The sequence below is a fragment of the Amblyomma maculatum genome, chromosome 8, assembly GCF_055883805.1.
Source record: "Amblyomma maculatum isolate TAMU_Amacu chromosome 8, ASM5588380v1, whole genome shotgun sequence".
In the NCBI taxonomy this organism is placed as follows: domain Eukaryota; kingdom Metazoa; phylum Arthropoda; class Arachnida; order Ixodida; family Ixodidae; genus Amblyomma; species Amblyomma maculatum.
In genome coordinates this window covers 65,345,668-65,566,235 of record NC_139351.1, presented here as the reverse complement: position 1 = coordinate 65,566,235, position 220,568 = coordinate 65,345,668, and the positions used below count along the sequence as shown (strand labels likewise).

Sequence of the window (220,568 nt, the reverse complement as noted above, 5' to 3'; positions counted from 1 at the left end):
CAATAATTTCATTTCATTTCATTTCATTTCATTTATTTCATCCTTAAGGGCCCGAGGGCATTACATAAGGAGGGGCTACAGTTGGGGTAAATACAATCTTGATGAATGCAGGCACAGTTAACACAAACACTACAAATTGTAAAAGGCAGGAAAAGTAAAATAAATATAGTGCATCAAGGTATCCGTGGGATCATGCAGAAAAGCAACAAATGCACGTGCGGCGGCAAGTAAAGTTGAAAGCCAATGAATGATTGATGGTAACACAGATGAAATGCTTACACATCTTGGAAATGACTAGCGAGTTTTGTGCGAAATGATTTGCGATCGTCGCATGTAACTATGTCGTTAGGTAGGGCATTCCAGAGAGTAATCGCGTTGGGGAAAAAAGAACTGTTCATAGCTGAAGTGCCGCTCCTGATACCTGCTATGGGGAGGCTGTGGCTTAGGCGATTGGATGTTCTGAGCGGTGGTTGCAGCAAAGGGTGTCTGGAAGCAGGGTAGTAAAAGAAGCTGTGCAGTAGGCAAAGACGGGAGATGATGCGGCGCGACTTTAGAGTGGGCAGGGAGATAGAGCGTTTAAGTGCAGTAATGCTGATTTCTTTGGAGTATTCAGAAGTGATGAAGCGGGTTGCACGATTTTGGATGGCTTCGAGTTCGGCGGTGAGGTAGGTTTGAGATGGGTGCCAGATTGATGATGCAAATTCTAGTTTGGGACGGACGAAAGTTTGATAAGCCAGTTTTTTCACTTCCGGGGATGCTGATTTGAGGTTTCGCCGTAAGTAACCTAGAACACGTGAGGCATCAGAGCATATTGTTTGGACGTGATTGATCCAAGATAACGAAGATGAAAGATGCAATCCAAGGTACTTGTAGGATGATGTTTCGGCAACCAGGGTAGCGTTGATGGTGTATGAATGCTGAATTACTGTTCGTTTGCGAGAGAACGACAAGAGTTGGCATTTGTCCAGGTTCAAAGGCATGAGCCAAGTGTCACACCATGTGGCTATTGCATCAATGTCTTTTTGTAGTAGGTGACTATCGGTGAGGTGACGAATGGGACTGTAGATGACACAGTCGTCCGCAAATAGTCTTAGTTTATTATCTATATTAGCTGGGAGATCATTGATGTAAATGAGGAAGAGTAGCGGGGATAAGCCGGCGCCCTGGGGGACACCTGATGTAACGTCAGAAAGGGATGAGCGGTAGCCATTGCTTGATGTGAATTGCCTGCGTCCAAGAAGAAACTGATTGATCCAGGTTATTATGTTGTCAGGGATACCTAGAGAGGAAAGTTTTGCGAGCAAGTATGAGTGCGGAACACGGTCGAAGGCCTTGGAGAAATCTAAAAATATGGCGTCAATTTGAAAGTTTTCGTCCATAAAGTGAAGGATGTCATGAGTGAATTCAGCCAGTTGAGTTTCGCAGGAGTAGTGTTTTCGAAATCCGTGTTGATGGGGATAAAAGAAGTTTATGGAATCAAGGTGGCTCATTAAGCTGGATGATATAACATGTTCAAGTAATTTGGAAGGGATGCTAGTTAAAGAAATAGGGCGGTAGTTGGAAGGATTTGTGCGGTCACCTTTTTTGAAGATCGGGACAATTTCTGCTATTTTCCAGTCGTCAGGGACGTCTCCGGATTCTAATGATTGGGTAAATATTAGATGCAGTATCTGGCATGATACTGCACAGGTGTTTTTTAGTAGTTTGCTGTTGATCTGGTCGCAACCAGCCGATGAAGAAGTCTTGAGTGAACTGATTAGATTAGCTATGCCTGCCGGAGTGACTGTAATTTGGGGCATGGCTACTGTTGAGATGGCTGGAAAAGGATTTGGACTGCCAGCTGCTGGGGAGAACGCTGAACAGAAATAGTCATTTAAGATTGTCGCGCTCTTATCACTGTCTATTGGTTCACGGTTGACGTCTAGAAGCTCAATTCTATTGGATCGTGTTTTAGGGGAGAGAATGCGCCAAAATTTATTGGGGTTTGTTAAGAGGATTGAATGTAAATCGGAGGAAAAAAACTTTTCCTTGGCGGAGGTCAATTTTTCGTTATATATTTTTGCGCACTGATGGTACCGTTCCCATGCTTCGGGATGCTTATGCAAGTTAGCTGTTCGATACAGTCGTTTTTTCCTATTAAGTAGCCTTTTAAGTTCTTTATTGAACCATTCGTTGTTAGAATCAGATTTTACAATGAAGGACGGAATGTGCATGTTTTTCAGGGTTAGCATAGTGGTCTTAAAATATTCCCAGTTGGCATTGACCGTGTGAGAATGAAAAAAATTCTGGAAAGAGCTGTAGAATTCTAATAGTGCACGGTTGATAGCGTCAAAATTGGCCCTTTTATAGTCGGTTATTACCTTTTGCGTTGGGGATCGTTTTTTAATGGGTAATGAGAGGCGGATGTGAAGTAAGTTATGGTCGCTAATGCCGGGTAACGTGGTTATACCTTTTACGTCGTCGGGGGAGGTAGTAAGGAGTAGGTCGAGAATGTTGTTTCCTCTTGTTGGGCTTGTGATGACTTGTCGTAGGTTAAAGTCCAGTGTTAGGTGGAGGAAATGTTTTGCGTCGGTGGAAGGTGTTCTATTAAGCACTGAGAGTAGGGGCCAGCTAATGTTCGGGAAGTTGAAATCGCCAAATAAATATATGGGGGAGTTTGAAAAGTTATTTCTGATATTGGTTAAAGAGCAATACAGAGCATCACAGAATGTTGAATCGCTATCCGGTGGCCTGTAGCAAATGCCAAGAACAATTTTTCTAGCCCTGTCGTTCAAGCATGCCCACGTGAGTTCAAGAGTGTCGTCGCTACTAATGTGAGATGATGATAGGGTGTTCTTGATAGCTATGAGGACGCCCCCACCTTTTTTGTTTTTCCTGTCATGCCGGTATATAGTGTAGTTTAGATTAGGGGAAAAAATTTCGGAATCTCTGATATCTGCGTTCAGCCAAGTTTCCGTTAATAGCACAGCATCAGCATCAACATCCGTTATGAAACTTTCAAGATGATCACGTTTTGGGATTACGCTTCGGATGTTCATGAACGCTATATTTAGGTCAAGGCATGGCGAAGCGCGCCGGATTGTGAGAGAAGATAGTACCTGCTTTTTGGAGCGTCATGCTTTGCTTTCAGAAATGCTTGCGGATGAAGGTTCTGCGCTTCTTCGCGTGCTAGGTGCCGAGTTGGTGTTTTCTATTACGCTTTCACTGGTCGGGTCGTAAATATAGCATTTATTGCCTACGTAAAGCTTATCAAAAGCCAGTTTAAAGGCACATTTCCGTGGGCGAATGAACTGAAGCAGTTTGGAACGTGCCTGCCGGGTTGGAAATTCAAAATCTTCTCTTATTGCGTAGTTGGTCCCTTTAAGTTTCCGCCCACAGGACAGAATGCTCTCTTTGGTCTTGAACTGCATGAATTTTACAATTATGGGGCGCTTCTTGTCGTTGCAGTAATTTCCAATGCGGTGGGCACGTTCAATGCTGTTTTGGTCAAGATGAAAGTCGAGGTGATCGGCACAAAGTGCCACAATTTTGTTTTCTGATTCGGACCATGATTCTGTGCTTGTGTCATCGAGGCCTAAAAAAAGCAAGTTATTACGGCGCATTCGATTTTTTGTATCAATGCTGGCAGCTTTTAGGACTGCTATTTCTCGTTGGATGTTGTCTGTTTCATTGGAAGGTGTATCGATGTTAGGTATTGACTCTGATGACTCTAATTTGGCTATACGATTACTTAAGGACTGTATTTCTTTTTCCAGTGAAGCTTGAGTGACGGTGAGGTGATCTATTTCAGCACGCAGTGCTTCAAGACTTTCTTCTAGCCGCTGCACGCGCGTTTCAACGGGGCCAGGGTTGAGTTCAACATCACCTGATATCAACAGCAGCAGTTGCGACAAGTAGTTGAATGCTAGCACATCAATTAATACGCGAAAAGCACTACGCCACTCAAAGTCGTAGGGGCACGACACCTCTAACAAGAAAGGGTTGCTACTTCGGAATGTTTTACAATGGTTTAGGTAACTGACCTGAAACATCAGGAGTGCGGTGAGCATAGTGCGTTGACCGGTGTCGTGCCCCGTGTGGACCGAGCGGCTTTGCTGGTTAAATAGGGTAGCGTTACGTCCCGTGATTGGTGACGTTACGGACAGCGGTGGTTGCCAGATCGGGTCGGTGATTATCGCTGAGGCCGGCATCCCGAGCGTGGCGTGAGTTGCATCTTCGGGTCCAAAGTTCCAGGCGGGTGCAGTCGAAATTTCGGATGGCAGGTAATCCAGGAAAGAGCACGTACAAGCAGGTGGCCAATACATCAGTACCTGAAACATCAGGAGTGCGGTGAGCATAGTGCGTTGACCGGTGTCGTGCCCCGTGTGGACCGAGCGGCTTTGCTGGTTAAATAGGGTAGCGTTACGTCCCGTGATTGGTGACGTTACGGACAGCGGTGGTTGCCATATCGGGTCGGTGATTATCGCTGAGGCCGGCATCCCGAGCGTGGCGTGAGTTGCATCTTCGGGTCCAAAGTTCCAGGCGGGTGCAGTCGAAATTTCGGATGGCAGGTAATCCAGGAAAGAGCACGTACAAGCAGGTGGCCAATACATCAGTACCTGAAACATCAGGAGTGCGGTGAGCATAGTGCGTTGACCGGTGTCGTGCCCCGACACCGGTCAACGCACTATACGCATTATACGTCAACGCATTATATGTATGATCCGTGTTTGCATGTCAAACAAAGAATGACTTCTTTTTACGTGAGTATATTTATAGTTGTAGTATAGTTTAGGAGCAAATACAGTTAATGCCCTTGCTGAAATCAGTGAGAGGAAATGGGTGTCAGCAGGAGATGTGATACCTAGAACAGATAACAAGTGGCTTTAATAAAGGTAACGGAGTAGATTTGCAGAGAAAGCAGATGGAGCCAGGGGAGGCAGGAAGCCATTTGGTGAAATGGGTAGGAGTCACAGCTGGCCCAAGGAACAGCATATTGAAGGTCAGCTGGCAAAAAGAGGCCTTTGCCATGCAGTCTGCTTAGTTGGGTGATTGATGGTGTTGTTGATGAGAATCATTAGTTCATCAATCTCGCACATCTGGCATGCCCTGCAGTCGAGGAATGACTTCTTGGTCTTCTGTGAAGCATTTATTTTGTGGCTGTTTGCATCTTATTGTTCACTATTCGTTGAAGCAACCAGCCATGCTGTCAATTTGGTCTTGCTATGCCCACAGATGTGTTCAGCTATCATGCGGTTGGCTAAGCTTCGCGGGTTTTTATGGCTTTCGTGACGGGAGTTCTGGGAGATCACATTTTTTCGAGGCCATCTAAATAGAAGACCATTTGTTGCCATTTATTGTACAAATAAATCCGTACACAAATTCCTTACCACACCTTTTTTACTTATTCTTTTACTTCTGCTCAGATTTATTTTGCAGTTCTTAATTTATTTGCTTCTGTTATTCATTACCATTTTTTTATCAGGTTCAAAGCGTTCTTTGGCCCTCATCACCTTTGCCGATCTCTGGCTGAAGTTTTTTTTGTTGACTTTGTCGCTTAAATGTAGCTGCGTCTTTCGCAACCCTTGCATTTAGCACTGTTCTCACCATGGGGTAGCACTTGAGTCATTGCTTGAGAGACCCACGAGATAATGGTGGCATTTTTGCCACAGACGAGTATTGCGTACAGCGGGATGCAAGTGTCTTCAGATGTCTATATGTGCTCCATGTGGTGACATTCAGTTGTTTTTTTCTTATCCCGAAACACATTATTAGCTATGACGGGATGAGCAATGTCGCAATGAATAAAATACGCACAGAAAGGAAAGGGCAGAGACATTGAAGGTCGACAGCTGTCTCGCTCCAAGTAAGTTATCTATTCGAGGGTTTTCTTCTTATAGGGCTGCCGGTGAACAGTGAGGTCATTGTCATGATGCATTCCAAATTGATTTTTTATTCGTCGGGGTCTTTTTTTTTTATCCATTACTATACGTCATTGTTTTGCAGCATACTAGTGAAAGCTGATCTTTGTCTCTTTTTTTAGGGATGTAGGGCTGCTTGAACGTTGATGTCATTTATCAAGCTTCGAGACGGCACGTGTCACAAATTTCAGAGGAAAAAAAAAAAGCTTTTAAGGCCATCGGGGTTCTTTCTGCTGAACAAAGCAAAAATGGGTTAGGCAACTAAGTCGTGGCACAGGATCCAGACATGGAATAATGGTACAGATGCGATTGAGATGCTTTGTGAAATATGATGAAATGTTACTTTGTATGATTCAGAATGCCATGGAGGTATCATTTACAGCACTTCATCTTTATTGTACCCTTGGCAACAAGTCAGACGTTGACATTATTTTTTTTTGACGTCGACACAGGTGGATGGTTGTTGATCGTTGACGTGTATGTCTCGTCAATTGTATATCATTCTTCGTTGATTGCAATTTGAAGGTTTGCTGGAAAAGGTGTTTGTAGCTAATAATTAGGGTGCACTGGGGTGTGAACATATCAGGTGCAGTAATTAATATTCAAAGGGCTTGAGTGTGTCAACATTGTTGGTTCTGCTTGGTGTTTTTAGACTGTGCTGCCTGGTGTGCTTAGCACTAAGCGTCAGGGAAGGCACTGTACCTGTGCAGACTGTGGTGCAGCACACAGAAGCTGCCCCTCATCCCTCCTTGCTTTTTTGCACCAGCTAGGCAGTGTTCATAGCGATTTTTCGGAGCTTGGACCAACTGGTGGTTTGACTGTAATGTGGGGTACATAATTGAGGTTGAGAGTATTCACTGTGTAATTCGCAACTGCTTGCGCATCATCGCTCATTAGCATGTTTTGAGTTAGCTCAGTGGCGTTCGCTGATGCAGCAGCTTTTAATAACATGTGTCATTTCTGATTAAAACAAAAAATTTTGTGTAAGAAAACTACTACTTCACAGTGAAAACTTTTCAGTGGTCTAGACAGAAATATGTTTCGGCGGTGTGTTGTATACTGATGGTAATGAAAATACAAAGAAAGATAGAGGGATGAAAATAAGAAGATGCAGCTCTCAGAAAATTTTGGGGGGTGTTCTGAGAAGAACCCTTCCTTCCCCCCTCTCGGCTACACCCCTGATACCTTTCACTCTAATGACAGGTGCATGTTGACATTAACGTGCCAGGGACGTTGCACCTCACCGAACTGGTGTGCCTGCTGCTTTCAGGAGCATGCACCACGTCACGTTTCAGCCTCAAAAATGCAATTTACGGTTTTTTTAGGGCTGATCAGGTGAGCTGCGGTAGCACAGTTATGGATGGATGCATTTGGTGTTCGCACGAACGTGGCTGTTCAGATTTGATAGGAACCTAAGGTAAACAGTTTCCTAATTCAGTTTATCTCTGTGCACCTGGCTGCCATGAGATATTAAATTCAAGAAGTTGCACCCAGCTGCAGAGGCCTCTCACTAGTTTCATCTTCAATTATACAGCCAAAAAAACTTGTGCTGAGAGTGTCATCTCTGTACAAAATGATGGAACCCTGCCACTGAGGCTTTGTGTCCCTGTGTCGTAGTCTTTCTCTGTGTTTTTTGTTCCGATACTGGCAGCCTGCATACGTCCTTCCTCTCACCTGTGTGCGTGTCCTTTGCAGGTGCAAGATCACCTCGGTGACATGCACATGCGAGACGCACGACATCTTCTGGTGCCAGCACGTGGTGGCCCTGGCCATCTACCGAATCCGGAATGCCGACAGCGTCCGGCTTCGGGTGCCCATCTCAGGTGAGGGGCCACTTTGGGTGTCTATACCCTCTTTAGCTGCATGCTTTGCCATTAGTGTCGAGACTGCCAAAGTGAACATTGCTGGCATGCTTTGATAGTTCTCGACCCCTTGGGCAGCTGGTGCCATCTCGTGGTGCTTCAGGTAATAGTGACCTTACCTGGAATATAGAGCCCACAGTCTGCATGGGCAGGGCCAGTGTTCGGCTTGGTAGGGGATGCTTGCATAAAATTGGTAGGCTAAGAGTGTACGAACTCTCTTCCTTCAGTTTTTGTAGCCTCAGGGAGGGGAAAGCGTTACGGAGGACTGAAACGATGACCTTGAATTGTGTACAGCACATGCTTTACTTTAAAGACTGTACAGTTGTGCATATGGAAACTAACGTTGTAGCCTATGCCAATTCCTTACCTTTTCTTTGACCCATAATATTTAAATGTGTCAAACTTAGTTGTTGCACTTCATTTGCGTACGTCACTAGTGCTGTCAGCATTTCATTTTTTCTCATTTTTGTCTTATGCATGGATAAACCCTATGTTCCCTTTTTGTTCATGTAATTGTCCCCTTCAGCAGGGCCTGCTTTGAACTTAAAAAATAAGCGCTATTTCCTCCCATAAAAGCCGACAATGTCGGTCCACTGGGCCTTGTTCTTAGCTCTTGGTGGTCTCATGAAATGTGTTTTGCGAAGCTTGTTCTGGCTTTTTCGATAAGTCATTTTAGGCCCAGCTCGTGGTGAAATGAAAATTTACTGCACTGCACATAGATGTCTAGCATTTTGTGGTTCTTCCAATGGGAATAGAGTGTATGCCTTCTGGCAAAAGTAAACAGATTACCACATGTACAGCACTCTTTTTTGGGGCTGCCACTGCATCGGCAGAGGTCCGTACAGTTTCAAGCACCGCTGCTTGCAACTGTGAGCTTTAAGACAGTTATGCTAATCTATTTCTGTCAGTGCAGTTATAGTTGGCATTGTCCCCACTGCGATTCCTCTGTTGTATTATCTCGGCGGACAATTCCAAGTTGTAGCTGTCGGCCTGGATGCAGTCGGTTATATACAAAAGTGCTTATTGGTTCTCAGTACAATACATGGTGTGATGTCATCGTTTGACGTGCTTTCGTGGTGCAGAGACCCTGCTGCAGCTGGACCGGGAGCAGCTGCAGAAGCTGCTGCAGTACCTGATTGCCGAGCACCACACCGAGGTGCTGCCCACGGCTCAGCGCCTGGCTGACGAGATCCTTCAGTCGCGGTCGCTCATCAACCGCATCGCTGGTACGCTTGCCTGGGCTGGGCTTTGATGGAAACAACATATTTATTTCAGCTGTTACTTTTATATTTATTTTTATTTTATTTTATTTATGATTACCCTCAAGGCCAGGGGCATTTCAGAGGGGAGTGGTTACAAAAATAATAGAACAGAGGTTAAAGAACAAAAATGAAAAATACAAGCGTCATGTTCCTGGTTATACATTTTTAGCTGCTATAGTAAGAATATAGTTGTAAGTGAAAGGCAAAAATAACATTGGTGATTGTAACAGCAATGAATACAATTGTTAAGGGCCTGAGTATACAATGTTAGCTAAGTTGGCGCGGAATCGCAGGCTGTCTTGAATGCTGGCTGCCGATCCGGGAAGGTGATTCCAATCTGCTGATGTGCGGGGAATAAACGACTGCAAACAAGCTTTGGTTTTGTATGATGTGATGCCCACTTTATGTGCATGATCAAGCCGGGATGAGATGAAATATGGCACAGAAATTAGTTCATCTCGTAGAATGGGGCAATTGTAGAAAAGTTTATGAAATAAGCATAACCGTGAGAATTTTCGACGGGAGGCTAAAGTAGGTAGATTTAGCATGTTTTTCATGGAGGTGACACTTGCTGTACGATTGTAGTTAAGAAGGATGAACCGGGCAGAGTTGTTTTGCACTAGCTCGAGTGAATTAGTTAAGTTAGTGGAGCTTGGGTCCCAAATTGCTGATGCGTATTCGAGTTTAGTGCGGACAAGCGTTTTATACAGCGTTAGTTTTAATGAAGTAGGAGCGGCGGAGAAGTTGCGGCGCAGGTAGCCTAACATGCTGTTAGCGTTGTTAATTACGGTGGTAATGTGGAGTGACCAAGTGAGAGAAGAAGTTATATGGACGCCAAGATATCATTATGATGTGACAGCCTCGAGTGCAGTGTTATTCAGATGATATGTATTAGTAGCAGGTGATGTGCGGGAAACACGTAAAACTTTGCATTTTGAAGAATTTAGTTGCATTAGCCATAATTTACACCTCGCGGATATGGAAGTGAGATCGTCTTGTAGGGCACAGAAATCGTTAATGTCGTTAATTTCCCGAAAAATAACGCAGTCATCAGCAAAAAGGTGAATGTTAGAAGATACACAATTAGGTAAGTCGTTAATATAAATTAGAAAGAGGAGAGGGCCTAAAACCGAACCCTGGGGTACGCCAGATTCGACGGGACGTAATGGGGAAGATGTATTGTTAGTAGATACGAACTGAGAGCGGTTACAAAGAAAATATTCAAGCCAGGAAAACAGATTTGGATCGAGGTTAAGTTTACTTAGCTTGAGGAGTAGTAGTTTATGGGGTACTTTTTCAAACGCCTTTGCGAAGTCGAGAAAGACGCAGTCGGCTAATGAGCGGCGATCGAGGATGGAATGAAGTTTATGTGTGAATGATAATAACTGTGTTTCGCAAGACAACCGCTTACGGAAACCGTGCTGTGTATTAGTAAAAAATGAATTGGAATCCAGAAAGTTTGCGATGCCTGAATATAATATGTGTTCTAAAATTTTACATGGAATGCTTGTTAAGGAGATGGGGCGGTAATTCAGGGGTGAATTCTTGTTACCTGATTTATAGATGGGGATCACCTTCCCGACCGTCCAGTCAGCAGGTAGGGCACCAGTGAGGAGGGACTGCTGAAATATCTTAGACAGTAATAATGAACAGTAAGTTTTAGCACCCTTTAGAAATTTTGAATGGATAAAGTCACTGCCTGGGCTAGAACATATTTTAAGGGAGTCGATTATCTTCTCAATACCCCGGGGTTCGATTATTATTGGATCCATAGTTTGGTAATTATAGTGTTTAGTTTGCGGAAATGTGGCGTAGTTACACTGAACGAAATTACTGCAGAAGGCGGAGTTTAAAACTGTTGCGCATTCTTCATCCGGGATGGAAAGGCCGTTAGCGTCTAATAAAGAAATGGTGTTATTATCAGTTGGATTAACCACCCTCCAAAACCTTTTTGGGTCCGTGGTAAGAATGTTGGGAAGCGTATTATGAAGAAAATTATGCCTCGCGTTTTTAAGTGCAGATACGTAGGCATTGTTAGCCCCGTAATACGCCTCCCATTTTTCTTGACTGCCAGACCTTTTGGCAATTCGGTAGAAGCGCTTTTTCCTATTTGACAGCCGTTTTAAGTATGCGTTATACCACGGAGCTTTTGAGTGGGAAGATATAGACCGTAACGGAATATAAGTATTTGTCAAGTCATTGATTTTAGTAAGAAAGAGGTTCCAGTTAGTTTCAACAGAGCGGTTATCAAAGCCCACGGAAAAAAAGTCAAGAAATTCAGCGAGTTCCGCGTTCATAGCCGGAAAATTAGCCTTTTAAAGTCACGGATCTGTTTGGTGATTTTGCGAGCGGGTGAAGTATGTACGCTAATGTCAAACGAGAGCGATAAGTGGTCACTAAGTCCAGGCAGGTACGTAATTTTTGAGGCAATATCAGGGTGTGTGGTCAGTATTAAATCAAGGGTGTTGGCGGTAGTGTTGGTGATTCTTGTCGGTTCAGATGCTAGTTGGGAGAATGAAAAAGTGGAACAAAGGTTTATGAAGTCGGTGCTTAGACTTGAAATTGGACTCTGAACAGGGGCTTCAGAGGACCAAGATATGTTGGGAAAGTTGAAGTCACCCAGTAAGAAAATAGGCGCCGTTGGGTGACGAGTAGAAACTGCATTTATTGCATCGTGTAAGTCATCGATGAAGTTAATAGAATGACCGGGAGGGCGGTAGCATACACCGAAAATGAGCTTTAAGTGTCCAAGTTCTATGCATGCCCAGACAATCTCGAGGTTTGTAATGATGTTCAGTGCGTATGACCGGATCATTTTAGAAACAGCAAGTAATACGCCACCACCCTGACGTGATGTGCGGTCGCAGCGATAGAACGTGTAGAGGGATGAGTCGTTAAAGATTTCTGTGTTACGTATATTAGAATGAAGCCAGGTTTCGGTGAGCGCAATAACATCTGGGTTACAAGTGTCAGCTACAGAATGAAATATGTCACGCTTGTTAACAATGCTTCTCACGTTAGCTAGTAGGATAGATATTCGTGGTTTAGATGGCTGTCCACGTGCCCTCACGTGATGCTACGGAACGTTATCGGAATGTTCGGCATGTACTGTGGCTCGCCGAGGTGTGTGTTCATGTGATGATTCAACTGGCAAATTCTTTATCAGTTTGATGTTGTTGGTGATGTGGTCACACATGTAGCATTTGTTGTTAACGTAAAGTTTGTTGTGACGCATTTGGAACTTAGGTGATTGCGGCAGGCTTTTAGTGAAATCAGTAAGCTGCTGGCGCGCTTTGCGGGTGGCGGGTGAAAAATCTTCCGACACGGAAATGTTGTCAGATTTGAGTTTGGATCGCGATGCCAGTATCAAAGAACGAACTTTAAACGAACGGAAGTGGACAACTATGGGCCGACACCTGTCCACTGAAAATGAGCCTATGCGGTGAGCACGCTCTATGAACGAATCGGGAAGTTCATTGTCAAAAGCATTTGAAAGGACTGCGGACACCTTGCGTTCCGTTTCATCCCAGGTTTCGCGTTCGTCGGGTACACCTCGTAAGATTAAATTGTTGCGGCGCGAGCGGTCCTCAAGGTCGTCTTACGGGCCTGTAGTTCATGTTGTTGCAAGGTTAACTGGCTGACAGTATCATGAGTTGAGGCGATATCAAGTTCTAGGGCCTCCACAGTTTTGCACGTGTTTTCAACCTGTTCCAGACGGTTGAATACATCGAGCAACTTAATTTCTAATGTTTCTTGGTTTGTTTTGATTGCATTGACGTCAGCGCTTAGTTTCGCTTGTCCAGTGGTGAGTTCCGTCGTTTTTTTGTCAATGTCTTTAAGTAATTTAATCACTTCGCTCATATGCTCGGGCTCACGCTCCGTCACTGCGGAGCCGGTGCCAGCCCGCGTGTTGGGACCGGGGTTTGACTCGACATCACCGGAGCATAGCAACAAAAGAGCAGAATCAAGGCACTCGCGGGCAACAACACAAACTACACTTGGGCAAGGAAGCGATAAAAGGAATCTATTGTCGCATTTTTTAGCGAAAAGAGAGCTGATTACACACCTGTGGTGCGAAGAACAGAAGCGGGTTAGCCATGCTGCTGCGATGGCTGCTTCCTTGCCCACTGAAGAGGATGACGGTCTGGAGGGTCTTTATAGCCTTGGTCTTGTGTGATGTCACTGCAGAGGCGATGTTGATTGCTGGCACAATAACGGCTGATTGTCCTTCAACGTAGGCGCATGCGTGAGCCCGCTGATATGCCGGTTCGGCACGAGGTAGATAGCCGGGAGTATCCGCAACGGAAGGCTGCCAAGAAAGCAGACAGCACGTCGCCAGGGACAGGAACGCCTGTGGTGCGAAGAACAGAAGCGGGTTAGCCATGCTGCTGCGATGGCTGCTTCCTTGCCCACTGAAGAGGATGACGGTCTGGAGGGTCTTTATAGCCTTGGTCTTGTGTGATGTCACTGCAGAGGCGATGTTGATTGCTGGCACAATAACGGCTGATTGTCCTTCAACGTAGGCGCATGCGTGAGCCCGCTGATATGCCGGTTCGGCACGAGGTAGATAGCCGGGAGTATCCGCAACGGAAGGCTGCCAAGAAAGCAGACAGCACGTCGCCAGGGACAGGAACGCCTGTGGTGCGAAGAACAGAAGCGGGTTAGCCATGCTGCTGCGATGGCTGCTTCCTTGCCCACTGCATGCAAAGACTGCAGTCAAAATCATTTGTTTTCAGTGGTGAAGATTGTGTCGCTGGTGAAGACTTGTCTAATATTTTTCACGCATACTGATTTGAAAAGGCATCTGCCATTAGGTTACACCCAGTGAGATGTAAATGCTCATATTTTAATTGTTTATCTACAAAGAAAAAGCCTTTGTCTGCAACACAGCTGAAGTAAGTACCATTATGCAGTGGGCAATAATATTATTGCTTAGGAGAATTGTTCTCAATGATGACAGTGACAGCTTCGTCCTGAAGTTCTATCCTTTCTTATTTCTACTTATTCCAGGTAGTAAGGTACTGTATTTTATTTCTAAAATTTAGCACCGTGTGATAGTGGTTGAGATGTGAACACCCTTTTACTGCTGAGGCACCGATGCCTCAGCAGTAATTTGCGGGCTGTTTTGCGAGAATATCATACATTGGTGCAGCGTGCCTTTGGAGGTGCCTTCGAAACTTGTGGTAGTGGTGGTGAAAACTTTATTCCCTTAAAGAAAAAAAAAAGGAAAACATTTGTCTGACGATCAATGGGTTACTTGCCTGGGGAACCTAGCACAGCTGTGTCTGACTGTGAGCGGTTAAGCGAGAACACTGAGCTTGACTTAGGAGGGCTGGGAGAAATGTCTTGGAGTCTCTCCCTCTCAGAAGTGACCGTTGTGCTTTTCCATGAAGGGGCCCCTGACCCGACGGCGGGGGCCTCGGCCGAGGAGGACCACAGCTGGCACTTGGACGAGGAGCAAGTGAGTGAGCAGGTGCGCGCCTTCCTCTCTCAGGGTGGATACTTCATGGTCTCCAAGCAACTCAACGCCCTCTTCTCCAAGGTGCGCCCATAGCTCTTGCACACTCTTTGCATGTGCTTTGTGGACGAACTTCATACTTTTTGTTTACAGTTGAACGAGGGCTAGGCAGATGCGAAGTTTTGCTCCTGCTCCTAAAGTTATGCAAAATAGCTTGCAAGCACGGGGCTGTACTATAGCTAGGATCCTTCACTTTTGTAGAAGCCAATTTGTGGCACGTTTTTCACTCGTGAGCAGCAAAACTGGTAGGCTTTACAATATGCATACAGAATAATGCGGTGGGCTCTGACGCCTTAAAAAAATGATTTTCTTGCTTGGGCTCATGTGTTAGTGTAATATGACAGCATGCTATTGGTGAGCGCAATGACAGCTGGGTTAACAGAAGTTATCACGTGACCCTACCCTAGAAGGTGTTGAAAATTTAAATTGCTAGCTAGTCGCTTAGTCCTGCTTTTCACATGACTTTACTAATAATGAGGCATTGGGGTGACTGCAGTTACATAACTGGGCCACAACACGGAAGGACTTGGAGTATTAGAATGATGGCTGTCATGGTACTGAATTAGTGGATTGCCTGAATTATCGGGTGAGAGGGCTCGAAGGTCAGCCCCTGTCCATGCTGTGCTCGTGTACGGATGGTGAAAGGTGGGAAGCTGGCCAGCACTTTTTATACACAGCTACTGTTCATTAACAAGCTTTAAGCAGGGTATATATTTTTTTTGGAATGCTCAAATAATTGCCTTTATGAAAATTGCTGCCATCAGTGCTGCAGATTGGTCTCGTCAGTAAGGAAAACCATTGCGTACATTTGCATACATTGTTATTGGCAGTCATCTAAGATGCCTGCAGAGGTGTGCTCGAGTCCTTTAAGTCCTTTATTGATGCGCCTGTTCATGCTTGGCTAATCAGTGGTGTCACCGTATCCAAATTCATTGCCAGTTCACCTGGTGGCACTGACTGTAGTTAACAAATAAGCATGGCTACTCTTTTTTTTGTTGCTATGCAGAAGTAAACATAGTGGTGCTGTTTACTCACTGTGCTCTGCATTTACCCGGTTGCACATTGTGAGCACGGGTTGTAGCGCGCCTATTCTTCATCTCGGGAGTGGTAGTCGTATGCCAGCGCTTGCTGCACCACCTTTGGAGGCCTGCCCCTTGTGTCGACACCGAAGGGCGCTGGCTTTCCGTGGCTGAACCGACTGGTACTCTGCAGGTGAAGGAGATGCTGCGGGCGGGCGATTCCAACGGGGCTCGCATGTTGCGCCTCATCACGGAGCAGTTCCTGGCCGACCCCCGCCTCGTGATCTGGCGGGCCCAGGGGACACCCATGTCCGACAAGTGCCGACAGCTGTGGGACCAGCTTGGTGCGTGCATTGCATTTTTCACTCTGCACTCACCCTCTGTGGGTGGCATTATCTATTTATTATGCCTTCTCTTAAGCTGAGGACAACACAGAGAGCTATGGAACGGAAAATGGTAGGTGTAACGCTAAGAGATAGAAAGCGTGCAGAGTGGGTCGGAGAAATAACTCGAGTTGATTACATTCTAGTGGAAACAAGAAGAAAAAGAAGGAATGGCCATGGGCAGTGCATGTAGTGTGAAGAGAGAATAACCGATGGTTGCTAAGGGTAACAAACCGGATTCCAAGGGAAGGAAAGTGTAGCAGGGGTCAAGTTGATGCAGCTAGCACAGGACCGAGTCACTTGGAGTAATATGGGAGAGGCCTTTGCCCTGCAGGGGGCGTAGTCCGGCTGATTTTGACGTTGGTGATGAAGATGATGATGATGTCTTAGTTTCCTACTCTACGAATGTGAAGGAAATTCTCCAGCGTGTGAAGAAGCGACCATGCTGCTTGCTGGCAGCGTGCGGCCTCTAATTTTTATCGAGACAGAAAGCAGGACGTGCTTTGTGAAAAACATGGTGGGCCTGCCATACATGTGATGTGGACACACCGCATTAACTAATCATACCTATTTCATGCTTTCTAAGTCTAAATAGCTTTGCTTGCGGCTCTATGTCCCCGACAATAGCTAGTAAAAATGATTGTCGAAACACTGGTTAGAATGGACTTATCATGTTAATTCGAGTGCGACCTAATTAGTTGCTCTCGGGGTGACGCGTAATACATTTGCAGGCACCCTGTGGGTGTGTGTGGTGCTCAACCCCCACTGCACCAGTGCGGAGAAGCAACAGTGGCGCCAGCTGCTGGAACGATGGTCCTCGATGCACATCTGCCCCCTGGAGGACGCTGACTTCCGACCCAGTGCTACGGGGCGCCGGCCGTTGGTTGTCGACGACGACTCGTCCGATTCCTCCGAGGACGACGGGGGTGGTGGACACAGTAGGTTGCTTCTCAATACACGTTGTGAAGGCCATTACAAGTTGTGCAGCTCATGTGATTGTCCCGGCATTTTTATTTAGAGCAGCTGAGTGTGAATCGCTAACTTTGATACACTCCTCTCGCTTTGAGCCTGCTTAGCACTTCAGCAACTACTGGTCTTACTGTGTGTCAACAAAAAGCTTTATTAAACGAATTTTGTTTTCGAACTGTTCGAATGAATTGCTGTGTAAAACTCTCTTAGCAGCGTTGGCAGTTGGAGGCCTTTGAGAATTCAAACTGTTCAATGGCTGCATCTTTTTAGCTTCTCGTGCCACTTACACTAAGTCAAGTATAGTAGTCGATGCCTAGGAAACCTGTCATTGTGACACATATTTATGGGATAGTAAATTTCCTCTGGGGCAGATAAACCGGGCCTGGCCTTAACTCTGTGGTGCGCTGCAATTAATAAGAGGCATCATCCATGGAGGTTATTGCTTTTTAAGATTTGCTAATACCAGAATTAGCTGAAAACAGTCTTACGATTGTTTTTACAGTTGTTGCACTTTATTGTACGCTTTCCCTTGCCGATGTTTGCCTAGCCTCTGCTTCTACCTCTTCTTACCCGTGCAATGGCCTGCCTGTGCAGGATAAAAATAGGCGAAAGTTTTTAGCACCTGCGTGCGCTCCCCCGTTGTCTTGTGCCCGGAGTAATTATGACCGGACGCCATCTTCCCTGAACAGGTGACAACCGAGCTGGTGGTGGTCATCACGGGGGTGGCGGCGGCGGGAACCACCATCATCCGCGGGGACTGCCACCCGGTCCACCCCACCATGTTGGCAACGGCGCGCTGCCCCACCATCCACACCGCCGGTCTCGACGGAGTAGCGTTGTGGCACCGCCTCGATCCATCTTCCAGCGTGCCCTAGAGGCCTGGCTGCTCTCGTGGGATGATCCGCACCTGCGCTACATTCTGTCACACGATGCCTGCGCCGAGCCTCACTCTCACCGCTCGTCTGGATCGTCGTCGTCGTCATCGTCGTCCTTTTCGTCGTGCTCGTCTTCCCCATCGTCATGTTCTAGTTCCTGTGCCTCGTCGAGCAACCACTTCAATTCGCAGGGTTACCCTCTTTGGCATGGTGAGTGTTCTTTTATTCTGGTTAGTGAATATGGTTAGTGGCTAACCACTGCTCATTGACACTACCGTTCAGCAGTGATGTTGACGATTTTGTGCATGTTGGAGCAGAAAGCTTGAACTTAGATTGAGGACTTGCGCTATGGAGAGGTAAATGAGAGGGGCAATGTTGGAGGGACAAAAACAGCATGTGGGAATAGTGAATTTTTAGTTCGAAGCCAGTACAAAGATAGCTTTTGCGCTCAAAAAATTTCGAAGCGAAGCTAATATCTCCCACTCCCACCAAACAAGTTGCACTCCAAATGTAGTAGTGAAAAGGCCAATTTTTTTAGTAGCATACACATAAAGATGTGGTTTGTGGGATTCACACGGAGAACTGCAAATAGAATAAATAAATAAATAATCTCAAGTGAACTACGGAACCACATTGAAGTCCTTCGCTGTCTTGCCTTTCTCATCGTGTAGCCGGCATTCAACCTCTCGTCTAATCTACAGTCATAGAAGGTTGTAAACAGTAAGACAGTGCCAGCCTTTGCTGACAGATAGCTCATTTCAGGTGTGCTAATATTTTAGCTTTATTTTTTTAATCCATCATCGTCGTCCCAGCCTTCTGCACGGTGAGCGCACTACTGTTCTTGCTGCGGCGTGCTTGCTCTAACATCTCAGCTTTATCCTGCATCACGCATACTCATCACAGACACACTGAACAGGGCAACTGTCAAAGGCTGAGTTTCTGAACGTGGCCTCATCCAGTCCTCCAGTTACTATTTGGCCGCCACACTTTGTGCGCTACACAAGTCGACATTGGAGATGTGCGATTGCGGAGAAATTTTGGACTGTGCAAATAGCTAATTTTTCTGAATTCTCGAAGTTCTAAGTACTTCGAAAGCACTCTATGTGTTTGAATATTGATGTTCCTTCTGAAGCTTGGATCAAATACCGCATTATTGACTACTTTATTTGAAACGTTCGAGTATTTACACAGGCCTTCCAGGCAAGACAGAAAAAAAGTAGAGTTGTATCAGGGAGACATGCGAAGGTTGTGGTATTATTGCCAAGGTCAAGAGTAAGAAGCTGTCATAGGCAGGGCATGTATAATTGACAATACGAAAGGGAGATAGCCAGTGGCTTCTTAACTCTTTCCTTATCACGCCTATTCAAATCGATCAGTGGTGATCGATGCTTTAAATCGCTGATTTCGACATGTTGAAATTGTTTTTATGCACCTAGCGCCACCCAGTGGTAAGCATTGCAGTTGTATAACCAGTTTAAATTTTACTGCTCTAGCGACATTCTGATTTTTGATTGACCTTTTTGAGAACTAATTTGCATGTGTTGCAAAAAGGAGGCTTGGCAGCCGCGCTTGAAAAAACAACCTGCCACTCATGGTAACGCCGCATTAGCATCAAATTTTTGTAATCAAAGCACTTCCAGCATTTAAAATATCAAATCATTGCCAGCTTTGTTATCACTGTGTTGAGTAATGATAATTACCCAAAAATGGTGCCTGCTATAGACTCTGAGTCTGGGTGGTTGTATTCCACGAAAACGCATTCCTGAAGGTCCGCCACATGTCCAGCGTGTATAGGGACCGGACGGCTGAACGGGTGGCGCCGCCTCTCGGCGCATCGCTCAATCGCCGGAATGCGCCGGCCCCGGCCGACACATTGCCAGCGCATTGGAGCGTACCGTTTGTCGTTGGTTTGTGTGAAAAATTGGAAATCGTAAGGTTTAGATGACGTTGTGCGTGAATATATCCTCAAGAGAACAGAAAGTTGGGCTAGTTGTGTGAATATGTCCAGTGAAATGAAGTCTGGCCAAACAAGGCTGGCGAAACGTGGTGCGTTGTTGGCTCCACTGGCAGCTATGCAAATTCGTCGGACGTTTTTAAGTCGATTCATTTCTACGGGTTTCCACAGAAGCATGAGTGGCTGGTAACCTAAGCATGGTTCTTTGCAAGGCAAAGGCACGAATCTACGTATTTGATTACTGTGTGGTCATGGAAAGTGCCGAATTTTTAAAATTCCGCTTGCTACCGGATGCTCTGTGCCTTCTGTTCCCCAGGAGTGACGGCACGAGAGTCTCGGAGTTGAAGCCGCACTCCTTCATCTGTAGTCACTTTATTGACAACTGGAAATTGAAGTAACCCAACAGCGTAAGTTACAGTGCTAGCATTTCCCCGCTTGTGTACAAGAAAACCCCAGCACGGAAAAAGAAAAGGCAGCTCCACCATCGTCGTTCGGGCTGCGTTACAATCTTCAGTGATGGGCAGAGACAATGTTTGTGCAGATACTTTCGCTGACATAGTCAAAGATAATTTACTTTTTTCTCAACTGAAAGAGCAGATAGGAGACATGAACAATTCCTATTACCATGATCTTGTCATTTTTCCTCTTTCCGTTTGTCAACCAATGAAAATGCGCTGAGAGCTCTGCGTTGATACTCTTCAATTTGTTAACATTTGTTTGTGGCATGTCCATTTCGCCTAATAAAATCACTCATTTCACAGCTCAATCAATACCGCATGGTCACAAAATCTGCTATCGGCTTCATATATAAGTCGAACAAGAAAAAAAATACAATTTAATTTGTGGAAACAAGCATAAACGTAGCATTTTTTTTTTAATTTCGAAGGCCGTGTAGCAGTTTTTTTTTTTTCGCATTCACGTTGCACCTGACACGGCTTTACGTATTTTCTCAGCAGCGTCCATTTCCTGGCCCGCCTAAATACATGTGTTTCTCATCGGCGTTTTAGCGAACGTGAGATTTCCCGATTGTGGCGTAGTATGACAAGACCGTTTTACCTCTCATAGAAATTGCTTCTATGGCCAATGTAAACAGATTTAGCAGCAGTCCGGCAAGCTGCTGTGACAAAGTTGTAAAAGGAATGGCTTTCAGTTATCCGAATTCCTTTACGTGCAAACAAAAAACTACATACATGGTCGTGTCCCCTCACATTCATCAGGTATCGAGGTCAGCTAGGTATCGGCCTCGCAAGTTCGTAGTACGCTGAGAAAGTAGACCACCTTAGCGAACGAGCCATCAGAGGGATTCATTTAACAATAGAACGCTCTCTTAGTTGTCGGTGGCTTATCTTACAACACATCACACTGTATTTTTTTTTTCGATTGTATTTAACAGTTTGAAAGTATTGGACTATTGCCTTCAGATGTTCAAGGCAGGTGCGGTCAATCGCACTGAACTTCCTGCGCTGAGAGAACGCTAGCAGAAAATTTAATATTTTTTTTCTTTTCACAACCTCCACAGCATGTCGGGAGAAAGGCATGTATAGTATAATATTTTCTAAGTCAATTATATGTAGCAGCTCTGACGTGTTCAACAAGAGCATTGTCGTATATGTAAAAATGATGCTGAGGTGGTATTACTCATTTGGCTTATATTATGATTAAGTTTGATAGTCTCAAGGCCGGGTTTAGTGAGCTATTGTAGCGTAATTGTGCAGGAAGTCCTGGAAGTATATGTGTGTTTGCTATTCCAACCATAAATAGGATCCTACATTTGTCTTGTTTGTTTATTTTTCTCCTTTTACAGCTCTCGTTGCAAGGTTGAAACTGGAATGTCATTTGCTATAATTCTACTCTGAATAGTTTGAGCCTAGCCATTACCAAAGAAGACAGGTGCAGCATCTTTTTCATTTTACTTGAACGCTGACCATTACAACTACCACTACTACGGCGCCACGGCTACACGTCTCAGCGGTATTTTATCTTCAGGCAGGTTTCGACTAGACCTAATATAAAATGGACGCGCAGTGCAGGCGCAATTCCTGACTTGGAAGTCGCCTTAACAAGTGCCTAAAGAAGGTGTTCCTAGCGCATGGTGAAATCACGCGCGCGGCATTTTTGAGTATATAACAGAAATACCATGCGCCGGGCGGTTTCAAGAAAAAAAAAACACGCACGCCCTGCCGAGAACGGCCCTTTTCTTTTTCAAGATTTTCCGGTAAAAAAATACTCCTTGTGATTACTCAAAGCAGCTCAAAGCTCTCAAAGCCACACCGCAAGACGACGGGTAGGGACAGGCTCAAAAACGCCTCGCAGAACGGAAACGACTGCGCTGCTCAGCTGCCTCGACATTCCGCTGTTTCGGCACTCCGTCGCGTGCGGCGCTGTTCCACCGAGGCGACAGTGGCGCCATACAACGGGCGCCCGGTCCCTATACCCGGCTTTTACAGCCAGTTTGCAGCAGTTTTGGTTTGGTGCCTCGCAAAAACCAGGAATTGCTTCACCGCATGGCACGAAAAATGAGGCTGTTTCTACCTGTATATATTTTTATGTAGCTGAAGAACGGCACCATGCAGATAGTTTATTTTTTTACGTTGTTCCTGCGTCATTGATTTTCAGAATGTATATGTTCTAAATTTTTTTTTGTGTGAATAAATAGTTGTAGATATCGGGCAGTTTCTGTCATATTTTTATCAGCTCGTCACAAAATTGGCAAAATTGGCAATTTTTCAATTTTCTGCATGTTTCCCAATAAATTTTTGCTTTGTAACTTACATTTCGGAAAAAGCATTCCATTATGTGCAATATTGTATGCTGCAACGTGTGCTGCAGTGTTTTGTACTGGCAAAATAATATCATCCGAGACCTATGAAAAACGGCCACTTTCTCGCAGTAATGAAAGAGTTAAAGGGTCCTCTGAAAAGCTATTTACTGAAATTATAAAACACGCACAAGTAATATGGGTATGCCACCAGTTCTCTCCTCAACACAAACATTTTTAAGCTGGCATCATGAACACCAAAAATATCGGCAATTGAAAATGATGCTCTTACTCTTACCCCCTCAACTCAACAATGCCAGCGCAGAAGAAAAAAATGAACGCTGCAAGTCCCAATGACGTCACATGGGAGGTTTGCACGGAGGGAATGTGTCGCCCTAATCGGTTGCAAGCGGTCGGCAGGAGCACTTTTAAAAAATTTTTTGCAAATTATTGGCTTCATGCAAAGCTTTTAAATTTGGCTTAAATACTCAAAACGACCATGTCTATGTATTTCTTCCTCTAGGATATTGGAGAAAGTACCGTTTGAGGGGCCCATAATGATGGCTGATGAGTTCCAAAAGAATGTAACCATAGCGTTGGGTGGGGGCAGGGAGTAAAGTGTGCGGGTAAGTTTAGGAAGTGGTGTAGAAAAAGGGGGCCACAGCCCCGTGCAAGATGTGGTTAGTGGGATGACAGCAAGGGAGGCTTTCGTCTTGCAGGGAATGTAGCCAAGCTGAAGATCATGGTCGTGCTTGAAAGTGGGTGTTCTCAGAGCACCTTGTGTCACATTGTTCCTCCTAGAACGATGGGCAAAGCTTTGAGTGCATCACTGTTTATTTAGTGGAATTGGTGTGTGCAACCACTGTTGTGGAATGGGAGGGGCGTTTCAGTTATATATATGGTGTGCGTCACATGATGGTGGTCGTTGAAGTATAGGTCGAGGCATGCTAATAACATTACTGCAAAAGAACTTCATTCGTAATGGGATTTATATCGCTGTTGCACGGACATTTCAAAGGCCCTCGAACCGACTGTCTTTTGACTCAGTCATTTTCAATGACCATTGAGTCGATAGTCTATCGAGTCAACAGACCAGCTCAGAGCTCTATCCGCCTTTTGCGCGAGTTTTCTGCGCATGCGCAAAGTCGTAGCGGCGACCGATGGAAACACATTGGACGGCGTCAACGGCGTTTCTCGGCGCCGCCAGTGCACGGGGGCTGGCGGCATCGGGCAGCACGGTGGCCATCACGGGCTTGGCAAAGCGATGCCAACCACATCTGCCGCATACGGTTGCCAGTCTCTAAGCGTGCGAAGATGCAAGACGCGGTTTTTCAGGTTTCCTTCGGTGAGCCGCGACCAACAACGACGTGAAGCTTGAATTGGGGCCACCAAGCGTCAAGATGTGAATGGCCGACCTTAGCAACCAACTGCGTGCTTTCGACTGTGCGAAAAGCACTTCGTTACAGGTATGTATGCATCTAAAGGAAATGTGCATGATGAAAAGTATCTATCGGAGTTTGCACCAAGCCTGTAACCCACCAGTGATAGCCGCAATGAGCATTTGTTCGGCGCGTCTGATGGCGATGTATTTTGTTGTTTGTTTTCTTTATGTGCGAAGGGGCCGGGTAGCGCAGATATCACAGGTGGCTGTGTGCGCTAGACCGTAATCAGTTCAGTTTAGTCGTTCAGTTGTGTCCGACTCTTCGTGACCCTATGGACCATGTCTCTCACTATCTTCCTAACATCACATAACCGTAATATTTAGCATGTTTTATCGTGACTGCCGCCTGACTAAAAAGAAAAAAAAAATTGGGCGTTTGTTGTGATGCACCGCCGTTCGCGAGCCGAGTGGTTGAGCTGGTCATGAGGCTCGCGAACGACAGTGCATTAAAACGCCGTATTTTTTTTCTTGTTAGTGAGGTGGCAGTCACGATAAAACATGCTAAATATTACAGCCTAGCGCACACAGCCGCCTGTGATATCTAAGCTACCTAGCCCTTTCGCACATAAAGAAAAGAAACGACAAAATACATCGCCTTCAGGCCCCGGCGCAACTAAAGCAATCACGCACCGAAGAATCCTCATTGCAGCTATCACTGGTGCGTTACAGCCTGGGTGAAAACTCCAGGTACTTTTCATCATGCATATTTCGTTTAGATGCATGCATACCTGTAAAACCTGTGTTTTTGCCGCTCGGAGCATATGACGCACTGCACGGCGCACATTATTTTTTTTTTTAAATTGAAGGCTCGTCTTCGTGCATGCCAAAGCATCCAGATTTTGTTCCTGTGGTGTACGCAATCAGATGCACTTCGTTAGGGAGCTTGATAATCGTCGTCTTCGTCCAAACGTTTGCAATGGCATGGAAACCGCCCGGTACAATAAATGACTCTCCTGGAAGGTTCATGCTCGTTCACTTGCAGAGTGGATCTCTCTGGACGTAGAACAGGGTTGGTTCCTGACCAAGATGCGCATCCGATATGTAGGAGATGCACATGTGTCACCAAGTTGTTGATTCCGCAGAAATCGCGACGGAGGCAGAAAGGAACATTGTGGATCCTTTCACAACGGAATGACCATTCTCTGTGCACCGAGAACCTTTTCACCACTGCGACCACATCCGTTCTGACTCCTGAGGGCCGAAACCGGCTACAGCGCTGAATCATCCGTTGCCAGAAAAATGCCGCGCGTTTCCTGCAGGTGTGCATTCCGGCCGGGACAATGCCCTTTTCAGGGGGTGTGTATATGTGCCTCTCTGCCGAGCTTTGTAGATGACGCGAGGAGAAAGCGATGCCCATTGCACCATGCCGGTGCCGCGGTGACCGCATTGTGCTCGGTAACTCAAGACACCCCGCGCATATATGCGCGGGGTGTATTCATATGCGCCGCTCGAAGTCACAGGAGACGATTCCACCTAGCTCTGCAGCATCAACAAACCCCTGGCTGCTTTGCCCTTTGAGATCCCTCTCTCTCTCTCTCTGCCCCCGCGCTCTCCTGTCTGCCGAAAACCTGCACGCTGAGAGCGTCTCATTCTGTCACGTCGAACACGGCTTGCGCTACACGCTCTTACAATACGAAGACAGTATATGCATACGTGCGTTATGAGTGGATTGTAAAAACGCTCCACCCCCATACTGCGTGAACATGATATACTGCAATCACTGTCACTACTTTCCGCCCCGAGGCCAAAGGGGGGAAGCTTTCGCTTTCTACCTGCGTTGGTGTGGCCATTTTGTATGGTGCGCTTTCGCGTCGTCTGCTACACTGCCGTCCAATGTGTTTCTCGCCCGCTCCCGCATGATGGCGCCACATCCTCCCGCAAAAGGGGGATTGAGATCTCGAAGGCCTTAGAACATCGTGCAAGGTTGCTAGCGTTGACCCGAGGAGTGCCATGCGCTCTCTCGCGCATGAAAGCAATGATAGTGGCGCCACAAAAGTTTGGCGCCAAACAGCAAAATTATTTCAATAGTCTTCGAGTTTAGCCATGTAGCAGCTGCACAACTCCTTCGAATTCAATCACAATTGAAAATCTCGAAGGCTATCGACTGAATCGTCACTGAAAATGACTGTGTTTCAGGGGTATTATTCCACTTTTTTAGACTGGTAGTTTAGCAGCTGTAGCTAATTGCATTCTGAGAGTCCTTTCCTAAGGAAAGATTTGTTGCTTTTGTAGTTAATCTTGATATGTGTGCTGCTAAAATGGTGGGCAAGTATTTTAATGCCCCTTGCCCATGGCACCTTCACTGTCATTTCCACTGACTAACTCTAGTTACTGATATCATTCTTTTTCTGTCACGAGGCTGGATTTGACTACATTTGCTTGAGTGTTATGAAATTTTTTGCTGAGCGGATTCAACGAAATTTGCTCTAGTGTTACGAAATTTACTGTGGAGTGTTTGGTTTATTATTATTTACTCACACACATACTTCTCCAATGGAATTGTCGCCATCATCGCTGCTGGTTTAGTCTCTTTTCTGACCATGCTCAGAAAGAAGCCATTAACCTGGATGAATATGATTTTATGTATGGTATTCATTTGCCAGAATGAATGGACACAAGCTTGAAAACATCACAAAAGCTAAGAGTCAAGATTCTACCGCTTTATTTTAAATCTGAAGGGAAAAGGAGCATACTAAAGCTTGACGGTGTGCATGTACGCAGTTGCCGACCCCATGCCAATGGCCGACACGATAAATTAGGAAAAGGTCTCATACTGACGCTCGACTGTCAGTGTTTCTGTGGCGTCGCGTGCGTGGGTACTTGCCCCTGTGCCTGCATCTCGTGACAGTTTGTGACGGGACTGCGCAGAGCCCATCCCGGTGGCGTGTTCGCGGGTGGAGGCCCTCCGTTCGCACGGCTACCAGCAGGAAGCCCTGCGGCTGGCGGTGGCCGTGGTGCGCACCATGAAGCGCCAGCAGCGCGAGTGGCAGTGCCGCTGGCAGGCCGAGCAGGAGCGCTCGGGCATCCACCACCACCACCACCATCACCATCACCACCACCACCGCAGTGGGGGCCGCACGTCCTCCTCGTCGTCGGGATCGTCCTCCTCGTCCGGTGGGTCTCTCCTCCCCCGCAACTCTCACGTGTCGTAGTTAACTTTGTCCTAAGTTGAATTTATAGCCGCTGTTAAACTGTTAAACTGAAATGCAACCAACATTGCAGGAGGTACGGTCAAACTGAACTACTTGAACAAAATTTTGGCTTTTGTGAAATATTTCCAGCGCGCTGTCAGCTCGGCAAAGAAAGTAATGGAACAGAATTTTTGCCACAACAAACTATTTTTTGGCCATTTTTTAGCCTCAGCAAATTTTCGCCAATGGAGCTGCCTGTAAAAATGTGTTTAATAAGATAACACCACCATACTGCTTTGTCTCACCGAAAGTTGTCACTAGAATCGATATGTGCTCCTAATGACCCATCCATTCGCAAATGCGTGAAGGTTGGCTTTTTGGTGTTGATGACGATTGGGCTGGCTGCCTTAGGACGAGGCACAGGTGTAAGGTTCCTTTTCTGCGACGTGTCACTTCTGTGACACGGCGCAGAACTTCGTAAGGTCCAAAGTAATGCGACACCAGTTTTCAGACAAGCCGGGCCGGTGCACCGGTGTCCACACGCAAACTTGCTCTCCAGGTTGGTATGTGACGTGTCGATGACGGAGGTTGTAGCGACGCGTATCTTTGCCCTGCTGTTGCTGAATGTGAATGCGGGCAAGTTGACATGCTTCCTCGGCGCGCTGAGCAAACTGTTCGGCGTCTGGCATGAGTGGATGATCATCAGTGGAGCACAGAAGCATGGCATCCAACATCGTTTGAACGTCGCGTCCATAGAGCAGGCAAAATGGTGTAATATGCGTCGTCTCTTGTATGGCAGTGTTGTAGGCATATGTGACGGATAGGAGAATCTCGTCCCAGGTTTTGTGCTTTCGAGTCTATGTACATTGCTGTCATGTCGGCGATTGTTTTATTGAGTTTCTCCATGAGGCCATTTGTCTTTGGGTGATAGGCAGTGGTTTTACGATGTCTTGTATGACTGAGCTCAAATATGTCATGCATAAGTTGTGCCGTAAACGCCGTGCCTCGATCGGTAATGACTTGGGATGGTGCGCCATGGCGCAACACGACTTGCTGCATAAAAAACTGGCCGATCTCAGATGACGTGCCACGGTGCTCTGCCTTGGTTTCCACATACCGTGTGAGATAGTTGGTCGCGACTATAATTCATTTGTTACTGACCGATGTCAGCAGGAACGGGCCCAGAAGGTCGATGCTGATTTGGTCAAACGGTATCTGGGGAGGCACAATAGGTTGGAGCAAACCCGCAGGCTTGAGAGGCAGCGCCTTTCGACGTTGGCACTCACGGCAGCCTCTGACATAGTGATGAACGGCGTCAGTAAGTTTAGGCCAATAATAGGCTTGACGAACTCGGGCGAGTGTGCATTCAAAGCCGATGTGGCCAGAGGTGAGCTCATCACGGCAATCAAAAAAGATATCGACACTGAGGTCAGCCGGCACTACGAGGAGGTGCGCTCGGTCAACAGTGCTGAAGTTATTCTTGTATAGAACGCCATTCTGGAGACAGAAAGCAGACAGGTTGCGAGCAAATTGGCGAGGGATATCAGCAGCACGGCCCTCCAGGTGATCAATCACAGGTCATATTTATATATATTTTTTTTTTAACTTTTGTAACATCTCAAAAGTCAAGGTGTGTGTCGTGGTTGTGTTATAATTGTGTGAATAAGGTAGCATTAATGTGTTCCGTCTTCTTCTTATGAGCAGGTTTCTCCTCAAGCCTGAGCACGCACAACAACACGGAAGGCTGGGTCGGCCATCCGCTCAACCCCATTGGCTCCCTGTTCGACACACTGGCCGAGGCCTCCCTAGTTCCTGACAGCAAGCACCTAGAGTACTTTTATGGTTGGTACTGGGCTCCCCCGGGAACCTTGTTTGCAATGCTTGCTCTGCATTATTGCCCGTTACATTGAGAAGCCTTCTCATTGCAGCTGAGTCGGAGGAATCAACTTCAGAAGAATGCTTTTCTCCATTGTGCCAATAGCATAGAGTCAGACTCTCACTGTGCAGGCACCATTACGATTTCTCAAAGCGCCAATTCTTTTCGGCTTCTTTATTGCAATAACTTTACGAAATTACTTTTCTGCAGTTACAGTTGATAACCGAAAATTTGGACACCTGCTTTTTTGTACATGCTTGGTTATTTGGATTTTTTCGCGGCACCACGACCAGTTCCATGCAAGTAACATAAGTGAGCTCCCGAAATTTTGGACGCGTTGCGACTGATGGCTCGATTTTTCGGGCTTCATTTGCGTTCGCACTGTGGTGTGTTTCGTTATGCATGTGCAGATTCAAGTTGCTACAGCCGACATATTATATCGTTCTGTGCCGTGCCACATGAAACAGTGTCGTTCATGGCTCCCACAGAGTCTCTACCTGGACCCAGTGCTGAGGAAGCGGCTGCTAGCAGCAGTGGCGGCAGTGGTGGTGGTGGTGGGGGGGGTGCCGCTGCTGGAAACGGAGGTGGTGGAGGAGGGAACAATGGTGGAGGCAACAATAACAACGGTGGCGGAGGAGGAGGTGGCGGCGGTGGTGGTGGCGGCGGAGGCGGTGGCAATAACAACAACAACGGAGCTGCCAACTCTTCTCACCACCCTCCGCACCCATCTCATCCACCACATGGGAACAACGGCGGTGGGGGTGGTGGCTCTTCGTCATCGTCTTCTCCTTCACAGTCTGCGTCATCGCAGCCTCGGGAGAGACCCAGGCAAGCTGCTGCTTCTTTGATTTTTCTCAAATTCTCGCGGGCTAATTCGGGCTAGACAGCAGCTACGCTATCTATGTGGCTATCTGTGTTATCTATGTGATGTTTTTTTGCTTTGCTGTGATTGGAAGTAGCGGTGTGCATCATACTGTTGTGCAATTTTTCTTTTGTGCAGCAGGCACCTACTCCCTTGTTTAGCTTAGGCCTTTTGAACTTAGAGAAGTTATACCATATTCACTCAAATGTAACAAAAGCATTTTTTTTTTCCATTAAGCATCACCCTTTGTGCTACGTTCGTCTTATTATAAAGCAGAGACAGACTACTCAATAATTATTTGCGCATTGATTGACACTTCGTGTACATTGACCACCAACATCAGGAAAAAAAGAAGCAGAAAAAGGTTAGAATGTCTGATTGCTTGTCAGGCAGAAGCTTCTCCAGACTCTGCGCATGAAATAGAGCATTGATGGTACAGTTAAAGAGTAAAAGTTACAACGCTTGGTGACTACTGAGAATGGTGCGCTCAGTTAAAGTTTGGCAGCTACCCTTAACATCCTCATTACCACCAGTGTTGCACGTTAGCAGCAGTGATCCTTACTCTTCGGCCGCACACGGGCAGCTCGGCATTATTATTGCACTTGAGAAGGCACTCTTGCTCCTCTCCTAAATGTTGGTAACTTGAGACATTTTTTCAGCACTGAGCTTGCATGCTGGTGTGTAATTCTTGTTAAATTCATACATAAGGCAGTGGCCTGTGTCTGTGATGTTGAGAACCATCCTTCACTGGTGTTTAGGAGTCATGACTCGCCACCTGCGAAGTTTCATTTTTACATTAGTCAGTAGTCATTAGTCAGTTTTTTTAGTCAGTGCATTGATGGTGCAGTGGCCCTTCATACTCATCCTCAGCTTGCACCCCTTGAATAACCTTTTGCATGGCTGTCTTGAAAAGCAAGGGGCACATGACATCTTTTCACAGCCTAGGCCGCCTCCTTTCTTTCTGAACAAGGCGCAGGAAACCCGCTTTTATGCATGAGCTTCTAGTCCCCTTTCATTATACTACTGGGGCCATGTTACGCTACGATCGCATCACAGAAATAGTCGCAAACCTGTCAGTCAGTCCCCGCTCCCATCGGTCAACAGGTCCGCCAGTTGGAATCGACCGACAGAAACAGAGCTAGCCGATCAGCTTGTGACAAATTTGTGGAAGTTTTTGGGATGTGATCGTAGCACAATTTGGCCCCTGCAGCCTCTTTTCTCACATTACATTCGTGTACTTTTTTTTTATTATTTATTTATTTTTATTTTATTTTTTTTTTCATATTTCGTGCTCTCAACTCACTCTCTTGTAACAATCAAAGTCGTGCTACATTTGAATACATATATAGTGTATCCCTGTCGTTGATAGAGGAAGTTAACATTCGTATAGTGTGATACCCTGAAGTGTTGTATAAAGTGCAGGAAGTTTTTGCTGTAAATGTTCAATGTTCTTGGTAGACAGTAGTAAGTTCAGCAGAGCACGCATAGCAGAGTGGGTGCAAGTAGCACCGAGGTGGCTGCAATTGAAGTGTGCTGAGCAATCGTTTGCTGAGTGGCAGGGGTGACTGGATCTATCGTGGCAACCTGTGGGGCTGCAGGTATCGTCATGTTGCGGTGCCAGGGAGTCGAGACCGCAGCGAGTCGCTCCTTTCGCTGGCTGTGGAAGCAGCCCTGGTGGGACTGGGACAGCAACGATCCATGCCTGTGGGCCTGTATGCGCAGGTAACCTTTACTAGTGGCCTGTGGTCCCTCGCCACAAAATAACGGGTCACTGAACTGAGCTGAAGTCCCTTGCCACTTTCATTGCTTTCTTTTTTTTTTCTTTAGGTTTTCTTTTTAAAGAGTATGCTTGGCCCTTATTTGTTCAACCTTGCCAGCTGTGTGCCTATCCCAATTTTTGACATAAAAAAAAAATAAAGCTAGACACACAGCTGGCGATGTCTAGCTCTATTTTTATCATGCCTTGCCAGGGTTGTGCAGTGTTTAGAGCGCTCGACTACTAAATCCGTGGATGCGGGATCGAATCCTGGCCGCGGCAGCCACTTTTTGATGGTGGCCGAAAGCAAGGTGCCCGCGTGCTGCGCCAGCGCCTTGCTTTTCTCCCTGAAGGCTCTACTGACCAGTGCCCAGGAATTTATCAGCCACTCATTGATGTCAATTTCAAACTTTTGGCAATGCTGCATATCAGAGTCATTAACTCCGCCTTTGAATCTAATCGTCATCATCACGCCAGCCTCACTACATTTACTGCAGGGCAGAGACCTTTCCCGTGTCTCTCCAATTAACCCAGTTCTGGGCCAGCTGCATCTACTGATCTCCACAAACTTCCTAATTACACTTGCGCATATAACTTTCTGCCGCCCCCTGCTACACTTGCGGTCCGTTAGCCTTTCTTTTACCGTCAGCAACCATTGGTTACATTACCTTCTCATTGCATGTCATTGCATCCACTCTTTCTCATTATCATATCTGAGCAGTCTTAAATCTCTCCAGCGGGTTTCTTTTTCTTTTTTTTTTTTCCTGAAGGGTGGTGGAAAGTCAGAGGTTCTTCCCAATTTAATTGTGAAATAAAATTCACCTTTTGTGGCAAAAGTTTATACTTGGGGTGTACTGACAGTTGTGCAATTTACGCCCAGTTTTAATTGACACCTGAAAGGGTTCTATTTTACGTACCATATTTTCGCTATAATCTAAGCACCTTAAGTTGGGAGTGGTGGTGGGGGGGGGGACATTTCTAATCCCAGCACCTCCCTTGACTTCGGGCATCGCAATTGTAAAAAGAGATGGGATGCTTTGAATTGAGTGGACACGGTACTTTGCGTTGCGATGTGCCTGTAAGAGCGTCGCTGAAGGTGCGACTGGCTGCCCCCCAGGAGAAGGCGTGCCGCCAGGAGGAGCGCCTGATTGCCCGGCTCCGGGATGTGGATGCGGATGGCCTGCTGGTCGGGGTGCTGCGCAAGCAGGCCATGCTGTTGCTGGAGGGGGGCCCTTACTCCGGCCTAGGCGTCGGGGCCCACCCGGAGAGCGTACCCATGCACACCTTTGCCCGCTACCTCTTCGGGGCCCTGCTTCCCTACGATGCCGACCTGGCCTACAGTGTTGGACTGCGTGCCATGCGGTCAGTGTGCCTCTCTCCCACTCTTGTCATTTTGAAAGCAAGAGCCTTACTACATCCTTCTGTTGCTTTTTGCGCGGATCGAGTAATTTTGACCTTGAACTGAGGCGAGACCACGTGGCAACCATGACGTCGCTCAGCCGCATCTCTGCCAGGGCCACGCCTTTCTAGGTCACACCAGCACTAGAGCTGTGCACTCACCTGTGACTAGTCACGTGATAGCCGTGACGCCGCATTGCAGCAGTTCTTGACATTGCTGAGGTTGCCTCGCCGATAGTGTGCTGCTTTGCGTGCGTCTTTGCTGTGCGTCTTCGTGTGCGTCTTTGCTGCTTTGTTGTTGAGGCTGTAGCACAGAGGTAAAGAGAGGCTGTTCGAGCGACATTAGCGCTTTTGCCTTGGTTACTTAGGTTGAGCCGGCTTAAACCTTTGCCTAACATTTTCGTGCTCAGTCACACTGGGAATGAGGCAAGGCTGATGGTTCTTCGGAAAATGTGTGAGCCTAGCATATTACAGTGAAATCTCGTTGATACGATTCGGCTAAATACGCTTTTTGGCATAATACATTTTTTTTTCGTTCCCGGCCGATGCCCTATAGAGGTAATGCATTTTTGTACGGCTAATACGATCGTATTTCCACGTCGGTTTGGATAATACGATCGTGGAAACGTCTTCCGTAAATCTCGCGCAGTTTCGATTTTCGCGCCAGGAGGCAGCAAAAGTGTCCTAGCGGGATCTGACAGTAGCTGCAGTGGTCGTAACTCCCCTAGCGCTCGTGGCCGATTTTCGATGTTGGACATGACCTTTGCTAGACACGTGTAGGAATCACATCTCTCCAACTATGATGATGACATCAGAGCCAGTCCTTTGCAGAGGGTGGGCAGAGCTACTGAAATTATCGCATCGAGCGAAACTACAGGCACGGCGGACTGAACACGCGACGACATGCGCTTCGTATGCTCGAGGCTTGGCCTGGCTCGGCTCGGCTCGAGTCCGGCCGTGCCTCAGCACAGCGTCTGCAGCAGTGTGGCGGCCTCTGGGAGCCATTTTTCTAAGCTCGCACAACAAAAGCGCCGAAGCGCACCGAAGGTTTTTAGCGCCATCTATCCTAAGACATAGTAATCACGGTAAAATCACGTGACCAAGAAGCAGTGATTGGCGCATGCATTGACGATGCTGTAGGCTTTGTTGGCTTTGTGTTTGCCATTTCTCGTTACCATTTTGGTTTTCTGAGCGTTCAGCTTGCACTTCGCACTTATCGTTTTTGTTTTGGTGCCACGTTTCACCCGTGCGCTTCACCATGTCTAGGAAGCGTAAAGCGTTATCGCTGAAAGAAAAACTTGATATTCTCGTAAAAGTCGACGACAATCCGCAGAAGAAACGTGTCGACCTGGGGCGGAATTACGGTTCTCGCTCTAAAGTTATAGAGCGTGACGTCAAAATGACGACGCCGTGACGTCTCGGCGAGACGTCAACGCGTGACGAAAATCGGAATCAACCAATGATCGCCAGGGTGCCGCCCCGGGCCGCTTATTTTCACGGCAACAGGTTTATTCGCACGTCAAGGAGCCGTTTGCTATCTTTTTTATAGATATAGCGTGTGAATAAATTAACTAAAGTGTTATATTTTCAAGAAGCCACAATTAAAGTTCAATGTCATAAAAAAAATCAAGAAGTAGCTGCAGTTTTGCAATTAAACGCTCTTGTGGGTAGCTTCTTTTGCCGCGAGGGCGCGCTGGCAGAGGTAAACAAACCGTAAAAATGGCGATTTTCAGTAAAACAGCTGATTCCACGGCTATAGTGCCGGCTTTTGCGCATCGTCTGATGTCAAGGTACTGTGTGATTGTCCTAAATGCGCGGAGAAATCATATCGAAAGCAGTGTAATCGGGGCTTTGTTTATTTTTCTTTAGGAAACAGAAACAAAAGAAAGATCGATCGCGGAGCACAGGCAAAATAAACTTTTATGTCCACGCGAACGTCTCACACACAAATGCTTTAGTTAGAACGAGCACGGGGAAAAGCAACGCGGTTGAGCGTACACTACCAACCTCGCTCGTTTTCATTCGTTTTGCACTGTATGTCGCCTTCGCCTCCGCCTTTTGCATTGGGCGCACTGCGGAGCCCAACCACCCTTCAGCGCCAACTTTGCAGTAGTTGAGTTCAGCCATTTGACGCACGCACTTGCTCACCATCAGTTATGAGAGGCCGACTACCTGTGGAGACGAAATCCTCCGGAGGCAAAAAAAAAGAAAAAAAAAGATCGAAGCACGCATGACAGCCGCACCGTCAAGAGCGGTCGACTGCGAGCTTCATCACAGTTCATCGGCGCATTCATTGCACCACCATTCCGCTTTCGCATTTTCAAGTCGAAATAGGCGTCGGAACAACTCGCCGAACAAGTAGAACGCATTCTCACACACCGCCCTTCGTCGTTGCTCGCGCCGGCGTTGCCGCTTCAGCGCCGGAGCCACCACTCACACCACTCCACCGCGGACGCCGCCGCCATTTTCGCTCTATAACTCGCTCTAAAACGTTTTAGATCGTCTCATCGCGCTCTACAAAAATAGTCTAAAACTACGGGCATAATTAGGTGCGCGACGTCATCTGTTTTTTCGCCTCCGCGACGCAATCGCAGCATCCCGTGACGCAACTTTTCAAGATGGCGACGGCGACCAATAGGAGCGGGCGTTTTAGAGCGCTCTCAATTATAGAGCGGTCCGTAATACGGCCCCTGGCACGCGAACTTTGTTTGCCTGTCTCCACGCTGAACACGATCGTCGGCAAGCGAGAAAAAATTCGGAAAAACATTCAAGTCTTCGGCGCCGGCGTGAAGCAAACAAGGGGCGCCCAGCATGGCAAGATGGAAGAGGTTCTACTGGCGTGGTTCAGGGAAGTAAGGGCGGCGGGCGTGAACGTGGACGGGACAGTTGTTCGCGAGAAAGCTGATGAGATTGCACTCTCGTTGGGCATTGAAGATATTAAAGCTTCGGGCGGGTGGCTCCATCGTTTTAAAACACGACATGGCCTGTCGTATAAAACCGTTTCCAGCGAAGGGAAGTCTGCCGACCAAGATCAGGTCTCCAACTGGCTTTCGACTCTGCCGGCGGTGATTGCTCAATACCAGCCAAGGGACGTGTTCAACGCAGATGAAGCTGGGTTGTTCATCAACCTCCAGCCCGAGAAAAGTCTCAGTATGAAAGGTGAGACGTGTCAAGGTGGAAAAAAAAAGCAAAGAAAGAGTCACCGTATTGTTGTGCTGCAATGCTGATGGAACCGAGAAGCTCAAGCCTACCGTCATTGGCAAGTTCTGGAAGCCACGCTGCTTCTCGCGTAACCCACGCCTTCCTGTCGTTTACAAAGCGAATAGGAAGGCATGGATGACCGGAGCCCTTTTCACAGAGTTCCTCACCCATCTGGATGCCCGGATGCGTGCCGAGAACCGTAGAATTCTTCTATTTTTCGACAATTGGATGGATGGATGGATGGATGATAGTGGCTCTGCCCTTTGTATCGGGCGGCAGCTTGCGCCGCCTAGCCAAAAAATTAAAAGAAATATATTTATCTCTTCCCCATTTTTAGCTTCTAATTCGCCCGTATCTGCCCCCCTCCCTTTTTTTCCTCTCTTTATTCTCTTGACTTTTTCCACCAATCCTCTAACCTCTCTTTTGTTATCAGAACGCGTTCCTCATCCATTCGTCCATCTTCCCCAGCAAATCCCAGCGCTCTCTCCAGATCTGCCGCTTTTTCCGCGGGAAGGGCAGGACGAAGTTTTTGGCACCTTAGAACAACATGTTCCGTTGTTTCCTCCTCAGTTCCGCACGCCGCGCATAATATATCTACAGTTGAATCCCGCTATAACGAAATTCACGGTGCACGAAAAAAAATTCGTTCTCGCGGAACTTCGTTATCGCAAAAATTTGACGTGAAACGCAGAAAGAATTGCCCAAGCAGCAGCAAAGGCGTTTAATGCCAAAAATCTGTAAGCTTGGTTTGCTTACGCTTCACGGCGAGCAACGCCGTCACGCGATTTTCGCACTCGGTCAGCAAACCCATTGCAACATCGTCGTCCCGGACAGCAACGAAATTCCTGATGACATCAAAAGCGTCCATCACCTGTACGGCGGTTGCCGCAGCCGGCGCTTCCTGTACGTCGTCGTCTTCTTCATCGGAAGAGTCCTTATCATTCCGGGCAGCTTTTATGATCTGCTCATCACTCACATCTTCGTGAACAACACAAGCGTCAGCGCCGATGTATTCGTCGAGCTCGAGATTAGGCGGCACGGTTCCTATTTCTCCCAGCGTTTTCCAGGCGGCCGCGATCCCCGGAGCCGGTGACGCCTCTTCGTCGTCGTCTGTAACGCCTGGTGTTAGGCCAGCAGAGTGTACGGGTCGACCTTCGGCAAATCCGGCGTGCCTGAAACAGTTCACAATTACTGAGCGCCCCAGTGTGCTCCAGGCAGCAGACATAATCTGCAGTGCCACGTACAAGTCCACCTTCGTGTCTCGGCCGGTTTCAGTGTTAAAAAGCAGCCGCTGAATTAACCTCCCGCGGTAAGCGCGCTTCAGGCTAAGAATCACGCCCTGATCGAGAGGCTGTAAGACAGACGTGCAATGGGGGGGAAAAACCTCAGCTCCGTGTTAGTGAGCTTGGCTTCGTCGGAGTGATGCGCTGAACAATTGTCCAAAAGCAAGCAAACTTTACGGCCCTGCCGCTTCATGTCGCGGTCGAATGCCATCATCCACTCAGTGAAAATAGCGCGGGTCATCCATGACTTGTTGTTCGCCTTGTACTGCACAGGTAGGCTACGAGTTCCCTTAAAACAGCGCGGCTTGGCACTTTTGCCTATGACTAACGGCGGACGCTTGTCCGAGCCATCCATGTTTGTGCAAAGCAGCACTGTGATGCGTTTTTTGCTGTGTTTGCCGCCGTGACAGCGCTGCCCCTTGAAGTCGAGCGTCCTAGCCGGCAACATCTCGTAGAATAGCCCAGTCTAGTCGGCGTTGTAAATGTCTGCAGGCGCGAAGTTGCTTAAAATTCCGGCCATGTTACTCGCCTTCCAAGCAGCTGCTCCGTCCACGTCTGCTGACATTGACTCGCCGCACAACACTTTTCCAACGATGTTATGGCGGGCCTTGAAACGGTTTAGCCAGCCAATGCTGGCTTTAAAATCATCAATGCCAAGTAGGCATGCATAGTTCAAGGCTTTCTGCTGGACGATGCTTCCGGACAGGGGGACGTTGCTGGCTCGTGCTTCCACAAACCACGCATGCACTGCTTTGTCCAACTCTTCATGGAGGGGCCGCGTCACCTTTTTGTGCTTCGAGGATGTGCCTGAAGCAAGTGCCATTCTCACGCTGTCCTTATTGCCTAGAATCGTTGACAGCGAACTTGCAGGAATTCCGAAGTCTTCAGCAATTGCCGCTTTCTTCCTTCCGCTTTCTGCTTGGGCGATTATTTGAGCTTTTTGCTCAAGGGAAAGAGTTTTGCGTTTTTTCACTTGCGTTGCCATCGTGTCCTGCGGATGAAAACTCGTCGTTGTCGAAGAGAAAGGCAGCGAGTGAACAACGCGACCACGACACAAAGCCAAAATGGCGGAACTGCAATCACGTGATTTCATGCTTAATGTGGCTTTGGATTTGACTTGGACTTCTCGCCAATAAAACTAGTTTCGGTTTCGATTTTGAACGCGAAAATTTCGTTGAAGCGGAAACGCTCTGCAAAAATGGTTCGTTGTGCAGAGAAATTTAGGCCATTAATTCTTATAGGATACTCGCGGGGAATAATAAATTATTCGTTGTCGCGGAAATTTCGTTGTGGCGGTATTCGTTGTGGCGGGATTCAACTGTACTTCCTGAAATTTTTTCCTGTACGTTTTTGTTCTGAGGGCCCCTGTCCTAGCCTCAAACAGCAATGAGCTCCCTCGTGAGTTGTCGAATAAACTTTCTTTCTTTATATCCTGTTTTCGAGTTCTATACATACCCAATGCTGATTTTCCTTGCATTCTTTCCTCCCACATTTTCCTTTCTGCCTCCTTTACCTGCTTTTCAATGCTGCTGTTTTGCTGCGGTGTATCTCCGAATTCTAGGTACTTAAATCTGAGCTTTCGGGTTCTGTTAGTCCATTTCGTATTCAGGCTTTTCATGAAGAGGTGCTTGTACATTTTTCGTGCCCACCTTGATTCCTCCATTTCGGTTAGTCTCTGATCATATTTTAGTTTGCTAATTGCCTCTCTAACCTCAAATGATGCCCAGCCCATATCTCCCTGGACTCCTTCATTAGGTGTGTAGCCATGTGCTCCCAATGCCAATCTACCTACCTTTCTCTCTGATTTCAAGGCCTGACTGTACTTCTGATTTCATGCACAGGACTGCATTTCCAAAAGTGAGTCCTGGTACCATAACACCCTTCCATACCCCTCTAACAACCTCATACCTGTTATAATTCCAGAGGGCCCTGTGTTTCATAATATCCGAACTCCTTTTCCCTTTGTCTATCGTAATTCTTTCATGCTTTTCTAGGTAATTTTTTCCTTCGTTGATCCATATGCCCAGGTACTTATAGCTCTCCACATGTTCAACCTTGGTGCCTTGTATTTCCAGCACGTCCCCCCTTTCATCATTAAGTACCATTATTCCTGATTTTTCGCTGCTAAATTGCAGTCCCAGCTTTTCGCCCTCTTCTCCACAGATCTTAAGCAGCTCCTGCAACCCATCCCTCTTATCTGCCAGCAGTACAATGTCATCCGCGTACATCAATCCTGGTAGAACTTGTGTTACTTTCTGTCCTCCCTGCATATAGCTTGCATCGAATCCCATATTACTTTCCTCCAGGCGCCTTTCCATTTGGCTCATGTATATCGTGAAAAGCAGCGGTGACAGTGGGCACCCTTGCCTAAGCCCCCTTTTTATTTTGGCTGGTTTTGTTGTTTCCGTCTCCCATACTATCACTGCCTCATTATCTGCATGCACTTCTTGTATGAACTGAACCAGGTTTTTATTCAGGCCATATTCCTTCAACTGGTCCCACAGTTTTTTCTGATCTACACTGTCGTATGCCCCTTTAATATCTAAAAACGCTATCCATAATGGTCTCTGACTTGCAGCTGCTGTTTCTATACACTGGGTAACCACAAATAAATTATCCTCTAGTCTCCTGTCCTTGCGGAAACCATTTTGTAGTTCTCCGAGGATATTCCCTCCTTCTGCCCATTCCTCCATCATTACTTTTACTAACTGCATTGCTACCCTGTATATAACTGATGTAACTGTGATTGGCCGATAGGACTTTATGTTATCTCTGCTTCCCTTGCCTTTGTATATTAGTCTCATCCTGCTTAATTTCCAATCTTTTGGTACTTGACCGCCCTTTATTGTTTGTTCAATCAACTGTCACAATTTTACTTTGCTTTTTTGTCCTAATCTGGTAATCAATCCCATGGGTATGCTATCTGGTCCTGTCGCTGTTCCCAAGGGGACCTTCCGTTCTATTCTTTCCCATTGTCTTGCTGTCATCTCCTTGTATTCTTGCTCCTCGTCCCTGTGGTCCTCATTATTCTCCATTTCTTCTGCGGCATTCACTTCCAGACTGGCAAAGGCTGTTTCTATTGTGCGCCTAACATATTCCTGTGCTTCCTCTCCCTCCATTCTTTTTCCTTCCTGTGTGGTCAGTGAGTGTTGGACCCCTTCCGTCTTTTTTGCTTGTAGCCTTATGTGGTTCCAAAACCTCTTTGCAGCATTTTTATCTTTTTTACTTATGTCCATCATCCACTGGACCCCAGCTTTTCCTATTTTGATTTGGATTAAGGTTGACGCCTCCCTTTTTCTCTCAAGGTACTCCTCCCATTTGGATTCTACTTCCCTTGGTGTGGCTCCCCTCTTCTTTGCTAATCTGTGCTCTCTGGATGCCTCTTGACGCCTCGTTATGGCCGCTTTAACTTCAGCATCCCACCAGCTTTTTGGTTTATATTTTCTCTTTCCTCTTCTAATCTTGCCCTTTTTTAGCTCTCTTTTAAATACTTCTACTAGGTCATCGTATGTCCATTCTCTATTTGGTTGTTGGTTTACTATGTCCTCAATGCGCTTTGACCCTTTTTCCAACTGCATATCATTGAGTTTCTGGTTGCTTTCACATACCTGCATTTTTGTTGCGGCCGCTGTCCCGCCAAATTGGAGTTTAATTCTTTTGTGATCGCTTCCTAAGCTCTTCGCCCCTTCTTCATCAATTTCCATAACTACTAACCTGTCATACAGCTTGTGGGACATCAGACAATAGTCGATTGTGGAATGAGAGTTATTTCTTTCCCATGTTATTTTTCCCTCACACTTTATCTCTGAATTAACTATTGTGAGATCCTGGGTTTCACAAAATGCCTGTCGTATCGGTAGCTTCATCAAAAAATTCCATATGGGCATTCATATCCCCTAAGATTATCACTTCCTTATTCTGGCCAAATTCCTCTATGTCTTTAGCTAAACATCTGAAATGTTCTGAATTTTCCTCATTCGAGTCATTTCCTGTTTTTAGGTAAACAAACCCTAGTACTGTATCTAGGTTTCCCACTCTACCCTGGAGCCATATATGTTCTCTGCAGCTTTCTGTTATCCTTTTCCAATCTTGGCCTTTGATTAGCGCCCCCAGGCCACCTCCTTTTCGGTCCTTCCCTTTTCCATTGCACCCCAGCCATGAGTATCCTTCAATGTATGGAGGTTCTTCACTGTCTCTAAGGTGGGTTTCTGCTACACCATATACTACAAAATTTCCAGTTTGCAGCTGCTCCTGAATTTCATCCCATTTAATTCTACTTCTACCCCCTTGCATATTAATGAAGGCCAAATTTACGGGTTGTTTCTTTTTCCTCCTCCGTGCCTTCGTCCTGCCCTTCCTCCCTCCATCTTGGTCTCCTACTTCTCGGTATGCAGGGGCAATCTGCTCACCTGTAAAAAAGCTAGCGCCCTTCGCCCCATCCGCAGCCCAAGCTGCCATCCCGCTGGTGTGGTGTAGTGGATGCCATCAGGCGTGAAGGGGAGGTAGTTCCTATCCCCATGTATCACCCTGTTCACATCCATGACATCGCACCTGAGGGCCTTCCCTACCTCCCAGATCATCTCATTAGCCCTCAGTACTTGGTGTGCTACATACGGGCCCTGTCCCTTGACTGCCGGCACTGTGCACAGCACTATGTGCACATTCTCAGCTGTAGCCCGTAGCTTCGCCACCCCAGTTCTTATCTGCCTGCCTAGGTTTTGTCCCCTGTTCTTCAGCACGTCGTTTACTCCGGCATGGATGACTACCAGATTGTCTCCTTCTCTATTTTCCCACAGCATATCCCTTGTCCTCTCCACTACCTGCCCAAAACACTCGCCCGGCCTGCTTTCCACTTGTACTTTCTCAGTAAACTTCACTGTCTTTAAGACTGCCTTTTTAATTCTCGTGACATTAGAGCTCCCTACCACCCATACCCTCTTGCTGCCGGCTCCTGTCTCTTCCCTGTCAGTGGTATCCAGTCCCTGCTGTCTCGACCCCTGTGTCCCCTCTTCCCTCCGGTTACCATCGGGGCTCGTGTCCCCCATAATCGCTACATTCTCCCTGCGCGCCCCCTGTGACGCGTCCGCCCCCCCGTCGTCCAGGGTGGCATTACTGCCTGCATTCTTGTGGAGTGCTTTCCGTCCCTCTGCCTGTCTCTTTGTCCACTCTTCCACCTGATCTTCCAATCTGCTTGCCTTATCGCGTACCTCTCTCAACTCGCGCTGTAGGTTCTCCACCCTGACGCCCCACTCCTTCTCGACTCTTGTCTCAAACTCCGCCCTTCTCTTCCTTTCCTCCTGAAGCTCCTTCCTCATCCGTTCTACCTCCTTGGTCAGCTCCTCCTCTACTTTCTCCACCGCCGTGCATATTTTGCATTTCAAGCTGGCCTCCTCAGCTTCCATCATGCTCTCAAACCCTGTCTCATCCAGGAAGCACCAGCGCTCACACGTTCCGCACTGGACGAGATCCCCAGGATCCCCACCCTTTGCTTTCCTGGCCGGCCGCCCCATAGCCTCAACTCTGCGACAGAATTCGCGTTGCTCAGAAAATTTTTCCGCACTAGGCCTAAATACTTTTTCCTAGCGTTGTTCTATGTTATTTAAGCGATTTAAGTCCTATATGTTTTCACTTCCCTGTCTCTGATCTTAAGCTAAATTATAATCTAAATTTGCTGCCACTATACGATTACATATAAAAACTGGTAAAAGAAAAGTACTCAGCTTCGGCTTCGGTCATCCTTCGGCATGGCTGCTGTCGCTAGTCGGCCAGGAGGAGGTGCCGCGCACCCTGTCGATACTTCGTGGCTGCAAAACGTCAGAGTAATTTTCCTGCCGCCCAACTGCACCAGCCACTTGCAGCCCCTAGATGCAGGAATCATTAGAAACGTGAAATTTCACTTTAGGAGCTTGTTGGTCAGACGCTTTTTGGCCAAGATTGACTGGAAAGATGCCAGCTTGAAGGTGGATCTTCTTGATGCCATTCATTTTCTAGCGATGTCATGGGATCGCGTCAAACCCGACACCATCGCCAACTGCTTCAAGAAGTGTGGCTTTTTTTGTGCATCTGGCGATACGGAGGAACATGGAGCTGACAGCGCAGAGATTGACATCCCGGACTGGGGTGACCTCGATGTCGGCGTGTCTCCGGAAGAGTTTGTATCGGCGGACGACCAACTGGCGACATGCGGATTGCGCACCGTCCAAGACATCATTGCAGATGTTACCGCTGAAGAGGAGAGCGACGACGATGACAACCAAGACGCCGGAGATTGCAGCGGCGATCGTCGGCCATTAAATACTGACGGTGCACTCCAAGCTTTGGACGGGCTTCGTGGCTTTGTCGCGTCTGCGGAGCTGAGTGAGGAAACTGCTACTCGTTTCTACGAGTTCCAAAAAAGCTTTCTTCAGGACCTCGAAAAGCAAAAAGTGCAACGCAAAGTGACGGATTATTTTAACGTGCTTTAATAAAAGCAAGTTCTGTGCCAAGTATGTATTATTCGCGATTTTTTGGAGTCCGTTTTGGATAATACGATTTTCGGATAATACGCTTTTATTGTCGGAGCCCGTGAGAATCGTATCAACGAGATTCTACTGTAAACTGCACACACCCTTAGGAGTAGTATCTCTGTCACATCAGCTGTTCCAGTGAATGACCCCTTGTAGCTGTGACAATGCAAACCGGCTGCAAGGAAGTCGGATGACAAGACAAGGTGCTCGTCTGCACTTCTTCACTTGTGTTCTCTCATCGTCCGAGTTCTCGTAGCTGCAAAGTGCTAGTGGTAGTTGATGGTCATTGCTTCAGCTTAAGTTTTATGTCACGTACATAGATTTGCTGCTTGCTTTGGCTTTGGACTGAATGGGTCGGCTCTTCCTTTCTGGGATCACAGCCTCCCTATCCTGGAGAACCAGGAGGAGCCGGATGACCCCGGCACGGGGGTCAACCCCCCGGCTGCCAGCCGCTACCCGCGCTGGTTCACCTTGGGCCATGTGGAGGTGCAGCAGTGTGCCTTGGCCTCCACCATGCTCTCTGCCGCAAAGGGTGAGGACCCCCCTTTTTAAGGTGAAAGCCATTAATGGCTCATGTTGTCGTGGACAAAATGTGTCCCGCTTTTGCGCCGGCTCTGATTGGCCGAGGCGGGATGACGTCATAGAAGTCTCGGCCAATCACGGAGCACCACCACAGTATACACGAATGCATGCCTTATAAGGTCATATGTCAATTAGTGATCAATTACCAATTAGTGAATTATGAATTGATGACTAACTAACTATCAATTACTTACTTAAATAAATAATTTATAATTAATTAATTACTAATTAGTACCAGTTACGTAGCAGAATGCGGCACTCAGGCTTTCACCTTTCACTACTATAGTCGCTAAAGTCTCGTAATTTTTTTTCTGCTCGAGAGGGAGCCTTCATCAACTCTGTGCTGTGTGTGCAGATGACGTGATGCGCCTGCGGACGGTGATGAAGTCGTCGCAGCGCAACATCCACAGCTCGTCGCAGCTGTTCAAGCTGGCACAGGACGCATTCCGCATTGCCGTGCCCCAGGACGGAGGTCCCAGGCACCTGGCCCTGCTCAACGTGGCCTTTGAGCTGGGCCTGCAGGTATTTGCCTCATCATATTACTCTTAGGCTTGTGCACTCATCATCATTATCATCAGCCTGACTATACCCACTGCAGGGCGAAGGCCTCTCCCATATTTCTCTAGTTAACCAGGTTCTGTGCTAGCTGCATCCACTTGACCCCTGCGAACTTCTTAACCTCATCCGCCCACCTAGCTTTCTGCCGCCCCCTGCAACGCTTTCCTTCCCTTGGAATTGAGTTTGTTACCCTAAGCGACCATCAGTTATCCTCTCTTCGCACTACATGTCCTGCCCATGCCCATTTCTTCTTGATTTCCACTAGAATGTCAGTAACTTGAGTTATTTCTCTGACCCATTCTGCATGCTTCCTATTTTTTAACGTTACCCCTACCATTTTTTGTTCAATAGCCCTCTGCGTTGTCCTCAACTTAAGTAGAACCCTCTTGGTTAGCCTCCACATTTCAGCCCCATAGGTGAGTACAGGTAAGATGCAACTGTTGTATACTTTGCTCTTAAGCGATACTGGTAAGCTGCTAGTCATAATCTGCAAATGCTTGCCAAATGCGCTCCATCCCAATCTTATCCTTGTTATTTCCTTTTCATGGTCCGGATCTGCGGTTATTGCCTGTCCTAAGTAGACATATTGGCCTACTACTCCCAGTGCTTTGCTACCTAACGTAAACTGCTGTTCCTTCCCGAGGCTGTTGAACATTACCTCAGTCTGCTGCATATTGATATTCAAGCCTACGTTTCTACTTGTCCTGTCTAGGTCACCAATCATTCTTTGCAGTTCATCTCCCGAGTTACTTAGCAAGGCAATGTCATCAGCAGTAGTAAACACAATTTTGATGAAAATCGGTTATAGTAATATATGCCTGGCCGCGGCGACATACTTTTGATGAAATGACATCGGATCGTGACTCGTGAGGCAAATTTTTATTTAAAAAAAAAAAAAAAACAATTTTTATGGCTTTACCGTCAGGCTTACGGGCACCAAGGAGAAGCCAACTTATGTGCGCCTTGGACCCGTGAGCGAAAGCATGCGGCATGTGGGAAAAAAAAATGTAAAGGTGGCTTCGAATGTGGGAAGAAGGTGGTGTGGTCCATTGAGAAAGTAAAAGGGTTTTACCCCTTTTTTGTAGTGAGAATTATGGAAGGGAAGAAGCTGCAGAACATTCACAGCACTCTGCAGTGCGAAGCATGAAACAGCAGTACCTAGAGGTGGAAGTGCGGCATGTGCGGTTTTGCCGCGCTTGAATGTAGCACGCATTCCTAATCTATTGCCTCTTAAGTAACAGAAACAGTGGAAGATGATGCCTTGTTTTTGCACAGCCTTGGTTTTTGCATGAAATCAAACTCGGCTGTGTTCCTAGCCATGTTGCGCATGTTACGTTCATGCTAAAGAGGCTCTTCCACAGGATGCAAACAAAAATCTTATGACTCAAAAACAGAAAATTGTGCAGAGACAGTAGGGGAGAAATGAAAGGTATATTTTAGAGTTTATTTCATAAAACAAGGTGTGTATAGTTAGTAGCTATTTAATTACCAGGCGGCATCTTCAGGGCCATTTCATCACCAGCAACTGATATAATAAAGGCCCTGATGTAGTAAAGATTTTTTTCTGGTCTGAATGACTTTTCTACTGTGTAGTGGTTTTTCGACTTGAAATGATTTTGGAGGGAGTAAAAATTTTCTCCTCAAATAATTTTGAAGTGAATATTCCGACTACATTTGCCACACAAAATAGGTTGAATGGCCAATAAGCATTTTCAAAATTCTGCATTTTTCTAACACACAGGACCACGACATAACTGAAAGAAAAGTGCAATGAACCTTTGTCAGGGATTTCACAGATGCACAGAGTAAACAACTTTGCATTCACTCAAGATTTTCAGTCAGTCATACTTTACGGCCAACTATGTCTAAATATTGAAGCGTCCTCACAGCCAGTGGAATTGCATTAATTTCGCAGGTTGAATTCATGGCCGAACTGGTCACCTTTCAATATAGATACGAAAAGCAAAATGGCTGCATGCGTTCCAGGGCAACTGGGACTATGAGCGACGCTGTAGGTGAGGGCTCCAGATTATTTCGACTGGCTGTAACTTCCTTAACGTGCACCAACACTGCACGGTACACTGGTGCCATTCTTTCTGCCTCAGTCAAAACACAGCTGTCACGGCCATGATTGAAGCAGGGTACCCTGGCTAATTAGTTGAGCACCTTAACCGCTGAGCCAGCGCGGTGGGATAATTCAGTAAACTTGACTGTTTTCCCCAGCATGCACCGTCATATGCAGCTACATTATTATTTGAGCAGAAATTCTATGTTTCTCGAATATTTGCTCCTACCCGATCAGTGATTGTGTCAAAAAGAAAAGTAAAGCAATACAGCGAGAGAAACGTTGACATATTCTGGAAGGAGTTTTGGTGTGAGCTGAAAACTAATCAGACATGGCATATTGAGATACCGTATAAACGCGTGTAAGGGCCACACCTGTGTATGGGTCGCACCCCCTATTTCCCGAAGCAAACATTAAAAAAAAAAAAAAAAGAAAATTCGTCTAAGGGCCGCACCCATCTTTCCACAACCCATGCTGGAATAGCCTTCAAAATGCACGCGCACACGAGCTTTCAGATGCCGCCCACGGATAGCGCCCAAAGTCACGGGCCATCATTATTATCATTATTTCTCTCTGCCACGAGCTTCCTTAATCGATATCGACATTGGCATCGCCAGCCCCGGCTAAACTCTATGCCCGGTTACAGTGTTCTAGAAGGCTGGCTTTGATCAAGTGACTACCAAAAGCACGTGAGTAGTGGTGGCGTGATTTGCATGGTCACACGCCGTAATTGCGGCTCTTGTGGGCTGTCTGCTTTATTTTTCGTGGATTGCCGTCGAGCGTTGTCATTCTAGGACGATAGGCAAACGTAGCTATATGGCAGGCATTAAACTAAAAGTAGTAAAGCTTGGAGTTGGAAGACTCTGCAAGTGACAATTGAATGGTAAATAAACGCCACACATTCACTGATTAGCCTGTTTCTACTTGAAAAAAAAAAATTATTTTTCGTATGTTGCGTGTATGGGCTGCACCTCAAAAATTGGCCCTCAAATCTGAAAAAAAAATATTGCGGCCCTCACATGCGTTTATACGGTACTATGACCTTTTAATTAGGGTTATGACATCACCTTTTGCAAACAACTGCATAGTATGGGGGTAGGGGCTTTATAATTTTAACAGTGTACACTGTAAAAAAAGTGCCGTTTACATTTGTTCACAGAGCAAAGTAAATGCTAGTTAGGGTGATGGCTGCTTTTGAAGAACTAGGAAGATTGCAACTGCAAGTTCATGCCTGAGGGGTTGAACACATTGTGTCATCACATAGGCATTTGCAAGATTTGTCGTAAGGATTCCATGCGTTGCATGCACTGTTCTGTGACTATTTCAACGTAATGCTCATTTGGAAATTTGAGCAATTGAAGGAGTTTTAGTCATTTCACAGGAATACCCTTATCTCTCTCTCGTGCCAATGTGCATCTTCTGTGGTCTTACTGGGTCGACGTGAATGTCATTGCCAATGGTGCAGGTGATGCGGGTGACCCTGTCATCGCTGAACTGGCGACGTCGGGAGATGGTGCGCTGGCTGGTGACTTGCGCCACAGAGATCGGCCTGGAGGCCCTGGTGTCCATCATGCAGAAGTGGTACCAGTTCTTCACCCCCACCGAGGCCACTGGTATGCACCTTGCCACGTCTACATGGGCAAACTGCGAAGGATTGCTTTTGTATCCTGTAGGTCGCTGCTCCTCAGTATTTCTGCTGATCGGGCGCTTCCTAATATTCCGGTTCCTCGTGTAAACAGTAGCACACCGGGCTTGTCTGAATGTAAAAGTGTTAACCAAGGTCATTTCAAAAGGTGGCATTTAAATCCACTGTGGTCACGCTGCAGCCTTTCACGAATTTTTCTCTTGTGGCGTCTTGTTGAAAAAAAGACATGTCAAGACAAAACCTGTCTTGCCTAAAGGGCCCGTGAAACGCTTTCCGCGAATACTAGAAAACATGCATGAGTGATAGGTATCACATCAATTGTCACTGCAAAGCAAAAACTTTTAAGCTACCTTTATTAGCTCTCAAGGTACGGGTGATCGAAAATGATGCTTCTCCTTTCCTCCCTCAACTCAGCCTACACCAACGCACGAGAAAAAAAAAGAAGTAAACAAGTCGCGGCTGCACCCCATCATACCCCATCCCGCCCGCTTAAGGGGGGACCAAAAAATCGCGAAAAAATCACTTTTTAGAAAATGTGATTTGCGAAATCAGTAGCTCTTTATCTACCTATCTGCTAAGTTTTTCATCTCTAGGGTCGGTATTTTAGTCACAATGCCAATTTATATAATCGATGTCGCCCAAATTTGGGCCGAAAACGACCCCCGAAACAACCATTTTCCGCGAGGCGTAGCTCCCATTTTGTGCGCGGCACCGTAGCCATCTTGGTCTCATTCGAAAGAGCCGCCTTTCGTCTTCAAATTGCCGCCTTTGCTGTTTACATTCGCCCATTGGTCGCATAAAAAATAGCAAAAAAGAAAACGTGGCATTTGCAATACCATTGGCTTTCGGGGTGCATGTGACGATAAGGCGTCCCCGCATTGGTGGAGCTGGCTGATGGCGTCTGCTCGGCGCGCCCGAGCCGCGGGGAGACGGCGGAGACGTGACGCCGGTCGCGCTTGGTTCCGAACCGCGAGGTGCGTTCGTAGCAAGAATTTGTGAAAAAAGTGAAAAAAATAGTTGAATAATCATCTCAAGTGATGCCCTGCCCCGGCTGTGCGCGCTCAGGCCGACGGAAATCGTGCGCCGAACGATCGTGTGTACGAGCCTGAAGTAGGCCTAGCGTGTTCCCCAGCACGGGGGACTGCCTTTGCCAGCGGTCGCACCCGCCGCGACAGTGATAACGCAGGCCGCAAATGAGCAGAAAGATAAGCTCAAAACAGGAAAAGCTTGAACTCGCGCCAACTCCAGCAACGAAGCGGTAGACGGATTGTGTTCGTAACGATGACGGCAGCGCGGCGGACAGTCCGCTTGGCGATGCGGAGTTCACGATCGTCAGATCTAAACAGTTTGCCAAGATTGGCGAAGTGTAAAACATACGGCGGCGATATTGGCATTTAAAAAAGTGAACGGGGATAAGGAATCGCCGTCAAACTTATTCTTCAATGCGTAAACTGCGGGACACGTCGTCTTCGTAGAGCTCGCCGCGCGTTTGCGCCGATCGGACCTCGTTCATAGTCCTTAGGGAATTCACTTGCTTCTAGTGCAATGCAGAGCACTGGGAAGCAGCAAACAGCTCCAAATTACATTTCTTTTCCGCAATAAACGTTCCTCACCGCGGTCTTGATGCGAGGACGTAGCAAAACGACGTACGTAAAAAAAAAACAAAAAAAAAAAAACGAAAAAGTGACAACTGAATGTGCTGCAACTGCAAATCAAAATGAAAGAGACGACACTTGGACGTTGGAAAGCAAAGAGACTACATTCCTGGATATTTATAGCCATTTTAAATTGTAAACGTGTGCATTGCACCAGTGAATGTCTGAGAGCAGAGAGGAAGCGTGCTTCCTCTGCAGCTTTTCAGACTGCAGCAAAACGAAAGCAGAAGGGCAAACCCAATGCAGATTACTGTCCAGGAGCCTTCTAGGCCACAGTGGCCTGCGTTTCTACAGTTTTTGTTTGATTAAATTAGTGTTTGACATTGCAATTCGTTTTTTCCATTTTTCTCAAAATGAAAATTTTGCCTACCCTTCTATTTTGCGGGTGGCATTGTGGCTCTCCTACTCGTTAGACTGTAATGATTTTTTTTTTTTACTGGCTCGTGAGTGTTAAAGGAACACAATAAAGCTATTATACAAGGTCTCAACTGCATGAAAAATTTTTAAACATAAGAAGATGTAGAAAGGGGGTGGTTGCACTTGTGAAGCTGAAAATTAAAACTTCCATAACTTTAGCTTGTAGTAAGGCAGGAGCACAAAACTTGTTTTATTGTGTTCCTTAGACATTCAGGAAGAGATCCATGTGCATTTTAGCAATTTCCCTTCAGTAGATATTTTTACAAGCTTCCCGCAAGTCTGGAACAGCAAAGTTGCTGTAACTACTCAGCAAATTTATGTAGAAGAAAACTAACAACATATTTGAAACCAGCACAAGAATTTACATAAACCCTGCAAATTTCATACTGACAGGACAAATATTAAGAAAATTTTGCTCAAGACCCATGTCCCCCCTTAACTTGGGAACGCGCAATGAGCGGGCACGCCCAGCAAACCCATGTGACGTCACATGAGACGTCACATGAGAATTTGTGGTCGCCCCCATTTGGTCGCAAGCAGTCGCCAGGAGCACTTTCTAAAATATATTTATTTGTAAATTATACGCTGCATGCAAATTAAGCTTTCCATTTTGACTCGAATACATTATGGATCACTTGGATAGATTTGTTGCATTAGGATATTACCGTAAGTAGCATTTCAAGAGGTCCTTTAAGTTCACATGGCTGCTTCAACAACAACCTTGTGTTGAGAGATAAGTGCATTGGGCTGGTAATCTTTCAGGAAGGGTGTGTATGGGTGTGTGTGTTTTAACTAATATACCGTACTCTCTATCTTGTGATGAGCTTTACAAAAGATATGTGCCAGCTCGCCGGTGTTGTCGTTTGAGGTCAAAAGCAGTGCCGGGACATGCCAATTGCTCCTCCCCGCAGGCCCAGTGGCCACGACCATCATGTCGCACGCCACCATCCTGCGGCTGGGCCTCGACTTCAGCCAGCAGGAGGAGCTGTCCTCATGTGCGCGAACCCTGGCCCTGCAGTGCGCTTCCAAGGATCCGCCCAACTGCGCGCTCAATGCCCTCACCCTGTGCGAGGGGGACGCGTACGCCTTCGAGACGGCTCACCAGATTGTGGTGGACGCGGCGGGCTCGGGCGTCATGACTTCCTCACAGTTGTTCACCGTAGCGCGGTACATGGAGCACCGAGGTTACGCCCACCGGGCTTACAAGCTGGCCGTGCTGGCAACGCGCGGCGTGCAGCTGGCCTACAACCAGGACGCGCATCCGGCCATCAACGACATCCACTGGGCGTGCGCCTTGGCCCACTCGTTGGGCCGCTCTGAGCTGGCGGGTCTCGTGCCGCTCCTGGTCAAGCATGTGCAGTGCGCCACCGTTCTTTCGGACATTTTGCGCCGGTGCTCGATGGCCGCACCAGGCATGGGTTCGGCTGCACTGGACGCCAAGCGGCGATGCGTGCGCGCCTTATCGCTGGATAAGCCGCCGCTGCGGCCGCTCCTGGATGCGGCTATCGCAGCATATGTCAATACGACTCACTCGCGACTGGCACATATCTCGCCGCGCCACTACGGCGACTTCATCGAGTTCCTGGGCAAAGCGCGCGAGACCTTCCTGCTGGCCCAGGACGGGCACGTGCAGTTTGCACAGCTCGTGGACAACATGAAGGCTGCCTACAAGGGCAAGAAGAAGCTCATGTATCTAGTCAAGGAGCGGTTTGGCTGAGGAGGCAGTGTGACCATTGAAACGCCTTGGCTGTGTGTGTCAGGCTGGCTACTAGTTTTGGTGTGCTGTACCACCACATAGGGGCACTTGGTGCAGTGGATAGATTTGCTGATAACACTTTTTTTTTAAAGTGGCCCTCTATCCATTTTGCAGAGAGGGAGTCTGGCGTCTGCCACTTGCCTCCGAAGTGTGTCTCCTTCAGCCAGCCGAAACTTGCAGGCGTGCTGTCGTGGAGCCGACTAGAGCTGCCTCCGGTTCGCTTTATTGTTGTTTGCTTTTTTTTCTTTTTTTTCTATTTCAATGCATTAGTGGTGGGTGCCTTAGGGACAAGGCATCCCTTTCCTGCCCATCAAATTCCTTAGCTAGGGAATTTTTTTTTTCTTTGCTTGTCTGAGCAGACAAGCCTCTGTGGAGTGGTTTTACCACTCAGCTTTAGCGGGAAAAAAATGAACTTATGATGCCAAACCACCACCACACCACTCAGCAAGCTTGGAAGTGGTGCCGTTAAGAAACAAAGAAGTGCAGATTGAAATACATAAAAATTAAAAAAACATACATGGCAGGCCTGGCGAGAGACACGGTCACTTAGTTTCATTGCATTTCACCTTTATTTATCTGTATAGTAGCAGTATTGTAGGCATGTTTTACTTTTATATCCTGTTCCTTTTACTTTTATATTCTGTTCCTCATTGTTTTGTGCCCGTCACCGATGTGTATTGAATTGTGGTTTGTTATTTACTATCGTGCATGTTGTTTAACACCGTTGGACACTGAGTGTAACAAAACGGTGTAGTTATATACTGTGTTCTACCTTAAATGAGCATCATCTTAGTCTAGTTTGCCACGTTGTGTGGTTTCCTGTGAAGAGGACGACATGCCACCGACAAACGTTAACCAGAGGCTTCAGCCGCAAGTTTCGAACTGTATCGAGGTTTTAGCCCACCGTGCTTAGTATAACTAGATTTATCCCGTATGTTATCACAGGTGTTGATTTGATTGGCGGGGGCAGTCAAACGTTTGCTTGTTTGTGGAATGCGAAACTGTGGCGACTCCTCTGTCTCGTGAGTTCAAACGAAGGAACGTCGCTGCAGCGTGCATACGTGTTATCCTAAGCGCTCTTGATCAAATGAAGGTGTACATGTGATTACTCCTGGTTCTTGCAGTTTTGTTCCAATTGTATATAGTTAGTAAGAGAACTAGGAGGGTGTTCAATAAGTTTGTCATTCCTCCATTGCTCATTCTGCTCAGCATTAACTTCACAATTCCACAGTGGCATTGTATGAACTCAGCGACCGAACCAACGAGCTCACGTAGAAATCCATGTCATGTCCGCTTGTTGTGAGATTTTTTTTTTCTTTTGTTGCCTTCCTTGGCGCTCCAGTTAAGTCTTCTAGCTAAGGCAGCTGGCTCTGCCCGAGTCAAGTCGAGGAAAGAGGCCTGACTTGCGGATTGGGCTTGAAAACTGTGCACTCTGTGTGGTAAAGCCCCTTAATTAGTACGGTTAGAGAAGCCCCTTAGTGGACATTTGTCTTAGAATTGTTGTGACCATAGGGGGGAAAAAAAAGGCGGCTATTGAATGACTCTGCCCACGCCTGTTATCCGCTTGGCCGAGTGATTGATTAGGTGGTTAATGGTGGTAGACATTCTCACAGGTAGAAAATTGTTCTACCCCGTTATGTACTGTATCTTTCTTGTATGTGATGCACTATGGGAAGCTATTAATTATGCTAGACCATGTGTGCGCATGTTGTACAGAGTGGAAATGCAAGATAGATATTGAAATGTGCATTATTTTTATTTTATTTTTTGTATGCGCACAGTGGGGATTCACTCACACGAGCCTCTTTCCCGTTGAGGAATGTGATTTTGACCGTGTCTCTCGCCAGAAACTGCCGGTGACGGGTGCATGCTAAGGAGCGACCGGTGCACACGGCTGCAAAGATTTACGTGCAGCGGGGCGTTCCTCTTTTCGTTTTTCTAGTTTTTTTTCCTCCTCCCGGTTTTCATTGTACCTTGGCCACCATGCTTCTCATCTACAATGTCCTCGGTACAATTCCTTTCGCATTTCCGAGATTGAGGAGCCTGCTGCTGCTTTGTACATAGTCCTTGCTTGTCTATCTTTGCAATATTCCCAGAGGCGGCACCCAGTCTTCTCTTTCCAACTTTTTCTCGTTGATTTAGAGCTGTGCTTTATAACTTAAAGCACCTCCAAAGTGCTTTGACAGCACCCTCTTTTCCTTGGACCTTGCTTGAGTGATGGAAACATACGATTTACTGTATGCGTCTTATTATAGCGGCTTAAGCATATCTGCATACTCGATTCCATGAGAAGATGATGACTCTCTGTGCCTTGCTGTTGTTGAAGTTGCTTTGTTTTTTCTCATTTTGTTATTTGTAGTGTCGCATCTTTCCTTCTCTTATCTCTTCTTTTTTGTTGCCGTCGTGTATGGTGCAGCTTTGCTGCTACCATGTAGGAACAGGCGTTTGTGCAAGTGTGCAAGCATCGCCAAAAGAAATAAGGGGAAAAGCTGCTTTAATATTAATGCGGCGCGCGCCTTCCTTGTGAACTTTGCGCATCTACTTACCGGGGAGACGATTTCGAAATTGTGACAGTGGCACAACTGTTTCTTTTAGTGGGGCTGGCGTCTAAACCAAAACCCTAGTCAGCACTTTTGTCTGAGCAAGCCGCACAGTCATGAGAAAGGCATTGCGCATTCTTGATCCACCCTCTAGTTACATTTGCCACTGTTGTTTCGGGAGTACTGTTGTTCTGAACATGCCTTTCCGCTGCCTCCAGTGCTCGGTTTAGTGTGGGTAATGTATGTGACATTACCAAGGCTTTTCTAATGAACATACTAGTTGGGCATTTGTGGCATAACTTTCCCTTTTTTTTTTTAATGAGAAAGCCTGTCACTCACACCTTGTTTTTAATGCACACACCATCAGTGCTCGACTGTAACCGGTCCTTAAAAGAATGACACCTGAACAGTGCCATAAGGGAAGGGAGGAAGTTGAGAGTGAAAGTGGAAAGAGGAGCAATAGTGCAGGGCTGCGGTGTAATTTCAACCACCTGGGTGTAATTTCGACCACCTAGGGATCTTTAACATGCACTGACATCGCACAGAACACAAATGCCTCTTCGTTTCGCCTCCATTGTCCCGACCGCCAGCAGCTGCATTTCGATGGAGGCGAAACGAAGAGGCGTCCGTGTGTTGTGCGATGCCATTGCACGTTAAAGGTTCCCAGGTGGTCGAAATTGCTCCGCAGTCCTCCTCCACTAGGGCTCTTATTTCTTCCTTTCCACTTTCACTCCTACCTTCCTCTATGGCGCGATTCAGGTGTCCACAGAACAAGTGTGACAGATACTGCGCCTTTCCTTTCCTGTGAACAAATTATTATTATCTTTGTAAAAGTGGTTCCGGATGTAAGGACAGACAAAACGAACCTGTAATCTGGCAGACTTGCACTTGTATTAATGTAAAAAAGTGATGATGTAACCTACAAAGAAAAAAAAAGCATTTAGCAATGCTAGATTTTTTTTTAATTTGGTCCTTATACTTGCCTTGCTAGTTTCTATAAATAAGCAAAAGCACTTTCAGTTTGCTTGAACTTTGAAAGTTGTCTTTAACCTATTTTGGTAGGAAAATATGATTTGGTCTAGTCTTGCCATGCTGTGCTGACTGTGCAGTCCAGGAATTTTTTTCATCGCTCTAAATCTTATCTAGGTATTGTGCCTACAACTCTCTTCATTTTAGCACATCATTTCGCAATGCAGCTTAGCATGGTTTGTCTGGAATTTGTTCAGAACAGTCTTCATTTGATAAATGTGGCCATAAAAAGGAGACCCTGTCAAATTTCGTATGCTGGTGCTGCCACTTAGTGGAAAAGCGAGCATTCATCCAAGTTGCTACTTCATGTGGTGTGCTTGAATGCAGGTGGCAGCACTGGTATAACTTTAGCTGTTCCCACTCTTTTCTATGTGACTAGCATACATTGTAGGAGGTTTCCACTTATTTCAGATAAGCAACGTCAGCTGCAATTTAAGCAGGAATGAAGGAAAAATACCGGAGCACGAATTCTTTATGCAGTCGGAATGTACATGTCCATTTGTTTTGCAAGAATCTCTTCTCAGATGATCTCCCTTGCTTAAGTGACCCCGTCTCTAACAGCCAGCCAGTTTCCAAGCAGTTTATTTTAATTACTGCTTGTTGATTGTGATTATGCAGACATTTTTTGCTGAACTTTAGCTCGCTTGTATTTTCCTTTCTTTGTTTTTTCTGTTACTGTGCTTTGTACATAGTGCTGGGGTTTAACTTGGGCAATTGCCGTTCATTACAGAGAGTTATGTTATTACACCTTAGTTTTCTCACAGGTAGTTGCCCTTTTCATTTTGTCTTGCTAGTTTTTCACAAACCGGTGTTTGCGTTTCGAATATCATTATAGTGCTTCGTCATCGGCACAGGGTGTTGTAGGTATTGTGCCATGTGTTAAAGTGCCTTTCGTTGCGTCAAAGGAAGCATGCAATCTTTATTTGTTGTCTGAGAAGCTTGCCTGAACACGTCTGATTTCTTTCTTGAATACCTTTTACCACTGCATCTTGAGTGGAATAGTATTTTGCTCGCTTAAGAGTGCAGGCTTGCAACAATTTTTATTACTCGCTGAGGGAATGCGAGTTGACTGCATTCACTTTTGCTGTCCTTTACTTTTGCGTTCTTAGCTGGTTTGTTGAGGACTCTCAGCATCCTGCATATGCAATTCCAAAGCAACAACGACATGCTCGTGGCGGCTGTGTGGGTTTTGTAGTTTCCTGAGGTTCTCGTCGACTTTCAGTAGTAGCATTTCATTTTTTCTGGTAACCAGCATCTTGGCGGCATCTCTGTCTGTTGCCTATGTGTTGCATTATCGGTTTGGGCCAGTTCGCTAAACCCGATATTTTCACACGACGCAGCTCTCGACTTGACCGAACGGGTTGACGCTCTTCACGAAGCTGCCGCTGTTGCCTACCTCACGATGAGCTATGCCAAAGACGGACCGGAGCTTCCATGAGACGATGCCTTCTTGAATTTTGCGCATCGCGTTTCATTTCTTTTTTTTTTCAAGGATCTCACGCACCTTCTGAAGAGTATTGTCCCGTCCTGTCTAAGTCAAGAGTGTCATTGATGGTTGGACTTTGCGCGCTCCACTGATGGCCAGAGGACATACGCAGTCAGTTTGAAACTGCATTGTGTCGCACGAGCTTGCGACATGTGTGGCTACATATCCTGCATCTTGTCATGCATTGGAAGCCTCATTATGAAGCTTTCGAGCAACTCTCATCGGCATCTCTCATCTGCACATTGATAAGATGATTATTTCAACACACGTGAAAGTGGCGCCATAAAACTGTCATGGGATGAATGGAAAAGCATGCATGGCCCTGGAAAAGTTTCTCTTCCATGAGCTGTATTCTTCGAATAGTGAAGTGTTAACAATGCGACTGTCATGGCCGTTGAAATCTAACATGGCTGGCTGGGTTTCAAACGGTGGGCGGCACTTCGTTCCATGTCTTCTTTCTCGGGGAATCTGAGCAACAGACGAGTCGCTGGTTTCTTAATGACACCGGCATCCAAACGTAGTGTGCCAGATGTGGAGGCTTTGTATCTAGGCCATTGCTGTGGTCTCGTGATTTGTCCTACAGCAGAAGGTGGTCTTGAGTTGTTCAGTAGCAAAATGAATAGCTGATATTCATCAACACAACGATGTGTTCCACGATAGAGAAAGAGATCTCTCAGGAGATTGTGCACATACATTGCTGCTTCATCATGTTGAGGCTCTTTTTTTTTTTTTTCTTTTTTTTCTTGGTAACTCTGTGTACGGACTGTTCTTGTTTTAGTGGAGCAATATGTGTACAAAGTGGCCAATAGACCAACACCGTGTTTACAAACGAAGGGGGCGCTCACGGCGCCGCAGCCGACTGGGGGTGAAAAATAGGCTTAGCGTCCATAGGAATACATGGAATCCAAATATTCCAAAGCAGTTTTCTCTTTTCACGGGGCACCTGTGATGTCGTTATTCGGTATGAAGCAACTATAAACATCCTAGAACAGATCGTCAAAATATGAAATCTCATCACCGAGGCGAAGTATTTTTAAAATACCGCGAAACGTGGGGGTGCAAGTTGGGAGGGCGACCCGTAGAAATGCATGTAAACACAACTTACCGGAACATTTTTCTCATTTCGCAGAGCATCAGAAGTGGTGGCCGGTTGTTAATCGTTGACCAGTGCTTTGAAGAAGTGTGTGATAAAGTATGGTGCGTCATTACGGAGGCAGTCTACTTTTAAAACTCCCCGAATAACCTGTGTTATGAATCCAGACATCGTCAAAAGGCAAGCTGGGTGTAGCGAATCGAGAAGTTTTGCTTACAGTCTGATATGCTGTCGCATAGGGTAAATAAGCTTGATAATACTTTCGCTCCAGTGATACGTTCTAGACAGAATTACATTTAAAAAGCAGTTGTCAAACGCCATACGACAATATGGACCGAACGAGATTCGCGCATTGCAGCAGACGACAGCGCCGCTGACGATACCTACCGCGGCCGCCTCTAACTCCGGAACGTCTGCTAGCGACAGCGCAGGTTATGCATGGTCGTCTGCAACTGTGCGCGGTCAGTTTATCCTGCTGTGAGCGGTTCCGTAAGTCGCAAGACTTGCATTACTTGCAAGAGAATGTAGTTTGTCATGCAACATGATGTCGGGGCGTTGTACAAGACATTCACCAAAAATGAGAAAGGTTCAATGCTGCTGAACCGAGCAAAACGTTGCGGTAAGTTGTGTTTACATGTATTTCTATGGGTCGCCCTCTCAACTCGCACCCCTGTGCGTTTCGCGGTGTTTTAAAAATACTTCGCCTCGGTAATGAGATTTCACACTTCCACGATCTATTCCAGGGCGTTCATGGTTCCTCTGTGTCGAATAATGACATCACGGATGACCTGTGAAATTAGAAAACCATTTTGGAATATTTCGCTTCCATGTATTCCTATGGTCGCTAAGCCTACTTTTCACCCCCAGTCGTACCACGCTGGTGATAGAAGCGCCACCGCATCATGCTTACGTCACAGATCGGTGTTGGTCTATAGAAAAACTGCTTGTGCACCCTGTCTTCACGAACACCTGTAGTGTAATTCTGCTGCAAATGGACCATTCTTATCAAGGACAGAGAAAAGTTCAAAGTGTTGGCAAAAGTATTGGACTTTGAGAGCCTGGTAGTTGGCCTTCTGATTTTCTGACATGAGTTTACATGCAATTGACTCCGATGTTGTGTTTTCATGAATGTGTTAAAAAAATGATAAGTTTCGCTGTTCTAGACCTCTGTACCGCTAATCTATGCAGCCATTTATATATATATATATATATATATTCATTCATGCTGTTCTACTGTCGAGAACGGCAGAGTTGCCAAAATTAAGAATATGCAGTATTTCTCTTTGGTGTTATTTAGTGTTCTTTTCGTTGAGCACTTATCCTTGATATGTGCAACCTTTTCATCGCTGTTTGTTAATTCGATTTTGTTTGTACAAACAAAAACCTTACTACATGCTAATTTCCCTTCACAAACGTATGGCCTTGTTCCCCTTAGCAGTTTGGATGCCGGTAATTTCAGTCTGAAATTTACCTGTACTGTTCCTAATGAAAAGGATGCCAAGAAGATATGACTGAAACGTGCAGGTGTGATCAGGGAAGGGGGGGGGGGGGGGGGGGGGGGGCTTTTTCTAGCCATTTGGCAACATTGCCTTGATCTAAGTGGCGCCAACTTGAATAGCATGTGGTTCAGGTTCAATAGCATTGTTTAGTTTTACTCTGGAGTAGCTTGCTCTGTGTGGACGCAAGGGTGGGTATTGACTGGAGCCAGAGACCTAGGTTGATGCGAAGATAATGATTTATCAAAAGTGGGGCCTGAATTTTACGGTCTCGGGGTGAACCACACCTTAAATTTTGGAATCGTGCTTTTGAATTCCGGTTATTGATCTGTTGCATTGCTCTAAACCTTTAAGGTAGTGCGAAGTCCACCGTGGCATTTGTGGAATCCAGATTGAGGATTTATCGAAGGCTAAAATACGCTCTAGGTATCACAGGGCATGACGAGACAAGTTCCATATCAGCAGTAGGGACAGTATCTAGATAAATTCAAAACAGGGCCCTTGATTTGCAAAATAGGTTCTCGTTCTTCCATTGGAATTCTCCAAAAGTTTGTGCATTTGAATACCTGGTAGTCTGAATGTCAACCTCGGCGGGGAAAAACGGTGCAAAGTCGCGAACTGTTACTCGTATCTAATGTTAGCATGCATGCAGCAGAACTTTAGATATGGAACTTGGAAGCTTTTCTTTATTTTACCCCTCTTTGAAGGTGGAGTTCAATAAATTATTTTGTTTACTAGTAGTGCCTTAGTTGTTTTCCAGGACCATGCATCCATCGCTGATGATTTAAGTTTAAAGAAAAGAAATCAGCTTGTAAGGAACAAAGGTCTTTGCTGGAAATGCTAGACTGCGTACTGAATGGGATGAGGCTTGGAGGTTTGAAGCTGCCTTTCATGTTGCAACACCCATTGGGCGGGCTTGCAATGCTGGAATGTCGCTTTGCTGCGAGCTTAATAAGCAGTTTGAGAAGTTGCCGTTGAGGGAGGCCAGAATGCTGGAAAGTTTGAAGCGGGGCTTGTGACCTTGTTTTGGAATTTTCATTGATGATAAATGCACTAGATAGTGCCACATTAAAGGGCCGGTGAGTGAGGACAAATTGAAATAGGCCTATCAAAAGAGCCGGAAAGCCAGAGGATGCTTACTGATAGTTTAACTGGATGTTATTGTCCTCAATGTCATTTAACCTCGGAAGCTGGTTTTCTTGTGACCTTTCAAAGGCAAAGTTTAGAGGGAGCTATCATAGCTCGCAGTGAGGTGACTAGGTTGATGTTTACTCTCTAGCTTATGTTGTTTCCCTGAGTTTTAATTTGCTAAAGCCAGTGAGGACCAAGCAATGCATGTTTTGTTTATCGCTGTTATGTTTTCTTTTGTGTGTCATTTGTTGTGTTCAGCATGTGCTATAAATGCTTCTGCAAGGAAAGTGTGATGTGAACATATGCGCACTTGCCTCTCGGTGACATCTGATCATCTTTCTCATCGTCATCACGTCCGTCATTGAAGAGTGTGCGTGAAATGTGTATGCATAGGTATGTGATCATTTTTGCGTGCTTTGTGGCAGTTTTGTCCCTGTGACATTGTACTCCGAAGAAATATCATGTACAGGATTTAGTGCATATAGTGACGATGCAGCGAAATGCCGACCGACGTTGCATCACAGATGGACATATTTGCAATCGCACCCCCGCTACCCTTCTCTTTATCGTGCCGTTGTCTTAACATCTTCCAAGTGCGCGCTATAAATCTATGAACGCTATGCAACACATGAAACAAAGAAAAAACAGCAACAAAGAACACTCAAGAGAAAAGTAATTGTGTGGAGTATGACCAACAGGCTTCGTGGGAATTCATGCGATGGTGCAATGGATCTATCTGACAGTGCAGTGCAGTGCCGTGTGTGTTGATCCCGTTGTTGGTGAGACCCGCTAGCCGTTCCAGGTGGAACAGTCTACTGTGGGCTTTGGATTTGCCATTGGCTTGACTCTTGCCCCCGTTCGTGTGCGAGCACGCACGTGTTCAGATCCCACGGTGTGTCTGGAGCAATAGGAGAGATGACGTGTCGAGACCACTGCTGCGAGACTACGGCAAGCGAAGTGGAGGACACTTGCGCATGCTGCGCACCTGATAGCTTGTGAACTGTGCGAGGTGTTTCTCGCTTGAACTGTCTTTTTTTTTCTTTCCTCCGTCGCTAGTGCATATACATGGCGCTTGTGTGTTGTGAGCAATGTGGCATGTTAAGTTTTCTTGGCATTGCTTTGTGTCCCCTCCTGCATGTTGATTGTTTGTTCTTTTCTCGTTTGTTACATTTAATTACTTACCCACGTCCCCCACCGCCTGCTCCTGCTACCCCTAAAATCTTTTACAGGTCAAGTGATGAGAAGGGCTGCCAGTATGTGTGCTCGTGGTCATGAAGGAGCTTGGATGTTGAAAGTGTTTAAATTATTTGCTTGCTTTTTTTTTTTTTTGCTTCTGTCATAACAACATGCCAATTTGTCGTGATCTTTTATTTTAAGGAAGCAAGTTTTATGCAACTCCTTCTTGTGGCATATTTTATGCTAGTAAAGTAGCAGAGCATAGCCTCAGTTCTTTATGTGCAGTGTCGCAGCTACTTGTAAACATGAATGCAGGAAGTGTTTTCAAAAAAAGGAAAGGATCTAAAGGAATGTTAGCTGCTGAATGTTATGTCGGCTTGGGTTTCCGTGCACAAGAATGTGATTATACTATTTTTTCATGATCTCATGTTGCAGAAGATGCCTGCAAAGGACAAAAAGAAATTACAAAGACAGGAAAGTGCCCTCTCATTGTCTCACTTTGGGATGGGCACCTATACTGAATTTTAAGAAAAGGGAGTAAAACGGGTAAAAAGGGAGTTACAGGCACTCTTACCGCATACAGTCTCGGAAGTGTAAACTGAACTTTGAGAGAAGGGAGTAAAAAGAGAGGTACAGGTACTCTTACCAGTCTTGGAGGTGTGTAGTTAGATAAAATTCACTCGCAGTTGGAAGTGTTGTGTTGCCATCCTCCTTAAGTTGGTTGGTTTGTGGGGTTTAACATCCCAAAGCATTTCAGGCTATGAGAAACGCCTATCTTCCTCAAGTGTAAAATCATTGTGTCATTGTTGGCAGAACCTTGTGTTATGAGAAGGTTAGCATCAGCACAAAATGGACAAAATTTAATAAAACAGGCAGTGGACATAGAACCCTAGCTTGTTCTGTTTTTGTACGATGTGGTGTGCACTAATGTTGGAAACTTTTTGACCTGTGATTGAGAAACCATTGAAGTACAACACGGGGCATTGTTCTTTGTAAGCTAGGTGAAGTAAGGAGCTTCTGCTGCCCTTAATGCTTCTCTTATATTTTTGGTTTCTGGACATTCAAGCTCCTTCACTACCTTTGGCTTCCATGTGCTACATACACTTCATTGCAACATAGTGAACACAAATGTGTAAAAAATGTATCTTTGAGTGGTCATTTTGTAAGCGTTAGCTTTGTATTGCGTCCTTATTCATACCTCATCACAAAACCATATCCATCCCACCTACCTGACCAGCTATGTTTGTTGAACCGTTGTTATACCCTTGTTTTTCTTTTTTTTTCTACATTGGTTTCCGGTCAACACTCATTAGCTGATGGAATGTAACCGGTCCGCCTGTGTTATCACTATTTATTCGAATGGCTATTTAAAGTGCTCGCGCTGAAACAATTGAAGGGCAAAATGTGTGGTCGTGTATGAGCATTGAGTGACTATGACCTTCGGAATAAAAATACCTTAAACTTAGTCTGTGTGACCATCATTTCTTGATTCAAGTTTCAGTTTTTCTCGTAGCACAGCCGCGTCTTAAAGCCATCCTGCTCGGTATATATTTAAAATTATAAACTCATTTTCAAATTTAAGTTTTGCAGTCCAGGGGCATGCATAGGATAATTGAAATGTAACAACATATATCATCGTGAAGCACACTTTTCTTTTGAAGTTGAATTATGCGTTGTCTAATCTGAAGTGAACAAATATTCCTGAGCTTGGTTCAATGTTGCCAACAGGAAAGCCAAGCTACCAAGTCAATATCTCTTGTACTGAACAAAATTTTCAAATTTTTGTTATCAGTCCTGATGAAAAGTTAAAAATTTTACAGACTGGTGAGGGATTCGGCACTTACAATGACTAAGAAATTGGCTGCTCTAGCTGCAGCTTGCAGCAGTCTATAACTCTTTTCATGGCATGCTTGCAACCCGCAGTTAATGGTCTTCCAAAGTAAAAAAAAAATGTGTAGACTACTTATGAATGCCATTCTTGTATATCGCTGCTTGCAGACTAAAATGGCCATGATTGTTCGAAATGTTCACACATGTGGTTGAGACTACTGCATAAATGTTTGCCGAATACTATGGTCCCCAGACACTCGCTCAGAGCAGGAATAAAAATTACTTTTTAGACCTTTTGCTCTATAATATTTTTTCATATTTCATTACATCTTTAATTTCATCCTAGTGCATTTTAGCTTTGTTCAAATTGGTGCTGCAGGACATTTTGGGAATCCTGTGAAGGAAGACTAAAAGCTACTGTAGCTATATTCTTTCTTGGGCTAAAGTTAAAGTGTGGGCTATTGTGTTAAAGTGTCCACTATAAAATTGAATGAGAAGTTGTACTGCAAAGATGTGTAATTCTATCACCGGGAATCCCAACCACCTAGTTAACCTTTTCTGGGAGGCAGCCCTGTCCAGCTTGGACCTCGAGGACCAGCGAGCCCTCGAGCGATGGCGGCGGTCTTAACCAACGGAATCCCAGAGTAAGGATCCGACCAACCTTCCCATAAATTCCCCTCCGTTTTTCCTTTCAATAAAAAATTTTCATATCAGCCATTGCTGTGTAATAAATTCTTGAAGGCTCTCATTTTCCTACACCAAATCCGCAATGATAAAAGTATTTATTTCCTGCTCCTGTGGGTTCAGCTTGTGTATTATCATTGGTACTCTTTATGCCCAGTTTGTTCTAGCTGACGGTAAAAATTCCTCGGTGAAAATCCTAGCTTTAGGAAGAATTCCCTGTTCCAACTCTAACTGGAACTCAACTGCACGGTGCCAACTGGTATTGGCAGAGATCTGTCCTTCAAACAGTGCAGTTAGACCAGTTAGGATCAATGTTACTAGAGTTAGGATTTTCATCTGAGAGGGTATGAAAACCTACTATAGCTGCTCAAAGTTGAATATGTTTGCCACAATTAACACTACGTTTCAAATGTTTCATGCTTCATGGACAGTTCATTTTTAATACGTTGTATTAACGAAATACGTGCCTATCGCGATAAAAAGAAATGCGAACAGAGGAGTTGTGCGTGCGACATTTTTTTTTTTTTTGCTCGTGTGCATAAAATGATCGTAATTATAATATATATATATATATATATATATATATGTGTGCGTACGTTAACGAGTATGCCGGGGCAGGTGAAAGCGCAGATAGGCCGGGTGGCTACAGTCGGCCCTACAGGGCTTGGAATCCTCCCCATACATGCAGCTGCCGGCGGGGCTGCATGTTTTGCCACTGGTGTTTTTAATATCTGTTAATGTGCATACCGTAATTGCACCCGCCGCCGCTTCGGTGGCGTACGGCTTCTGTTGCGACGCGCACGCGCCCTTCTCTTTCAATTCTTTGTTCGCACTAGGTAGCAGTGGCGGATATAGAGCCACGTTGGCAGGCCCGTTTATTTTATTTTCTTCCTTCCTAAAGACGATAGGATAGGATAGGATAGGATAGGATAGGAGAAACTTTATTGCTCTACTTTAGAGGTATTGCCGACAGAGTTCCTCCATCTTCTTTGCGTCGATGGCATGGCTCAACAAATCGCAGCGTGCAGCAATATATATGCCGGCTGCTGCATAATTAGAGCGTCACTTATCGGTCTATGACCTTGACATTTGCACTCTACCTGAGGAGGTAGATGATGATGATGATAATAATAATAATAATAATAATAATAATAATAATAATAATAATAATAATAATAATAATAATAATAATAATAATAATAATAATAATAATAATAATAATGATAATAATTAATTAATTAACAATTATTATATTATTTGCTTCCCATGAAAGGAAAGGTGCAGTATCTGTCACACTAGTTCTGTGGACACCTGAACCGCGCCGTAAGGGAAGGGAAAAAGTGGGAGCGAAAGCAAAGAGAGAGAGAGAAAGGGGTGCCGCAGTGGAGAGCTCCGGAGTAATTTCGTTGGGGATATTTAACGTGCAATGACATCGCACAGCAGACGGACACCACTTCGTTTCGCCTCTATCGAAACGCAGCCGCCAGCGGTTGGGATCGCCTAATTGTGGTTGTGACCTACTGCGCCTTCCCTTTCCTACAAACCAATTTAATTATACGAAGTGAGCATCAAATTCTATTTAAAACCTTGCTAAACGATGCTTACAACTAACAAAGTTTTCTCTCATATAATCTAGGTTCAAGCCATGCCGGATCTTCTTATAACAGAAAGTTGGCAATAATTTAACATTTTCAAGTTTTTGCTAATGTCCATGCTTTACAACGTGAAGCAAACGCAAAAAGAATAAAAGGAAAACTACGTGCTGTCGATGGAAAACCAGCGCGTCTGCGGTCCCGCTCGCACTTTTCCATTGAGCGCACACGCCCACGATTCTCCGCGTAAGGAAAAGTGGGTCACTTTCGCTTTCGCCTTGAGGACGTTTCAGCAGTTTCAGTTTCAATCAGTGAACGCTCTTTGCGATATAAAACAAGTAGCGCTTCCAATTGTTTTGCTGCTCTGTATGTAAACTGGACGTAATGGTATTCTGATTCGCAAAGGCGTCGTACAATAAGAAGCAAATTACAATTATCAGACGCCGGGAAGGCAGCGCATAGCAGCGCTGAAACCGAAAAGTCATGTCGAAAGGCCATTTTCCCCCAAGTCTTCGCCGCGTCGGCCGCTAGTGGGCGCCACGGTCGGCATTGCCGAAATAGGTGCTCTCTGTCGCTTGTTTTGCGGGGAGCAGGGCGTGTGTGTTTATGCTTGGCACGAAGAAGGCGCTATTATTTCGGCGCTAGACGAAGAACGAGGATTTCTCGCGCAATACGGCGTCCCGCGTCGTGAATTCACATCCTGGTCACCTGTCATCGAGGTACGGTGCGAGCAGCGCCCTGTGATTACAGCTGAGCAACATGCCGGTGTTTCACACCAAGACGATCGAGAGCATTCTCGAGCCCGTCGCACAGCAGGTAAGCGGCGAAGGGTCGTGCTTCCATGAAGGCTGTGCTTTGCTCGCAGTGCATGCTGGTTGAACTTGTGTGCGTACAGCGTCAAGCGATATCCGCACATTCATTTATGTGACACTGTACGCGGCGGCGCATGTTTCTTGAGTCTGATTCGTCTCGATCGAGCTTGGAAGCGATGGCCAGCTATGTATGCATCGTGATATTTGGAGTGTGCGGTACGGTTCCAAAACAGCCGGACGGACGCTTGTTCGTGCTACGGAAAGACAGGCGACCGGGTTTGTTAAAGGAGTATAGACACCATTTTTTGAAGCGTCGGAAGGAATACGATTGCTTTCCTGGTTATACAGAGATGCTCCCCAAGCAATCCCAAACTCGCACTTTTCCGCGAAGATATTTTAATTTGATTTTAAAAACCAGCCAGGCAAGTACTCCGTTTTTCAAAACCAATTGGCATCGACATCTCTGTGACGAAAACGTGTACATAGGTAAACAACATGACGTCATCAAACAACTGTGACGTGGAGTCGGCAAAGCAAAGAGCAGTGACGACACATGGCCGGACTCGAACAGCGCCGCCGCCGCTTCTGCTCGCTTTACTCGATGGCTTCTTCATGTGTGCATGTTACAATTACCTCACCGGTGTACGTATGGAGACTGCCTGCTAAACTCAGGCCCCAACAGCATGCCTGCACAAGTGCAGGGCGTACGGCAACAGTGCCTCTCGATGGCGCGCCGGGAACATACTGCGCCGCTCCCCGCCTACCCTAGACGTCGCTAGCCCTAGCTGGTCGCATCGAAGCGCCAGCGAAAGGCGCTTCGGAACGGGCTAACGCTGTAAAAACGTCGGAGTTTAGCGCCGCTTTACTGGCAAGCCCATCTCGTAAAATAATTTCTTGCTTTGCGCGACGCCTTCAGCAGCGGAGCTAGCGGACATCTGGTGCGTCGCACCGGGCAGCCCAGCTGTAGGAAAAAAGTTCGCTTGTATCACTGTAATTATTTCTACCAGGACCTCCGTATTGGCTGAATAAGCTTCGCAATTTAATCGTGACTGATAGTCCTTTGTACAAATAGCTATGTAAGCGAATGAACAGCGATCTGCGATAGCTAGATTACCGATAGCGGATGCTATGAGGCAGTTATGACTTCGGAGTCGAACGCGGCGGTCACGGATTTACGCACCCAGATTGCCTTGACTGCGCCAGATGGCGCCACATGCTTGGACGGCGGCACCAGCGGCACGCAGGCCTGCCGCGTCGGGACCAATCAGCGCGTGAACAGGCGTGAGCACGGGAGCCACCGGGAGAGCTTACGGGTTACGGTGGCTGATTGCGTCATTACTAAAACATTTTTTTAGAACAGCTTAGCTCACAGCGTTGGCCAACCGGACCGATAAAGCAGCATCTTCACGGTTCCTTTGTTCAACATTCCTACCAGTTGACATTTCCTGCGTGTCAACCCACCAAGCTTTCGTGGCTGCTGCTGATTCCTGCTTCGTCGCTTGAGTCGCAGGCGAGCGGGTCGGGATTAATGTGCCCTGCAATGTTAGTAACATCCACGCTATTGGGCGAAACTATGCTACGCTGAAGCGCTGCTCGACGACGATATTTTCTTGCACGTGCGACAGCAAGCAGACGAAAAACGCGACTCGAATGCGTCATCAGATTTTGTGCTTACGCGATCACCTACCTTGCCAGTAGGGGGCGCTCGTGTGGCGTTCTCGTATCTTTGACGTCATCGCGCGCTCGTGTCCGGAGAGATCGAAACCGAAACTGGCCCTGATAAATGCACTGATAACAAATTAATTGATCTGTGCTGGGGCCTTTTGGGTCGCAGTCCCTTTGTTTTGGCCCACTGTGGATCGATTAAAGCAAAAATACCGGAACAGAAAATGTACGTGTCTATACTCCTTTAAGGAAAGCGGGCCTGCGTAGAGGCGGAGCCCGGCTTATAAGCGCACCATTGTTCCAGAGAGGGGTTTGACACGAAACAGATCCTCTTCAAGTGCTCACAGGCTTGGTGTGAATGACATTGGGTGGAATATATATATATATATATATACACACACACACACACACACACACACACACACACACACACACACACACACACACACACACACACACACACACACACACACACACACACACACACACACACACACACACACACACACACACACACACACACACACACACACACACACACACACACACACACACACACACACACACACACACACACACACACACACACACACACACACACACACACACACACACACACACACACACACACACACACACACACACACACACACACACACACACACACACACACACACACACACACACACACACACACACACACACACACACACACACACACACACACACACACACACACACACACACACACACACACACACACACACACACACACACACACACACACACACGTCCTGCCCAGCATCGGCCCGTGCAACTGGGGGCAAACGCCCTTGTTTCGCTGTTCGAAGTCTGCCGATTACGCGCTGAGATGCGCTGTCACGACGATTTATTACATAAATGGTGTCGGGTATCGCACACGCGGGTTGCAGAGCAAGCTCAGTACTTTCTTGCGTTCTGATCTTCCTTTTCACTCTGTGCTCAGACCCTTGCCAAATCTTTTCAGTTGCCAAGATGAGGTCGCATCTGTCGGTATCATGTCACGGAAACGTCGTTCAGGATTTCCTAAGGTTAGGTGCTACTTGAGTGCTCTTGCATAGATATCCCGTGGCCTTGTGAAACTCGCCGGTGCCGATGGTCGACGATGTATCCGCTCGAATGAGATATGTCATCGCTGCGCGGGAGTGCTGGAGCTGAGTCAGCTGAAGTGAGGATAACCGGCGAGTCTTGTCATTGAAAAGAATGCTCAGATCATAAAAGGAGCGTTTGACGATCGTTCGATGATATCACCGTCGATGCGTCGGACGTGGGGCGGGGCACGCTGTCTGCCGCTGACGGTTCGAAGCAGAACTGTATGCGGCAGAGTTGAATTATTGAATTTGCTCTCGATTCGATAGTAATAACGGTGTTGCCGGGAAGACCATTTTTATCTGAACGAACCCAGCGTGGATTCAAAAACCACTCTGAAAAAAGCGCTAACAAGCGCGATCGTTTTGATGAGTCGCGTTCGGATAACAGGGTCTACCTTCACGCTCGGGTGCTCCCTTTAGTGACAGGTGTGTGACGATGTACCCCTGTTTCTCCTTCTTTCTCTGCCGTCTCCCTCTTTTGTTGCTATCTTTAAGCACGCGCGTCGCCCCCGTTTGGCGCTTGCTTTAAAATTACTTTCTTGCCTTAGCCTTAGTTTCGACTGCATAGGGTGCGTTCCAATTCTTAGGGTGCGTTCCAATACCCCCTCGTAGACGTCTACTTAGACGGCTACGCGAGCAGCCGCCATCTTGGGACGCGTTCCAATTCTCGCGAAGCAGTCTCGCGAAGACGGCTTCGCCGAAGTCAACATCGATGCAGACTACTTTGCTGTCTAAATATGGCGGACAGAGCGCGTTTCGCGCTGAGCGAGTCGTGCGTGCGGTTGTTGCAGTAGTTGCACGGTGGTCGTGCTCTTTGCGAACGCCGGCGTATATGCATATGAACGATCTTTCAAACGTGAGTTGTTACGTCAATGTATGCGCTAGCTAGAGGCTAATTTAGCTGTCTTTATGGTCGTAAGATTCATAGCACTGCAGATTGTTTTACCGCGCTTAAGAGGAAAGCGTGCGTTGGATGCTGTTGGTCTTCTTTTTTAACTTGACGAGTTTCGTCAGTCGTGATGTTATCGACGAACTCGTCGCTTTCTGGGCACCTCGCCGGGAGTCAGGACGGCTGCTGTACGGCGCACGTGTATGTTTCTATCTTGCTGTAGTAGCCGTGGCAAACTCTTCCGCGGATTTTCAGACGTTAATCTCGGAAGAACGAACTCGCCTGACGATGCCGACTTGTTGCGCATAGATTTTTTTGTGGCTGTACATTATTAAAACGAGTTGTCTTTGGTTTCCTCGTCTAGTGGTGTAACGGCACAGTTTTTCGTTTGCTGTAGCCGGTTATCACCTTTCGTCCTTAATCTCTTCAAGTTAACAGTATTTTGCATGTTTTCATTCTTACAGCTGTGTGAATGAGACATCTGAGAAGCATGTACACTTCAGCATCAGTAATAAAAAAGGAAAAACAGACTAACGTTCTCTTCCGTCAATTCGTGATAGGACTCATTGCGTGATAAGTCGGTCTGCAACAAGTTAACCTATTAATAGTCTATCTACGTTGTGGCGATTACACATGTAATATTGTTGCTGCAAAAAATCTGCGAACCGTTAAAAACGTGATTTTCACCTGTATTGTCGTAAATCTTTAAAGAAAACAACGTTATAATAGTTCTTAAAACGGTTTAGTTCAACCTTTATGCCGCGAGGTGACGCTAGGCGTAAACAGGTAGACGCGTTCCAATACGCGAACCTGTAGACGTCTACGTAGACGTCTACGAAGCAGTCTTGCTAGACGTCTAAGAATTGGAACGCACCCTAAGGGTGCGTTCCAACGTCTAGCAAGACTGCTTCGTAGACGTCTACGTAGACGTCAACAGGTTCGCGTATTGGAACGCGCCTACCTGTCTACGCCTGGCGTCACCTCGCGGCATAAAGGTTGAACTAAAACGTTTGAATAACTATCATAACGCTGTTTTCTTTAAAGATTTACGACAATACAGGTGAAAATCCCGTTTTTAACGGTTTGCCGATTTTTTGCAGCAACAATATTATATTTGTAATCGCCATAACTTAGATATGCTATTAATAGGTTAACTTGTAGCAGACCGACTTCTCACGCATTGAGTCCGCTCACGAATTGACGGAAGAGAACGTTAGTCCGTTTTTCCTTTTTTATTACTGATGCTGAAGTGTACATGCTTCTCAGATGTCTCATTCACACAGCTGTAAGAATGAAAACATGCAAAATACTGTAAACTTGAGGGGATTATGGACGAAAGGTGATAACCGGCTACAGCAAACGAAAACTTTGTACCGTTACACCTGTTGTCCGTAGTCACTAGACGAGGAAACCAAAGACAACAACTCGTTTTAATAATGTACAGGCACAAAAAAATCAATGCGCAACAAGTCGGCATCGTCAGGCGAGTTCGTTCTTCCCAGATTAACTGAAAATCCGCGGAACAGTTTGACACGGCTACTACAGCAAGGTAGAAACACACACGTGCGCCGTACAGCAGCCGTCCCGACTCCCGGCGAGGTGCCCAGAAAGCGACGAGTTCGTCGATAACATCAATATTGAAGAATCTCGTCGTCAAGTTAAAAAAGAAGACCAACAGCATCCAACGCACGCTTTCCTCTCAGTGCGCGGTACAAGAATCTGCACTGCTACGAATCTTACGACCATAAAGACAGCTAAATTAGCCTCTAGCTAGCGCATACATTGACGTAACAACTCACGTTTGAAAGATCGTTCATATGCATACTCCGGCGTTCGCAAATAGCACGACCACCTTACAGCTACTGCAACCACCGCACGCACGACTCGCTCAGCGCGAAACGCGTTCTGTCCGCCATGTTTAGACAGCAAAGTAGTCTGCATCGATGTTGACTTCGGCGAAGCCGTCTACGCGAGACTGCTTCGCGAGAATTGGAACGCGTCCCAAGATGGCGGCTGCTCGCGTAGCCGTCTAAGTAGACGTCTACGAGGGGGTATTGGAACGCACCCATAGTGTTTCGATGTTCACTTAAGTTGGCGAAAGCCTGTTGCTTATTTATCTTTTTCTTATTTGAAGTGGTAACGACCGATTAGTAGCTCGCAGCGTTTACATCTTACTAACAACAAAGACAGCTCGTATCGGAGGTGCGCGTTAATTGCTTGTTCGAGTTGCGACTGGAAAAGCGTGGGTTCAGTACGCGGGCGGCGTGTGCCATTCGATCATTTTGCTGCCCACGTAAGGAGACGCGAAAAAAAAAAAAAAAAAAGTCACCGACGCGGAGCAACGCTGTGACGAAACAGGCGCCAGCAGATGAAAACAAAACCGAAAGTGGGAGACGTCATGCGTACATACATGAGGGATCTGCTGTGGGTTGATTGGGCGACTGCCAAATCCTTTTTAAGGTATCTGCCTCAGTGAACACCAAACACTGCTTTCGGTGTGGGTATTCCCGCGTGTTTCGCGTAGGCATGCAGGCGTCCTTTCCCGCGCAAATGCAGGGATTTCGCCACTGCTGTGGCAGCCTACATGACGTCCAACAGACAGGGAGACTAGCGCGCTTATTGATAAACTATATATATATATCTTGAAAAAGACCGGGCCCCAGTCGAAACGTCGACATGAATCCACCGTTATGTTTTTGTTTCAGAAACCAAATCGTTTCCTCTCGGGTACATGTGTTCCCATGCAAGGCCCGAGGCCGTCTTCTGCACTTTTTTCTCGAACTATGGGTCCGTTTGAGTTACTGTTTTTGTTGGCGCCCTGACATATATTCGATTACCGAAGCTCCAGTGACGATCGCTAAAAATAGTCTTATTTCTGTTCAGCTTCAGAATCGCATAGACCTAATCAAGCCCGACGAGCTCGCGAGGATCACTTCTTATTAGCAGGTGACATTTGTCGCAGTTTACGGGTTGTCTGATCGTTGAGGGTGATCCTCAGCATTTCTTTTATTTCTTTTTTTTTCAGATCTATAGTAAAAAAAATACGGAGTGCTGAACATTCAGTTAATTTACAGTGCATTTTGCCAGAGCAAAGCACATTGCTTACTAAACTCCCAAAGGCAAAACGAATATTAATTTTCAACACGGATCCCTAACTGCTCAAACATGTAAAACCGATTAAGGTTGAGCACATCCAGAAAATTGCTTTCAGGGAAAGGAACTGGCATAGTTGTCAAAGAAAAACCGTCTGAAGTTTATTAAAGCAAATAAAGCATAAAAGTGCTAGAACTCTTCAGTGACAAGCAAACGAAGACCTTCGTCAGTGCTACTACAGTCAACCCGATTGAGAAGAAAAAAAGGATGTGCTTGCACTCGTCTGCTGCTTATCGGCGCGGCCATTCGTGACGGAAGACGTTCCTCGAAGAGGTGTGGCCGGTTATAGCTGAGGAAGCATCCCATAAACTTTACTGGCGTCGAGAAAAAATAAAGAAGCTAAACGGCTCCAGTAGCGAACGTTCGCGTGCGGCGGAGCAGACGAAGCGCGACCGCCATCTTGGAAAAAAAAAAAAAAAAGCCGCGTCAGTGGCGCCATCTGTTTAGCTGGGTCACTGTTTCCGCCGCAGTCGGCGTGCTAATATTAGAATGGCGCGTCTCGGATTACGGCCCGTGTGCGCGGCTTGCAATATTTTCTTTGTTTTATCGTGTAAGGGGGGGGGGGGGTCGTGAGGCCCGAAAGTTTGTTTGCCTCCCCCCACGCTACTTTCCTCCTCGCCTACAAGGGCGCCCGGCTGTCGCCCCTTGCCGCGCGAGGTGTTGGGCTGGAGTGCCCGTTGTGAGTTGTGAGTTATGGTACCAGGTGAAGAATGGTTTACAGCCTGTACCTCAAGTTGCTCAACTAATCTGTTGAAAGACGTGGCAGGACATGCTGTTTTGTAATGTGTCTGAGTTCCGTTGACCCTGTGCCAGAGGAGTATCTAACACAAACACTGCTGTGCATTACCAAGTTTTGTAGTGCGACGTCAGTTTGCGAATAGTTGGAAAATGCACCATAATTTCTGACGTACTGTTTACACCTGATTATAATTTGTTGGGCTCATCCATTCATTTAGGTGCATAGTCTACATCCAGAGAATTGCTGTTTGCATTTCATTCAATATTGGGTGATATCGAAAAAGAAAACTTATTCTTAACATATAGCCTGTGAGCTGTATCATACCCAATATAATAGTACACTTTCGGAATAGAATGAATAGAATGAAAATTTTCATTTTCTTTAAATGCATGTTCACATTTGGCTCTGATTTATCCTCAGGGGTATTGTGGAAGCGAGTCGTGTGAAAGGAGTCAACAGAAAGTGATGCTCTATAAAGGACTGAAAATCGACGAAACTTTTTGTTGAAACATTGGCGAATGGACTGATATGCCTGTCCTCAACACTGTTCAGTTTGTTTAGTATGGTCAAGAATCCTATCTTCATGCCTTCTGTCTTTATTGTGAAAATAGTTTCTTAAGACCAGAGACAGACTAGATTTTAAGCAAATGCCTATTTTTTTTCAGCGCATCGTAGTTTAATCATTTTTACATATGAGCATAAATTGGATGTTGAGAATATGTTTAATCTTAATTTTATAGTGCCTATAAATGCCTCTTTTGTGGATTCGGGTCTATAAGTACCTATTTCCGATGTCCATGCCTATAAATGTCCTATTTTGGCTCAAATAGCCGTGATGCACCATGTTAACTATGTGAGCAGAAAATGACGAAACAACTGTTTTTCTATTTCTGACATTTTATCTTTTCAACTTGCAGAATTCGGCTGGTAAAGTGGTAATTGATCAGGATATGCTGCATTTGGGAAAGTATTTGAGTTCAGTTATACGTTCGTCCGAGCAATTCCCAGTTAGTTTCAGCTGTACGTTTAACTGGACTCTTGTTTATTGTTTGTATGAAGACCAATGTTCTGCCATCAGCCCCGCGCCAAATTCTATCGATCTGCATTATATTCAATAACCACAACGAGTAATCTCTTTGTAAAAGCATCGTTAACAAAAGCAGGAAGCGACTCTGACGCGCCATACCTCGTTCTCATATTTGGCCATGAATCTCAACCGGGCTTACCAGCCATGCCAAAATGAAAGAAGAGCACATTGTTTTGGTAGTAGAACGCTGGTAACGCTGTGCTATGCACTCCAGATGGTGATATAGCCTTCTGCCAACCTTGCGGAATTTAAGTGAGCACGCAATAGACGTGTTTTAGTGGAATCATTACAGTTGCCCGAAAATTGTGAAGCGCTCCACACAGCCCTTAGGCAACGTTTATTTCATAATGTGCCGCTAATTGGAAGAAAGTGCCGTTTGTTAAAATTTGGCTATTATGCTATAGTGTATAGGGCTCGTTTGGCCGAAAAGTCTTCACTGTATACCCTAGTTTGAGGAGAAGGTTTCAAGAACTAGTCGGAAGCAGGACGGAAAAAATATGCACTGGAATTTTTATCATAAATTGTGATACAACATATTTGTGTGCAGCATTTAGGATGATGCCATACCACTTTGCTTCTCATTTAGCATTCATCTGTTTGTCTACGCTACTTTACGATTGAGATTCGAACCCATGGCATATGTATGTACCTCAAACTGTATGCCGTTAATAGTATGCGTAGGTGTGCACAGGGAAATAAGACAAATACTGCGCCTTACTTTCCCTACAAACCACAAAACAAAATAGAAAGTAAAAAATTGCGATGGAAAAAAGCGATGTTAAAGGTGCCGTCACGCCTACTGTTAAAGCGAAGCTCAACCAAAGCGAAGCCCTTGTACTACGATATACCCGAAATGCTCATCTTTTCACACTATAGAATATTTTTGCCTGTTATTACATCATAATTTTATACCCTAGGTAACAGATATCTGCGTCATTATTGCATATGTCTTGCGCAGACAAGTACTGCCAGGATCGTCTCAAAAAAAAAAAAAAAAGGAGCTGCAGGACGCCAAACAAATATTTAATGCCAGAAGAAATCGTCTTTGAGTGAAGCCTTTAACAATGATGCAAAGCCTTTAAGCTTTGTACTCTGACGTTTGCAAGGTTTAGTTGCTGCAAACATGGCGGCGAAAAACAAATCAATATCTGGTACTTCAACAGTTCTTTTAGAAGTATTGCAATAGAATTGGACATCCAAATCTCCACTTGGAAAAATCTACCTCTAGTCTATGTGTGAAGAAATCCTTGGAATGATACAAGATGAGCACGGTGACGCCTGCTTTTCGGCATCCATAGATAAAACAACAGATGTGAAAGGACTGTTTGTTGTTCACAATTTCCAGCAGGAAAGCCCGGAGCCAATTAAAAAACAAGGCCTTTCCTTATATGCTCTATGCCTTTGGACAGAACCAAAAGGGAAACTATAGCCTATTTTTATAACCAATCTTTGAAGGTTCTCTACACAAATGACACGGAATGCAACAAGGTTTTTGCCTCTTTTACATGTCCCAGCCCTTCTAGTTGCAAGCACCAGTAGAAGCCAGAGTAGAAGCCCCTAACTACAAAGCAATGTTTATGTTATTAATGCTCAAGCACCATGTAAGTCTGATAAGTTTAATTTGTGTATGAGTGAAGATTTTCAGCTCTTATCAGGTAATTTAAACTTACCTTATTTATAATTTATTTAACTGCCTATCAAGGCATTCATTGCTTGTTTTTATTTTTGTAGCAGGACAAGCTGGGTGGTAAGACTGGTGGTAAACATAGAAAAACCTCGTCTTTTTGTAAGTGTCTTAAGGGTTTCCAACAGTTGGATTTGTATAAATTGTTTGCTTCTAAGCTCGTCAAATATGCTTTAAAAGTTTGTAATACAATGTCTAAAAAATTCTATTGATAGACAGCGACCACCCGTCTTAGCTTTGTTGAAGCATGTGAATTCTGTTATGTTGTGGGACAGCTTTTAGAAAACTGCTTTTAAAGTTCGCGCCTTTGTTAAGGTCGCAAATAATTGCGTCTGTTATTTTTCTCATCTTTAGGGAGACACTGTGTGCTGACCTTCTGATATTATATGATGTGCACTTTTGATAACAGTTTTTAAAGAAGTGTCTATTTTGCTCCATTTGGTGCCTAATTGGAATTTTACCTGCCTATTTTTGGAGTCTAAAATGCACATTTTTATTGCCTAAAAATACAGTCTCTACTTATGACTAAGTTGGCTGCTTAAGTTTAGCACACTCAGTCTGATGAGGAGCCTGCCCTAGTATTTGCATTTGTGTTAAAAACAAAATTTTAGGCATGTATTCTTATGGCCTGGTTATTCACATGGTGTTTGCTGTACAAAGTCAACACTAGATTATGTTATGAATTATTGTATTCATACCGTAATGGAAGCCATATGCACTTGCAGTTCATGCAGCTTCCTCTTATCTAGCGTACAGGTGGTTAGATAGTAAGCTTAGTTATTCAAAGTTTTGCATGCCTCACAGATAGAGGATGAAATACTTTTGGGGTTTGAAGTGGTCGTTAAATGGGGCTCGGAATTCACGCATAGTTGGCACTTGGCAGTATCTTGCTTTTTTCGCTACCTATTGTACTGTAGGTAGCGAAGCACTGGAGAAGTGGTCAGCGAATATGTCTACCTATGACAGGTAGCAATCGCAGATCCGGACCATGAAAGGGAAATAACTAGGAGAATAAGGTTGGGATGGAGCGCATTAGGCAAGTACTCTCAGATTATGATGAGCAGCTTATGGGTATCGCTCAAGAGGAAAGTCTACAACAGTTGCACTTTACCTGTACCACCTATGGGGCTGAAACGTGGAGGCTAACGAAGAAGGTTCTACTTAAGTTGAGGGCAAAGCAGAGGGCTATGGAACGAAATATGGTAGGGGTAACAATAAGAAATAGGAAGCGTGCAGAGTTGGTCAGGGAAATAACTCGAGTTAATGACATTCTAGTGGAAATCAAGAAGGGAAATGGGCAGGACATGCAGTGCAAAGAGAGGATAACTAATGGTCGCTAAGAGTAACAAATGGGATTCCAAGGAAAGGAAAGCATAGCAGGGAGCAGCAGAAAGTTAGGTGGGCAGATGAGGAAGTCTGCAGGGTTCAATTAGATGCAGCTGCTACAGGACCGGGTTAATTGGAGAAATATAAGAGAGGCCTTCGCCCTGAAGTGGGTATAGTCAGGCTGATGATGATGATGGTAAGTATTTTGTTTTAGCACTACCACTATATATGTTCAAGTGCTATACATGCCCGCTACTTATAACATTGAATTATGCATTGTTTGCAACTATGTTCAGCCTATAGAAGTGGAATTTTTTTGCAGACACATTTCTGACACTGTTTGATGTGAGTCAGGGAAGGGCTTAGGTTTTTCTTTTGGCTGTCTCCCTTCTGAAGTGACAGATTTGGCACCACTGTCCTTTGTGCTATATCTAATTGCGTTCGGTGCGGCATCCATATATGAAACACCTTCATGAACTAGCCTACAAATTTGGTGGCAGAAGCTCCTGTATTCCTCACCAGGAGTAATAACATTCTACATATAAGTTATTCCTAATGGATAGTGAAGGTAGCATACAAGGTGTAAGAGGGGGGGTCAATGGACAATTCATATAATTTATACGATGCATTATACAAGCTGCTGAGCTGATGTTTAGATGCTCTAAACTTCACAAAATCTTTACTAAGCTTGACGCATCATTACTACTTTCTTTTTTAAAGGAGTGTAAAGACTTTATATTGGTGATATGTGTTTTGTTCTTTGCAATTGTGTATAAAGCATTACTACGTATTCCTCGCTACTTGGTATTCATCTACAACGTTCAAGTAATTTGTAATTGCAGTTTTTCTTTATTGCTATTGTGGTTCCAACAGCTCCATGGAATCAAAGATCCATAGGTCATGCGAGGCATGAAAGAAAAAAAAACTGGTATATAATTGCTGCTTGTTCTTTTGTTGTTGCCATTGTGGCTGGCTTCTGCGTTGTAGTGAATCAAGACAATGAAGCAGCGATTATATTGCATTTTATCATGCCTTGCATGACCTACACTGACCTTTGATGTCACAGCCATTGTTTGGTTAATGGTACTGGAACAGTGTGAGAGAGAAACTTGATTATATAAATTATTTTTTTATTGTGGGTGGATACATGTATCACTTGCTTATCCATGTATGCTAATGGCTTACGTATCATTACCAAGGAAAATACATGCTGAGAAATTAAACAGGTGCTGTGCACCTGTCGCTATTGTGAGTATAGTACTTTTGTGTATGGAGCATAGGTGTATTAGGTGTAAGGAGGGTGCATCTGTGTGATCAATAAAGTGAACCAAACTTTAAGTTGGTCCCTATTTATTGTGCTGGAAATGTAGAAAAGACAAGGTGGCCGCATTTACTAAGTAAAGTCATAGTTGTGGTTAAAACATTTTTTTCTTGTAATTAATTTACTATGTTGCAAGTTTGCACAGTGAATACCATTTATTAACACAATAGCATTAAGGTGCTCGTGTCACAGGAAATCCGCAGACGCAAACTTAAATGCACATTAGCGAATAGGACGGTGCTCAACTACATTTGTAGAAGTAGTATACTTCACATCTTTTCCTCGTCTACTTTTGTCTTGTCCTCTGCGCTTGAATCAGCCAGTGGCGTAACATGAATTAAAAGTTCACTCGTTGATATGGCCGTCCTGTGTGGAGAACCTCTTGTTGCCTAACTTTCAGCGCAGGGGCTCTCGGAAAGTGCCCATGGAAAGACGTGGGAGACTTTGCAGGAAGTCGCTTATACACTCTGCGAGGGAGACTCACTTTCTCAGTGCCATTAACACGGAATATCAAGCTGTAAGGCCTCGCTTAACATCTCTTGGTTGCGTCTAGGCTGGCTGGTGCATTCAGTGGCCTCTGTAGCTGGGAATGCATGTGGTCTTATGGTAAACAAGAGGAGATAATCTGCACGAAAATCGAGTTTAAGCTTTTGCATCAACTCTAGGAATGTTTCTGAAGTTACACATCTTCTGGGCTTTTTGAGTGCTTGTTCAAGCATGAAGTTTTATTGCATGTATGGGTATTCCGAAGGTATTTTTTTTCACATGGTGCTCTTTATGGCCGTAGTGATATTTGTTTCCTCAAAGAAATAATAAGCAAAGAATGTAGCACTTTATGTAGTGCTTAGGCTCCTTGGTACTTTTTTTTTGTTACGCAGCTTACTTACAAAACTGATTTGACTTGTGCACTTCATATGGCCTTGTGAAAAGCATTTCATTAGATAGGTGAAGTTTGTCTTGCAGCGATGAATATTTGTTTTTAAGTATAAGCAAGCAGTTAACACTTCTTGCATTGCTTAAGGCAGTTTTTCTAGGCATGTTGATTTCATTTTTTTCATTTTTGCAGTGCTAAATGTTAGATTGATCTGCAAGCAACATAGGCACGAGCACTGTATATTGAAAACACCTGCTACTGTCAAATTATGGTTTCTTAATTTTCTGCATTTTGCACATTGAGCACACTTTGAACTGGTTCTACAAGGTGTGTGTGTGTGTGTGAGTGCACGCACGCGTACGCACGTATGGTCGTGCGTATGGTGTGTGTGTGTGGAAGAGAGAGAGTGAGTGTGTAAGTGCGCATTAAAATATCTTATGATTTTCCAAATGGCTAATGGGTTGATGGATGGTTGTTCTTAGCTACATGCGCTGACCTCATGCAGTTGAGTATTGGTGCTGCTCGAGTTCTGAGTCACGAAAAAGATTAGGCTCTTCTCAGCTTGACATTGGTTTGATAGATCTCCAACTGCGATTTATTGCGTTGTGCACTGTGTGGCATCGCACTTGGACAAACTGTTGTGCCACTTGATTAAACATGTTCTCACCAAACCCATGTGCGTCCTGTGTCTGGTGTGCTCAGCTATTCCACATCCATTTAATTTTACTGATTTGTGCCACTCTTACTAAGATGTTGCTTGGAGCATGTCGGAAAAAAGAAAAAAATCTTGGCCTAACCGTTTAGTTCTTTGGCTCATATTTTGCACAGAGGTGGCATTTAGTAGTAAGTTTTGTATAATACTATGATTGGATGGGATGCTTACCCGATTCAGTCAGAATTAATCATTAAACCTTCGTTGTGTGCCATGACGGTGAAACAAAACTGCAAGCATTTGCAGCAGTGGTATTTTTTTTTTTTTTTTTTTTGCTTTCACACACCCATCGCAGGAATGAGCTCTCACCTCAGTAATCTCCACGGTAGAGTGTTTGTTGCCTTGATGGTCACAAGTGTGCTTCTGGTAACATTGCTGCGAAAGCTTGTGGTTTTGGTTCACTGTCGCTGCAGATGATGTGGATTTAATGATTATTTTTGATTGAATCATTTAAGTACTCCTTCCAGACATAGCACTAAAAAAAAAAATCTATATGCCACCACATCCAAAATTTGAACTCGGACAAGTGAATGGCTAGCCGAGGAGTTTTTTTTTTCTTTTTTTTCTATACTTCAAACAACACAACAGTTGGTATCTTAATTTGTGCTTTGGTACTACTGGGGCTGTTTTTTTTTTTATATATATATTCTTGGGCCATTCTGTTCACATTACAAGCTGAGGTGCTGGCTGTGTTCCAGCCTTGCCATTGTTTGGTTTGGTCAATGACTCACTTTTCTTAGCTTCCCGGATTAACAGGGCGAGGAGAGTAGAGTACGTGGGTCAAAGATATTTTAGCAGTTTGAAGTTAGAGTAACGATTGCAGCTTTTTTAAAAGAAATTAAAGAAGATTGGTAGTTGTCAGTAATATGGCCGTGATTCAAACCATATATTCAGTGAAAACGAACAATTGTCTTGTATTTGAAAGGAAAGCGCTAGCTTTATTTCCTGTTTCACTGTGAGTCTAGGTTAAAAAATGTGCTTGTTAATTTTGAATGAAGTAAAAAGAAACCATTTTTTTTTTTCACAACCACGTGGGGGATGATTACCCTTAACGTAGGGAAACATATTTGGGGTCACTTCTGATAGGGCCAGTGGGCACATTGTCTGCACTCTGTTCTGGCTGTAGTGTAATTGTTAATTACTGCAAACCAGTGAGCAGCATTTATTGATTTCGGTGAAAGTCTATTGGCATTATAAAGGCAGCAAGCTGCATGATACAAGTTCTGTCTGCGCTGACTAAAAGTTGTGTGTGCTAATCCAGCAGTTGTGCAGCTTTGTCTGTTCTTTGTGTGTTAAATGGGGAAGCTGGTGGAATTATTTTGGCTAATGGGAAAACTATGCTCTTCGTTACTTTAGTGAGCATGTTAAGCTTGAAATCATGTGTTAAGGGAATCTTACACTTTTTCAGTTTATCGGTGACGAGGACGGTGTTCATTTAATTTATAGCGCTTCGCCTTAGCAAAAAGGGAAAAGCTTGATGGCAATCTGTGACAGAGGTTCATAGTTCAGCGTTATTTAAACATTTATCTGGCAATTCTGGATACTTGGAACGAGGACAAACAATGTATATTGAATCAGCTACCACGGATAAGCTGTTCCTGTAAATAAGATGATATATAGAGGTAGATTTTTAACAGTTCGTTTTCATCTTGTGATGCTGTGGCCAGCAACAAGTCTTTTTATTGCCCACTTATTGCCTTTTAATTTTAATTAGACTTCTATAGAGAAGGTTGGAGAACCAGGGCAGTATTTTTTTGACAAGGCTATTTGCACTGATTTTCCTGCAGGTATCCCGGCTTGTGATCCTCCATGAAGAAGCAGAAGATGGCAACGCCATGCCTGACCTGGAGCGTCCTGTCAAGGCCGTCAGCATGGCGGTCTCCAACCTCATCAAGGTTGGTTGCTGTGCCTTCGCGGCTGTTGCATCACTACTGAGTTTAGCATCTACAAGTCACCAGACTGGTTTAAACAAACTCCAAGCTTAGCTAGAAGAGAAGGCATAACAACACTTACATTCAAGGGTAGTGTTTGCATTAAGTTTTGGACAGTGGACTCATGGACCATTTGGCAGAAGTTCCATATTTAGATGGAGTGTGGCACGAGACAACATATTAGACATTCGACAGTTTCATCTGCAAGTGAGCAGCAGGTGGGAGAGAGCAAGGAGTCTTTTTTTTTTTTTTTGATCATACTTGCTCAGCTCTAAGTTCCCTCTTCACGTCTACCATCTCTGCTTCCTTTTCTTTGGCCTCGTGGTGGAAACTATTAGCTTTGACAGTTATGTCTTTCTTAATACCATTGTTTTCAAAGAGACTAATGGCTGACCACCTACAGAAATGGGAGAAACAGACATGTGCCACACTTGGAACTGGGATGGGGAGGCTGACACACTAATCCTCCTAGCTGCTCTATTCTTGCCACAGAAAGGGCAACTTTGCATTTCTAACGGAGGCTATATGCTTGTGGCTGTGTGCTATCATCATGCACCTATTTCGTGCTTTGTCTGAGTTATGGAGTTTTCCTTTGCATTGACATAGTGAAATGGAGGTTAGAACTCCTGTGAGTGATTGGAATGCATCACTGAGGTGAAAGAAGTTACGTCCTTTGTAGTGCAAGCGTGTAAACTATTTCCATAGCGTTAATGACATGGTTGGCCGATGCTAAGTTGAGTGTCGACCAAAATGATTGGGTGTTGGGTGCACTGGTGGTGCATAAAGTCGAGCTGAGGGACGGGAACTTAAGAGTGCACAATAGCAGACGACGCGTCACTGAGATGAAAGAAGTTACATCCTTTGTAGTGCAAGCGTATAAACTATTTCCACAGCATTAACGACATGGTTGGCCGGTGCCAAGTTGAGTGTCGACCAAAATGATTGGGTGTTGGGTGCACTGGTGGTGCATAAAGTCGAGCTGAGGGACGGGAACTTAAGAGTGCACGATAGCAGACGACGCCAAAATGGGTGGTACCGTAAGAATTGAAGAAAAATGCTCCCATCATGTCAATGTGCACTTCATTTGCACGTGTAGTGCACAGATTTTTGCTCTCATTGTGCTGGCTGGTAGACAGGCACTCCAGTCATTGTTTTCTCGTGCCACTGTGTGTTTATTTTTTAAAGTGTTAAAAAAAGAAAGTAACCGCCTAAACTCTTTTTTTCTTGCGTTTCGAGGTTGGGCGTGAGACGATCAACAGCAGTGATGACCAGATCCTGCGGCAAGACATGCCGGCCGCACTGCAGCGGGTCGAGCAGTCCTCCAAGCTGCTTGAGGAGGCCTCGGCCATGCTCAAGGCTGACCCCTACTCCCAGCCCGCCCGCAAGAAGCTCATCGAGGGAGCCCGGGGTGGGTGTCACACATAGTCTTACTTGTCGCTGGCAGCTGTAAGCTCATCACACCAACACTGGAGTTGTAGCTGAAGCCAGTGCCAAATAATCACAAGAAAAGCGCGAAGGAAGTGCTCTCAACTTTGCATTCAGTGGTCGTTATCTAGATATGCAGGCATCTAATCTTGTCTCAGTGTACCTGGCTCTCTGGAGTGACAGGGAAAGGTCTGAGGCAGATGATACCACCTCTCTATATCTAATTTCCTGGTGATGTGCTTCTGAACTCATTGCCTCTCCTCTCCTCCAACAGAACCAATCCGTTAAGATATTTCAGTCTCATTACTGCAACCATTTTCATCCCATAAGGAACGGAATGACCTTGAAGTAAACTTGAAAAGAAGCTTTCTACAGTAGTTTGTGACCTCTTTAAGGTTTGAAGCTGTAGCGTTATGGAAGTGGATACAACAGAGGGGAAAAGATTGAAGGTAATAAAGTTGGCATGCTAAACCAAATGACCTGGTGAGTTGCGTGGCATTTTTTTTTTTTTTCGAATTTACCACAGTGTGGCATTTGTTTAAAAAAAAAAAATGCTGAGTGCACAGTTGAGAGTTGGATTTTGCAGGGGGTGGACGAATAGAAAAACTAAATTACAGCTGCACTGCCTTGCGGACCAACCAGCTGTCTTTTGTTACAGGAAGCAGAGCATACATATCACATCCTATTTTCATGCTTTTCAGTCAGCTGGTATGCCCGTCTTCGTTGAAGTATATTTGCGCCTTGCACCCTGCATTCCAAACATTTTTGCCCCCGGCTCTACATATCTGTTCTGGACGATAGTTACATTCTGCGAATCGTAAATTGCTTGGAGATCTGAGCCCCGCTCATCTGAGCAGGGGCAGTGTTCTGTGACATACTGCTCATATCTTCTTTTAATGCAGGGCTTGACTCTTTCGTGTGAAAAAAAAAGATTGGAACCTTGCCATTGTTTGCTCTGAGAAGTGGCAGGATGCTGCAGTATCTTTTATTCACTGGGATGTTGCCCCTTTACTTACTTGTAATTAATGACAGTAACAAACTGCGCTACCAGATAATAATTTTGTAATGACTTGTGGAATCGCACCATGTTTGCAGGCATCCTGCAGGGAACATCCGCCCTGCTGCTCTGCTTTGACGAGTCTGAAGTGCGCAAGATCATCCGCGAGTGCAAGAAGGTGCTCGACTACCTGGCCGTGTCCGAGGTGATCGAGTCCATGGAGGACCTCGTGCAGTTCGTCAAGGTGTGCTGTCCTTGCAGTCGGCCTACAGGTTTTATGGATTGATATTTTCGTCTCAGGTGATAAAGCACAGAGAATCCGGCACCATTTTTACAAGGTCTCCATCCACTCAGTGCAGAGCTGTCGGTACGATGCCACTTGGTCTGTCCTAGTACTATCTCCAGCATTGTATCCTGCCATGGTGGTGCAGTGGTTAGGGCACTAGACTTCTGTGCCCAAGAATGTGGGATCAAATCCCAGCTGCGACATTCGCTTTTCGATGGAGGTAAAAAGCAAGGCGTCCGTGTGCTTTGCAATGTCAGTTCACGTTAAAGAACCCCGGATGGTCGAAATTTCTGGAACCCTTCACTATGGCGTCTATAGCTTTAGCATGCTTTGGGACATTAAACCTCATAAAACTAAAAACAATCTCCAGCATTGTGTTTTCCTGCAAGCTTGTTCATCTTTTCTTATACATAGGTGAAAAAGTGAGATTGAACTCCCATACACTTGCACCATTACTTCAACTGCTTCATACCGGTTTTATTCAAATCGGCAGCATATCTTTATTTACATTATGTCGTAAAGAAGCCCATAACATAGTGGAATCTTAATTTTGGCGATATGCCTGGCTTCTCTTGGTGAAATGGATAAAGAGGGAGTAATAAATAACATTAGGGGCACCAATTTGAATGAGATGAAGTTCTCAGACAGGAAACTTGCTAAGATCACTTTGACAACCGGTAGACAAGAGCAGTGGCCTCTTGGAGGTCCCTAAGAGAGCCTTTTATTCAGTAAGCTGTTGAATTAGCTCCTAATAATGATGGCAGATATTTATTGATAATTCAACAGCTACAGTCATCTGCGTGGTCTTATTCATATCATATCATATGTATCATATGACCCAAAGTCAGTCGAGTCCCGCTGGTGACTGATGTGTCACTTGTGCTTGACGGAGCTTGGTGGGACATGCAGGACATGAGCCCGTGCCTGACGAAAGTGTCACGGGACGTGGATGCGCGAGAGAAGGAGCTGACGCACCAGGTGCACCGCGAGATCCTGGTGCGGTGCCTGGACTCGGTCAAGGTGCTGGCGCCTATCCTCATCTGCAGCATGAAGATCTTCGTCCAGATCCTGGCCCAGTCTGGCAAGGGCGTCGAGGAGGCCGCCGAGAACCGCAACTACCTAGCCCTGCGCATGACCGAGGAGATCAACGAGATCATCCGTGTCCTGCAGCTCACCACCTACGACGAGGAAGAGTGGGACGCCGACAATCTCACCGTCATGAAGAAGGCCCAGGTAAGCGGGTTCTTTCAGATTACTTTCAGTCGAGCAACTGTGGAAGCAGGAAGTGTGATCTATTCACACTTCTCTATGTTCTACCTCAGGCTGTTTGTCTATCCACTTCAGAGATAGACGAACAACCTTAGCTTGTTTTGGCTGAAGCACATGTCTCTTGCTGACACACTTGTATCCATATTCTTTGGGGGGCATCTGCTTTGAAAATGATGAGTAGCAGATATGATGGCATTCCTTTGCTCGGTTGTGGTATGTGACATACTGGCTTTCCAGCTGAAATTCTCGCAGGTGTGTTTTTGGTTGTGAAACCATTTCATTTCAACTGTCTCGTTTGGTGTCACTTGGTTTAGAAGATGTGCTAAGCTCTAAGCGCCTGAGGAGGGGATGCACAAAAAGCTGTCAAGCCTACCAGTGTTTGCTCAACCAGTTCGTCCTTAAAACTTGTTTGTACATATAGGTAATGCAAATTTGATATCTCTTAAATTTTGTGCCTTTATCTGGTCGCCCAGACGTAGTGATAACTCTGTAGTGGGTATTGTTCTCATGTTTTTTACTGCACAAAGAATGATAGTCTCATTACAATGAGCAGTGGGTTTGAAAAATGGTGCCATCTTTCTACCATGCATGCCTCGTAGGTAACACACTGAGTAAAAAGAAATTGCTTTAGCATATTGTTCCTATTTTTTTCCCCAGAATGCCATTGCCGGCAAGATCCAGTCTGCACACGATTGGCTCGAAGACCCGACGGCTGTCACTGGAGGCGTGGGTGAGAAGTCACTGAGACACATCCTGGACTATGCCAAGCGGGTGGCTGACAGGTCCCTGCCCGCTGACGGGGATGCCATCCGCAAACTCTGTGGCGACTTGGAGTCCATGACTAACGCCCTCTGTGAGCTACGCCAGGAAGGCAAGGTGAGGGACATGATTATTTCTTTTCTGCAAGTCAAAGCATTTGTAATTTTCGAGTTGTGCAAATTTTGTTTTCATTGTGCTTAGCTGATCAGACCTATTTTTGTATAGCTAACTTTGCACGGTTTTAATTATGCACTTCCACCAAGTGATGTTCCTTTAGTTTCTCGCTCAACATGGCAGTACAGTAGTTCAAAGAAGTCTTAAGAGTGTATTACCAAAGGAATGGTATTGAAGGACCACCAGACTACAGTAGAATCTCTGTGGTATACATATGATACATTAGACAACGCTAGGTAGGAATTGGAGCCACCATGGTGGCTTAGTGGTTCAGGTTCTTGACTGGTGATCGCAAGGATGCAGGTTTGATCCTTGTTACAGTGGCTGCTTTTTGGTGAATGCAAAATGCGAGGTGCCAGTGTATTATGCAACGACAGTGCATGCTAAATAATCCCAAGTAGTCAAAATTTCAGGTGCCCTCCACTACAACTTTCTTCATGGCTGATGTCATTTTGAGACTGAAACCTATAAACCAAACTGAACCAGACATAACTGGAATGACAAAAGTATCCAGATGCTTTATTCTGCTGTGCAACCTCATGGATGCTTGACTTGCATTGATGTCTGCAGGTTTCATGATGTTGCATGCATCCATTTCAAACAAGCTGTTCTTGTACATTGCCTAATGATAAACAGTTTAAACTGAAACTAAAATTACATGTGCATTCAATTATAATTTATTTATTCGTGACTAAACCAGACATTTTTGTTGCTATTCCTTGAAGCAAATTTTTGTGGCGATTGTTTCCAACCCTGCTGCTCTTATTTGTTGTAGGGTGCCTCTCCCCAGGCGCAGTCGTTGGCTCGCGGAGTCGGTCTTAAGTTGCGCGAGCTGAACAACCTTGTCAGCCAGGCCATCATCAATGTTGAGCGTAGTGGCATCCAGCAGCTGGCGCACACCGTGGGTGGTCGAGTGGAGCAGGCGCTCAAGTGGCTCGTCAACCCCGGCGTCTCTGACAAGGGCCTCGGTGGGTTCGTTGAGCTCTTGGAGCTGTGTTTGCTTGAGAGTCACTGCAAGATGCATCGCATACTTTACAAGACAATGAAAGCAAAGGAATTGACCTGTTAAAGCGAGATTCAGTGACGGTATATTTTAGTGCCATGTAGGGACACCCTTTGCACCAGCTCCCTTTGCTTGTGTTACGCTGACACTGAAGCAGAATTGGGAAACATATGCCTTCATCCTGTAGCTCTAAATGTTTTCACATAGTCTGAGACTCGTTTCAACTTGACTTATGAATTTAAGCAAGTGTAGATAGATAATAGTGTATCGTAGTGGTGACAAGGCCGTTGATACCAAAAGAAGACACAGGCTTGATGGTACTGAAATGAACCCTTTATTGGACTGACTTGCGCCCGTAAAAGAACTAAGCAACTCGGCGGCGGCGATAGCAACAAACGTGCTGGTCGATCGTTGAACAAAGAATGCCCGTCGCACTTATCAACACTCAATTTAAAGGCTGCTCAGAACAATCTAGATAACGTCGCAACTGCTACAAGCACAAGCTGGAACATTGTAGAAAGACACACGAGTGGCCGGAACCTTCGAGACAGATCTCGGTGCATCTTGCACTACGAAACTGATAAAGGTAAGTCTCGCGACATCGAGCATTAACAAACAAACAATACAGAACTGATACGCGATCCAGAATCAGAGTCATAAGGCCGCATGCCGGCGGCTGTTAAAAAGACAACAAATACAGTTTTGAAGGTTTCGCGGCAATAGAATAATGGTATATGTTTGGGGGTTCATTTGTGATTATAGTTTAACTGCAGGGATGTCTGTTAGGTGGGTCATGAGGCATTAATTAAGGGGTTGCAACTCTGACATGTAATGGATCAGATTACATAAATTTGTACCGTCTAATTGTCAAACTGACTCATGATGATGCTATTTCATATTCATGATAACCACAGTATCTCAGTGGGGTTTAATTAATGCCATTGCCTTTATAAGAACACTCATAACTGTAGCCCTGGTTTTGGAGGTGCTGTGCATGGCGCTTGCACTGTAGTATAGAGAGCTCAAAACCGTTTCGAAATGGCTCTAAATCCTGTGGACTGCCACCTTTCATGGACCATTGTAACCTCGGCTGTCCTTTTTCAAAATGTACTCCTCCTTATGGGTAGTATCTGCTTTCGTAAGAGACTGAAAAAGACCTTTTGTCACCTCCTGGCTGACTGCCGTCGCTCTCTTGCTCCCCAGGCGAGCATGCCATCCAGCTGACGGTGGAGGAAGGTCGGCGGACAGCAGAGAGCTGCCCGATGCCACAGCGGGCGGAGATTGTCCAGCTGTGCAATGAGATTGACTCGCTCACGCGCAAGCTCAAGGACCTCTGCAGGCGGGGGCAGGTGTGTGTGCTGGTCATCGTTCTGAATGCGTGACCTTCAGGCCTTATTTTATGAAGCATGTTTTTGTCTGAAGCAATATCTTAAAACCTGAATGTGCTGAGCAGAAATGCATGCCAACTACTACTGCTAAAGCCAAGCTGTTGTGTTTTGCAATGGCTCTGTTCCTACAGATAAGAAATGAGGAAAGCACAGCAAGCAAAAGATAGTGTGCTCTAATAGTCATTCTCTTCACTTCCTTCAAGGAGCTTGTCCTATTTGTACTCCACTTTCCTCAATTGCTAACACTGCAGTCTTTTCTTCTAAATTATCAAGACAATTTTCTTGCTGCTTCCGAGTGAATCATGCACTGCATGATTGATGGACGTTTTGCGTAACAGTAATTTTTTCCATTTCCTTGCTGTGCCATGTTTTCGTACCTGCTATTCCGACCCCGTATTAGCTATCACTGCAGCGGACTGGATGCATTGCTTACTTTGTATGTTTTCGTTTTTGCCAAGGTGAAACTGTGTGGTGAGAATAATCGTTAATATTACAGTGGGGATCCCCATTCCGAACCCTGTTTACTCGTGGCATAAGCTTTTCGTTTTATGCATGCCCTTTGGTTCCCCACTCTGGCTGCAGGGAAACTCCCCCGAAGCCCAGCAGACTGCGCGACTGATCTCGTCCAAGTTGCTCGAACTCAAGCACAAGATCCAGAAAGCACTCGTCAACAGGGTGAGTGGCTGAGCTTTGCGTAGCCCATGTGAAAAATGTTATCTTGTGGTGTCAGGCTGTGATTCTGCGAAACCTGTCTCGGCTGCGAGGTTCAAGCATGTCCAAGGGTGCAGCCATAATGTTTACCGACAGGAAAAAAAAACTGTGTTTTGCAATGCTAGCTGGTACAGCCAGACCGCACTGAAGTTTTGTGTTTGTCTTCTGCCTGAAATAACAGAAAAGCCATTGTTATATAGGAAGGCCATTTATTGTTGTGGTCATGTGACCGATGCAGCTGTGTCATAACACAGGGGTCATATGACTGCTGTTGCATCACATTGGTCAAGTGACCTTAAGGGGAGACGCGGGTCTTAAAACGATCGAAAATGGTCAAAAAGTCGATTTTGGGAAAAACTCATTTTCGGAAGGTTTATCCTTTCGAGCATCTACAGTAAAATTATTAACGCTGAATTCGGTCGGGAAATGCGATAAAATCGGCTTTCAAAACACCACGGCAGCGACGAAATGGCCCCGAAAAGAGAGACTTTGTTCGAACTTCCCGCGCGCGCCGCCGGCGTTGCAGCCGGCCGATCGCCGCCATCTTGGGCTTGTTTTGAAGCTGGTTTCTTTGTGCGCAATTTGAGCTATCTCAAAATGGCGTCGCTCAAGCCGAGCGGCGGTTCGGGCCGGTTTCCCGAAGGCCGTTTTCGGGTCGCTGATTGGCTCGCACGCGGCGCGCTTCGCGCGCGCGCCGTTCTGCGCCTCCCATTGGCTGGTGTGACCGTCTACGTCATTTTTTTTTTTCTTTCTCTTGCGTTCGCCGCTGTGGCTGTCGCTTCGTGCGCGTCTGATTTTGCGCTCGTGTTTCTCTGCACGCCGTGTTTCCGCCTTGTGCCGGGAGTTTCTCTTTGCGATCGAGATGCCGGGAGACAGTCGATTGAAACCGAGCACGCAACGAGCTTTTGGAAGCCAGAAGAAACGTCCGTGGAACAAAAACAGCAGGCAGCGGCCACCAGTGCGTCGCCGGGACCTGCAGTGCCGGACTCGTTGGATCCGCCGGGTACATCAAGCACGCTGCCCGATGACGGCACCGCGGGACCAAGTTGCAGCACGAATCGTATCTCGGATCGTGGTACACTTCGTGTTGATGCTGTGTACTATTCGTCGACCGAGCAGGCGCAGCGTGTTGAGCGATCGGCGCAAACAAAGTCCGTTCTGTCGGAAAAGTCGGCAACCCAGCGCAAGTTCGACCTTCTTGGCGTCAGTGTGGATTACCAGACAGCTGATGCCGGTACCCAGTTCGTGATTGTGGACTTGAAGGTTTTGAACAATTTTTTCGCGCAAGCGAAGTGCGGAACCTGCAGCGCAGGAAGTCTGCGTTTGAGCAAGGCAACAGATAAGGAGTACGGCCTTGCTGTAAAGCTTCTGCTTGTCTGCAAAAACTGCGATTTCGAACAGAAGCAGTTCTCTTCCCCAAGAATAAGCGAAGCAGTTCCCTTCCCCAACTGTTTGCCTGGTGGAGCTCTCGTCTCCTTGGCTCCAGTCCTCACTTTCACCTCAAAAAAAAAAAAAAAGAAAAAAAAAAGTCAACCCCTAACTTCTGAAAGTAACCTCTATAATTTCATCACACTTACACATTCGACATTTTTTTTTTAAATGTTTCCTTGGATGGAATAAGACACTTTTTGTTTTGTTTTGTAGGGAAACTGATAGGGAACATCTGAGTAACATCCGTTGTCGAAGATTCTTCCCAATATTTTCTGCACTCAGTGTCAAAACTTCAAATGAGTTTTTCTCAGCTTCATGTTTTTTGGTGACATGACTAGCCTTACGGAACTTTTCATTGGGTTTTTGTGGTGCAATTTTAATAAATCTTATACCGTTGAATTCAGAAAGGTTTGAACTGTGGAGCTATGCTATTTTTATATTGCTAAGTTGAACATATCAAATTTATTGAACAATAATGTCAGCTAATTATATTTTCGAATTGTGGGGCATCTACATAATTGAATATTTTTATACTGTGATGTACATCAATGATAATATAAGTAGCATAGCTCCACATGGCAGGTCTTTGGCTACAACTACATTTTAATCGGAACGTAAAAATATTGAGGGAAACTGTCCTAACGACCCGTAAGAAATTACCAAATTAGGCTTTGGTTATTTCCCAATAACATTAGAACTAATTGAGATAGAGTAAAACTAATTACATTTTTGAAAACAGGAGGAAGAAATACATATACACACCCAATTTCGTTATTATATCTCTAAAAATAAAAATTTTCATTTTAAGACCAGTGTCTCCCCTTAAGTCGTGACAATTTTCGCATTAATAAGCCACGTGACGTGGCGTATTGGTCACTTTAATGAGTCATGCTTAAGGCCTCGTAATTTTCTGAGGTGCAAAATGTTAAATTTGACATAACAGAGAATATGTGGCAGTCCGGGGAAAGCCTCCTGCGCATTAATGCATGCTGCCTTTTGTACGGAAGCAGCTGCCCGCTTCGCTTCGATGGCCCAAGTTCACTGAAAAGTTGCCATTTTTCCTCGGCATCCAAGCCTGGGGTCGTATTATGAGTTTATATCGTTATCCCAAGTGTCGCTGTCTCCCCGACCTCGAGTCATTTGATTGGTGGACACACTGGAACCAGATGTCATTACCATTTTTGGTTTCAGCGTTTTCATGGACCCTAGTGGGTGTCATGAATAGGGAAAAAGAGATCGTACTGTATTCATAGCGCTTGTGCGGTATAGTATGGCTTCAAATACTATAGCACCATTTGCTTTCTAAAGCGGGTGGTTGAAGCAAAAAAGTGCGATATATTTGTGCAAACACTGTAGTACTGCTTTTGATAGGCTTCAGCATAATAACTGGTCCCATAGAAGCGTGCAGGCACGCTGCTGCCAGAACCACAGTGTTTGACATCCTAGCTTGCTTGGGTGGTTGGACTTGGGGGAGCAAGTGTGTGAAGATGCCGGAAGAAGTTTGTTTATTGCCAGCTTTCGTGTTTTAAGAGAATTCAGATGATCAGATCGAACACATTTCCAGACTATTATTTCTACTGATAACCACAGATGCAGTAGCATTGGGGAAAAAATGCCTAGTTTTTAACATACAGTTACTTCAGAAATTCTAAAAATCTGCGATTTTTCATGAAATCACCAAAATTAGCCGGGATCCCTCTAATTGATCACGGAGCTGTGACATACATTATACCACTTGTATCACCCCCTTTAAACACCTGATTGTTAACTCGTGTGATGTTATCCCCTTCATTTTGTGCACGTGGGGAGCGCATTTATGCACATTAATGTTCTTGGATTGCTTTCTCATCTAAAAACTGCCTCTCTCACTATTTACTTTCCCCACATTTCAATATGTGAAGCTTCAGAGCTCTTTGAAGGCTTGCCTCACTGATTTCGTTCTCTGCTGCAGGTAGTAGAGGACTTCATAGACATCACCACTCCATTGAAGCTGTTTACTGAGGCCGTGCATGCTCCCGAAGGTGAGGGCAGCTACCGCGTGACTGTATGCCTTTTCACGGGCGCCAGTTGAGCTTACAATTCAGTGATTAGCCATCTGTATTATGTTGGTGTAGGTTGGTTGGTTCATGGGGTTTAACATACCAAAGCGACTAAGGCTATGAGAACCCCGTAGTGGAGGGCTTTGGAGATTTCTACCACCTGGGGTTCTTTGACATGCACCAGCATTGCACACGGGTACTGTGCTGAGACACCATTAAGGCATAGCTGCAGCAACGCATGTGGCTTGAAGCATTGGCTAAAGTGACGACAGACTTTGCAGTCACTCATTATTATCAGCTTAAGCCCGGTGAATGTGGGGGCATGGCATTGCTTCGACCACGTGACGTAAAATAAAAACAGGATTTATACCAGCTCAGGAGCAAGGGGCTTATATTGAGGACCTTCTAAGTGCTTTGTAATTGTGTGCTTTCACCACCAACAGGCACGCCAAACAGGGAAGGCAACTTCCAGGACAAGGCACGTAACCTAACCGAGTTCTCGCAGAAGGCAGCACGGACAGCGCGCAATGTTGCTCTTGGCGGTGCATCGAACAAGAAGCTTGCCGAGGCACTCCTGTCTTCAGCAGCTCAGGCAAGAGGCTCTTTTGAGTGCCTTTTCATTCGTGGTGGCTGCACTTAAACCATCTTCAGAGCTTCAGCCTCTAACTGCTAACAAACTGAATTTTTGAAGTTTGTTAGTAATGAAGCTACTTTCTCAGACTATACGGACACTTTTTTTTTTTTTTGAGCTGTCTGCGTGGGTTTATTACTACATTCTTCATTTTTAAAGGGTTTGAAATACTGTCAACGTTGAGCAAACCAATTTTTTAGTTTGCTCAAACTTGCTGTTTAATCCCATCAGCATAAAGTGTTTATATGGATGTTTACATTGCTGTTTACATGGGTGTTTATATGGGTGTTTTTTGCATGCTTTGAAAAAAAAAAAAAAATTATGCCCACCTTCAAGTTGAAACTATCGAGAGCTATTTGTACATATTAACCTTAAAAGCCTTGTCCAGAAAAGAAAAATAATAAACCAATATTGTAGCTCCGTGCCATCACACATAATGAAAAGGTTTTATTTATTCCTTTTTCGCGGTGGATACACGAGGTAGATGTCACATTTCATTTCGCAGGAATTTTTTTTTCTTTTGTTCTCAGCATCGACAAAGTGTCATAACAAGTGTATATGTCACTGTCTCTCATTTATTGCTGCAATTTCACTGATTTCCTCGTGGTTGTAAATCAGCTATTTTTAGCACGCAAGTGTTTGCTTGATTCGGTGGTGACTTTGGTGGCTTGGCAGCTGCCGCAAAAGAACTGATAAAGCATATTGGCTTGTCAAACTGGGTACTGGAGTCATGGAGGGGACGGCTTGCTCATTATCATTTTTCTGTCTAGGTGGAGAGCCTGACCCCGCAGCTGGTGAATGCTGGGCGCATCCGCATGACCTACCCAGACAACAAGGTATAGTGAAGACAGCCGCGTGCTCAAATTTTTTCAACAGCTAGCCTCTAAACTCATGAGCATTGGAGACATACTTACCTTTCATCATGGCTAGTGCCCTTTATATTCAGGTAAAACCTTGGCTTCATGTGATTGCTGCGCCGTGAGTTCGATTTCTCAAAAATCAGAACAAACTTACTTACTGTAAAAAAAAATGCCAGAGCACAAAATAGAATGCATCTCTTGGGAACTAATACATGTTTTTACTTGCATTAACATAGTGTTGTTTGTTAGCTCTCATTATAGAATTCTTTCAGTACTTGTTATCCATAGTGTGGCTAAATCAGGAGATGAGTTTGAATGGCGTCAGCTATTGAGTGCTGATACCTGGGTTTAGCATCAGTTCAGTGGTAGCGGAAGTAGTCATGCTAGTAGTAGTGGTGGTATTAGCAGTAGTAGTATAACAGTAGTAGCATCAGTAGTAGTAGTATCATTAGTAGTTGTAGCAGTAAGCATAACTGGAGAATAGGTGTCGTGAGAACCATGCTGCAGATTGCTATCTTGGAAAGAGGAGAAGGTCAGTTTGGAAAGCATGTCTTACAAGTGAGCGAGAGGACAAAATGGAAGTGCAGTTCGAATGTCTTATTAGCACCATTGAATTAGTACTATCCATGTAGTAACATCGGCATGCTTCAAGGCTGTGAGAAAGAGCAAGAGAGAGAGAGAGAGAGAGATGAAAAATGATGGGGGCTCTCCATGGCTGCTCCTGCTGGATTACCTGCTGTGTGATACAGAGTGAGCTCCACATTGAACCGGGGCATGATGAAATTGAGTGTAGGGGAAGTTCACATGTTGGCAAAGGCAAAAACGCTCTTTGTGGATGTTGATGTGAGAATGTCTCTTCTTGTTGACTGGACCTGGTGCTAGGTGTAATGTGTGTCTCCATCTGTGTGCCTCCTTCAGGCTGCAGACGAGCACTTTGAGAATCTCCACCGGCAGTACTCGGAGAGCATGATGCACATGCGCAACCTGGCAGATGAGGCCACCGACACTGCCAGCTTCGTCAAGGTCACTGGTGAGTTGGCCTTGCCCATGGCATCACTGCTTCCGTGGTGCTGCTGCAAATTGTTCTAGAACAGTGGCCAGGTATGGTCTAGTTACAGTTAGGATGTCGTTGGCACTCGAAGGTATCGCACTGGCTTGAACGCAGAAGAGAAGGACGCAGGAACCGCAGGACTGAAACATTTGAGGTGCAGCTAGCAGCTGCATTCGTGAAAAATTTGAGCATGAAGACGTCTTCAGTGTTGTAGGGAAGTGCATCCAAGCATTTTAGAATTACTTTTTCTATTGTGAGGTCACGGCACATGCTTGTGACCGTCGCAGTTGGACCAGCTCAGCCGAGTAGTGTTCCTTCAAAAGAAAAAAAAAATCCCAGTTATGAGTCAGTACTTGTGTTGCAGTGCATGAACAAATACCAACTTACCCAGATCGCAGCTTTAATTAAGGTAGCACGCTTAATCGAAGCAAGCTATAATGGCAATGTCACTGAGTGGTGTACTCTGTTCTTGTGCTTTATCGGTGTTTCTACCAAAGTGCGCCAACTGGCCTGACTGTTCTTTGTTTTGGGAGACCATTTTGGCTGATGTTATATGATGCCATGACATGGTCTCAGTGTTCTAAACGCCCTAGTCTCTGTTCTCGTGCAGAGGACATGATCCTGAAGCACACGGAGCTGTGTGAGGATGCCATGGCGCGGCAGCTTCCCCAGCAGATGGTGGACAACACGTCTAGCATCGCCCGCCTCGCCAACCGCGTCCTCATGGTGGCCAAGCAGGAGTCGGACAACTCTGAGGACCCCATCTTCATTGGCCGCGTCAACCAGGCCGCTGACAGCCTTCAAGGCAGTGAGTGTGACTGACCATGGCTTCTTAGCTTGAATGCTCGGAGTTTCACTTTAAGGGGGCACATGGATCTTAAAGCTATTTTTCCCAATTTTTTTTTTGAAATTTGATAAAACTTGGAATTTTGATTCAGTTCCTTGCACCGATTTCAAATACGTAACTAGGTTTCCAATGACTTCAAAAGATAAATTAAATTAATTGCTCATAATTTGCAGAAACAATGAAAAAATAACCGCACTACAAAAAATTCACAAAGACACTTTGCTAGGTACTAGAAAGCATAATGAATGCAATGTTAGGAGCACTTTTTTGATATAAAAAATATTAGCGATGTTATAGCAGCTCAAAGTTCACTGTTCCAAATGTGGGTTGCCCTTCTGTCTGATTTAGAACAAAATTGAACACTTTTCAACTGCTATAACATCGCTTATATTTGTTATATTAAAAAACGTGCTAGAGTTTTTTGAGGCAGGTTCTTGGTGTCAGCTTGAGCATGTTAACTAGTTTCACAATGTCAAGGTTTGTGGCAGTGACAGAAAGCGAAAGCACAGAATATTTTCTGCCGACCTGAACGAGGGCACGGTCAAAATGATTGTATTGGCGACGAGAGACGGTCAAGTGTTGGTAGGTATTATTCCGAGCACTCTGTTTACCCTCTTCATCAGTGTTAAACCAGCCACTGAGCCTGTTACCTGTAGTGTGAAAGGAACAAGTAGCTGATATTGTTTGCCTTCGAATACTGCCGAGGAATCCTTTGTAAAATTATCGAATGTTCTTTTTTATTTTTTTGTTAGCATTTGCCTAGCATACTTATTCTTTACTAGACAATGTTTCCATGTGATGAAGCATTATGGCTATAGGGCTGTGCATTCATTGCGGGGAACCAGACCAAAATATGCACTCGTGACAGAATTGCCACTGTACACCCTCTTTCACTGCAACCTGCATCGACTTCAGCACTGTGTTAAGGGAGAGGGGCTTGGTATTCTAGATACGTCTCACCCTATCCTCGATGACGTTGTTCCCCCATCACTCTTTTTCTGTGTGCCTCGAAGAAAAATGTTAGTGCACTGAGGAAACCGGAGTGTTTGAGTTGGTGCATTCATAATCAGCTAGGGCATGGCACTCAGAGCGGGTGTTGGAGGCTTCCTCAACACAAATTGTCTGCAGAATAGAGGACGTCGTCCTAGGTCTACACGGCAACAGGAAATCCGTTGACATGCTGCAGGTATGACGAAAGTTGTAACGAAGCAAGAATCGCAACAAAGGCACCCCTGACTTCACTACATGTAAGGAGGTTAAAGTGTGCTAAATGCGAACATCCATATCTGTAGTGTAGGCAGCTTAATGAAACATACTACAGCTAAACTTCAGTGTAAAAAAGTATTCCAGGTTTTATAATTTTGCACCTGCCGAACCATGTATCTTTAGCTTCAGTATGAAAAAGTAAATTTCTCCGAGCCTTTAGTGCAGTGAAGTTTAATTTCTGGCTGGAAACTATCGTGAGAAAAAATTACACTGCAAATCTTCGAGGAGCATATACGATAGCACGTAGAAAGGCAATTGAGGAGTGAACTCTTGTTGCACCATCTGAGTTGGTATGGTTGAAGCTGGCATATGTGACATTGTGCAAATGTACTAGGAAACTAGAAATATCAGTGTAGCCAACCAGGCTAGCTTAAGGCAGCCCATAGTTAATTAGTTAATTGACGTAGGAAGATACATGCTCTCTGTGCTCAAAGATAGCTTGGTGTATTTATTGGCTTTATAGATTCTCGTGGCTTGGTGTAAGAACTGGAAGGGACAGCTCACCATAGGCATACCTGTTAGCAGTGAAGGCAGTCTTGTACTTCACTGCTTGTACCTCACTTGCTAGAGTGGAAATGCGATGAGGCGTGGTATGGGCCTCATTGCATGCACTGACAGGTGCATTGACCCTCATTCCTTGAATAATGCCCGATGCAGCAGATGTACTGAGGGGTCTCGTAAGCCATGACATGAACAAGATGCAATATCAATATATATGAATGCATGCGAATATCATTGGTGACTAAACAAGCTTAAGAGTAACAAATAACTGTCACCGCATTAAAGACTTTTCCTTTGAGTGGTCTGCAACATGTTTTGAAGGGTTTGCTTGCTGGCAGACTAATTTCAGTGTTGCAAAGTAAATTGGAGTTCTTGCTGTTTGTTTGTTTTGTGGGGTTTAACGTCCCAAAGCAACTCAGGTTATGAGAGACGCCGTAGAGGTGGACTCCGGAAATTTCGACTATCTGGAGTTCTTTAACCCTTTGACTGTTTTTGCCGTACGGGTACTGCGCTAAACGCATAGCGTTTAAAAAAATTCGACACTGAGGGTGAGTTTTTTTTTCCGGAATATTCGACAGTCAAAGGGTTAACGTGCACTGACATCGCACAGCACATGAGCGCCTTATTGCTTTTCGCCTCCAACGGAAAGCAGCCACCACGGCCGGGATTCAATCCCGCATCCTTGGGCACAGAAGTCGAGCACCCTAACCACTACACCACCACGGCGAGGCTCGGTTCTTACCGACTTTTATTATATTGAGGTTTTAACTATATAGTATGTAGACAGATTTGAAGCTTCTTCCAGTCTGGCACACTCCCCCTGTTAAGCGTTCACTTTTAAGCCATGTGTTGAATACCTTGGTGACCGTGTGCCCTGTGCGGTGTGTGTGCAGCGGTGACGCCCATGATCCAGAATGCCAAGCAGGTGGCCACCCGCATCTCGGATCCGGTGGCCCAGTCGCGCTGGAGGGAGTCCAACAAGGCGGTCAGTTCCTTCTCTCTGCTCGCTGTGTGATGGATACGCATATTACTGCTTCATAGATATGAATGTGCTTCCTGAGTCAGTGTTGTGGATTGAAAAGAGTGGCAGGAATTATGATGGTGATGACAAGACGTGACGACAGTGATGTGACAATGATTTGGCCGCCACTCTGTTGGGATCAAAGTGTATTCTTGCTGTGACAGCTGAGTTCAAGTGTTTGAGGAAGTGCCCCTTTAGTGGCAGCTCTTCTAAATTCCTGCACCGTCCTGCCAGTCTGGAGTAGCAGTTTGTGCTTGCCTTTCTACATATACCTTACATCTACTGTCTTGCCTTGTGCAGAGATACAACAGTGCAAGAATTTCACAAAGATATCATGCTAACTAACCTCATCTTCAACTTTGCTGGCCACATACAAGATCAGTTCACTATCAATGTGTTTTCAATATATCATTATCCTGTGCAATAACGGCCGCCGTTTTGGTTCTGTCCGCCACACTGCTGCATCCTGGAGGCGGTCACTGCACGGTAACCAGCTGTCCAGTGACCTCCTTTAGGTTTCAGCTGCTAGCACCTTCTTGCTGCATTGGGAGGCCACATTGTTTCTCTCTGCTGAGCGCTGCTTCTCCGTTTTGTTGTTCGCCATTCAGGACTTTTCAATGGGAATTCGATCCAAGGTAACATTTCACTCTTCGCCCCTCCCCCGTCCCTTGCAAGTTGTTCTTCGCAACATTCTTCGCCCTTGTATGTATACCCACAGTGAACAAGGAAAACAACCCTACATAGTGCAGTTTATATATCAGTAGAACCCCTTTATAGTAAACTCACTGGGACCAGCAAAAATCTTTACTAGCTGCTAAGCCAAGTGGTAAAGCCACTGAAAGAAACACTCAGTGTTGTTTTTTTGTTTTCAGAAAAAAAAAAATTTTGCTTTGCGATTCTAGGTAGGGCACGGGCGGTGATGTCATTTCGTGAAAAATCGTCGTCGTGGCCAGACGCACTTTACTATAACCGATTTTTACCAAAAATGTCTTTACTATAAGGGGGGGAAAAATGTACAGTCGTCTATGGAAGATGAAATGGGACTTCATTTTCACTTTACTATATCCGAGTTTTACTGTATCAAGGTTTACTATAGCGGGGTTCTACATTACTGTGTATATGTACGGCACCAGGTTGGAGGGAGAGATATATGACAGCACCTCGATATATGACCCCCTGGTGGATGCAGCATGTAAATGTACATGGTCCATCTCAGCATGTTTATTCAAATATGTAAATAGTTCATTGTGTTTGCGTATTTAAGTGTTACATAGTGTTTATATAGTGCAATTTGTTGACCGAGTCTTACTATCTGGCCGCAGCCTTATTTTAGTCCTTTCGCCTGCCCTCTTCCAGCTTATCAATGCGGTTGGCCAAGTGCGGCAGGCTGTGACAGTGACACCTGAGGAAGAGCTGCTTCCGCACCTCATGGGGCTGCAGGCTAATGGTAAAGCCAAAATTGCCTCTTCTCTTGTGGGTTTTCTTTTTTCTCGCTTTTCACAGCAAGGCATATGTGGCACGTTTTCAAGCAACGCAGAATGTGTTGCGAGTGTAGAATGCTTCCAGAGTAGGTTTCAGATTGGTTTCAGATTGCTCTACGGTAGAAGATGTGTGAAATATTTCATACTTTTGCATCGTATGTGAAGAGTGTTGCCATAGCCTTGGATTGTGATGTGACAGTGCAGAAAGAAATTTTCCAACAGTGGAGCAGTGGTCTTTCTTGGTTTAGGCGGCCCAATTGAGCTGTGGGGTGACATTCTTCAGCACCATTTATTTGCAGTGGAATTGGATGTTTCATTTACTAGGGATAGAAAAGTGCATTTAGTTGAGCTATACATTTGTATGGGATCTTCAAGGGGATTATTTGACTTTTCTTTTTGCGATATATATATATATATATATATATATATATATATATATATATATATATATATATATACGCACATATGTATGGGTTCAGTATATCCAAGATAACTGTATACTTGTAGTTTAAGTACGAAAGGGAAAGGTGTGGGAAATTTTTGCTGTAAAGGATTTTTTCTGCCACATATATGCAGCCATGTCCGAAATGAACCTCCTTTTCCAAAGGCAACAAGCAGTTCATGTTTACTGTCTAAAAACATGCTACACCTCACAATTTTTGCAAATAAATTCAATCGTGTCGATAATGCTGGCCATATTTGATGACCCATTGATTAATGTGAAGCTTGACTACATCTCAGAAGCTGGCTGTGTGTTTTTTGATTTTGATGTGAAAGAATATGAAAAATGAATTCGAATTTTTTATCGATGTGTTTTTAATGAGGGTAGAATAGCTAGCTTATTGCTAATGTAACAATACGACAAATCAAGAAAAGTCTTAAAAATTAAATTCACAAAATTATGTCTGCTTATTCGCAAGTGAAGTACGTAACACAAAATCTGCTGGTTCTGGGGGCCCGTTACCATCTTTTTGTTTATTGAATTTATCATTGTGGATAAACTTTCAGCCTTCTCCTGGCATTCTGTAAATGCTCCTGTGTTCTTTTTTTTTATGCTCCTTTCCTTCAATCTGTGCCTTCGCCTGTCTCCTTTTCGTGCGGTTTGGTGGCCTTCCTCAGCCAAGCCGCGGTCACAGGACGTCAAAATGCCCAACTTTAACGAAATGTTTGATGTCAAGATCGAAGTGCCGCCGGTCGACAAGCGCCCGCCTCCCAAGAGAGGTAGCCGTTTATGCATTGGCCTCTCCTCTGGGCTGCAACCCCCGCCAAGCATTTGCTGAATTCTCCCAACTTGCGTGGCGCAAAGAGAAGCAAAAAAAGAAGGACCCAATACGCCTCCTTTCCCGCCTGTCTATGGTGCCCACAAAACAACTCCCATGGCTAAACATGTTTACGGCCAGCTTTTGCATGACTGGGTATTTGTGCTTGGACATTTGCAAAGACATTTTCAGCCTCAGCTCCAAAAAGAGAGCGTCATTCGCACGTATCATTCACAACGATCAGGGCCCTGGTCTGGAGACTCCTGTGTACATCTTCGCGTGGATAAGGGAGTTTTCAAGCGATAGATCATTCTTTTTTACTAAGGATAGATCAGTGCCGGTCTGCCATGTCAAAAGCTTTTTCCTAGCAGCCGTGAGTTTCATCCAAGGGCTGAGAAGAACTTTTCACAACGCTGTCGAAAAGGGGTACTTTACTCAAGCCTCTCCTGCATTCAGAAATAAGGGCGGCGCTTGAAATGTTGAGCAGGAGAGCAGATATTTTCTCCCCATGCACCCTGACCTGCATACCGAGAGTTTTCAGGAGCTCATCTCCGCTTTTATTAACTTGCGTTGTATCTCCAGCGCTCATTCACTCACACCCGGTTGACTGCAACGTCCTTCCAAACAAAACGGCGCGTGTTGCATAACAGAAGTGTTCGTTCCCAATGGCTGGATGCGTGGCGTCAACTGTAACGCTTGATTTGATCCATCCCATGCTCCCCTTTGCACCTGCGTCCCTTCGTACTAGGGATCTTAATTACTCGGCTTTGGCAAGAAGGCAGTACGTCACTTTCCTTTTAACTGTGGTGCTTCGACCCAAGGCCTTGCCTATGCTTGGAATTCGGTTCCCGTTTGCCGTGGTCCTCCCTTTAACTATTTGACAATGTGCTTTTTTCTCATTTTGTTAAAGCTGAGATGCACCAGTAATGTTGTTCTGAAGCTAAATACATTTGACAACAGTGTAGTAGGAAAATTTGTGTGGTTTTTTTCTTTATTTTTCTTCACTGCGGTTTATTTCCTTCGTCTCCTGCCCTTTTCTGCAATCATATAACTACTGGCTGCGGTGATGGTGTAGTGCTCTAATGCAGTGTCCAGTGAGCCTTATCTACTTACTAAGCACTTTTCTGCTACATTTAAGCTCATTCTGGTGCTCACTTTGGTGTGCTATTTATTGTAACATTTTGTTACTAGGCAGGCAGTATTCCTTGTGTCTGAAGATTGGGAAGCATGGGGTAAATTCAATTTAATTGCTTTGTTATTAGTTGTTTGAGGTGTCTCGGAAAATTCAGCCAACTGAGCCGAAAAGTGCTGATGATATCTTCGTTCACTCAATATTACAGTGTTCTGCCCTTTTAAGTTGTGCAGCTCTATAGCTAAGCCCTGTTTTGAAGCAAGAGAGCATTCGAGTTTGTGAATTTTTTTTTTTAAGATCATCGAAGCCATGTTATGTTGGCGCTTGCTGGTGTTCACATGGCAGGCATTGCCAACACTATGTCTTTAAAAGGAAAGAAAAAAAAATGTTTGCTGGTACGTGTAGTACTAGCGTTTAATTTAGTTCTTGACCTTGCCTTGGGTTGGTTTTGTGCCCTTCGCTCACAACAGAGGTGGTGGTGGAACCGCCCATTCAGAAGACGTTCGTTTCTCGGCAGCTGCAGGAACAGCATAACTACCCAGGTGGGGCAGCGAGAGTTTTCCCGCCCTTTTTGGAGACCTTACTATTTGTCTGCGGCGGTTGCCTGCTTCGCCTCGAGAGCTTGAGAATGAATTTTTTCTTTTCACACGACTCACCAGACAAAACTGAGGGTGGCTTGGCTTCTCGAGTGCCTTGATTTGGATTGGAGTTTGACTTCGCTTTGATCTTGGTTTTGGATTAGATCTTCGAGTGCCTTGACTTGGATTGGAGTTTGACTTCACAAATGGCTTGGCTTTGATCTTGGTATTGGATTGCATCGGATTTTATACCATTTGGATCCTTGCTCGCGTTTGACTTAACGGATTTTCTCTTCTCTGCTGACTGAACAGCGAATTTTCTTTATTTCAGTGAATGCTTTCGAGGTTGGCCGTAACTTTTCTTCTGACCTGACTTGGAGGTCGTTATTGATGAAAATATTTGACCTTGCTAGCCGCAAGAAGCAACATGCACGTGCCTCGGAGCATGAAAAACGTTGATGCTTGCTTTTTGAAGTGCTTGAACTGTGCGGCCAGTAGTCATGTTTGTGGCCGTGTTGTGCGGTTTGTTCGAAGCCGAGGAATTGTTTTGATTTGGCTTTGTGCTTGAGTTCGAGCTTGGCTTCGAGCTTAAAGGGAATCTAGCTTCGGCAAAGGCACATTGCACATTGTGCCAGTGATTGCGCTTGAGATTGTGAATGTTGGGACACTTTTCTGTTATATATATTCTTTTAACATTGCATGAACTAGTCGCTTGTCGGCTAGTTGCATGTTGCACCAGGTTCAATTTCATGGTATGCTTTTGTTCTGGTCTCTCAGATGTAATCTTTTTGCAGACATAGGCTTGAAGTTTGCGAAACTTCTGTTACATTTTGCGCTTGAAATGTTGAAATGCATGTCATTCAACGCCTTTATTCTGTCATGTTGCTACATGTTTTTCACCTGGAGTCATGTTAACATCTGTGAATTTGAAATTGTCTCTGTTATCTCATGCCGTTACATGTTTTTTTGCACTGGAGTCATGTTAACATGCATGACTGAAATTTATAATTTGATCGCTATGATTTAATATGCAACAGTACAGTGCTAAGTATATGGTACCGTATTAAGGAGCAAAGAAAAAAAACTGAGGAAAGACAGCGTAAGTAGAATGTTTATACGTGGGTGGCTTTAAAGGGCAGTGCAGAAGATTTATTTCGGATATTTTTAGTCATCAGTCATTTTACATTTCTTAGACCTTCCTCTAATCACAGCAAATAATTTCGTAAAAGCAATGTCGAAATGACAAAACCCAGTAAATCGAGCCTGAAACTGAGCTTTGACCCACTATGATGTCATGGATCTGTCACAAAACCTCTTCTGTGTTTCTAAGTAGTAAACTTCAATCATTACTTGTAAGTGACCAAGAACAAACCTTGAAACACTGCAGATATCAACAGGCGGGAAACATCTGATGCTGTACATGGTAAAGTTGCTTGTAGTAATCATCACCCTTGAGTCCAAAATATGGGTGTGGGAAATATCAAGAAGCTTCCCATTTTGCGTACCTAATAAATGATTTCAAATTAATTTGTAATAAAGTAAAACACTGCCGAGCTGTGACATTTAGCATAAAGGATCAGAAGACTAAGGGGGAATCTATTGTAAAGGTTTCAGTCAAATATGCTTAGGCATCGAAAAGCTGTGGAATTGATCTTCGAGAGATCTCAAAAGGAAGATTTTTTACGTTCACTCCTTGGTTAACTGTATTTGTTGATTCCACTGAAGTCTACTTATTTCGTCACCTATTTTGTCTTACCTTTGACGAACGTAACAGAATGTAGGTGTCATGTAAACTGATTAGTGTCCAGTTTACTTCTAGACGTGTAAAACCTGCTGACGACAATGCTACCTCACTTGCTGGTTTTGGCTGTTTCAATTAATTGCCACCTGCGAGAATAGAGTGCAGAACATTAAATGGACATTAAAGTATCTACAGTATATACACTGAACAAAGACTGTGGCTCTTTCTGTTGTGAATCTGTGCCCACAGGTTTCAACTACTCTAGTTGCTTTCTTTAAAGGAATAACACTGCCCTTTACATTACGGTGACCTGTGACCTCACGTGTTCCAGAGGAAGCACCGCCGCGACCTCCACTGCCTGGCTCTGGAGATCGGGCACCACCAAGGCCACCGCCACCGTGCGAGACTGACGACGAGTTTGAGGAGCGCTTCCCTCCTCCACAGCCAAACCAGCCCATCATGGTGAGATTTATGCTGGTGCTCAGAGGGACATACTTGCTCAACTGCACTTCTGAATGCAAAACTGTCAGGGAAAGAAGTTGGGTCTTCAGAGCCAGAACAATACAAGCAGCATTTTGCTATCTGGCATGCTGCGTTCTTGGCCTAAAGCAAACCAATGCTATTTGTTTTCATCTCAAATCCTGGGCATTTTTTATAAAAAGAAGCGACTGTTTCAATTCATTATTGGGGACAATGTGTGTGTGTGTGCGCACTTGTCTACGGGCTACCGAGAATAAATTAGTTCCTTGCCACATTGGTTTCTTTTGAATGCTTTTGTTCTCAGTCTAGTTTCGAGGTATCACCTGTTGCTATGAGATGAGGCCCTTCGATTACAGTAGACCTTGTTTTGCTGAGAGACTGAAGAGCACATTTTGTGGTTTTCTGATGGAACACTCAAGCAACTTTCTCAAATAGACCAAAAATGGGATTTTAGGATTTTAGGCACTGAAGTTTTTTTTTAAGTGCAACAAGAAGTTTGCTTTCTAAAGTGGCCAATTTCGCTATGGTTTTATTAGGTACCGTAGTCAGCGTAAGGGAGGGTAAGGGAGCATTGATTTTTATTGAAGGGCACTCTGAAGAGAGCACAGTAGATATAAAAACATGTCGAGCACTCCTGAAAGAAAAACGAATGTTGTGCACCAAAGGAAATCAGTGATATTTTTCCGAGACTTATGTGGTGGACTACACCGATAACGGCAGCTTTTTGCCACCAGGTGGTACTTCAGTTTAAAATTTTTTTTTTTTTTTTTCCATTTTTGGTGCGAAATTAAAGTTTTGAATTCATATTTATTCAATACCGGATTGCTGAAGCTATATACTACCAGGCAAGACCTTTTCATTTCCACCAAATTTAATCACATGTTTTGCGCAGTGTTTGACATTCTGAAAAAGCTCCTATGGATCTCAGGTGATAAAGGTACATTTCCACCATTGAAAAGCATCATTGTTGCTCTAGCACCGACTTCAGGTGAAGGGCGAATCACTAGGCGAGAGTACAAATGGTGAAGTTCTACTGCTCTCGGTGATTTTCTTTGTACACGTCGCTGGCATGTTCATCTCTTGTGGTCTGTTCTGTGTGTGCTAAATTTGCCTGTCGCGGAATCTTGAGCTGGTTAGCCTGCATTCCTTCTCTGAACGTTGCTTTAATGTGGCTAAGATATTCAGTATTACTCCTCTTTGTCTGTTTGGGATGCATGTCATTCACCAGTGCACAGTTCTGTCCCGCATTTGCAGAGTTATCTAGCACGGATGAGATTACGATTTGCCACCTGTGAAAGGCCATGCTGCTGGGACGATTATTTGATTCTTAAGAAAGGTCGCAGACATTACGATTACCACGTCCAACGTAAATCTAGGTTGCTGCTTCCTAAGCATAAACGAGTAGTAATAGCATGACGTCATCATGTACTAGCGAGACTAAGATGACTTGCAAAGTGCCACACTATATCATTACTACAAATTGATGACATCATCAGGTCATGTGACAAAGTATGACTTGCTAGTGGTGTATTATGTCATAAGAAGCTTATGACAGCAATAAATGAAGGGGAAATGAGGGTGCTCGTTATAATACATGAAGGAAAGAAGCCAACAGTCGGTGAGGCCAAGGAAAGCATTGGGGATTGCACTTTATGCCTTTTTTTTTAATTTTTACTTCAGTAATCACATAAATTAGTAATGTAATCTGTCTAGGGGATGACAGCAATAAGTCATATATATAAGTATGACTTGCAAAGTTGCGTAGTCTGTTTTAACTAGAAATTGACGACGTCATCATCAAAGTCACATGATCAAGATTACTTCAACGAGTGGAGTATACCGTAACTAAGCGGTGAAATGGTAACAATGTGCACCATTGCAATTTGGATGCTATTGTTGGTCGCTCCTGACAGTAACTTTGTGTCCGCCATATTCCCTGTGCAGATAGCGGCGCATGGCCTCCACCAGGAGGTGCGCCAGTGGTCGAGCAAGGACAACGAGATCATTGCGGCTGCCAAGCGCATGGCCATCCTCATGGCACGCCTCAGCCAGCTGGTCAGGTGAGCAGCTGAGTCTTCTTTTTTTCTCTCTGCATCCTCGGATCTGCTTACTGCATGTACTACAGGTATCAAAGAAATGTGAACAGCGGAGCACATAGAAAAAGGTCCAGTTGAGGCAGTCTGCCTGTCGTAAGAAATGGCGCTCTCTTCCTTTTCTTTTACCTTCGTTTTCTCGCGTTTAGTCACTGGAGTGCCACATTCATTCTTTCTAGACAAGGTGACTTGCGCAGTGCAGTTCCACTGCCGGCAGTGGCTGTAGCTTGCATGGGTGAAATTTTACAAGTTGCCATGCTCTACCATCACTACCAATTTGCACTAGCACAACAGAGGTTGTAGTCATGGTGTGTTAATCTTGGTTTAATGTTGTCACTGCAGATCTCGCAATTAATGTCTAGCTGCCACTGCCAAGCATGCCTGTTATTTTTTTCTCCCCATGCCGCAGGGGTGAAGGGGGCACCAAGAAAGATCTGATTGCCTGTGCCAAGCAAATTGCTGAGGCCTCTGAGGAAGTGACTCGCCTCGCCAAGGAGCTCGCCCGTATGTGCACCGACAAGCGTATGAGGACGGTGAGTAGCAGCAAGCAATAGGCTCTGATTTGCAGTTTGAGTGCACCGCACAGCAGTGGCATTACGTGTGCAGTTTGGTGTCTTGGCAGTTGGCAGACCACCGTTAGAGAGGAAATCAAACGACTTATTACCTGTTAAAGTGATGGCTGCCGGTTTGAACTCGAGCTCTTGAGGCTGTTTAGTGTTCCATTACTCCGTGCACATACCTTGTGGATCACATTTGGCACTAACATCTTTGCAGTTTCACAGAAGCATAATTGGACAGCTTTGTGTATATGTAGGTGTTTGTCCAACCTTGGAAAGCAGTATGCTTTGCCTGCCGCCCCAAGAGATGGCTGCCTCCAGTGTCATGGAATTATGGTCCGTTTGGGATGTATGGATGCGAGAGTTGGACTGTGAAGAAGGCTGACTGCCGAAGAATTGATGCTTTTGAATTGTGGTGCTGGCAGAGACTCTTGAGAGTCCCTTGGACTGCCAGATGATCAGATCAGTTGATATTGTCGACCATAAACCCTGACTGTTCATTGGAGGGTGAAGTTCTAAAGTTAAAGCTCAGCTACTTTGGTCATCCGATGAGAAGAGAGGAGTCGCTGGAGAAAACTTTGACGCTGGGTAAGATTGAGGGCCACAGGAGAAGGGGTAGGCAGCAAACGTGATGGTTAGGTGGCATCCTCGAGGCACTGCAAATGAAGCTATGGGATATTAGGAAGACAGTGGGAGACTGGAAAGCTTGGCGAGATATGGTCCATAGGGTCACAAAGAGTCCGACTTGACTGAACTGAACTGAACTGTGCCTCCTTATCTCAGCTTTAGAGTGTTCTGATGTCCCTTTCTGGTTACCTGTGTCCACTGCAGAACATCCTCCAAGTGTGCGAGCGCATCCCGACGATTGGCACCCAGCTGAGAATACTGTCCACCGTCAAGGCCACCATGCTTGGTGCTCAGGGTGAGTACGCACTCGGTTGCAGTGGTAGCAGTCTTTGCTCTGAGAGGTCTTTCTTATGTAAAGGCCATCAATTTACTCGGTGTTGATGTTCTAGAGACCATCTTACAGCGATGGCTGTTAATGGCACTGATCCCTGGTTCTGTGACATTAGCTTACACGGTCACCCAGTGAAGGGGTATGAGGAAAGCAGGCAGGAAGGCACAGGACATCAGTTACACCGTGTTCTTTCCTTTTACTCGCATTGTCTTCATCGTATACCTGTAGCACAGCATAACGGCTATTTCGGTGTTTTTCCATTGCACAGCGTAACATAAATTTTTGTTTTCATGAAAATATTGCTCTGCATTATTAGCAGAATCAAGCTATTGCCATTAGAAGAGTGGCGTAGTGTCAAACGATGAAAATGTGCAGTGTGAGATGTGGGCTGTGATGACTGCAGCAGTGACAGGCACATGCGCAGCTTTCAGCAGCTGTCAGTAAACGGGCACTTGATACCAAAGGAGGGTTTGGTTTAGTTTTACAGGGCGTAACGTCCCAAAGCGACATTGGTTGTGAGGGACGCCGTAGTGGACAGCCCCCAAATTTCAACCCCTTGAGGTTCTTTTAATTTACGGTGACTAATCGCACGTGTCATTACGGTGGCATCTGCTTTTGAAAATGTACTTAGGGTGCTTCATCGTTAGAGGCTGCGCTCATTTTAAGCTTTGCTTGTCAGTGGAGGAGATGAGCGTAGTGAGATCGCGCTGGCTTCAGCTTTATTTTTTAAAATATGAGCATTCACATTGCTATGCTCCTCTGAAATCACGTGGGAATCGGGCAAAACTGAAATTTACAATGGCCGTGGCCTTGCTTGCTAGCCGCCCTCTATGACACACTCATATTTGCAACAACTGCTGCAGCCAACCAGTGCACTCTCAGACAGCATATGTGTCATTCCTTAAAACGACACTGCTCGGAACAAGGTTTCCAGCATCTCTTGTTAAGGACAAACGCTTGATCCCCCACAGAGCCCATACCGACGCCCGATGGGAGCGAGATTATCTGCGGTAAAATGCCTCGCACGATTCTCTTGTTTGGTGCACGCTCATTGATCGCTCTGACTTGCATACGTCCAGGCAGCCATGCATATTGGTTTGTGTGTGCGTGCGTGCATGTGTGCGTGTGTGTGCAAATCAGTGTGTGTTTGCGAAGAGTTGGGTCAGAGCAATGCAGAAATGCAGATGTTTACATTTAACAGTAGTAAAGGGGACCTAGCACTCGGCAGAGCCTATCGTGCTCTCTTATTCTTTTATTTGTGGCACTGATGTTCTCTCTGAAATCAGTCCACGGAAAGCAGTCCGAGCTCCAGTTCTATCTTCGCACACAGAATCCGGCATGCTTTTTGCATTCTTTAGTTGGATTTTTAGTCTACTGAATCTTCCCCCAAGGCACGTTGTGAGCTTATTCAAGTTCGATTTACAGAGCCCTCGGCAGTGCGATGCCAGATATCATGAGTGCCATGAGAAAGTGCGCTGGGCACTGTCTGCATTTAACTTTAAACCGTACTCAATGTATGTGTGTCGTTTTCTCACTGAGAAAAAGATGGTCACAGTTGCTCAAGTGCCTGAATTCTTCGTGATAACTGTGGTGTGGCCTTGACTTCTCACATGTTCTGGCTGCCCTAATAGTACTGTATTGAAATGTTTGGTTGCACATGCATGTGGTCATTAGCTTACTGTGCCCTTGTTTCTTCTAAATGTTGCCTAACACGTATATTGGTGTGTGTGTGTGTGATGTGAAAAAAAAAAATAATAATAAAAAGAGCACGGCCTGTTTATTTTCTCTCATGGGGCAGTAAGAAAGGTTATTCTGCTGTGCACAGAGAGTAGAGTATTGGACTTTGCAGTCTTAATTAGCAGAAAGTGGTGCAAGCAAGATACGTCTTGAAGTTTAATCCAAGTTATGCTATTTAGGATTGTGCCTTTGAAACGAAGAATACATCATGTAGGATAGAGATCTACTGTGGCAAGCCTGTAAGCATTTCGTGCTTGTTAATTTAGGGACAGCGTGGGGCGTTAAATACGTCTTCTTAATAACTACAGTGAAACAAAAGTGCGAGCTGGTGCAAGACCCACAAAAGGGAAACTGAAAATTACAATTTACCGTCACGAAATGAGGGCTCTCTTATCTGCATCACACCCGCTGCTACGCAGTTATCAGCAGTGCACAGGAAGCAGTGTACATACTATGTAACTCGGATACGAGGAGGAAAAGTTAAACTTCATTTGTTGTTCGGACCAAATTTTATTGCGGCCTTCCTTCGGGAGACCATAAAAAGTAATTTCTGTAACCTCAACAGCGTCTAAAATTACAAGTACACTTAACACCGCAGACTGATGTGGGTACTTGTTGGAACTATGCCAGCAATCCTGATTGACATATTAATAGGGGGTTGAATTAACGTTTTACTGCGTATATCTCTGGGATAGCTCAAAAGAGATAGAAATGTCTACCTTGGCTGCTAGATAAAAAACTTTAAGAGGCAGCAGCTGAAACAGAATAGTGAAGCTAAAAAGCATTGGATGAATACCTTTGCATGCCTGTGGACATTTGTTGAATTAACGTGCAGTTCTCAGTACATGAATATGAACAACTTACCCTTGGTTAGTACTAGCGGTGCTAAAGGTCTAGTTTGTTGATGCCACCTAAACACATTGTCATGTGTATTTTCGCTTTCCGCTGAGAAGAGAGGGACAACGTGCTGTTAGTACTTGTATGGAGATCGTGAACCTGTCTTTGTGCAAATTTTTAAGAGATTTACTATTTTCCTAATCTTACTCACTTGTAAGATCGGGCATTATGCGCAGTTAGAATGTGTGTTGAAGTTATCGAGATGTGTAAATCTCATGTTAAAAGATGCCCACAACATGCTCGCTTTGTGTTTCCTTATTCAGTTCTTCCTCCTGTGTTGTGTGCTCATGCTAGTTTGTGTTGAAGCAGGGTGCTACCAGTTCGTTATTTTACTTTTGCAGTTTGTTTGTTGTTGTCTACAAGTGACCACTTTTGAGTTCCGTCCTTTGCTCATTCTTTTGTGTTCCTCTCCCTCTCTTTTCCAAATTCGAAATGAACAAAAACAAAAAGCAGTAAGAAGATGGAGTAAGTAACACGCTCTTTGTCTCCGCTTCAGGAGCTGGCAAACAAATGCGAGTGGCATGCACTGCTTTGTGGTTGTTTTGTCTGCGGGATGCGTGAGCCTCTCTTCCTTTTACGCGTTTTTGCACCATGCATATATATATTTGCACCTGCACAAACTGCACGTCGTCAGCGGCTTAAGCCGGAGCCATATGAAGCCGCTTGGTTGCCACTCGATCTGTCCCAAACCTTGCCTGGCTCGCTCACGCGTGAACCGATCTACTTTTTCGTTCTGATGCATGGTTTTTCTGCACCACTTGTGTTTTTTCATATTGTTTTGCCTTTTAAGTGCAATTTTCTTTTGCCTTCTTTTTCGTTTTGCTTTCTTCTTTGTTCAAACAGAGCAGGAAAAAGGAAAAGAGTTTGGCTATATTTTTTCAATCAGGTTGACAAAAGAAGCCTTGCTGGGATTGTGACAGTTCTAGGATGAGCTATACAGTTGAACCTCACTACCACCATTGTTTTACTTTGTGCATATAAAGACAAGTAGCATGTACAAAAGAAAGTACATACCATGTGCTGAGACTTTATACTGATACTGTCAGAATACTGACCTATTCTAATCGAAACATTGCTCACAAAGTAGAATATTATTGACATTCTTTGATAAGTAACTTCACATTGACACTTGCCTGGAGTTTCTGTAGTTCATGGAAAATTGGTAGCATAGAGAGAAACTGCTAGAGCAGCCAAAATAAGGCAAAACAACAGGCTGCACCCCTCTGCTGGTTTCAAAAGCAAGTAGCAGTTTAGCATGTTGGGTGGGCAAGTTGTGGGTGCAATTTCCTTAAAGTTTACGTCAAAAGGAACAGCCATCTCTTTTCTTTCTCTAACTAAAACAGTGTAAAAATATGATAGCAACCTTCAATAACCTTCAGTAAGAACGAGCACCTGGCCCACCCACCGATTTGGGCTGTCAGTTGCTTCTTTGTCTGGCAGGTAGAGTAGCCTGTTGGATGAGCTGCCTGGTTTGCTTTTGCAAAAAGCTGTACTCACAGAAAACATTAGTTTCTCAATTCCAAAAACTACAGGAAAGTACAGATGTTTAATAAAATCTCAGTGAACATAGACTATAGCATGCTGCCTTGCGAGTGATATTTGGCCATGATTAGGCCATTAATTTGCACACAGGAATTTTGTAAAATTTGGCAAATAAACACAGAAATGAGTATGTATGCAGCCTTAGTCAAAGTTAAAAATGACCAAGGGGTCTGCTTCTAATCCATGTAGCAGGATTTTTGTAGCATCCATGGATTTTCAAACTTCGAAAGGACTGAAGGTAAACGTCAAAGGCGAAAGGCTGGAACGCTGGTAGTGCATAATAAACTACACCATATGACCTGGAAGAGAACCACTTGCGCAGGGTACATGAGACTAGTCGACTGGCCAGCTTATTGGTAAGAGAAGTAATGCTAGTAACCAAGAGAACTTGTCTTCGTCTAGGCGAGTGCAGTTATTATATTACAGTTGTATAAAGATTTTTTTTTTTTGTTGTAATGAGGTTCAGCTATATATTTAATAGTGGAAAAGGTCACTTAGAAAATAAAAATACAAATGTTTAACAAAAAATGTTTGTTATGCCCTTGTCACATCTGCTGCTGTTGAAGCAATGACAGTTAAGTGACATTTGAACAGTGGTATGCGGCTGCATCAACTGGCACCGACTCTCATTGCCAGGTACATTTAGCGGAGATTGGTGGGCCACAGCTGGGCGTGTCTGATCATGCTTATAATACGATTTATACGATCTCCCCCATGTCAAGATTTATATTAACATCTTTTTTTCTTTTAGCTTTGTTTTTAATCATTTGGAGCCCTTCATGTTCTCAGCACAGATACAAATGCAGTCATTGGTGACAAGCTGCACTAAGGTAGTGAAATATGTCAAGTGCCGGTGGAAAAATTGCTGCCAAATTCTTGCGCCAAGTGCATCTCTGCACAGTCATCTGTTCTTGGCATCATTCAGCTGCAGCATGCAGAATATGCAGAACTTGAACGGAGGTTCCATATCGGGAACGTGAGAATAAGTTGGGAAAAAAAAAAACTGGGTATAGATGTAGAGTTACACGTTAATGAACCGCGATGCCTGATCACGTGACCAGCAAGGCAAAGACTATCTGTTAAATAAAATTGGAAACCAGAACTCTCGTTGACTTCATCAGCAGCTGAGTCTGACCATAACATAGGTACTGGGCATTGGTAAGTCTAGTGCAGATTTGCTGCATGCAAGAGCCTTTTAGTTCACAATTGTGCATTTCTCACTTTCTAAAGACAGATTAAAGATATGAAATTTTTAAAAATGCGTACATTTGGGTTGAGTGAAGATACGGTTCCGGGATTCTCTTGTCCGTCAGTAGGGTTGGGTGTGCTCACTGAGCACCAGCTGAGGCTGACATGTCCTTATAAGGTATTGGGTATTGCGCATCACATCTTATGGCTGTGAACTTCAACGGAGATCAAGCTAAAGCAGCGTGAACAGATTAGGTTAGTGTTCAGTGCTTGAGCCGCTCTTCTGGATGCGCCCGCAGGCACGGAGGAAGACCAGGAGGCAACGGACATGCTGGTCGGCAACGCGCAGAACCTGATGCAGTCGGTCAAGGAGACCGTACGCGCCTGTGAGGCGGCCTCCATCAAGATCCGTACGGACTCGGGACTGCGTGTCCGCTGGATTCGCAAGCAGCCCTGGTACCAGTATTAGGCAAGGAGCTCTTCTGCTGTGTTTCTCTCTCTGTCTCTTTTCTTTGCAAATAGCTGATCTCTGGATGGATGGGAATGTCAGACTCTGCCTGTGAACATAAAGCAGGAATACTATGCTTGACATTCTTTCACAGTCAGGCTTCCTCTAATTATTATACTGACCATCATTTGCACTTCTGTTCCTACCAGTAGCCACCAAAATAGAAAACATCATTGCCGCTCTGCGGGAGTGGCAGGTAGCCAGTGGAAACTAGGTGAACCTTCATGATTCTGTGCGCAACCCAGCCAGTCGAGCGCGCAAATGTGGTAGACCGTTTATATTGTGGCTGTATTTTTCTGCATTCCCATTTTTGGAGTTCTGAGCATGTATAAGACGAGCTTTTAATTAAAAGGAAGCTGGCTGCTGGGCTCATTCACAAGCGGCATTCACATGTTAAAGGCTACCAGGGTATCCTGAGGTACAAATGCTCGATTACCCCTGTATTGCAGTCAGGGGTCAAACTTAAGGGAGGCTTGGAATATGTTCGCATTGAGGGAAGCCTTGTTAATACGCTCGTTGTGGATGGGACCAGCGTTTCAATTTTAATGAACCTGGAATTCCAAATTAAATGAGTTTAAGCTTGGGAAGTTCTAGTTAAGGGGATAGCATTATTTTAAATTGAGATTGTGACTGATGAGCGTGAGTGAACATTTGTTCCTTCTGCTGCAGTGCTTCTCTGACAGCAGAGTAAATTTGGGCTGCATGCAATGGTGTGGCACTGCAGATACGGGTGTGACTTATCGACTGCACATCAGCAGTAAGATAGCACAGGTGGCTTAGTCACATGCTGGACACATTATTCTGGAACGGTCTATTGAGAGAGAAAAAACAAAAATCAAGTTTTTTTTTTTTTTTTTTTTTTTTTTTTTTTTTTTTTTTTTTTTTCAGTAAGTTTTGTAGCCCACATGAATAGAGCAATTGTCAAATATTCTCTATTCGCAGCTGCTTAGAGTTAGGGTGAGGCTGATGTGGTGACCACTGGATCTTGTGCCTGGTTGCCTCTTTGTGATCATGCTCCTCTTTGAGCTTTTATCATTTGCCCGGAGTGCTGCTACTGCAATGGGCCACTAATGGTGAATTCCAATCGCAGAGCTGGAGCACTTCCAGAGCGACGTTTGCTGCTCTTTTCGGAGCAATTGTATTCGAAACCTAGGTCCGAAACACGGATTGCATCTTCCAAGCGCAGATGGGGAGCAATCGCGGAGCCAAGTTTGCTCCGTCAAAATCGGCAGAGCTGGCCCGAAGTTTGCGTGACTTATTCTTTCAGTGGCACTCTCCATTTCCAGAAGCTTGTCGTCGCAGTGCCGGCTCCGCTCTCTGCGGCTCTGTGCTTTGTAGTAGACAATCAGTACTTGCAGTTGCTATGCATTCAAATTTCTGTCACGAACTGGCACTTTCTCTTGGAAACAGCGAGTTGGAGCTCAGCCTCAGCTCTGAGAGCGATGGAAAAACTATGTGCGAAAGCTTTTATGTGCTTCTATTTCGTAAAATCAAAACCATTCAATTGCTGCTCTGCTTTGGGAGGCAGAAACTGTGCACTATGAATTTGTTTTATTCGAAAGAAGTGCCGAAGAACTTGCCGTGTGCACCCGCGTTCAGCTGTGTGGACATAAACGTATAATCGCGTAGACTTTGATGTCAGCACCATCTCAAGAAGCTGTAGGAGCAGCGTAGATCTGTTACGGGATTGAAAACAAGTGACACCCTTACATGAAGCGCAGCCAGCCAAGCGCAAGGAATGACAGGTTTTTCTCTCTGTCAGTTTGCGAGCGCCACCTAGTTTTTGTGGCGGAGCACCAGTGTTCCGAACGCAGAGTCCGAACGCATCCTCTCTGCCAGATTCAGGCGCTCTGTTACGGAGCGTGCGAACCACTATGGTTCTGTGATTGGAATTCACCGATGAGTGCAGGAGAGCCTGCGCATATAGAGTCTCGATATTTAGAATTTGTGGCAATGTTGAATATGCGAATTATTTCCCTTAAAATCCTTTGTAAACGTACAGGAGGAATGTTGCACCATATATCACCATGCACCATGCACCATAATATATTATTTTTATACTGATTATTCTATTAACAGGGTACTGTTAACAGGATTAGACATCTTCTGACTGGCAAACTCGTGGTTCATTAGCGATGCACTGCCAGCATGCCGGCGGGCAGCACTTCTGTGCAAGAAACGTCACGATCGAAGATGTGATGTGTTTTCTTTTCCTGGTTACAGATGAGCCCATCTGTATATCTATTCAGTAATTGATACAACAGACTGTTTCGCAATCCCCTTTGAGTTCGGTACATGCGAGTTTGAATGCATTCACAGAAAGCAGGGCAGTTACGGAAAAAAATGTGTAGGCTCCGTGTGACAGATCTCACCTGCTAACCTCAAGCCTTTAAGTGCGTCCCTACAGAGAAGTAATGTGATTTCTTATCCGACTCACCGCAGAATGGAATTGCCACCGGATCACGGCAGAGCACGTGACTGCAGAGCCCCATCGGCTCACTGCCCTGCGTCCGTGCAGTTCGTTGCTCTGCGGACTAAGGAAACTCATCGCAACGTCTGCGGAAAGTGCCGCGAGAAGTCTGGGTCTTACATTCTTCCGGTCATGTAAGCCACTGTCACAAGTGGTCGCTGTAGGGGGAAGGGCGGGGTCTGTCAGAGCGTCGAAAATTCTTCACTTGTGCCTGAAGTCCTTTATACTAATGACGTAACGCAGGCCTTTGTTGTAGCATTTTATTTCCGCGTTTTTTGTTGAGCAAGCCCCATTGGGCTCATGTTTATATGGTTATTGTTTACATGCATTTTAGTAGTGACTGTAGTGGTGGTTTTGTTTCGACGACTGCCGCTCTGTAACAAGAAGGACGACCTCTTTGTCGGCATGGTAGGACTTTTGTCAACCCAGATAACCGGTTTTATTTATCTTCAGGGTGCAGCGCACGATAGAGCCTGCTGAATGGTTTAGTTCAAATCCCTCATACGCACAATAGCAGTAGCATCTCATTTTCATTTTAAAATGTGGGCTGCATTCTCAAGCTTTACTGGAGTGTTTTTTTTTTTTTTTTTCACTGCTTTGCATCTTGCTTAGCTGTTCAGTCAAGAACGAAAAAAAAATAGAGTCACTTGTTCTGCCAACTACATTCAGACACAATAGAGTGTTGTCAACATTTTAAATTTGCCAGTCTATTCAAGCATCAAACATATCTGAGTAACAGGGTATCTGCCACTGAACAATAAACTGGTGCCTAGCTGTGCAGAAAGTAGATCGCTTTTGTATAACTGCTTGAAAAAAAAAGAAAGCTAAGAAAATAATGCTAAAACAAGACATGTAGAACACAGGCTGTGGCTACTCAGTCATCACTTACACCATCGCTGAACAAACCAGTCATTGTTCCCATCAGCCGTAGTAGTTACCACCATGACAAACTTGCGTTACCATGAGTGAGTCACGATTAATTTGGTGGATTGCATGATGGCGTCGTGGAAGCTTTTCATTTAATGCACGCCTTTTCATTGCTTAGATTCTCTTGAAATATGCGAGAGCATCAGCTATTTTCTTGCTGCGATGAGTGATGCATTTTACAATTTTGATGCGTGAGAGAGTACCTCTTTGCAAATGACATGTCAGTTCGTCTTCCATATTTTGAAAGTCGTTGTTGAACCTGTAATACTTCCGGGCAATATCAGAGGAAACGTTTTCCTTACTGGGCCGGATAAGGTATCAAATACGAGACCACAATGCAATGTTTTTTGATGTGGTAGCCTGGAAAGTCAGCTTTGGCTTATGACACCTTCATATTTGGAATTTTTACATGATTGTTAAGCATGTTTTGAGTGATTTATTCAGATATGATGCCGAGCAATCAGTTATTGAAGCAGCCTCATCGGCCTCAAATGCATTTGAGTGCGTTTTGTGCAAAAATTTAGTATATAATTTCCACATTGTTCTTCGATCTCCGAGTTATAGCAGCTCCCATTTTCTCTCTTATTAACCTTATTTGCTTGAAAAGAACGTCCAGCACTGTATTATGCGCAATCCAAGTTAAGAAGTCATATATGGCATAGATGCTGTGTTCTCATTTTTACTGGCAGTTTTTAGTGAGGCTTCTTAGTAGAAACCCAATTTTGCCCTCCAGGTATTTCTAGACATAGCTCTGCTTGAAGGAACTGTTTGCTTTTTAGCTATCATTTTTTACACAATGGTTGTGCCATAAGTATCTTAATTCCTAAAAACTTTTTTTTTTGTTCGCTTTTACCTTTTTATATCTTGAAATGTACTCATTTTAATTTTACATGAGGTATTGCTCTGTTTCTGGTGATGTGAAATGGCCTTGGAAGTCGCTAACGGTTCTCGTTAGGCAACCTGCTCTATTGTCTTAAGCCAAGCCGCTACCCACCCAAAGCAGTCCAAAGCAGTTGCACGAACCCACTGCTAGACTGTATCCAAGTGGAATCAATGTTCAAAAGCTGTAGGCATCCGCATAGCCTGTGTGTTGCTTGGGGGTGTCAATCACCATAGGTTGAGTGCAAGAAGTTGTGTTTCGTCCTGCATTTCTGCATCTAGTTTTTACAGTTTTGCCAAGAAGTTTTGAACGGAGCCTTTATCCCGTTGGACGTCCAATTTTCTATGATTCTTTTTGTATTCAGAGAATAAACTTTGTGATGCTTTGTAGCATCTTCAGGCGCTTTTGGTGAAGAAATTTGGAGACATCCACATTCGTACAGTGCAGTAATAAAAAAGAAAGCAGCAAGGAATGAGCGTGCCATTTCCCAGGGGGTAAGGTCATGTTTTATCGGACTTTAATGCTTTTCTTTTACTCGTCCCTGATGCCATCTTGCATCACCAGAGGGCAGCAGGAATACTAGTGCAAAACTTGCTTTCTCTGCATCTCATGTTCGCATTTAACATTGGTTTCTTTCCTCGTGGTGCAATGTTCTCGACACATTATCCCGCACATGATGTGCTTTTGCACATGTTTATCCGCCCACGATCACCCGTGTTGCACGTAGGGGTCAGTGAAGCCTGTACATTTTACACGCAGTGTCGCGCTGAGGCAGAGAACTGTGTGGAAGCGATGGTGCCAATGTGTGTGGGTCTTCGCTGTGAATGCGAGCCACTGTGCATTTGTGGAGAACATGATAACTGTATGCTTGTTCCAACATTCAGCTCGTCCTGATCGTATTAGTGCATTGGAGCAAACTCTTAACCTTCCAGAATCGCAGCTGGTGAGAGGTTTTTACCTTTCCACAACTGAATGGTAATTAGTGGAAGCTTTTTCACTCTTAGTGAAACCACTGAGTGGTTGAACTTCTTGTGCAGTTTAAAACTTTGCGAGTGCTTTATCATGATAGCACACGTGGTTTTGCAAAGAGTATTGGCAATAGGAGCAATACACAGTTGCATCAAATTGACATAACCATCACTGTGCAATTCCAGTTCTGTTTATGCTTGCTTACTTATCTTCAGTACAAGAAAATGAGGTTGTAGATGGTGAATTTGTGCAACTTCACCTTAAAACATCTGAACCATGAACTCTGAGTGAGTGCTCTTCTATGCAGCCGTACTTGCACTGGTGTCAAGGGAATGTTCAGGGAAAGGCCGGAAGTGTCGGCTGTGACAACATGGCATTTAATGCATGTTTTCTTGTTGCTTTTGTTGCCGTTTCCAGCGATGGTGGTTCTTGCAGCAGTGAGTCGCTGTCTTCGTGTTTAGCGTTTGCAGGTGTCGATGGTGCCTTCGATTTTTATGCAAATGCTGCTTCCTTATGCAATGCGTGCTACTTTCGTAGGGCAGTATGCCCTTGACTCCCGAGTGCTTTTTAAGTGCCAGTGACTACTCTGTGTACTGCAATAACACATTTATTTCCTATTTATATCTTCTGTTAGAGCTAATAAAGAATTATTATCCCTCACACAGTAGCTTGGAGGTTTTACTCATTTTTATGAGTGCATGTATAACCAATCATACACATCACAGGTATGTGTCACGAAGAAAACAGCCATTGTTTTTCTGGCATTTTTGGGTGACTGCCTCACATTAATCCTATGCTTGTTACAAATTGAAATGCTAGTTTACTAAGCACAACTTTATATTTTGATGAGATACTAGCCTGTGATATTTTCCGTCAAAAATTAACTGTCCCAAGGTGTGTCATTCTTTGGGAATAGCCTCGATAAGCTAGAAAATTGCATTTTAAAAGCAAAAAGCTGCGCAGACTCCCCTCGAGAAATTTGATAACTGAAGGTTGCCTAAGGCTACATGCCAGCCATGATTGCACCACTGGTCTTTTCGTGCTCGCGTGCAACATATTTTGGTCACGTGTACAGTGTCAATCACACTTAGGGGGAACAAGGCTCCACGTGGCAGCACATTTGCGGAGAATCATTGCGCCCAAGGAAGTAGCAAATTCACGCAAAATGGCGGACTATAAGAAGCACCATTTTGGGGTCTTTGTATTCGTATGCCACTCTGCACTGATTCGTGACTAGGTTATGTGCAGTGGCGCAAACCACATGCACGGCCACGTGGAGCCGTGTTCCCGCTAAGTGTGACTGACACTGTACCGGTGAAATAAAAACTACCACTGCTGAGACGTGAGAATGCAGAATGCCACTCATGGTGGTGTGTGCCACCCAATCGGCTTACATGGAGCCCTTGTGTGTAGCACTTGCACGAATGCAAATATGAGTTCTTGGTGCAGTTTTTGGTGTTGTTGCCTATTGTTGCCTCTGCAGGAGGTGATGTAAGCTTAACAGGAGTCAAGGCCTCAATTTCCTTGTGGACGATGGTAGTGAGGTTATTCTGACATGAAGGCTGCTGCAAAGTGGGCAGATCGTCACACGAGGATGTAGTCGCCGTGTTGGGAAGGCGCTCAAACCGATGGACGATACGGCGCTGCTTCTCCTGTTCGAAACGGCGACACACTTGTAGGACTGAGTCCACCGTAGAGCAGTCTTTGCAGAGAAGTATATTGAATGCGTCATCGGCGATACCCTTAAGTATATGGCCCACTTTATCATCTTCGGTATAGAAGTGTTCACCTTTAATCACAGGGCGAGGACGTCCTGTATGTAGGCGAGGTATGATTCAGTCGATGATTGAGCACGAGTAGCCAGGTCTTTTTTTGGCAGCTAGAGTTCGCCCAATTGGCTTGCCAAACAAATCCTTAAGTTTTTGTTTGCAGATGTCCCAAATAGGCATCTCCTGTTCGTTGTTGGTAAACCAGGTCTTCGCCGTTCCCGCTAGAAAGATGATGTTTGCGAGCATTATACTAGCATCCCACCGGTTATTCTTGCTGCACTTTCGTACTCGTAGAGTCAATCTTCAACATCCTTCTTGTCTTCGCCATTAAAAATAGGCGGATGGTGTGTTTTGGTTAAGACCATGGGGGAAGCTGGAGTTTCCGTAGCGGGTGATGCGTCCTGGGATGCCATGCTTACTGTGGCAGTCGGTTGGGTGAGCTTGGGGAGATGGCGTCCACTGCGCAAATCCAGGTTTCTGGCGCGGAAATACTAGAAGCTGTGGCCAGGAGGATCGAAAGTGCCTCCATCAAAGTGTTACGGGGTAGTTCCGCTTGGGATTGCAGAGAGCGGACACGGAAGACAAGGCATTCAAACAACAGGCGTTTTCTGCAGGCAACAGCCGACACTGCTCGAACATCGCCTTCTCCAAAACTCATGAGCTGCTTCTCCTTTCTTCCTTATGTGCATATCAGTGCATGCACCGCCTAATGTAACACATTATTGAAGAAAATGAGCATCGTTGACAATTTCTCTACACTGCAACCACATTTTTGACCAAATAGGTAGCATTTCTATTGGTGTTTCTCTTAGTCCAATAAGTACTTAGTAAACATGAGCTGTGGTGCAAATGCAGCCTGCAGCCACAATCATTCTGAGTGTGATTGGCCACAGTGCTTTTCATAAACCCCATCTGTCAGGAGAGTATCAATTTTATCTTGTTATTATGTCATGATGGGATGTGAAAGTGCATAGGCACAAGGACAATATGCTCATCTCATCTTGTCTACTTTGCTGTCATCCTTGTGTCTTTCTGCTATCACACTTTGTTGTGTCCCACCTCAAATTTAGGCAAAATCTAGAGGGGTTCAAGGCTGCTGAACCGAATGTGGAGTGATAGCTCTATTGATATGACAAAAGGCTGGTTTCAGTGTTTTATTGATTTCTTTCATGCTTTAACAATTAAGAACAGATGTGATCACTGTAGTAGCTGCCACATTTTCTAAGTAAAATTATAAATTCGTATAGAAGAAAGTCAAAGTGCAGTATCCAACACGTCTGGGTGGACACCTAAACTGTGCCAAAAGGGAAGGGGAAAGGATTGAATTTTCATAGTGGACAGTTCCGGAAAATAGTGGTGGCCCACTAAATTTAGTGGCCACTATCAGCATAGTGTGGCTGGCCCACCAAATCTGGCACCTGCTCGCGCAACTCCCATTTAAGTTGGCAGTGCTGATGATCTGGGTCTGTACTACGAGTTTGCGTCGTTATCGAAAGTGAGGCTATCTCCCTAACCTCGAGTCATCTGATTGGCGAAAACGTCGGAACAGGCCGAGTATGGACAGTGATGAAGTTGTGACTGCAGTAAGGAGGAAAATAACGCACGGGCCTGCCAGTCCAGGGCTTTAGCTGAGCCACTACTGCTGCCACGTGCCGACAGAAATAGAGGCGCGTCGCAACAGCCGTCGTCCGCCACAAATGAGGCGGTGAGTGCAATGATATGCAGCTATAGCAAAACAGCATCCGTTGCAAAGGTTGAAGACCCTTCGGTTCCCAGCACCGGAGGGCCGGAAGCAGCCACCCGACTCCGCCCCGCCGATGTCAATGCAGATGAAAGGTCCTCAGGTGATCGAAATTATTCCGGAGCCCTCCACTACGGCAGCTTTTACTCTGATTAATCTGATTCCATCTATTCCCTTACAGTGCGGCCATGGCATCTGAGGTTATCCCCCTCGCTTGCAGGTGTGATCTAGGAGGCCGTGACATGGCTCAGGTGTCCACCTAGAAGTTTGCCAGACAGCGCGTCTTTCCTTTGCACGACCCAACAAATGACGTTCACGATCCCGACTGCCGTCGGCTGGGAAGGGGGAGGTGGTGAAGGGTGGCTGTTTCTCGCCCTACGGGGCTGCTGTTGTGGCTGTAGGAAGAAGGAAACGAAAATGCACGGGCCTGCTACTGGCTCTGTAGTTGAGCCACCTCCGCTGCCTCGTGCAGACAGAAGATGAAATATAAAGAAAGAAAAGGAAGAGGCGGAGAAAAACGCGAGCCGCAACAACGGCCGTCGTCCACCACCTAAGCGGTGGCGGGTGCAATGAGGGCCTACAACAGATAAAAATTCAGGGGCAGGCTAGCCCCCGCTGCAAGCAGCGGTGACCGACATGTCCCAGCCCCATCAGGGGAGTCCCTACTTACGGGGCTGGGAATAGTAGGTCAACGCCGCTTGCGCCGGGAGCTAGCCTGCCACCGAATTTTTATCTGTTGTAGGCAGTCATTGCACCCGCCACCGCTTCGGTGGTGGACGACGGCTGTTGCAACGCGACGCGCCTTTCTCTCCCTTTTCTTTCTCTTTATTTTTTCTTCTATCCGTACGAGGCAGCTGAGGTGGCTCAGCTACAGAGCCAGTAGCAGGCCTGTGCATTTTCTTTTATTGCGAAAGCAATGCTTTCACTCTCAGCTCCTCGCGTGGCGAGGCCGCGGTAGCTACCATTGACCTTTAGCTTGAACTCTGCTATGACGTCATACCATCTGCCGCAAAAACCAGGGGCCCAACTTGTGCCTTCGCGAGGCGAGGCCGCGCGTGGTGGCTGCTGCTCAACTCCTACGCACGACGCGCCTAGCGGTGTGACGTCACAGCTGCAAGATCAGGGCTCCAACTTCTGCCATGCGAGGCGAGGCCGCGCGTGGTGGCTGCTGCCTAACTCCTGCGCCCGCCGCGCGTGGCGCGCCTAGCGGTATGACGTCACGCCATCTGCTGTAAAGCGCGGTTCACATGCAAGCGATTGAGCGAACAGCGGCGCGGCGCTGCGAAGCTTTTCGCGAGGCTTTGTTTCACACGCGTCACGTCAGCGCGATTTTCATCGCTGCGGAAACCAACGTTGGTAGTAAACAACGTACGCTCGCAGTCGGTTTCGGTGGCTTGCAAGAACGAACAAGCTCAGTTCTAAATATGATTTCGTCGCTTCTTCTAAACATTTGTATAAATAAATGCAAATCTTGTGTTTTAAGAATTAAATCATGATTAGTTTTTATTGTTTACATACATTTTTCCAGCACCACCAGCAGCACTTGAGGAAATAAACACAGCCTCATTTCTAGGGTTTCCCGCGCAAGTTTCGCACTGGTCACGTGGCAACGCGCGGCCGTCTCATTGGTTGACAAGCGGTGCTGCCGCTCGTTCGCGGCGATGGGATTCCAACTTTCCCGAACCTCGCCGCTCGCGCCGCAGAAGCTACCCCGCTGCTCCAAGCAGGTTTTTGCGCCGCAGGGGCAGAAATCGCTAGCGTTTTCGCTTGCATGTGAAACAGGCTTAAAACCGGGCGCGCGGCGCGCCGCCGGCCAGGCGCCCGGTTTTACAGCAGATGACGTGACGTCACACCGCTAGGTGCGCGCAGGAGTTAGGCAGCAGCCACCACGCGCGGCCTCGCCTCGCGACGGCACAAGTTGGAGCCCTGCTCTTGCAGCTGTGACGTCACACCGCTAGGTGCGGCGGGCGCATGAGTGAAGAAGCAGCCACACGCGCGGCCTCGCCTCGCGACGGCACAAGTTGGGCCCCTGGTTTTTGCGGCAGATGGTATGACGTCACAGCAGAGGTCAAGCTAAAGGTCAATGGTAGCTACCGCGGCCTCGCCACGCGAGGAGCTGAAAGTGGAAGTAGTATTGCTTTCCCCCGGGCGCGCCGCCGGCCAGAGGCGTGCTTCCCCTGATGGGGCTGGGACAGGTAGGTCGCCGCCGCTTGCGGCGGGGCCTGGCCTGTCACTGAATGTTTATTTGTTGTAGGCCGTCATTGCACCTGCCACCGCTTCTGTGGTTTTGTTGAAAAACCTTTATTTCCACCGAGAAGAAGCTCCGTTTCGGACTCCCCGGCACGCAGGCCTGATGGAGCCTTACTCAGGAGCCTCGCGAACTAAGGTCTGGTGAATATACATTGTTGCTTCACGGCCTCAGGCGGATGGCTTGCTGCTGCTGAGCGGGGTCCTCGCTTCGCAGCAGGGTCTCCCAGGCGTCATCTATATTTTCTTTAGCTCCTGGGCTGTTGTTACATTCCCAAATAATATGATCTAGAGTGCCCCATCTCCCACATGTTATGCAATGTAGATCCTTTTCATCTTTTGAAATTGTTGCATATACCCAAAAGGGACTAATATGATTGCCCCCTTGTAGCCTCCTCCATGCAATTGCCTCCCCGTTTCCGAGGGAACGGTCTGGCGGCGGATAGACCCTTCTGCTTAGTTTATAGTGCTCTGTAACCTCTTTATACGAGATTAGGCTATCTTTTACATCCATGCAAGAGGGCTGCTCGGCAGCCGCCCGGTGATAGAGAGCTCGGGCAAACTCATGAGCAGCCTCATTCCCTGCGATGGATTCATGTGCTGGTATCCATATAATTTCCACGTTGCGCTCAAGCGGCCTCGATTCGAGGACTCGTTTAGCTTCTGATATTCTTCCCTTCCCAAAATTTCTGACCGAATTTTTGCTATCGCATAGTATGAATTTAGCCTTGGTACCGACACAAGCGAGCGCTACTGCCAATTCCTCCGCCGCGTTGGCGTCTCTCGTGCGGCTTGAAGCCGATACTACAGGTGCTCTTGTTCCGTCGACTACTGCGGATACGGCTGCTCCTTGCCGTCCACATGCAGCATCTACGTAGGCCACTTGTTCTGCTGGTTGTTCTCCCATTCTTTTCTCGTAGGCTCTGGCTCTATGCCCGCGCCTCTCTTTGTTATATTTGGGGTGCATATTTTTTGGCATAGGCGGGACGCGTATCCTGGCTCTTATCTCTTCCGGGATATCCACTGTCTTATGGGCAGTGTATCCCGGTTTGATGTCTATCCATTCTAGTATTTTTCTTCCTGTTTCAGATTGGCTAAGTCGCTCCAGCTGAGCTATTCTAACTCCCTCAGCTAGCTCGGCCCATCTGTTGTGGATACCCATTTTCTCAATACGTTCCGTTGATGTGGATATGGGAAGTCCCAGAGCCCTCTTGGCACATTTCCTCAGTATCCTGTCTAGTTTATCTATGTTCTCTTTGTTCATATTTAAGTACGGCGTTGCATAGCAGATTCTACTTGTTATGTACGCCTGTGATATTCTTAGAAGGCTTCTCTCTTTTAGGCCTCTCCCTTTTACTGCTATCCTTCTGAATATGCCTTGCACTTGATCCGCATATGTTGCTAATTTCTTTATGGTATTGGTATTGTTGCCTTTATGATTGATAACCATACCCAGGACCCTCATCTCCTCGACCTGCGGCACCTCTAGGCCCTCTACTACCACTTTGATGTTCATTGGCTTTTTGTCTCTGCTGTTGGTGCTGTACCTAAAGAGCTCCGACTTCTGCGGTGAGCATGTTAGTCATCTGTCGGCTGCATACTTCACCACGGCGTCTGCAGCTCTCTGCAGGCTCCACTCAATTTCTGCATCACTTCCATTGTTCATCCAGATGTTAATATCGTCAGCATACATACTGAACTTTATTCCAGAGATCTCATTCAGCTTAGCTGGGAGGCCTCTCATTGCTATGTTGAATAGAAATGGAGATAACACGGCACCTTGAGGGGTTCCTTTGCTTCCTAGCCTTATGCTGGGAGACTCTGCGTCCTGAAATTTAATCACCGCCCTTCTGCCCTGAAGAAAGTTCTTAATGTAATTGTATGTTCTTTTGCCTACGTTTACCTCCTCAAGACCTTTTAGTGCCGCGTCATGTCTGATATTATCGAAGGCCTTCGTGAGGTCTAGGCCTAGGATCACCTTAGTGTCTAGCCCTTTCTTGTCTATGATATCATGTCTTAGTGTGAGCATTATGTCCTGCGTGCTGAGCTTAGGTCTGAACCCTACCATCTCATGCGGCCATAGGTTTTCATCCTCCATGTATTTTGTTAATCTCGCTTGCACTACGTGTTCCATGAGCTTCCCCACACACGATGTCAGAGAGATTGGTCTTAGGTTTTCTAACTTTGGTTCTTTCCCCGGCTTAGGAATGAGAATCACTTCTGCCTTTTTCCATTCGTCCGGTAATTTACTTTCTTTCCATACTTTGTTTATGTATCGTGTGATTGCTTCCACCGATCCTTCATCTAGATTTCTAAGCATGACATTTGATATCTTATCTGGTCCAGAAGCCGAGCGAGTTCTTAACCCCGCCATAGCTGCTCTGACTTCTGCTACCGTGATATCTGCATCTAGTTTGCCATTCTCTGGACCCCCATATTCCGCTTGTTTAATTTCTGTTGTTTCTCCTATGTATATTTCTTTGAGTCTCTCCATTAGTTGCTTATCCGTCCCATGGAAAGCGTGTCTCGCCTTCACTTGGTTGATGCTAGCTGTCTGTTTTGATTTGTTCGCGTCTAGGAGGTGCCTCAGTAGGTTCCACGTTTTGGCTAAGCTCATATTCCTATCCATTTCGTCACACGCGCTGCACCAGTTTTGCTCGTTAAGTTTTATCGCGTAGGTTTCCATGTCTTTCATATGCCTGGCTAGCGTTCTTCTTAGGTTTCTGTTCCATTTTTGGGATTTCAGTTTTTTTCCAAGTCTCTCCTTCTCCTTCCACATACTCATTAGTTTGCTGTCCATTATTTCGGGCGTGTCTTCCCCTTCGGCAGCCATTTCCGCGCTCTTAGCATCCTCTCTAAGCTGTTTAGCCCAGGTATTTATATCCTCAATTTCTTCAATTCCGTGGTCTCCCGAATTGCTCGGAATTTATCCCACTCCGTTATTTTGGTCTTTTTGATCTTCCTCAGTTTCACCCTTTCTCCCACTTTGGTGGCTATTATGTAGTGATCACTGCCCAGGTTCTCCATGGTGTTGATCCACTCGACTTTACTAGCATTTTTACTGAAAGTGAGGTCTGGCGCCGTGTCTCTGGTTACACCGCCGCCGACTCTAGTGGGCGCACACGGGTCTGTGTGTAAGGTTAAACCAAGAGTTTGGGACTCTTCCAGGATAAGTCTACCTTTTAGGTCCTGCCTTACATACCCCCACTCCTGATGCGCCGCATTAAAGTCTCCCACTATCACCAGCGGGTTCAACCCGGCCAATTTGATGGCTTTCTTGAATATCGTTCCGAATTTGGTTTTCTTTTGTCTTGGGCTGCTATAAATGTTAAGCAAAAATATACTTTTTGCTTTCTTCTGCCCTGTTATCATTTCTACCAAGACTGCTTCTATGCTTCCAGTGCTAACATCGTGCTCTAAGGTTGCTATGTTTCTCTTGACCAGCGTGGCCACCCTGCATTTTTCTCCCAGATTGCTGCAAAAACTTTGGTATCCGGTCAATTTGACTTGATAACCTCCGGTCTCCTGCAGTGCTATAGCAATCTGTTTGTCGTCTAGATTTTCTAGGTGCTGCTGCAGTAGTGCGCTTTTGCGTCGGTACCCCCGGCAATTCCATTGCCATATGGTAGCGTTCCTTTTCTTATTTCGGTTCGTGTCCATTGTTGGAGTATATACTATTTGTTCTAGTTTCGTCATCCTATCAGCGATGCCGCTTAGCGCCACAAGGATTTGGTCTATCGACCCCTTTATGTCGCCCAAGGCGTTAAACCTGTTATTAATTTCTTGCATTTGTGCATCTATTCGTCCCTCTAGCTGTGTAAACCGCGTGCTTAGTTCTTCTACTCGCGTTTCTAGCTTTTCAATTTTGCTGCCGAATCTGCTTGTTAGTTTCCTTTCGAGTACCAAGAGAGGGTCTGACTCGCCCGCCTTCCGTTTTACTGGTGGGGGTTTAGTTACCTCCGCGTTCATTTTTTCTTCCCCATTTTCTGTTACCTGTTTCGCCTCTGCTGGTTTTTGTATTACCGCAACGTGAACAGGAGGCGTTTCTGGTCTAGATCTGTTATTGGTAAGTTCTGCCATCATTTTTCTTAGCTCTGCAATTTCTGATCCTTGCCTTTTTATATCGGCTAGCTTCCTGTTTTTCTATTTTTGTTTTTAGCTCTGCGTTTTCTTTTTTTAGCGCTATAGTTTCTGGGCTAGCCTGGGAGGCCTTGCTCGCGTAGCTTACCGCTGCCGTTTGGTGCCCCGTCTTGGGTAGTCGCAAGTCCTCCCTGGAGGGTAGGCACGGGAACTCCTTGTCGTCCGCGAGTACCACACTCGGCCGGGGGTTGGGTTTCCCGGAGTTGGGTCTCCTTCCAGATGCAGGCCCTCCTTTGGGCCCACTCTTGGGTAGCGTAGCCTCGCCTTTTTCATCTTCCAGTCTGTTCGTCGGCACGAATGGCTTCCTGTATATTTTTCTGCACTTGCTGTCGCCCAGCATGTGGTCTCCCCCGCATAGTTGGCATACGGGGGTACACGTGTGTCCTTGCTCCGGGTCTTCTTTCCCACAGCCGCGACACTTTATTTTCGTCGGGTCTGGGCATACGTCGACTCGGTGTCCGAGTCGGCCACACGTCACACACACCTCCAGCTTCTTCTTGTATCTCCAGCATCTTTTAAATGATCCCAAGCACTTTACCATGTCAGGCACCTCGCTCCCCTCGAATAGAATCAGCAGCGAGCCGGAGTCCCCGAGTCTCCGTGCGCCTAATATCGGTGGGTTAGCGTCGCAATCCAGCGTCTCTCTGATCAGTTCCATGCTCATGGTCATGGGAATTCCGTGGATGACTCCTTTTCCCGCGTCTTCCGGCATCGGTGCATGGTTGTTCACCTCCACGGTCTTCCCTCTGATCACCAGTTTCTTGGCTCCTTGGTACTTCACTGCCCTTTCCTCGTTTGCTGACTCTACGAGGATGGTTTGTTGTGTCATATTAATTGAGACCACGTCCTCTCTCATGAGTAACTTGAGGTCGACTTCAGCTTCTTGCGCTAGCGCACCAGCAACTTCTACTTCTTCTATGTTTCCCCAATTCGCCGTAATGCCGCCCCTCGGTCTGAGGAGCAGCTTTATAGCGCCGCTTGGTAGATTAATCATTTTCCTCTCCACCGCTCTCTTCGCCAGCCTTTTTCCCAGTTTGGGCTTGAACTTGCCTTGACTGGTTAGCCCTTGCGTTCCATCTTCCTCCGACACGTATCTTTTGCCTTCACGTCGAAACCAGCCGGTTTGAAAGGCCGGCTTATCAGCCTCATCTTCTGGCGCCGTCATATTGACGCATTCCAGTTCTTGTTCCTTTTCTTCTGTGACCATCTTGGCCGGTCTCGGCGTCTAAAGCGCGTCGGGTAGCCCCGACCACGTTGCGACGTTAGGCCTAGCGCTAGGCTTAGCGCTCGGCTCCCACGAGGCGACTTAAGGGTGGCGATAAAATCCAAAAATTGGGCCTACCGTTGAAAAACCGGTATTCCACAGAAGCTCCGTAGCCCAGGCAATCGCCTTGCAAAGTCTGAGCGCCGCACGGCAGCTGCGTCCCTGTCTGTTAACTGCGTCGTGGTCAGACCCATGCAGAGCACGTCCGCCGGCGTCCGATCGCAGCACGTCTCTCGCCTCCCACACTTTCTGTGGACATCTCTAAAATTGTTAAGTCGCTGGTGGACGACGGCCGTTGTTGCGGCGCGCGTCTTTCTCTCCCTCTTCTGTTTTCTTGTCTATTTTCTCTTCTGTCTGCACGAGGCAGCGGAAGTGGCTCAGCTACAGAGCCAGTAGCAGGCCCGTGCATTTTCTTTTCCTTCTTCCTACAGCCACAACAACAACGCCGGCCACGAAAGCCGCTCGGCAGAATGCGAAGAGAAAAAAACGGCGAGCTACGGATGTGTCTTTCATTTGCAAAACAAAATGGCCAAATCTTCAAATTGCCCCTTAAACCTACATTTAAAGCACCAGTTCGAGTACAGCCTTACACACCTAGAGTAAGGCCGACCTCGCTTAGTGCTCAGCCGAGCGCACTTGGAACTGGAGGTTTGACACATCCTCATGCACTTAGTAGAGGTGGGTTCAACAAGATTGTCGGCATTTTGGTTGCTACTTCTGTAGGCGGTGTAGCCTTGCAGTCTATAGGAGGTGAACCCATCAGGGGCAGTACAGCTACTAAGAGTGTTTCTAACGAGCTCTCTACTGGTGTAAAGAATGCCGTTGGAGCCGGTGCCGGAGCAGCAGTTATGCATTCTGCATTAACCTCGCCTACAACCAAGTATATCATTGCAGCCACAGCAATTCTCGCATCGCTACTAGTTGTACAGAGAATAACCAGGTAATATCACTGCATAACCACAGGTCTAATCACAGGCACCAGCAACACTACCAGCTGAACTAAGCGTAGCTACGGTATTGCTTTCGCAATCAACAGGTTTAACCAAGCTAAGCCTTCAGCCAATTTTTCCTTCTTCCTACAGTCGCAACAAAAACAACCTTGGCTGCGTCGAAACGAAGTGGCGTCCGTGTATGTGCAATGTTAGTGCACGTTAAAAATCCCCAGGCGGTCAAAATTACTCCGCAGCCCTTCACTGCGGCACCCATTTCTCTCTCCGCTTTTACTCTTCCCTTCCACCATTCCCTTATGACGCGGTTCAGGTGTCCACAAGTGTGACAGATACTGTACCTTTCCTGTGAACCAATTATTATGAGGTTCCTACTCTTTCCACGGCAGCTGACGCGCGGCGTGTGCGACTAGAAACACCTGTAGACCTTAGAGGTCAAATTTTAACGCGGCATGACCTTCAGGATTGTGCACGCGATGAGTAGAACCACCGCTCTGAAAAGCAGCGCCTTTCAAGCACTAGCGAATTGCGCAGACGTCTCACAGAAGTTTTAAATCTGTCACACCCCTAGGGACTCCGGAACTTTTTTTGAGTGTGTGTGTGGGGGGGGGGCAAATTTAGTCTAAGGTTCAGGTGTCCACAAGTGACTGAATTGTCTAGTTAACGGCCGAATTAACTGGCTAAATATTATCTTCACGGTTTTAATTAATAATAATATTAATAATGATTGGTTCACAGGAAGGGAAAGGCGCAGTATCTGTCACACTTGTGTCTGTGGACACCTTCATCCCTTGGTGTCCACAGACACAAGTGTGACAGATGCTGCGCCTTTCCCTTCCTGTGAAACAATTCTAATTCTAATTTTATTTTTCATTTTGATTTTCTTTTATTGATATTTTATTATTTTATCTTAATTTTTAATTAAATTTAGCCCAAAATTTACACTTTGTAAATTTAGTTTTATGCCATTTAAAAGCATGTTTTACCCTTAAAGAAGAATGAGGCCATAAGTTGTTCACAAATACAGCCTTCTAAAACACTATCGCACTTCATACTTTCAAAATACTCAAAATTACCAAAATGATTCAAGTTCAAGCAATTGAAAAGCTGGTTTAAGAGAATACATAACTCTAGGGAGCCAACAAAAGCTTGTATAAGGGTCCCAACAACTTGCCTTCAGATTCTTTGCGAGAAGAAATTGGGTCGTTGGCTCAAGGGCGCCCTATTCTTGCAATCTGTCAATTTTCATGCCAGCGAACGAAACTTGGGCAAAGAAATGAAAAAAGGGCCTTAATTTGGTATGAAATATATAAAAAAAACCTTAGTTCAAGGAAGTATACGCGCGAACAATACACACTTGAGTTAAGGAAGTTCGCGCACGGCCTCTTTCAATCCCCTGGTTCTTGCTCATCAACTGTGGTCAGTCATTCAATACTTGTTTTTTTTTGTTCTTTTTGGTTAGTATTAATTTAGTTCATGCGAAGAAAAAGTTTTCAAAATGGTGGCAGTCCATGCTAGCTCATTTAACACAGTCTACATTTTAACGTCCTAGAATTTGAGCGTTGGTTGGTTGGTTGGTTCATAGGAAGGGAAAGGCGCAGTATCTGTCACACTTGCTCTGTGGACATCTGAACCGCGCCGTAAGGGAAGGGATGAAGGTGGGAGTGAAAGTGGATAGAGAGAAAGGGGAGCCGTAGTGGAGGGCTACGGAGTAATTTCGACCACCTGGGGATCTTTAACGTGCGCTGACATCGCACAGCACACGGGCGCCTCTTCGCTTCGCCTCCATCGAAACGCAGCCGCCGTGGTCGGGTTCGAACCCGGGAACTCCGGCACAGTAGTCGGGCGTCTTACCACTGCACCACGCCGGCGGCGTATTTGGGTTTGCTCGGTACGGTGGCTCCGCAAGGGACAAAGCAACAGAAGAGACGAAGAAAACAGGCTGTTCCGACTAGCATCTACCGCCCCCAGGAGCCGAGCAGCCTAGCGATTAGCGGCGCATGCTTTTTCAGTGGGCGTCGCGTTGGACGCGGCACTAGCTTGAGAGAGCCTATAATACTACTACTACTACTACTACTACTACTACTACTAAATAATAATAATAATAATAATAATAATAATAATAATACACAGTTATATTTCTCTGCTAATAATAATAATTATTATTATCATTAGTAGTAGTGGTAGTAGTATAGAGGAAGACTCGTTTCATGAAGTTGGCACTGAATTGTCTAGTTAACGGCCGAATTAACTGGCTAAATATTATCTTCACGGTTTTAATTAATAATAATATTAATAATGATTGGTTCACAGGAAGGGAAAGGCGCAGTATCTGTCACACTTGTGTCTGTGGACACCTTCATCCCTTGGTGTCCACAGACACAAGTGTGACAGATGCTGCGCCTTTCCCTTCCTGTGAAACAATTAATATTATTATCATTAATAATTAAAACTGGGAAGATAATATTTAGCCAGTTAATTTGGCCGTTACCTACAGACAATTCAGTGCCAACTTAGTGAAACGAGTCTTCCTCTGTACTACTACTACTACTACTACTACTACTACTACTACTACTACTAATAATAATAATAATAATAATAAGAAGAAGAATAGTAGTAGTAGTAGGCTTTCTCAAGCTAGTGCCGCGTCCAACATGACACCCATTGAAAAAGCATGTGCCGCTAATCGCTAGGCTGCTCAGCTCCTGGGGGCGGTAGATGCTAGTCGGAACAGCCCGCTTTCTTCGTCTCTTCTGTCGTTTTGTCCCTTGCGGAGCCACCGTAGAGCAAACCCAAATACGCACCCCGGCGGGGCGTTTGAGCGTTCATAAAAGTGATTTTAGTGTGAGCAGTGGGTGGGGGGGGGGGCGCCCTCCCTTCCCCCTCGGAATAAAAGTAGGAAAGGCGACCGCCCCCCCCCCCCACCCCCCCCGATTTCGGAGTCCCTGTACACCCCTGCTTGAAAGTTTGGCTGGGTACAAAGCAGACTTGTGGTTTGGTAACAGCCAAACTGAAATAATGGAGAGACAACGAATTCCCACTGATTGCGTCCTGCGGCCACCCGCAAGGCTCAAAAATGTGCCTAACCTCGCAGGTTCGAATTCTTGCTGCATGGAGTTACTGTTGATTTTGTACGTCGACACTAACATTTCAGTTTATGTTGTTCTTAGCTCCGCCGAGGTGGTGAAATGGTCAAGATTCCCGACTACTGCGCCGGAGCACCCGGGTTCGATCCCGACGGCGGCTGCGTTTCGATGGAGGCGAAACGCAGTGGCGTCCGTGTGCTGTGCGATGTCAGTGCACGTTAAAGGACCTACGTAGAACCTACATACGATTGGTCCGCAAGGCTGCATGTTGACGTCGGTCCTACACATGGCATACGTCGGCCTACTAGGTAGGCCGGTTTAAGGTCAATAACATAAACGACCTCGGACCAACCTTGTTGACGCGTGATTCCGTTCTCTCAACGGTAGGGTCCTCTGAGCAGCGTCACTTGGCGACAGATAGCAGATCGATATATTATAAAAATGATTAAGAGCGCATTTAAAGCCTGCCGTACTCGTTCCCTCAGTGGCGCAATGGATTAACATTACTTACCTGACCACAATATATGTTCGAATCCTGTTTGTAACGTTTTTTTTCTGAATTTGTTTTTTTGAATTGCAACATTAAAATAAGCTACCAATATTTTTCCTGAGGGGTGTTCCCCTTTAGGTTGCATCATGTGATGTTTTTAATTCTTAATAGCCACAAAACCAGCCGTGAACACAGCCACGAAACCACAGCATGACAACGCTAACACTAATTATTTTCAACGTAATCATTTCCTGCCTTTAGTTAGTTTATGTTACCTTTAACTCGAGTTCAAACACATCTCTCGCTAACAATCGCCGTTTAACCCGCCGACACTCGACCAGTGACGAGAAAGAAGTTGCGGGACCCTACCGTTGAGGAGACGGAATTGCGCCTTGTTGACAGAGCTTGGGCCATGGTCGGCCATGTTGTATGTTGACGTTGGGCCAACGTAAGGGTCACGGTCGAGTTTTCAGCTGTGAATAGCGGAAGGGATTAATCATAACCCTGTAAAATTCGACCTGGACACCTGCAGTTAAGTCGTGTGTCTCTTAGCTAAAAGAAAACAGACGAAGTCCATGCAGAAAAAATTATTGCCAAAGTAGGGAGATTTGGGCTATAAAAGTGAAGCATATTCATTGCATGCAAAGGTGTACGGCTGGCAACGGCTGCAGTATGCCCCTTTCGCCCACATGAAATGGCCATGCAGCGCTCACGACATATGGGCATCTTCAAGCACGCACGCGAAAGTTGCCAGCTAGGGTTCCTCGCTATACCGTTGTTCGGAAGATAAATAATCCTGGTTAAATGGCGTGCCAGCGTACCAAGACCTGTTGTTTCAACGGCGCGACAAGAAGAGCTGGTTTAAGCGGAGCGCCGCGGTGAGGTCGCTTCCACCCAGGTCGTCAATTCCAGACAACAGTCTGTCACGCTCGTAATGGACGTCGTCCAAGATGCTCGCTCTGGATGGCACTCGGGTGTATATGACGTGGGCATCGGAGTATAGATGGGGTTCCGTCATCGCCACTTCGGCTCGGCCACCGGAGTCGTCCCGCTGCTCCGAGAGAAGGCCGTAGGTGCAAGAACAGACCACCGAAACAAACACGACAATGGCCACGATCGTCTGTGCCGGTGGACATACTGGCCACTGATCCGGAAATCTGTCGCTCAGGCAATGTAACGTGCCGAGGAACTGCAGTGCCATGCCTTGGTACAAGGAGGCGCTCTTGAAAGGCACCGTCTCATTGAGCATGGTGTCCTAAGTTCGTGCCACAGGTCATCCAAAAGACACGTCAAGGGCTCTGCTTTCGCTTCCTAATCAGCAGTAATTGACATGGACGGCTCGTCATCACGCTGGCCCGCTGATCCTTCGCCTTCTAGCTGAACATTATGCCTCACGTAGGCAGCCTGGCCCATGCCAACTGGTGGAAAATTTTGTACGCCGGCCCCTTGGTTTCCTCGAGGAAATGAACACTTGGTGACAATATTATTCGGCGTCGCCCACACCCAAGGTCAGCGCACAAATACCCACGACTCCGAGCGCGTCCTTTCTTGCTGACTATCACGCGGGCGGAGCCATCTTTGCATTATGCTTCGTCCACTTCGTCCTCACTGCAGCTTTCCGACGTTGCTGCAGTTATCCTCAGTTCAGCTATGCCAGATAAGATGGATTTATCGAAATGGAAGGCACAGATGTTGGCCGGAATGATTAGAATCTGGCTTGCTACTCTCCATTGGGGAAGGGAAGATGACCATGATGGGTGACGATGTGGGAGAAGGCATATGGAAAATATATATACAGGCACGGCAGCTTGCTTTACAAGCGCGAATCAAGTCCGGTGACGCACAAAAAACGGCAAAGAAAGAGCCCACACTGCCTGGACACCCTTCTCCTTGTCCTGACAAGGGCCCAGCAGCAGTTCCTCCGACAGGCCTCTTGTCCAAACGCTTCAATGGAACGGCTAGCACATTTCTTTCACGCGCATACACTGGGCATACCAATAATATATATGGTCCACAGTCTCGGCGATGACACAAGTTGAACGTTCTGGGGAGTCCACCTGTCCAATTAAATGCAAGTATCTGAACGTTGAGCCACGTTTCAACGAAGTCTAAGCATGCATGATGGTGCGGAATTTCACGCGGAACATAAAATGTCAATATTCGATCGATCCTTCTTAGACGAATGTGTCGGGCGTCGACTGGCTGGGCCCAGTAAGCTGCCGTAGCATTCTTCATAGTTCGTAAGAAGACACTCCGTATCCGCTCTTGAAAAAGGCACAGCCGTTTGGAAGCCATTGCTGAGGGCACTTTTTGCTTCAACATCGGTCTGTTCATTTCTATGAAGCCCGCAGTGGGCAGGGATCCACTGAAACATTATCCTGTAGCCTTGCAGTCGGGTAGATAATGTTTAGTGCCAGAGACTGATAGGCGGTGTGCCGTAAGAAATTTTCCAAAATTTGCAATGCAGTCTGAGTCCGTGATATACACCATTTTTGAGGTGGTTCCCCACATATATGTAGCGAATATTCCCGAATGGCTACAGGTTCAGCAGCGGTTGATGTAGAAGTATCTCCGAAAAGGAATGTAGAGCCGTTTTCTGAGCGGGTATGACCACAGCTGCAGCGGATACATGGTGGTTGGGCGGGACGATATGGGAGGGCATACCTGTTGGTACTTGCGAGGGATGGCAGCGGAGTGCACTTGTAAAACTGCAGTCCGGCCACTCGTCCAGAATCTTGCGCAGCGGGTGAAAACAGTGTCGTGTTGGTGCTCGTAAATATACACGAAGTGGTTCGTGTGACAAGTATAGATATTAGGCGAGCAATTGCCTCTTCAATTGCGCCTTTGTTAGAGGTGTATCTGGGCAGTCCAAGGCATTTTCAGTGCCTGCGCTTGCACGCTCTCTAAATGTATGCCAAGATATACGTAGCGAGAGGTACGTTTCCTTGGCTGAGCTTGTAGTCATTGTTATATGTGGGTCGCGCTTGGGTATCGCACCGCTGCCACCGGTTTTTACATGTGGCTTGCGGACGCATCGGTAGCGTTGGCTTGGCGGCTCCGTGGCTCGGCGGACGGCATTAGCGGTCCCAGCAAGGACGAGGCGTCGACTAACAAACCAGCATTTAATACAACACGTAGGAACGGGCAGAGAAGCAGGCCCGGAGAGAAGACAGACACGCTCACAAAGCATGTGTCTGGCGTCGTCGCAGCGATGTTTGCAGTCTCTCTATAGTAGTCTCTTACGCAGCGTTGTTGTGGCTGTAGGAAGAAGGAAAAGAAAATGCACGGGCCTGCTACTGGCTCTGTAGCTGAGCCACCTCCGCTGCCTCGTGCGGACAGAAGATTGATTGATTTATAGGAAGGGAAAGGCGCGGTAACTGTCTCACTTTTCTGTGGACACCTCAACCGCGCCGTAAGGGAAGGTGGGAGTGAAAGTGGCAAGAGAGAAAGAGGAAAATAGAGAAGAAAGAAAAGGAAGAAGGAGAGAAAGACGCGCGCCGCAACAACAGCCATCGTCCACCAACGAAACGGTGGCAGGTGCAATGACGGCCTACAACAAATAAGAATTTTGTGGCTGGCTAGCCCCCGCCGCAAGCGGCGGTGACTTCCCTGTCCCAGCCCCATCAGGGGAGTACAAGGACCCTCAATCCTCCCTTCCCATCACGCAGCGGAAACTGCCGCTGCTTTTTATAGGATTGTCAGTTCAGATGGAAAGGGAGAATTCATGTCCGAGCAAGCTGTGATGACCCAGTCTCGATGTCGTGACAGAAACTCCTCCACCTGCTGACGGGTGAGGGCGATACTTTCTCCCTTGAGCGTCGGGCTTGGCCAGCGTTTGCACACACACACACACACACACACACACACACACGCACGCACGCACGCACGCACGCACGCACACACACACACACACACACACACACACACACACACACACACACACACACACACACACACACACACACACACACACACACACACACACACACACACACATTACGGCACGTGTATTTTTAACGTGTCGGAGCACGTTCGCGGGAGGAAGCGTCGGGCGGCCGATTGCACGGCGCTGGAATGGCCGAAATGCTCACTGCTTTGACTGATGCTGCGTGGGGCCGCGTCGGTTGTCGCACATGTCGGTGGCGAATCGTAACAGACTGCCCCGCCGAGGGAGGGAGATCCAGAAGGGAGGGGACTGCATCCGCTGTCCGGAGGGATTGTTGCGATGATGCTACAGTTACCTATAAACGCAGAAAAAGTTTCAAAAAGTGACCATCAAATGGTTTCACTGTGTAGAGCCCTGCCACGTAGAAGTGAGCCGATACTTGGCGAACATTTCAAAATTTCCTTTCCACGACTTCTGGCGACCACAGGCGCCAGCTTTCCCAACGCGTGACGTCGGATGGGGCAATCATTGAGAAGGCGGGGTGCACGCCGGCGGTGCTATTAGTAGCGGGCTACTCATAGGTTCAAAGAATGTAATGAAAGTTGGAAATGGGCTGGTGACAGTCCACGCCATGCCCACCCTTCTATTTATATTTTAAAGGCATACTGAAGAAAAAAATTGCCGCCGAAATTTCTAGAGCAGATGGTAGCTATCACATTGGGAGTGACCAAAACAATCCACTTTATGAACAGAAATTAGCGGAAAGTGCCCCGCCGGGGTGGTGCAGTGGTAAGACGCCCGACTACTGTGCCGGAGTTCCCGGGTTCGAACCCGACCGCGGCGGCTGCGTTTCGATGGAGGCGAAACGAAGTGGCGTCCGTGTGCTGTGCGATGTTAGCGCACGTTAAAGATCCCCAGGTGGTCGAAATTACTCCGTAGCCCTCCACTACGGCTCCTCTTTCTCTCTTTCCACTTTCATTCCCACCTTCCTCCCTTCCCTTACGGCGCGGTTCGGGTGTCCACAGAGCAAGTGTGACAGTTACTGCGCCTTTCCCTTCCTGTGAACCAATTTATTTAAGTAAGTATTTTAATGAATATTTCTCAAATCGCCGCACCTAGCGGGCTCCTGTGAAAGGTATGACAAAACCGGATATCACGTCACAACTACCCCCATCGCGGCCGGTCGCACCTGTTCATTTTTCCTTTCCTCCTGTGGCACTCACAAAACGCCGGGACGGATCTGCTTTTTTTTTCGCTGCTCGTGTTCCTGCGCACAATTCATCGTTCCGTCCCAGCGCGCCCCCCTCGACCTCCCTCGTTTGCAGCATTCCACACTTCGCAGCATTGTGCACGGCGCGACGCGGGGGAACCGACACTGCGTGTAGCCGGTCAACCCACTTCAGGTGCGGGGGCGCCGGCGGCGGGATCGCGGGACCATGACGTTGCTGAGGGTAGTTGTGACGTCACACCCGCCGACTCACAGTCGGGATCCCAGGCTTCTCTACTTGTAATATTTTGCCCTATCCCTGGAGATTGTGGGCACTCCCAAATTATGTGGTCGAGGGTCCCTCTCGCCCCAGTGTTTGTATCCTGCGATCCAGCACCGCACCGTCCATCTGGCGGAAGAGGCCGCAACAAGCCAAGGACTACCTGCCAGCCTCTAATCCGCGGGCGCACGACTCCCCGTTTCCGATGGAATTAAAAGTTGTACAACCAACCAACCAATCACAGTCGGGAGCGCATTGCCTCTGACTTGGCGGCCGCTCAGAAAACGTAAAAAATACAGCCATCCGTTCAAAACTAATCTGACTTATGTGTCTGTACTAGTGTAATCGTGTCTTAAGAATGCAATTGTGGTACTTTCTCAATATTCTTGGATATTTGTTCAGTATACCTTTAAGCAACCCTTCAACAACTTTGATCATGGATTCACTACATTGTATTATACAATTTTCAATACTGATCCAGCAACCTTAAGTTCTTTGTCATCTATTTAACCATAAATCTTCCAAATGCTTCTTGACGACTTTTACTGTAGCTTTATTCCTTTACGCCTCAAGAACAGCGGCTACCAGCATCGACATCTGGATGGATACTGCCACATTCCAGTATAAGATGTTCTGTTTCTACACATCTTTCATCTTAATTTTTGTAGCTTCACATGCAAATAATACATCCTGACTGAGCTTCGAAGCAAAGGCCACTGCCCTGGAGTTGTTATAATGCTTCCTTCTTAATTTGCTTTTTCCAGTTCCTATATAGGTCTAGGGTCAGCTTCTTTTTTGTTAAATTATTTGTTTTTACCCTTTGGTTATTAACAGTCATTTAATGTTTATTTCTCCATCCTGTTTTCCTACATACTCAGTTTTCTGGCCCTTTTCAATGCACTTTTGGTATAAGTATTTAAATACTTTAGTTGCCCAGCTATTATTGCATTTTACACAGGCATTCATATAATATTTCACTCCGAGCTTCTCATGCTTTGAAAAATGCCCATGCCATGTCTTCTTGTACAGCCTTGTTTGTAGTTTTGCTGTGAGCCTCATGTACTGAATTTTCCGCAGCTTTCTCATTGATTTCTATCTTCGATTTTACTCCTGTGTTCAAGCACAAAACCGCATTCATGAGGGCAAGCCATGGCACCATTATTGCTTTCCAAACACCCTTCAGCACCTCATACCTGTTGCACCGATATAATGCTCTGTGCTTCATTATTACGACGTCCTCCGCCCAGCTGGTCTGTTCAAAATAAAATACTGCATGTGCCCTGCAGATACATTGCAGTCAAGAGGCAAGAGAAAAAAAATTAACTAAAGACAGCTATTCCTGGTTCATACCAGTAGCAGCACAAACACAAAGAGAAGGAACACGAAAAAACACGGGCGAATGCTGTTTTTGTGTGTTCCTTCTCTTTGTGTTCGTGCTTCATCGCTGCCGGTATGAATCAGGAATGGTACCAACTTGCCCCAATACTTGCTTTACTCAATTAAAGATGGCTAGTTTCATATATCTATATCTTCTCTAGTGATTTCTGCACAGAATGTGCAGGCTTTGTCCATTATAAGCTGCCTCCTGTTCAACAATTTTTAGACCGCACTTCATGTTACCAAGTACTTTTTTCGGTAAGTTTGGGCAGTAACGCCGTGTTCAAACTGGATACTTAACTAGAGCGATGTCACAGATATTTGACATTTTAATGAGATGTGTTGAAGGCTTCGTTCCTAAGAAAATTGGCGTTGGCTTGGTAAGCGTAAAATCATGGGCATGCTTCTGGCGAGTGGCAGTTAGCCATTGACATGGCTGTGCACCGACTGGTCGTCACGCCATGTGGCGTCATGAGACCACATAAAATAATGGATTTGTGAGATGGGAGGGTGAGATCACAACGGAGACTTCTAGCACCCTTTGATCCCAAGTTAAGACACACTGCCCTTATGCCACGCAGGCACGTTGATATAGCTTAGTTAAAGTGGGGCTTTATAGTGTCTGTGTCGGGTAGCTGTTCATAGATTCTGGCAGCTTATGACTCTATGCTAATTAGGATGTGTGACATAATAGAGGTATAAGTTGATTAGTGATATATGAGTAGGAAAGGGCATATATGCAAATGAGGATCATAATGAGGGCTGGCCAACAAGAGCCATTAATGCTGTTGTGTCCATACCCTTAAAAGCAGGCAATTCAAATACACACATCTGTTGGGGCTCATATAAACATTCAAAAAAGTTTTTTACTGATGTCGGTAGGAAAAAAAGAAAGCGCGAGTGAAAGAGGGGCTTGGTAGAAAAGGGGAAAAGGGCTGGGGTGGCTTGAGGAGGGGAGGGCAAGTGCCCTTTTAAAAAGAACAACTTAAGCAGCTGTTTTACACTGTATGTGCAGCTGTACGCAATTAAGCAAAATCCATGAGTGAGGACAGAGATGGCCATACACTGCTCTCAAGATTTTATCACTTGCTTCAAACATTTGCCTTTTGACTGTACTTCCTAGAGTGTACGATATAAAACGTGTAACAGCTACTGTGACTGTTTAATGGCCGAAGAATGAATCGTGAGAAAAGATCAGATGAGCAAAAATTTTTGAGGCTCAGAAGAATTAATTTTTCAATACGTAGCACTTAAGGTGCACAGGCATCAGAATTTCATTTACTACACACTGCCACACGTATTGTGGAAGTGATGTGGCCCCCCATGGGAAGACGAAGTGTGCTGGTGATCGCAGGCTGCCGAACGCACTGTTGCTGTTCTTCTATTTTCACTCATGACAATATTATTGTTTATAATTCTGCTATTTGCAGATTTGAAAGGCAAAGATGAGGAAATGGCAGCGATGTATGCTGTAGTAGCAAAGATAAACATGTTTGCATCCTACCTATGTCAAAATATGGTTAGGTTCAAACCCGTGAGCATGCCTGGAAGCCGAATTTCATAACCACAGTAGGCGGTACTCATTACATGCAGCCTAGGAATGTGCAATATAAAAATTATAGCACTAGTATTTATTACAACATGGTATTGGTTTCTGAACTTGTAAGCATCACCACCAGTAACCTTTCATCATGAGTGCAAAAACAGAATAAGGGGTGCAGGTGAAGTCATTGTGATGAACATGGGACAAGAAATCTGTTTACAAGGACTCAAAGAACAATGAGAAAGGACCCACAACAGTGTTTAATTAATGAACACCATTTGCACCACTACTGGCCAGTGAAGATGGAAGTTGAAACCAAACTTGCTCCCTAGAAAGAGCTAAAGAAAAGGGACATCCTTCATTAACACGCTGAAGAATGCACGCCTGGACAGTACGTTAGATGTAAGTGATGCTTTGCTGTCAGAGGCACTCTGATGCTTCTGTTAATGACCAACCGAAAATATCCAATGTTTTCACCCTAAAACAAATAAGTGACAGCAATGGCTGTAGCACACGTCTTCCTCAGTTTACATTAGAGGAAAGTTTCTTTTTTTCCCTGACCTTCAATTTTTGGCCATCAGCTTAGAATTGAGGTTGGTTTAGATTTGAGCAAATGCGGCAGCCCCGTTCCCACACCCAACTTGCCATAATGCGACAGGTGGGCACACTATCAAAAGCACCAGACATTTTGGTACTCGGAAAACTTTCTCATTGCCCAGAGGTGAAGGTCGGGTCTTCAGGAGTCAGCAAACTACAGTGATGCTGTTTAATCAGGAGAAAGACCCTCAAAAATCAGCTGTAACCAATGAGCGACCTTTTTTAAAAAATGAAAATATTTCTGCCTATACTGCAAAGTGGAGAATCATTACATCTGAACTAAGGTGTCTAGACAACTGTTGGCCTGCCTAAAAGAACTAAGCTAAAATATTTCGCAGAAATCATGAGTATCAGGCAGCTTCTTTGAGATAAGGCAAGAAAAATCTATTTTTGTATAGAGACAAATAACTGGCTGCATAAATATCCTCATGCCCAAAACAGAACAGTTTCATGTCACTTCACAGACTTAGCAATAAATTTCGAAAACATAATCACGACTTCGCCAATAAGTCATATACAGTAGAATACTACTTCAACTAACAACTAAGTATTCAGTTGTATGCACGGTCTTAAATCCCCAACCGAAGCCCTACTGAAGGCTATAACGCAATTCATTTCAACTAAATTGAGTTATTCCTTATTTCAGTTCAATGAAGATTTTCTACAGCATTATCCTCTGTCTCCCACATCATACGGAGCACTTCAGCAAGACCGTTCTGATGGGCAAGGTTCAAGGGAGCTTGCACACGGTGACCGAGTTCAAGACCACTGTAGTCCTCAGTTCAAAAGTGCTTCAAAATGGTGCTGCATTCATCGCATGCAAATGAACGCGGTAACAAATGAATGGGCTGAAATACGATTGGAACACCTGATGTTTCTTGAAGCTAATGGAAACAAGCTTCCGCGCACTTATTTCAGTTCAGCGAAGTTTCAAATTAACATTTTCCCAAGATTCCTCGACACTTGTTTGAGTGAAGTTTTTCTGTATTGCTTTCTTATTTTCAGAAAGCAAAGAAAAGATAACATCTCTTTATGACTGCCAAAGAATAGAAATGACAAATTCATGCATGAAAAATCTCTCTACATTAAGGGCACAACAAACCAGGCATTTATTAAAGGAGCCAAGTAGATGATATGTATAGAAAGCTCATAATTCAGCACATTTTACAGTTGAAGACAACAAAAAATGAAAATGCCAACTAAGGGCTTACCTTAAAGACCACTGTCACATGCCACATGACAAGCACCCGACGATTTCTGACCACGGTTAAATTACAAGAGTCCTACACACTAACAAGGCACTGTATGCTTTTACAAACAACATGCACTGTGATCAGAGAAAATTTTCACACCACTCAGCTTCTGCGACAGATCCTCAAAGCACTCACAACTGATGTCCGGGCTAGCTGTGATGTCTAGCTTAGACAGCATTCCTCCAGCAATCGATGTACACAGGGCGTCAAGGTCTCTGTCCATCAGGCCACAGCAGCCAATCCGAATGTCTACCAGTTGGCACTTTGCGTTTGCCAGTAAGCTAGCCAGTGCTTCACCAAGCTTTGGCAAGTCACCAGTGAAGCAACCTGTAAGGTCCAAAACCTGCAAGGGATTCTCACTTAGCACCGGGCTCAGTCTATCAAGTGCGTCGATGCTCAAGGTATTGAAACCTACGTGAAGGGCTTCCAAAGTTTTCAAGCACTGCAGATACGAACCCGGGTCTGTGAAACCACAAGATTCAATTCTCAAGACTCTCAGCCGGGGTGTATGTGCAAGCAGGGTTGTCAGCGCAGAGCCGCCTTCACCTCCAATATGATTGTAACTTAATTCCAGCTCCGTGCATGGTAGTTGAACCTGTGCCTTTTGCAAAGACTGGACTGCGATGTCGAGGTAGTTGGCTCTCAAGCCTGTACATTTCAGACCAAGATAATTCAGGGAGCGTAATGTGACAAGGCACTCGGACAATGCTGTCATTGCTGAAGGTGTCAGAACAGTACCAGAAATGTCAAGAGTATGCAGGGGGTCCTGATGACGAAGGGCACGAAAGAAGAGGTCAATGTTCCCAACACTGAAGCAGGGGATGGAGAAATCTCCACTTTCTACACAAGGCTGCAGGGCGGAGGCGAAGTTTGTACAGAGAGGGACATTTTTCCGCTCGCACTCTGAGCGGTAACGCTCGGCAAGTGGAGGTAGGTCCCAAGATTCCACCTGTCCAATGACCTCTGTGCAGGGACCTTGCAGCAAGCTGTCTATGCTGTCAGACTGGTCAAGCAGTGCTCCATCGGGAAGTGTTATCCTCAGCACAGGACGTGTTCCCTGGAAATCCTGGTAACGTTTTGCAGCTTCAGCCGCGAGCCAACCTACTGTCCGCGCAGAACCTGGGCCCTTTGGCAATGGAATCAAGAACAGTGCGTTGAGGATGCGGATTCGAAGTGAGGAATTGCTTCCTGAGGCTGCAGGGACACTTTTACAGGGAGAAGGACTTGCAGCTGCCAGCGTCTCGCATTGAGGGGTGCTAGCTATAGGGAGACAATCTTCTTGTTCAATGCCTTCAGTTGTATCCATGACCTCGCCTCCATCATCACTCTCTTCAGCAGCACTTTCCTCCTCATCAATACGCATGATCTTGGTGCTGAAAGAACTTTCAGACGACCGATTGCGTTTCCGTGCCGCAGGCAGCTCTGGTTCTGCAAGACGTCTGGGCCTGGATTTAGGCTTTGCAAGGTCATCTTCAAGCCAGTCATCTGCCTCTTTTATCAAAGCAGGCCCCTCCTGAACATTGCTACGCTGTGACTGAGACGCTATCCAAGGACTATCATCATAGATGGGTCCATAAAGGGCAACACTGTCCCTGCTAGAAGCCTTAGCTTCTCTGAGCCATGCTTCAACTTTCTGCAGATTTGCTTCTTCAGTGGAATTTAGCAGTAACTTGCTTTCACGCTTCCAATTAACGAGGATGTCTAATGGAGTATGCCCTTCAGCTGTTTTCAGTGTTCGGTTGGCTCCCTTTTCCAGCAAGTATAAGGCAACTTCCAGGTGTCCGTTTCCCAATGTGTCATGCAGTGGCGTCACACCTTTCATACCAGGGCTGCTCACATTGGCCCCAGCTTCCACAAGGCACTTTACGATCTCCAAGTAGCCATAGTTTGCAGCCTCATGCAGTGGCTGCCAGCCACTGTAGTCCCTAACATGCACAGAGTGACCCATCCGGAGTAACTCTTTGACCTTCTTCAATGAACCATCAATGCACGCTTTGTGCAGCTTTGTCTCACCCTTGGTATTAATTTTTTCTTCCAACTTTTTCCTTGGCCTTCGTACAGAGTCGCTGAACTCGGGGTCACTGTCACTGGCGTCGGAGATATCATTGAGATCAATTTCAGACAAAGTGCTCGACTGCTGGCTAATTCTTGAGCTGTCTGTGTCATCAGCCCCAGCTGCTTGCAGCTCTTCGATTCGGTCCTGTATTTCATCTTCAGCCTTGCCTCGCACCGAAACCAGCTCCTCTAGACACTCAAGTTCCAGCGATGGCTTGCCCGCTTTCCGGGAGAGAGTAATTGCTTCCTGAATGGCATCTTCCACCTCCGTAGATTCCTTGTCATTTGTCTTCTGCAACATCTTAGCAATCCTCAGCTTAGTTAATGCTATTTCTTCAGGTTCATCAGCTCGTAGAGCAAGCTCGAGGCGGTAGTATTTAAGGGCCGACTCATATTCACGGACATCACTGCATGTCTCAGCCAAAGAGACATATAGGTCGGCCAGTTTTTTTGAAGATACAGCATCGGGGCAAGAAAGGGCTTCTTCAACAGCTTTTTCATACTCTTTTAGTGCCGGTCTCTGCAGCAAGCAATGCACCAGTGCATCGCCAGCCTTTTCATGAAGCCTGATTCGTTCGCCTACAGCAAGAGCATCCTTGAGGTCCAAGTCCCAAGTTCTGAGCGCCTGGCTCAGCTTCACGCAACGGACAGCATGTTCATGGTCATCCTGTTTAGTGGTCTTCTGGTGCAAGGCGTGTTTGAAAGCGATTCGAGCTTCATCTCTATCCCCCACCTGCAACAAGGCTGCTCCCCGAAGCAGGTGGGCTTCACACTTTATGTCTGGCTGCTTAGCTTCACGACCAATGTCTAGGAGACGCCCCGCCAGCGAAAGCGCATTTTCTGCGTTCCCCTGCCTCAGGTGGATGTTTGCCAACACTGAAAGGCATCGGCACAAGTCTTCTCTGGATTCGCGATGCTTCACAAACTGTACGAGGGCAAACTTGAAGCTCTCAATGGCTTTGGAATCTTCGACGGCATCATACAGGAGGCCCATGTTGAAGAATAAGCGACCTTTCATTACGGCTCGCTCCGACTCACTCAAGGTTTCTGCAAGGTAGTCCTCTACAATGCGCAATGACTTTAGGTATGCATTTCTGGCCTTGGAGATGAGTCGTTCGCTGGGCTGTGGCTCTGTCTGATGTTGGACGAAGTACAACTGGCCAAGTGTTGCCAGGGCACGCTGCTGTTCAACGTGTGACCCGGCCTTTTCGGCCAGCGACAAATAGCTCTTTAGGTTGTCGCGAGCCTCATCAAACCGCTCCAACTGCATGAGGCATTCTCCGCGCCTTCGATGCACTTCTGCTTTGTCCAGTGGTGTGGGGTCGGGCAGCACTTCGCAAATTTGAAAAGCCTGCAAAAAAACAGTAGGATGCTTGAAATGAAACTTTAGTGTGCTTGTGCATTCACCTAAAGTTTATTTTTCAGCACGAGCCAAGCTTGAGGTACACAAATCAATTCTGTAGTGGTTTCTCACCTGATGCACAAATGAATACAGAAGGACACATACCCACTACCCACAGAGCTTTGGCTCCATGGTAAGATAGGTACAAATGCACAAAACAACCACACTAGTTCCCAGAGGCCCTAAACACATAATTTTTTTTTTTCAAACTGCTGCGAATAAGTCGCTTGAAACAACTTCTATTAGTACATCAATCTGCATACAAGACGAGCACTCTGCCTTGATCTCAAAATATGTGGCTTATTTTGAAAATGAAAATGCATATAGAAATGATGGAATAAAAACAAAAGTATATTTTGGCAACTAAAAGGAAAGCTTGATGTATAAACCTCATTTCAGTTTTTATTGCTCGGCATCCGCTTTTTCACATTAAATGTGACTGTCTCTGACCAGAGAGTCTTTTGACCAACTGTCAACTCTAGTGTGGCTTGTTCTTGAGTATGACACATCGTCGACACAGCTGCACTTCAGTGCCCTCAAGCCGAAGCGGTCAAGCCAGATACACCTGTCTGTTATGGCTGTAGTGAGGTGAAAGCAACATAAGCTATATGTAATGAGCACATCACATGCCCAGGTCAGGCTCTGCTCTATCACTTTTACAAGCAGAGCAGCTAGTAATTTCTGCATTTCTGCATAACTGCATTTTTCTTTTTGAAGACTACTCTATTAAAACAAGAAAGGTTGTCTGGCTATGAATTTCTGCTCATAAGCTGGCAAGAGATGTCCCCTCAACACAGAAAGCATCTTTGAAGCTTGTTCACAAGCATTACCGAATTATCTCGGCTTACATGACTAGAAAAAGACGCTCATTCATTACACGTACCTCTTCGAATTCGGCCAGTGCTCCTTCATGATCCCCGTGCTCCCGAAGAGTGTCACCCTTGTACAAGCACAGATCGTACAAGTCCCGAAATTTTCCGTTCCTCTGCGCGTGGCATTTATCTTGGTCGATACGCCGGCACAGAGAAACGGATGCACCGCGGCTACTGCCGCCTGGCATGGCTGCCGGAGGTAGCTCCGGCCAATGCCGTGGACGGTCAAAAACGAATGAGGCTAGAAGCAGATGTGTACGTCTTGCTTCATAGAGCACGCTCACATGGGGCAAGCTTTGCAAGTAGGCAACAATCACAAGTCCGAAACGGAGCAAGCCACATCATTACAGTCACACCAAATAGCGGGTCTTGGCGATCGCTGTGAAGAAAGCAGCATCGGTTCCTTCGTACAACATTACAGGACGGGCTCTCACTGTTGACCCACAGTCTGTCGACGACCTGAGGATCCTCGTTGAGCGCTGTGATGGCGAGGTCGCGCCAGCTTGCTCAACGGTGACTATCAGATGACGTTCACATTCCATGCCAGCAATCCGACAGCTCGTAGTCGTGTGAAACCAGCGCCCAGAGATCCTTTCTTTCTTTTGCGTAAAGCACCGCCACGGTTCGATCGCTGCTACGGCAGTTCATGCAAGTAGTCGCGCATTCCACTGCACTCTACTACGGCGATCGCTGGCAGGGATCAAGAACGGGCTGTCAGTCTTCGTTCAGCACAGGTTTGTACGCTTTGGCGGCGTTCAGTTATAGTGCTTTGTACATTAATGTGTTACAACACGTACTTCGCCGTTTTTTTCTTTCCCAAACGAGCGCTTACTACACACACATTTTACTAATCTCGCTTCCCGAGCGCGCCATTTGATTTCGATCTGGATTTGGATAAATTTGGATGTTTGGCTGGTGTGGCCAATATGGCTTCCCCCAACAAACAAACGTTGGCTTCCCCCACTTCCTCCAAAGTCCTTGCATTTTGTTTGTAACGGTTGGACACAGCCATAGAGTTAATACAAAGACTCTGTATTAACTCTATGGACACAGCCGTCGCACCGTCTCTGAAGTCTGTTCACAACATTTGTCGTTGCTTCATTTTCACAGTTGGCTCCACATTTCATCGGTAGCCAAATTCAGCAGTGTCGAGGTAGGGTCCCTAGTATAGTGCCTAGAATATACTGGCTAGTGTGCCGCCCGGCAGCGCTTCCTTATGGGCGAGGGTGGCACCATTTGCAATGAAAACCATTTCATAGCGGCAGAGGGCGCTGCTTGTCGGGAGGGTACCACAGGAGCAGACGACGCGGTTTTTTCGTTTCAGAAGCCAGTCTGTTGGTGTTGTGCGTGCATATGGGTTTTCAACTCGGTTCAAGCTGAATCTGGTGCTCTTTTTTTCACGGAAGTGCAGCGTTTGTTTTTGTGAGTGGGGAACTGCATATGGGAGTCGTTTCGTGTGCTCTTGTAGCAATTTCGGTGTGACTGAATCCGTTGTGTGCGTGCGCTGTGTGCGTGCGCTGTGTACGTGCGCTGTGTGCGTGCGCTGTGTACGTGCGCTGTGTGCGCCTTTGGGCGCTGTTTTTTTTTTTTTTTTCATCATATCTACGAAGAACAAAATGAGTTCTTGATTGTAGTTTTGTCTGCACGGAAATATGTCGAAACCAAAGCGGCAGTTCAAAGAGAAGGCTTGCTTTGTGCCTTTCTGCAAAAGCGGTCTCCGGTCGAACAAGGAGAGAGTTTCAATGTTTACTGCACCATCTGATGCTACGCGGCTCGCAGAATGGGAACGCCGCATCAAAAGAAAAGACAGAAAGTTATCGTCAATGGCTGTGGTGTGCGAGAAACATTTTGAGAGCGACTATATTGAGCGCGTGTTCCGTGTCACCGTGAACGGCGTTACAAATGAGCTTCCCCGCGATAAACCACGTCTGAAGCCCGACGCCATACCTACTATATTCCCGGATTACCCTAAACATCTTGCGCGCAAATCGCCAGCAAAAAGGAAAAGTAGAAATCTGTGCGAGAAAGAGCCTCCAGCAAAGCGTTGCAGGCGTGGTGAGCCAGAAACCTCCAAGTTGAGTTCAGCCATTGGGAGTGCCGAACCAGTGATCCTTGAAGAGTCTCGGCCCGCCAATGGAGGTGAAAGGAATGAAAATTGCTCCAAACGTTGTAGTCCTGAAGTAGCAAGCGCTGCTGCTGCTGAACAACCCCCTCCAATTACCAGCGAGAGCATGCACCCATTCCTCAACATATCTATTCCAATAACTTGGATGAGAGTACCAACGTTTTCCGCGGAATCATTGGCTTACGCCTACTGTGAAGCCGAAGAAAATAATTTCGCCATCATTTTCACGGAAAAAATGGTAGTGTTTGAAAGACCTTCACCTGATGGACAATCAGTGGCAACGGTTTACCTGAGGGGAAGAAAGAAGTCAGAACAAATTGTCATGACATGCGAAGAGGCCGAATCCTTGATCGAGGAAGTTTCATTGACAGCTCTTTGTGGTGGATGCGGCATAAAGCCTGCTTCTGGAAAGTACACTTCCTACAGGGGCATGATTTTTTCTGAGAAGTGTTTGCTATCAGTAAAATCCGATGGAGAGTCCTGTGCTTTCTGCAAGTACCTGAGAATTCTGGCTCAAAACCAAGCATGCAGACAAAAGAGAAGGGAAAGTGAAATTGCGAGGAAGTCTGATGAAAAGAAAGAATCAAAGAACATATCTCGAATTCTATCAAGGACCAAGAAAAAGTTGGCAGGCGCAATGATGCAAATGGCTCACATGAAAGAACAAAATGAGGCTCTTTGTGAAAAAACATTTGACAGCAAAATTAAGTCCCTTCCCACAAAGCAACAGCTGGCTGTAAAAAATTGTTTCCTGGCTGCACGACGAAAGTCGCATAAAGGCATGCGATACGACGACGAATGGATTCTAGAATGTATGTTGATGAGGATGCGAAGTCCGAAGTTATATGAGCACCTCCGAAGAGAAGCCATTATGGTCCTACCAGGGCGAACTTGCCTTCAAAAGTACCTGAAGCGTTTCAAAGGTGGTTTTGGCCTCAGCGCTAAAGTCTTCAATGCCTTAAACGAAAAGACGAAGACCATGGATGTTTACAGTCGTCATGGTGGCCTCATCATTGACGAATTAAAGCTATCGGAGAACCTAAGTGTAAAGTCAGTTGGTGAGTAAAGTTTTTATTAGATTCTTGGAATGCTCTGTGCCATATACGGAAAATGAGGAGTTTTGCTAAGCATGTCTACACATGATTACAGGTATGCGCCCACAAACAGCCGGAAAGGAGGCTTTTATGTCTGTCTACATTTCAGGGGCGGTCAGCGTGCGTGAGCGATACAAACGTCAGTTCACTGAACAAAAACTAGGCTGAATTTCTGCTAACAAAAGTAGGAACGATTTGCCACTCCCCAACATAGATCTAGAGAAGTGATAAAAGAATACACTGGAATATTCCTGGAGCTCGTTCTGGCGCGAAAAAAGGTGATAAAAGAAAGTATATATATATATATATATATATATATATATATATATATATATATATATATTCTGAACTGTGTTGAAATATGTTTGGACATTAAGCAGTGTTCCTTCTGGGTTTCTTTTTCAATTAAAGCGACATCGAAGGCTTTGTTGACCTCGGCGATCATACACCTGCCGACCAGAAGAATGTGCTGGCACACCATGGCATGGTTTTGCTGTTTCAGCCATTTACTGGTAAGGTGTGTTTAATGCTTTGAAATATTGTCACCAACCAAAATTAAGAGCTCATGTTTTCGCGTCCGAGTTGTTTTGTTTCTTCAGATGCCGCGCCAACAGGAAATGTTCTTCTTTTCCCCACTGATGTCATCTGCAGCGTTTCCAGGTTATCGTATAGGCCTTTTTATCGGGCGAGGGAGATTCGAAAAGCCTCCTCTCTGGACTTTTGAAAAACCGGTTTCCAACGACCCAGTAAAGAGGCGTCATCCTTCCCGCCCGCCGATGCAAAGATATATAGTGTACTACAATTTATAGTTTCAAGAAGGCTCCCCTCTGCATATATGTGAATGGCCTGTGTCACTTTGCAACAACGGCGAACCAAGGCCGCTGGCTCCTCCAAGCAACTTCTTGAAAAAAAAAAAAAAGTCTCAAAGCCTGTTTGTCCGCGCCATTCGGTTATATGACTTCGGGTGATTTGCAGCGAGTATATTTAACCGCCGGGCCACTGAACGCAAAGCGTGGGTGTGTGAAGTGAAAATCGCGAGTGGTTCCACAGGGCGATTATCATTCCCCGTGTCTCGAATGTGTCATATGACACAATTGAAGCTCCTGCGAGGATTCGATAGTCTACACCGCAACAACTACCTCCATTAAAGTCAATTTTGTGCTTCTATTGCTTAGCACCGTGCTTCGGTTGCGGTACGTTATCCTAACAGGGTTGGGCTTTTTCATTATTTTCTTAAAATTCTTCATTTAATTCAGCAATTGGTACGACGCCGAGCCTTGGGTGTGTTTTCTTTAGGTTGACGATTTTTCAGCCTAAGGTATACTTGGTTCGCATTTTTACTTGATTTAAACTCTTGCTTTCTCAACCAAACTTCTATCGAATATGTTCACTTCCTAGAGACGAAGGTGGCCTCGAAACGCGTCAGCTCCTAATAAATTTTGGTTGTAGCCAGTACTTCAACCCTAACCAGACGGTCTTCCATCGAAGATGTGCTCTTTTCAATAACTTTTTCTTTCTTCGTTATATCGCAACCTTAAATATATAAACATACGCACATATCTGTGAGCGATAACTTCTGCCTTTCTGCAGGAAACTGGACTCAGATCCTAGGGGTTTTTGCCTCAAAGGGAAATGTTAAAGCCCCGACCTTGGCGAAAATTATCTTGGAAGCCACTGTCCTTGCGGAAAAAGCTGGCCTCTTCGTGGATTCCATAACATGTGACGGCGCTAGCTGGAATAGAGGAATGTGGCGGCTTTTTGGAATACAGGGTAAGAGCAAGAATCCCAGACGGCCATAGACGTCCGACGGTCGACCGACGGACGTCCGTTCTCGGACCTTCGGACATCCGACGGAAGTCCGGTTATGTTCGATATACGTACAGCGGACATCCGTCGGACTATCGTTCGTGGATCCGGATCGCGTCCCACGGACGTCCGACGGGCATCCGGAGGCGGACATTCGGACGTTTCCCGGAACATGCTTGCAGGGCCCGCTATTAGTGTAAAAACTTGTCAATAACATTCGTGTAAAGCTCAGCAAGCATGTGCCATGGAAATTTCAGTCACATACTAGTGCTCAATGCCTTTGTCGTGAGAGTAAAGCAGACAATAGAATATGCAACAGGTTCAAGTTTCCTGTTGTCTGCTTTACTTTCACACACAAAGCACTGAACAGTAGTGTGCAATTAAAACTTCCATCAAAGAGGCACATATGCTAGCTGAGCTTTACACAAATGCACCATTCCTGAAAACATGCTAAGTGCATAGGCATACCAGCATGCGAGGTTGTAAAAAAAGCATTTTTTTTTGCCTTTATTGCAAAAACTGCATGCATAAATAGTCTACACTAAAAAAAATATCGATGTTAAGGAATGGCATGGTAAAATGCAGGCCAACTGGAGTATTAAGAATCTACTTGAATAATTTTTTTAATTATCCTTGGCCGTGACAGCTCTTCCCTTGGGGAGGTGGTGGAGGAAAAGGTATTTATTGAAACCTAATATTTCGGAATTAGCGAGATGATCGAGTTCTGTGTGGGCGGCCTCCGCAGGCCGGGATTCCAGGAGCAGTTACTATCCTGTGCATTTGCTCGATCAGCTGTTGCTAGTCTTTCAGGCCTAAGATGGAAAGAGCAGGCTGGGCTCCTCCTGCAATAGAAGGGAAAATGAAATTCAAGTTATCTGTGCTGAACTTTGATTACACATCTCCAAGGGCAACTGCCAGTTTCTCTCAATTGCTTTTTCCAGATGGCACTGTAGGCATGCATCTCCATTCAGAACTGTCACATACTATATAGAAAGGTCATATAACTGCAGCAAAACCCATGCAGAATAACAAAAGATACAAACGTAGTTTGACAAGAACCTGGCATTCAGTATTTTAATGTTTTTATGTTGTCTATTTGAACATGCCACTCTGAACAAACATGGCATGTTATGCTTGCTGCTATGCGCCCTCAGCAATGCCCAAGACATGGAGTGCACATGCAGAGATATTAAGCATAAAGGATGCTGTATATGAACATAAAGCACAGCCAGAGCATTGCAGTATTACACAGGTACGCATTGGCGGCAGAAACCTGCATTTTGAGCGGTTTAACAGGCAGATTTCTAAAGTCATTGTTCCTGCTCTGAAAAGAAGTGATCAATAATAACATCATTTAAAATTGTTACCTTTTTGTTCTGTAAACTGCACATTTCGCTGGTTTCCATGTACCCTCTACTGAAGACATTCCCTGGGCGTGTCGGGGGTATATCGACATCAACATCCAGGCTACAAGCGTCTAGAAAGCGTCTCCTTAGAGCAGCTGCGACGAATTAACTTATCTGATAACATGCAAGCTGCTGCAGCAGAATAAAGATAGACATTTGACATGTGGCTAAAGCCCAATGTGGAAGCATAGCCCGCCGCAGTGATTGCGCAGTGTTCATGCTTCTACAAGAGTTAAAAGTAAAGTTATTTGTTTACCCACAGCGCTATATGTGACATTACAATAGCAAGGCTTATAGTTACACAAAACACAAAAAGCTGATAACCCCAAGCTCATGATGTATTACCGGCAGCATGCAGCATGGATGTATGTCATGGATTTCTCAACTACGCACAACAAATTACAAAAAAAATAATGGTATTTATAAATGCAGCCAGCTGTTCACAAGAAACACTGTAGCTTTTTTATGGGGAAGGTAGTGGGCGCCAAAGAAACTGCCCCTGTAAAGGCGCCTAATTTGCCCCTATGTAATATCGGGGACAAGCGTGTGGACTACACAAACTGCAATCAAAGCACATAACTTTCACATCGACCAGGGACCATACTTGTCGATGTGAAAGTTGAACGTTAGTTCTTTCATGTGTGCAAGAGAAATAAGGTCACAATTCGTTTACATCGCGATTCTAGTCCAAAATCTACAGACATACTGTCCAGACTTTCGCCCCCGCAGTATAAGCCACCACTTGGGTAAGAGATTAGTAAAAGAAGTGTATAAAAGACATTAGTGCTGTTGGACAGCCATAGCTATAAAAATGGCATCGACATTGGAGTACTACCTTAAGGCGGGGCCTAGGGCATTACAAAAGCAAGAGTTAGTGTCCGCTGATCCTCATTTGAACGAACAAAAAGAGAGGGGGGGGGGGAAGAAATCTACCTCAATTACATGTTTTGAGTGACACCAAGCCGCAGTTAGTATTAAAGATATCACACAGTTTTGTGGAAGATTTGGGAGCGCTTTGCAGCTTTCTTACAGGATTGAACAAAAGAGCTCACCATCTTCTGAAAGGCACATTATATAGAAATGAAAATAGTGAATTTACTGCATCTGGCCACAACAACTTGCACACGGAGAGGAAGATGAACTGAAAATTTTATACATGAATGTACGTATTTACAACAGGTGAAACAATGACCATGATCTATGCCGAAGAGTAAAGGGATCAAAATCTAGCTCAGAACGAGTTCTCCAGACCGCGGGGCCGTTTCATTAACTTCGGGACTCTGCCCACATTTCTTCTCCCCGATGACAACGAACTCACACATGACTGGCTAACAAACATTTTGGCATGTCTTTCCACTTTCATAAGTTCTTCACCCTCTCCCTAATACAAGCAATGCAAAAGGGACAACAAATTCGTTTCACAACAAACGGAATTTAGAGAATGGACCTCGAAATGATTGGCTCACTAGGTCACATGTTAAACTCTCTCCCCTAGGAAAAAAAAAAAGAAAATAAATAATTAGAACCCATCAAAACGGTGTCCCACGTGCGCAACCATTGCCCAAAGCTTGCATCCTTGGCGGCTCCTTTTACAGGGCAATTATTGCAATTATTGGCGTCCGAGTCAGCACCATTGCGGACCACATCAGAAGAGCCAACCCACATCATACCGTCACTGTTACACACTTGCCCTTTTTCAACGCGGCTATCTCCCACCATTGTTAACATCCAGGGTTGGAATCCTCAACGAGACCCCACTCAGCGCGCCTGCACTGAATAATTGTCACTTTTATGGGCTCCCCAACAAGGAAGAGGGCCTTACACCCTTCAACCTGACAGTGTTTTTTCTTTGAACGATAAGCAGTTCTTCCAAAAGAGATGCTCGTTTCAAAGCTGTGCTGCCTCCGGGTGATGGGTCCAGTCAGCGTACTAAGGATCCCTTAGTACGCTTAGTACTAAGGACCCCTTAGTTGTATACTGTTCGTAAAGCTCCTTAAATAAAAATGAGCCCCCTACATGACACAGCAACGAGAACAAACTGCCTGTCCCCGCGTCTTCGAGTGCGACAGCAAAGTCCTCGGAAGAGGGGACTTCTTTCCCTCTCTGCCTACGTTTCCGTTAAGCACTGTAGCTGCTGTAGCTGCCTATCTGTGCGCATCTCTCCGCCTCCTGTCCGAGGGCAAGTGGGAGACGGCCGCAGCTGGGCATTGAACAGGTGACCCAAAAAGAGCAGACTAATAATGGTGCCTAGCATACCCACCGATCCCTTACAGAAATCATTAAAGAAATGAAAGCAACACATCAGATAACACTACAATGTTTCTAAGTACAAAGTCGACAACTCCAAGTCATATAAATATATGTACATCTCCGCACATTAACTAGACAGAAACAGTGCAGACTAAACTAGTAATTCAGTGTCTAGCAACACTATTAAAAGGGGATAAAGGCCACGGGGGGCTACGATTATTAGTACCGTTTTGCCTTTAAACTACAATAATATACTTGTTGCAAGCTTAAAATCAAAGATTCACGCCTGTCCCACCCACAGCTATGGAACACACATCTGACTCAAGTCTGCAGAGAAAGAGCAAGCTAGACTATTGCAGACGCGCCCTTGGTTATTTTTCTGGCATTTCTGAGGTTGAAGAATCTGACTTGTCAGTAGCATGTATATGAATAAGAACCCTATCACAGTAAATGCATCAAATTTTCTGAAGTGGCTTTTCTTTGCTGACCACATATGAGGTGAGCTATAATTTATCCAACTTGGCCTAGGTTTATTCTATGAATAACAAAGCTATAGCAGGTACACAGTCGTCCACTCAGGCTGAACATGCGAGTGCGTGGCATCCACTTTTTGAGATGCCACTGCATCCATCGCAGCTGCACACCGTAGCGAAGAGGCAGACAGCGTGAAGTACCAGCCTCTAGTCCCTCTACCACCACTGGGGTCCCAAACTAGGGACCCCTTGTTTTTGTCAGGACAGGCCCCCTCAGGGTCAGCTAGTAACCTCCTGTATTTGTATCTGATGGCAATTTTTTCCACCACCACCCACAATACGCAGCTGCGCATCATAGCAGATGTGAAGCAACAGCTCCTGGTCCTTCTATGCATAAGCCCCTTTGCCTTGATGCATGCCTGCGCACCATAGTAAAGAGGCAGACGACATGACGCAGCAGCTCATGGTACCTTTACACATGAGCCCCCCATTGTACTTCGATACACACCATAGCAAATATACACACTACGCCACACAGCTGCTCCTGGTCCCTCTATGCATAAGCCATTTTGCCTCAATACGCACCTGTGTACCTGAGCGAAGAGGCAGACGTGAAGCTGCAGCTCCTGGGCCCTACATGCACAAGCCACTTAGCATCAATGCACGGCTGTGCACTGTAGTAAAGAGGCGAAGGACGTTAAGCAGCAGCTCCTGGTCCCTCTACACATCAGCCATTTTGCCTCAATGCGCATCTGCACACCGTAACAAACAGCCAGATGTGACAAAGAAGCTCCTGGTTTCTCTACAAATAAACCACTTTGCCTCAATGCACGTCTGCACACCGGAGCAAAGAGGCAGATGATGTGAAGCTGGAGCGGCTGGTCCCTCTACGCACAAGCCACTTAGCCTTGATGCATGGCTGTGACGGATGCATTGCTATTTTGCAAACTGCATGCCACACATTCCCGTTCAAGCTAAGAGTGGACGACTGTGTCCAATGACAAAAAGTAACATGGTGGACAATGTAAAAAGAATTTGCTGCATAAAGTTTGTTGAAACCAGTTCTACACCCTACATGTAAACAAGCTAAAACCTTAATGTCGAAGGGATGTCCTGTGTGTTTAAAATCATCACGCTCAAACAACTTCAACACTGACAATCATGATTCAATATTAATAATATAGATAATGATACAATACTCACTTTTAGCCATACCAAAGAAATGAGAATGCAAAGGGATGTTGCTGTTTTTCCCCCGTGGATGACAGTTTTCCATGTTCAAAGTGCTGCTTCCTGTTGGCCTACGAAATCGGCTACAGCAAATGGCATCTGAAAAATTTTTGGAAGCCTCATGCTAGTCTTCAACGAGAAATGCATTGCCATACAGAAGCAGAACACAAATACTTTTACAATACATTAAAAGCACCAACTGCAGTGCTGTTTTTAGGATGACTAGGTAGAGGTTTTGCTGTAGCAAGCCAAATGTTAGCCTTCAATCAGGAAAGCATTCCCATACAGAAACAGAACACAAAATCTTTTACAACACATTAAAAGCATCAATTGCACAAATGCTTGTAAGATGACCACGTACAGGTTTCTGCTATAGCCCACATCATGTGACCAGCGGTTATCAGAAGCCTTGTATGTGAGCATGATGACCTAGATTCAATTTATGGCTATCACTGTATTAACAAGCATGGGTTTAAAGCTACTTTAATATGATAATCTAAGAACATGGTAAGAGCTTTCAGTGCGACACATAAGCTCAGTATCATGCACTATAAGGTGCTGCATAGCTCTAGTGCAGCTTTGGCATTATCTCGCAGTCAATAATGCAGTGAAGTTCTGAGGAGCCTTTGAACATCTGTAAGGTCAAAGCAACAACAATTTTGTTTTCATCTCACTTTTGCTCAACTTTTTTTTTTTTTTTTTTTTTTTTGAGCCCGCGGCTTGCTGGCCTCCCAGTACGCCTGTTTTGCATAAAAGAAGGCGTTGCAGGCACCAGAGCTCACAGCCCAACTGTATCGCGGCGGCGGTATGTCAAATTCGTGCCAGAACAGCGCAGAACAACGGGTCAAGAAAAAGACAAGTGCTGACTTTTTTTTTTTCTCTCATCTCCTTGTCCGGTTGTTCTGCGCGGTACGGTCCCACATGCATAACCAACATGCGCAAGGTGCTGTCCTGGTTTGTCAAAGCTGAAGGAGAGTACTAAACCTTTAGTTATTTAGTAGCTACAGCCGTTCCTTCTAGAAACTGTAGTTGCCGTAAAGCTCGAGAGAGAAAGATCAGCGGCTGTCCATAAAAAAAAAAAAAAAAAAAAAAAAAAAAAAAAAAAAAAAAAAAAAAAAAACTCGCGACGTTTTCACAAGTGTAGGCATGTCGCACGATAGGCTTGAGGAGTGCAAAAGTTTTCTCGTATAGTTTTTACAACTCAGCACGTTGCGCATGGTTAACAAATTAACTCCTTTAAAGCTCGGGCAGGCACTCCTTTATCAGAGACAGAGAAGTTGCGCGGCTTACTGGCGCAGCGTCCAGTAATGCCGAAAAGATGGCCCTCAGACTTGAGGCTGCACTTTAGTTAGTCGGCGCGGAGCCATCCTGTCAGTCTCGCCTAAAACACTCGACCGTTCGGCTGCTGTACAGAGCTGTTTCCTTACGCAAAAGCTCACCACTATCGGTGCATCGAAAAGTTCAACTAAAGAAACAAAAGTTCGGTGAAATACTTACTTTGGAATCAGCCGGTGAACAAAGTGTGCCAGCCGCACCAAGCCACAGCAAAAACAATGTTAGCAGTGCATTACAGCCGTAGGTATTTGTAACTGCGCAGAAAATGCAGAACACGGAAACGTGAAGCCATCTTCTATGACTAAACTTCAACTTGTCAGGTGGACTGGATTGGCTCATTTCAGATTTTTTTGAGGATAGGTTCGGTTTCGTTCTTTTTGAGCTTGCTGCTTGCTGCGTCTATTCAGCCACTGATTAAAATTTCACCGAAGCATCATGATAGAAAAATTTTCAATGGTCATTTAACTTTTAATCAAAAATTTTTGATGGAAGAATTCAACGATGAAACATGCGGAAAATAAAAAAAAAACTGTTTAATGGAAACGCTTTCTATCGCATCGATTCGCACTGGCATCATATAATGCAGACTTGATGGCATTACTGATTTATACGCAGTTCAGACGAGCACGACGACTACAAACTATATCATAGCTGTGTAAAAGCAAATCCAGTGGCGGACGTACGGCGGCTGTCCGCTGGGCGAACGGATTCGACCATCCGCTTTCGTACGTACGCCGGAATTCCGGCGGACGTCCGAAATCGGCCGCCGAGTTGCGGCCGAGTTCGGTTGTCCGTCGGACGTCAGTGGCCGTCTGGGATGTAATTTCACGCAAGATACAAAATTGCTCTTTTACAGTGTTTTGCTATTTTGAAGCTTTAGGTTTGCATTGTTTAAAATGTGGCGATGGAATAATACCAGATTTTATCATTTTGGATTTATTTGATTTTTTCCCAGGTTCTACAAGCCACGTCCGAAATAGCACCAAGCACCCAGTAGATCAAAAGAGAAAGCTGTATTTTTTCTCGGACTTTCCACATTTGATTAAGAATGTCAGAAACGGGTTTGTTGCAAAAGGATACCTCACACCAGCTGGACATGTTCACTGCGGCATCATACAAGCAGCTTTCGAAGTGGATCGGGAAAATGTGACCCTCAAGGTGATGCCAAGCATAACAAATGCACACATCAAGCCGAACAGCTTTGAAAAAATGAAAGTTGACATCGCTTTTCAGCTGTTTGGTGACCAAGTCATCAAAGGACTTTTCATTTACAAAGAACAAATTCAGTCTTCATATGGGATATTGCAGCCGACAGTAGATTTCGTGCAAGATATGAACCGTCTGATTCGTATAATGACTTCGCGAACAAGCGAGAAGGCACTCAAGCCTAATAGTCCGAACGAACAATATATCAAAGGCTTCTTAGAGTATCTGCAGGAATGGGAGCAGCATGCGAAACCAGCTGGCGGTGGCTTCCTTACGGAAAACACATCGGCAGGATTAAGAGTGACGATCAAGAGCACACTTGACTTGTTGTCGTTCCTGACGTCGGCTGTGGGGTTCAAATATCTGCTTACGTCCCGATTAAGCCAGGATAAAATTGAAAACCTTTTTGGGATAATTAGGCAGTCGTCGGGATGCAACGACCACCCCACCGTTTCACAGTTTCTCGTGACTGTGAATCTACTAGCGTTCTACAACCTGGCGAAACCGCCTAGAGGAGGAAATCGCACCCCAGAGGTGATCAAAGCACTGCTAAACCCAAATGAGCTGTGTGAAACAACGAGCAGTTTTCTCTCAGAGAAAATAGATGACCTACTTGACCACGGAAATCTCAGCGAAGCTCATGACGTTGTTGAAGTAATCGTGTCTAGCAGTGACCATGAATCATACACAGAAAAAAAGAGCAATAGTGCTCTAATTTATTATACTACAGGCTATGTGGCAAGAAAGATGATTGCCAGGAGCTGCTGTCCACGGTGTGCAGACTATCTTTGCGTCAGCAAAGCAGAAGCTGGTGCCGATGCTTCTTCATACTTTACTGCTCATTTTGATAATGGGGGCCTGGTGTACCCTAGCCAGAGCTTGTTAACTGCTGTAAAGGCCATGGAGGATGCCTTTACAACGTTTTTTAGTAAAAACGAACTCCATGAAGGAAGTTTAGTTGAATTCTTGACCCAGCTACAGCAGGTGTCTTTTCCTGAACTTGGCTGTCCAGAGCATGAAAAGGCAATTCTCACTGCAGTTGTAAAATTTTATGTTCTCTTAAGGTTTCGTTTTTTTGTCAAGGGGCTAAACAAAGAGAGGGAAGCTCGAAGGCAACGACAAAGGTTTCTTAAACAGCGCCGCTGCCAGTAAATGCTCCCCTTCATGCTCTGCATCCAACTGTCTGCGTCTTGTTATTGTAGCAATAAAAACAAGTCTTGTATTGTTATTTCCTGCATTATTCACACACACACACACACACACACACACACACACACACACACACACACACACACACACACACACACACACACACACACACACACACACACACACACACACACACACACACACACACACACACACACACACACACACACACACACACACACACACACACACACACACACACACACACACACACACACACACACACACACACACACACGCTATGACTAAACTGCACGTATTTGCTTGTCAGCAAATGTAGAGTACACATTCAGAACCACCAATTACAAATAAATCTATTACTGATCTATTTCAGTTGAATTAGTGTAGGTAAAACACATGTACACATATGATCCTTACATTTTGTTAGGAAAAAGCTACCAAAATGACATTACACCAATAAAAGCCTATGGTGCTACCGTCGCCCGGGTACATATTCCGTTTTTACTTTGTGAGCACCGGGGATGTTCAAAACTCGAAGTTACACCGAAGCGGCGATGATTGAATATGCCGCAAAATTCTAGTCTAAGTTCAAAACAAACCTTTAAACTGGTAGTCAGCTGCCTCCAGTAGAACTGTGGTCTGTTACCAACTTGACGAAAGCAAAGAAATGCAGCGCGCGCCTAGACCTCTTGCCGGTGTTGCGAGAGCGCGGTAGGCTGCGGGCGTCGTGACAGGTACCCACCCAGTTTGCAGCGCCCCTGGCGGCGGCCGCCGGCATTCATCGCTGGCGGCGCCACCCAGGAGGCCGCGGTCGGCACACTAGCCAGGGGCCCGATCCTCGATATTCGCCTTCCCCTGGCGGCGCCATATTGTCTTTCTGATTGGCTCAGAAAAGAGTCACGTGCTTCAAACTTGTGGCGCGAAACCATCAGTTGAGGCAAGCACTTTTAGCGGTTACGTCAAAATGACGTAGCCGTGAAAATTGATTTCAACCGGAGCTATCCTTGTTGCCTGGATGACAAATACGAATGATTTTGGAGTGGAAGCAAAGTTACTGATGGTGGTTTGGAGAACACTTACGCTCGATTAACCAATGTGATGAAAATAATGGCATACTGGGAAGGAGCGGATGCTCAAATTTGATTGGCTGGAGCTATGTCACGTGAAACACGTGATACGCAAGCATATTTAGATAACGTCAAATTGACGCGTCATGACGTAACTGACGTGCCGCCATTACCGAAAATGCTGACGTTTGGCCGCCATAATTTCGCCGAGTGGCGAGGTGCCCGAATTATGCTAATGAGACTATGGCGACAGGCAAGCTGATTTATGCAGCCGTTAGCCTACCGTAGTTTCTTAGCTTGTTATTAAAAGTAAAAGGATAACTTTATATACACCTTGTATGGCTTTTTAAACGGAATAGAAAGGCAAATTATGAGCGCGTATGAAATAAAGGACGTTTGAGACAATCTCTAATGGGGCAGAAGCGTGCGGCCGCGTGACGGCGTTAACTGCTTTCTTATTTCAAACCCTTTCTTCCATGGTAAGAAATTATTGGTCTGCGCGGTTATAATAACCCAGCAATGGCGGCGGCCATGGAGGGAGGTACGCTTACGAGTGGTCTTCGTGCAGTTCGTCGTCTGCAAGTAGTGATCGAGGATTTGCTGCAGCACAGCAATGCTGTCAAATTGCCTTGAAAGATAGCTCGTCAGTACAGTCAGATCTGAGGAGTGTATACTGTGGCGGCTTTGCAAACTCCGAGGCGAGAATTGCTCTGCGCTCGGGTGTTTCGGGTGGAATCGGCATTGGTGAACGCCTCTGATGTAGGATGGCACGAAATGTATTCGTTCGGCCGAGCAACGAGCTCCTGGAATGTGTCGGGCTTCTCGATGGGTGTCGGCCAGCAAGGCAACGCAGTCAATCTGCTGGAAATGCTGCAGCACGTCGAGCATCATAGAGGTAAGCGCAATAGGAAAACCTGCAAAGGTGACTGTTCATACAGCGTCATTCGCATTCAAGTTGTGCGCAGGCGGGAAATGACTGAAGATTAAAGGAATACTTACAGGACGCATGCGGCGAAAAAAAAAAAAAAAAAACTGAGTGTGCTCGTAGTTGTCAAGATTTCTTGGCTAATGGTTTCGAAGACCGAGAAAGGAAAGTAATGTGAAATCGCCTGATATAAGTCGTTCCTTTAGTTGCAAAATAGAAAAAAGTTAACCTTCGCACTACAATTTCCGCCACCAACCCGTCTTTACCTGTTACGGAAATGGTTCACTTAGGTATTGCACTGACCATTTCTTGCATTCATAGATTACACTTTACCGCAGCTTAGCTTGCAGCATTGATGATTTTGAATGTTCCTGTGCCATGCGTGTTTGATATTTTATTCGCATATAATTTAGGCACTAAACATTTGCAGGTGATCGTGTGGACCTTGTGCAGCCATTGCAGCACTTCCGATCCGAGTCATCATGTGGGCGAGAAGTCCTGGGGCCATATTCAACATCATTAACCTCTCTGCTAGGCTTGTATAATCTGGGAGGCCACGCCTTGTCCCTGGACGGCCACATCAGATGTGAAGTGCTATGCAGATGGACAGCTCTTTTTGAAGATCGTTACAGCTTGTAGTGTGTGCAGATCACATGACATTGACGCCACCTGCAAATGGTAATCGCAGCAGGAACATCAACAAGTACAAGGAAGAGGACATGCAACATTTATATTAACTTGGACAAGAACAACTTGATCACCTGCACTTGAAATTTTCACTCGCTGTCATGATTTTGATATATGCCACAAGTGATCAATGTCACTTTGAGTCACTTTGGGACGTTAAACCCCACAAACCAAACCAAACCTTTCTTTGGTGCTATAATTTTTTGTCTACCATCTGTAGACATACTGAGTGTATTCTACAAGTGCTGTGGCCCTCGCTGAGAGCTGTCATTCTTTGTTGTATACTTTGCTTTTTTGTGTTCTGCTTAAACTCAGTGTGCATTTTATTAAGTGCTTCATGTCAATGAAACGCAGGAAGGTACAAAAACGTTCTCCTTCTACCTCCAGAAGTGCCATTCTGAGTAGGACGTGCGTGCACATATAGTTCACAATTCACTTTGGTGTTTGTGGCAAGCAAGCAGTCTGCGACATACTACTTCAGTGAGAATATTTGACATACGTGTACCCTGGTGGATGTGTCTGCAGTCGTTTACCATAGCAGAGTCCATTTCGTTACACCTATCTTGTGTGCTACTAGGGTGAAACGTGAGGTGCCCACTGTGTTTTTCCACGAACTGTAGAGTGAAGCGAGCTGTGCTTCTTTGTATTTGGTTGCCTTTATGCTTGTTTTCTATTGCTTCCTTCATATGCTGAACGTAGATGAACAGCAATCAACTAGTTTTCCCAAGGCTAATCTGTGCATCTATTTGGTGGTCATTGTCTTTCATTGTTGTATGCACGAAAAATGAGGGCCCCGCCAACTTGTCAACCCATTTTGGCAATTTTAGATTCCACTTTTGCAAAATTTGCCATTTTCACTTTGCACTGCAATTACCGATGCTTTTTAGTCATGTTAATCAAGATCCCAGATAACCTGTTTAACCTCTGCATCATTTGTGTGGCTCGGCTATCAATGAACATTTTTGTATTCATTTTTTTTTACAAAGGCAACTATTGACTTCTCTGTTTTGTAACTAGGTGATATTGGTGATATTGATGTGCATGTGCACCCACTGGCAAAAGTTCTTGAAGGTGGCTTCGCAGGGGAAAGAATGCATTCATTTGTGTACGAGATAAATTTCTTGACATTTCATGTTCACTATATAACCCATAGTCACAATAATGATGCACAAGCGCAGGAATGAAATAAAATCTTTTTGATAAGATTGTCCTTCATAAATTTTTGACTGCAGCTCTACAAAATGCTTTGCTCCTTTTGTACATTGCTACATATCTTGTTCCATAAAATATCTCCCTCCATGATAGCGTTGTGTGTAGACCTTCCATACCCCTATTATGAGGCTGCTATCTGGGCCAGTTGCTTCTTGACACATTCTTGCTGCTGCCACATGCCCTCCGGCACTCACATATGTTAAAGGAGGGTTGGTAAAGCTCACATATTCATGCTCTAAGCCACTGAAGCATGGCTTCATCACTCGAGATGTTTATCGAATGATTGCAGCTGTGTATAACTGCTTCATTATTTTTTTTTCTGTTAGTTGCTTTTGTAGCCTTATCTTCATTGTTCTTTGTGAGCTTTAAATTGAGAATTTTAAGGAAGGGGCAGACATTTTATGCCAATCACTTTCATCTCATTTATGTGGAAGCACTTTCAAGGACACTTTTGTTTCATCATCACTTTTCAACATTTTGTACCATTGTGCTAGTACTGAGTTGTATAACTTTTTGCTCTCATAAGTGACAGCTGCACTAGTTTCACTTACACCTATCCTATTGTCACATTTGTTTTCTACGTTATCTAGTATCCCTATGCTTTCCTATTATATCAGCTTCAGCAATCCTCTCTGCATTTAACCCTCAGAATGTGTTCCATATTTTGCACGTCTGCTATGTGTACAGCCTAAATTGAACACCACAATATATTCTTAAGATTGCATTCAAAAGATAACTTCCTGAAGATACAATCCTATTGAACACAGTAGACGTCATACTATCCATAAGTGAGCCATTCTTTTTCATGATGTATTGAAGAATTTGTGAACAAAGCGATTTCATTTTATCTTGACCACATTCTTCTGTTGTTTCTGTGGTACAGCCTCTGCCACAGCTACATCTATAACTTGGCTGTTGGCACCGTGGTCAAATGTCTTGCGAGCCAGCAGAGCCTAATGTAGCGTAGATGTTCAGCTATTGGCTTCTTGCTTTTTTTTTTGATGCAGCAACGTTAAAGCCTCTTTTCTGCACAAAATGTGACGTTGTGAGGGAAAAATCTTGGGCACATTTCAGACAGGTGACATGGCCGAGTACTCAATGTGATGTCTCTGGCTTCACCTTTGAGATGAATGTGTGAGGTGATAAACCTTGCAAGATCTTTGGGTAATAAGACAGGCAACCCTTAGGCCATGGAACCACATCCGTACAGCTTGGTTAGAGTGGGCTTTATAGGTATCTAGACAAGTGGTCTTCCACATAATTGGATAACTTACAGGTATATGCTACTGATATGTATCATAGAATAAATACTAGGTGTTAGCAGTAGCAAAGTCGATTCACACGAATGAGAGTCTGCAGACAGGAGCCATAAAAGCTGTTGTGTCATAGCGGTAAATGCTGAGCTTGCGTGTCCCCACAATTGTTTTTAGAGCATGAAGTTTTCAAGTGCTGTGCTGGTTTGCCTGATAGCCGTCACATTGAGTGACTTGCTGAAATAATGCTTAAGGCTTGTCTTCCTGAGACAAACATTTCTGCTTTTTGGTAGACTGCATAAAGGGAGCATTCTAGGTGTGGCAGGCATTTATGCACAGATAAAATCATTCTTACACACACTATAACTACCTTTGCCCTGTCCATAACAGAATCAGGGAATACTTGCTCTGTCGCAGGTGCCGACTGCCATTTAAATGACGAGTTCCATATTTATTTATTTATTTGCAAGTACTGTTAGCCCTTCCGGGCTGTTACAGGGTGGGTAATGTACATTTAGGCGGCCCAACAAATTTCCAACTCTTTATCAAAAGTTTTAAAGAACAAGTTTTTTCAAATACGCTTCGGTCAAGGTTGTTTCATTCAATGATTGTTTTAGGCAGAAACGAAAATTTAAATACATCAACTCTTGGCACATACGACATCACTTTGATACTGGTAATACTGCTGAACGCATAGCATCCCTTGACTGTAGTTGCAGCCTAGTGGTTTGAGCATTTGGGGACCAATCCTCAGTGGTGTTGGGTACTCTTTGGTAAAACAGTGGGTGCTTGCTTTGCTGGTGCTGGGGTTATCTTGGGCCAAACACTTGGAGAATGGGTTTTTGACCCTATCTTGTGTTCCCTTGCTTTGTATAACTAATTTCTCTTCTTTGGTCTCCAAGGCCGTGCCACCTTTCAGATATGGCGATGAGCTGTACAAGTACAATACTGTAATTACTTGAATGTGTGACAGCCTTTCATTTTAGGCTGTGTATTGTAGAGTGTGGAGTGCTGTAAATAAATTTTGTATTGTTTTGTATATTGTAATTTTCATTTTTCTTATAAGCAAGGCTTGATGTCAGGTGCATGTAAAAAAAATGCCAAAAAGTACCGAAAGCAAATAATACACCAATTGTTAGTCAATGGCGAGCTGTTTAAAGCTACAGGGAATGTGTTGCGTGAGTAGCAGGTCTCTTAAAGTGTGCATGTTTTGCCAAAATAAAGGACAGAAGCTATACTGCAACCTGTTGGAAAAACCATGCATACAAGACACACTAGCTGCAAATCATACGCTCATTTAAACAAGCCATCACGTTTAGTTTTCCAATGATATGCAATCAGAATATCGAAAAAGTAAATTCCATGCTTTATTCCCATATTTATGCCCGTATTCAGGTGAGGTTCATTTGAGCATGTTTTTGAGTCAGAGTGTAGAGAGTGGATGTTAGTTGCACGTTGGACATTATGCATTGCTGGAAGAGCACACAGGGGATGGCAAAGCCAATACAAATCATACAGTATTATCACCTGGCAATAATGACCCTTTGCCAAAAAATCCAGAACACCACCCGATTGCGTTGCTGTCTCTCCTAAAAATAATGTACTGCAGGCCACATCAGCCTTGCAATTCATGTTTCTTTTTGTCTAATATTGTCCCTGTGCATACTTCTGTTTTCCTTTTTTGCTGTTACTTTTTACTTACGGTGTCCTTAAAGTCACGCTTGTTTTCCCCTTTGGCTCCCATGCTTCACTCAGAGACAGGTTCGGGCTTTGTGTAGCATGTGCACTGGTTAATGTGTGCATGAATGCTACATTCAATGACAATTGCTTCAAGAAAATGGTTTCCATACTGCATCTAGCTCATTGTAATTAGGCATCATATATCATATTCACTCTTCATGTCTGTTCCTTCACTTCCTGAGCGTCAAATAAAAAAAGTGAAGGCATTTCTCTAGCTGACCTCTTCACCCTTCTCTCCTCTGAAGAATCTTGCTGCACTGAAAGAAAGTGCCAGATGCTATTGCAAGTGCAAAACTGGTAAACAGTAGCAAAGGAACAGGCTGTACGGCTGTACCTGACAAATTTTGTTTCACTTGTGACATTGTGGTGTGATGTGTACCTGCATCAGACGAGCAGTGTTGCTACTTTTATAAAATGTTTTTATGCAACATGCTCAGAAACCAAGGACAATAATACCGACAGATTTTTTTATTTCATTTTAACGAGATAATTAATACATCTGCCACAACACAGTGACACTCTGCATGCGGTGAAATGTGCATACAACGTGCTATGTACGTCTAATTCAGGGCACATTAAATGCCATCAGCGTGAAAGCTAACCCGTTGCTGCCAGTGGGCATCTGCATGGTTACACTTTTTATTGCATTTTCATTGCTGCCAGAAAATCTTATCTGCTTATTTTTGCGGCTGCGTGAAAACGTCCCCGCCGCGATGGCTCAATAAAAAGTGTAACCATGCAGACGCCGGCTCTGACCCGCAGTATGTGCGTAGCCCAGTCACGACGATCGCATTTCGATGGAATTAACACGCCAGCGTGTTAATTCCATCCTAAAGGTGGTCCGATGTCAGCGCAGGCTAAGATCGCCAGGTATATGGCCTAATCGAGCTCTCCACTATGCGTGTTTTCACTACGCCGCTTCACCGGGCCGATATCCGCACGCTACGCCACTGAAGCCGACACGTAGCCGTAACAGACTTAACATGATGGAAACGGTGGGCTGCCGCAGGCAGTTTCCAACGGCAGTGATACCTTGAGAAGGCCAGCGTTGTTGTCGAACAGGTGTGTCTCTTCTCTAGTGGCAACTGCAGCCCGAAAATCTGCTGGACGCTTCCAATTCTCAGTATTCGTAAACAACTTCTTTATACCCACTAGCTGAGGTGAATGTGCAAAGCTCGATCCTGATACTCGCCGATTTCTTTGCGTGACTAAGTCCATAAATGAAACTTACGCACAGCTAACCACATGCACGCATCTCAAGTCAGGCATCGCTCACACTTGACCGGCTGTTTGTGGGGTTTGCGTCGAGTACCGCCGTTCGCTCAGCCTAGCTGCTGCTGGACGTCCGACAGCGTGTGTACTATGATTCACTGTGGTCGCAACGACCGTAACTAATAGTACAGTACAGCCGCAATGTATACGTAAGTATCTCACTATCTCCTCAGCCTTACCCTGCAGCGTAAACACGGTTCGCACCGACCCTTCAGCTTCTCGGCATCGCAGCGTTGGCATTTTTGTAATCGGCGCCAAGTAGCAGACGACGGCGTTAATTTTTTGTAACTTTTTTCCCTGTTTTTTAAATTTCGTCATCAATTTCTGTGTACACGCGATTTAGCACCGCCCCAATTTACACGTCACGGGTACGTCACAACATGGCCGAAAAGGCGAATGTCGAGGATCGGGCCCCAGTATATTCTAGGCACTATAGTCCCTAGAAATATTGCTAGTCTGTCGTCCGCCGGCCGCGGCGGGGGCTGCCGCTGAATGATCGCCGCGGTGGCGCTGCGGTGAACCGGAGTGTACCGGAGTGCGCCACTGCTGATGGAGCAGACGACGCGCGCGCCCGTGCATTCGTTGTATGCTCATTGCCCAGGTGCCTTGTACATGCGATGCCGCTCTTTAGTCTTTGATTTCAGTTTAGTCGTAATATTGAATTCGCAGCCGAGTTGTTGGCATAACCACGGATGCGACTTTTTTTTTTCGTGAGTGAGCGATGTTTTGCGCGCATGCCCCTGGGCCGATGTAGAAACGAAGCTGCTTTTTATACCCTATTATCCTGCTGAAGCTACCACCGTGTCGTATTGTAATGAAGACTTCTGAGGATTTTGTGCAAACAGTTGCGCTTGCATGGAGAACTATACTAGACGCACATTCTAGGCTCCAAGGACCATGTGTGCGAGCAACAGAGCGCTGTCGCCGGCGTTTTCATTCACGCTTAGTTTCATCTTAACTTCTTCGGACGTTTAACTAAGTTATAAAACGTATGTAGAATTAGAAACTTTCGGATGCATGCACAATTAAAGCACGCAAGATGAGAACCCGAGCCCTTCAAATCGCACCGCGCTTCAGGCAAACTGCTGATAGGCATTCTTTATTGGTACTCAGGAAGCCTAGTAGCCACTCATCAGAATATGCCATCACTTTTGTTGACTTCCGTTTTGCAACCTCTAAAACATATTTTAACAGCCAGCAGTTAGTTGAGAGGAAGGGCACTAACACTTCTTTCAAACTCTGTCCTTGAAGGTGTTCATTTTCATTTTTCATTTCACCGAGAGCTTTTACCAGCTTTGCCACCTTGTCCTTCGTACGACAAACTGCTCGAGACATAGAAGTCTGTTTCTTAATTTTTTCTTCTTCTTGACAGAGTGTTCTGAGTTAACTTTCGCAAGTATTTGCAGGCTATATGCATGTTGCATCAGAAATAATGATACAGTTCGTCGCAAATTAAGCAACGCCCATTGTAGGTGGGAAAGGTCTTGGTAATAGGCTTCAATCCGCTGCCAGGACACAAGCTGAGTTTCGCAATGTCCTGAATAGGATTAATTACCTCTTCTGTCGGCTTTACAGCTATCTCCTTGACTTCGTTTCCTCGAATGCACACAGCAGCATTCATGGAAGCTTCACCACTGCGATGGAACAGAACTCGCCGATGGCAATTGCCTCCGGAGATTCGTCCTCGCTTGAGTGGCACTATGCGAATGTTCATTGTTCAACATCAGAAAGATCGACATTTGACCCCAGTGGCGATGGCATGCATCTTTCTGCATTCCTGGAGCAGGCTCACGTCACATGATCCACCACCGCTGTATTCTTCAACTGGCTCCACTGATGCTTCAGGATCAGTGCACTTTTTTTCTTTCTCTGCAGGCCTCCCTGTTGACTGTTTTTGCTCGTACAAGTTGCGCTCCTTTCTCTTGAGAGGCAGGGGTTTCAACAAGTAATATCTTGGAGTGTCAGGAAACAGCGTTGAGATGGCATACTTCGTGAGTTGCGTAACATCCCGTGGAATCTCAATTACCTTTACCTGTCTTAAAACTTCGCTCAATAAAGCAGGGTTTGAAGTGTCGCTCACCAACGTCGACACTAGCTTATTCGTGTTACAGTAATGTGAGGGCAACCCCGATCCGGATCATCCGATATTTATATCAACGTCCAGGATTTCCTGTCTGCAACTCACAAAATAATGAAGATATTCACCACTTGTGGGTTTGCCCGCCACTGAAGCCGACAATATCGGCACCTGACGGCAGTGGGCCTTTCACCGAGCAACCCATCTTCGTACATTGCTTGCACGCAAGGGGCCGTTCTCTTTTGAATTTTATTAGGACACAGCCAGTCTATTTTCTTTCATTTATTACGCCTTTTAATTTTCGTTTTGCATATTCCTTTATGTCCTAGCTGAGACAATAAACAATGTTATTGCCTTTGCAGCCGCGCTTGATGTTGCGCTCCCACTCTTGCCTCTTCCCTGCGATTTTCGGTGTCCTGAAGAGAGAACATTTCACCTTGCACGAGCGCTACCCGGTCTTGCACCCGGGCAAGAAACACGTGCTATCACGCTTACCCCGTTTTCTGGACATGACGCGATCACATATCCATAAAAAAGGCACACTTGCACACATGCTAGCTAAATTTGCGCGCATTCCGGCTCGCGAGCGAAAAAAGTGCACGTGGTGCACGAGCCTTGTCAAGGCACCAACGGATCAGCGCGGCGCAGATTCGCAGTACGGCACAACCGCCACAGCACCACGTACACAACGCGACCACGCTCCGAATGCGTACAGCGCCCCCTGCGCTTCCGGGAAGCGGCCAACCGGTTCCATAGGTTCTAGGCACTGTACCATAGGGAACCCCGCTCGGACGGCAGAGTCGAGGCGGGAATCCAAGTTCCTGTTCGAAAGCCTTTCCAGCCTGATGCTGTGGTTGGAGTATTGAACAAAACAGAACAACTTGCTATGTAGTCTCTTCTGCTCACTAGCGCACAACACACACCACGTATGTGTGCATTCCGTCTTTCGCATTTCGCCCAGCAGAGTACGCGCGTTCGGGCTTCGAAAATCACTGAACTGACGGAGTTCATAGAACTGCTATCGCTTAATTTACCTATTTTATTTATTTGCAATACTGCTAGCCCCAAGGTAGGAGCCGTGGCAGGGTGGGAATGACAACAGTGAACATCAAAATAGCAAAAACTATTATAAAATAATGTCCAAAAGGATAAAATACATGAGACCGTAGACATGAATGGAATTACAAAACAAAAAAGTGACTGTAAATGAGAATGACTAAATTCCACCCACTACATTCAATGAACGCCTGAAATTGCTGGATGTCTTCCACCTCAAACCACGCACCATCGAGGCCGTTCCACTCTACAGCCGTTCGAGGGAAGAACGAACACTTAAAGACATTATTTTTCGTTTGAAAAGGAAGCAAAGTAAATGGATTTCTGCGTCTCGTAGCATAACCCGAAGAAAGCGTGACAAATTCATGAGTGCTGCTACTTAATTTGCCTTTTACAACTTTAAACAGGAAACGCAATCGTGCTATCTTATTTCTGTTTGATAATGGAATCAAACCAGCTGCTCTATCCCTGAGTTCCGTAACCGACGGTTTGCCATATTCATTGAAGATAAACCTGACTGCTTTCTGTTGTACTCTTTTCATTTTAATAATGGTAACTATGAAGTAAACGGATCCCAAATCATATTGCCGTATTCAAGAAGAGGTAATTAACACGAGAGATTTACACGCCAGCGCAGCTTCTTTTGACGAGTTACGGAGACATCGCTTCAAGTAATGTAATTTTGTCATGAATTTATTAACGATGTGTGTAATATGATGGTCCCAACACAAATCGTGAGAATTATGTGAAGACCTATAGGTACCTGTATTCAGAAGCTTGGACAAGTTGGTTACTGTGAGCTGAATAGCCAAAATTCAGTGGACGCTTCTTATTTGTCACAGTTAAAACTACACTTTTGGCATAGTTTACACACATCTGCCAGGTATATCACACCACTTCAGAAGCCGATTGAGGTCAGTGTTCAACTTAACATAGTCTTCATGTGAATTAATGACAGAATACAATACACAGTCGTCAGCATATATAACCAGAGCTTTGCGCCACAACCATCAACAATGTCATTAATAAAAATCAGAAAAAGTAAAGGTCCCAATATACTGATCCTTGGGGTACCCCGGATTCAACTGGCAAAAATTTAGAAGGAAGTTCTCTATAAACAACATATTGGTGTCTAGATGTCAGGTACACTTGAAACCAGTTAGAGTATAGAATTTTTCAATATGCTACGAAGTTTAATTAGTAGTTTCGAGTGAGAGATCTTATCGAATGCTTTAGCTAAGTCCAAAAACAATGCGTCTATTTGTCTTCGGTCGTTTAATAGCAGATGCAAATGAATTGCTTCAACAAGTTGGGTCCCAGTCGAGAAACCCCTCCTAAAACCGTGCTGAGCTGGTGAAAGAATAGAATGAATATCAAGAAATACGCTAATGTGTTTATGAATGATAGGCTCCACTAACTTACAGCAGGTGCAAGTTAGGGCTATTGGTCGATAATTCGAGATGAGTTGCTTGTTTCCGCTTTTATGTAACGGCTTTATTTTTGACAGTTTCCAGTCTTCCGGCAAAGTACAATTGATCTTCACATGGATGTTAAAGAAGCGCTGGTACTGATCAATGATAAGCAATAATGAAACAATTTTATGGCTGAATTAGGGATGACCGATTAGAAAGAAGAAAAACAACCACATGACTGCAAATGGATTCGAACCCATCAGAAAGAAAAAAAAAATGACCACATGCTCTCAGTTAGATCCGAGCCCGACTTTCAATCTATATAAGGCCCATTCTAACATTGTGATTTTTCGTTCATGACGTTGAGATTTTCTGCAGAACGGGTCCTTTAACGCCGTTACAGGAGGTGCGCGTCAGTTCCCTCCCCCAGGCGGTCGAAATTACCAAAATTACTCCGTAGCCCTCCACTACGGCTCCTCTTTCTCTCTTTCCACTTTCACTCCCACCTTCCTCTCTTCCCTTACGGCGCGGTTGAGGTGTCCACAGAAATCAAGTGAGACAGTTACCGCGCCTTTCCCTTCCTATAAATCAGTCAGGCAACGGAGGTGGCTCAGCTACAGAGCCAGTAGCAGGCCCCGTGCATTTTCTTTTCCTCCTTCCTACAGCCACAACATCAACAACAATCTATCGAAAAGCTGAAACAGCTGATGAGCTGCGCTCAATTTGAATTAGGAAGCAACGCAATCATCGGCATTTTTTTTCTTGACAACAAATATACAAATTTTATCTTTTATAGTTTTACAGCTAAGCAGCAGCGCCACTTCGTCGTCTTCCGCACGTTATCGGGTGCTCCTGCGAATCCTCCCGTGCCTCTCAAACTGTGTTAGTTTTGAAGAAAACGCTGAAATCACGGCTGAAATTAAAAAGCTCAGCAGTGGCGACCCCTGGAAGTTCTCTACACGGCTGTCGCATTTAGTTTCAGGATTGTGCAATCGGCCCATTCGTTCGCACGAATCGAGCGTTGTAAATCTGTGGTACAAGCATGGTCACGAGCGCCCCGCGGACGCCGAAAAGAAGAAGAAAAACAAATTGACGAATGATGACGAAGCTTGTCTTCGATTCTGTCTTCTTACGTTTCAAGAGGCCAACAACAACATCCTGGCTTCTTCCTTCGGTACAGCGAAGAAATTTGGGCTAGCAGTGTATGGACAGTGGAAGTGATTGCGTCGGCCAAGGTTTTGCGCCACCAAAGTACGGCCTTGATTGGTTCAGTGATACCTTGCAGCTACGGAGTGGGGATCGTAGAACGCCGAGAAGGATCGAAGTCTTCGAAAGATACCCTCGACGTCACTGCAGGTAGGCCTTTTTGCTAGCAGCACGGTGAAGAGCAAGGGCGGTGAAGTGATGGAGTCGAGCAGCGAGGAATGTTGCATCCTTGACGACGTTCACTGTAACCTGTTTCTGCCGACCGAGAAGAAAGGAGCTGACTGCGAGTGGCCGGTGCATCAACCTAAGCCCGATGAGAGCTGCAAGGCTGGTCCATGCACCTACAGTGCCGTCGACTGTGTGCTTGAATGTCAGGAGGACACTGAACCTCGTCAATCGGTGCGGAGGGATTGCAGCTCAGGTAGCGACGATGAAATCGTGATCGACGTACTGGGCTCCTCGGATGCCGCGGAGAACGAAGCCCCGGACACTGGCAGCAGTTTATCGACACTAACTGGCGACAGCGGGGGAAGCGATGACGATCCCGAAGAAGAGTTAATGGATGGCTGTAACGAAAGCGGCACCGAAGAAGGGAGCCGACTGTGCATATCTTATGGGACGGACACGGGTAGTGAAGAGCCACTATTGGATTTCAACCCGATGAGAAAGGCGACAAATTTACATTTTATTGAACCTCGGCAGAGGCAGTCTGAGAGCGAAGATGCTAGGGAAGGCAGCTACACCACCAAAAAACGTATTCGCATTCTTTCTACAAGCTCTCTGTGCAACGAATTGCGCCATATGGCAGAGAAGCGCAATGGAAAACTCGCCAAGAAGGCCAGGGCCAGAAAAGAGGCCCAAGCTGAACGCGAAAAGAAGCGCAAGCTGCGCCTGAAGCTGCTACAGTTGAAGAAAAGGGAAAACTTGGAAGATGAATCCCATAAGGAAGACAACGATGGACCCAAGACCCCTAAGAGGCTTCGAGTGAGTGACGTGTACTCGGAAGCTCCGAGTGAGTGACGTGTACTCGGAAGATGGTCACGACACCCCAAAGAGCGACGGTGATTAATAAGCTGACCGGGCAAGGGGTGACACGTTAGAGCGTCGTCTTCTCTACATCTGAAGTGCAAGCAGAAAGTAGCTGCTACAAAAGAAGAGGTAGTGAGGTATGGTTTCCACGACACACTTCCGCCATTACTCCGAATGCCGCCGTAGCAGTGAGCAGCTAACGTTTGCAGACTTTCTTGTCGAAAGTTGGTGCACTGTGAGCAGGCTGATGCAAACCACTGATGGGGTTCAGACAGTTTTGCAAGTCTATTCCTTAGGACGCTGTCACACAGATTCTTGCGCCTCAATCTTGAAAAGTTGGAGATAGTCTTTTGCCGTCAGACTGTTTTCAAGAAACACTTGATAACACTTCGCAGTTCGTAATTTTGTGAATGGAAATAAAGTGGCGTGCTCTTAGTTTGTCTCGCTTTCCATTAGAGAAGTGGTCATTAAGGCTAATTACAAGTAGGATGGTGCGCGCTACGAAACTCCAGATGAGATCTAACAGCTGTTATTGACTAGCTATGCTTGCATTGAATCCCAAACAACTGTGTTACAAGTAAACCCAGGCCACGCTGCCGGAAGTGAAGCGACTGAAGAAATTCGAATAGTGTCCACAAGAATTTCACAGTGCGTTCTGCAGGTTTTTGCTTTAGATTCATTAATGTGACGACGCATATTCAGCAGGACAGGATATCTGACATGGTCTTTATTATCAACAGTGCGAGCGCTTTGTGTGTTTCCTTGCGCCAATGTTTTATAAGCATTTTTTACCGTACTGTAACTGACTTCTCAGATTGTTCTTTGAGTTCACTTATTGTTCCTATGAGTTCCCCTGTCACCGTAATAAAGCACTTGGAAGAGGAAACTGTTTCCTTTTTGTGTGAGCCACATCGCATATGTTGTGTCCATTTCTCTGTCTGGTAATTGCCGTGCATCTTGCTAACTGGGAGCTTTACAGGAAGCAGCGCTGTTTTAAGGGAAAATACTTTCTAGGCTCATGCAACGAAATCCCGTGGATGAGAGTTCTGCGCGAGGTCTGTCATATTCGGTGAGACTTCGCAAGATTTGTTCTTGTCTAGCGTTCCTGCCATCTGCAATCACACACATGAACGCGCGCCAAGGAACGTCACGCTACAGGAGCGATGTTGTACCGTCCAAACTCGCACTAGCCTAAGAAAGTGTGACAGGTACTGCACCTTTCCTTTCCTGTAAACCAATTATATGCAGCGCTGCAACGAACAACCGACAAGAGACAAACGATGAGAGGCAAATGATAGGAGAGGAAGGGTAGGCTTTCGCAATTCTCTTATTAAGGGACCCTCTGTAATTATGGTGGCTAGAATGGGAGATGTGAAGACCCCGGCGCTTTCCTTCGGCCACGTGTGACCACCTTGCACACCAATGCCGCCAGGGGGAATGTGGCGCTGCTGCTAGCGGCGCGGTAAGCTTCAGCCGCGTCGGCCATCGTTTATAGTCTGGATATGGCGTCGGTTCAGGCCTCGGGCCTCGGACCTTTGACAGGGGAGGTGGTGAAGGGTGGCTGTTCCTGGCCCTACGGGGCTGGGACTGGTAGGCCAACGCCGCTTGGAGCGGGGGTTATCCAACACCTTCTCGACTTTTACAAGGCCTGCTCACATCCTCCTCTCCCAGCCGTCTACGTCACGCTAGTTGTCCTGTTCTCCCAACAGCATTGGCGTTTGGATGCAACATCGCTCCTGTCGCGTGGCGTTCCTTGGCGAGCGTTCCAGTGTGTGATTGCAGATGGCAGGAACGCTCCTGTCGCGTGGCGTTCTTTGGCGCGCGTTCAAGTGTGGTATTGCAGATGGCTGGAACGCTAGAGAAGATGAGACTTATGGTTGGTCGCGAATTTAGTGGCTGGTGACGTCACTTCTTTGTCGACCAATCAAGTACGCCGCTCACCCGGACAGCTTTTTCCGACGGCGGTATAAGCCAATAAAAGCTTTCTCCGTACGTTCCCGAAAACAGGTTGGAGCGAAAATGTTTGAGCAACTCAATACGAGCTTTTCAGTCGTCGCTGCCTACTCTTTTGGTTAGGTTTGGTGCTGCACAGCTCCGCCTTGACGTTATTTCTGGGTTGCGTTTCCGCGCTCAAGTGTGCTTTCAATCGTGTGCATGCATTTTTGCATGTGTGCGAAAAATATTGAAGTGTGACCAGCATCACCGGTGCTTGAAACGAGAATGTGGCATTGAGCAGAAGACTACGCTTGACGTGGCGTAACATGGGGCGGTGTTGTGTTCCTGGATGTCGCGAGAACTATAACAGTGGACCCAAAGTGCGTGTTTTCGCGTTTCCAAAGGATTCCAGTTGGAGGGAATCGTGGATTAGAGCCATCCCGCGGAAGGATTTCACACCCAGCGTGCATTCAAAGGTGAGCAATTGAAGTTTATGCCGTCCCCCTAATGTTCCGCGTGCTCGACCAGAAGGTCAGGAAACCTTAAATAATTTTTGACGTGAAAAGACTGGCCGTCTTAGTGAACTTTGACCAGGGCAGGGCAGGGATGATGAACAGAAGTATGCAGTACTGTGCTGGACTGCCCAATGACGCAAATTATGTGTGTCCATACACGGGAAATAAGTGACTAAATTATTTTCATACATTGCGCAGGTTTGTGAACTTCACTTTCAAGAAAATGACCTAATCAAGAAGCTATCACACTTCGATGGAGCAACAGGAAAGACTTTGACAGTTGGCAGTGAGAGAATTCATCTAGTGTCCAATGCCGTACCATCTATTTTCCCGAACTGCCCAGCTTACTTGAGCACGAAGCGCACTCGACGTGAATCCCCAGTCTCAAAACGAGCTCGAATAGAAGACGAGGCCTTGAGCAGAGCCATCAGGAGCTCTATGGACACACACAAAAACGAAGAGCAAAGAAATGCGATAGCATCATTTCAAGACCTCAAGCACAAACTTTGTGGAACTTGCAACCGTGACTTCTGGACCATCAGTGTCAACAGTCGCTGTGTGATGTTTCTACGCATCGAAGATAATCCTTCGCCACATGTTAGGTTTTCCGTCACAGTATTTGCTGATCTCTCCCTTTCAGTGTCAGCAGCAATGACCAAATTAAATTTCTTACCCTGCGGAGGGGCAATTCCAGAAGACGTGCGTGACACTTGTACACTGTCTCTACTGCTAGAGCAGTTAGAAAAGCACATGACTGAAACATCAGAAGAAACAACTGCATCAAAAACAACGACATTGTTGCAGCACATCGGCTCCTTGCTGAATGGCCTATCAGAAGAGGGTGACACAACAAAAGAACAAAGTGCCTTGATTCGACTGCTAAAGGAGCAAATCGCTCTTACTCTCGCAGGTCCCATTCGTCGCTATAGTGCTGATAGTTTAGTTTTTTGCAGCATTCTGCACTCAATTTCTCTCCACGCTTATAACTTCGCGAGATCAGCGTCTATGTTAACATTGCCTCATCCTTCCACTTTGCGCCGCGTTTGCTCGAAATATGGGGGTGACCCGTTGAAAGAACAAAGTGAAGCCCACTTTTTATCCTACATCCGCGAAAGGGTGAAGTTCATGGAGCCCCACGAAAAGACGGTGACTTTAATGATTGATGAAATTCACATTAAGCCGTACTGTGACTGTAAAGGAGGAAGCATAGTAGGATCTTCGGCGAATTCACAAGAAGCAGCCACAACTGCCCACGTTTTCATGATACAGTCGCTTCTCTCAGCAAACAAAGACGTTATTCATATTCTGCCAGTGGCTAAAATGAACTCTGAAATCCTGCATTGTTACTGCAAAAGGATAATATTGGAAATGGAATCACTCGGCCTTAAGGTAATTGCTGTAATTACTGACAACAACTCACTAAATCGAAAAATGATGTACAGGGTTTTGAATATTTGGGGGCTGGGATTTAAAAAATTCCTATGCAAAATCTACTACCCCATTCGAGCTGAAATAACGTTCACAAAGTATCAAAATATCGTCTACGTTATTTGATAAGTGATTCAACATCGTTACTTGCCTAGATTTTCCGAAATCGAGGAAAAACTGCTCTCGGTGGCGTGCACAATTTTCGCAGAAGAAAGTCGAAAAGTTATTTTGACATGGTGCGTCATCTGTCGGGCAGCGAGGCTCAAGCTCCATCCCGGCCGCTGGCGCGCTTGCCTCGCTGCCCGACAGATGACGCACCATGTCAAAATAACTTTTCGACTCTCTTCTGCGAAAATTGTGCACGCCACCGAGTTCTTCCTCGATTTCGGAAATTCTAGGCAAGTAACGATGTTGAATCACTTATCAGATAACGTAGACGATATTTTGATACTTTGTGAACGTTATTTCAGCTCGAATGGGGTAGTAGATTTTGCATAGGAATTTTTTAAATCCCAGCCCCCAAATATTCAAGTCCCTGTAGAAACGAGAAGTGAGCATTGTATATCCCCACCCAGCCGTTAAAAGCCGTCCCCTCTTTTATGTCGTTGACCCTGTGCATATACTTAAATGCGTGCGTAACAATTGGCTGAAGCAGAAGAACCAAGGAACATGTTTTTACTTCCCTGAAATGAGTCTCTCTGCAGTACTTCCCGATGGGCCTCCCAGAATGAAAGCTGCGTCATTTGATGGCGTTCGCTAGCTGTATGAATTGGAAAGAACGTCGCTTCTAAAGCTCGGTTACAGGTTAAATTCCAAAGCTGTTTATCCAACTCCCACGGAGAGACAAAATGTAAAGTTGGCATTAGACGTCATGAACCAATTTGTCTCAAACGCACTTGAAATGCGGGGCGAAGCGCTTGAAATTGCGAATTCTAGCTCAACAGCTCTCTTCATTAACATCATAGCAACATGGTGGAAGATAGTAAACGTAAAGACCCCTTCCAAAGGTCGTCGTTTGAATGACCCCCTTCAGCATCCAATCAGTTCAGTCCATGATCAACAGATGATATTTCTGAATGGTATCGTAGACTGGCTGGACGCCTGGCGCAGTGTTAATATGACCAGTGGCTGCTTGACGAAAGAAACCCACTGTGCTTTGAGACTGACGCGCTACTCCCTTATTGAGCGGTCGCGGTACTTCCTACATGAACTCAAACTGGAGTATGTTCTGCTAGGAAAGTTCCAGACGGACACTCTTGAAGACCGTTTCGGTCGCTACCGGCAGCTTTCTGGGTCGCAGTACCATGTTTCTGTGAGGCAGCTTTTGGAGTCTGAAAAAAAAAAAAAATTCGGTTACAAAAGCTACTGATGCTTCCAGAGCCAGACCACAACAGCGAGAGCGACGAAGAAATGCCACCGCACAACATTTCAGTGCTCATTTCAGAGGAAGAAATCTCAAGCCCAGAGCATGACATGGACGTCGTTGCCTATATAGCTGGCTACTGTGCCTATGCCGCCCTAAAGAAACTGCCCTGTGAATTTTGCCGCAGCGCACTCATTCTGGAAAATAAGGACATAGAAATTGAATCTTACAGAATGATTGCCAACCTATCCAGAGGTGGGTTAAAGTTTCCACAACCATGCACTGTGCACATGGTTCTGCTTACGACGCTTGTTGTTGACAAACTCACCACGGGTGAAAATGGAAAAGCATTCCTTGCATCTAGCAACCAACAAGCAATTGTCACCTCCACTGCCATTTCATTTCTGCGAGATGTCGCCTTGGAAACCTGCGAGAATGGTCACACACCAGAAACTCTAGTGCGGCATGTAGTGCGTGCTGCAACAAACGTTGTTTTGAACAATTTTTGTAAAATAAGAAACGATAAAATTCAAAGTGCAGCGCAAAGAAAACCTGTGGACAGAAAAAGGAAGACATTAATCAAAACATCAAATATCATTCCTGTCAATAAAATCATTTGTACAAAAGCATTTGCGACTCTTATTTCAGAACGTACAAGTCTAAAATATGCCTTAGATATTGGCGGTGATGCCTCGGTGGTGCGAAAAAGAAATATACTAGAGTGTTAGTAAAGCTCCAGTAATAATTACCGAACGCACAAAGCCTGCAACAGACGCGACCTGGATGTCATTATAACAAGCAGCCGCGACAAATTCAACACGAACGCCAGGCAGCCAAAAGCAGCGTTCGATGTGCCGAGGACAACTGGCGTGACGTCACGGCTTCCGTGGAAGGGCCTTAGTCAAGAGGGTGTTGGGTTATCCAGCCACCGAATTTTATCTGTTGTAGGCCGTCATTGCACCTGCCACCGATTAGGTGGTGGACGACGGCATGGCCGGGCTAAAGGGGAGAGAGGCGCGCGCGTGCGCTGCGCCTCTCCCTTTTAGCCCGGATGACGACAGCTGTTGCAGCGCGCGTCTTTCTTTCCCTCTTCTTCTTTCTTCTATACTTCCACTTCCTCTTGTCCGGAGCCCCGCCGGGGTGGTGCAGTGGTAAGACGCCCGACTACTGTGCCGGAGCACCCGGGTTCGAACCCGACCTCGGCGGCTGCGTTTCGATGGAGGCGAAACGAAGAGGCGTCCGTGTGCTGTGCGATGTCAGCGCACGTTAAAGATCCCCAGGTGATCGAAATTACTCCGTAGCCCTCCACTACGGCTCCTCTTTCTCTCTTTCCACTTTCACTCCAACTTTCCTCCCTTCCCTTACAGCGCGGTTGCGGTGTCCACAGAAAACAAGTGAGACAGTTACCGTGCCTTTCCCTTCCTATAAATAAATCAGTTAAATCAGTTCTCTTCTGTTGTTGTTGTTGTGGCTGTAGGACGAAGGAAAAGAAAACGCACGGGCCTGCTACTTACTGGCTCCGTAGCTGAGGCACCTCCGCTGCCTCGTGCGGACAGAAGAGAGAAAGTAAAAAACAAAGAAAAAAAGAGGGAGAGAAAGATGCGCGCCGCAACAACAGCCGTCGTCCACCACCTAAGCGGTGGCGGGTGCAATGACGGCCTACAACAAATAAAAATCGATGGCTGGCTTGCCCCCTCACTGCGACACCTGTGGCGAGCCAAAATCCTCACTTTTCCACTACCTGTGGGAATGTCCTTCCCCCCAGGTAGTGCCCCCCATCCCACCTTTTCTTCCTGGGAGGCTGCTTTGAGGACAGCTCAACCCGCCGGTCAGAAATGGCTGGTAGATCGGGCTCTATGTGAAGCAAAAGCCCGTGGACTCCTGGACTAGTAGGGGACCACCCTGGAAGACTTTTTTTATTAAATAAAGTTGTTTCCATTCATCCAGCCACCCTTTACCACCTTCCCCCTCTCTTCTGTCCGCACGAGGCAGCGGAGGTGGCTCAGCTACAGAGTCAGTAGCAGGCCCGTGCATTTTCTTTTCCTTCTTCCTACACCTACAGCCACAACAACAGCCTCGGGTCTCGGCCGCGCCGTAGTAGAATTGTCAGTCGCTCCGCGGCCTGTTTCGTTGGTTCTGTCGCCTGTTTCGAAGCATTTATCGCAGTGTTTTCCCTTGCGAGGGCAATATGCGCTCCTTGGAGGCCTTTTATATCCATCGGAATTGTTATACAAGCTAGTCAAGGCCCTTGAAATCAAACTTACTCATGCATTCAGTCTGACGCGCTTGCATGCAGAAGTTGTGGCAGAGATTCTGCAGTCATTTGGCCATGTGTCACAGATTGGCTGTCCTGAGGGCTGCACTCACAAGGATTGCCTCACAAGGATTCCCCTTTTCGTTAAGGGAGGATGCGGGGCTAAAGGGTGAACTTTAGAACTGTTGGACCAATTTCGGTAAAACTTCGAGGGATGGCTTCTTCCCTCTTATTAGAATAAATTCTAATTTTCATCACCGTAGCGCAAATAGAAAAAAAAAATAAGTTGTAGCTGTCACAATGAGTAATTAAGTGTGTCAACTTAGTAAAACTAACATAAAAATTATGAGGATGTACTGATCGTTAGTGCTTAAGTAACTTTTTGGTACTTCATTGTGCAGCATAAGACAAATTGCAGGCTGTTTGTGACATTCTTGTAAAAATCTGAGCACTTTAAAAACGAACTTCATTTTTTTCTATTGTCATAGAATGTCACATCTATAACTTTTTTTTCTTATGAAATAACTAGGAGTCCAAAAATTAACTTTTGTTCACATCGAACTTTTACCTCAGAAACCACTTTGAAAGTAGCCTTCGGTAGAAGAGTTTATAAATGGTAGTTTTCCTGACGAAATTGCTCTTGACTGAGAAAATGGAGTTCAGAGGTTTCAGAACCCAGTAATCAAGCTTAGGACTTAAATTAATATACCAAAGTGGCCTAGTGCATACATTGGGCTGTCCTTTTCAACGGGACACTGCTCTGTGTCGATTGCTTCAGGTTGCATTTATTTTATTTTTACAGCTGTCTAGCGCCCATGTGCGCGTCTTCGTCTAGACTCCAACTCTATTTCCAGCTTGTCAAGCACTTTGGTTAGCCAGGTTCTCAGTGGTGCGAGGGTTTTAGAGTTACGTGCTTCATTTTAGGAAAAAAAAAAAAAAAAAAGCTTCTATTTCGGTTTACCAGCCAATCCGCTGCTGTCAGGGCCAAAAACTTGCCTTTTCTTTCTGTTTTTCCTTTAGCTGCCTTCTGTACCCTTGATAGTAGGTCTTTATTTATATTTTCTTGCTATAGAGCACGAGGAGTAAGCATTCTAACTTGGCGATGCACTCTGCGTTCAGCTTCTTGCTCACTATGCGGCTGCATCTTGAAGTCAGCGTTCATATTTCGGTGGTGAGTCAAAGCCTCCTAGAACAAAAAGTTCTAGGAGGCTTTGGGTAAGTGCACCCCATCTTGCAAAAATATTAACTTCAATTTTTGCATTGAGCAGGCGACAACCAAACTTGATGAGAAGTGTCTTTAATATATGCATAATCCAAAACATCGAAAATTTAAAAACACTTTTTTTGTGAAAATTATGATTTTAGTCCCGCATCCCCCCTCTAAGGGCATCAATCGGGAGGACAGTGTGAAAAAACGGAAAACATTTAAACCTGGCTACTGTAGATCAAAATTTTTCCCATTTTTCGGTCTTGTAAATAAACGATTCCATGACCAGATGTTTCGCTTTACTGTCTACAATCACAGAAATATCTTGTATGAATGTCAAATGATGGTATGCATGCCACAGGTTTGGAAGCGGCGTCAAATGTTCTTTTTTTTTTTTTACGTTCAGGAGCCTTCATGTGATGCGAGCGCAGTTTCGAGGTCCGACGTGCGTCACGCATTAGCACCTGCTCCCCCGTCGTGGTGGCTCGGCGGCTGCATTTCGATGGAGGGAAACGCGCCTGTGTACAGTGCGATGTCGGCGTGTGCTATTAAGGAATGCCTGGTAATTGAAATTATTTCTAAGCCCGTCACTACAGCGTCGCTGCGATCCTGAACCGTTTCACGAAATGTGGCCTCACAAAACGCTTTTGGGTGGTGGTGGTGGTAGTGGTTATTTTATTTATATACGAAATAATGCAGTTCTCCAATGCGAAACAACGTTAAATACGGGCTGGGGCCCGTAAAACAGTGTATTTTTAAAAAGAATGATGTGGACTAATGAAACATTCTTTTATGATGAAAATACATTCTTCGACACGCAAAGGAAGTGAGTAATAACAGAAATGAGCACATTTTCTTCTCGGGTGTATCAATGCAACCGACGCGACGCGCCCTTTCCGGCTGCGCGCCTTACCGAAGGATGGATGAATGGATGGATGGGCGTATGGATGGGTTGGTTGGATGGACAGATGGATGGATGGGTGGATAGATGGATGGATGAATGGACGGATGGATTGGTGGATGGATGGATGGATGGATGGACGGATGGATGGATGGATTGGATGAATAGATGGATGGGTGGATGGATCGATGAATGTATGGATGGATGGGTGGGTGGATGGATGAACGGATGGATGGATGCATGGTTGGATGGCTGGCTGGATGGATGGTTGTATGGGTAGATTGGATGGATGGATGGACGGATGAATGGGTGGGTGGACGGATAGAGGGATGGGTGGATGAATGGATGGGTGGGTGGATGGATGGATTGGATGGATGGACGGATAGATGGATGGATGGATGAATGGGTGGGTGGATAGACGGATGGTTGGATGGGTGGATGGATGGGTAGGTGGATGGATGTATGGATGAATGGATGGATGTATGGATGGATGAATGGGTGGATGTATGGATGGATGGATAGGTAGGTGAATGAATGAATGGATGGATGGTATATATAGGAGCGCCCCCTTTGAAACTAGTATTACTACTAAGTTCTTTGGGATATTCTTGGGGAGGGGATTTAGGGAAAGTTTGTTATATAGCCATGGGTTTGGAAAGGTTCCTGTTCGTATTTTGCGCCAATGGACGGCCTCGCGCCGGGATAGTTTCCAGTGTGCTGGGGAGTATAGACACCGTTCGAGCCGATAATGGTGGAGGATGTCCGTGTACGTAACAAGGCGTAAATGGGTGCCCTGGGGAGTGTCAGCAGAAGCGGTAGGCTGAGAAGGGTGCTCCGCCCGGTAGCTGAGTTCTCGGGCTAGAGCATGCGCCTTTATGTTCCCGCTGAGCGCCTCATGGGCTGGGGCCCATATGAGAAGACGAGGTGTCGACGGTAAGGGGAGAGATCGGAGGATAGTGTGCGCCTGTCGGGATATACGACCTGCATCGAAGTGTTACGAATTGCTTGTTGAGAATCGCTAACGACTACTTTGGTGGCGGGGTCGGTCAGAGCTAACGCGATGGCAACCTCTTCCGCGGTGGTAACAGTTGCGGCGTTGAGTACGCTGCAGACATTGTGCCAGTATCGGTGCGGCGCCAATGCAACCGAAACCATAGCGGAGCGAAGGGGGTGGTGGGAGGCATCTGTGTATGTAACGTCGGGGCGACCGGCAAAACGTTTCTGGAGTTGCCGGGGTTTGTCGGCTCTGCGCTCTATATGATACTCTGGATGCATACGTTTGGGAAGCGGAGGTATACGAAGACTGAGTCTCTGTTCAGGCGTAAGGTCCATATACGTAGAAGTCACCCTCAGAGGGGTGAATCCTACCTGACGGAGCAATGCACGGCCCGCTTGTGTCAGCGAGAGGTGCTCATGTTGGGAAGTTAGAGTCGCTTCAATCAGCTCGTCGACGGTGTTGGAGATTCCGAGGGTCATCAGTTTGGTGGTGGAAGTGGACATAGGTAGACCCAATGCTGTCTTGTATGCCTTGCGTAGTGATGCATCCAGTCGCTCCCGATCTGTTCGCGTGAGGCGAAGGTAAGGCGCGACGTAGGCAATGCGCGTACAAACGAAAACGAAGGCTTGTACGACGCGCGAAAGGATGGATCCGCGCATGCCCTTATGCTTGTTGGCGACTCTCTTGAGCAGGCGGCTGATCTGGATTACAAATCGAGGCACCACACGAAGCCAAAATCTGTGAGAAGGTTATATAACTTGGGTATTCGAACCTAGGGCTTTTTGCATACCAGATGGGCACGCAACACATGAGTCACAAATAATTTTATTTTTATTGGTGGGCTTTGACACATTGTATTTCACCAAAACAAAATGAACACCGTCATGATCAGACTGCACAAAATAGGCTTCATCACATTAAAATACACGCATACACATCAAAGGCTCTAGTTCCGGCTAGGTTACGCAGCAGTTTTCTCAATTGCCAAAAATCTGTACGCTAGTGATGCAGAACTATCGATAGTGAGTTGGGTCACTATCGAACTATCGATGGTAAAGAAAACTGTCGATAGTAGTATCGATGGTACAGTCGACAGTGCTATCGATAGCGCTATCGATAGTACTATCGGTAGTAATTTTTGTAGATGCTATCAGTAGAATAAAATCAACCGTGAGAACTCACTGCAGCAAAACTTGGTTCCCTGAGTGCATGGTTTGATGGTGCTGGTAAACATGACAGGCCTCTCAATTATCGCAGTCTACGCATCACCGAGATCTGCAGATGTGCAGTCGAGTTGAGAAAAATATTAGCACTAGTGACGTGTTTCCGGAGCGGCCGATAACAACGCTCGGCGTCGTGGTTACGACCGCGCCGATAACAAAATTGCCAATCCTGCTCGCAAAGCACGGTGCAGTGCCAGCCACGCAGTGTAATTTTCGCCGCTATGATGACGTCATTGTGTTAATCATCTTTTTAACACAACACATCTGTACCCTAGGTAGAGTTGCTGGATAGTGTTAAGTGTCGCAAAATTCCAAGTTGTGCTGGCAGCAACGACCCGAGACACACCGTTTGGCGTGTCTGCTTCTGAGCCGAAATGGTTGAAATTAACAATTCAGCGGGTATGCTTGCCGATTATGAAAAACTTTTATTGCTGAGATCCGTGCTCTCTGTAGCATAGCTGCTGTTTTGAAAACCGTAGCGACTGCCGGTTGTGCCAGGTACGTTTGTACAGAACGTTCAACGTCTGGACGCAGACTATGTTAATTACGGTAGTCTAATCATTTCCAACTCTTCGGAACTCTTCAGAGCAGCATTGCTAAAAACCGATTCCAGTTTCTTAGTCGACATTTTAGCCTGCGTTGTTCTGGGGCGGTTCAAAATTACGAGATTCCTCAAAAATAAGTAATCAATATTCAGAATGCAGTTCGAGTAATTTTTTCGCTGGATGAGGCTGGCGGCACCATAACGAATACTACTTCCACTCCGGTGAAGTAAGAAAGAAATATGGCTGAAGGCTTAGCTTGGTTAAGCCTGGTGATTGCGAAAGCAGTACCGTAGCTACGCTTAGTTCAGCTGGTAGTGTTGCTGGTGGTGGTGCTTGTGATGCCGGCGGTGCGCCGCGCGCCCAGTTTTACAGCAGATGGCGTGACGTCACACCGCTAGGCGAGCCGCGCGCGGCGGGCGCAGTAGTAGCCACCACGCGCGGCCTCGCCTCGCGACGGCACAAATTGGAGCCCTGCTCTTGCAGCTGTGACGTCACACCGCTAGGCGCGCTGCGCGCGGCGGCGGCCTCGCCTCGCGACGGCACAAGTTGGGCCCCTGGTTTTTGCGGCAGATGGCATGACGTCATAGCAGAGGTCAAGCTAAAGGTCAATGGTAGCTACCGCGGCCTGGCCACGCGAGGAGCTAAAGTGAAAATAGCATTGCTTTCGCAATAAAATATATATGTTGATAGGAAAATTTTGGTACGATCAGTAGTGGTGCGTGAGAGGCTATTTTTTCCTTTTATTTCTTCTTGGAGCATCATTGCACTCTAAAAGCATTATGTCCATCAATGCATCGGCGGTGCGGGAGAGACGTCTCTTTCTGATTATACTTTGTCTATGTGTAAGAAACAACATGAGAAGCATACGCACGTTAAAAGTCACGCCGCGGTCGTCTTCCACAAGCTTGATTACTTGCGCAATCCAGACTGGCAACTTTGTTACAGCTCGCAACAAACTGCTTTCTTTGTTTTTTGTTTCTATCGTATATAGTGACATTCTCCGCCGATGTACCAAATTATTAAATTTAAATAATTATTAAATTATTTAAATGTAAAAACTGCATAATAATTGACAGTACTATCGATAGCGTGCAATTGATAGTACTATCAACTGCACTGTCGATAGTACTATCGACTGCACTATCGATAGTTTATCGATAGTAGTACTATCAATAGTTATTTTTTTTACACTAATGATAGTTTCGAAAACCTATCGATACTATCGATATTCAATTTACCTATAGTTCTGCATCACTAGTCCACGCTTTCCCGAAAATAAATTCGGGCAGGCCGTGTGTCTTTATCACCATGATAACCAGCCATTCTTGAGCGCCATATAGAGTGGAAGCCCTTGAGCGTTACTGAATCAAATGGTACCCCATCCTCACTTTCTACGCATAAGTACCGGATACCATACGGGTCTAGAGGAAAATCTTTCATCAGCGTTCTTTGTGATACATCCCAGAAATAAATCCCTTCCCAACAGTGTAAAAAAAAAAAAAACACGGTCTATTGTTTCAGGCTGTCTGCGTATTAAACAGTGCGATACCCGGGGTATAAATAATCCCTCAGTTCCTAGGTGGCGCCAAAGTTTTGACAAACTAGGGTGCCTCGATGTAGCGCGCCGCCGTACGGCGGAGCTGTTATCGAGGCACCCTTGACAAAACGTTATCACTTCCTACTTCAGTTGGTCCTCAAACTTTTTTTTTTGCGTGCCAGGTGTGGTTTACTGTTTGGTTATTATTCTGTTTCTTTGTCCTTCTAGTCCCCCCCCCCTCCCCCCCCCCCCCTTTGCGGAAAGTTATTGTTACCCTGCAGATATATTCTTTATCAGGGCCCTTTGAAAAGCCTGTAGCCTGTCCCGTTTTAAGAAAGGTGTATCTGCACAGAACCTGCTTTAAATGGTGACTAAACATTCACCCCGCATTGCAGTTTTTTTCTGGTACTGCCGCTTTTATTTCTTTTGCAGGCCACAGGATCCCTGGTTCCAGGCTGAGAAATACGTACCGAAGAAACATTTTTTAAATATTTTTTTACTCCATGACCTATTTTGATCTAACCCACCCTCCTCCTCTACACTCTTTGACCTACTTTCTTTTCACTCACTTTCTGCCTCCCCAGCTTTTCTTCTTAGGAAGCAAAAGCGTATTTAAGCCACAGCCAGTGATGATCGCTTTGCCAAGACGAAGACAAGTCCACTTGTCGAAACGTTGGCTCCATCTACAAACTGAAGCATCCCCCCCTCTACCCTTGTTCAGTGCTCTTTCATATCCCTTGGCGGGGTGCAATTCTTTCCCATCTTGGACGCCTTTATCTGCACTGAAAGCGACAAACAAAGTTACGGTGAAGAAACTGGTTTATCGCATTGATATATGTGCACTGCAATTAAGATATTGGCACGAAGATAACCACTGTACAGTTCCGCACAAGAAAGTAGCTAATTGTGTCCACTCCAGAGAAACTCGCGAGCGACGCGCAGAAGTCTGAAATTCTTGAAGGTGCACTCGCACTTGTGGTAGCCATAGGAGACGTCGTCCAGCGTGATGCAGTTGGGCAGAGAACTGATTTTGCTGACCTGCGACAAAATCATTAGGATCAAGACCCTCACAGACAAAAACTGATTCATCAAATATTAACGTGCAAATCTTACGCAGGTTTCTCCTGGCCAAGTGAATATGACTTCCAACTGCAAGCATGATAACATTTGCTCCAGCACCAACACGCATTACGATATTTTTCAGTGATCGATGGCGTGAACTGGTAATATCGTTTTACTCCTATTGGTGACAGCCTTGTTTCTGATGCATGGTCAATTGTTGTGCACAAGACGTCTATTCCTTACAAACACATTTTTTTTTTATTTGAGGGAAGGCCGGCTCTAGTTGACCTAAACAAGCACATTCTTGAGGTATGATGGTTGCTTTAATGCCATAATGTTAAGAGTGCTGGCTGATATCAGAGTTCAGAAGGGTGATGCTGACTGAAACGATGGTTACCAATTTATGATGGGAAACGCTACAAGCAATATTACGTTTCATTGTAATTTAATATCTGCTCCGTACAGCCAATATTTTAGGAGCTGAGAAGTGCGATCAGCATCAATCGATGATTGGCGCTCCGTCACGATCTAACGCAGCAAAGAAATGCAAGACTGCGGTCCCCTTTCGCATGGTCTTACATCGCGGCTGCTCAAAATCGGCAGTGCCAATGCAGGTGGGCGTTTTTATTATTTTCCTGCTTATCCGTCTGCGTTATAGACACTCGATGTAGCAGCATTAAAGAAGAAGAAAATTTAGAGGGGTTTGTCCGGTTTCCGGACTTCACCCCAATTTTTGAAGCGGAGCTTCTGGCTGTGGTACTCGCTTTACGGAAATTAGACTCCTCTTTTTCTAAAGTGGTTGTAATTTCCGACTCTCTATCCTTGTGTTCATCTCTCTCTTCGTCAGTGGATTCAGTAAACACCTTTCTCTCGCTGATCCCTAGACATTTCAAAATTGTACATATGGTATGGGTACCAGGCCACAGCAATGTGACTTTAAATGAATAAGCTGATAGTTTGGCAAAAGAGTCTCTCAATGGCCCCTTATTATCTATCCTTCCGGCGACAGCGTATATCACCGCAGAGAGGTTTCGGAGAAACGTTCTATTAAATAGGCAAACTGGACATCTTTTAAGATCTGATGACTACCTGCATCTAAATTATTCTTGGAATAGAAAACTATGTCATTCACGGCAACTTGAGATTTCTCTAACAAGGCTGCGATGCCGTATCCCACCTTTAAATTTCAATCTGTACAGGTCTGGCTTGGCACTGTCTCCCATCTGCGCATTTTACGGTGAACAAGAATCATTAGATCACTTTTTATTGTTTTGCCGCCGCTTCACTACGTTGAGAAGACAGTTGATGGAAAGGCCAATGCAACAGCTTGGCTTCAGTTTAAGTAGCCCGATATTGTTATCATTTGGCGCCACCATCCTTGGGCACAGTCACAGGTCTGTTTTTACCGCCATGCAAAATTTGTTTACTGGAACCAAATCGTTTGCCTTGCTAAATATTTAAACATGACTTGTTCTACAATTGCAGTGTCAATCTCCCGTGTCTGTTGCCACTTTTCATTTTATATTTCACTTATTTCCCGTTTTGTTTCCTTTCCTCTACCCCCTAAATCACTTTTTTTATGCAAGTATACTTCAAAAAGTTTTTTTGCTACCCAATTCTTGGCCGATCCGCCTCTGTGGGTATGTGCCATAAGTTATTTGGTCAACAACAACAACAAGATGAAGACTCAAAAACGCCAAATATACGATGGCCACCACTGCCCATGTCCCTATGCTTGGTACCGCCCTTGCGGCTTTCAGCACTGCAAGAGCGCATATGAACAAGCGATCACAAATAATATATATCCGAAGCAGCACATTTCATAGGCCCGATATTGGTCTTATGCTGGCAATGTCCGGCCCTACATAGTACCGTTACGTTGCCAACACACTGCAATATTGGGCCAATCGTTTGCGCTGCTCATATATATAATTAATGGGGCCTGTATTTGATGCTAATGCCGATTTAATTACTGAAAATAATTTATAAAATTACAACGAATGGCCCGAGGTGTTGCGGCGATTATTGAGTTGCGCGAAGTATCGGACAACGAAGCCTTTCTCCATCGGCGTTGGCATTCCTGTAACTGGCACTAAGAGGTATAGGCTCCTTTTTCTGCTGCCTACATTTCGGGCGGAAAAGAACTCCGCGATGTCGGCAAAGAGCATGTACCTGACTTGGGGTAGTTGGTAGGCAACATGGTTGCCACTGCATCGCCGGCGGGCGGCCATTGCAAAACCACCATGACATGCCAGGAACTGCCAACTCTGGTGGCTTCTAGTGGGGAGGTTCCGGATTAAGCACGTTACTCCTAGGCCAGACAGTGCATTTCTGATGGCTCATTTAAAACAGGGCTTTGCGTCTGGGTTGGGTGGTCTTTCGTATTGTCTGGAAGCTTACAACTCTATACGAAGACCAATGTATGAGATAATAGGGGCACGAATTGAGGTATTAGTGATGGAGAATAGCGAAGTTCTAATGCGCCAACCAGCACCTCAAGGGGTATTGACGCAGGCAGGAGCCACTGACGTTTTTGCGTCATACCCTTCAAAGCATCTGTGAATGCATCGCCCTCTCCTGGCTACTCTACGAAGCTACTGCGAGCGAATTGTCGAAATGTAATCAGTGGAGATTATCCGCACCTGCACATTGCAAGTGCAGTGGCATAAAAAGAAGGCATCCCCGTATCGCGCCCCCCATACCATGGCTGAAAATTCTGATTCCGCAACTTAATCCTGAAAATCTTGCAGTTATGAAGGCCTCCCTCCAAAAGCAAAAAATGAGTAAATCCGCCCGATACCGGGAGAGCCAATGAATGCCTCTTCCGATAGCGTAGTTTCGTGCTATAGTGCACTCAAAAAGATGTAGTCTTGGTTTGGTTTGCAGGGATTAACCAACTCAGGCTATGAGAGACGCCGTAGTGAAGGGCTCCGGAAATTTCGACCACCTGGGGTTCTTTAACGTGCACTGACATCGCACAGCACACGGGCGCCTTGCTTTTCGTCTCTATAGAAAACCTGCCGCCGCGGTCGGGATTCGATCCCGCATCCTTGGGAACAGTAGTCGAGTGCGCCACAACTACTACACCAATACGGTGGGCTAAGATGTCCTCTTATGTGCTAGTGCAAGCTGCGGTGGGATAAATAGCGGCACTGTTTCTATACTGTTTGCATGCAATATAGAATTCACCTGCACTCGAAATCCCCGCGGCGTATTAAATGTGAATATGGTGGTTCCGTTTCTTAGGTATTTCGTTTCACTTCCTTGAATAAATGGATCTGAGCAGCCGCGGTTCAAGTCTCCCTAAAGAAAAGGCAATGAAGGCAAAATAAAAGACAATCGAATAAACATTTCACAATGAGTCTCAGATAATAGGAAGTGTTCTGACTCTAACGAGGGACAATAAAGACTCAACAACAAAAGTACAAAATGTGTTGGTTGGTTGGTTTGTGGGTTTTAACGTCCCAAAGCGACTCAGGCTATGAGAGACGCCGTAGTGGAGGACTCCGGAAATTTCGACCAAATGGGGTTCTTTAACGTGCACTGACATCGCACATGTGTAGGTGCTGGGTTTGTATTGTAATTACCTTCACATCTTTGTGAAGCTGTTGAATACATGACCATCAATCAAAATTTTGTTCTTGGTGCCTTTTTTTAAGTTGATTTCGACAGCCTTAACGGAAGGATACAGAATGATACAAAATAAAAGATAATCGACGGATACAGAATAATACGTTACCAGATAGGACGAGGACGAGCCAATCGTAAGCTGCTAAGGGAGAATTGTTTGATGCTATCACTCCAAAAGCTTTATGCAAAAATTGCGGATGCTTGGCGTGAAAACCGTGACTTGCCATCTGACTACCCTGTGGCAGTAATGGCGATTCTTGCGCCACGGCCACCCCTTCGGGAAATTGCGCCTTATGCGAAGTGTGGGGTACGATTCCGGCCAGACTAAATTTGTAAGGATCACTGCAATGTCTCTACCTGCATTTTTAAACTATACTTCACTTTATATAATAAAAAAGCAAAAGTTATACCCCTGTAAAACATGCAAGTTAAAATGCACTTGTGGGAAGTGCACTTCGCCGCTCGAAAGACGCTTTACGCTAAGCAGTGCTAAACGAGATAGCAGATTGAACTCGCCTTAGCACTAGTAGCTAGTAGATACAAAACTGGTAACGAAAAAAAATACTATATTTAAAAAAAAAAATCTCCTAGCGTGAAGTTCAGAATACTGCCTTTTAAAGCAGTAAAATACAAAATATGCCTTAAATTTGATACCGTGCCATGACTCAGAGATCGCACATCAACAAACACCGTGAACAGCAACAACAGCCACCTAACTGAACTGAAAATGGCGCCGCCGCAGTGGCGCACCGCGTTTAATTTGAAAGTTTCGCACACGGTTATATTGCGTTTTTGTCATGTAATATTTTACGTTTCGCTATTTTAATACAATTACTCAAATAAAAATATACGCAAAACACATAAAAACAACTTATATGCATATATTATCACATAGCACATTTTATGACGAAGAAATTGGTGACGGCGAGGCTACGCACTCGGCCCTCGAAGTCTCTTTTGCGAACGCATTCCGACCTGAGTGCACACTTTGGCCAGTGCCCTTGTGTTACGCAGTTTAACAGTGGTAGAGTGAACATCTCGCAAGTGACACTCCCCGGAAGTGCACTTTATTTTGCGCACTTGACAGAGGTTTTCACATTATCACGTCCCTTAGTAAAGTGTGAGGTCGGAGAGGTAATCTTCCTAAATTCTTCAGCCATACATGTACATTCACACAGAACGTTTATGATAAACTGCATGCAAGTTGCAGGTCAGAAGGGATAGAAAGGAACGACACACAAGAGGCATATGTAAACACACAAAAGTTTGAGCAAAGCGCATTTTCGACTGACAAACAGCCGAAACAAAGCATACAAAACATATAAGAAGAAAGAGCGGACAAAACGAAGCAGTGAAAAACCGATTTGCACGAACCAGTTTGCTAAGCGCAAAACTACGAGCGCAGAGCTAAATGCAATATATTTTGTCGCATGATCGAGGGCTTCTGCAGTACGCAGAATAAAACAATATAATACTATTAATAAAACTGAGACAATGGAAATGCATAATATATAAACATGCACGAAAAATATCCTTTTATTTTTATAGAAGGCGGACCAGCATTTTTACACTGTTCATAACTTAAAATTGTCAGCCATGTGTTGTGTAACATGGAGTGATCAAAACTTATGCTAAGTGATGTGTCACTTTTCTCAGGGATCTGGATAGGATCTGCAAATAAGGTAAATTGAGAGGGGTGTAATTTTTTCTTGGTCATGACAGAGAAAAGAAAGGGCATCGCAAAGCAAAAAAACAAACAAACAAATAAACAAAATGTTATTAAGTAATCATTAAATGCCACACCTGAAAAAAAAAACAGTTTGTCACATTGCGACCGCCACGGTCAACAATTGAAAATCTGAGCAACCACTTGCCACTGTTGGCGTGTGGTATCATGTAGAGAGGAACATGCTACTTTCCATTTGCAAGAAAGAGCAGGGACGGGCCTGAAAATGGCTTCCACGGTGTGGTGAAAATGCCTTTGTAGCGCCCTACCACGTGCGACAATAGTCCGACCGAAGACAACGAGACGACCAGCGCCAGCTCACGCACGGAGCTTGACCAGAACAGATTCGCCGTTTTTGAAATAGGGCGGCCTATCATTAAGTTCTTTTTTTTTTTCAGTAAATAATATTTTCATCATAGTCAATTGGCAAGATGGACCTCTAGCTGCGCAGTTTCGTTTCCGTCTAGCTGAACGGGCCAGGTAAAACATATATGTGCACTCCGGCCGTAATATCTGTCTGGTTCTACGCTACACTTTTGTAAAATTCGTAAAGACTAATGATGTCTAGTAATGATTCAGCGAAAATGAAAATCACTATGAATGACTTGTGCCGCAGTGTTGTCCATCAGTTGCGCCCAGAAAACATTACGAGTAAAGAGCTATCAATTAGCAACGAAGTACATGGCAAATTTTGTAATAAAATAAGAAGCTCGGGTTGATATAAGCTGCTAGCCCGCATATAAAGCCTTGTTTTGCCCAATGTGTACAAACGTGCCTGCATGGCCTAAGGATAACGTGAATGCAAGGGTGTTGGCAGGCTGATTCTCATATCACCCTCCCACATGAAAGGAGAGGCGCGAATCGGCAGCTCCTTTCAAGCGTAACGTCAAGCAATACTACACCTAGTCAGTGAATGGGCATGCCAGCTGCAAGCTCCCATCTGCCAGCGCCATTCCCTTGATTTTTCGCTAACAGCACTAAGGCCGGTGCCGACTCCGGAGTTTCGTGAAAGGGGCCCTTTAACCTGTAGTTAAAAGCGCAAGCATGGCGCCGGCAGGTGGCAGGTGGTACTTGGAAAGTGGCATGGCCGTGCACTGATTCTTCAGTAGCTTGTGCTACTTAATTAGATCACGTGACATCAGGAAGTTGGGAGCAGTTGCCAGGTCGGGTTGATCATTTGAGGTGGAAAGGTGGAATAAGAATGAACCTTCAAGTTCTCTTGGATGCTGCTAATGAAGCGCGCTACTCCTAGTTCACGTCGGCACGTTCATAGCGATCGGGTAAAGCGAGGCTTCATATGTCGGACTGTCACCTACACTAGCGCGTCACACCCTTAAACGCGAAGCTTAAGTGTCCGCCCACAATTTGGTTTGATACTGTATGGGAGTGTCCAAAACCACAAGGCTACCCACCCATTCCCAGCCCCACTTTCTAGTGTTGGGAAGCTGCTCTGTCCACCGGCAGTACCGACGATGGCTCATCGAGCGGACGCGCGGTCTGTTGGTACCCTAGACTCAAGACATCGCCAGAAGAGGAGAGGATCATTTCATCACTGGTTGGAAAAGATTGGGTTTCAAAAGCTTTTTCCACCTCCGGTGCTCTTGATTCCCATTTTAGACGGGCTACCCATGGCTACGCAGGCGTACTCTAAAGATTGTTTAAATCGGGGCGTTATATTTTTGTCGGGTGGTCTCTTATATCATGTGGTAGTTTATTACGACCGTATGCTAGAAAACGTGCTTGAGATAGCGCACGTACAAATTAAAGGAGTAACTAAGCGAGCAGCAAAGTGCATGTACGCAAGGTTAGCCACCGATGAGAGCCATTAAGGTTTTTGCACCCTGTCCTAATAGTGGGGCCCGAGTCCCCCAATTTTTCAGTGTGATAAACATATATTGCCGCATGCTTAGTGTGACAAAGTGTGACCAGAAAGCGTGACCAGAAAGAGTTACCAGAACATGTCCTTCGAACCTGTCAATCACCTAGAGATCAATAACAATGAAATCAATCAGTGCTAACTATTCATAATAATTAAGAATTTATGTCACAGTCGAAGTCATGGTTAGTCATAGCCGGTCATGGTTGATCACAGTCATAGTCATAATTAGTATATGACCCCGGCTAATTATGACTGACTAACCATGACAATGACTGTGGCTAATCATTATCATGACTAACTGTGAATATGGATAAAATGATGGTTACGCCGAATATGGCTATATCTAACCATTACTATGCTATGACTAGGACTGACCCTATTTATGACTATATCTACGACTGAGCATGACTGGCCATGACTAACTCTAGCTATAATTAACCATGACTGTGAGTGACTATGAGTACGATTAGTCATGTCGTTATAAGCCAGTCATGGTTAGCGCAGGAGAAACGGCCGCTTCGGTGAGTCTGCAAAGGCTGGCGCGTCACAGTTGTTATGGCAAGAGACGAATGGAATCATTCTTGCTATGACAACGCCTCCGCCCGCGGAGCGCCGACCATGCATAGATGCAATTGGGGAGAGGTATTACTGGATGAGTGTTTTCACAATAATTGAAGCTGAAAATTTATCAGGGGTCCAAAAAAGTTACAAGCATATACAGCGAGAAGAACTACGATACAAGACCACGGGCGGGACCTCCCATGAAAATAAATTTTAATAAACAATAAATAAAAAAAATAAACTTGGAGGCTAACCAAGGGAGTTCTACTTAAGGTGAGGACAACCCAGAGGGCTATGGAACGAAAAATGGTAACATTAAGAGATAAGAAGCGTGCAGAGTGGGTGAGATAAATAACTCAAGTTACCGACATTCTAGTGGAAATTAAGAAGAAGAAATGGACATGGGGAGGACATGTAGTGCGAAGAGAGGATAACCGATGGTCGCTTAGGGTAACAAACTGGATTCCAAGGGAAGGAAAGCGTAGCAGGGGGCAGCAGAAGGTTAGGTGGGCGGATGAGATTAAGAAGTTCGCAGGGGTCAAGTGGATGCAGCTAGCACAGAACCGGGTTAAGTGGAGAAATAGGGGAGAGGCCTCCGCCCTGCAGTGGGTATAGTTAGGCTGATGATGATGATGAAATAAAAATATACACAACTTATATTATTAAACAATACAGAAAATAAATAGATAGCTACATAGTGTAATATGAGTTACAGAATTAGTAAGATACAAAAAATATAATGCAGAGAAGTTACAGTAAAACACTCACGAATGCCGCGCTAGGTGGGATAGATAACATGGGAATTACAAATTAAGAAGGAAAATCGCGAAGGTTTAAAGTTGGCTTTTTCGCAATATGAAATTGTATGTGGTGGTGCACGCTTTACAGGCGTCTTGTGTTCGGGGTGCGATGAAGTTTTTCTAAATTTTCAGTCATTTGTCGTCAAAGTTTGTGAAAAGGGCTTTTCGAGCATAGGGTTTACTGCAGCGCCACTGGTGATGAACTTCTGAACGGTGTTTGAGAACTAAGTCACTTGTCCCTGTAAGTACAATGGTGTGTTGGAATAAGCACCTTTAGTCGCGAAGGTTTAAAGTTGGCTTATATGACATTTTATGTGGTGGTGCATGCTCTACAGGCGTCTTGTGTTCGGGGTGCGAGGAAGTTTTTGTTTTCAGTCATTTGTCATCAAAGTTTGTGAAAAGGGCTTTTCGAGCGTAGGGCTTACTGCAGCGTCACTGCACAGCGCACATCTTCTGTATGTAATACTAGAATTAGCACCAAGAAAGTGGGCTGTTCCGACTAGCATCTACCGTCCCGAGGAGCCGAGCGGCCTAGCGATTCGCGGCGCATGCTTTTTCAATGGGCGTCATGTTGGCCGCGGCACTACCTTGAGATAGCCTATAATAATATTATTATTGTTAATAATAATTATATTATTATTATTATTATTATTATTATTATTATTATTATTATTATTATTATTATTATTATTATTATTATTATTATTATTATTATTATTATTTATTATTATTATTATTATTATTATTATTATTATTAATTGGTTCATAGGAAGGGAAAGGCACAGTATCTGTCACATTTGTGTTTCTGGACACCTGAACCGCTTGCGCTGCCTCTCGGGCGGTAGATGCTAGTCGGAACAGGCCGCTTTCTTTGCAGCCACCCTCCATCACCCCCGCCCCCCGTAAGTACATATATTATGGTTAGGCTATCAAAAAATATAAAATAATATGCCTCTGCCTGTGCCACTGAGCCCCGTGAAAACTCTAGCCACTGCACCGCAAGGAGGTGGTGAAGGGTGGCTTATCCTGGCCCTGATGCGGCTGGGACAGGTCGGTCACCGCCGCTTGCGGCGGGGCTAGCCTGTCACCGAATTTTATCTGCTGTAGGCCGTCATTGCACCCGCCATTGCTTAGTTGGTCGACGACGGCCGTCGTCACCACAGACGCAGTGGCGGGTGCAATGACGGTCTACAGCAGATAAATTTCGGTGGCTGGCTAGTCCCCGCCGCAAGCGGCGTTGACCTACCGTCCCAGCCCCGTAGGGCCAGGAACTGCCACCCTTCACCACCTCGATCTCTCTCCCAGTCGTGGCTCAGCTACAGAGCCAGTAGCAGGCCCGTGTATTTTCTTTTCCTTCTTGCTACAGCCACAACAGCAACAACTGCACCATAAGGCAAGGGAGGAAGGTGGGAGTGAAAGTGGAAAGAGAGAAAGAGTAGTCGTAATGGAGGATTTCGGAGTAATTTCAATCACCTGCGGAGCTTTGACGTGCACTGTACGCACCGCACACGGAAGCTTCTTCGTTTCGCCTCCATGGAAACGCAGCCGCCAGCAATCGGGATCGAACCCGGTTACTCAGGCACAGTAGTCGAGTATCTAACCACTGCACCACCATGGCAGGCGGATAATAAAAAAAAGAGTGGATGATCTTTCAGATGTCTCTTAAGAGGAGAAAGGCGAAAGCCCACCCTCTTCTCTTATAATTAGCCTCTTATCGGCGTTCGTCGTAGTGCTTCATATATTTATAATTGATTAAGAGAAAAGGAAAGGCACCGTATCGATCACACTTTTTCAGGCAAGTGTGAATTTGTACGTTATTGCATATAGTGAACGGAGTATTCTAGTTCACTATAGTATAGTAGATGGCAGGAATGCCAGACAAGAACTTATCTCGTGGAATCTCGCTCTCGCCCACAACTCTCGCGCACGGGATGTCGTTCCATGAACCTAGGAAGGGTTTCACCTTAAATATATGTGTGGCACTTTAAACCACTAAAGTGCAATTAGGCGAAAGCCTTGTTTGAAACTCCGCTGATTCCTGCTTCGCTGCATTGCTTTTGTATACTTTGTGGTGCGGCGTTCGAAGAGCCAAATGAAAACGCAGCTGTACGCCTGGATCGGATGCCTGGTGGTGTCATCGGTCATGACCGGATGTGACGTCATGATGACGTAGGTTTCAGTTTTTAGGGTTGTGTTTTGAACCTACATAAGCTACACCATAGGAGGCATTGGAGCTTTGTTATGGTGGTGTAGCTGGTGCATTTAAAACAAAAACCTATTATACATGAGCTCCCCTTTGGGGTGGCGCAGTGGTTACGGCGCTCGACCACTGTTCCCAAGGACGCGGGATCAAATCCCGGCCTCGGCGGCAGCTTTTCGATGAAGGCGAAAAGCAAGGCGCCCGTGTGCTGTGCGATGTTAGTGCACGTTAAAGAACCCCAGGTGGTCGAATTTTCCGGAGTCCTCCACTACGGCGTCTTTCATAGCCTGAGTTGCTTTGGGACGTTAAACCCCCAAAACCAACCAAACCAACCTATTATACGTGAGCGGGTGTGCCGACGTGATGAAGTCCCATCCGGTCATGATCGATAACATCATCAGGTGATGTCACAATCATGTTAGGCTGGCAAGATAACACGATGTCGACGCATCCGCTCACGTACAACAGTTGAAAAACCTCTAGCCGTAGCTCTAGAGGAAACTGGCAAATGAGTGATTATATTATCAGGATATCAAGCGTTTGCTAGCGCCCGGGGAGAAAACTTCCGGATCACCACATTCGTCAAAAGGAACGTGTTGCGGTGATCGAACATGACATTAGTTATCGTGAAATTGAGGCGGTTTTCGCTGAAATCATCCCGGGCAGGAAGAAGGAACCTAGTATTTTCCTCCTAAACATATATAGCTTTCCCCAGCAGCGCAAAGTTAGGTTAAGCGCATTATTCCGGAAAGCAATGAAGGCAGCCGGAGCAAACCCCCCGCTAATTGTAGGAGACTTCAACGCCTGCCATCAGTAGTGAGGATATAATAGGCAAGATCTGAAGGGCAAGCAGTTGTGGGAAGATTTTCACAAATTGAACCTCACCCTGCATACAGACTCTGGCTGCCCGACCAGGGTGGGAAACAGTGTGAGCAACGACATAACCCCAGACTTAACATTCACCAAAAACATAGAGGAGCTTAAGTGGAAGAACACAGAGCTTCACATTGAGAGCGATCACTACGTTCTCGAAATAACGCTTAAACTGGGAGTAAAATAAGACGAGGAGAGATACTCAGCGCTATCGAATGGGAAAAATTCAGACAAATTAGGTAATCCTTAAATATAGAAGAAAACATTCAAAAGATCAACGATTGAGCAGAAACCCTCATGCGCCACGTTAAATTCGCAACCATTACTCTAGAGGGGGACGATTCACCGAAAACAGTCGACAGGAAACTCCTACACATGTGGGAAGCAAAAAAAAAAAAAAAAAGAAAAAAAAAAGGCTTGGAAAGGCACCTCCGGTGTCAGAGATGAAATCGAAACCTAAGGCGAATAATAGCCAGGCACAATAAGGAAATTGAGGATTATGCAATTAAACTCTGCGAGTAAAACTGGTGTAACAGGTGCGATGAAATGGAGGGCAACATGAGCCTTTCAAATACGGGGAGTCTGCTACGATATCTTCTTGATCCCGACAGTTCAAAAACACAATCTAACACAACAATAGCAAAGGCAAGACACGCGTTCGATGGGACGGACGCGGAACTAATAACTAAACTTGTAGATACATTTCAGAAGAGCGTGTTGTCGGGCTAGTTGGTTCTGCATAGTATATAAGAGGAATGCGCAACAACTCGCTCGTGAGCTGTTGTATGTGTTTCTTCCTGTGTCCAGTCTAAGTTGTTGCGCATTCCTCTTACATACTTTGTAGATACACATGTCGGCGATACAACATTCCTTACTCTTACGCAATACGCGGGCCCTCCGAACGAGGCCCTCGACGCGCCCATCTCAGAAGCGGAGGTTAGAGTCCAAATCCTGAGCTTAAAGACGCGATCAGCCCCTGGCCCCGATGGGATAACAAATAAAATGCTAAGAAACCTAGACGGCCTCCATAACGGCACTCACCAAATACATGCAAGAAGTATGGAGTAGTGGTCGTCTTCCCCAGCAGTGGAAAACTACAGACGTTGTGATAATTCCAAAACCTGGCAAACCACCGAAATTGGAAAACCTCAGACCTATTTCTCTAGCCTCTAGCACTGGAAAGCTTATGCAACGCGTAATCCAAACAAGGCTAACAAATTTCATGGAGAAAAATGACATGTGGCCACACGAAATGGTCGGGTTCCGACCGAGCCTGTGCACGCAGGACGTGATGCTCCGAGTACAACACGACGTCATTGACTCGAAATCAAAAGACGCGAAGGTAATTCTAGCACTAGATTTAACAAAAGCATTTGACAATGTAAAACACCAAGCAATTCTCGCGGGACTTCAGGAATTAGAAGTCGGCGAGAGGACATATAATTACGTAAATGATTTCCTGACAAGCAGGACGTTGAAACTAAAGTTTCAGGACCTAGAATTCCCCACTGTCCAACTGGGAAGTAAAGGAACGCCGAAAGACTCGGTGCTCTCCCCCTTTCTCTTTTACATGATGATGAGAGGCCTTCCCGCCGCTCTTAAGGTCATAGGGCACGGCGGCACCACCGAGATGTACCGCTACAACCAGTTTCTGTATATTCCGCAGGGGAGAAAACGTTACGGAAAATGCATTCGATCTAGCGATCCCTTCTTAATTGTGCTGCCGTGCCCGCACCTCTGTTATCAGTTGTTTGAATTTGCTGTGTTCCTAAGAAAATTACTTTTACTTTCTGGAGATGTTGAACTCAACCCGGGGCCCGAATTAACACAGATTGCAGAACAGTTGAAAGATATTGCAACCGGCATCAAAGAAATAAAAGAAAAGCGACTGACTGATATAGAGGAGAAAATAGATGCCATATCGGCCTTAGAAGCCAAGGTGGATTCCTGCAATGATCAGCTTAATTCTCTGAAAAACCTCGTTCAAATCCTAGAGAAAAGGATTGATGACCTAGAAGATCGTGGCAGGCAATCGAACTTAATTGCTTTTGGCCTACCGGAGGACCAGGACGAAACTAGAGAAACGCTGGAAAGCGCTGTCTGTGAAAACATAATTAAAAGAACTCTTGGGCACACCAAAGTTGCCATAGAACGAATTCACCGTTTAGGAAAACCAGAATGAGGCCAGTTATTTTTAAGTTAATGAATTCAAGGCAGAAGACTGAAATAATAAAGAAAGAATTCAAACTTAAAAACAGCTCGTTCTCTGTTGGCGAAGACTTCTGCCGAAAAACCAGAGCTATAAGAAAAAAGCTATGGGACAGTGCGAAACCAAACCGTGATCTAGGTGACAAAGTTTCGATGGTCGGTACTAAGTTGTACATTAACAGTAGAGCGTAAATCTGGAACGATGAACTGAACGATAAAGTACCACTTGTAAAAAACGAGGAAATGCAGTCTCGTCCCAGGACGCGCCAACAAGCGCAGGCAAAAGTAAGCCACTCTTAATCTCAAGATTCCTATCAGCGCCGTCTTGCAAGCGTCAAAGTTCACTATATAAGTCTACTCGAGGCAGTAAACCAGCTTTAGTGCAAGAAAAACAGCTGAGAATAATTAACCTTAACGCTCGAAGAGCTGTCAATAAAACCAATGAACTTGAAATCCTATTGCTTGAATACGATCCTCACATATCTATTATAACTGAGACCTGGCTGCATAAAGATATTAACAATGATGCGATATTAACATGAGTGCGCCAAAACAGCAGCAAATGATGACATACAAAGACTACACACGCGCCGATGACCCCTACATAATACATCACTTAGAAACATCTCTTATTCACTTTGATGGAAAGGATGCCTGTGCCCTTTGGAATGAGTTTAAAAGAATATGTCATATTGTCTGAACACATTTGTGCCCACGAAAAGAAAAAAGACTAATAAAGTCACTCCCTGGATGAATCGACAGATTATCCATCTAAAACGAAAAATAAAGCGACTAAACAAGAAACGTCTGCAATATAACTTGATCCTTGAACTTCAAAATGCCCTCGCAAAAGCGGTTCACAGATCTAAAGATTTCTACTTCAAAACAACTCTGCCAAACTTCCTAAAAACTGACCCGACCAAATTTTGGGGATACATCAGTGATATAAAACAACCCGTATCTGAAGTAGTAGATGATAAAATTATCAGTGATCAAAGGGGTATTGCTCACTTATTCAACGAATATTTCCGTAGTGTTTTTTCTGTCTCGGAGCATCCGTCTGAGGTGAACTTCATAACTTATAACGGTGTATATTCTATGCTTTTGAACTTAAAAACTAAAACCTCCCCTGGACCTGACAATATACCAAACATGTTCCTTCGAAGATATACTGAACCATTTGCCAAGTTTCTCGTCATTATTTTTCGCACGTCTCTATTGACAGGGAAAGTACCGGGTGATTGGAAGACAGCACGTATAATACGCATTCTACGCATTCTTAGGCAAGGTGACCGCCTGAAATTAAAAAAAACTATCGTCCCATTTCATTACTTTCATCGTGCAGCAAACTTAGGGAACATGTTATTGCTACTCAAAATCATGACTTTTTAGAACATAATTCTATACTAACTGCCAACACGGCTTTCGGAAAGGATATTCTACTGTGACGCAACTTGTAGCTGTTGTCCAGTCTTGTGCTTCAATCCTGGACCGTAACGGCCAAATTGACGCACTATTTTTATACTTAAGCAAAGCTTTTGATGTAGTTCCTCATAATAGGCTAATAACCAAATTACAATGGATTGGTCTCCCACAGATCTTTATTTCACGGATATGTGACTATTAACTAACCGACAGCAATACGTAGCTCTTGGCGGGCATCAGTCGGACTCTCTTCCCGTCACGTCCGGTGTGCCCCAGGGAAGCGTCCTGGGGCCATTACACTTTTTGTTATATATTAATGACATCGTAGATGAAGTGTGCACTGGTGTTCACATCCGGCTCTATGCCGATGATTGCATATTATTTCGGGAAATCTCTAATACTCAACACCAAAACGACCTAAATACTACCCTTGGCAATATTGTAAACTGGTGCAACCGTTGCGACATGGCGCTAAATCAGGAAAAACTGTTTCTATCCGCATAACACGTAAAAAGCAACCCATAAAATATACTTATAAACTTGGGTCTGCTGAGCTGATGGAAGTAACGGCTGTGAAATACCTAGGCGTGACAATTACAAGTGACCTATCCTGGAATACATATACTGACGATATTTGTAGAGCAGCATTTAGAAAACTGTGTTTCCTCAGGCATAAACTCCAAAATTCCCCATCTGATGTAAACCTTCTTAGCTATCTTTCTTTAATCAGGCCTAAGCTTGGATATGCGTGCATAGTGTGGGATCCGTACACTACATCAAATATAAAAAAGCTTGAAAAAGTGCAGAGAAAAGCTGTGAGATTCGTGTTCTCCAAATTTTTTGAAAACAGATTCTCCTTCGGAATTAATGCGAATTCAAGATATACCACGCCTTGAAGATCGGAGAAAAAGCTTTCGTTTACAATTTCTTTCCTTGTTACTAACCAATAAACTAGGACTTGACCCGTCACAATACTTCATTCCTCAACCAGCCAGAAACAGTCGGTATTACCACACAGATTTAATTTCTCCTTGTTTTGCTCGAACTTGTATAAGATTTCTTTTTTTTTTCGCACCATCACTGAGTGGAACTGCTTGCCCAGGTAACCTCCATGAACTAGCTGCTCGCGTTCTTGAATTTTGTGGTGTAGCTTTTAGCTCTTTCTGAAAAACAAGGTTTATTGACTGCAGGCTCCTCGCTTTTTGTATATATATATATATATATATATATATATATATATATATATATATATATATATATATATATATATATATATATATCAAGCATCGTCCTTTCAAGCATCGTCCGAAAGGACGATGCTTGAAAAGGCAGTCAAAAACACTTCCTTGTAAATCTCCCAATCCTTCATAGCTGCCTCATGATTTTCGAACCAAACTTGGGCATGTCCTTGAAGAGCAAAGTAGACCTGCCTGAGTTTCGCAGCGTCGTTCCAGCCGTTGAATTCCACCACACGGTCGAAAAGGTCCATCCAGTCTCCAGCATCTTCATCCGGTCGTCCATGGAAGCAGGGGGGCTCACGGGGTTGGACGAAAACAACCGGTGCTGTAGGCTGGGCCATTGTCAGCGTCGATGCCTTCCGAGATCGAATAGGGTCAGGCAGTAGACCGTGTTCGGGTTGTAGGCCTTGAAGTCGGCGGCTGGGTCGGTGACCTGTAGGCTGGTCTTCCAGGGCGACAGGAACACGGCTTGGGTCTTCGATTGAAGGATCAAAGGCAGCACCTCCACCAGATATCACGTAGGGGTGACAAGGTCGAGGATTGCACCGAAGAAACTCTTTATTGGGCTGACTTGCGCCCGCAAAAGAACTAAGCCACTCGGCGGTGGCGATAGCAACAAACGTTCTCGTCGGTCGTCGGACAAAGAATGCCCGTCACACTCGACAAAGCTCAATTTAAAGGCTGCACAGAACAATCTATATAACGTCGCAAACAGCTATCAGCACGGGCTGGAACATTGTGGAAATACACCCGAGTGGCCGGAACCTTCGAGACAGATCTCGGTGCATCTTGCGCTACAACAAAACTGATAAAGGTGTGACTCGCGACATCGAGCATTAACAAAGATTACGGAACTGATACGCGGTCCAGAATCAGAGTGATAAGCCTGTATGCCGGCGGCTGTTAAAAAACAACAAATACTGTTTTGAAGGTTTCGCGGCAATATATATAATGTGGGTATGCGTATGTGTATATGTATATAATGTGTATGTATGTATATATACATATAATTTTTATTTCCCTTTTTTTGCCTTACACTTCAAAGTTCTTTGTAAGTGTCTTGGTTTTATTACATTGAAAACTTTGTTGCAAGTGCGTTTATGCTGTATATTGCTTCGTTTTGTCTAATTTATCTGCTTGTTTCTTTGTTATGTATAGTGCCCTACCTGCTTGGACCTAACCACGGTCCGCAGTATGTCTGCAAATAAATAAATAAAAATAAAACATCTAAAGTTCAGCATGTACGCAGACGACGTTAATTTCTGGATCAACAATGGTAGCGACGGCAGCATAGAGGAACGCCTACCGGCGGCGGCGCACACTGTTGTGTCCTACGCGGCCGAAAGGGGTCTGCCGTGCTCTCCGCAAAAATCCGAACTTTTCATATATAACCCAAAATAAATGAGGTGCAAGGCCGACTTTAATGGAGAAATTAAGGTCGATGACTGTCATTTCCCTCTTGCTGAGCCACGTACCGAGCAAACCCAAATACGCCTACGGGGATGGGTTTTATAGGTCCCCGCCGTTCGCGGCGGGTGCTGGCCTATCACCGGTTGTACCTGTTGTATGCCGTCATCGCAACCACCACCACTTCGGTGACGGGGACGGCCGTTGCGACGCGCGCCTTTCTCTCTCCCTCTTCATTCTCTTTCTCCTCTACTTTCTCTGTTCTGTCCGCACTTTTTTTTATCAGGCAGCGAGACAGCGGAGGGCCCCGCCGTGATGGTGCAGTGGTAAGACGCCCGACCACTGTGCCGGAGTACCCAGGTTCTAACCCAACCTCGGCGGCTGCGTTTCGATGGAGGCGAAACGAAGAGGCGCCCGTGTGCTGTGCGATGTCAGCGCACGTTAAAGATCCCCAGGTGGTCGATATTACTCAATAGCCCTCCACTACGGCTCCTGTTTCTCTCTTTCCACTTTCACTCCCATCTTCCTCCCTTCCCTTACGGCGCGGTTTAGGTGTCCACAGAAAACAAGTGAGGCTGTTACCGCGCCTTTCCCTTCCTATAAATCGATCAGAGGTAGCGGGGGTTGCTCAGCTACAGGGCTAGCACGCCCATGTACTTTCTTTTCCTTCTTTCTGCAGTCGCAACAACAGCAACGACTGACATCACACAGCATACGGACGCCTCTACGTTTCGCCCCGGCGCTCGACTACTGTTCCCAAGGACGCGACATCGAATCCCGACCTCGGCGGCCGCTTTTCGATGGAGGCGAAAAGCAAGGCGCCCGTGTGCTGTGCGATGTCAGTGCACGTTAAAGAACCCCAGGTGGTCGAAATTTCCGGATTCCTCGACTACGGCGTCTCTCATAGCCTGAGTCGCTTTGGGACGTTAAAACCCACAAACCAAACCAAACCAAACCGTTTCGCCCCAGCGATTGATTGATTGAAATCTTTATTGAGTGCAATGGAATTCTTGGAATTGCGGGTGGTCCGCCTACTCCGGCAGCCCAGTGGCCTGCGCCGCAGCGTGGGCCCTGCGAACCAGTCCTCGTAGTTGGTCGGGGTCCTCGCTATGCAGAATGGCCTCCCACTGCTCCAAATTGGGATTAGGAAGTTTATCGATAAAAGGATTTAATTGGATTGCCCATACTATGTGAAAAGCCGTAGCTATTTCTCCACAGTGTCGGCACTAATGCAGCTGCCGGTGATCGGGTTTGAAGCCAGGTACCCAGGCACATAGTTGGGCATCTTAAACAGTGTGCAACCATGGCTGGGCGTGACGGCTAAGCTTCATACCTACTTTTTTCCCGCACAACTGCCACAACGAGACCTACAATCTACGACAAACGTTATCTGGCCTCTGAACCAACAGCAGAATGCGCACAGCGCTCGCTCTGTTTATTCTCTGACAGTATAAGGTCACTATGTACTGTAATGACGAATATGTTTAATCGCCAGCACTTATTGAGCATTATCTTCAAAGTATTTTGAACAGAACAGCATGAACGGTAGCAACCTATTTGCAGGCACAAATATTAATGTCACTTTCCGTGCCGACAGTGCATTGTGCACAAGGGGCGAGACTCGTGGAATCCGCCCGTGATTCGAGGGGATGACAACGTCGGCCTTGAATAGCGGTCTGATGAGACACTGCCCGCCGAAATGACCGCTGGTACAAAGCGGCGTGTCGCATGTCAAGTGCTGCCTCCACTTGCACTGGTCAGGTCATGGATGGCCGGCTTGTCTACAACCGCTCCTCGCCCACGTGACCTTCACCGCGCTCACGTCACAACGCTGGCTCGTTCGTTGCCAGATCGTTGTCTACAAGGCCGTCGCACTCGAGATTCAAGCGCGTCATGAGGAGCTCCAACTCTAGGGATTTTCCCTGAGTGCAAATAACCGACGTTCACCTTCGCTCGTTGCCATGGTAGGTTGTTATTAGGGACGGACACGCCGCTGAACATATCAATCATTTACAGTTAAAGAAACTACGAAATACACTTTACTAAGGTAAGCAAACGCGCGCGAACGATCGATATTACATCACTCGAATCCAGAACGCAAATTCTTTAAAACTGGTTGAACAGCTACAAACGTATAGCCGATACAAGTGATGCTATCTTCCCTCTTTTGTCGTTGCACTCTTCATCCCAGGCCAGCAGGAGACGCGCTTGGACAGTGTTCTCTAAACGTATTCGATGACGCGTCTGTGACTCGGAAACGATGGTAGCGAGCGGTGGAAGTGCGGCCAAACGCTCAAGTTCGGCTATAGGAGTGTGCTTATGTAGACCGGTAATAGTGCGTAGTGTTGCGCGATGAAGGCGTTCGACCTTAGCGATGTCATTCTTCGACAGGTGGATGACGGGTGCTACATAGAGGATTTTTCCGACCACCGCTGCTAAGGCCAGCGCACAGCAGGCATGTTGCCGCGCACCGCCTTGCCGGTTGGACAGGCTACGAATAGAATGTAGTAGTGCTGGCCAAACAGGCTGTAGGTAATGAACCCATTTAGCCCTATATGCATATCTTCGCCCTTGGGAGATGTCAGTGGTCACACGCCTGCATCGCCGACCTATAAACCGCGATTTTGTCGTCCCCCGTGAGCTCCTCGCTTCCAGTCACCGACAAGAGCGAATCCCTGATACGACCGACGCACACATGACGCTTCAAATACTAGCGAATGTGCATCTATGGGCTATGTATGCGATGACAACCCTTCCCGTTCAGGCGATTATGCCTGCCACCTACCTCAAGGTACCCCTCTTCATGCTGAACTCCTCGCGATTTGGGGAGCCTTGTCAGGAGTGCCTTGCATCGGAATTGATCCAATATGTATTCTTGCTGATTCGTATGAAGCCTACCAAGGAAATCGCTACTCTGGGTTCGCAAGTTGCAACAGCTACGGCCATACAGCGCTTTCTTAAACGCCACCAACTCGCGACCAGAACTGTCGCTATTCACTGGACCCGAGGTCACTCGGACGAATCAGGGGGCAATGCGGCGGCACACGCCGCGGCTGCCTTGGCAAGTGGATTGCTCAGAATTACTTCTCCACCCACTCTGCTTCATACTTATTCGACCTTGGGCGGGTAACACACCCCTTCTCTTGCCCTTATGTACAGGGTCATCCACTTCTAGCTGTAACAAGGTCACTCCTTTGAAAGCAACATTGCGTCCGATGCAGGTGCATATCGAAGCAAATCGATACAAGCACAGACTGACACGGAGGTGGTGCTGCGCATGGCCAGCCACTTAGCTTCACTGCGTTGACGTGTCGGACGCAATATGGCGCTTTAAAAGCAGTGACAGTGTTGTAGCTAGAAGTGGACGAGGCTGTGCTATACACGGACCAGTCTTCGTAGCCTCAGTCAGCACCGCATGCAGGTGGTCACATCAGACCCACCGTTAACGCGAATAAACCCACCTCATCCGAAGTCAAGAAGTCTTTTTGAATAAGCTTATCGCCCATGCGACTTACATGCCACGTATTAGGGCCCGCTGGCGTCAGTATACAGAGCAAATGATTACGTGCCCACACTGTGCGACTCTCGTGGGGCGGCATATCTCATCTACTCTGGGATTGTCCTGCTTTTTCTACTGGACGCTCCGGGATTGAACCCTACCGCCTGAACTGCCGTTCCCGTCTCAGAACTGACGCTAACACACAAATGATATTTGCCAAGTATGATTTCCTCAGTGGCCTGGTCAGAGCAATATGATTTGAGTGACGACCTGTGTAAACAATGAAGATTCTGCCTACTCCCATTTATCCCCATCTATAGCCATGAGCCTTCCTATTCAATAGAGGACGTTCAAATCAAAATCTTGTGTTCCACCCTCAACCACTGTGTACCGCCAACAAATGCCAACGGAGAAGAAAAAATAAACAATATTTATGAAGGACTCTTAAGCACCGTCTTTAAGGGTATGACAATATAGCGTAGGCTACTCGTCAATATACGTAAAGAACCGCTTGAACCAAGCCGTAATAACGTCCCTGAACGGCCTAGGGGTAAAAGGATCGACAGCCGACAGACACTTGTTAGGAGATAGAGCGGCTGGAAGCAGCGCCTTCTGCGTACTTTAATTACATTTCTCTCTCCTTTTTTTTTTTACGTGAACTTGATTCCAGACTGTGCGGCGCCCTTCTTCCCATAAACATCACAAAGTCATTTTAAACTGTAACGGCTCCGCTCTTTCTAAATACAAGCGGCGGCCCCAGGAAAGGTAGTAAGTAAAAAGGAAGAAAGGAGCAAATATTGCGGAAGTAGGACAGATGAAAAGGAATGAGGAGAGAGAAGGGCACAAGAAAACAAAACAAACGGCATTATGTTACTAACGAAAACATGTAGACAAGCGAAATGAAGGTTCATATAATATTTCGAAATTCTTGGCACAATAGCAATATCATGATACTATCGCGGGATCGTTATTTACTTTGCCTGTAAATGGAAATGAGGAACAGAAGCGAAAAGTTCACAATTTTATGCTGAAAGAAAACAAAAATGATAAAGAAAAAAATGTAAAAACAATCAAAGTACAGAATGAGAAATGTAAATCAAAAAGACAAATGTTACACGTTGACAAGTTTGGAGCACGTGGAACCGCAGCGTGGTTCTTGTGTGCATGGATGATGGAAGGATGACTAGTGTCTTGCTGAGAAAGAACGTGGATGTTTACTGAGGGTGGACAAAGAGAGCGACTGAAAAAAAGAAAGAAAAAGAAAAGAGAGCAAAAGAAAAGAGAAATAAAAGGAACGCACACACGTGTGTGCATGCGCGTCATGTCAAGATGAGGGAGCAAAAGGAGTAGATGAAGGAGAAGAAGCAGCGGCGGCTCATTCTGCAGCAGATCCGAGCACTCTACGGTACAAAGACACCTAATACCCGTCCACACGGTTTACCTGGTCAACACGCGGCTGGAGAACGTGAGTAACGCTGAATGTTGGCGGCTGGAGTAGAATAGTATTCGTGCTATTGGACAAACAGTGTGTTACAGTAGCGGGTCGGAAGCCGACTATGAGGCACGTTGCATTAAAATATGGAAATTCGACATCTGTGGATTGTGTATGGAAACCGCTCACACTTTGCGCAACTAACTTTGATAGCGGGAGGATCGAATGGGGCATAGGGAGAAAAGGTGCTGCATAACAGGGGTGCAGTCAAGTTGTTCTGGTATATATCTGTACTAATGTCTGAGGGACGTTCCGAAGGCTCCTCATGAATCCCTGCAAGAAGTGAAACACATTCTTGGAATATGCTAGCTGGCTGTTAGGTGGTGATAGCCAGTATTAATAGCAGGCGCCCCTTACGCTTTGTCCAAAACAGGCTTCTCAGTTGCCTCATGAAACGGCTTTGAATAC

At 45.6% G+C, this 220,568-nt stretch overlaps 5 protein-coding genes, 1 long non-coding RNA gene and 1 pseudogene across 12 annotated transcripts; 5 read left to right on the top strand and 2 right to left on the bottom strand.

Annotated features, from left to right (window-relative positions):
• Window positions 1-7,595: 7,595 nt before the first annotated feature.
• LOC146181327 (zinc finger SWIM domain-containing protein 5-like) lies at window positions 7,596-57,692 on the top strand (the record flags this gene model as incomplete). Its single annotated transcript, XM_084576381.1, is given in 15 exon segments — window positions 7,596-7,723; window positions 8,845-8,988; window positions 14,418-14,566; window positions 15,755-15,905; window positions 16,676-16,882; window positions 17,603-17,998; window positions 26,810-27,055; window positions 28,777-28,914; window positions 29,437-29,776; window positions 31,409-31,532; window positions 32,684-32,928; window positions 44,335-44,486; window positions 44,892-45,058; window positions 48,625-48,772; window positions 51,788-57,692. Coding segments are annotated over 15 exon segments (3,541 nt in total), but the record flags the coding sequence as incomplete, so codon positions are not given.
• A 9,529-nt stretch (window positions 57,693-67,221) lies between these two features.
• Vinc (vinculin) lies at window positions 67,222-123,728 on the top strand. 5 transcript variants are annotated; one of them, XM_084576379.1, is made up of 26 exons: window positions 67,222-67,505; window positions 80,896-81,012; window positions 83,869-83,976; window positions 85,249-85,420; window positions 86,533-86,678; window positions 87,630-87,953; window positions 88,647-88,865; window positions 89,698-89,890; window positions 91,129-91,274; window positions 91,896-91,988; window positions 95,407-95,476; window positions 95,938-96,086; window positions 96,896-96,961; window positions 97,904-98,015; window positions 98,647-98,844; window positions 101,544-101,635; window positions 103,028-103,118; window positions 104,272-104,373; window positions 106,014-106,085; window positions 108,194-108,324; window positions 110,287-110,402; window positions 110,845-110,968; window positions 111,824-111,914; window positions 112,922-112,960; window positions 117,614-117,783; window positions 120,265-123,728. In XM_084576379.1, exons 1-25 carry the CDS (start codon window positions 67,449-67,451, stop codon window positions 117,781-117,783), a joined length of 3,198 nt encoding a protein of 1,065 aa, XP_084432505.1. In that variant the 5' UTR covers window positions 67,222-67,448; the 3' UTR covers window positions 120,265-123,728. The 5 variants fall into 5 exon arrangements, with proteins under 5 accessions (XP_084432505.1, XP_084432503.1, XP_084432506.1 ...); XM_084576377.1 differs by lacking the exons at window positions 80,896-81,012; window positions 104,272-104,373; window positions 106,014-106,085 and having other exon boundaries at window positions 67,225-67,505; XM_084576376.1 differs by lacking the exons at window positions 67,222-67,505; window positions 104,272-104,373; window positions 106,014-106,085 and having other exon boundaries at window positions 80,895-81,012.
• Window positions 123,729-148,727: 24,999 nt separating this feature from the next.
• LOC146181325 (tonsoku-like protein) lies at window positions 148,728-154,348 on the bottom strand. Its single transcript, XM_084576375.1, has 2 exons — window positions 153,236-154,348; window positions 148,728-152,301 (listed from the first exon to the last, which is right to left on the bottom strand). Exons 1-2 carry the CDS (start codon window positions 153,410-153,412, stop codon window positions 148,954-148,956), a joined length of 3,525 nt encoding a protein of 1,174 aa, XP_084432501.1. The 5' UTR covers window positions 153,413-154,348; the 3' UTR covers window positions 148,728-148,953.
• Window positions 154,349-155,359: 1,011 nt separating this feature from the next.
• Window positions 155,360-158,242, top strand: LOC146181324 (uncharacterized). The gene is made up of 3 exons (XM_084575763.1): window positions 155,360-156,399; window positions 156,855-156,955; window positions 158,034-158,242. Exons 1-3 carry the CDS (start codon window positions 155,456-155,458, stop codon window positions 158,240-158,242), a joined length of 1,254 nt encoding a protein of 417 aa, XP_084431889.1. The 5' UTR covers window positions 155,360-155,455.
• Window positions 158,243-158,915: 673 nt separating this feature from the next.
• Window positions 158,916-165,821, bottom strand: LOC146181323 (uncharacterized). Of its 3 annotated transcripts, none has more exons than XR_014700197.1 (3): window positions 165,106-165,240; window positions 163,582-163,707; window positions 158,916-159,091 (listed from the first exon to the last, which is right to left on the bottom strand). It is a non-coding gene; the product is annotated as an uncharacterized LOC146181323 (long non-coding RNA). The 3 variants fall into 3 exon arrangements; XR_014700198.1 differs by having other exon boundaries at window positions 164,899-165,124; XR_014700196.1 differs by having other exon boundaries at window positions 163,582-165,821.
• A 3,314-nt stretch (window positions 165,822-169,135) lies between these two features.
• Window positions 169,136-173,502, top strand: LOC146181322 (uncharacterized). The gene is made up of 2 exons (XM_084576374.1): window positions 169,136-169,281; window positions 169,742-173,502. Exons 1-2 carry the CDS (start codon window positions 169,161-169,163, stop codon window positions 169,948-169,950), a joined length of 330 nt encoding a protein of 109 aa, XP_084432500.1. The 5' UTR covers window positions 169,136-169,160; the 3' UTR covers window positions 169,951-173,502.
• An 11,014-nt stretch (window positions 173,503-184,516) lies between these two features.
• On the top strand, window positions 184,517-189,923 carry LOC146181321 (uncharacterized; annotated as a pseudogene).
• Window positions 189,924-220,568: the final 30,645 nt, after the last annotated feature.

What these genes read in the sequence shown, in the direction of transcription:
- Vinc (XM_084576379.1), top strand. Translation starts at nt 67,449, where the DNA reads ATGCCGGTGTTTCACACCAAGACGATCGAGAGCATTCTCGAGCCCGTC. An exon ending in GGAGGGAGTCCAACAAGGCG is followed by an intron (nt 101,636 to 103,027) that starts GTCAGTTCCTTC and finishes GCCCTCTTCCAG; the next exon opens with CTTATCAATGCGGTTGGCCA. An exon ending in GCGCCCGCCTCCCAAGAGAG is followed by an intron (nt 104,374 to 106,013) that starts GTAGCCGTTTAT and finishes CGCTCACAACAG; the next exon opens with AGGTGGTGGTGGAACCGCCC.
- LOC146181325 (XM_084576375.1), bottom strand. Translation starts at nt 153,412, where the DNA reads ATGCCAGGCGGCAGTAGCCGCGGTGCATCCGTTTCTCTGTGCCGGCGT. An exon ending in CACTGGCCGAATTCGAAGAG is followed by an intron (nt 152,302 to 153,235) that starts GTACGTGTAATG and finishes GTTTTTTTGCAG; the next exon opens with GCTTTTCAAATTTGCGAAGT.
- LOC146181324 (XM_084575763.1), top strand. Translation starts at nt 155,456, where the DNA reads ATGCACCCATTCCTCAACATATCTATTCCAATAACTTGGATGAGAGTA. An exon ending in TCGGAGAACCTAAGTGTAAA is followed by an intron (nt 156,400 to 156,854) that starts GTCAGTTGGTGA and finishes TTTCAATTAAAG; the next exon opens with CGACATCGAAGGCTTTGTTG. An exon ending in GCTGTTTCAGCCATTTACTG is followed by an intron (nt 156,956 to 158,033) that starts GTAAGGTGTGTT and finishes GCCTTTCTGCAG; the next exon opens with GAAACTGGACTCAGATCCTA.
- LOC146181322 (XM_084576374.1), top strand. Translation starts at nt 169,161, where the DNA reads ATGTATTCGTTCGGCCGAGCAACGAGCTCCTGGAATGTGTCGGGCTTC. An exon ending in GCACGTCGAGCATCATAGAG is followed by an intron (nt 169,282 to 169,741) that starts GTAAGCGCAATA and finishes AAACATTTGCAG; the next exon opens with GTGATCGTGTGGACCTTGTG.